We start from the raw sequence: 288,358 nt of genomic DNA, 5'->3' as shown, positions 1-288,358 counted from the left end.
TATGCAGTTGTTCCATAAGGGAATCAAACCATGGCATTATCAGCACCACACTCTAACCAACTGAGCTATTTGATCCTGGAATGTCCTGCTTTTCCTTTTAAAAAAAAATAAAGGTAAAGGACCCCTGACAGTTAAGTCCAGTTACGAATGACTCTGGGGTTGCAGTGCTCATCTCGCTTTACTGGTCGAGGGAGCCGACGTTTGTCCGCAGTTTGCTCTACTGTCAGCGTCTTTCTTTGTGGAGACTCTGCAGAAAGGGTGTGCACGGGTCTTGGAATGTCTCTGAGGCTTGTGTCGCTAATTGACTGGTGCTGTTCCACAGGGGACTGGTGATCGTCCGGAGATGACTGGGGCCTGCTTGATGGCTCCGCCTCACTGGCAGTATCCCAACAATGAACTCACAGTGACTGGGGCACCTCCTTAGCACACAGCCCAGCATCTTAAGAGAACCATTTAATTGCTTACCTTCTCCCTCCATCACCAAGATCCTCTGAGGGGGCACTTGCATTATCCTAAGGCTTGTTGTTCTTTTAATATGTTCATCTGGAGAACAACAATCCCTATCAGGATGAACGGACACCTACGGTACTTGCCGTTTGCTTAATGAAGAAGAAACCTGCTGGGATAACTTTGGGCTATTAACTTTTTTTAAAAAAATGGCACCCTTTCCACACTCTTTCTTGGCATCATCTTAGCAACAGCCAGCCAACTGGCTGGTTTCCAGTGCCATTCACGACAGAGACTGTTTAGAGAATCCAGCAAGTTTCCTCCCAGTTGTGATAATCCCCAGATTCAACCAATGCTAAGCAAGAGAGTTTAAAAAACAAAAAACAAAAAAACAAACAGACCACCTGGCAAAACTCCCATTCCCTCCCCCTCCACGGACACACACACACACACACACCTCATAAACACAGATTTCCTGGAAAGACTTTGCTTGCTACTGAACTTGGATCATCCCGACAAACTATCTAACGGTGGTGCATTTGTATTCTCAGAGTTGAACTCTTGCTGTTGAACCTCCTGTCGCTCCAGTTCGTGCATCAGGGACATGAAAGCGTTGCTCTCTGACCCACCAGTGTGAATTTGCTAAATATGCCAAGAAACACAAAGGGTGAAGGGAACAAAGTTGAAGCACGCGAGTGGATGCCTTCCTGACACTCTTCAATCAGGTGGCAGGGGGAAGAGGTAGAACGTAAGGTAGTCCTAAGTTAAAGTGTGACAGGTTGGCTGATCATTTCTGGTATTTGTTTAGGACATCTTGTTGGGAACTGCCTGTGCTCACTCAGTTTCCAAGGTTCACGGGAATCAGAGCTTCGGTCAGTGGAGCAACAGAATCCAGTGAAACAGTTCTCTTGCATGGTGTTGACTGCGGCACCACCCACCCCTGCCCCTATTCCTGCCTCCATCAACACAGTTTCTAACAAAACAAGGAATTTCTCTACTCACTCCCAGGCACCCTATAGTAGTAACCTTACACAAGAACTGCTTGACAGACCACAATTGCACCCGAAGAGCCAGAGGATGTGGACTGGCAACAAAATCCTACTTATTTGTTACATTCTTTGTATGAATTGCTTCATAGGAAGTATGTCAAAGTGATTTTACAATAGAAACCATCAGCGGTAAAAGCATACATAAAAGGATTTCATACGTATATAACAACCATTTCAAATCCAGTACAGAAACAATTTGAGGTAAATCCTGTGTCTGTTGACTCACTGAGCCAATCCATTTGTTGACTTTCTGACCTGGAATTGAAAGTACAACCTGTGGAGAACAGGACTTCAGTTCCTCTGAAGGATGTGGTTCATAGTTTTGGGGACACTTCTGGACCTAGTGTTTTTTTCTGGGTGGTAAGGTGACTGATGTGGCCCACTTCGGATTGGTGTTGCCAGTTGCACCCCTTCCTGGACAAAGCAAATTTTGACACAGTCACCCATGCCTCGGTTGCATCCAGATTAGATAACTGCAATACACACTTCATGGGACTGCTGTTAATAGGGATTTGGAAACATCAGATGGTAGAAAATACTGCGGCCATAATAATATCTGGTGTATGCTCTTTTGCCCATATTATACTGGTCTTGTTTAAACTGTAATAGCATCCTATTCATTTCTGGGCTCGAGTCAAGGTCTAGTTGCTAGTTATGAAATCCCAGTGGCTGTGGACCAGGATATCTGAAAGACCTCTTCATGAAAGACCACCTGTCAACTATGGTCATCTTTGGAAATCATGTCCCGTCACTAAGAAAACTTCGGCCAGTGAATTATCTCTAATGGGAGGTTAGACTTGCCCATTCTCTGTTGTCATTTGGGTGGGTTTACTGCGAATTAGAATCACAGAATTGTAGATTTTGAAGGGACCCTGGAATATGCAGCTAGTTCAGATTTTAGATGTGCATCTAGCAACAGTTGTGTTAATCTGTTTTATCATGGTTTGAATTGTTCTTTGCAGTTATTTCATTGATGTTTCATTGTTGTAAGATGCTATTGGGGGGTCTTTTTGGTGTAGAAGTGTTATATGAATAAAATGCAAAATGTAACTATTACAAAACTTTGAGGGGCTACATTCAGCTTGCTGCCATTTGATGGTACGTGAAATACATTCTTCCTTTCCCCTATCCCAAAGCATGACAGGAAGGCTGTGTTTAAGTTGAAATCAGGAGAGCTGATCACAGATCTTCTGTTTTACATGTAGTTCAGACCTACAAGCCAAACTAGATGCGACTGGGAGATCCATGGATAAGATCTGTCATGTACCACATTTTAAAGCAGCCATGGGCTGGGCCCAATTTGGATACGGACCACAGGGGCAGGGGGAGTTTAAACTCGGCGGTTTCCTGGTTTAAATTGGTATAGTGCAGATATGACTATTTCTGCCCATTCCTATACCTGCTTTTAAAGCAAATAAAACAAATGTATATACAGTATTTACACACACACACACAAGCCATTCTAGGTTTTCCCATAAGACACTTTGCAAAAAGCTACCGATTTTCAAAGGAGAAAGAGAAGAATATGGCATATTTAATCAAGACTGGAAAAGAAAAGCAATGAGCAGGTGCCCATTGGTGGATATTATAAATAAATGGATGCTAAACAGCCGTGCTTACCTATTTTGTATTTAGGCAAGCTGGAGGGAGATTAGTATTTGAAAGGTCATAAACACTCAACTCATTTTCCTAGAAGTCAACAGCCAGTTTCCTAGAGAGAAATATCATGTGTAGCCGGGAAGGTTATATGAATCTGACACAGTTTCAGGAACATACCTAGTAGATTTATAGGCAGCAGAATCACATGTGCACTATTTTAAATATGCACACACACACACACACACATATACATATATATATATATATATATATGGAAAAGCTTTGTATGATATATGCAATATGAGGCTGGTATGCTGAGGAATACACACAATATGTACAGTCGCTATCCCTGGCTAGGATATCTCTGTTGTTGAAAAGGAATCCCATTCTTGCCAAGAATAGATGCTGAATTTACACCAGCTTAACTCATTGACAGCAGAGCATTGGCCTGCCATGCAGTTAGAGCGACGATAAAGGAGAAGATTTTCGGTCCCTGTTGCAGCTTTTGCCAAACCTCAGAAATGTAAATCCTTGCACTCCTTACTCCTTGCACCTGTGCAGATTTGCATGCATAGCTTGAAGGACGTGCTTCGTGGCAGATGGACACTGGAGGGTGCAGCAAATAAATTAACATCAAGGAGCCATGCCTACTTACTTAGGCATCCGCAGGGGAGATTAACATGGAAACATTACGGCACTTTTCCCCCTCACTTAACAGAAGCCACCAAGCCTGCAATTCTACAAACACCTATTAGGAAATAAGCCCCACTAAACCTAGTGCTCTCAAGGATGTCGGCTTTATACTGTCTGCCAGGTGATACTTCTGGAAAGGCTGTTTTCTGGTGCCTGAGTTGACTTTCTCCTGCAGAGAGGGGCTGTGATGTGCCTGTACCGCCAAGTGCTGTGGACCTCTATAGAAGAAATGAGAGCTATTGGGCTCCAGGAGGGTTTCTGCACTTGACCCAGTGGCAAAACTCCTGCTAATCTCTCCCATAACTCTTATCGAGCAGAAAGTTGCAGTGAGCCTTGGGGGGATTAGCTGCAAAGTTCCCCTTTACAAATAACTCCCAGGCACGAGGTAATCATGCCCCCCCCCTTACATAATACAGTCCACAGCAGGTAAACAACATTGGGTCGCCGGCCAGCAAATGGCAACTCGAGGAAAAACAAGGGTGCATTTCTTTGATCCTGTGTCTTGCTCGGATCTTGCAAGGCATTATGTGTGCATGTGATTGCGGAGAGCCTCGCACGATAGCAGTTGACGCTGGAGCCAAGTTATGAGAGCTGAGCGCTGGCCGAGTCCAGTCCTGTTAGTAATTACAGAGGGCTGTTTTGAAGCCAGGTAGTTACAAAACAAGCCCTGGTTTCAACAGCAGCCGCCCGTGGAGATACAACAAACCTACACTTATTTTTCAGCCTCTCTTGTGACCGTCAGCAGACGCTGTTTTCCCAGGAATTCCAACTGCAAGGACAAAGATTGTGTCATTTGCAAAGTATCCCTTCCATCTGTCCTGCTGGAACTCACAAATATGAGGCACACATGATATCTGCACACACAAACACATATCAATATTATGAAGATAGTCCTGCATAGCTCAAGGTGAGCAGATTTAGGGATAAATGCCACCACTAATTGTCATTCTCGTTTAACAGAGAGGGTGGGAGTCAAGAGTAGGGAACTGTTTTTTCTCTCTCTGCAGAAATAATTTTCTTGTTTACTCTCACTTTGGACTGGGGAAGAAGCAGCTGAACTAACCTTTGGTGTCATGCAGTTCATGAGGGACTTTCCTAACTTAGATTCCCCCACCCTGCCACCATAGCTTGCAAACTATTGCTGAGAGCTTCTTTTGCAGTGGCATGCAGCAGCAGGGGGGCACGGAAAGGGCGAAGGAACGGGACCTATTTAAGATCTTGCACACGAGCCAAGCGGACTGGCATTACTTGTTTAAATGCAAACAGATCTTTTCTGCTCGGCAATCTTTTCTTTTCCCCCTCCATATTAGTGGAGACCTTTAATAAGGGCAAGTATGATTTCCAGGGCCCTTCCCGGGATAACAAACAGTGAAGGTAATGCGATTGAATAACTCTGGTGACGGTGTCAAAAGGTTTGCATTTGATCTGGTGTCATAACAGGATGTTCTGCCAAGAGGCGGCAGCAAGTGCAGTTTGTGTGCACTCAAGACAGAGGAGAAAGCTCATAGCAAAGGACGTAAAAGCAGCAACCGAGCCATAAAGGTTAGGGCTGCCATATTTCAAAAAGAAGAATTCCTGACACCTGCAAAGTTGTTAACCTTTTTTTTAGGAAGACTCCAAAACTGCTGAGCTTCTTTTTAGGAAACCACCAAAATTGAGCTTTTGCAGGGGAACAAAACCTCCTCCCAAAATACAGATTTTAAGCTTTTGGAGCTTTTTCCATCATATTGCCATACATCTAGGTTTCCCCTAACATTTTGCCAATTCGTCGAAATTCCCCGAGGTCATTTTTACACCCGAAAACCAGGACGCGTCAGGAATTTTCCTGACGTATGAAAGGATCAAAAGGGGGAGAGGAGATCATGGATGACAGCCGACTAAATCATACTCATAGTTTATAGAATTTGTTCATAAATTCTTAGGGGGAGAGAAGTTGCTGCAGAAGTGAACGACATTTCTAAAACACAGCTTGAAAATTTTGGAATTCGTTGACTGAAACTGGTTTTCCATTTTGATGACGGCAGATTGGTGTTTGAGTTGTATGTGGCTCAGGCTGCAATCCTGCGCTCGCTTGCCTGCCAGCATATACTATTGAGCTCAATGGTGCTGGCTTCTGAGTAGACATGTATAGAATTGAATCGTCACTTTTTTATGCAGCCCAGTCCTTTAATCGTCTTGCAGACGGACCATGGACAAGAATCAGCACAGTCTTACTTTTTTCACTTTTGGAGATTCAGATAGCCTGCTGGGGAGTCTTGCAGCACCATTCAAGAATCTTTGTTTGATGTTACTTGGATGTACGTCACGAATGAAAGGCAAGTAGAGAGGCCAGAAGAAAGCTTTAGAACTGTGCCCTGGCACAACTGCTGAATCTGGGAGAAGTCAAATATTTGACCCAATGCACAAAGGTCCATGATATGAGAGTGGAGGTACTTATCAGCTACACTAGCAGTAGCATTAAACAGCCAGACGAATGGGGCCAGAGGGGAAATTGCCCTGCAGATCTGCAGAGTCATGATTTTACTGCATGACTCAGCTGAATCACAGTCACTGCTAGCTGCTTACTTTGTAAACCAGCCGAGTTTAAATCAAAGACTTAAGGCCTTATTATTGTACCCTATGACAGAGTTATTTTGGGAGGCTGTTTTTCTCCTTTGTGCACTGTTAAGAAGAAAGAAGTAACAAATATTTTCTTGTTCATAAATATAGAAGAGTATTTCTCTCCCTCTCTTTCAGCATGCAGGCAAATAAACATGTTTTTGTTCACTTAAAGTGATCTTGGCAGGCTTGCAACACACAAAAAGAAAACAAGATACATATATACCCCACCTTTGCCAGAAGTTGTACGCTGCATAGCTAGTCTTATTGGAGTGATAAAGTGGTACCAACAGACCCTGAAGTTCATATTGTTACAAAAGACGGGTGCCTGCCCCTTTCTCTGCCAAGCGGTGTCAAGAGCCCATGGCAGGGGTCAGCAAACTTTTTCAGCAGGGGGCCGGTCCACTGTCCCTCAGACTTGTGGGGGGCTGGATTATTTTTTTTGGGGTGGGGGGATGAACAAATTCCTGTGCCCCACAAATAACCCAGAGATGCATTTTAAATAAAAGCACACATTCTACTTATGTAAAAACACGCCAATTCCCAGACTGTCTGCGAGCCGGATTTAGAAGGCAATTGGACCGGATCCGGCCCCCGGGCCTTAGTTTGCCTACCAATGGCCCATGGGGTGTCCAAGGCGCCCCCGCAGGATATGTGTCCCTTTGGAGAAAGGAAGACACAACTGAGACTGTTGTGGCTTTAAGAAATATGGTTTATTCACCTATTAACACCTTCGGTGTGCATGCAGAGGGTCCAGATCTTATGGCAGAGGTTTCCAAACTGTGTGTCGCGACATGTTAGTGTGTTGGCCGCAGTGTGTAGGTGTGTTGCGCGAATGCTCCCCCGTGCTGCTTCCAGGCTGGAAAGGGGTTAGTTTAACCTCCAGTCTGCTAGTAAAACTGAATTACTGTGTCGGAAAATGATGCCAAACTGAATTACTGCCCTTAAATCTATAACAATATGTAATAACATATTATACAAGGGGTCTCTTCCGCAACATATTGAAATAGACACAAAAATACAAAACAGCAATGGAAAGCAACGCAACGTGGTTAAAAATTGGGGGAAAGCAGTTTCTCTTTTTTTAAAAAAAACCCTTTTATTGATAAATGCAATACTTACAAACACAAACCAGAACACTAAACAAACTTATTATACATAGATACATACACCTCTCAACTTAGATTACAAAAAAGAAAACAACATACAAACTAAACATACAGACATAAATTTTGACTTCACCTGTATGTGACTTCCTTTGTTTCGTTTCTTCTTTTCGCTGTGTTATCAATATTATTTTTGACCATCTCATCTTATACCCATTTCTTCTTAATTTTTTACTCTATAAGTTTCATTCATTGCATATTGATCTATTAATATCAGAACAATATTTTTTGATGTATTCCTTCACACACGTCTGCTCCTCTATCAGTTTTTGGTCCGATTGGCCTCTTACCACTGCTGTAAGTCTTGCTGGTTCTATATACAGTGGTACCTCGCAAGACGAATGCCTCGGAAGACGAAAAACTCGCAAGACGAAAGAGTTTTCCGTTTTCTGACTTGCTTCGCAAGACGGATTTCCCTATGGGCTTGCTTCGCAAGACGGAACGTCTTGCGCCTTTTTTTTTTAGCCGCCAATGCATTCCTATGGGAAACCGTCAATACACAGCGGTGCTTCGCAAGACGAAAAAACTCGTAGAATGAAAAAACTCGCAGAACGAATTAATTTCGTCTTGCGAGGCACCACTGTATTCACAAAATCTTATTTGCCATTCTCTTATTGAGGGAGTTTTTTCTCGCTTCCAATTTTTAGCTATAATCATTCTGGCCGCAGCGGTTGCATATAAGAAACCATTTCTTCCTAGCAGCAGGAATGTCTGTTGATACAATTCCCAGCAGTTTCTCGCTGTTAGCACATCGGTTTCCAAGAACGGCTTGAGGATCCTTTGAAACGACGTAGTAAAGATTACGCATTCCCTGCACACCACACCACGTCTCTGGAACAGCCCGTGCAATTTAATAACAACATCTCTTATGTATGCAGAGAAAAGATTTGCAGAGAGTCCTTACATAAAAATCTCAACAGATGCAGAAATGCACACTGGTATCATATATGGATAGGCAGCCTGACTCTGTTGCTCTTTAAGGTGGATGGCATGATTTTGCTCTTTAATTTTGTGTAGCTGATGACTTTTCACATGTCTGAATTTTATCCCTGCTAATTGCATCCATTTGTGACCTATATTTTCAATGACGTGTTATCTAATCTCATACACTCACTGGCATTAGGCCTGTAATGAAGGTGCTGAAGACTCAAAGGATAGTCTTACACTCAGTCAAAGCAACGTTTCATCCATGGCAGTATTTAGCGTTCTCCAAAGGCAAGCATTCCTCTAGGAAATTATAACTCTCATTTGGTTCAGTATGTGAGTTTGCTATGCAAAATTTATTTCTGGCCAATAGTGAAAGATTAGCATGATGCATCATTTCCTTCAATATTCAGTTCCAAATGTTTCCTTTGTAGTTAAAAAGGTAAAGGGATCCCTGACCGTTAAGTCCAGTTGCAAACGACTCTGGGGTTGCGGCGCTCATCTCGCTTTATTGGCCGACAGCTTCCGGGTCATGTGGCCAGCATGACTAAGCCGCTTCTGGCGAACCAGAGCAGCGCACAGAAATGCCATTTACCTTCCCACTGGAGCAGTACCTATTTATCTACTTGCACTTTAACGTGCTTTCAAACTGCTAGGTTGGCAGGAGCAGGGACCGAGCAACGGGAGCTCACCCCGTTGCCGAGATTCGAACCACCAACCTTCTGATCAGCAAGACCTAGACTCTGTGGTTTAGACCACAGCGCCACCCGTGTCCCTTTCCTTTGTACAGTGGTACCTCAGGTTACATATGCTTCAGGTTACATATGCTTCAGGTTACAGACTCCGCTAACCCAGAAATAGTGCTTCAAGTTAAGAACTTTGATTCAGGATGAGAACAGAAATCGTGCTCCGGCGGTGCAGCAGCAGCAGGAGGCCCCATTAGCTAAAGTGGTGCTTCAGGTTAAGAACAGTTTCAGGTTAAGAACGGACCTCTGGAACGAATTAAGTACTTAACCCGAGGTACCACTGTAGTTATCAAATTGGTAAAATAGTGTGGTTCCCCTTTTTTTCTGCAGGCATTGTGTGTGTGTGTGTGTGTGTGTGTGTGTGTGTGTGTTAAAAAAAAAACAAGCAGAAATGTACTATATCATTCCAGCTAGAACAGCAGGTTTTGGGAAGAAAGATCTCCACTAAAATTCCTTGCATTGTTCACAAAGCAAGCAAGCTTTAGATTAGCCGTGTTTCAAGGAAAAATATGCCACAGGTGAAGTCACCGGAGGACACCTGCCTGCCAGTTGAACAGCTGTTCTTGGAACAAGTTCTTGGACCAGTTCGAAGTGGATAATTAAAAATTGCTCCACTCCCTGCAACAGTACTTAACAAATGGGATACTAAATGTCCATCTGATACCTAAAACTGTCAAAGTGGTTGCCTGGAAATTTTCTCTCTAAGAAAAACGAACATTCACCTCAAGTCTCTTTGGGAGGGGGGCAAAGTTGTTGAGCTTTATTTACTTTTACCCAAAGTTATTAAGTTTTTTTTGTAAAAATGCAAAGAAAATGGACATTTTTGAGCTATTTTGGGGGGAAATTGGCAAAAACGACATCGGTTGCCAAACATCTGGATTTAGCCGAGTTCTGCTCAGACACTGCTTTCGATTGCAGTATTCCGGATATGTCTGGAAAATTCCAGAATTATGGCAAGCCTACCAAGCCTACCCCTTGAAAGAGGACAGTGGCTGTGCCACCAGCATTCACCCACATTCTAAGTGCACAGAAAGCATTGCAACATATAGTTGCTGAGCAGTGATTTGTCTCCCTGCCTTGGGAGAACAAGCTGTCGACAGCTCCATTACTTATCCGGCTCCCTTGTGAATTTCAGCCTGTACTGTACAGTATGTATTCCTTCCTTTGCTTCAGATCAACATGCAATTTCTGCACCGCAGGATCAGTGTCAGAAGTTACGTTAGTCAAAAACGTTCGGCTCAATGTGCTAGGCTCCTTCGGCATCCGTCTCCCTAGCTGGGATGTGACCTAGAAGGCGAATCCAAGGCACCGACGCAGAAACAAGAGTATAAACATGCAGCTGACCTTATCTCGGTTTGAATTGCACAATCCAGCTGAAAGTAAACAAAAAGGATCAAAGAACTGCCTGTCCTTTGGGCTAGCAAAGGGCTCCTGTAGAATATAAGTCTCTGGGCTTGCTGCCCCATGGATGCTGGCAGGTAGAGTTCACAGGACCAATGACTGCAATGGGATTCGTGGAGCCAGCCCAAGACTTAGGTTCAGTTCACATGAATGCATTTCACCGCATGGGTGTGAACATGACTTATACAAAGTGGCTTGAATATGTGGAGAGACAGGAGCCATGATCACAGCAATATCTGAATTTCAGGATGGACAAATATGAGGTTTTGCACTTAAACAGGAAGACCCGGGTGCACAAATATAAGATGGGGGACGCCTGGTTTACTAACAGCACATGTGAAAAGGATCTAGGGAGTCTTAGTGGTTCACAAGCTTAACATAAATCAACAGTGTCATGCAGCAGGGGGGGGAAAGCTATTCTAGGCTGCATCATCAGAAGTCGAGTGTCCAGATCAAGGGAAGTAATAGTGCCACTCTATTTTGCCTTGTTCAGATGACATCTGGAATACTGTGTCCAGTTCTGGACACCACAATTTAAGAAGGGTGTTGACAAGCTGAAATGTGTGCAGAGGAGGGCGACCAAGATGATCAAGAGTCTGGAAACCAAGCCTTATGAGGAATGGTTGAAGGAGCTGGGTATGTTTAGTCTGGAAAAGAGGAGAGTGAGAGGAGATATGATATCCATCTTCAAATATCTTAAGGGCTGTCACATGGAAGAGGGAACATGCTTGTTTTCTCCTGCTCTGGAGGGTAGGACTCGAACCAATGGCTTCAAGTTACAAGAAAGGAGATTCCGACTAAACATTGGGAAGAGCTTTCTGACAGTAAGAGCGGTTTGGCAGTCAAGCAGGCTCCCATGAGGGGTGGTGGACTCTCCTTCCTTTTAAGCAGAGGTTGAATGGCCATCTGTCATGGATGCTTTAGCTGAGATTCCTGGATTGCAGGGGGTTGGACTAGATGACCCTTGGGTCCCATCCAACTCTAAGTTTCTATGATACGATATATAATAATATATAGTATCGATCCTTATGTTGCCAAAATGGAACATTCATTCACAGGGAGCTGGTTATGAGCATCCTTTGTGGAACCCCAAGTTTTTGTGAAGTGCAGCAAGAGAAAAACTTTGGGGGTGGGGGTGGGCAGCAAACCTAAGCGATGAAATCTCAAAAACATTCATTCTTACACCTTTATTATTATTTTTAAATTTTATTTAGTCATTTTTTTGATACAAACAACAACCGCAAAAGACACATACAACAAAAACCATAATAACAATAACAACACAATCTTACAATTCAGATTTGAACACACTGACACACCTTTATATTCTCCCAGGCTTTTCACAATGTTGTCTGGGTCTTATTTTTAATTGGCAGTACAGCTTTATTTTACCTGTTACAATCTTCTGTTTTTTTAAAAAAAAAGAAGGCGGCATGTTTTGTATGTTGTATGTTTTTAATCTTGCATTGTAAGCTGCCTTTGGGAGATGCAAAAGGGTGGGGGAACAAAATGTTAAAGGCTTGAAAACAGCACAGGGAGTGGAAATGTTGTCTTGCAGTTCTGAAGAACTTTTTTAAAAAAACTGGAATGAATGTAAGTGGGTTTCAAGTGAAAAGGAAACTACATTTTGGCTTGAAAAGGCATGGGAACATTTATGAGGGAATTGCTCTTGTGCCTGTTGAGAACAGCGAAGAGCCAGTAGAAACTGAATGCATCCAAAAGTATATCAATACTCTTAGAAGTTGTGGGAATTCACAACGGTGGATTTTTCTGCAACAAAACAGGCTTGATCCAACTACCCTAACTGGAGTGACTCTCAAATTTGGGCATCTATGCTGCTAGCAGACAAGCTGTGGGTGGTAGCTGACTAAGTCCTACACAGAGTAGACCCACCAAAAATCAATAGACTAACTTAACCCCATTGTTTTCAGTGAATCTACTCTGAGAAGTAGTTACCTAGATGCAACTCTATATGCCAGGAGGTAGAATGCCATGTTCTGCTGCAAGCAACTAATAAAATGTTATTTTCCCTGCATCTGTTTATAGCCACTTGCCACAATCCACATAGGGATGATCTGCATGCAAAGGAAGTTTCTGCTTCTAAAACAGGACCCATAGATTCAATGTACAGTGGTACCTCGGGTTACATATGCTTCAGGTTACATACGCTTCAGGTTACAGACTCCGCTAACCCAGAAATATTACCTCGGGTTAAGAACGTTGCTTCAGGATGAGAACAGAAATCGTGCTCTGGCGGCGGGGCAGCAGCGGGAGGCCCCATTAGCTAAAGTGGTGCTTCAGGTTATGAACAGTTTCAGGTTAAGAACGGACCTCCAGAACGAATTAAGTACTTAACCTGAGGTACCACTGTACATACAAATATAGTCATCCATTGTCTGCACTGCATTATTTTCAATTAGTTGTATGTTTTGAAACGTGCATCCCCATCCACAACTGTGGCACAACCATTGACCTTTGCAACTAGAGTTAGGTCATTGAAGTAATATCTCTTGCAATATCAGAATCATCCAGAATACAAACTAGGGAATGCTGCTGGTAACATCATCTCTGACATGCTAAGCAGTCACTTTCCCACACATTGAAAATTATGTGACTCGCTTACTGTTTATATTTCCAAGCAAAACTGGGACTTCATTGAAATTCCCACAACACAAATTTCTCAGAAGCGGAATGAGCAGTTAGGTTTCACACTGGCCGCAAAATGAACAGCCATTTTGGACGCCAAATGTATGACTCATGTACTATTTAGGTAGTTGAAAAGTGTAAATCTCACATGCAGGTCTCTCCCTCAGCCCTTGGCCCTGAGAACAGCAAGTAAAGCACAGCCAGTTTCATGACTCGCTAAAAAAAAATGGTCCTTCTAGGCAGCACTCCTTTGGAGGAAAGAGTTTGGCGATTATTTTCCCCACTCACATCCTATGAGCATCCTGAGAGCTAAATCTAATGCTGTGTTGGCTGAATAGAGCTGTCTGTCTTACAACAGCCTGATTTTGGTGGGACCTTAAAGGCCTTTTCTGTGGATTACTGGCGTGGCGAAAATTGGCCCTCGTGGAGATGTTAGCACAAACTGCATCTGGCACAGAGGCAAAGCAAACCAGAGAAGTTTGTGGCATTCTGGCACTACTCAACAACAAAAGGGGCAATGCCATTGCTCTGCCAACTCAGGAGGCCAAGAAAATATTTGGCTAAAATCTTTGGCCCATAGAGTCACAACACAGATGGACTCTCAGCCATCTGCAGCAAGAAACAAAATATCAATATGAGCACATTAAGATAAATTCAGAAATGTACATATATGCTTGCTTTGTATATTGTTTATTTGCAGGGCTTTTTTTCTGCTGGAACGGACTTGAACTCAGTTCCAGCACCTCTCAGGTGGGCGCCATTGCCATTCTAAAAGAATGAGGGAGCTGGTCATGGTGAGTTCTGACACCTCTTTTCCTAGAAAAATAGCACTGTTGATTTGTTATTGTTAAATATATATATATATATTAATCAGGTTGGGGGAAGATATTTATCATTCCAAAATGCAGGGAACTGTCTAACGTTCTCAGCCTACCAGTTGCAAAACACAAGGAGCCAATGGGTCTCTTGGCACAATTGCTCAGCAGGCCAGACCTGCATTGAGAATCTCTTATAAACCTCAAGATCATCAGATGAATGGAGTAAGACACAGGCAGGAGGAGAGCCTTCTGCTGGATCAAAATGTCTACTGAATATAACAGAAGCTGCTGCTGGACAAGGCTCAGGTATTTCTCAAGCTATTCTTTCTCAGGAGGCTCGATTCAAGTTCAGGCATGTCTGCAGAGCTGCTGCTTCTTTAGCGTTTTTTGGGAGTCCTTAGCAATTTGTAGAATTAGAGCAGCCTGCATTCCTTGTGAGCCATGAAGCCAAATGCAGTCCGCTAGGACCTCTCCTCCTTCCTGAGGGGAGGGGTTGTGAGCAGGAGCTGGTTCCCGCACCTGCAGGGGGGCGTTCCTACCCCCTGCTTCAGTTACCTGGCTGCCGCACCGCACCCCTGCAGCCAGCCAATCGGACTGGCTTGGGGGCGGGGTTTAGCCGCACTAGCAGCTGCGGCAGTGCTGCCCCCTGGATTTTAAAGAGAATATTGGAATATGTGTGGTATGTTTGAGGGCAGGTTGTGGCCAGCACCTATCCCTCCCCTTGTTGGGTATTCCGTTAAAGGGATCTGGTGGTCATGTATCCTGTCCGATGCCCTGCTGGTGGCTAGGGCCATGGCACAACCTCTGGTGACATCAGGGGAAGCTTCCAGTTGTATTTGCATCAACAAGCTCCTCCCACTGGTTGTTAACCCACTAATGACCCCTGCAGAGCGGGGTCGGGTCATATAGAGATCGTTTGACCCAATGCCTAAGCCAATACGACTCCCATGCTGTAACCAATAAAGTTGTGGCCCTATTTAGCCCATTAACATAAAATACATGTGTCCTTGTGTCTTATTTATCACTAAGCGGGTGGCGGGTCCTCGACTTACAACTCTGTATTATGGCCCAAGCATGCAGCAAAGATGGGGCAGAGGTAGGGTCATGAAGGCCTTGGTGGGCTGTCGTTCATGGTTAGGGATCAACTGGGTGGCACAAGTTGCAAGTCTAGCTAAGACCTTTAAATCATTCCCGCCCTTAGAAGGATGAGGTTTATACTAGGGTTGCCATATTTCAAAAAGTGAAAAACAAAAGTTGTTCAGCATTTTTATTTTTGGGGGGCCAAAGTTGTTGAGATTTGCAAGATCTTTTTTGTCCAGATGTGGAGGGAAGAGAAGTTCCCAACAAAAGAAGAGTGGATTACCAAAGTGATGGACTTTGCCGAAATGGCAAAGATGACCGTGAAGATCGGACACCAAGATGACAAAAAAAATATTAATCAAGAATGGCAAAAAATTGTAGAATACCTTAAAAACCACTGTAGTGACTTAGAAACATTAGCAGGATTGATATAACATTTATGAAGTAAAATGAACTAAAGTAGTAAATAAGGAGATGAAATAGGATGGATAAATATAATTATATGCAAGAAAAGAGGGTAAAATATGGAAACCGGGGGGGGATGGGGGGAAGTCCGAGAGGTTTGTATAGTCCCAGTACAGTGGTACCTCGGGTTACATACGCTTCAGGTTAAATACGCTTCAGGTTACAGACTCCGCTAACCCAGAAATAGTACCTCAGGTTAAGAACTTTGCTTCAGGATGAGAACAGAAATCGTGCTCTGGCGGCACAGCAGCAGCAGGAGGCCCCATTAGCTAAAGTGGTGCTTCAGGTTAAGAACAGTTTCAGGTTAAGAACGGACCTCCGAAACAAATTAAGTACTTAACCTGAGGTATCACTGTACTGCATATCGGAAAAATGTTTGGAGTGTATGGAAATAATGTTAATATAAAAACTGGGGGGCCAGGGGGCCTTTAAAAAAAAGATTTGCAAAATCTCAAAAACAGAATTGAAGTTTTTGAGCTATTTTTAAGGAAATTCGCCAAAACCTACACTTGCGACATGGTTGCCATACGTCCAGATTTCCCTGGACATCTCAGGGATTTCTGCCCGGACGTTGCTTCTGATGGAAGAATCCCAGCTATGTCTGGGAAATTCCAGGCGTATGGCAACCCAATCTTACCCTGCACACCAGCTCTACACATCTGGCCATATCATTGGAGAATTGCACCTGAAACGGCAACATACAGTTTGTGTCAATTCGGTAAGAATACCTCCAAGTCTGTCCCGAAACCAAGGAGGTGTATTACACCTACAGCATGCAATGTTGGTAAAGTCTCGGCCTGAGCTAATTTTGAGATCTGCTGGGAAGTCAGCTGAAGAGCAGTTGCGGATATTGATGAACGCCACCGGGCAAATGGCTTCTTGAATCTATCTTAACCTCTTTTGTTCCCCCACCAGAATTGGGTTACGGAAGGCACGCTCTGTTTTATCGACATGCGTGTCCACCTGAAGCTACAGAAGGTTTTGTTTCTCGCCATCTCCGAGGTGATTAAAAGAAAAACAAAGGCAGAGCAGAGACACTGCGTTGATTACCTTCCACAGAACATCTCTCACAGTTTTAATAAAGGCTCGTGATAACTTTGGCAAATATTGGCAATGCATCACTTGTTAAAAGCCCCATATGGACACCTACGTCTGAGAAGCAGCATGTATCTTAGTGGTTAAATACACAGCAGGATCAATGTAGGCTGAGCCGATCGCAGGCTTTCCTCAGAAGGAGGCTTCCTGCGAAGCAGGAGCAGCCTGAGCTAAAATAACAAATCTCAGAAGAAACTGGCTGCTGTCCACCATGTTGGTTTCAGTTCAGCACTTGCTCCAAGAACTCTGCTTGATGGCTGATGATGGGAATGTGAAGAATGCGCTCTGCGTACACAGAACACCACAGCCGCTAATAATGAGACAAGGAGGAGGGGAGGAAAAGGCCAAGAACTCAGTCCTGCCTCAGAAATAGCACATAACACATTCCCCCTCCCTTTTGTTGCTATTATTAGAAGACAGCGACTGAATTCATGAATCACTCTCTTCAGGTAAATCCACCAAGCCGAGGCCTCCAGCTCAGACTTTTGTTTTTTAGAGAAATGCCTCAAGGCTGGGTCTCCTCCCAAGATCTTCACTTGAGTATACAACTCTCTGGAATGCACACACAAGAAGATCTTTTTCCCATCAGCTTCAGAATCTAGTTTCAGTTAGTTAGTCAGGCAATAAGATGGACAGTTGCACATCATTTGCATATGGGGTGCTCCCAGCTTGTTGCTGTTTTCAGGCAGGATTCCATCTCATCCCGGCAAATCCAGGTGCTCCACTTAAAGTTTATTTGGCACTCTTGTGGGGAAACCCTGCTTCCCCCCCCAAAAAAAATGATCTGACTTTGTTGCAGTAAGCAAAGCAATCGAAAGATGCACTGGAAAGTTTTGAATGGTATTTGCTTGGTGAAAAATTGTTCCACCTCTCCACAAACAAATCAGAGTGAATGCTCATACCATGCCCATCTGGAGCGTCTCCACCCCCATCGTTCTGCCCGGACACTGAGGTCCAGTGCCAAGGGCCTTCTGGCGGTTCCCTCACTGCGAGAAGCCAAGTTACAGGGAACCAGGCAGAGGGCCTTCTCGGTAGCGGCACCCATCCTGTGGAACACCCTCCCACCAGATGTCAAAGAGAAAAACAACTACCAGACCTTTAGAAGACATCTGAAGGCAGCCCTGTTTAGGGAAGCTTTTAATGTTTGATGCATTACTGTATTTTAATATTTTGTTGGAAGCCACCCAGAGTGGCTGGGGAAACCCAGGCAGATGGGTGGGGTATAAATAATAAGTTGTTGTTGTTGTTGTTGTTGTTTTCACATACTAGGACAGCTTCATGGATACAGCGCATTGTGAACCTGCATGCATGGGCTGCCCTCTGAACGTAATTGTAGAAATATAAATAAATATGAAGTACTTCTGCAGAGCATTGCCAATGCAAGAAGAACTCCAGTTGTGTGCTACAATGGGCAGGAGAAGGAATAGTAGAGTGTGTGGCAAAACTACATTGGCAGGCCAAGGTCTAAAACTATGAGTTATGACTGAACTTACAGGAATGGGTTGAGCAATTATTAGGGGCTACAGTAATAGCACATTCCGGACCAGATTAAAACATGCTGAGGTCCTGAACGATGCCAGGTTGAACAGTCATCATAACATTACTTTTTTAAAAAAAAAAATGCATTATTCTATTCTTTTTAACCAATTATGTAAAATTTGAATTTTAGTGGGAGTGAGGGTTGTATTTAGAAGCTCCGCATCATCTAATACCTTAAACTGTGGCTTATTTAGTTTGTTCATTAGTCTGGCACTGAACACATCCCAGTTCTATATATATGGCCTGACTCTTTTTAAGAATTAGGCCTGGATTGTAACAGAAGCTTTCCTTCCCCTTTGGGAGCCGGCAGTTTTCTTCCTGAACCAGTCAGATCTTGTTAGGTTGTGTTGGTTACTGAACCTTCACACAACCTTCACAGCAAGCCCAAGTTGCTAAGTTGTTTTGTTGTTATTTGTTGTTCTGGAAGTCGCCCTGACTCTTGCCTCTTCTTGGCATTAGGGTAGGAAATTTGGAAAGTCATCGTGCACAGTGAGTACTCTTCTTCGTGGCCATGGGAATAGAGGTGAAGACACCCAAGACACAATGTGAGGAGTCAGCTCAAATGTGGACCTTTCTCTTGGAACAGGAACATAGGAAGCTACTTGGTAGAGAATCAGACCACTGGCCCACGAAGCTCAGAACTGTCTACAGTGATGTGCAGAAGCTCTCCAGGGTTTCAGACAAGGGTCTACTGGAGATGTCCTTTTGCATGTGTGACGACCCTTCCCCACAACCAGTGCTGATTTTGAGCTAAGTGCTGCAGAAGTCTAAATCATGACTGCCCACTCCCCAAGTCCCAATGCATCTTAGCTCTGGGATCAAGGCCGCATGAACACTGTGTTGCCCAATGCTCTTTAATTTGCCACATCTCTTAGGAGCTGCCGAAATGCTGAAACTTTCTCAGTAGAACAGACAGAGTAAGCCAGGACTTCAAAGCTGCCTACAAGAGTGTATTGGAAGATCCCTTCAAGGACCCAAGTGGAACAGATGAAATCAAGAGGATCAAAACTTCAACAAAGAATGGGAGAAGTTCACATTATAATTGACAGACCACTGTAAACACTTGAACTCTTTCGCAGGTCTTAAATAACTCTTGAAATGTTACATAGACTTTGGATACAACGGAGGACTGGAAATTAGGAGGATTAATGGTATGCAGTTGAAAAGGTTAACTAAAGAACCCACAGAGGGGAGAAGTCCCGAGATTCAGAGGAATCTTGTGTAATTTTTGTTATTTGTGATTTTGAATGTGAATGAATTTGTAAAATCAAATAAAAATCATTTAAAAAAACCAAAACAAAGTGGAACAGGTGTCTGCTGTTGCATCACTCCAAAAGTGGGTGTGAATTTGCAAAAAATGCACATGTGCTCATTTATATGTATAAATGCAAATATAGGAGGAAATCGCCATAATTTTTTAAAGAGAAATACATCTCATCACAGTGGAGAAGACGGTGATCTGCGTACCTTCTCAGTAAGAGCTAACTGCTTACGAGCAACTTCCAGTCCCCTCCTCTTTTATCTTTAAACTGGACTTGGACCACACGACTCTTCAAATGGGGGACTATCTTCTGCAAAATAGGTCACACTACCTGTGGGTGCGATAAAAGAGAACAGCAATGCCTGCACTCTTTACAGAGTTAATCACAGCATTCGTTTTTGCATTAAACGACAACATGTACTACAAGGTGGGGGGGATGGACCTTGTGAATAGTCAATAGTAAAATGGACTATGAAGGGGAAAACTGATTGTCCCATGTATTTGTTCTGCATCACAATTACCCTCTGATTAGCGAGGCCAATTGGCTTGCTGCAAATAACATATGTTGCAAATTTAGCTCTTTATCTGGTTCATGAATTGATCTCGCTTTCCACAAAGGTCTTTGCCTTTCCAGCATTATTTTGCTCAATAGCCTCGCATGTGAACAAAACATGAGCTTAGAGATGGGCTGGGTTTCATTCACTCCAGCTGCTCATTATTTTTTGTTATGGTTGTTGACATGAGCCATCTAAGCCAGGAGAGCTTCCTTGGTCCTGTGATTGGATATCATGTTTTTTTTAAAGAGGAGGGCCTAAAATGAATGTCAAAAATAATGATTAGATGTCAGGTGTGAAACAACAGATGGCCATCAAAACACAAGGGCCCCTTTCAAGCGTTTTAGGGAAACATAGCAAATATCTGAATAGTGAAGCCTTGACAGCCTCACTTTCACTGTGTAGGAGTTTGACAGCATAATATGCACTTACTTGGGAGTAAGTCCCAATGATAACTGATGCATCAGATCCAGTTCATATTTCCTTTTGATTCCAGCATGCACATATGTACATAAAACACTGGGTCGGACCAAGGCTCCATCTATCCCACCCGTCTGTTTCCAGTGATGACCAGTCAGATACAGTGGTACCTTGGGTTACATACGCTTCAGGTTACAGACTCCGCTAACCCAGAAATATTACCTCGGGTAAGAACTTTGCTTCAGGATGAGAACAGAAATCGTGCTCCGGCAGCGCGGCAGCAGCAGGAGGCCCCGTTAGCTAAAGTGGTGCTTCAGGTTAAGAACAGTTTCAGGTTAAGAACGGACCTCCGAAACGAATTAAGTACTTAACCCGAGGTACCACTGTACTTCTCAAAAGCGCAAAGGTTGGCAGGTAAATGTAGGATCTGAACCGGTCAGTGGAGGCTGTTCCATTAGGGCAAATGGGTCGCTGCCACACCACTCACAGTCTGCCCCCAGACAGCCCTGCTTGTCTGCCTCCTTACTTACAACCACCTTCTTCTTCTTTGGTGATCACTCGTAGCCAAGAAAGATTGTCTTCCATAAACACAGTCTTAACAGTGAGTCCATAAGTGACTGTGGAGGCCAATTCTGGATCCTCATGTCCTTCCACAGTGGGGACAGAGGTTTCTGGGCAGGAGTTGATCATGGTGAGGATTTGCCAAGCGTGCTTTCCTCTTAGCACATTTCTCCCTTTCGTCCTGAGTTCAAATTTCTTCAGTTCATGACACTTTTGGTAAAGGCTGTTCTCCAACTGGAGCGCTCACAGGCCAGTGTTTCCCAGTTGTCGGTGTTTATACTACATTTTTTTAGATTTGCCTTGAGAGAGTCTTTAAACCTCTTTTGTTGACCACCAGCATTACGCTTTCCATTTTTAAGTTCGGAATAGAGTAGTTGATTTGGAAGACGATCATCAGGCATCCACACAACATGACCAGTCCAACGAAGTTGATGTTGAAGAATCGTTGCTTCAACACTGGTGATCTTTGCTTCTTCCAGTACACTGGCATTAGTTTGACTGTCTTCCCAAGTGATGTGTAGAAATTTTCAGAGACATCGTCGATGGAATCTTTTGAGGAGTTGTAGATGGCGTTTATAAGTGGTCCATGTTTCACAAACATACAGTAATGTTGGTAGTACAACAGCTTTGTAAACAAGCATTTTGGTTTCCCTGTGAATGTCCAGGTGTGGCCCTGGTTGTCCTCTTCCTCCTTTACTCTCAGTTTTGCCCTCAAGAAACTAAGCAGGGAGGAGGAAAGGGTCTGGTATTAGCTGGCTCACCTGCCATTGGACTTCCTCCCTCCCTGGGATATATTAGTCATTTGTGATTGGTAAAATAGTACTGGTCCAGTATAGATCAAGCAGGACTCTTCTGCTTAAGTTGGTTTACGTTGATGGGGGAAGGAGGGGGAAAGTTGTATCCTCAGAATAGGTAGAGAGGACCTTTTTAATGCATTTACAGTAGTACCTCGAGTTACAAACGCCTCAGGTTACAAACACTTCAGGTTACAAAGTCCGCTAACCCAGAAGAAGTACCTCAGGTTAAGAACTTTACCTCAGGATGAGAACAGAAATCCCACGGCGGCAGCAAGAGGCCCCATTACCGAAAGCACGCCTCTAGTTAAAAACAGTTTCAGGTTAAGAACGGACCTCCGGAATGAATTAAGTTCATAACTAGAGGTACCACTGTACATCCCACATTTCAGTTCCCTGGTATTTAGCCATCCAGTCACTAACCGGACCCAGACCTCCTTAGCTTCAGCAAGAAGACCACCTCACATGTTTTCAGACCATACTCTGAGACCCCTGCAAAGCCCACCAGGAAGACGTGTATAGATTTCAAATGCAATCAGCAGATAAGTAAGGTAAAGGTACCCCTGCCCGTACGGGCCAGTCTTGCCAGACTCTAGGGTTGTGCGCTCATCTCACTCTAGAGGCCGGGAGCCAGCGCTGTCCACAGACACTTCCGGGTCACGTGGCCAGCGTGACAAGCTGCATCTGGCGAGCCAGCGCAGCACACGGAACGCCGTTTACCTTCCCGCTGGTAAGCGGTCCCTATTTATCTACTTGCACCTGGGGGTGCTTTCGAACTGCTAGGTTGGCAGGCGCTGGGACCGAACGACGGGAGCGCACCCCGCCGCGGGGATTCGAACCGCCAACCATGCGATCGGCAAGTCCTAGGCACTGAGGTTTTACCCACAGCGCCACCCGCGTCCCCTAAGTCTTCCCATACAATTAAGGGGCACTGGGAATTACAATCTAAACAAGAGTAACATATTCCATGGACAAAACTATTCAGGAATCTCATTCCCCACCCTCATTTGGCTACTTATATGCTGTATCCATTGTGCAAGTCTAGTGTGTCAAAGACTCATGCTTGTTTCTTTGCCAGTAACTTACCTTTAGGTATTGCCTCTTTGCTAATACCTAACCCTACGCTGAGGTCATCTTGTTCTGCTAGCTAGCAAGGGTGCTATCAAATCCACTTTCTGGGGTGGAGTGGGGGAGTTGTGCTGTCTGTTAGTTAGTGGAATGTCACTGCAATCTTAAAAGCACATTAACACTCCAGATTCAAACCTGTTTTCAACTTCCTTGTCATGGTGTGCCTCTTAAGAAACCCGGTGTATATCATGGGTTTTCTGGGGAGAAACCCTACCTGTTAAAGAATTTGAAGTATTCTTAGTCTCTGGTGTTGGACAACTTCAGTGTGAAACTGCAGTTCTGTTAAGCAATGGAAGAAAGGATTGACAAATCACAAGTGTCCTTTTCAATGATTTCCAAAAACTAATGTTTGATTCCTAAGCACGAAACCAGGTGAATCTATGTTGGCAGGCTGTCAATTCCTTACATGTTGATTGCAACCACGTGCAGAGAACCAGTTGTCCAGCCGTGAAGGGAAGCAAAATTTGGCACACCTCTGCGACCAATCGGCAATCAGAGTTTGGACTTTAAAATGTGAGATGCATTTTGGCAAAAGGCTATGCATAGCTGGTTCTCTGCAGAAGCACAATCGTGGCGTGTTGCATTTTCAAAGAAGGGACCCTGCTGCACAAACTATAATCTGAATTTACTAACGGTAACAATAGTTGGAAGAGTACAGGGAAAGAAACAGGGCTGGAAGGTCAAAAAGCGTGCCAAATGAATGTCAGGCTCCAGGGACTCCACTTGAGCCATTTATCATCAGAGAGCCCAGGCAAAGCAACTGACAGTTCTCTGCTCCATTTCAATGATTTTCACATACATAACTAGACCAAGCACAGAACAGAATGCACCGGGCAACGGAGTATTGCAGGTTCCTTTGCCAAACCAAAGGACAACCACATGCTCTTTCCATGAGCTGGAATGTTTCTGAGATGGACCAGGTCTCCCATGAGTCAGCATGTACAAAATATCATTCACCGTTTGATGGTGAAGCTTGTGAGTGGAGTTGAAGAGAAGATGCACATATCGTTTTGGGGGTTTTTTGGAAGCCTGCTCTCGTAGAATCATAGAATTGTAGAGTTGGAAGGGACCCTGAGGGTCATCTAGTCCAACCCCACACAATGCAGGAATCTCAGCGAAAGCATCCATGACAGAAGGTGCCCAACCTCTCCTTAAAAACCTCTGCAATCACTGGAAAAGTAGCAATCTCCTACAATCAAACAACAACTTTTCATTGAAGGCCAATGAAATATTGCCTCCTCTGGCACACACACACACCTTTCTTGAAACCGTCCAATAAGACGGTAGGTATGTAGCAATTCCCTGGACCAAACCCAGGAAAGTAATCCCTAGCGAAACAGTACCAAACCCACAATTTTAATCTGGGTAGGTCAGGTGGAGATGACCCAAATCAAACTGTGCACGGAAGATACACCCTTCTTAATGGCAGCCTCTCTTTCTCCTGTCTGCCTGCTCTATGGCTTTTTGGCGAGGTGGGTGCTCGGAAGCCAGCAAGAGCTGCGCGCAGTGTGTAAAAGCCAGGGTGGGGAAAGGGAGACAGCCTCTCTTTCTCAGTGTCTGCTTGCTCTATGGCTCTCCCTTACACAAATGTAAGCGGCTCTTACTCTGCTTTCTTTACAATGAGCTGGAAGGAGGGACAAAGAGGGCATCCCCTTCCGTCCCTCCCCCAGCACCTCACCGGTAAATTCAAACAAGGCTCGTGTCCCCGAGTCTCCTCCTCCTCTTTTTGCTCCGGTTCGAGGCAAGGCCGCTGCACAAATGTGAGTTCCCCCCTCTCTTCCTTCCCTCCCTCCCTCCCTCTTCCAACTTCAAAAAATATTGGGGGGACAGCCAGGTAAGCCCCACTCACATACCACAATGGGGGGTGGGGGATGACTCCCTCAAATATTTAATGGGGGGGTGAAGGCACCTAGGCCCATAGGAGTTGGCTGCTTTGCCTAGGGCAAATGTGAGCTCTCCATCTCTCTTCCCTCCCTCCCTCTTCCAACTTCAATAAAATATTGGGGGGGGGGCAGGTACAGGTAAGCCCCATCTCACAGACTGCAATGATCTCAAGACAAAGTGCATGCACACTGGTACCTTATATGAATAGCAATGCCCATCAGCATGGGGGGAGGATGACTCCCTCAAATATTTAATGGGGGGGGTGAAGGCACCTAGGCCTTTAGGAGTTGGCTGCTTTGCCTAGGACAAGTGTGAGCTCCCCCCCCCCCTCCTCTTCCTTCATCACTGTATTGGAGATACCATACATTACTGACAGTTCCTTCATTAACGTGGTTACAAAGCACGGATCCACATAGATCCTCAGGACTTTTGCATTGGGCTACCCCAAATTCACCATCAGATCACATAGCATGTCCATGGCTACAGCTTGCACCAAAAAAATCACGCACCCACTGTTGCCTGGGGCTGCAGTGGTGCAAAAACGTGATTACAAAGCACGGGTCCACATAGATCCTCAGGATTTTTTGCATTGGGCTACCCCAAACTCACCGTCAGATCACATGTCTGTGGCCACAGCATGAACCACAAAAATCATACATCCACTGTTTCGTTTAGAATTTTTTTTTCTTGTTTTCCTCCTCTAAAAACTATGTGCGTGTTATGGTTGGGAGCGTGTTATAGAGCGAAGAATATGGTAATCAGTGGGTCAATTTCAGTGGGTCTAATCTGAATAATAATTGCTTGAATACCATTCTTAATCCCAACTTATTTAGATCCTATTAACTACAATGGGACGTAGGGAGGGCTTATCCACACTTAAATTTTGCCCTGCCCAGGCACATGTCTGCACTTTAAAGCTCTGTGTCCAAGCACTCTCTTCTGGAGCTGTCCCCACAAAAACTCACTCTTTAAAGCTGAAGTGGAACAAATGGCAATTCAGGTTTCCCACAGGTTGTCGTTTGCTCCAAATCCAGTGGTAAAGAGCCGGTTTTCGTGGGGGAAGCTCTAGAGTAAAATAAACAAATGAAGTGTGCTCAGACATGGAGCTTTAACACATAGACTGTGCCTGGAAAGTGCAGAGGGCTGATCAATATTTATGTATGCAACTACGACGGCAAGGTTAAAAAGGTAAAGGTAAAGGGACCCCTGACCATTAGGTCCAGTCGTGGCCGACTCTGGGGTTGCAGCGCTCATCTCACTTTATTGGCCGAGGGAGCTGGCGTACAGCTTCTGGGTCATGTGACCAGCATGACTAAGCCATTTCTGGCAAACCAGAGCAGCGCACAGAAATGCTGTTTACCTTCCCGCCGGAGTGGTACCTATTTATCTACTTGGACTTTGACGTGCTTTTGAACTGCTAGGTTGGCAGGAGCTGGGACCGAGCAAAGGGAAATTGGAAAAGCAGCACCGTCCCAACTAAAACAGACTGGTTATCTAAAATGATGGAATACTTCGATATGGCCGAACTAACAGGGAGGATAAGAGGAGATATGGTACAAAAAGTGAATAAGGAGTGGACTATCTTTAAGGAATACCTCAAAATTTATGTGGAAAAAGTAGAATTTCCGACAGATATTGAGTGAATCCAGAAAATGATTAAAGGAGAGTAAAGTCAAGATAGAAGAAGAGATTAAAGAAATAATGAAATGTGTTTAAGCTAGTTGGAAAAATAAAGTAGGGTAATAAGAACGGCTGGAGGTCAAGTCACTTGGTGGGTGTCCATGTGGGGTAGGTGTGTAGGTATGTTGATATGTACAGTATAGCTAGGTATTATATAGAGTAATGTAGGTATGTTTTATGTTATGAAAATAAGGTAGTGTGTTGTGTACGTGTATTGTGTAAATGTATATGTATGTGTATATGTATGTACGGCCATGGTCCAGTATACCTGAAGGAGCGTCTCCACCTCCATCATTCTGCCCGGACACTGCTTTACAAGTTTGTCTCAAAGAAACCACAAGACATTTCCACAGGCAGTGGCACAGGGGCAGGCCCAAACACCCAGCTGGCATACAATATATGGGAAAGGTCACCTTAACTTTGCCTTTAGTTTGGTCTAGAGGAAGAGGGACCACTGCCAATTTTTTAGGCCTACCGAAAGGATGACGAAGAAAAGGTTGCGATAACCCAGGATGATTTTCAAAACTAGTCAGACTAAACTACTTATTTGCTCTCAGTTCATTGATTCCTTTGCCCTTGTTTTTTTTCTCTCTCAACAAGCTTCATGTAGAATTATCACTAAAGACTCCCTGGGAGACCTTGAGAAATACATTGTGTTCAGTCTTTTTCAAAAGCATAAAAACACTGGATTCTTTGTCAGTAAACACAGCACTGGAAATACAAGTGATGGGACTTGTACTCAAGTTTTGCCAAGATATTTCACTTCCTACCGTCAGAAGAACAACATTCTCTCCAAGCACCCAAAAAAGAGGGGGGCGGGACAAAACTCCGTCACTGTGCACAACGAATAAAAACATTTTGACCTTGAATGTAGATTTTTGGAGATGTGACGAAACTAAACCTTCTCTGAAGTATTAAGAGCATAAAACACTTCCAGGCTGACTTCTTAAGATTGTGCATTCTCATTCTAGTGAATGAATGTGTCTTAAAGGTTTAGAAAGCGTTTAGATCCATCATGATTGGGAAAATAAGTATCCAGGAAGTGGATATTTGAGGGTCTGTTTGAAGTCATAGTAGTGGGTGGTGCTGGTGACCTCGGATGAAGCAAACTGAAGGTCATCTTTTTGCTCAGTCCAGCAAATAAATTTCAGTTGAGAACCGGAGACCCAGGGAGAAGATGAGAAACAAAGCAAGTGAGGATTAGTACCCAGCTACTTTTTGGCTGTGGCTCTGTTTTAAATTAAGTGACATCACTAAAGGAGCAGTTGAAATAGTTTATTCCTCCTTGAGGAAGCAGAAGCTCTATCAAAAAGGTCATGCAGCACTTTGAAAACTTGAATCTAAACATATTTTATTAAGGTACATTGGAGTCTCTCCTCTTTGCTAAGGAGCTCTCATACAGATGATAGAGATAGATAGATAGATAGATAGATAGATAGATAGATAGAGATAGATAGACAGACAGATAGATAGATAGATAGATAGATAGATAGATAGATGATAGATGATAGATAGATGATAGATAGATAGATATAGATAGATGATAGATAGATAGATAGATAGATAGATAGATAGATGATAGATAGATAGATAGATAGATAGATAGATGATAGATATGATTTCTCGGGCCTTCTCGGTAGTGGCACCTGCCCTGTGGAACGTCCTCCCAGCAGATGTCAAGGCAATAAGCAACTATTTTACTTTTAAAAGACAACTTCCCTGTTTAGGGAAGTTTTTAATGTTTGATGCTGTACTGTTTTAATATCCGGTTGGAAGCCGCCCAGAGTGGCTGGGGAAACCCAGCCATATGGGCGGGGTATAAATAATAAATTATTATGATTATGATAGATATAGATAGATCATACAGCTTTCTTTACATGTGGCACTTAACACTCTCTCTACACACATTCAAGTTGTTGTTATTTTTGTAAAAGAGTGTATACTTGCTGATTTGCACAGCTCAGCTATGGTGTACATGGACAGTAAACTCGTTGTTACTTGTAAATAACTGTGCACATGTATAGCCCAAGTGTGTGCAAAAGCACATACGATATATTGTCCAATCATTGAATGCAATGTGTGAGCACCCTGATCAAGATAAGAAATCAAGAATCAAGAAAGATATATTGGTACATTCAGTTGTGGACCAGACCATTGGTGGAGGGTTAATGGGGAGGGGCTAAAGGCAACATAAATTTAAGCAAGGGGACCAAGTTCAGACATTTGAGACACAGCTTTCTCCCAGATGAGTGTACTTCAAGGCTGAATCCCAAAGCACTTCTTGAACTGAAGCCTCGGCTGCTAAGTCAGTCATGTGCTCCTGAAATAATTCAGCCTGCACGTATTTTTGTGAGACAACCTCAGGCAACCTCTGAAGTCCATTTGACCTCTCATAAAAGCTCATTTTTAGCCACTCATTGCTAGGATGGTTCCTCTCTACACTCAGGGAATATACATACAATGCAGGAGCAATATTCCGGCTTTCCAAAACAAACTGGAGCTGTCAGCTTTTCTGAGGGAATCCAAACTCTGTGCTCCACATTTCTAAAGTTGTGCTCCCTTGCTAAATCCTCAGATCACTTGCTGCACATTGGAATGAGAATGGCATTGGAAATATGGAGATGGAAATAAATACGGCTTTCTTTCATACCTCACAGCATAGCATGCCTCGCTTTCTTATGTTAACTACTGGTAAACAGATCTCTACGAAGGGCCTCGCCACATTCAGATATCCCTCTGCTCACAAGACAAAAATAATGAGGCCGGCTGCTTTTTGAATTTGCAGCTCTGTGTGCTTGTGGCCAGAAAGAACTTTCTGTTTTTCAAGAAACATTTCCCAGAATATTTGCTTAGTACCGGGAGTTAGCTGAACCCCTGTGTGTTTCTTAAATATGGAAGGAGGACAAGAAGCAAAAGATATAACGGGAGCATAAATGAGTGTGGTCGTGTATAGTTATCCTACATAGCTATTTTGCATGCTGTCCTGACAAGAAAGCATGCTGCATTTTAGAATTTTGCCATATCTGAAGCAGGCTGTAACTCCAGAAAAGGGATTAGGATAGAGACAAAAAAATAAAAATAAAACTACAACAAAGCCATAGAGACCTTTCAGATCTCGTTTCTGTTACTTTTTGTTCCTGGAGGTTCCAGCTGAGGTATAATACTGACCACCTGGTCATTTTTCTGTGCTTCCTTTGTTTTTGTTTTCTCCCACATATTAAGAAGCCAGTGCATGTATCCCAACATGCACATACATTTTCACATTACCTCACAGTGCTTCTTAATGGTGCTGTATGAGTCATGAGTGGTATGCTTTTACAGTCTCTGAAGATTGTTTTTTAAACAATAATAGGCCAAAGGTTTAGACTGAAAATATACTCCATAATTCATCAGCATCTTGAGATACACTTTCATTTGGGGGGGGGGTTCATTTTGGATGCCACCCTCTGGTTTTTTGCATTTTTTGTAACACAAGGAGGAGGAACATGGGAGCGGGTCCCAAATAACAAAACCACAGAACCACAGCTCTTGATGGATCTCATTCAAATCACACCTAAGAAGCAGCCAAGAACCTCTGAAAAGTTAATGGATTTTCCCCCTGTTTTATTGCCGTTAACTAATTGTATTTATGGTTTAATGTAGATATGAAGACCTCATGCCCCAGGACCAGAACGCAGCTGAAGATGAGAGGCCAAGAGCTGCAGAAAAGAGGCTGTGAGACATTGCCTGCACCCCATCCCAGTGGTGGAGGAAGCCGCTCGGGCACTTGGGGCGGCACACCCAGGGGCGGGGCAAGCCACCCATAGGGGCAGGGTGCACCACGGGGCCTCCGAAGTCTGCCTGCCTCCTCCCACTCAGCCACCCTACAGCTGGGGGGAGGCAGCGGGCAGACCGTTTAGGCAGCACAGAGCCAGCGCGTGCCTAAGCCACCGTGTCACTCCCAAGAGAGATGCGTGGCTTGGGCACACTGCAAGCCCCATGGTGAGTGTCGCCCAGCATTTTGTCACCCCCCTCAGTTGTGGCACCCAGGGCAACCTGTCTGCACCACACACCCCTTCCTCCGCCCCTGCCTCATCCCCAAGGAAGCACCTTCTTTTCTGGATTGAGGCTATATCCCTCAACAGAGCTCAAATTATTTACTTCATTGGCCCTACCAAGCTCCTATTATAAAGGCCTTGCAAGGTCACCATTAAGCATTCTACCCTGATAGGTGCACAGGGGCTCCCAATTGGGCACAGAGGAGCAAATGACACTCTTTCTGACCACATTCTTTGCTTCTGTCCTGACTGCCAATAAGCTGCCAAGTCCGAGTCAAGACCCTGCCACTGGGATATAAAGCCCAGAATGGCTTGGGACTCAGGTACCTGAGGGAGCATCTCCAGGCTGCTATTATTGGCAGAAGACATCCCTCAGCTTGCCCTTGGTGGAAGCCAGGACAGTGACACAATAAAGGGCATTTTCTGAGGCAGCATTCCATTTATGGAACTCCCTCCTGAAGGATATTCAGTCTGTCTCCATCATTCATACTTTTAAATACATTTTTGTTCATCCAGGCATTTGGATCATGCATGGTCCATGTTAGGAGAGCAAACCCATAGGCTATTACTGCCTCTGTTGCATTGTGTTGTAAATTGATGCTTTTATGCTTTACTGCACATGGTTGTCTTAATGTTTAACCACCTTGTGCTTCACAGCGGAAGAAGGGTGGGGTACAAAAACATCAAATAAATATAACCGAAAGTAAGTTCTGTTGGACTCAGCAATGAATTACCAATATGTCTCCTTCCAGGCTGCAACCTATATGATGAGCTTAAGGGTTTATCACTCACATTCAGGCCTCCGTGACCATATTTTGGCCAGCCTTGTGCACTGAGTCCCCTGTTCCTCACAATACCCACCAAGTATCATAATAGTGTTGTCTGCCAGGAGCTTTTGAGGATTGGGCTGAAGTTGAGCAGAACATAGCATTGCGGCAATTACCCTTCTTTTCGTGGCCCAGAAATGGAAACTGGAGGAATTACCTACGATAGAAGAATGGAGAACTAAAATGATGGATTATGCAGAACTGGACAGAATGACAGGAAGGATCAGGAATCGACGAGATCAAAGATTTACAGAAGATTGGGAAAAGTTTATCCAATATATGCAAAAACTGAGTGATAATAAAATTACGTTTGTAAGCTTTAAGGAAGCTCTATGAGGGGAAAGGGTTAAAAGGGCAGAAATGTATAAAAAGTAACAATAGGAAGGAATGGCAGATAAATTGAGGGAAGTAAAAAAAAAGAAGTAAGATGTAATTAAGATGTATGGAATGTATAAATTTGCTTTTGTATTTGAAAATGAATAAAAATATAATATATTTTTTAAAAAATTACCATTCTTTTCGAGCTTTTGATAATTATATTGTATACATTCCAGAGATGTGGCTGTTTTAGAACAGTGGGAACAGGGAAAGAGCTTTGTGGTGCCAATGACTACAGCTTTGTCATGGCTTGAGCTTTTGTAAAACACGATACATCTTTAAAGGTGTATGGCTCTTGTTCCTGTGAGAGTTACCTCACACTACATAGATACCTGTATAAAAAATCATTACTGGTAGCCTGAGGTATGAGATAAAAGCATTCCACCTGCATTATTATTAGATTTCTTACCAGCCCTTCAACAAAAGGTTGAGAGGGAAGGGTTACAACAATGGAAAAGATATGCTCTTGGAAACAGTTAAACAATTTAAAATCAAAAGAAAAGGGTGAGTCCTAAGAACATGCATCTCAGGTGTCAAAGGGCTAGGGCAAAGAGGTACAAGTTCAGCATATGGCAGACAATGAAGGCTGGGAGGGAGCCCCTGGAGGAGGAAGTGTGGATTCTCCATCCTTCAAGCCTGTTGAACATTTCACTACATGCATCAAGACTGGGTTCTAAGTCTGACCAAAGGACAGATACTGCCTTGTTCTACTGTTCTTTGTCATTTTATGGAATTTATTAGACATGTTGTGCTACAGGTGGGAAAGGTGGGGTACAAAACAGAGTGCAGAAATTGATAGACTGTTCCAACACGTGTGTGTTTGTGTGTGTGTAACTTCTGATATAGGGACGCGGGTGGCGCTGTGGGTTAAAGCCTCAGTTCCTAGGGCTTGCCGATCGAAAGGTCGGCGGTTCGAATCCCGGCGGTGGGGTGCGCTCCCACTGTTCGGTCCCAGCGCCTGCCAACCTAGCAGTTCGAAAGCACCCCTGGGTGCAAGTAGATAAATAGGGACCGCTTACTAGCGGGAAGGTAAACGGTGTTTCCGTGTGCGGCTCTGGCTCGCCAGAGCAGCGATGTCACGCTGGCCACGTGACCCGGAAGTGTCTTCGGACAGCGCTGGCCCTTGGCCTCTTTGAGTGAGATGGGCGCACAACCCTTGAGTCTGTCAAGACTGGCCTGTATGGGCAGGGGTACCTTTACCTTTTAACTTCTGATATCTTATCTAGGACAAACAGAATATGAATTGATTGACCTACTACCTACAGCCAGCAGGTTCAGCTCTACTACAATGTCTTTCCATTCTTTTTTCCCCAAAAGCAAAATTGGCAGCTTCAATAGTCAAGAATCAGAAAATCTTCATTCAATGACTCCTTTTTCTTTGTCCTAAGTAACAGTATCTCGTCATATTAAATACAACCATTGATGGAGTTTCTAACCAAGGCACCAAGATTCTTTCAGCTCCTGAAAACTTAATATTTCTTCACCACCATCCTTTGTGTTTCTTAATTAGCAGGCTTGGGGAAATGACCTAGAAAGAAAGAAAAAATCCCTGTGGCTTTTGCAATCTAGTTATTGGACATTCATGCCACCCTAGAATTCAGTATGTTCTGCTTCTAGAATGAAGATCGATATACGTGGAGAAATGAATGAGGCACAGAACTGCTCTCAGTGGAGTCTACAAGACCACTTCCTTGTAGGAAGTCTTGCCTGTTACATATTTCTCCAGGACCTCAATAATAGCCCCCTTGGAGTCAATCCTGTATAGTTTTGTTTGTTGCCCTGGAGGAAAGAATCATGTGATGATGACAAATGCTGTTTGTGGAGCTCAGTAAAGTGATAGGGCCTTGGATAACCTTCTGTGTTTTCAGAGAGTAGAAACCTGATGTTGTGGTAGCCTTATCAGCTGCTTTCTGTTCAAATCCCCAGTGGAGGACTCCTTTAGAGAGCTTGTTTACCAACACTGAGTTGAACAGAGTCAGTAAGGCTGCTTTCTATGTGCTCCACACTTCAGTACGAAATGACAGAGTGATGGAGGCAATTTGCCCTCTAAAAATTCCATGCAGAAATATTGATGCATGCCTACACTTTGCATGCCAACTACAATCCCCACTGATGTGGCTTCACTTTGTTGTCTCCTTCTCAAAGCCCAAAATATTCCCTTTGGCAAGTCTCCTTTATCTGCAAAACATTGTTGTTAGGGTAGGAGAGGCTGAGAGCAAAAGGCTTCCCCCAGGCTACAGAGTAAACAAATACACAAATAAAAAATACTGCTTATTACCCTGTGGTTATGCAGATATGTGTCAAGGTTTTGACCTTTTTTTGATGAAGGGTATTAATGAGGGAGGGTAAAAGCATCACTCTAAATATTTCAAATCAATTCCTGTAATATGTAGGAATTTGATCTTTGTTGCACCAAAAGACAATTGCTGTTCAAAGCAATGATTTCCTTTTAACTAAACAATCTCACCATTTTGCATTTTTGCATTTCTTTTGGGGGCCCTTTCAATTCCATCTCCTGTTCTGAAGATGAAGTTTGTGTTGTGCTGGCATTCTCAAAACCTTTATCAGTGGATTCCTGCATCATTTGGGGACATCTCTCAATGCTTTGAAGTCATGCATGTACCCACTAAGCACTTTGAAGTAAACCCGCAAACTTCTATTTGCATATGTGTAGGATTTGTGTGGGATACATTGTTTTATATTATGATTCTAAATTGTTGTAAGCCATCTGCAGTATTGCATATAGGCACTAGAAGGATGGAATAGAAATCTCTACACAAGTAACATCAGTTGACTACAAATAGGCTCACTGAAGATAAGGAACATGACTAAGTTAAAGGTAAAGGGACCCCTGACCGTTAGGTCCAGCCATGGACGACTCTGGGGTTGTGGTGCTCATCTCGCTTTATTGGCCGAGGGAGCTGGCGTACAGCTTCCGGGTCATGTGGCCAGCATGACTAAGCCGCTTCTGGCGAACCAGAGCAGCACATGGAAATGTCATTTACCTTCCTGCCAGAGTGGTACCTATTTATCTACTTGCACTTTGAGATGCTTTTGAACTGCTAGGTGGGCAGGAGCAGGGACCGAGCAACGGGAGCTCACCCCGTCGCGGGGATTCAAACCGCCGACCTTCTGATCGGTTTAACCCACAGCGCCACCAGCATCCCATGACTAAGTTAGGTCCAATAATTTCAATGGGTCTTCTATGAGTAAATCATAGTTGAATACCACCACTGTAACTATTAGTCACATAAGTTCTAAAGAGTTATTATATTTTAAAGCGTAAAATTTACAAGGGTTTTTTTTTTTAGTGTTTCTTTTGTGTGTCAAAGCAGGAATTTAAGAGATGAGTCAAAAGGCAAATGAACAAAGGAGTGGTTATTTTCTTTTTAAGCCATTGCTACAGTTCATCAAATACCCAAGAAGAATCATGCTATTTCAAAGCACTTTAAAATAAAGAAGCCCAATAAACTCAACTGGGTTGCACTAGGAGCTAATTTCAACTCAGTATGCTGTGATGCTCTCCTTTATCTGGATAAAAACACAGTTCTTGCTAAAACGTCTGCGAAGGAAGTGGCAGGCAACTGGTGCCACACTTGCATTCATAACAACCCTCAGAGTACATCTATCAAATGAAACTTTGAGGCAGGAAATACCTGTTTGCACTGCATAATTGCTTCCTGTGGCATGTTTGCTAGGTTTTTGCGCAGTTAAACTCTTTTCTCTTTATGGCCACCACATAGAGACTGCTTCAAATTACCCCATGTGGCAAGTGTTACCACACAGTAAACAATTTATGTTTGGTTTAGGCAGGTTATAATCCAGACATGTGATCTTTGCCTTGGCTCCCAAATTGTACATCCATAAAAGGGGGAAGGGTACATGAATACTGCTCCTCCATCTCCCCACCACATAAATCATGTCATTCATGCCTTAGGGACCTGCACCTCCCAGGAGCATATGGGGGGGAGGCAGAGGGGATTAAAAACCCTGTTCTGTGGATGCAAACTCAATTCCATTAGAGGAAGGAGGTTTAGGATGCAAGTCTTCATCTTTAAATCCCCATTATATTAAGAGATGATGCGATTCCTCTCACCATAGCTCCCCAAACTGGTTCTGTCCTTTACCCCCCTGGCTTGCTGTAGTGAGAACTCCAGAAGTACCACACATCAGAGGAAGGAGAAGCTAATCCTATGTATATGCATTGCCATAAATTAACTCGCGGGAGGCCAAGAGTCACAACAAGCTTAATCTCTGCTGAACCGACAGTCAGGCAGGAAGTCAAACTGCAAAATTGGGAAGGGTTAAACCAGGGACAAAGATAATAATAATAATAATAATAATAATAATAATAATAATAATAATAAAAAATTTTATTTATATCCCGCCCTCCCCAGCCGAAGCCGGGCTCAGGGCGGCTAACAACAATAAAACAGTACAAAAGTATAGCACAAACAACACTCTAAAATCATTCATTATAAAATTAATTAATTCAAGCCACTGGCAACCATTGGGCCAGAGCTCCACGAAGATTGCCGAGGGAGGGAGTCAGGCTGTGCCCTGGCCAAAGGCCTGGTAGAACAGCTCTGTCTTGCAGGCCCTGCGGAAAGATGTCAAGTCCCGCAGGGCCCTGGCCTCTTGTGACAGAATGTTACACCAGATCAGAGCCACGGCCGAAAAAGCCCTGGCTCTAGTTGAGGCCAGCCTAACTTCTCTGTGGCCTGGGACCTTCAAAATGTTTTTATTTGAAGACCGTAAGTTTCTCTGTGGGGCATACCAGGAGATCCTGTGAACCTCCATTTTTCGATGGTCTCCAGCTTCCATCAGCCTCAGCCAGCATAATTCACAACCAGGGGTGATGGGAGCTATAGTTCAACAACATCTGGAAGGGTACCAGTTCCTCATCCTTGAATTAAAGGAGCAATGCAATGCAGGTGACACAGGAACCGAGGAAGAGCAGCGGGGGGGGGACTGCAGGTGCTTCCTATTCCATTGGATGAATGGGTTTAAACATAAAAAGTGAATCTCTGGGTTGCAATCTGGCAATATGTCCCCATGCCCATATTGTTACAGGTGCACACAGCATAGAGAAAGCCACATTTTCTACATGGGAAACAGCTGCTTACAAATGGCTCACATAGCCATCTTAAGGACTGGTTTAAAGGAGCTCCCGTGTTTTCTAAACTAGCTCTTAGAGATTTCTGAAAATGACTCACTAAATATAATGTTGTTCATTTCCTTGCATCAGCCTTCCTCAACTAGATAGCCTGCATATCATTATTTTTTACTATGACTTCCATTGTGCCTGACCATTGGCCATGGTTGCGGGGGCTGATGGGAGTTGTGGGAGATTGCCCTCCATACAAGGAAGAAGGACTTATTAGCCCCCCAAGAGGTGGGGATAGTTAGGATGAGTAGAGGGCTACAAGCTACAACTGGATTTTCTTGTGATGCTGCAGACCATCAAAAGAGGCTGCAAATCATTCAAATAGCCTTTATGTTTTCCCTATTCACATATTAGACAGGGGCAGAAGGGCAGTGGCTAAGATGCATGTGGAGATCTAGGTTGTATTGCCTTGCGCTCCAAGAAGGGAAAATGAGATAAAAAAAAAATGGTACAACCATCAAGGATGGACCATAGCTCAGTGGCCAAGCACATGCCATTCCTGCAAACACGTACTTACTACAACTTACTACACCTTTAAGTGATCGCTGATCCATGGCCATTTGATGTACCTTTGGGGACAATTAATGTGCTGAGGAAGAATTATCATTGAAACAGTTCATTATCCTGAAAAAACTGTTCTCTCTGCTGCTGTGCTCAGAGCACCCTATTGCGACGTTCGGAGCACCCATCATCTCACATTTATAGGATATTGCCTGTGGAAAGGCATTTTGCCGCCGTTTCATTGATCTTTGACGGTGATTTACCACTCCTACCATTCCTGTTCATGGAAGATTTGATTCTTAATAATTTGTGACTCCATGCACATATTACATGTCTTCTGTTTATGAATTTTGAAACAGTATAGTGTTGTAAAAATATTGTCAGTATATTATTACCTGGCGTTGTTGCTTGTTGTTGTTCAGAGCGTTCTGTTTTGCAACACAGGGGGTTTTCTTTGGTGTTCCTGCTAACAATACAGTGGTACCTCGGGTTACATACGCTTCAGGTTACATACGCTTCAGGTTACAGACTCTGCTAACCCAGAAATAGTCCCTCGGGTTAAGAACTTTGCTTCAGGATGAGAACAGAAATCGTGCTCTGGCGGCGCTGTGGTGGCAGGAGGCCCCATTAGCTAAAGTGGTGCTTCAGGTTAAGAACAGTTTCAGGTTAAGAACGGACTTCCGGAACGAATTAAGTACTTAACCCAAGGTACCACTGTAGTTGGTCCAGTCCCTGGAATTTCCACCTAGGTCTGGGAAAGAGTGTCTGAAATGCTGGGAACCTGATGCAGACAACGTAGGTAATACTGAACTACGATGGCCTGACTCTGGTATCTAAGGCAGCTTTGATAATCCTAACCATCAGTTTATTCTGGCAGGGCCCCTATGTCTCTAACTGTAGCCCAACAGTCAGACATGAATGAGGAGATACCTTTGCCTTCTCCACGCTGGGGGAAAGTTCACTGGTTGAATTGCAGCCTGTTCTCCAGCTGCTGAAGGTACAAAAGCGTTGCTGGTAGAAAGCTGCAATCCTATGAATCAGCAACAGGCCGGGGTTTTCTGGAAGCCAAGTGTTTGCTGATCACTGCCCTGCCGTTGTCACTCCTTCCAGAAGCTAGCTGAAATAATTATAGTAGCAAAAGTGGGAAGGTGTCAAATGCTCTTAGAGTTTTTGGCATATTTCCCCCCATCGGCCCGATATATTTTTATATTCGGAAACCATATCTGGTAGGGGAAATGCTCCTGGAAGAAAATAGAATTGCTGGCAGCAGCACACATGGAAAGAAGAGGGCTCTTAAAGGCAATTATGTTGCATAATTGCCCCCCAAAGAGGAATAAAGAAATTGCCGTTTCTCTGCCATCCGTTCTAGGAGTTGCTGTGAAGAGCAGGGGGGAGATTTATGTAAGTGCATTTGGTAGATGTGAATTTGTGGCTGCACTCTGTTTCTACTTCAATAGACGAGGGGGCTACGGCTGATTTAAACCTCTTGCCATTCAGCTAAAATGACAAAACATTTTTGTCACCGCTGGGCCAGACCAAAGCCTTACCTAATCTAGAATCCAGTTGTCACAGGAGCCAACCTAATGTCTATGGGGAGTCACCAAAACCAGGCCTAAGCACAGCCATGCTCTCCTCTCCGGCGATTCCCAACAACTGATATTCAGATATATCTTGCCTCTGTTATAGGAAGTAATATAGCTATTGCTATATTGATGCTTTTGAATTATGGTGCTGGAGGAGACTCTTGAGAGTCCCATGGACTGCAAGAAGATCAAACGTATCCATTCTTAAGGAAATCAGCCCTGAGTTCTCACTGGAAGGACAGATCCTGAAGCTGAGGCTCCAATACTTTGGCCACCTCATGAGAAGAGAAGACTCCCTGGAAAAGACCCTGATGCTGGGAAAGATGGAGGGCACAAGGAGAAGGGGACGACAGAGGATGAAATGGTTGGATGGTGTTCTTGAGGCTACCAGCATGAGTTTGATCAAACTGCGGGAGGCAGTGGAGGACAGAAGTGCCTGGCGTGCTCTGGTCCATGGGGTCACGAAGAGTCGGACACGACTAAACAACAACAAATAGCTATTGCAGCTCATAGCCTCATCCTTCATTCATTTCAGCATTGCTGCAAATGCTGGGACATGGATGAGATGGGGCCAATTGCTCGTTTCTGATGGAGAGAACTAACCCATGTTGCCTTGGGGCCTTTCCTTGCGAGGCTCCTGAAGATTTTGGAGAATGCATCTCTCAAAGTTAGCCTGGTCCTGCATAAATCTTAAGCAAAGCCACACACAGAGAAGAGGATCTTTCTATGCGGCTTGCCTTGCCTTACACAGACCCCTTGGGCAAACAGTGCAAATTGTTTATGGGAAGATTTGTTTCCATATATAAAAGCAAAATTTTGGATTATTGTTGCTATTATTAATTTATGACCCTGTAAGTATCTCCTCCACCATTGCTACAGTGTTAACATACTGTTGTACACCACCCCGGTGTGAGATTCAACCCCGGTGTGAGATTCCTAGGGTTCATGTTTCCTTTGGGATGAGGGACTGTGGAGACAGTGGTACCTTTAGCACAGGGGTAGGCAACCTAAGGCCCGGGGGGCCAGATGCGGCCCAATCGCCTTCTCAATCACGCATGTTTTTACATGAGTAGAATGTGTCCTTTTATTTAAAATGTGTCTCTGGGTTATTTGTGGGGCCTTCTTGGTTTTTTTACATGAATAGAATGTGTGCTTTTATATAAAATGCATCTCTGGGTTATTTGTGGGGCATAGAAATTTGTTCATTTTCCCCAAAAATATAGTCTGACCCACCACATGGTCTGAGGGATGGTGGACCGGCCCATGGCTGAAAAAGGTTTCTGACCCCTGCTTTATTATTTGCTTATTTACATCCTGAGCCTATGATGAAGGCATTCACAGAATCAACACCCCAAGTGCTTCTCCCATAGTCGCTGCCTTGGTTTCCAACAGAAATCAGGCATGGTTTTGCCTCTGTAGCTTCTCAACCTGCAGCTTCTAACTTCTTGCTCACATAACTCAACTCTCCACTCTGCCTTTGCCTTTCTAACTATCAGTGAGTCAAAGGAGAAGGACCTACCCATTTGTCATCTGGCACAGAAACACTTCCTTTGATACATTAATGACCCAGAACCATCGCCTCACCAGGAAGCTAGCCTGGCTATTCCACGAATTGAATCCATGATGGATCCAGGAATTAGAAGGCAGCTCAGGAATACAGCCTGCCCACACCAATTCGTAACAATATCCAAAGTTGCAAAGTTGCAGTCCGTCAATAGGTTCAAGGAGGAGTCATCAAGTGAGTGACAGCCACCATGATACAGTCCAGGAATAGGAAACCTGTGGCCGGAGGCATAGCACTGGGGGAACCACAGGGCCTGTTGCCCCGGGTGCAAATCATTAGGGGGCGTAAAATCGCAATACCTGGAGCTGCCTCAATACAGCAGCCTCACTGGTATCCATTGGAAACAGCTCCTCTTTGCGAAACAGAAATTGACTTCTCCAGACAACGGAACAACTCTTCTTATCTCTGTGGCTGTAATCTTCTGGGTGAAGCAGCTGACAGCACATGCATACTCCGCCCATTTCCCTCTCATCCACCCACCCTTCCGCGTGGCCCTGAGCACTGGCAACCCACGATACGCCACTGCCTGTGGCTCCCAAGACCGGTGGTCAGGGATGATGGGAGCTGGAGTCTCAACATCTGGAATCCTAGTGCAAAGGCTTGGATTTGAACTAGTGAGAGTGCAGTTCAAATCCCCACATGGTTATAAAGCTCTCAGGGTAGCACTGGGCCTGTTACTATTTCTCAGCCTACTTTACCTCAGAGTTGTTGTGGGTGGATTGTGGGGGGCAGGGAGAACAATGTACATTGTCCTGAGTCCCATTTGCATAAATATAATATGTAAATGTCAAAAAATCTAATGAAGAGAGATTACATTACGTATCACTGAGTCTTGATACATAGTGTGAGCCCTGAAAGTGCGGCCACTATAATACATGGATGCCTTGAGGGTCAAAATCTCTGGTAAAGTCTCTCTCTTTTTCGTATGAAACAAGGCACTATGTGTTTTAAAGCCAAGCAAGCCAACCTGGGGGTTTTATATGGTTAAAAATTTAGGAGACTGATTTTTAATTCCGAAGAGAACAGTCTGTACTACCCTATAACATGCACCTATAATTTAATTGTTTAGTACAAGTCATGCAGACGTTGTTGTTATTATTTGCTGCTGTTGTTTTTAGAAGTTTGAAATAATGTGCAACTTTGCAAAAGACAGTGTGAAGGACAGAGCACATATGGAACTAACTCCCTGTATGAGGGCAACCGAGGTTGTGTTTCCATTGGGAATCCCAGTTTCCTCACTGCCAAAGGCATACATCCTTCTGAACACAGTTGAGTGGGGTAGATTTTGTACCTGATTGATAGAACTGATCTAAAAAGTAGGGAGTGTTGTGGGTCTGGGAGTGAGATCCACAAAATCCAGTGGGACTTCCTTCAAAATATAAAGAACTGTTCAGGAAGCTGCTGCTGCAGCTTGAGGAAGGCTGCTGTACTGGAACATCAATTCTGCAATATATTTCAAGGGTGGAAACCTTGGCAAGTTTGAGGGCTGATGGTGGTTTTACAGTAATACAGTCTCTATTATTATTATTATTATTATTATTATTATTATTATTATTATACCACACTATAACCAGGGGTCTCAGGGCAGTTCACAGAATAAAATCAAGATATAAAACCATAAAATACATAATAAAAATAAAAACAACAAGCCAATAGCACCACACACACACACAAAACAGATCAACCAAAGGCCTGGTTAAAAAGGAATGCTTTTGCCTAAAGGCGCCTAATTAAACCCTCCAAAACTTCATCTCCAAAAATTGTCAGATTTAGACCTCTCCCTAATGCAGGAATCGTTTGCCCAACATGAGGTTCAAACCCATGACCTTGAAATTAAGAGTCCTGTTCTACCAAGTGAGCTATCCTGGCTAGGATATAGTTCCTGAGCAGTGTGTGTAAAATCCAGACTGAGGAAAATATGTGTAGCCAGAGAAGGAAGTCTGTGAGCTTAGTTTGAAAGACAGTGATTAGTGTCTTGTTAGGAGTATGCAGACAAGAGGAAAACTGGGAAGCTGATTTGGGGACAGCCGAACTAGGGAACATGCTATTTGGGTCTCCATTCAGTGAGAAGGGGAAAGAACTTCTGGAGAATGAGAAGAATCCCAAACCAGTTGGAGGGGTATGGTGATCCCCTATTCTGCTATTGCACTAGAGGAGACAGAAAGTACCACCTTGTTTAGAACCCTGTAAGATAAAGGTAAAGGGACCCCTGACCATTAGGCCCAGTCATGGCCGACTCTGGGGTTGCGGTGCTCATCTCGCTTTATTGGCCAAGGGAGCCGGCGTACAGCTTCCGGGTCATGTGGCCAGCAGGACTAAGCCGCTTCTGACAAACCAGAGCAGCGCACGGAAACGCTGTTTACCTTCCTGCCAGAGCAGTACCTATTTATCTACTTGCACTTTGACGTGCTTTTGAACTGCTAGGTTGGCAGGAGCTGGGACTGAGCAACGGGAGCTCACCCCGTTGCGGGGATTCGAACCGCCGACCTTCTGATCAACAAGTCCTAGGCTCTGTGGTTTAATCCACAGTGCCACCCGCATCCCGTCATCAGAGATAGCCAGCATAAAAGAAAACCAGGTCAGGATTCAGATCTAGATATCAAGTGTGTGCACATGCACACGATTTAGACCAATGTCAGAAATTGCCAAGATGGCTGTCAGGTATACAGACCAGGGGAGCCAGAATGCAAGATCAGGGATACAGGGCTCACTAGCAGCAGAGAATTGCAATTGCATGGGACAGGAACATGACAGATGGATGATGCTCATGCAAAGGGCAGAGTCTAAGGTGGAGAATTGCCATGCCCAACAAGGGGAATTGTACATAGAACTGGCCAGGCTAGTATCTTAAGGGTTAAAAAATGCATTTTGCTGGTAAAGACCTACAATCCTTAGTATGGCAAGCACATGGCTTTTGAGCTCAACATACCTCTTAAGGCTAGCAGCACCTGTCTGGAAAGGCAGGTGTTGTTATGCTAAATACCAGAATAATCTGCAAGGGACAAAGAATTCCTCCTTAAACTGATTGTCTTTAAAAATGTGGGGTGAAAGTGAATAGTATAAGCAATAGTTTTTATCAGAGTGCTGTGCACACCCAATCTCCTTTGTGGGACAGTGGGAGTGTATTGCACACACATGAAAGCAGTTTTTCAAAGAGACATTATTCTCCGGTGAGTGTGTCATTCTTTTACAATCCAAAAGCATGCAAGGTATGTGGGTGGATAAAGAAAAAGCACATGCCTGTAGGAGGAGCTTGTGATTCCTCGCCACAGCATACTTTTGCTGTTTACCGGATTGAACAACCACCAATAAACCTGCTATGGAAACTCAACAATGAAAGGCGAACCACACGATACAGCAGCCTCACTTGAAGCATTTGTGCCATTTGACAGCAGGTGAATATTCAAATCCTAATAATAATAATAATGATGATGATAATAATAATAATAATAATAATAATAATAATAATAATAATGGCCATTTTAACTCTGCTCACAGAAAATCAGCATGTTAGCATCCTTGACACGCTAGTTCAGTATATTCTGGGAGTAATCAAAAAATAGATCCTTCATGTCCCTGCAGATTAATATGATAATGGAATCAAAGAATTGTAGAGTTGGAAGGCACCCTGAGGATCATCTAGTCCAGCCCCCCTGCAATGCAGGAATACGCAGCATTCCCATATGGGGATCAAACCTGCAACCTTGGCGTTATCAGCACCATGCTCTAACCAGCTGAGCTATCTGATATAGTCCAGCAACAGAAGCCTTGTGTTTGGCTTTCAGAGCCAATGGTATCTCCAATGCTGAATGAATCAGTTCACTGATACTGGATAATCGCAAAGCTGAAACGACATGTTCCCAGAGAGAAAGTGAGTGTGTCACTTTGGTCAGTGTTGTATTTAGGAGAGAGACTCAGAGCTTAATTTAGCTATGAGGCGCACTGGGTAGCCTTTGATCTACCTTCCTGGATTGTACTGAAGATAAATAAAATGAGCCCCTTTGCAGATTGGTGTGTGTTAGGGGTTATCAACCCATTAATGCTTCTGTCCGTAAATTATTTCCATGTATTTATATTATATAACACAATTATTTATATCCCATCTTTCTATCAGCAGACGCCCGAGGCCTTGATCTTGAAAATATGAAAAGTGAAATGAATCACTGGCACATTTGATTACACCTCAAAGAATAAAATGAATTTATTGCACAAGCCTCCTTTATACTGGTTCTTATGGGGTTTTGTCACAGCTACTTTAACAGATTCACTGGATTTAGGACCCCATTTGTACACAGGCTGTTGACCTTTGTATGAATGCATCCATGCAGAGTACAATGCATAGATACTATCCAGACCCATCTCATTCCTGATTATATAGGTCATTAGACAGGCTCCCAGTAACATTATATATTCTGAACCTGAGACAGTATGTAATCTGACTGCACTTCTGCTGCTGACATTTGATGACCAGGGGATTTGAGAGCTGGGAAGCCATGAACTTAGTGAACCTCGCCTGGTTTCTTTCATCTGCCTGACCAGAGCCCTCTAGCATACATCCAAGTGGAACAAAGGGACTTTGCCTGAACATGCACACCTTAGGATCAAACATGGAACTTGTGTGCATGTGTGTGTATATATATACATACATGCCAAATGCATAGCTGTCAACCTTTCCCTTTTTTTAAGGGAAATTCCCTTATTCCGAATAGGATTCCTCGCAAGAAAAGGGAAAAGTTGACAGCTATGGCCAAATGGGACGTGGGTGGCGCTGTGGTCTAAACCACTGAGCCTCTTGAGCTTGCCGATCAGAAGGTTGGCAATTCGAATCCCTGCAACAGGGTGAGTTCCCGTTGCTCAGTCCCTGCTCCTGCCAACCAAGCAGTTCAAAAGCACGCCAGTGCAAGTAGATAAATGGGTACCACTGCGGCGGGAAGGTAAGCGGTGTTTCTGTGCACTCTGGTTTCCGTCACAGTGTTCCGTTGTGCCACATGACCCGGAAAGCTGTCTGTGGAGAAACGCTGGAAAAAGTTGACAGCTATGCTCTGAACTATGGCATCTAGCTCCAGCAAAATCAGGACTCCTGCTATGCAGAAAGTTGCCCTTATCTAGAATGGGATGTGCATATGAGTAAACAGGGTTACTTGATTATATCAGATGCTGGAATGGGAACAGCACACCCAAACCGAATGCCCATTCACATGCATTCAAATGCAGACCAGGGTGTATTTGCAGTCTGTGTACATTCCAAGGTGCCTCTGCATACACATTCAGGCGCTGCCCTTTTGTTTGCACACAACTAGAGCTGCACTGGAGTCAGAATGCCTGAAAATTCCTAGGCACAGAAGAAGTCTATTCCCTGCAATGGTCTCCTTGGAAACCAAGCACCGTTCAGAACATGGTAGAAGTTCCAGCATCCTATCACAGGCAAGCACTGGCCATCATTCATAGAATCATAGAATCATAGAGTTGGAAGAGACCACAAGGGCCATCGAGTCCAACCCCCTGCCAAGCAGGAAACACCATCAGAGCACTCCTGACATATGGTTGTCAAGCCTCCGATTAAAGACCTCCAAAGAAGGAGACTCCACCACACTCCTTGGCAGCAAATTCCACTGTCGAACAGCTCTAGTGGTTAAGAAATCCATATTGTTGGGGATAATTCAGATGGAAACTTCCAGGTGTCAAAAAAGGCTATTTATGTATACCACTACTGCAGCCTGTGTTTTGTTAGCCCAAAAATGGAAAATGAGCGAAATCCCAACTAAAGAAGAATGGCAACTTAAGCTGATGGAATATGTGCAGCTTGCGAACTTAACATATAGAATAAGAGAACAAGAAGAACATATGTTTAGAGAAGGTTGGGAAATGTTTATTGAATATATGGGGGGTGGGAATTGTGTACACTTGAAAATGTTGGCAGCATTAAGATAAATTCAACAGTGTAAATAAGTTCTGATGGATGTACTAATGAAATACTGATTGGTTTCGTCTATGTAAAATATGCAGGGATTTGTGTTATGCAAAATGAAACATGGAAAGAGAGGAAGGGAAGTCATTGATACTTTAAGGTTGTTTAAATGAAAATTCTAAATTGTAAAACAGAAAATTTAATAAAAGTGTGTGTGTGTGTGTGTGAAATGCACCCAGCTTTTACACGTATCTGCTCAATAGTGTTGTATGGCTGAAAATGGGTCTCAAAAGTCACAATGCAGTGTTGGGCCCCATGTCTTTTAACAGGGGTTGGGTGCCAAATCCACCCCCCATTTAAAATTAGTCTCCTTCAGAACAACTTTGCAATAGCATGATGAAAGAACCATGACCTAATATTTGGGGTGCATCGTTCACCTTGTTAATGTTCTGTCCTATGCAGAAAGAATGGCTCATCTCAGCCTAGTTGGAAGGGAGGACATAGTAAACACAGGTGGAACCTGGGTGTGGTGTTTCAGTTCCAAGAGATACCAGTGCCTCTGAAGGACCAGTTGCCATGACCCAAAAAGGGTGCCTACATTAGCTTTGCCATACCATCACCATTCCGAACTTGTTATTGGAATGGTGCCTGCCTCCTAGAATATTTCCCAAATATGTACAGCTGAAGACCATATGAGCCCAGCCTCTAGCATGCATTGGCTAACTAAAAATTAAATCCCTCTCCTATGGATCTGCTTAAGCTACAGGATTGCAGTTAGTCTTGCACCCTGTCCTGTGAAACTCAAGCTACATTGCCATCATTATTTGGGCAGAGGGGTGGGTTTGTCATGTGATTTACTACAGGCTGCTGTAGTTGTGTATTAAGTATAAACTGGATTTTGCCTTTCCCAGTTGGATAGCAAACCATATTACCCCAACTACTAAATGCTAATATGAAAAGGTCATCTGCAAGCATTAGAGTGGATTCCTGCAAGAGTCATGAATACATTCAAAGGTAGGCTATATAGTACAGGCTTCCTCAACCTCGGCCCTCCGGATGTTTTTGGCCTACAGCTCCCATGATCCCTAGCAAGCAGGACCAGTGGTCAGGGGTCAGGGATGATGGGAATTGCAGTCTCAAAACATCTGGAGGGCCGAGGTTGAGGAAGCCTGCTATAGTATGTGAGTGTGAAAGCCAGCATGGCATAGACATTAAGTTGAAATTATTATTATTATTATTATTATTATTATTATTATTATTATTATTATTATCACTACTACTACTATTATTAATTATTATTATTATTATTTACTTATACCTCACTCATCTGGCCGGGCCTCCCCAGCCACTCTGGGCGGCTCTCAACAGAATATTAAAAACACAATAAAACATCAAACGTTAAAAACTTCCCCAAATAGGGCTGCCTTCAGATGTCTTCTAAAAGTCAGATACAGTGGACCTTTCGTGCGGAATGCACATTCGCAACCCGCAGCGTTTTCAACCTGCAGCAGCACGTCTGCGCAAATGTGGGTTGTGATTCAGCGCTTCTGCGCTTGCGCAAAGCACAATTTAGCGCTTCTGCGCATGTGTGACCGCCAAAACCCGGAAGTAACCCATTCCGGTCATTCCAGGTTTCGGCGGTCTGTAACCCAAAAAATCGCAACCTGAAGTGTCTGTAACCCGAGGTATGACTGTAGTTGTTTCTTGACATCTGATGGGAGGGCGTTCCACAGGGTGGGTGCCACTACCAAGAAGGCCCTCTGCCTGGTTCCCTGTAACCTCACTTCTCGCAGTGAGGGAACCGCCAGAAGACTGTCGACACTGGACCTCAGTTTCTGGTATATCCTTCAGGTATACTGGGCTGAGGCCGTTTAGGGCTTTAAAGGTTACAAAAGCAATAGCCACCATCCCCATATCAAGATGACACCCCAACACAGATCATCTGCAGAGATTGTCACTATTACAACTGACACATGCGGTTTGGGGCATTTTTTCTAGAGAGGACCAAGAGTAAGAGATCTGATGAGCTTCAGAAACAGAAGGCACCTTCATACCATTATCTGGAATTCTGAACAAGCAAGTGTGTCGTAGGATTAGGGCGCGAGTAAAATTTGGAGTGAACTGCCTGTAAAAAATAAAGTAAAACATTGTTCTGAACTTGCTTCATTCTCTGACCTGTTTTACAGGGCATCTTGCAATGTGGCTGAAACAATGTCACTTCGGGGCAAATAGTGCCTGGAATGTTGTTTTGCTTTCCTGCTTAGAAGAATGAAGTGTAACTTTTCTCCTGACAACTATAACTTGTGTACACAACAATTTGGACAAAGCGGGCAAGTTAGTTCTCTGATTATAATACAATATGCCTGCTTTGTTTTAAAGACTTGCTTCCATCTTATCGGCTCAACCGTTTATTAAGTTATTCGAGGTCATAGCTTATAGCCCATGCTTTGCAGAAAAGTTATTCTAGGATACTGCCTTGTTTTCATGTGGTCCTTGGCTGAAGAACTGATCAGGTGAAACGTGCAAGGTTCCTGAGAAAGAGAGCTCTGGCCATTGCTTGAAAATGCAAAGAGGACTTCTTTGCACAGAATGCTCTCCATTTCTTTACATTAAAAATCTAACACCTAATGCATGGCCTAAACTAATGAATCGAATGCAATCTTAAGCATGTTTATTCCAAAATGAACCATAAGCCCAGGAAATATCTGGTACTTAGCAGAAAAGGCTTTCAAATGATTTCAAGCCTCAACCTCTGTCATTTTCGAATACAGTGGTACCTCAGGTTAAGTACTTAATTCTTTCCGGAGGTCCGTTCTTAACCTGAAACTGTACTTAACCTGAAGCACCACTTTAGCTAATGGGGCCTCCTGCTGTCGCTGCGCCGCTGGAGCATAATTTCTGTTCTCATCCTGAAGCAAAGTTCTTAACCTGAAGCACTATTTCTGGGTTAGCGGAGTCTGTAACCTGAAGCGTATGTAACCTGAAGTGTATGTAACCCAAGGTACCACTGCGTAGCCGTTGACACAAAGCTTAGACCCTCCAAAGATCCCTATTTTCCAGAGACATCCCAGATTTAGAGAAGCTGTCCCGGTTTCTGATTTGATCCTGGAATGTTCCACTTTTCCTTAGGATGTCCCTATTTTCATCCGAGAAATGTTGGAGGGTATGAAAACTTGATTCAGTAATAGTTGATTACAATGTAGCTTGAGCACTTGTGTCAATTATCAACAGAGATTTCATTACAGCAAAGTTATTTCACTGATGTAAATAACTCCTGTTGCCATCACACATCGTTCGTATGGCATAGCTTCAGTAGCAAGTACAGCAGAATGCGTTTACACAACCAACTTTTGCCTATAAGTTGTTGTGTGTATGATGAGGCCGTAGCCAACTCTTGTTGTGTCAACAGCAACGCTGAAAGGTTTTGCATGGTCAGTGCCTCCTGCCTCTGCCATACCTTATACAGTTAAAGCAAATACCAAGAGGAACTATGGAATGTCATTCACATGACCACGCTTAGAAACAGAATGTTTCAAATTCCATTGGCTGGGCAGCAAATTATCTTTGTTCCAAAATGCAACCAGCCTTTCAGCTCTGAGCACTAAACAAAGGCATGGGCAGCAAGTGATATCATAATGTCTCAGATGCCTGTATCACAGTGTTCTCGTGCTGGACTGGGTGTGGAACTAAAAAGGCTACCAGTTCCCTTACAGGCATCGAATGCCACTTATGCCTTCGACAATATTCTTAACGCTGCCACTTGGCTGTTCTTTTGCTTCTGCAGCAGGACTTTAAAACAAATGAATTATTGCAGACAAATGTGGCTATCCAATTCAAAACCAAGGTGAAATGCAAACTGGCTACTTTTTTTGCCAGAAATCCAAGTGACCACACAGACTACTTTTAGCAACATTTCCCCCCTTCCTTCAGAGAGGGGAAAAAAACCCCCACTGTTTTATTCATTGAAATAGTGCATGTAGACAATTGGGAAACTGAAATGACAGCTTCTTTTGTTCCAGCATATGGCAGACAGACAAGAAGCCGACAGCTTGAGGCAGATGCAAGCTATTGGCACTCCATCTGCATATTTCCAATGCAATTGTGTCTGGGGTTTGTGGCTGAAAAGTCTGGATCTTAAAAAGAAAAAAATCTAGACTTGTACAGGGTAGAAAGCGACTGAACAAAATGTAACAGTGGCTTGTGAAATACATAGTTTCTGCAAAACTTTTAATCATAGCAGCTGAATGTTAAGAGGCAAGTAGCTTTGATACCAATGCTAAGCATCTGAAACTGTACAACTATTTTTGTGGTTTTTATTATTTCAGCTTTCAAATGATCAGCTGCCTAGGAACATGTGCTGTGTCTTTTTAAGTGCATGACAAAAGACCATTGCCGAGAACAGAGCTTATTAAACATGCAGCTCTTCAGTCTTGCAAGCTGTTGCGATAAACAGCTGTTGCCATGGGTTGGGTGAGAGGTCAAGTCATTTCAAATAGAAGTCATATACCCTTTTGTCCAGCCAGCATCAGTGGCTCAGATATTTTCAGCTGATAAGAGATCTGTGGGCCACTCACATTGTAGCTTTGACCAGTAAATTTTTATTATTACCTACTCAAGCTAAACCATATGCATCTTTTTCATGACAAACTTGCAGAAACCACAGAACGGCAGCCCAGGGAAGTGTGATGATTTCTATGGCATACACATCAACCGTTAAGTGCCTTTGCAGGCACATGTTGTAGATAAAGCCACACGCAACTGTAAAAAACCCAGGCAACTGTGCTTAAGTCCACTTTAAGTGAACGTAACTGTGTGTTAAGATTGTGACCCAAGCATTGCTCCCCTGCAATACCTTTAAGATGACTTCAACAGCCCTCTCCGCATTCTGTTTACAGCCCATTTATATATTTTATTCCACTGGCTGTTGTTTTGGATTCTTCCCCCACCAGCTGGCAAGCAAGACCACCACCACAAGAAAGTTGGTTATCAAAAAAATTTATTACAAATGTGTTAAGAATTTAAATAGCAGCATGAATTTCAGTTTAAAAGAATTATTGCAAGATTGGTTATCAATGCAGAATATAGTCCAAAAGACCTCCTCCGGTAGCTCAATCTGCATCAAAATCTTTGCAGAAATGCAATCGTACCAATGTCTTTTAAGAGTCCAGTCTCTTGGGGAAGGGGCTGGATGACCCCCACCAGCAGTTTCTTGTTACAATACTGTGTCCATTCCTGCCCTTTCATCTATGTCCAGTTTTCAACTTTCACTCTGGCTTTCTAACATGAACATTCCACCTGACCCGGAAACCTGCCACAGTTTTTTTTTTCCCCCACTCTCTTTTCTTCTGCTCCTAAAATAAAAACTGCAGTACTTCTTCAGCTCCACAGATATGCCAGCTTCTCCAGCGCTGCAGCATAGCGGAGAGACTCAGTGCTGGTACAATCCACTCGCCTTGGCTTCTCTCTTTTTTTTCTCCCCACAAGAATCCACCACGTGCTGTGCCTGAGCGACTTAATCCAAGCTGTTGACCGGGCTAATCTCCAGAATCAGCCACTCGCTGGGTTGCCCAGATGTGCAGCTCCAAGGTGATAATGCAACAAAAAGGTTTCAACCTCTCCTGTGCACCGGCTACGTCAACACTGTCACCATCACTCGGGCAGGGTAATGTTGGGCACCCAGTCGTTGACATTTCGACTCTCTTCGCAAAACAAGTTCAGCTTGTCTAAGGCTGGGTCTTTCCAGGCATCCTCATTGGGATTCTGCAATAAAGAGAACAAAGGTACATGAGTGAATATCACAGTCCAAAACACAATACAGCAGGAAACTAAATCTGCTCACTGCTATGGACAATAAGGCAGGCTATATATATATATGTCCCAAACTGCAACAACTACAGCTACTAATTCCTGAGGTACCAATGAAACACACTTTATGAGATGTGCTTCCTTGGGAGTGGGCCACCGGCAGAAGCACTTAAATCATGTCAGTGGCAGCTATTTGCTGGCCTAAGGTTGCTCTGGCACTATTTTGCTATCCAATGTGCTACCTCAAAGAGATTCACAGGAGAAAATCCTGTCCGATGCCCAATCATTAAAGACAGGCATGGCATGCTATGGCATTGCACAGAATAAAAGTGGGGCTTGCCCCTTACATGGTGCTGAAAACTCACCGTGATGAGGATGCAGTGCAGGTCTCTGGGCTCCCCGCCCTCCTCGCTGGCGCCCACAATCGCGGCCAGCTTCTGGATGTCGTTCACGCGCACAATGTCAATGTCGTTCTCGCAGCAAAAGGCTTGGATGAGAGTGAAATGGATCTGCAGGGCGATGTCGCCCTCGTCTTCCTCGTCCGCGGCCAGGACGCAGAAAGCGACCGTGTCTGGATCACTGCAGAGAGAGGGAGGCTTGCGATTAGCCACTTTAAAAGCGGAGACTCTTGCAAAAAAATAAAATAAAGCGAAGAGCTGTGCACTTTCTGCACTCTCTTCTTCCCGCCCGGATTCCCTCCCTTTTCCTGGTGTTGCGCAAGGCATGCAAAACAACAGGCGCGGTGCAAATGCCCAGATACTTACACATTCATCAGTTTTGCGGATTCGTAGACGCCCGCGGTGAGGCAGCCGCGGCGCTGCGACGAGACCAGCAGCTCCTGCAAAGCTTTGCCGGCCTTCTGCATCCGGTTGCCGGTGGCGGCGCTGCTAGAGCTACTGCAAACGACAAGAAGAGGGCAAGTGCCGTCAGTCGCGGGGAAACCTTTCCGGGCTTGCATTCCCAGCCCTCCATCCATCCGCGGTACCCAACCCGCGCGCCCGCCTCCCTCCGCGCGAGACCCTTCCATCATAAGCCGCCTCAACCACCACCATCACCACCCCACCTTCCCCATCCCGGGCTGAGCCTCTGCCCGGCGGATAGTTACCTGTCGCTAGTTTCCGGCATCGTCTCCTGCCCGTGAATTTCCTCCAAAGTCATAATGGTCCGAGACAGGCAAAAAGCGGCAAGCCCCAAAGAAGAAATGTTTCAACAACAGCAAAAACCAGGCACCCAAAAAGTATCCACACAAAAGGAAAAGGTTCTGCTCGGCGGCTGAAAGATCTCTCCCGGAAAAAAAGAAAAGCGATCGGGAAATATAGACAGCTAAGCACCGAAGCTCTCCGATCTCTGCTCACTCTTAAAGTCCCCAGCGAAGTGTGAGCTGCCAAGAGCGCGGCGCGCCCTATTTATACGCTGCGGAGCTTCTGTGCCGGCAGCTGCTGGAATCTCGGCGGCGCTGATTGGCCAGGCTAGGGGTGTATTGTTATGCTAAGCAGGCGCTAGGGAGAAGCCGGCTCGTGCCAGGAGGCCACGTGGGAGACGGGGGGGGGGGGAGAAAGAGAGAGACCGTAGCCGTGGGGTGGAGGGGGACGGGGCGAGGGGCGAGAGGGGGATTACAATGCCTCAAATCTGCCACTGCTGCTTTTGTTGTGATGTTACTAGGCAGACTGCAGAGCCGGCGTGCTTGATCTTTTAAAAGAGGGTTGGGGGGATAAAGGGGGGGGTGTTGCTTCAGATGTGCATCTTTTTTGGAGGGGTGTATATACATATATATAGCTTTTTGCAAACTGTTGAAACAAAGAGAGTTTAATCAACGCATCAACTCCACTTGTGCGCAAAAAAAAGGCCTCGGCAAAATCATTTTACTGAAAATGCACCCCCAATGTGGTTTCTAGGAATCGCTCCCCCTGAGTTTCTACTTTTGCAGCTCACGCCTGCCGTGCTATCTGCTTGAAAGGACTTTGGCCTTATTATTTTCATTTCATTTCTGCAGAGCGGACCCCCCTCCCCAAGCGTGCCTGGCTGCCAGCAAACAAGGCACAAAGCAGGGGTCCTGCAAAGTTCACCCGGGCGAGGGGGGGGGCGTCCTGCGCCTGCCTCATCAGCTGCTGCGCGGAGCAGATTGTGGATGGCACACGCTGCTCGTTTGCATTTCTATGGAGAGGCGCACAATAGGCGAGGTCTGGCGTGTGGCAGTTTGGAGCGCACACAATCGGCGCTTTCTCCCCATTGCTGCACTGTCCACCTGCCACTGGGGCGCGGATTTGCTTTTGGCCGAAGGCGGCGGCGAAGAGGGGGGTGGCACACACAATAGCCTGGCTCTCTTGTGTCGCCCAATCTGTTCTTGCTGATGAATGTCTCCACTGGCGCACGCTTCCAGTGTGCAATTGAATTTGGAGGCTTTCGAAGCACGCGATCGTCTCCTTTTCTCCAAAGGGGCCCCCATTCTTCCTTTGTTTTAACCCTTCCGAGACGCTTCGCTACATTGCGGGACACTGCCCCGGCGGCCTAGGCATGTGGCCAGCTTGGCCAGGCCAATCCGGAGTCATCAAGTTTGTGCTTGTTCCTGCCTGGGAGGCGCAAATGACCAGGAGCGCCCATCTCCTTCTGACTTGCGCCACTTTCCCCCCTTGGGCACGCAGACTGTGCATTGCATTGCTCATAATTCCCCTTTCCAGTCAACCGCGCGTATCACGATCTGGTGTTTATTTTCTTCTGCTTTAAAATTCGGGCATCCTAGAATCCTCGTGGTGTTTCTCTTCCCCTCCTCCCATGCGTAATTCTGGACGAGGAGCGCTACCTACTGGATGCTGACGAGCATCCTTACGGGTATACACTGCCGTGCGGGAAGATCCAAGATTTCTAAGTGGGGAGCGGTGGGGCCTTGCAGAACATGCTTGCAAGCCAAAGAAAGGGCATGTGTTGCGCGCTAATCCCTTTGCAAATTCTCTCCCCTGTCTCTGGAAGCCTGAAGCCGGCTTGTCCTGGCATACAGAGGCAGCTGTTTCTTGCATATTTTACTCTTTGAAAAGGAGCGCGATGGTACTTGGGTGTGCGCCACCTTGTGGCTTCTTGGTGCTTTCAGCAGACCTTCCAAGTGTCCCTATTTTCCAAAGACGTCCCTGATTTAGAAAAGTCCGTTTCTGATGTGATCCCGGAATGTCCCGCTTTTCCTTAGGACGTCCCTATTTTCACTGGAGAAATGTTGGAGGGTGTGGAGTTATCCAACCTCTGAGCCATCTGAAGGCAGCCCTATATAGGAAAGTGGGTTTTTTTAATGTTTAATGTTTTATTATGTTTTTATACGTGTTGGAAGCTGCCCAGAGTGGCTGGGGCAACCCAGTAAGATGTGTGGGGTATACATAGTAAAATCATCATTGTGGAATAAAAAGGTAAAGGGACCCCTGACCATTAGGTCCAGTCATGGCCGACTCTGGGGTTGCGGCGCTCATCTCGCTTTATTGGCCGAGGGAGCCGACATACAGCTTCCAGGTCATGTGGCCAGCATGACTAAGCTGCTTCTGGTGAACCAGAGCAGCGCACGGAAACACCGTTTACCTTCCCGCCGGAGTGGTACCTATTTATCTACTTGCACTTCATGCTTTCGAACTGCTAGGTTGGCAGGAGCAGGGACCGAGCAACGGGAGCTCACCCTGTCATGGGAATTTGAACCGCCAACCTTCTGATCGGCAAGTCCTAGGCTCTGTGGTTTAACCCACAGCACCACCCGCATCCCTATTTTCATGGGAGAAATCTTGGAGAGTATGTTCCAGTTTTCTTGTGAGCCAGCTGCTTCCACATGCATATGAGCTTTTCCCCTTCTTTTGCAATGTTCACACGACGTTGTTGGCATCAAAATGCCGCCCTCTATTCCTCACTTTCTGCAGAAAATCTCAGGCATAAAAAGCCCTTCTGCCGACAACACACTTGCAATCCCTGGATGCCTTGTTTACATTATTTTACCCGATGGCACCCAAAAGTAAACAGACCCAGAAGCACTTTACTACACACGACTGAACCACATGTTGAAACAGAAGTTAGCTCACCTGATCACATCGGAGCTTCATGCTGGAAGATTTGATCATCCGTCTGAATCATGTGGTATGCACAGCAGCTGAGATAAATCTGAAAATGACGTAGGCATGGAACTCTGCAAATCTTCCATCCCTTAACTCTTAACAGAATAGAAAGCTCACAGCACCCAATGGCACTGTGCCACAAAAGAAAGTGCATTACATTTTCAAGGAGCTTGTAGGCTGTGGGCAACACATCCATATGCCAGGCTTCGTCATTAGCAGGTTCATATCAGTCGACTTTGGAATTTTCCCTCGGAATTGAAAAAAACCCACATTTCTCCCATTTTCATGTAGGAGTAAGATAAGGACATGTATCTTCCTTAAACTGACTCAGTTGCAGAGGGAAGATCTTGTTCGATCTTAGAGCTGGCGACCCCGGCGTGATTCGAACAGATTGGAGCAGTTCAGCAACTCTTTCAGGGTTTATTGTAGAAAACTGCTGATATGGAATTGGCTACTTCTGACACCTTTGGAACATCTAGCCAAGAACCAGCTTGCATTTCTGCATTGCATGGATTGATTTTCATCTTGGCCTTTTTGCACATTGCCTTCAGACATTTCGGAGAAGGGTGTTAAGTAAAAGTATCAGAATGATCTCGGCAATCTGCGTGTTTTTGCCTATGCAGCCAAACGCACCTGCCAAGCAGGAAGCCTGGATAGCTCAGCTGGTTAGAGCGTGGTGCTCTTAACGCCAAGGTTGCAGGTTCAATTCCTGTATGGGACAGCTGTATATTCTTGCATTGCAGGGGTTGCACTAGAATAGATGATCCCTTTCAACTCTATGATTCTGTAATCAGCAGGATTTTTGGGGGAGGGGATCCCAATGTTTGCAAAAGTACAAAACAAAACAAAAACAAGATGTCCTCAGAGTAAGAAACACCCCCCCCCCCTCAAAAAAGAGAACTTAATAAGAACTTAATAAGTTGCACTTGCTTTATGGGAGGGGCAAGGTGATAGGGAGGGCAGCATGGTTGCAAGTACACCGGTGGCAGTGCTGGACTGTGCCCGCTGGTGCACCAGCACCACACCACCCTCTGGGAAAGCCCGCCTGTTATTCCCAGTAACTGGTTTTCCAAGGCATACAGGACATGCCCACTGGGGCCTGAGCATGCCTAGTGACCACGGAAGGCTCTCTGACTATTCCGCTGCTCTGAGATTCCACTGCAAATGCTGTACATACATAGAATCAAGAGCAGATTGCTTTGGCACTCAAAATCCTACACGTGCCACTCCCCCTCTTGGTCAGTAAGAATATGATATTAATACATTTGATCACTATTCGTTGCCCCCTTGTGACAGCTACCTAATGGTAGGGCCGGCTCTTTCTTCTGCGTCCACGCTGCAGATTAGCTGATGGTGGATTCCACTTCAATTCAGCATTGGTCAGCAATAAAGTTATTGTACGGACATGGCCAGAGTCTGCTCCTCCAAGTTTCTTTTTTATGGCTCCTCGTAAAGCAGATTTCCAGCTGCTCTTGTGAGTAGCGGCTCCTCTGTCCTTTGCTCATTCCTCTTTTGTAAAAGGCACATCTGTAGAGGCAAGCTGTGTGCTAGCGATTTTTAAGGGCAACAGAATCCATTTTGAACCATTAGCAATTTAGACCCATTTGCCCTCCTTAAAAGCATTCGCTCCTAATTTTAAACCTGTCAGAGCTAAAAAAATTCTTTGATTTATTTATTTTAAAAGAAAAGAATGGAGGAACTGTTACTGATCTTTGTCCAAGTAATATTTATAACAGAAGGATGCCCTCTTGAGGACAGAATGGTAATTAACCCTCATCTTGTTTTTAGTGATATCCTCCTTCCCCTTTCTCACATATCAGGGTGCCCTGTCCTGGCATTTCCACTTGTGGGACCATCATGGGGGTTCCTGTTGGGTGTTTGTGTCTGATGCTCTGAGAGAGGGGCACTGTTAGGGTTCTAACAGTGCTCACCTGGTGGGGTGGAACTGCAACACTAACCTTGCAGAAAGGAAGCTCCTGCAGCCAATCGGAAGCCACGGAAGCCCCGTCGGATGTTCAGGTTCCAAAGAACGTTCGCAAACCAGAGCAATCACTTCCAGGGTTGCAGCGTTCAGGAGCCAAAACGTTCAAATCACAAGACGTTCGCGAACCAAGGTACTGCTATATTGGTATATATTATTTCTAGGACTTCTGCAGGCATCCAAATTGTTTTCAACAGATGGTCACTTTTGCATGGCTTCAGCTATGTTACATGAACATAGTTTTAAATGTGCACTTCCTATTTCAGCTGGGGAAAACCCCCTGAAAGTTAAGTGATCTGCAGATTAATAAATTAGGGATGTAATCCAGCATTATTATCACTTTTTTCTTTTGGGATAGTCTTTTTAATAGGTCATGGTTTTACAATATGCATTCTGTCATAATGAAACAGGAACTCTCTCTGTGTGTGTTTTTTTAACCCAGATGCTGGCGGGATGTGCGGCCCTGCCTGATTATAGATGGCCTCTCTCTCTTTCTCTCTCATATCTCCAGAAGACACTCACTAATGGAACTTTTATGGCGAGAGATGGACCCAACTGAGCAAACATAATTTGGTGACCTTTGCGAGCTCACTTTTGTGTCATCTGTTTTAGGTCAGACAAAGCGCACGCTCTCTGAGCAATCTGCCAGCTGCTCGGCCTAAAATCGAAGTGTGCCTTTCAAATCAGAGCCGCCACCCTTATTTTTATTTGTTTCCCAACTGTCGAGCGAGGGAGAAGTCCAACACATTGCCTCGTTTAGCAGTTGTAGCTAAGGCGGAGTGCTCTCTTTAGCTGAACTACTGGATGTGGCATAATTCGCTGTCTGTTAGCCTCAGTGCTGTGACTGCTTTGGAGGAGCTCATGACTAAACATTAGAAAGCATCAGAAGCCCAAGGGCCAATGCACATGTTATGGTACCCATTTTAAGCCAACTCCTAACAGCTGCCTATGCTGGACAAAGAGTAAACTGGAGCTCAGAACCAGACACTCCAAGTGTCCCTATTTTCCAGGGACAGACCTGGATTTACAGAAGCCATCCCAGTTTCCAATTTGATCCTGGAACGTCCTACTTTACCTTAAAGGTAAAGGTAAAGGTACCCCTGCCTGTACGGGCCAGTCTTGACAGACTCTAGGGTTGTGCGCCCATCTCACTCAAGAGGCCGGGGGCCAGCGCTGTCTGGAGACACTTCCAGGTCACGTGGCCAGCATGACATCGCTGCTCTGGCGAGCCAGAGCCGCACACGGAAATGCCTTTTACCTTCCCGCTAGTAAGCGGTCCCTATTTATCTACTTGCACCCAGGAGTGCTTTCGAACTGCTAGGTTGGCAGGCGCTGAGACCGAACAACGGGAGCGCACCCCACCACGGGGATTTGAACTGCCAACCTTTCAATCGGCAAGCCCTAGGCGCTGAGGCTTTTACCCACAGTGCCACCCGCGTCCCATACTTTACCTTACAACGTCCCATACTTTACCTTACAACGTCCCTATTTTCAGAGAAATGTTGGAGTTATGCAACCCCCGAGCCAGGCAGTGTGTCTCATCTGTCCTGAATCTCCCATTATTCCACTTCACTGGACAATTTCAGAGAGAGAGAAGAGCTATTCACACCAGGCATCATTTTATAAACCTAAAAATTATATAAACTAAATATTTCAGCCTTTTCTGGGCCATTTTGCTTGTTCATTTCTGGACCTTTTCCAGCAATATCTTTTTTGAAAGATGGCCTGTGTACACACAATATATTTAAAGCACATGATGTCGTCGTCCCCCCAAAGAATCATGGGAACTCTAGTTTACCCTCAATTCTCAGCACCCTTCACAAACTACAGTTCCCAAGATTCTTTGGGAGAAGTCGTGTGCTTGAAATGTATCGTGTGTGCACAGCCACCGAGAATGGAACTGTGCACAGTGTTCCAAGTTTGGCTTCATCATATACAGTGGTACCTCAGTTTTTGAACATAATCTGTTCCGGAAGACCGTTCAAAACATCCAAAAACTGAGGCGCAAAGGGTGGTCTGTAAATTCAATGGAGAAAATTGGGGGGGGGCACACTCAGCGGAAGCCGTTCGACTTCTGAGGCACGTTAAAAAACGGAAGCATTTACTTCCAGGTTTTCGGTGTTTGAAAACCGAAACGTTTGGCTTCCGAGACACTCGAAAACCGAGGTACAGTGGTGCCTCGCAAGATGAAATTAATTCGTTCTGCGAGTTTTTTCGTCTTGTGAATTTTTTCGTCTTGTGAAGCACCGCTGTGTATTGACGGTTTCCCATAGGAATGCATTGACGGTTTTAAGAAAAAGGCGCAAGACGTTTTCATCTTGCGAAGCAAACCCATAGGGAAATTCGTCTTGCGAAGCAACTCAAAAAACAAAAAACTCTTTCATCTTGCGAGTTTTTCATCTTGTGAGGCATTCGTCTTGTGAGGTACCACTGTACCACTGTATTGGAATAAGGGGCACTGTGACGTACAGGTTTTCTTCCTTTCCTAATAATCTCTAGCATGGAATACCAGGTCACACATGATGCATGGGGAAAACATTTAAAAGTCATTTGCCTTTTGAAAGATTTAGGCTGGAGGTGCTTGAGCATTATGGAGAGGGAAGTGCCTTCCTGGAGGGTGCTGATTATTGCTCCTATCCCTGGCCTCTCTCTGGCAATATTACCAGGGTCTATTGCTCCTTGAACCAGCTGCAGCTGGTATGTTTGCTGGCTTGCAGAAAACTCATCTGCAGGTGAGGTCGTAGGTGTTGCTCTTGGGGGGTGAGGAGGGTTTCCTATCACAGAAGCACTCCGTTTCATGGAATGTGGCAACTGCAGAAAAATATTTGTTTGTCAAGAGTTCAAGGAGATCTTCCGGGAATGAGGACAGAGGGGATAACCAGGTCAAGGAAACACTGAAAGAACAGCCATGGCAATGCTTCAGAAAAACGCAGCGAAACATTGCATTAAAAAATTAATTCTCCTTTGATTTCTATCCTTTTCTAAGTTTAAAAGCTGGTAGGAAACAATCGCCATTCTGTTTAAACTGATGGAATATGCGCAGCTTGCAGACGTAACATATAGAATAAGAGAAGAAGAAGAACATACGTTTAAAGAAGGCTGGAAAATGTTTGTTGAATATATTGGGGGAAATTGTGTACACTTGAAAAGGTGGGCAGCATTAAATAAATTCAACAATGTAAACAAGTTTTGATGGATGTATTAATGGAATACTGAATGGTTTAGTTTATGTAAAATATGCATGGATTTATGATATGCAAATTGAACCATGGGAAGTGAAGAAGGGAAGTCATTGGCATTTTAACATTGCTTAAGGAATTTTTTTAATTGTAAAATGGGAAACGTAATAAAAATTATACACACACACACACACACAAAATTATCATCATTCATTGTTTTTCTCTATTTCAGGGACTATATCTAATTTGATCACCATCTCTTCAGATGCAAATTATGCATGGGTAGACCTCTTCAAAAAATTGGATTTATGTGTTGATGACTTTGAAGAAAGATTATAACATTTATTTATTTCTGCATACTCCTTTTGTATCCTGCCTTTCCTCCAAAGATTCAGCAAATATAGTTCTCTCCACCAACCACTGCTCCATTGTCTCTTCATGACAACTCTTGAGGTAATTTTGGCTAAGAAATAGCAACTGGTCCAAGACGCCACATCCATTGAGGTTCATGGCCAAGTGGGCATTTGGACATAGGTCTCGCTGGTTCTAATCCAAGCATTGCACGACAAAGAATAAATTCAAGAACTCTTGATTCGTACACTGGGCTAGATCCATACTTGGTCATTCTTACAGCAGAAATCAGTGGAACTTCGGTTAGTTGTGAAAACCATTGGTTTTCATAGGTAATGACTATCCTAAGTCCCATGGGATGTGGGTGGTGCTGTGAGCCTCTTAGGCTTGCTGATCAGAAGGTCTGCAGTTTGAATCTCCATGACGGGATGAGCTCCCGTTGCTCTGTTCCAGCTGCTGCCAACATAGCAGCTCAAAAGCACGCCAGTGCAAGTAGATAAATAGGTACCACTGTGGCAGGAAGGTAAACCCTGTTTCTGTGCACTCTGATTTCCATCACGGTGTCCCATTGTGCCAGAAGCTACTGTTGGGTCTATCATGAGACGTCCGACAGCTTCTAATCACAAATACCAGCAGCCCTTAAGCAAGCAAGCTTGCCTTATTATCGCTCCCTAGCATCCCACTGCCAGAGGATTGCCTCCTTCCATTCTCCAGTTTGCCTCCTCCAAGTAGAAGAAATCTGGGCAGTGCTGAATGTCACATCCATTGCCAGGTGTGTCCTGCTGGAAATAGACAAGGGTTTCCCCCTTGGCCTGCCTTTATATCCACTCAGTTACCAAGGGCTTTTGTGACATCACAAGAAACCCACAGCCAATGGCAACAGCTGGGGAGGCATCATCTTCATTGCTTTGAGCCTCACAATGGTGGGTGGACCTTTCAGTGATTATGTGCTTGTTTATTCAGGTAGCGGGTGGCGCTGTGGTCTAAACCATGAGCCTTTTGGACTTCCCAATACGAAGGTTCATGGTTCGAATCCCTGCAACGGGGTGAGCTCCCGTTGCTCTGTCCCAGCTCCTGCCAACCTAGCAGTTCGAAAGCACAACAGGGCAAATAGATAAAGAGGTAGAATCATAGAATCATAGAGTTGGAAGAGACCACAAGGGCCATCGAGTCCAACCCCCTGCCAAGCAGGAAACACCATCAGAGCACTCCTGACATATGGTTGTCAAGCCTCTGCTTAAAGACCTCCAAAGAAGGAGACTCCACCACACTCCTTGGCAGCAAATTCCACTGTCGAACAGCTCTTACTGTCAGGAAGTTCTTCCTAATGTTTAGGTGGAATCTTCTTTCTTGTAGTTTGGATCCATTGCTCCGTGTCCGCTTCTCTGGAGCAGCAGAAAACAACCTTTCTCCCTCCTCTATGTGACATCCCTTCATATATTTGAACATGGCTATCATATCACCCCTTAACCTCCTCTTCTCCAGGCTAAACATGCCCAGCTCCCTTAGCCGTTCCTCATAGGGCATCGTTTCCAGGCCTTTGACCATTTTGGTTGCCCTCCTCTGGACACGTTCCAGTTTGTCAGTGTCCTTCTTGAACTGTGGTGCCCAGAACTGGACACAGTACTCCAGGTGAGGTCTGACCAGAGCAGAATACAGTGGCACTATTACTTCCCTTGATCTAGATGCTATACTCCTATTGATGCAGCCCAGCATTGCATTGGCTTTTTTAGCTGCCGCGTCACACTGTTGGCTCATGTCAAGTTTGTGGTCAACCAAGACTCCTAGATCCTTTTCACATGTACTGCTCTCAAGCCAGGTGTCACCCATCTTGTATTTGTGCCTCTCATTTTTTTTGCCCAAGTGCAATACTTTACATTTCTCCCTGTTAAAGTTAATCTTGTTTGTTTTGGCCCAGTTCTCTAATCTGTCAAGGTCGTTTTGAAGTGTGATCCTGTCCTCTGGGGTGTTAGCCACCCCTCCCAGTTTGGGGTCATCTGAAAATTTGATCAGGATGCCCTTGAGTCCATCCTCCAAGTCGTTGATAAAGATGTTGAATAAGACCGGGCCCAAGACAGAACCCAAGACAGGTACCGCTGTGGCGGGAAGGTAAACAGCACTTCTGTGTTCCCTGGTTTCCGTCACGGTGTTCCGTTGCACCAGAAGTGGTTTAGTCATGCTGGCCACATGACCTGGAAAGCTGTCTGTGGACAAACGCTGGCTCCCTCGGCCTGAAGCAAGATGAGCCCCGCACCCCATAGTCACGTTTGACTGGACTTAACCATCTAGGGGTCCTTTACCTTTTTTTTAAAAAAAAAAAATCCAATTGATTTCAGTGTGTCTCCTTTAAGGCTGCATTCACACCAATCCCTTGGTTGCACAGAAATGTCGTTTGTCTCAATTCAGAATCATTCATGCTCACCCTCAACACACTGCTTTCAATCTAGATTGATTCCATCCTGTTGTCCACAAGGACAAGTTACCGTGTTTTTCGCTCTATAAGACGCACCAGACCACAAGACGCACCTAGTTTTTGAAGGCGGAAAACAAGAAAAAAATATTCTGATCTCAGAAGCCAAAACAGAAAGAGGGATCGCTGCGCAGTGAAAGCAGCAATCCCTCTTGTTGTTCTGGCTTCTGTGATAGCTGCGCAGCCTGCATTCGCTCCATAAGACGCACACACATTTCCCCTTACTTTTTAGGAGGGAAAAAGTGAGTCTTATAGAGCAAAAAATACGGTACTTGACAAATGTCTGAAAAAACTCTGTTTGATATTCATGCCTTTTATTCAGGTGAATGGAGAAGAAAACGCTAACTGTAATCATGCTGCACACACAACATCACTCGGCGGCTGTGGATACATTCTGCATTGCTAGAGCCGCCTGCATCTGTTTTCAGACAGACACGCTGTGGCGTCATGCCAAATCAATCTGCAATGAGCTTTTACTTTATTTTTTGAATGATGCCAGGTTCTCAAGAAGCACTTTTCTTTTCAAGTTTTGTTGTTGTTGTTTAGTCGTTCAGTCGTGTCCGACTCTTCGTGACCCCCTGGACCAGAGCACGCCAATCACTCCTGTCTTTCACTGCCTCCTGCAGTTTGGTCAAACTCATGCTGGTAGCTTCGAGAACACTGTCCAACCATCTCGTCCTCTGTTGTCCCCTTCTCCTTGTGCCCTCCATCTTTCCCAACATCAGGGTCTTTTCCAGGGAGTCTTCTCTTCTCATGAGGTGGCCAAAGTCTTGGAGCCTCAGCTTCAGGATCTGTCCTTCCAGTGAGCACTCAGGGCTGATTTCCTTCAGAATGGATCGGTTTGATCTTCTTGCAGTCCATGTGACTCTCAAGAGTCTCCTCCAGCACCATAATTCAAAAGCATCAATTCTTCGGCAGTCAGCCTTCTTTATGGTCCAGCTTTCACTTCCATACATTAAAAGTTTTATCATTGCTTTATTTTATTTTACCTTATTTGATTTTCACATATTACATTACAATAATGATGTACCAAAGCCAACACCATTTCTTCCCCATCCCTCCATACATTTACATTTATATTTCCTCAATCCATCATATTATTCTTTTCTCCTTCCTCCCACTTCCCTCCGCCCCCACTCGATTTCCTCCACATTATACAATTCACAATAATCTTTGCATTCTACAATCTTCTCAAGTAATCTATATATTCTTATTATCTTTCCTTACTAATTTTTCTTCCATCCAGTACTTCACATTTTAATCTAGGCATATTAGCGTATCATTTTTGAGCAATATTTTGCCAATATTTTCAGGGCCAAAACTTTTTTGCAATAGATCTAGATTGTGTGTGTGGACTACAAGTACCCAGTTGCCATTGATTCTAGAATAAAAAGCATGCAGATGTTTGAACTCCTGGCACAGAAAGTAAGTGGTGTTGGACTTCGGTTTCCGTAATCTTTTGACTACTTGCCATTATAAGAACTGGATTCCAAAAGCATCTGGGGGACCAATGCTTCCCCATTCTTGAAGCAGAGTTTAATACAAAAGTTGTATGTCCATAACCCTCCTTTCAGGGCTTTGTGAAAAGGGAAAGCCATACAAAAGCGACACCTAGTGGTCACACTGGGAATTACCTGGGAATTACTGTGCCTCTTCCTACCTGTTTGAACTTTTCACCCAGAGTATTATTGGACTGCTCATCAGATGCAACCGCCCACTCCCATCCTTTTAGTCCATAAAGTGGGGAAGAAAGCATTTTATAAAGCAGGAAATAAACAATTTTTAACGTTTATCAGATGTCCTATCAGAAATCTAAGGGCACTTCCAGATTGATGTTCTGTTGAAAGTTTATGCAGCAGGAAGCATTTTATGCTGTCAGTGTGGAGTTAAACCAAATTTGTGGATTTGTACTGAACCATCAGTGTGGATGTGCACTAGATATTCAACATGGATGTGAACTGGACTGCCTGCTTCTCTTCCCGCTATATTATTTATTTTTATTATTTATTCTTTATTGAATTTATATACCGACCTAAATTTTTTCATTGGTCATCAAGACTTCATTATCATTCATCAGAGTCACTCAGTTCAGATACCGGTAGAGGACTCCGCTTATGCCACCAACACCTCATAAAATGCGGGAATTTATCGCCCAGCCTTTCAAGTTTCCTCTTGTCCAGTCATGAATCTCTCTCGCCAGTCTCTGATCCAGAACTTAACCCTTGCTGTCCCTGTGGAGCTGCTGGCTCGCTTGCTGCGTCTTCCTGTTCCTCTACGCCTAATGACACTGCCCTTTCTTCGCTAGTTCCTCCAGCTCCCTCCCCCTCAGTCCTCTTCTTCTACCCTGAAGTTCTTTCTCACATCCAGGGAACTCGAACGTACTGACTCAGCCCTGACACCATGGCAGGTTGCCAGGAACGGATAAGACAAGGAAAAGTCCTTGCCAAGTGCTTTTTATTCAATATTCACAGAGAGAGGCTTGGAAAGGCAGCCTCTTGAAATAATGGTGTCGCCCCGAGTGAGTCTCCACTGTTAGGAGTTCAGCCTACACTCGTGTAGGACCCTGGCAGAGACACATGCCCAACTGGCATGTTCCCTCCTTCCTGGTCAATCATTCAGGACCTTCAAAAGCTTTCTTCTGCCCAAACATCACAGCGACCGATGCCAACCGACACTGGCACACTTAGGGATCTGCAGAGTTTGCGCAGTTGCGTAACAGACCTCAGCAACTCAGCATTTTGGCTAATCTACTTTATTTACATATAAACACACACGGAGCACTGCAACATGGCTCCCTCTCTCTCTGGCATCAGACAGCAAAGAAAGAAAGAACAAAGGACAGTAGTCCCATTTCACGGAACACAGTAACACAAACATTCTGTCTCCATCACTTCCCACTCTGTGGAGTCAAAACATATACCGTAATGTGATAGACAACAATCCCATGACTGCAATCATGGAGCAGGAATTCTAACATCCACTCCCTTCCTCTCTCATGCGCCACAGCTACGGATGCTGAAAAGTGCCCTCTGCCTTTGAACTCTCTGCTCTCCTACTTTCAATGCTTGCCGGGTTCTGGGAAAGGGGGGTCTGGAATGCTTTCTAAAGACATGGTGTCCATCAGCTGTCCCATCTCTGGTGCTTCTTCTTCCTCCTCTCCCATTATTTCCCAGCTTTTCCCCTCCTCTGCCTCTGAGCTGTGACCTCCCTCAAACCCCTGTTGTAATTTTGAACTGTCTTCTTCTTCTTCTCTGGAAGGGTCAGGCTGAGGAGGCAGTCTCCACTGTCCCTCCTCTACCCAGTCCCTGACAATGGAACTCTGGACTACTTCGTCAGGCCTGGTGTCAAGATCAGAGTGAACGCACGCGACTTTGCCCTCAAAGTGTTTTACATATGAATGAATCTTTATTTGTGTCAGCCATCAGCCCTAGCGATAAAACAACAATACGATATGCAAAGAATAGAAATAAAAAGTCCATTTTGTAAAACACATTTTAGGGTTTTGAATCAATAGTCAAATAGTGGCTCTTATTCTGATTGACGGGATGCGGGTGGCACTTTGGGTTAAACCACAGAGCCTAGGACTTGCTGATCAGAAAGTCAGTGGTTCGAATCCCTGCGACGGGGTGAGCTCCCGTTGCTCGGTCCCTGCTCCTGCCAACCTAGCAGTTCGAAAGCACATCAACGTGCAAGTAGATAAATAGGTACCACTCTGGCGGGAAGATAAACGGCATTTCCATGCACTGCTCTGGTTCGCCAGAAGCGGCTTAGTCAGGCTGGCCACATGACCCGGAAGCTGTACGCCGGCTCCCTCGGCCAATAAAGCAAGATGAGTGCCGCAACCCTAGAGTCGGTCACAACCGGACCTAATGATCAGGCGTCCCTTTACCTTTATTCTGATTGCCCCAGCTAAAGACCTTGCAACCTTTGCTGTCACCTGCTCATTTTGATCTGCCAAGAGAAAGGACATTCTGGCAGTGGTTAGGTGACCCGGAATGGACAATAAAAGAGGGGTGATAATCTCATTCCTCAAGTCTTTATAAAGAGTGCAAGCCAGAAGGGCATGTGTCACCGATTTGGTACTGCCATCTCCACAGGGACATATGCGTTTTTTGTGTGGAATCTGTTGGAATCATCCCTCAAATGCATCATGGCGGGCTTCATGGCAGTGATGTTCTCAGGCCTGGAGCTTTCATTACAGCACTCATCACCCTGAAAAGGATCGCTGGACACCTAATAGAGAATGCAATGGTGGCTGGCAAAGCAAGACTTTCATCGCTGCCTCCACAACCACAGAGAAAATATAATTATGAGTGAAGACTATAATTACAGCAACAGAGTTTCTACCTTTATAAAGAGTGCCTTTAATGTTACAAGGTAGAAATTAAGCATTCAGGTTCACTAGAGCACTTCTCCAGGCTAGCTGGGGCCTGTCTGGAGACAGATTAGCCTCTGATGAATTGGGGGGGGGGGGGAATGTTTAAAATAACTTTTTCTAAAAATAACCCCAAAGCCTTTCTTTTAGGAATTTTAGGTGCCGAAATCCCAATGGAGCAGAAAATACTATTTATGTATGCGACTGTGCGGATTATTGACCCAGAAATGGAAAGAAGATCATAGAATCATAGAGTTGGAGTAGACCACAAGGGCCATCGAGTCCAACCCCCTGCCAAGCAGGAAACACCATCAGAGCACTCCTGACATGTGGTTGTCAAGCCTCTGCTTAAAGACCTCCAAAGAAGGAGACTCCACCACACTCCTTGGCAGCAAATTCCACTGTCGAACAGCTCTTACTGTCAGGAAGTTCTTCCTAATGTTTAGGTGGAATCTTCTTTCTTGTAGTTTGGATCCATTGCTCCGTGTCCGCTTCTCTGGAGCAGCAGAAAACAACCTTTCTCCCTCCTCTATGTGACATCCTTTTATATATTTGAACCTTTTATATATTTGAACATGGCTATCATATCACCCCTTAACCTCCTCTTCTCCAGGCTAAACATGCCCAGCTCCCTTAGCCATTCCTCATAAGGCATCGTTTCCAGGCCTTTGACCAGTTTGGTTGTTCAAGATAAAGTCTTGAACAGAGAAGAATGGCCAATTAAATTGATGGATTATGCCGAAATGGCTAAAATGACCAGGAGAATCAGAAATTAGGAAGACCAAAATTTTAATAAGGTATGGAGGAAATTTAAAATTTATCTTAAAAACCATTGTAAACAGTTAAAATCGTTAGTAGGGTTGGAATAGCACTGTTAGTTTAATGGTGAATTTTGGATGTAATGAAGATGTAAAAGATTTGGATTATTATGAAAGATACAGGAGGAAATGATTAACAATAGGACCCACAAAAGGGAAGAGGGAAGTCCATGAGATTCTCTGGAATCTTGTTCTTGTGATGTATGTTGGATATGTGATTGCAAAACTTTAATTTGAAAAACCAAATAAATAAATAAGTGTGTGTGTGTGTGTGTGTGTGTGATGGATCAGCCTCGATTGCCCTAATCCAGGGCTTTCTCTTCTGGGGGTACTCAGAGGTACAGAGTACCAGCACCTCCCCCCAGCAGAAAAAATACCTTGTGATAAAGTAAATAGAAGGTGGGGAGAGCAAGCTAGAGGCCATAGCTAAAAGGGGGGCTGTGAAAAGCAGGTGGCCAAAGTGGCAGCTGAAAGGGAAAGGAGGCCCTTGTTTGGGGCTGCTCTCAGTCAACAGGTTGAGCTGTTCCCCCCTGGCTGCCCTGCAATGCGCTCTCTCTACCCCTGGACACACTGTCTGCTGTGCCGCTGCCTCACTGTACCGCAAGCGGCTGGGTGGCAAAGGCTGCATCCCTTTCATCTCTGCTTGCTCTTTCCATGTCTGTGGGGCAGGGCAGTGTGGGATGTAATCCATTGGTGCAGTCAAATGCAACATTCCTTATTTTCCTAGAGTGGGCAAAGGCAAGGGGGACACTCAGTCAGTGTAACTTCCTGTTCTGCTGACTGGAGCATCCTCCCCCTGCATGTGACCTGGGAGATGGGCGTGGCTCTTGCTGACTCCAAAAAGAGCCGCATTTTCTCACTTGCAGTCTTGTTGTTTTTCTCTTCTCTTGCTTGCTGATCTTTTGCTGCCATGCTGCTCTCCTGCAGCCATTTTGTTGTATTAATGTAATTTTGCTGTCTGCTGGCTCTCAGCCAGCAGCACATGAACTCAGCCTCCCTATGAGACGAACTCACAGTTTCTTTGTGTAACTACCAAATAAAGTCTGCCTTTCAGGGATCATATCGTGAACTGAAAGAAAGTGAGTAAACTTTTTGATACTTTACTCAGAAAGACTCTTGTGTCTTTATTCTTTTAGGAGGGATCACAGGGGACACCAGGAAATAATCTTAACTAAGAGATTCAAACGAATCTGCAAACTAGATTCCAGCTATATTGAGGGGAATTTGCTCTGCTACGTCACTCACTAGCATGAGTGAGGGAAGGATAATACTTATTCAATATATTGTTCCTATTATCCTTAACATTCCCACAGGCAGGGGACAGAGAGGGGAGAGAGAGAGAGCAGAAAAAGTCAGCTGTCTCTGTTGCTAGAGAAAAGAGACATTGAGTGTCGTTGATCTCCTGCTGTGGAGCCCTCTTCCAACAGAGATTCAGCAGGCACCCTCACTATATGTACATTGTATGTACACTATATGTACATTTAAATCACTATATGTAAATTGTGTGTGTGTGTGTGCGTGCGCGTGTGTGTGTGTGTATCAAAGATAAAGGACCCATGGGCAGTTAAGTCCAGTCAAAGGCAACTATGGGGTTGCGGTGCTCATCTCACTTTCAGGCCGAGGGAGCTGGCGTTTGTCCACAGACAGCTTTCTGGGTCATGTGGCCATCATGACTAAACCACTTCTGCCTCAACAGAACACTGTGATGGAAACCGGAGTGCACGGAAACACATTTTACCTTCCCGCCACAGGGGTACCTATTAATCTACCTGCACTGGTGTGCTTTCAAACTGCTAGGTTGGCAGGAGCTGGAACAGAGCAACGGGAGCTCACCCCGTCGCGTGGATTCGAACCGCTGACCTTCTGACTGGCAAGCCCAAGAGGCTCATTGGTTTAGACCACAGTGCCACCCGCTTCCTGAATAAACAAGCATACAATCACTGATAGGTCCACCTGCCATTGTGAGGCTCAAAGCAATGAAGATGATGCCTCCCCAGCTGTTGCCATTGGCTGTGGGTTTCTTGTGATGTCACAAAAGCACTTGGCAACTGAGTGGCTATGCAGGCAGGCCAAGGGGAAAGCCCTTTTCTGTTTCCAGCAGGACACACCTGGCAATGGATGTGACATTCAGCACTGCCCAGGTTTCTTTCACTTGGAGGAGGCAAAGTGGTGAATAGAAGGAGGCAATCCTCTGGCAGTGGGATGCTAGGGAGCGATAATAAGGCAACTTTGCTTGCTTGAAGGCTGCTCTGGACGTCTCATGATGGTCCTAACAGTAGCTTCTGGCACAACGGGACACTGTGACGGAAACCATAGCGCATGGAACGCTGTTTACCTTCCTGCTGCAGAGGTCCCTATTTATCTACTTGCACTGGCGTGCTTTCAAGCTGCTAAGTTGGCAGGAGCTGGGACAGAGCAGCGGTAGCTCACTCCGCTGCGGGGATTCAAACTGCCGACCTTCTGATTGGCAAGTCCAAGAGGCTCAGTGGCTTAGACCACAGCGCCACCTGTGTATTCTGTATCACATCTAGTTACATTGTATGAAGTGGCAAGATACAAACACTTTTATAAATAAATAAATATTCAGGGGTATTCCTCGCCTGCTGCAAATAGATCCGAGTTGCAGCAAGGCATTCTGTGCAAAAAAAAAAAAATGCCGTTGGTATACTTTTCGCCATTAGATGGCGGAGGAGCCCCAGGATTTTTCTCTTGCGAAAATTCAAATGACCACCCATTGTGCATTGTTGCCGCCCTAAAGCAATGTCGTTCCAAATGAAGACTTGATTCCCTTTTCCCTTCCTAGCACCTTCAATAAGTGTTCAAAATATTTAATACCGAAATAACAACAACAATAACATTGTTATTGTAATAACATTGTAATAACATTGTAATAACATTATTATTATTATTATTATTATTATTATTATTATTATTATTAATTATTATTATTATTATTATTATTATTATTATTATTATTATTATTTTCCCCAGCCACTCTGGGCAGCCTACAGCATATCTTAAAACAAAATAAAAACATCAAGCATTAAAATAAATAAATCTCCCAAATAATCTTGGAACCATTCAAGGTTTTCACTGATTCATACAAATAGGGAGACCTAACCAAAGGGCATGGGCGTAGCCAAGGGGGGGAGGGCGTAGCTGTCCCCCCCCCCATCAACAAAAATCAATACAAATACATAGCTAACTGGGTTTCTGCAACCCCCCTAACAAAAGGCCTACCCCTCCCTAACAAAAATCCTGGCTACGTCCATTGTCAAGGAATTGTCCTTCAGTAACATCTGGATTCTGCATCCTAGATAATGATGGATTGCCATGTTGGTTGGGGCTGATGGGAGCTGGAGTTCAGCAAGACCCAGGGGCAAAGCATCCTCACTCCTTTTCTGTACAATAACAGGACATTCATTTTGTTGTCAGTTTTGTAAACATATTGCAGTTGTTTGAAAGTTATGCAAGAGGTTAATCTATTTTGTAAAGCATTGCTGTTCTTCAGATGCACAAAAAATTGAAACGTTTTGTGTGTGTTATAGATGTTTACCTACATAATTTAATCAAACGACATTACATCGGGCAAAATAGCCAGGATAGAAATCTTCTTGCCAGAATTTGTTCCCCCCCTCCCCCACCCAAAGGAATCTTTGAGCAGTTTTCTGACACATTCCGCCAAAGCCATTAGCAGGCTATTCACATCCCAAGAGCAGTCAGAAAGTCTCAGATCCCTACAATTAGATGTAATCAACAGGTTTTATGTTCATAAAAATGTCTTAATGATTCTATGATTTCATTCTTTTGTTCTTGCAAGCCCAGCTGAAAATTATGCCATGTTATAAGATTATAAATGAACAGGAAAATGTTTTAATGTGTTTCAAGAACTTGTTTTAAAGCGGCTTTTTTTAAAGAATTGCATGTTTTAAAACACAGCCCATTGTCTGGGATAAAAGTAGGTTGATAAACAGCTATCATTATATTGTACAGTTTCCAATTTTAAAAAATTAAGAAGTCCCTAACTGACAAGATGCATAACATTTGGCTCATTTTTTAAGGCGTCCCATTTTTTTGTTTCTGCTGTAAATATTCCCAATGCCCTTCTATCCATGTATCAATGAGACATCCATGTTTATAGTGGAGCATGCAATTCCCCAACCGCCACTTTCACCTGAGTATCCAGTTAGTTCAAGAGACATCACCTTGCCAACAAAGGTCCGTATAGTAAAAGCTATGATTTTCCCAGTAGTGATGTATGGAAGTGAGAGCTGGACCATAAAGAAGGCTGATCGCCGAAGAATTGACGCTTTTGAATTATGGTGCTGGAGGAAACTCTTGAGAGTCCCATGGACTGCAAGAAGATCAAACCTATCCATTCTGAAGGAAATCAGCCCTGAGTGCTCACTGGAAGGACAGATCATGAAGCTGAGGCTCCAAGACTTTGGCCACCTCAGGAGAAGAGAAGACTCCCTGGAAAAGACCCTGATGTTGGGAAAGATGGAGGGCACAAGGAGAAGGGGACGACAGAGGACAAGATGGTGGGACAGTGTTCTTGAAGCTACAAACATGAATCTGACCAAACTGCGGGTGGCAGTGGAAAACAGGAGTGCCTGGCGTGCTCTGGTCCATGGGGTCACGAAGAGTGGGACACGACTGAACGACTAAACACACACACACAGCAGGAGTGAGCAACCTGGGGCTTCCAGATGTTCCTGGACTTCAGCTTCCAGAAGCCCCAGCCGGCACAGTCAATGTTCAGAGATACTGGGAGTTGTAGTGTAGCACCCGCAAAGTTGGACTTTCTTTAGGAAGACGCCTTTTTTAAAGGAAACCACAAAAATTGTTTTGCCTTTTTGGAGGGGGGAACCTCCCCCAAGCTTTTGGAGCTGTTTCCGCTGCTTTTTCCATCGCATTGCCGTACATCTGGGTTTTCCCTGACATTTGCTGATTTGGCAAAATTCCCCCCTGACGCTGTTTTTTACACCTGAAAACCAGGACATGTTAGGATTTTTCCTGATGTATGGCAAGCCTAGACGGGTGTTTTACTAACAGTTGTCATATCTCAGGGTGGGCACCCTGCTTCAGGACTACGTCTATAAGCACCCAGTTCTAACCCCAGAGCTGCAGCCGAGGATGCAAGACCCAGAGGGAGACACAGGAGCCCCTGTTTTAGACTGGAACTCCAAAGCAGCTTCTCCATTCCTCACCCCAGGTAGGGAGAACACTCATAGCCACAGCATGTATTTCCGAGCACAATTCAAAGTGTTGGTGCTGACCTTTAAAGCCCTAAACGGCCTCGGTCCAGTATACCTAAAGGAGCATCTCCACCTCCATCGTTCAGCCCGGACACTGAGGTCCAGCTCCGAGGGCCTTCTGGCGGTTCCCTCACTGTGAGAAGTAAGGTTACAGGGAACCAGACAGAGGGCCTTCTCGGTGGTGGCGCCTGTCCTGTGGAGCACCCTCCCGTCAGTTGTCAAGGGAATAAGCAACTACCTGACTTTTAGAAGACGTGAAGGCAGCCCTGTTTAGGGAAGTTTTTAATGTTTGATATTTTATTGTGTTTTTAGTATTCTGTTGGGAGCTGTCCAGAGCCTTCCCAAAAACCTGGATTGCAGCTGCCAGTCAGAGTGGACAGCACTATGTGCTGGAGTCCAGGGGTCAGCAAACTTTTTCAGCAGGGGGCTGGTCCACTGTCCCTCAGACCTTGTGGGGGAACGGACGATATTTTGGAAGAAAAAGAAATGAACAAATTCCTAAGCCCCACAAATAACCCAGAGATGCATTTTAAATAAAAGCACACATTCTACTCATATAAAAACACCAGGCAGGCCCCACAAATAACCCAGAGATGCCTTCTAAATAAAAGGAGACATTCTACTCTTATAAAAACATGCTGATGCCCAGACCGTCCGCGGGCCAGATTGATAAGGCGATTGGGCCGGATCCGACCCCTGGGCCTTAGTTTGCCTACCCATCGTCTGACTTGGTATATATATTTTTTTATTAAAAATTTATTAGATATTTTATACTTATAAAAGAAAGACAGTAAAAGAAAAACAATACACAATTTCAACAAACAATACATCAACAACAACAAAAATAAGAAAAAGAAAAAAATACAATACAACAATGCAACATAAGAAGAAGAAGAAATTCAAAAACACAAATCCAAATTTTTGTATCCAGATCTTTCATTAGCTTATTTCCTCGACTTCCTCGCACCTCCCTTTTTTGTATTCTGGTTCGAATTATCTGGTTCAACAAATCCTTTCCCTCTTCTTCAATTTAGTCTGTAATTTATCATAACACAATTTAACTTTCAATTTCCCAATTTAACACATTGCGGGGCAGGAGCAGTGTGTGCAGCCCCACAATGAGGCTTCCTGCTCAGGCACAATGCCTGAGCAAAGCTTTCTTGCAGACTTCAGTCTTAAATCTTGGGGTAGCTGATGCAGGTCCTAAGCACAATGCAAAAAAACTAGAATAGGAGCCAGCAAGTATAAACTTGCCCGAGGCAAACACACTATTTCTTGGAAGCAACAAAATATTATAGTTCCAAGACAGCTAGGTACCATGTTCTGTCATTAAAATCATTTCCTACCCCACCCATTGGGTGTCCATCGTGTTAGAGCCAGACAAAATGCAATTAAAGTATTTATTGCCTGAGGTGTCGGCCGCACTTTGGCTAAGTCAACCAGAAGTGTGTGTGTTTGTGTGTTGAGATTTGCTGATTCCGCAAGGTCTCCTTCCCCCTACCAGTTGCTAGAAACCCAGTTAGGCTAACAGAGGAGGAAAGATAATATTGGGAAAGAAACTGATCTTGCTGTGGTTGACAGCATGAGATATATATACATATCTCTCACACACAGAGACACACACAGAGAGAAATAAAAGGAGGTTTCTCATCTGTCATCGCAGGTGCAGTATGATGGCAATGAAAGGTGTTATAATGACTGCTCACAAATAACTTAAGTGACAGCTCTCTGTATTTATAAAGCTACTTCTGTGCCACCTTTTGGAGCACAGCAACTCACAAAACCCTAAAACAATTAGAACTAGCAAAGGCAGTTTTAACATTAGCAATGATAACAAAGGCCAGTTAAAACAAAAGAAAAAGATGAGAATTAAGCAGAGAGGGGAAGGTGACTGCAGTTAAGAGTGAAGAACTGGGACAAAGCACGTGAGAATTTATCATGGACGAAAAAGCAAGCCCTCGCTGTTTTAACAGGGTTCTGTAAATCTAGTCTAGACAAAGCTCTCAACATTATGCTGTAAAAATAATCCCATAATGGCACAGGATCAAGAAAATTCTTTAATGGGCATTTTCCATCTCTCCTTTTTGGTGACTCTGTGTTTTATTGTTACAGTCCATTAGGAGGGGTGGGGAGAACCTTGGAAAACAATGTATGTAAAATGTATGTGTGTCAGCACATATGAATGCTTTAAAAAATACTTAACATTTATTTTAGGCCAATATTTGAATTTGATATATGTTTTGCTGTTTTGTTTTGGGTTTTTTTAAGGAGAAGAAGAACAAGGCCTCAGCAATGAAGGGACGTCTCTCCAGAAGTGTTTTTTACATTGTGATTATATAAAGTGCAAAAATTCTGTTTATATACTATTTTGTAGATGTTCTGCTTCCCATTATGGAACCCCTAAATCAAGCATTTGCTTAACTGGAATGTTTTATTTGTGATGTTATTTAAAATAATATCGAAAACCAAAAAGGTTTATAAACAAGTGAAAGGATGCATACAGCGGTACCTCAGTTTTCGAACGTCGCCGTAGATGAACATTTTGGTTTTCAAATGCCGTAAACCCGGAAGTAAATGCTTTGGTTTTCAAACACACCTCGGAAGTCGAACATGCTGTATTGAGTTTTCTGTACTGAGGCTTCCGTATTAAGTTTTCAGTTTTCAATTGTTTCGGAACTCGAATTGTCTTCGGAAATGGACTTGGAAAAGGCAGCCCTTCAAATAGAAGACACCTTCAAACACAGTGGTACCGAGGTTCTCACACTTAATCCATTCCAGACGTTCGTTCCAAAACCAAAGCGTTCCAAAACCAAGGCACACTTTCCCATAGAAAGTAATGTAAAACGGATTAATCCATACCAGACTTTTAAAAACAATTACTAAAACAGCAATTTAACATGAATTTTACTATCTAACAAGACCTTCGGAACAGATTAAGTTTGAGAACCAAGGTCCCACTGTAGTCAATTTCTCATCTTTGTTGATGTTCCTTTTTGTATATATTCAGACTGAAGGTCTATCCATAAAGCTAGGAGAGGCGTACTGATACATTCCACCAGACAACACACATTCCTCTCTGGTTTCTTAATCCCCCTGACTGACTACCCATATTCAGGCTTTTTTTTTGCTCCATTTCCTCTTTCTGCAAAGTTAAAGACCATGTTTTGGGCAACATAATGCCTAGAGAGATTTTCCTTTTTAGCCAACAACAACTTTTATATTATAGAGTTCTGGATCCCTTGGTTATTTTAGCAGAATCTTGTGGTTGGCCGTTTTCCTTTTTTGCTCTTCCAACATTTGCTGCTTCCATCTGTCCTTGCATGTTGCAGGAAAAGGAGGGTGGATTCGCTACAATATCCACGTTCTCTTGGAAACTGCTTATCTTCCTCCCCCCCCCCCTTTTTTTTTTTTAAAATAGGCGCGATTGAAAGGTCAGACCCACGGCTGGTATAAATGGAGATTTGCCGGCATGGAGTCACATGGATTTCCATTAGCAAAAGATCTATCTGCCTTCTTGCAATTAGCCTAATAGAATCAGAGAAACGCTAATAGACACTTAGGTCATCATGCCCATCCCCGAGGGGCCGAAGCATGACTTGCTTTGTGCAGCCAGCCACCAGCCTGATTTCAAGCAATTGCAGGCATCCTCGTTGTGATCCGCTTTGCCTCCTAGCCTTTGATTTTGAGTGAATAATTTATGCTTGCTATATTTAAAGGATGCAGAGGCTAACCCACCCCCCCATTCACTGAATTTGCAGACTGAGCAATCTTTGTATCAGAAACCTCCTCTCCTCTCCCGGGGGGAAGGAAAGTGGTTATTACCCACCAGATGACAGCCTTGCACTGACTGCCTTTGCAATGCGGTTGTTTAACATTGCAGGGTTCTAAACTCTCTCCTAGCATATATTTTGGTCCCGTGCGCAGGTTATAATCATGTTAGCAAAGACAACTGCTTGCTGCTGAGGCACTCCCATCCCTGCCTCTGATCTGTGTCTGATGCCATATGGTACCATCTGCAGAGGCCAAGTTAACAAGGCCAATTGCATTGCCTTGCATGCCACAGCAAGAACGGGGGATAGTTACGCACACATTCCCTCAGATGTGCGGAATTGCTATTTAAATGGTTAAGAGCCTTTGGGTATAACATTGAGTATGATGCCTGGGTAAAACTGCGGAATGAGAGTATAAAATTTACAGCATGTACCACCTTAAGAGGGCCGCAGGTGACGCTGTGGGTAAAACCTCAGCGCCTAGGACTTGCCGATCAAAAGGTCGGCGGCTCGAATCCCCGCGGCGGGGTGCGCTCCCGTTGCTCGGTCCCAGCGCCTGCCAACCTAGCAGTTCGAAAGCACCCCCGGGGGCAAGTAGATAAATAGGGACAGCTTACTAGTGGGAAGGTAAACGGCGTTCCGTGTGCTGCGCTGGTGCTGGCTCGCCAGATGCAACTTCGTCACGCTGGCCACGTGACTCGGAAGTGTCTTCGGACAGCGCTGGCCCCCGGCCTCTTAAGCGAGATGGGCGCGCAACCCCAGAGTCTGGCAAGACTGGCCCGTACGGGCAGGGGTACCTTTACCTTTACCGCCTTAAGAGAGAATACAATGAAAATGATGTATCGCTGGTACTTGACACCTGTTAAACTAGCGAGAATGTATAGAATGAGTAGTAAGACATGTGGGAAATGTAAAGATAAAGACGGAGACTTTTACCACATGTGGTGGACATGTGAGAAAATGAAACAGTTTTGGGAACTGATTCATAACAAACTGAAAAAGATATTTAAATATGCTTTCCCGAAAAAGCCGGAAGCTTTTCTGCTAGGCTTGATGGGAGAGGAAATAGAAAAAGTAGGTCAAAGGTGATTCATGTATGCTACGACTGCTGCTAGAACTTTGTTAGCCAAAAAATGGAAAGTATCAGAATTACCAATATTAGAGGAGTGGCAGACAAAGATGGTTGACTATGTGGAACTAGCAAAACTGACCTGTAGGATCCGAAATCAGGAGGAAACAAAATTCCAAAGAGATTGGAGTAAATTTATAGAATATATAAGTAATAACTGTAGAAATTTGAAGACTCTGGCAGGAATGAAATAAATCTTACGACGTAGATAGGATTGGATACAATAAGAAACTGTGTAAAAGTAACTGAAGTAAGAAAGCCTGTTGAAGGGAGGGAAGGAAGTCAATGCTCAGCAGAGTGTGGGGAAAGAATGTGGAGAAATGACTGTTAAATTTCACTGTATTTTGTTTGCTTGTATTAAAGGAAAAACCAATAAAAAGCATTTTAATGGTTAAGAGCCATGCTCTGGACCGGGGGAGGTGATGGTGGGTGGAAGAAAATAAACCATCCCCAATGGAACAGAAAAGACTCTTCACGTACGCGACAACAGCTGAACGAATGCTATTAGCCCAGAGGTGGAAAGATGAAAGGGTCCCTACCAGAGAGGAATGGCAAATCAAGCTGTTAGACTGCACCGAAATGGCAAAACTGACCGGAAAGCTCAGGGATCCAGAAGATTAAAACTTCAAGAAAGAATGGGGAAATGTTATAATTGATTTAGGAGACCATTGTAAGCAGATGAAAACATTAGAAGGATTTTAATCTCACTTGTAATGTAACAAATACTGTGGATGATATGGTTAGATTTAAAATAGAGATTATGAAATAATATGCAGTTGAAAATGTTGACACTGGAGAGGACCCATAGAGGGAATAGGGGTGGGGGGTGGAGTCCTGAGATTCAGAAAAAACGTCTCCATATGGATATTTACTTGATTTTGTTACAAACCTATTTTTGTAAACTCGAATAAAAATGATTTCAAAAAATAAAATAAACCATTTTAGATATGCGAGCTGATTTGATGGATATGGTTCGGATTACCAGCTACCCACAAAAGGGGGGTGGGGATGGAATTCAACTTAGCACGCCCAAATCATCAAGTGAAGATTTTCAATACAGTGGTACCTCTGGATGCGAACGGGATCTGTTCCAGAGCCCTGTTCGCATCCTGAAGCGAACGCAACCCGCATCTGCACATGCGTGGGTCGCGATTCGCCACTTCCACGCATGCGCATGACGTCATTTTGAGCGTCTGCGCATGCGCGAGCAACGAAACCGGAAGTAACGCGCTCCATTACTTCCAGGTCACCACGGAGTGTAATCTGAAAATGCTCAACCTGAAGCACATTTATCCCAAGGTATGACTGTACACAGAGGAGATGAGCATTATCACTGGTTAATAGCTCCAAATTTGCTCTTACTCATGCAGGGTGCGGTCCTACAGATGCTATCACTGCAGGCCGTATTGTATTTCATTTGATTTTGTGGTCTTAATGATGTCTTACTGACATACGCTTGTTTTATTACTGATGCTGCTCACCGCCCTGGGCTCCAGATTGGAGGAAGGGTGGCACAGAACGCAAATCGATATGCAAATCGAACTGGAAGCTGCTGTTAGAAGCAGAAGAACTGGCTGTGGAAAAAATAGATTCAGGTAGGTGTTGGTCTGAGGCAGTCAAAATTTTTCAAAATAAAATAAAAAAATTGTCCAATAGCACCTTAGAACCCAACTAAGTTTGTTCTGGGTATAAGCTTTCGTGGAAGGCACCACATTGAGCCCCATAAAATGGAAGTCCATCAACGTATCTGAAGAAGTGTGCATGCACACGAAAGCTTATACCCAGAACAAACTTAGTTGGTCTCTAAGGTGCTACTGGACAATTTTTTAATTTATTGTGAAAAAATAGTTGGCAACCCTAGGTACCATTGACACAAGGTGCCATAGTGATAAAGGCAGGGTATATTCTGTATTTTCCTTATGCCATTATTTGAATTTATTTTTTTATAAGTTAATAAGTGCATCACAGGATTTAACAGACTGTGAAGTTGGCTGTGCAAACCTGTACATGCATACTTAGAGGTAATTGCCACTGAGTTCAATGAGATAATCATATATAGGACTGCAGACTAAATACTATTATGCAATCATATAATACATATGTTGTATTCTGTTAATTGCCGGAATATATTTCTTACAGATGAAGGAATAGGTACAAGAACATTTTCAAAATGATGGATTTAATGCTTGTGGTGTGTGGTGATTGTTGTTGTTGTTTTACATAAGCTTGTTGTTGTTTAGTCATTTAGTCGTGTCCAACTCTTCGTGACCCCATGGACCAGAGCATGCCAGGCACTACTGTCTTCCATTGCCTCCCGCAGTTTGGTCAAACTCATGCTGGTAGCTTCGAGAACACTGTCCAACCATCTCATCCTCTGTCGTCCCCTTCTCCTTGTGCCCTCCATCTTTCCCAACATCAGGGTCTTTTCCAGCGAGTCTTCTCTTCTCATGAGGTGGCCAAAATATTGGAGCCTCAGCTTCAGGCAAAATACTATGCATAATTGCTGGAGACTAAACCCAACGGACTCAATGGGACTTATTACCAAGTAAATACACAGAGGCTTAGCCTGTTTTGTTTTACAAACTAACAGTGGAGGACTACACTCAGGTTACTGAAAGGCAAAGCAAATAACAAAGCCATGAGGAGCATTTGAGGAAATTCAGATTTATTCAAGTTAAAAGGACAATTACACACACAAACACACCCACCCTTCAGTCTGGCATCTGCGTGTAAGCACCCGCTTTCCCTATATTGCTATGGACTTTTAAGAAAGATGCCCTTCCATTTGCTTTGAAGAAAACAGTTTTATAACTCCCTAGGCCTGACAAGGAAGTGAGTTCTTCAGTAACGATTTGTCAATTGCTTTTGAAGTTCTTCTTAACCTTCCCTCTTGTGTGAGAGATTCCATTTCAAACTAGGGGGGGGGGATGTGTTTTTGGTGGGAGAATCCTGTCCTAATTTGTCCTGCAGGACCCTCATCAGAAGGAAGGAGAATCTTTTCTTTCAGCCAGGGAAAGTTACCTATCCATTGTCCCTGTCTTTCTTTCTTTTCTTTTCTCCCTGTACATTTTAATAAAAATGGGTTTGTTTCATCATTCATTTCAATTAGGTTTCTTTTTGCACATTTTCAATTGGCTAGAATCCAAAGCTCTCCCTGTGGAAGAGAAAGGCACTTCCATTTGATCTGGCATGGATGAGGAGAAGCACTGCTGATTTTCATCTCCCAGCCCCTTCCACTGCATTCACAAACTACTCCAAAGGATCTTTCCATCCACGTGGAGTCTTTCTTTTGGGGGCTGCAGCCAGAGAGAAATAAACTACCTCTTCCTCTTTGCATAGGCAAGAACCTGGCAGAGGACCTTCTCCGTAGTGGCGCCTGCCCTGTGAAACGCCCTCCCATCAGATGTCAAGGAAATAAACAACTACAGTGGTACCTCGGGTTACAAACGCTTCAGGTTACAAACGCTTCAGGTTACAGACTCCGCTAACCTGGAAGTAGTACCTTGGGTTAAGAACTTTACTTCAGGATGAGAACAGAAACCACGCTGTGGCCCAATTAGCTATAGTGGTACCTCAGATTAAGAACAGTTTCAGGTTAAGAATGGACCTCCAGAACGAATTAAGTTCGTAACCAGAGGTACCACTGTATCTGACTTTTAGAAGACATCTGAAGGGAAGTTTTTAATGACTGATGTTTTAATGTAATTTTAATATTTTGTTGGAAGCTCCCCCAAGTGACGGGGGAAACCCAGCCAAATGGATAGGGTATAAATAAATTATTATTATTATTATTATCATCATCATCATCATCATCACAGTGGACGCTCGGGTTGCGAACGTGATCCGTGCTGGATGCACGTTCGCAACCCGCAGTGGTGTGTCTGCGCATGTGCGGTTTACGATTTAACACTTCTGCACATGTGCAACTGCCGAAACCTGGAAGCAACCCGTTCTGGTACTTCCGGGTTTCGGCAGTCTGTAACCCAAAAAAACGCAACCTGAAGTGTTTGTAACCAAATGTATGACTGTATCATTATCATTATCATCTTTCAATTTGCACAGAGGAATTGAGGGATCCAAGTTGCTCTGCTTTGGTTTAATTTTCCAAGGCTTGCCAATATTAGAGTTAGAAAAATGGGAGGTGGTTTCAGCTTGCCTTGGGCAAGTGTGTGTGTGTGTGTGCGCGCACACATGAGTTTAAATGTATAGCATATACTTGCAAAACATCCTGAAAGCGATACCGTTACTCTCTCCATGCCTTGATGTCGCAGCTGCATTCATTTCTCTAGCAGGCTCCAGATGGCAGAGGGGGGAAATTGAGTACTCCATAAAATCCAGAGCACTTGGAAAGTAATGACAAACAAATTACCCGCAACTCATTCAGCACCTATGGATTTGGGGAGAAGTTGCAGAAATGTGCAGCGTTCCTCTGGTGGTGAGGGTTTTTTTTTAATGTCTCTTTGAGACTCCTCTGAACACGTTCCACAGCTGATCATTAATGGCCCCCCAAAGGCAGTGTTTTTGTACATTCTATATTTGTCTCTTTCTCAGAGGCAATATTTTTCACCTCTGTTTTATTCATTATAAAAGCCAAGCCAGCATTTGCTTGTATACTTCACCCTTCTACGGTTTCTTCCCTAGCCTCAGGATATTTGGTTTAATTTAATGTGAAGCTAAGCTTAATTTACTGCTGAGAATTTCAAGACGTTTTAGACAAGAGATGTGAGCAACTTGTGAGGGCAGCAGATTTGTGTCTTTAAATGTGAAGGGAGCCTCAAAGGGGGAGGAGGAAGGAAAGAGGGGAAGCTCACTTAGATGAAGATGTAATTTATTTATTTTCAAGCACCTGTGTTTTCTTTAACACCCAACACATTTGGAATATAACTACTTGTCATCATCACAGGCAGTAATCACTTCATGTCTCCAGAATGAAGATTTTCTTTCACGAGAGCAACTGACAAAGGAAATTTAGTAGGGTAGCAGCGACTGCTACCTCAGGTAATGATTTATCATACTCAGAACATGTTAGCCATGGTAAATGGAGTGCTTTTACAAAAATTTCCTCAGCTCTTTTTGTGGTTAGGGGTCTGAATTGTTGTTCTTCTGAGTTCACCTGAAATATACTCAGAGTCGAGAATGGATTTCATGCTCTTTATTCAGTTCATAGTGGTGAGGAGGAACGGAAGTTCCCCCACAATATCTGCTTTATATACATTATTTACACAATGGGCTGCACATGATTGGCTAATTCTGGGATTGTCCTATAAGCCAATCAGGTTGTGGATTCACTTAAATCTGGAGCCGGATTGGGTGGCTCCTGCGGACCAATCATACTGCTGCATTGTTCTAGGACCAATTAGACTGCTGCATTCTGAATCCTATTGTTCTAGGACCAATCAGACTGCTGCATTTTGGATCCTATTGTTCTAGGACCAATCAGACTGCTGCATTTTGGAGCCTATTCAACTCAGTACATAACATCACCCAACATCCAACACCCATAATTTCCCTCTCACACAGCCCCTCCTGTTGGAGTTTTAATGCTAGCCAGGCTCACTTCCAATATTTGAGACTTAAATTGTGTGTCTCGATTGGGGAAGGGCTTCAGGCAAGCAGCAGGCTGGAGGAAGGTTTGGTTTTGAAAACTTAAAATTTACTTTTAAAGCCATTTCAGATTTCAATGTTGGGATTTGACCTTGAGGCATAGTAAAAACCTTCGTTTTGGTAATGACCTTTAAGACAACCATCTTACCAATTTGCTCAAACCTTCTCAGTTTTTTAAACCCTCCCAAATTAACAGGGCCTATAATTAAGAGTGTTGGGAGGGAATAATTTGGAAAGCTGCAAATTCTCGGGTTCTTTTTTTTTTTTTTTACAATGAAGAGCTAATTGGAAGAATTTATGTGGCAATTTCCTGCTTAAATTCATTATTTCCTAGGAATAATGATAACCAATTAGTCTGTTTTGACATATAAAGATATTACCTGAAATGGGTTGGTAATTGTGCTTTCAGCCTAGGAATGGATGGATTAGGTTATCTCCATATTATCTTTGCACATTTTCCTTCACCAGTCCATTACTTCCCACTTCAGCATCAGTCTGTGATATATATTTTTAATCTAGATGAACATTTATATTTAACTGGGCATTTTTTAAAAAAGTATTTTATCTCAAAATGTTAATTTCCTAATGTATTCAATGCTGAAATATGCATTTGTATATGTGTTTTGGTACGTTTTTTGTTTTTTGTTTAGACCAGGAACTGTATTCAGAGAAGTATGAAATCTAAAGGCTACCAACCAACCAATCTGTGCATTAGTCAGGTTAGGTAAAGGTAAAGGGACCCCTGACCATTAGGTCCAGTCGTCGCCAACTCTGGGGTTGTGGCGCTCATCTCGCTTTACGGGCCAAGGGAGCCGGCATACAGCTTCCAGGTAATGTGGCCAGCATGACTAAGCCGCTTCTGGCGAACCAGAACAGTGCATGGAAAGGCCGTTTACCTTCCCGCCAGAGTGGTACCTATTTATCTACTTGCATTTTGACATGCTTTTAAACTGCTAGGTTGGCAGGAGCAGGGACCGAGCAACGGGAGCTCACCCCGTCGCGGGGATTCGAACCGCTGACCTTCTGATCAGCAAGTCCTCGGCTCTGTGGTTTAACCCACAGCGCCACCTGTATTAGTCAAGTTACTTCATATTTAAATTTGCAAAGATCAAATTCCTCAAACATTCTTATCTCTGCCATCCTTCTTTTTGCTGGTATACGTAATGGGACACTGGTTTTGTATGAAACCAATTTTGAAGTTGATGTAGGATTGAAAGTCAAAGCATGTCCTCCATGCCAAAGCCATAGTAACCACCAAAATTTTAACTAGATCAGAATCCAGTGAACAGCTAGATGGCGAAGATAAAAGCCAAGTCCTCCCCTGAACTAGATGTTCAGAGGTGTACTCTCTCTAGATACGGAGATTCCATCTTAGCTTTCAAAGCAAATGCCTTTCAAGAGACATAACCCATGAATCCATCTAATCCATTTTAAAAGCCATCTAGTCTAGTGTCCTAGGGACATGGGTGGCGCTGTGGCTTAAAGCCTCAGCGCCTAGGGCTTGCCGATCGAAAGGTCGGCGGTTCGAATCCCCGCGGCGAATCCCCGTTGTTCGGTCCCAGCGCCTGCCAAGCTAGCAGTTCGAAAGCACTCTCGGGTGCAAGTAGATAAATAGGGACCGCTTACTAGCGGGAAGGTAAACGGCGTTTCTGTGTGCGGCTCTGGCTCGCCAGAGCAGCGATGTCACGCTGGCCACGTGACCCGGAAGTGTCTTCGGACAGCGCTGGCCCCCGGCCTCTTTGAGTGAGATGGGCACACAACCCTAGAGTCTGTCAAGACTGGCCCGTATGGGCAGGGGTACCTTTACCTTTACCTAGTCTAGCGTCCATATCCACATCTTATTGCTATGAATTCCGTGAGCTAATTGTATGTTGCCCGATCACGTAGAACTGTATCCAATGAAGAAACCCTCTTTGCGCCAAGAGCTTCTGCTTGTGCAATGGGACTTCCTTTCCCCACCTTCCTCCAATCTGCTTCAGATGGCTGGGGAAACCTTCACAACAACATCTGAGAGTGTGCAAGAGGAGAAGAAGGGGAAGTTCCATTGCACAACTGGAAGTCCTTGTGCAAATGGGAAACTTCGTTGGGAACAGCTCTTGATTTCTTGTGCATGCACTAAGCTAGTGGTGTCCAAACTTTTTTCAAAGAGGGCCAGATTGGATGAAGTGAAGGGCCATGGGGCCCGACCAAAGAAGAGTTTGGATTTGATATCCCGCTTTATCACTACCTGAAGGAGTCTCAAAGCGGCTAACATTCTCCTTTCCCTTCCTCCCCCGCAACAAACACTCTGTGAGGTGAGTGAGGCTGAGAGACTTCAGAGAAGTGTGACTAGCCCAAGGTCAGCCAGCAGCTGCATGTGGAGGAGCGGAGACGTGAACCCGGTTCCCCAGATTACAAGTCTACCGCTCCTAATCACTACACCATGCTGGCCAACCAAAGTTGTTGACTTTTTTTAGGATTGAAGTTGTTGAGTTTTTTTAGAGGATTGAATTTGTTGAGTTGTGGGGTTTTTTTTAGGATTTTACCCCAGGAAATACCCACAGGGGCCAGATTAAACCAACTGGCGGGCCGGATTAGGCCCCCGAAACAGACTTTGGACATGCCTGCACTAAGCCTACTGCCAATCAAAAGACTAGGGAGCCCCAAGTTCTGATAGTATACTCTGAAAAGTACTAAAATTATTGTGCCTCTCCCTTCACCTCAATGGAAAGACAGCTTCCGGCATGTTCTGTGTTTGGAATGATTCTTGATCATTGAATGAGGAAGCCTTTCTGAGCGGAGGACTTTGGTATATACACATTAGATTACCTGAATCCACAAGGAACTCATAGACCAGGGAGGACATGGGCTGTGAACAAGTCTGACAAGCTATTTCAGAGCTAGCAACCCAACACTCATCAATGAGCATCGTCGTGCTTTCTGCACGATCTCTCATTATGGAGACTTTCGGGGTTAATCCAATAGCACAAAGTGAAGAAGAAAATGTAAGACACCTTTTGAGCAGGCTCAAGGTGCAATGGAGACAGTACACACTTGATTCCACCCACAAATATCCACTATGGGTTTTTCATTGCCCCACAATTTTGACAGAGGAAGACAGAGCAGAGAAAGACATTCCTGAAAATATGATTGTGGGCGTATTTGTCAGCCTAGGAATGCAATCTAACTCTGCATCAGTTTCCAGACATGCAGCAGAACCTACAAGCTACAGATGCTTCAAAGAGGCACTTGCATGAGGGAAAACTGTACGAGTGGCAGGCTTGTCCTTTCCTCAGGGGCATAACACAAAAACATGTGATGTCCTAAACCTGTTCCTTTCAAACAACTGGCTTCTTCTGTATCTTTCTCTCCCACATCGTTACCCCTTTCCCACACCCTTTTCTTGTTTACGCCTGCATTCTGGAAAAGCAGCCTGCTCCAAATAGGTTGAGCAAAAACAGCAGGAGTTAAAATACACCCAGAAACAGAAATTCCTTGCAGTTTGGGATGTTTCGTTAAGGTGATGGGGATGAAAATCTTCTGCTGCCTTTTGGAGGGGGGGAGGGCAGTGCCAGATTTACATATAAGCTAAACAAGCTAAAGGGACGCGGGTGGTACTGTGGGTTAAACCACAGAGCCTAGGACTTGCTGATCAGAAGGTCAGCGGTTCAAATCCCCGTGACGGGGTGAGCTCCCGTTGCTCGGTCCCAGCTCCTGCCAAACTAGCAGTTCGAAAGGACGTCAAAGTGCAAGTAGATAAATAGGTACCGCTCTGGCGGGAAGGTAAATGGCATTTCCGTGCGCCTCTCTGGTTTGCCAGAAGTGGCTTAGTCAACAGTGTTTGTGTTGTGTAGGCTCCTATGATGTACATATTTTGTTATGTGCAAATGGCTTTAGATAGCTATTAGGTCCATAAATTACCAGATAGCACATAAAGGTAAAGGTAAAGGTACCCCTGCCCGTATGGGCCAGTCGTGACTGACTCTAGGGTTGCGCGCTCATCACGCTCAAGAGGCCGGGAGCTGGCGCTGTCCAAAGACACTTCTGGGTCACGTGACCAGATTGACAAGGCTGCACTGGCGAGCCAGCACCAGTGCCGCACACGGAAACGCCGTTTACCTTCCCGCTAGGTAAGCGGTCCCTATTTATCTACTTGCACTTAGGGGTGCTTTTGAACTGCTAGGTGGGCAGGCGCTGGGACATATTCAGCACCAAAAACAGCGACAATTTGTTGTTGACAAATGATAGCTGGACATATAAAAGGCCCCATTACCTTCAGTAGCTAAGGGCCTCATCAAACCTAAAACCGGCCCAGAGGAGGGGAGGAGCAATACCTAACATTTGGCTGTGCAACTGAAGCACACCATAAGAAGGGCCCTTTTGTACAAATATTCTGGTTTGTCTAAGCGGTGACTGTGTCTTAGTACACAAAACTAGCTTCCAGCAGTGGACACTCCCAGCCCAATTAGGAGGAGATTTGAATTGGACCTGGGAGCTTCTACCTGCAAGCAGATGAATGTATAGCTATTATTTGTTGCTCATGGTCCAGGTGTTGTCTCCAGATGTTGCTTTCCCCCCGCAGAGATTTTGCTTTCACTGTTTGAAAACTCTGTATTTTGTTCTTGAAAAAGTATAAGTCGTCCCTCAAATAGCATATCCATTGCTATTATTACCGCTGTGTGGAATGCAAGTGGTTGCACAACGGTCATGGGTAACTATGTGCTATGATGTAAATGAGGGTTTCCCAAACTTGAGTCTCCAGCTGCTTTGGGACTACAATTCCCAACATCCCTGACCACTGGTCTTCCTAGCTAGGGATGATGGGAGTTGTAGTCCAAAAACAGTTGGAGGCCCAAGTTTGGGAAACTTGTAAATGGAGACAAGCAATGCAAATACTCCCTACCAATTCCATGCTTGTGCCATTTGATGATATTATTATTATTATTATTATTATTATTATTATTAAAAAGTCTTTAGAGGCAAAACTCTTCCCCATTGTATTTCAGGGGTAGCCAACTGATGCTCTTCGGAAGTTGTTCAACTCCCATCAGTCCCCGCTAGCATGGCTAATGGCCAGGATAATGGGAACTATTGTCCAGTATTATCTAGAGGGTACCAGATTGTACTGGACTACTCTTGACTGGATGTAATTATGACTGCCAATACTTACTTTTTTTAATGCACTATCACCCAGGGGTTTGCTAAGCTGAAGCAGTGCACATAAATGTTTAGAATAAGCATTTCATAACCTCTGCAACGTCTCATTCTTCCATGAAGTTTTTGCTTTGTGTTTGCTTGCTTTTAAATTTATTTTATTCCAATGATTAAAATGGGTTGGACGGCATTGCCTGCCCACAGTCTAGGCAGATGCATTTTTCAAAAGCAAATAGGGCGTTGGGGACTATTGTGCAGCTTGGGCGCAGACTCCCTGATTTTCTGGATAACCACTTGAGTGATTTGAGGCCTTTTAAGCAGCCGTGGTTCTCAAATCAGGCAGGTAGCAGCAGATCTCTCTGTTAAGTAATCTGCCTCTCTGTGCAACAGAACCATCCTAGTGAAAAAGGCATGAGGAGTTTGCAAAGATCATTTACTATAGATACACACACAAACAGAACAGTTTCACATGTCACTTTGATTCACAGCCAGCCACCTGCTTATGGAAATTCCCAATTTGCACCGGCAACTGTGATAATATCTCCCAGCGATTAAGAAAACAAGAGAGCGCACAGCTCTCAAAACAAGAGGTCTGTTTCCATAATGGAATTCATGGGAGTTTCCCCATAAATGATATTTAATTGTTCTGTGTTGTTTTGCCGCTGTTCTGGCATTGCGGCCCGCATGTATTCTCAATTCTACGTTTTTCTTTTCTGGCACAGAGTGGGTCTCAGAGTGCTGCGCTTTCTGTATGTAGATTGTGTGTGGTCCGCTGAGGATTATGTTCAAATCAGAATGTGGGTGAAACTGCTACGGAGATGAAAAAATCCTGCAACACTGAAGATTTAGGATGCTGTCTAACAAAGAGTGATGGGTGAGGAGCCATAGCAGGGCTAGGAAACTAGAATAAAAAGGTGGTGTTGTTGTTTTTACTTTCTTTCAAATAAAAAGGGCATAATTTGAGTGAGGGTGCCTGTTAGATCAAAATAAAGGGATAAAAATGCATTTGTGTTACAGAAGGAGGAGGTTGATGGCTCCCAGCCATTATGTGCATATTCCAGACACTCCAAGTGTCCCTATTTGACCAAGGACATCCCTGATTTAGAGAAGCTGTCCCAGTTTCTGATTTGATCCCAGAATATCCTGCTTTTCCTTAGGACGTCCCTATTTTCATTAGGGAAATGTTTGAGGGCATGGAGTTATGCAGCCCTCGAGTTGTCTGAAGGCAATCCTGTACAGTGGTACCTTGGTTTGGAACTGTTTTGGATTACAACTGTTTTGGATTACAACCACGTCAAACCCATAAAAACGTGTCCCTTTTTTTGGATTACAACCCAATTTTTTTGGAGGCCCCATTGGCAAAAACGCACCTTGGGTTATGTAATGGTTCTAGGGGTTGCTCGTGTGTAAATCGGCGCCACACCTGGGTGGGTTGCCTGAGTGAACCCTTTCTGTCTGGACAGCCACTCGCCCGTGGCTGTATAAATCGCTGGCAGAATCCGTCAGTGGGCGTTTCTTGAACTTCTTCCAGCATAAAAGTTCTTTGACGCCTAGTCTTCGCCTACTCTCCCTGCGCGGAAGCCTTCTCTCTCTCCCCGCTGGTCTCCCCGCTGGTCCCCGGCGAGGAGTCTTGGAGCGACCTCGCCGATTCCCCCATCTGCCCCCCTCCTCCACTGGTGCTACGCTGATTTCCTTCCCCAGAAGATGTGCTGCTTCTCTCCCTCCCGGGACGCTCTCCGGAATCCCTCTGGAGCCCTCCCTCTCCCTCTGGCTCCGAAAAATTTCGGAGTTTCAGCTTGTAACCTGTCAGGTAGTTCCCTGACAGGTTACAACCTGTTTTGGTTTACAACTGGACCTCCAGAACGGATTATGGTTGTAAACCAAGGTACCACTGTATAGGGAAGTTCTTTTTAAATGTTTTATTATGTTTTTATGTATGTTGGAAGCTGCCCAGAGTGGCTGCGGCTACCCAGTTCGATGTGTGGGGTATAAATAGTAAAATTATCATTAGGGAATGAGACGTCCCTATTTTCATCGGATAAATGTTGGAGAGTATGATAGTCTATCTCCACTGCCAGATAGCTCTGAATATTAGTTGCTATCACAATTGGGAAGAGTGCTGTTAGGTCTTGCTTGTGGTGTTTTCACAAATGTCTGTTTGGCCACTGCGAGAACAGGCCTGATCCAGCAGGACTTTTGTATGATCTTGTCAGTTAACCTGTGCTAGTTTTCTGACTGAGCTGGATTTTGAACTGTCATGCAAATGAGGAACTGGGAACTCGGAAGCAATTCCACCATTGTAAAATAAGTGCATTTCCTAATACTTGAAATGAATCACCAGTCAGTTCCCAATTGGGATATAAGAAGGCATCCGTTTCCATTCTGCCCTCCATTTGCATTGTTTCCATTCTACTGCAGTTCATCTTCTGCCAACAATTTGTCGTACTGTTTGCTGTGGCGAAATTATGTAACTTACATAACATACGTATGGTCATTAATTGTGTGAATTACAGCCGTCCCATTGCCATTATGTTATTCTACCCCGTTCATTTCAATGCAAAATAAACGTCATTCAAATGGGTGGGAGGAATCAATTACCGTATTTTTTTTCTGTATAACACCCCCCCCCCCTTGTATAAGGGGACAAAAAAAAATTAGAAAATGGGCGGAGATTGCCTGGAGTTGTTCAGCTTTTTGGGGAGAGGATTTCTTCCCTCGGAACTACCCATGTATAAGACAAGGGCAGTTTTTGAACATTAATTTGGCATCAAAAAAGCTTGTCTTATATACGGAAAAGTATGGTACATATCTATTGTGAAATAAAAGCAACAGCAAGAGTGAATATGGATCATATTTGTTGCATTGATTTCTGCTCCAGACATGGGACAAATAAGTTAACATGGGGAATTTCCATTTCTGTTTCTGTCAGAATTCTCCAACATCCCTAGTTCCCAGACATTTGTGTGTTGTGGTTTTTAATGGCTTCTGAATGAAGGATAAGACAGCAATGACATTCTGACAGGCTTAAGCCAAAACACTTTTATTCAACAGAATAAATGGTAATAATGTTCTCCCTGTTCAAACTGTAGCCATCTGTTTTTGTATTATATATCTTACATATGATTACACAATATATATGATTATATATATCTTATATATGATTACTCAAACTTTCAAGTGACATAGACTGCTTTGGGCAGGATGAGAGAGCGGCTAATTCTCTGCTAAATGTAGAACAATTTCACTAATTAATGCAAATTTCATACAATGGCCCTATATAAGATTATTATCATCTTCCTATTACAACAACAACAACTGTCTGTTTCAGGGTGTTGAAATGGTTTTTATTTCATCACCAGCCTCACCCTCCCTATTTGTTCCTTCAACATTTGATATTTGGATCACAAACACTCAGTAACATCATTGCAGATTTACAGTTCAGACATAATACCCCCTGTGCACATATGGATGTATCTTGTGGGCCCATGTGAAGGCAGTCTGCTGGTTGGCACAGATTTCAGCCATGTTGAGCATAACTATTTTGTATGTTGTTTTGCTGTGAGGGAAGATCTAGGCCTTAGAGGGAGACCAAATGTAGGCTGTTATTTTTATATTAGCTTCAAATCAGTCTTCAAAAAAGATTAAACAGTTCTTGTTCGGAGGAGAAGCTGTTTCAGATGTCACCACACCCAAAGGCCAAAGATGGTTTATTGGCAATATCACCTGTACTTTGGGCAAATCGGATGCCACACACATACACACTTGTGAAATACCTGCTGTGAAGCAGGAAAGACAAGTCGTGTTAAAGAAATGAATTCCAAGGACAAGGATGATCATAAAGAGATGGTCGGGGGTGGAGAGAGATATCTTGAGGTACAATCCCAAGGGCCATAGGATCTGATGGAACTGCTCTACATCAGCAGAACTTGAGATATGCAACCAGCATAACAGTTATGGCAGCCGATGAGTTGAAGTGAGATAGGGGTTGCACAGGGGAGAAGAACACATATCACACCCTATATCAGAGGTCTTCAACCTTTCTTGAGTCCATGGCTCCCATGACCAACTACATTCTTTCTGCAGTACCCCTGTGGGGTGCAGGAGCCCAGTTATGTCACCCCTTGCCTGCAGAGCTGGCAGCTCCTCACCCTTTTTTGAACAACCTCCCTTATGGTGGGTTCCCTCAGCCTCCTCTCCCTTTTCCTTGGGAGTCCACCAGACTGGTCTCTGAGCCACCACCCCATGCCCCAAAGAGAGGTGCATCCTCGCACTGCCCCACAGGAGCCTGGGAAGAGGATGCTGTGAGATGTGGTACGCTATTTAATTGGGAGCAGATAGCGGGGTGAGTCCAGCTCATTATTAACTGGCGGTTAGTGGTGGGTCCGCGACAAAGGGGCAACCAGGAAAGTCATTTGGTCCAGGGCATCAAGCCCAAAGAGGGCCTCCGTTGTGGAGACTTGCTAATGTTTCGACATTTGAAACATTTCACAACTTGCTTTCATGAACATCAGACCCAATTGTGACACACTCTGTCTGCTTAGCGCTGCAAATTCAAACAAAGAAGACTTATGCTATGGTAAAAGGCATTTCTCTTTCGTTAACCAATTACAGATTTGTCACATGAGCTGTGGCCCAGCACGAAAGTGATGTTTCCCCCCTCAACAATTAGTACACTTGCACAGAAAAGTTGTACCCTCTCTCTTGTGCCTTATTTTGTTTTGTTGAACGAAAGTTATTAGATACAGGTATATCCAATTTTTTTCCAGCCACATTTGCTCCCAAAATGACCCACAGTGTACCTGCACAAAGGTACAATATAATTAGGGATATATTGCTGTATGTGTGTATAAGCAGGGAGTCAGTCTTTTCTATCCTGGGATGATACATAGTCCAGGTTCTTTTCTCCAGAGGGAGAAGACATTAAGGAACTGCAGATGAACTCAGGGATTGGCTGAAGACAAAGATGCCAACCCGCAGAAACAGCCGCTCTTCTGGATCTGCTGTGAATTAATGCACTTAATTTTGAGAACAAAATCCAGAACACTTTTAAGGGAGCAGGCAATCCTCAAGCTGACGGCAACAATTAAAAAGCTTCTCTTTCCATATGTGTTAGTCTAAACCCAAAGCGAATGGGGAAAAAATATTGGGATTAAGCTCTGAGATGCAAAACGTTTCTCAGGTGGAACAGAGCGGGTTCTCCTTCATGGAGAGCATGTGTTGCGGTGGGAGCAACAATGACATCCCCTGTTGCGGGGTGGGTTAGTTTGGATGGCCACAAATTTGATTGGGCCCCTCCATTGTTGCTGGGGAAAATTTATTGTTGCAATTTTATTTGATTGATGGGGGTGCTATATAGGTCCCTGTGCGCAGCTTTGAGCTTCCTCTTTTCGCTGCGCACATCGGATTACCCCCCCACCCTCCCTTTATTTAGGGTTTTTTGCGCTGACCTTGCTATGCCTGTCATGGGGTCATCTGCTTTGAAGCAGGGGCCTGGTAGGAATTTTACCATTTGGCTGAATGGCTGGTGCAATTTCGGTTTTGCCTACTGCGTAGCAAATCGTCACAACTTGTAAGGTTGCGGTTAAAGGTAAAGGTAAAGGGACCCCTGACCATTAGGTCCAGTCATGGCCGACTCTGGGGTTGTGGCGCTCATCTCGCTTTATTGGCTGAGGGAGCAGGCGTACAGCTTCCGGGTCATGTGGCCAGCATGATTAAGCCGCTTCTGGCAAACCAGAGCAGCACATGGAAATGCCATTTACCTTCCCGCCAGAGTGGTACCTATTTACTTGTACTTTGACGTGCTTTCGAACTGCTAGGTAGGCAGGAGCAGGGACCGAGCAATGGGAGCTCACCCCGCCGCGGGTATTCGAACCGCTGACCTTCTGATCGGCAAGTCAAATTTGGCCAAAATTATGCCAAAACAGAAACAAAAAAATGGTGTGTGAACTGTGTTTTTATTTGGGGGTGTCTTGGGGGTCCTCAACACGCACCTACATCTTCTGTTTACTGCCATCCTCCTTCGATCAGGAGGCAGAATTCTTGGTGAATTAGGTATTTTTATGCAAACTCCCCCTGCCCCCAGCAATCAGCTTAGCTTCTGCTGTAGTGAGGAAGAGATAAACAGAGCATTCAGCAATGTTAGACATGACTCAGGCCATAATTGTAGATGATATGCTATCGTGATATTATACCATAGACCACCTCGGGGCATGGAATGATCAGTTCTTAATGACTGCATGGTCCTTTGATGCCCCACGAAATGGTAAACGGGACTTTTGATAGCGTACGTAACTGGCCCCATGAAATGTAGCGCCTGTCTGACAAGGAAGCAACACGCTGGTCAGCTGATTCACACACTTTTATATGGAGTATGATGCAATGTGCAGCATTTAACAATCGCCCTTGCTTTAGACAAAATAATCATTCTTTGAGAGCGAAATTTCAGTAGCATACCAAAAGTCAGGATGTGGCATGGGCTTGGGTGTCTAGTCAGCGTATTTACAGAGGCTATAATATAATTCTGACATGAGAGGGAAAGGGTGGGAGGATGGAAGCAATGGGAGAATATTCAGAATATTCAGAAACAGCAGGAGACAGGGAAGGCCACAAATAAGGGCTTCGAATCGCTGTTTTATTGTATTGGCATTTTGAAAATCAATGAAATTTGGAAACAGGGAGGAAAAAACAAACAGCGCAAATAGCTGGGAAAACAAAGCCCAGCAATTGTTCACTTATATAAAGGAAAAAATGGTTGCTGGCAGCTATTATATCATTGGCAAACATTGCTTGCTTGTTACAGTGCAGCTGGGTTATACAAAACACCCTTATTACAGATGACAATCCAGGGTTGGGGCATTGGCAATTTAAAAAAAAAATCCTTATGAAAGTTGTGGCATATTATTTTATTTTGTAAAATGAAATGGGTGTTTGGTTTATTTTTATTAACCTATTTCTTCTTTATCTTTGTTTATGTATTACTATATATATATATATATATATATATATATATATATATATTGCCTCACTTTTTCTTTTTCTTTTTCAAAGGCTGCAAAATACACATAGTCTCTGCAAGAAATGGAACCTGGCTCTCTGCTGCATCCATGCTCAAGCTACGTGTGACTCTTTCAGTTCTCTGAAGGAAGAAAGGTGGGAATTTGGACAATTGTCTGTTCTGGAGGGAGTCTTGAAAAAGTAAGGGTTGCCTCAAACAACAGCTCTGAAGCATAAGGGTTGGGAATTGATGGGAGTTCCTTGCAATTGGGATAATGTGATTTCCTTCCACATATCTCATCTGTGGCTCTAAGATTTGCTCTTCCTGCTCCAAGACACTTAAAGGTAAGGACCTCTGGGCAGTTAAGTTCAGTTGAAGGTGACTATGGGGTTGCACTGCTCATCTTGCTTTTCAGGCGGAGGGAGCTGGCGTTTATCTGCAGACAGCTTTCCGGGTCATGTGGCCAGCATGACTAAACCATTTCTGGAGCAATGGGACACTGTGACGGAAAGCAGAGCGCAAGGAAACGCCATTTACTTTCCCATCACAGCGGCACCTATTTATCTACTTGAGGTTGTGTGCTTTTGAACTGCTAGGTTGGCAGGAGCTGGGACAGAGCAATGGGAGCTCACATTGTCATGGGGATTCAAACTGCTGACCTTCCGATCGGCAAGCCCACTGATAGGTCCACCCACCATTGTGAGGCTCAAAGCAATGAAGATGATGCCTCCTCAGCTGTTGCCATTGGCTGTGGGTTTCTTGTGATGTCACAAAAGCACTTGGCAACTGAGTGGATATAAAGGCAGGCCAAGGGGAAAGCCCTTTTCTATCTCCAGCAGGACACACCTGGCAATGGATGTGATATTCAGCACTGCTTGGGTTTCTTCCACTTGGAGGTGGCAAACTGGTGAATGGAAGGAGGCAATCCTCTGGCAGTGGGATGCTAGGGAGCGATAATAAGGCAAGTTTGCTTGCCTGAAGGCTGCTGGTATCCATGGTTGGAAGCTGGCGGACGTCTCATGATGGAACGAAAAGTACCAGTAGCTTCTGGCACAATGGGACACTGTGACGGAATCCAGAGCACACGGAAACACCATTTACCTTCATGCTGCAGCGGTACCTATTTACCTATTTGCACTGGTGTGCTTTCGAACTGCTGGGTTGGTAGGAGCTAGGACAGAGCAATGGGAGCTCACTCTGTTGTGGGGATTCAAACCACTGACCTTCTGACTGGCAAGCCCAAGAGGCTCAATGGTTTAGACCACAGCACCACCCATGTCCCTTTTACTTTTACCTTTACCTTTACCTTCCAAGGCACTTACTGCCTGCCCATTCCTAAGCATTGCGGTTGCTTACCATGCCAGGTAAAGATTCAGCTATGGGAAGCTAGAAGACAGGAGCCCTCCATTCAAAAATTGTTTTTGAGCTAGGCATGTAATAATCCTGCCCTATGAGACAATCCTCACAGGAATTCGGTTTCATGGTTCGATGTAGTAAGAAATTCTGCATCGCTCCCATCTCCACGTTGACCATGGTTTCATCAATTGCATTTCTAGCATATGGAAAGGCGAGGCAGCACCGGATAACTAAACAGAGAAGTGGGTAGGGGAGAACTGGACCTGGAAAATATGTGAATTTTCCCAACACATTTTTATGAAGAATCTTCAGCAGGAAGTGCCTTGGTATGTTGTAATGATGTGTCTTCATCTAGTTAAGCAGCTAGAGCAGTTTGTTCAGGATGCGTTCTCCAGGGAACATTCATTTACTTACGAGAATCATAACAGTATGAAAACAGAATTACTCATAAGGACACAATACGAGCCCTGCTGGACCAGGCCAGTCACCTATCTAGTCCGGCATGGAACCGCATTTGCCATTTTACTGCCCATTCACATTCATTCAGTTAGGAGACATCCTTTTGGAGAACTACACACTCCATTTTCATTTTAGCTATCCTAAACAATTGGGTATCATCAGCCAACTTGGCTACCACTTTGCTTACCCCTATGTCTGTATCATGTATGAACATAAGAATAAGAATAAGAATAAGAATATATTATTTATACCCCGCCCATCTGGCTGGGTTTCCCCAGCCACGCTGGGTGGCTCCTAATAGAATATTAAAAACACAATAAAACATCAAACATTAAAAGCTTCCCTAAACAGGGCTGCCTTCAGATGTCTTCTAAAAGTCAGATAGTTGTTTATTTCCTTGACATCTGATGGGAGGGCATTCCACAGGGCACGCGCCACTACATAGAAGGCCCTCTGCCTGGTTCCCTGTAACCTGACTTCTCACGATGAAGGAGCTGCGCGAAGGCCCTCGGAGCTGGACCTCAGTGTCCAGGCTGAATGATGGGGGTGGAGACGTTCCTTCCGGTATACTGGGCCGAGGTCATTTAGGGCTTTAAAGGTCAGCACCAACACTTTGAATTGTGCTCAGAAACGTACTGGGAGCCAATGTAGGTCTTTCAGGACCAGTGTTATATGGTCTCGGTGGCTACTCCCAGTCACCAGTCTGGCAGCAGCAGTCTGGATTAGTTGTAGTTTCTGGGTCACCTTCAAAGGTAGCCCCACGTAGAGCGCATTGCAGTAGTCCAAGCGGGAGATAACTAGAGCATGCACCACTCTGGCGAGAAAGTCTGCAGGCAGGTAGAGTCTCAGCCTGCGTACCAGATGGAGCTGGTTAATAAGTACGGGTCCGCTTTCTGTTATGAGAACTGTCCATTAATTCCTACTGTCTGCTTCCTGTTTGTTACTTAACCAATTCCGAATTCACAAGAGGACCTCACCTCTTATTCCATGACTGCTAAGCTTAATCAGGAGTCTTTGGTGAGGGATTTTGACTCACAGTCACACCAGTTACAGCTGACCATGAACAATGAATCACCTAAAGCTTTAGTTAAGTAGCCTGGTGATTTAAATTATGTGAAGGTTGGAGCTTTTCTCAGAAACTCCAGCACAAGCCTTGCAACATTTTTACAGATGAAAACAGGGGCAAACAGTGAAGCACAACAAATCAATACATTAACTCCTGAATAAGCATTCAGTGCTGTTGCCCTTTTACGGTCAGGGAATTTGGATCTGGGTGATCTTCCTCTCCATGATTAGAAGGGTTGTGATCAGTATTTGGGCCTAGCATGTGACAACTTGTAAGTCTAACAAGCGCACAGAGGAAGGTAAACGCTGCTTGTGTAACTGAACTTGTTGAGCAAGTCACATTTTTAATGGCTGACCCATAAATTCTGTATGAATTTCCAAGGCCCTTTTTCTCTTCATTTCCTATGCATGACTGAAAACCACTCTGCATTTTATGCCACAATAAAATGCTCTTTTATACTTTTAAATAGCCCGTTATCAAAGGACATCCCTGATCTTTATCCTTCCAGTCTATTCTTTATGAGTCTGTGTCTCATTCTTCGGAAGACAGAGCAGAGTTCCCAGCAGAGGTGTTTGTTGAAAATGTTTATTCAGAAAAAAAAGGCATCCTTCGCCAAACTACCTGGTAGCCTTTTGTTCAATTGATGCTTGAGAGGTAATCAGATCATCCACGATTGTTTGCCCTTTTGAAATAACAGAAATCCAATAGGAGCAAGTGGAGGGAACGTTAAAGTCTCCCTGCATGGCGGGTAATAATAATTTAAGAAACAACCAAAAAGCCTGCGAAACTCTATCCTTCGGGGAAGGATGACCTGGTTTCGCTTAGGTAAAAGGGATTCAGTTAACAGGGGCAGCAAGTTACATCAGGTCTTCTTCGCATGCCTTTATAAACTGAGAAGGACAAAGATCATAAGCAAGTGAAATCCTGCCAGTAAAACAAAGGCAAGTTAAGATAAAGGAACCGATGAAAAGGAAGTGTCTCGTTTCTCCTTTCATTCATGGGATTATTTTAGACGATAACTTCTTCTTTTGTGGTTCAGCGGTTGGCTGGACAGATTCATTACAGGAACTCAAGTTTTGCAACAGTTCAAGCCCTAGTCAGTGGTGGCTGGTGCCCCGTGGAACTGGGAGAGAAAGCATGGAAGTAGGGCTGCCATATGTCCAGATTTTCCTGGACATTACTGGGATTTCAAAGTCGGAAGTGACATCTGGGGGGATATTTCCGGAAGGCAACTGGGTGCCCTGGATCTTCGCGTACAGAAAATCACGTAACGGAAAATCACGGTTTGTTTACAGTAAGCTCCACAACTTTCGGGTTTTCCTCTAAAAAACTCAACAATTTTGGTGGTTCAACAATCTTGGGGTCTTTATTTTTAAAAGTCCTGGTTTTTACTTTAGAGCAACACTAAGGCAGCGCGAGAGCCAATGACAAGCAGAGGCAGAGAAAATGGTGGGCAAAGCCAGCTCATTCTGGTTTTGTCCCCATCCTCCTCCCTACAAGAGCAAAAGTGAGATTAAGAAGGAAAGATGCTAACAGCCACAGCTTCACAGCTGGTCGCAAGTATAGAGGCAGGGAGGTTGGGACTGGCTGAGAGCAGCCTGAGGTTGGTGGAGCAGTGCCTTGTTCACCCTCAATTGACTCTAGGGAAATTAGAGAAGCAGCTGCAAGAACGGTATTACTCATCACACTTTTATTTCTCTCCCCGTTCCATTCCTAAGGACTGCAGCACCAGTAAAGAAATGGGGCTTGACTGCTATGTCAGGGCACTCACAAACATTCTTAGCGTTAGTTACTAATGCCTTCGGAATCAATCCATCTTGATGCAAAGCACCGTTTCAATGCCTTGCAATGCAGGAACGGCTTAACAGTCTGAAAGCAATAGATTTCATTACTGGTTATTATGAAGTAGCAGAACATAAGTACATACCCTCCAACATTTCTCCCATGAAAATAGGGACGTCCCATTCCATACTGATAATTTTGCTATTTATACCTCACACATCTTACTGCGTCGCCCCAGCCACTCTGGGCAGCTTCCAACATCTATAAAAACGTAAGAAAACATTAAACATTAACAAAAATCTTCCCTTTACAGGATTGCCTTCAGACGGCTCGGAGGTCGGGTAACTCCATACCCTCTAACATTTCTACAATAAAAATAGGGAGGGAGGCGCTGTGGGTTAAACCACAGAGCCTAGGACTTGCCGATCAGAAGGTCGGCAGTTCGAATCCCCGTGACAGGGTGAGCTCCCATTGCTTAGTCCCTGCTCCTGCCAACCTAGCAGTTCGAAAGCACGTCAAAGTGCAAGTAGATAAATAGGTACCGCTCCGGCGGGAAGGTAAATGGCGTTTCCGTGCGCTGCTCTGGTTCGCCAGAAGCGGCTTAGTCATGCTGGCCACATGACCCGGAAGCTGTATGCCAGCTCCCTTGGCCAATAAAGCGAGATGAGCGCCGCAACCCCAGAGTCGGCCACGACTGGACCTAATGGTCAGGGGCCCCTTTACTTTTACCTTTAAGGAAAAGTGGGACATTCCAAGATCAAATCAGAAACTGGGATGGCTTCTCTAAATCAGGGACGTCCCTGGAAAATGGGAACACATGGAGGGTCTGTAAGTAGCAGTACAGAAAGGAGTAGCCATATATATTGAGGCAATGGACTCTTATGTAACAACAGTGCTTAATGTTGCCATGAAAGCAGCAAGATTCCTAATTAATGTTGCTCCTGCTAAATGACAGCTTCAGGATGTCTTGATCACACACATTTTAAGGGAAGAAGAAACCACAGAGGGACTGCAGGCTTTCCGTTAAATTTCCCTTTTTGTACCATCTCCCATGGTGCACCTCACCCCATCAGTTCTGGCATTTCTTATCTTCCATGATTGTCCTGATCTTGGGCCTCAGCCATCACAAGTGTTGGTGTCAGGCCCTGTCAGAGGGCCCCCACCACAATAAAACCAAAAAAGGATAAAATACGTAAATGAAACAGAGTGGGGGAAATTGAATGATATTTTTAGGAAATACTTCCCTGGCCTTTTTGTGTGCAAACACACTAATTATTGAGGGGAAACCTCAGTTTTATGCAATGTTGCTGTTGATAATAAAGCATATGACAAGAAATCTGTGTCAGTTAGCAACAACAGTCATAAAAATCTCTTACCGAAACGCACCTCTTACTTACTTCACTTTGCAGCTCTGAGCTGAGAGAGCATGTCACAATGTGGTCTGATGCTCATAAAGACAAGCAGTGAAACGTTTCAACTGGCAAAAAATTAATGTTGCTGAATCTGAGGCCCACTTTGAGCTTGAGGCCCCAGGCCAAATGGCCCTTCTGGGCCCCCCCTTTCTCCATCCTTGCTTTTCCAGGTTGTCCCATTCATTGCAGTGAAGGCAGCCGGTCTGTATGCTTGCACGCCAATGCGTGTGCAGGTGGTCTGACTGCTTCTGTTGCACTCACTGGGGCAGCCCCCATGGTTAGGAGTGCAGTGAGCGACTCATGCGAGCAGTGTGGGATGAGCTGCCCATTCACAGGGGTGGAGGAAATGGGTCGGCGGGGGTGCCTCCCCCTGGGTGTCATCACTGAGGGGGGTGACATTCAGCGTGCCACCCGTCGGCAGCTCCCAAGCCTTCCCTGAGCCGTCAGGGGAAGGGGTGGAGCTGCGCCGCCTTGCCATAGCTGTCAACCTTCCATTTTTGTGTGGGAAATTCCCTTATTCCAGCGCCGTTTCCCGCTGCTATCCCGGATTGTTAGATATCCCATAGACTGTCCCTGGGACAGGTGAGGCTGCTGATCCCCAGTGGCGTAGCGTGGGTTGTCAGCACCTGGGGCAAGGCAAGTAATCTGCGCCCCCTAACCCGGGGCAAGGCAAGTAATTTGCGCCCCCTAACCCGGGGCAAGGCAAGTAATTTGCGCCCCCTAACCCGGGGCAAGGCAAGTAATATGCGCCCCCCCCCCCCGCTGCACTGTCCCTCCCCCAGATAGTCCCTCGCTCTCTCTCCGCACCGCACCGCACGCCTGGCACCCTCCCCTCCACAGTGCGCAGCGACCCGGCGGCTCGGATTCGCACAGCCAGCACTGCTGTGAGAGAGAGTGAGTGAGCCAGGTAGGGGCAGAGAACTGCGAGTGCGAGCACGCCCCCCCCCCCCGATGTTGCGCCCGGTGCGGCCGGCCCCCCCTGCACCCCCCACACTACGCCACTGCTGATCCCTTATTTTCAAATCTGAAAGTTGATAGCTATGCGCCTTGCCGGTGGCCTTCCCCCCTTCATTTTGACAGCTCGGGGGAGGCTTGGGAGTCGCAGGCGGGTGGTGCGCCATTGCCCCCCACTCCTGGGCTGCTTCCTGGGGGGGGGAGTCTCCCCTGAGCTGTCAAAAGGAAGAGGGAAGGGAGGAAGGGTGCTGGAAAAGTGGAGCGGTTCCCTCTTCCTCTGCCCAGGAAGCAGCCCGCTATGGGCGGCTTGCTCCGCCCCCATGGGCAGGTCGCCCCGCCCCCATAGCCACAGCATATGCGCCGCTCCAGGTCCCGGGGCAGCTAGCTCCACTTCTGCCCATTCTCACAATACAGCAAGAACTACCTTGCGATCGAGGCAGCTCCAGGTGTGCTTCAAGGATAAAGTGACTGTGGCTCCATTCTGTCAATTGACAGCTTACATTTTGTACTTGCTGCTCCTGTGAATGAGCTACTGACTAGAGAAGGGAAGGGGAAGACCATAAACAGCACAGAGTTAACATGAGAATAAGAGCGAAATCGCAGTTCCTCCAGACCAGGGGTCAGCAAACGTTTTCAGCAGGGGGCCGGTCCACTGTCCCTCAGACCTTGTGGGGGGCCGGACGAATGAACGAAAAATGAACGAATTCCTATGCCCCACAAATAACCCAGAGATGCATTTTAAATAAAAGCACACATTCTACTTGTGTAAAAACACGCTGATTCCCGGACTGTCCGCGGGTCGCGGATCCGGCCCCCAGGCCTTAGTTTGCCTACCCATGCCCCAGACTGGGCAAGAGGGATTCAAGCGCATAACTGAACTTTCGGTTTGTGCAATTAATTATGCCCTCTGCTAAAAGTGGCAACGTAGCTTCTTCATTCACTTAGGAAACTGAGCGAATGTGTCACTTACGGCCTCATTTACCAGCATGGCATTTGTCAAGGAATTACAAATTTGAAATTTTATGCTTGTCAGGAACTTATATGCTAAGCTTTTTTCTTTTTTCTGGTCATGCAAAGTACCTGGTTCTTTCACATCATCATCCTTGATCTATATGCTTTTTATGTTCTTTGTCAGCAATGCCATAACCCGTTTAGGGGCACCTCCCCCCTATTTTTGCAGGTGTATTTGGCAACATGCCGTTGATGCAATAATAGTTTTGGATTGATATTGGAGTCTGTCCACAGATTATTCCAGTTTATCTGCTGTTTTGTGGTGATGTTGCGAGGCCGCCACGTTTTTGCCATCTGGAGGGGCACCCCCGAAATCTAACGCAACCAAAAGGAGAACAAAAAAAGACCACCGCGACATTTGCAGCAGAAAATGTCACAGGATTTCAGAAGGAAGCTACAAGCATGAACTGACAGGAAATGAAGCAATATGTCCACCCCAAAACACATGCAGGCGCCAACATTATTGAAAGTGGGAAGGTGTATGACTGTCCTAATACCATCTGAGCAGAAATGAGAGAGCTAGCGTGGTGTAGTGGTTAGGGTGTTAGACTAGAATCTGGGAGACCAGGGTTCGAATCCCCACTTGGCCAGGAAGCTCATTGGGTGAGCTTGGGCCAATCACTGCCTCTTAGCCAAACCTACCTCACAGGTTCCTTTTGGGATTAAAGGAGCAAGGGGAGAATAATGTACACCACCTTGAACTCCTTGAAGTCAAAGGAACTATATAAATGCAGAAAATAAACAAGTCAGAATATATGCAAAATATAATACAGTGGTACCTCTGGATGCGAATGGGATCCGTTCCAGAGCCCCGTTCGCATCCTGAAGCGAACGCAACTCGTGTCTGCGCGTGTCGCAATTTGCCACGTCTGCGCATGCGCGTAACGTCATTTTGAGCGTCTTTGCATGTGTGAGCGGCAAAACCCGGAAGTAACGCTTTCCGTTGCTTCCAGGTCGCCGCAGAGCGCAACCCGAAGCTACTTTAACCCAAGGTATTAATGTATAATCTTGTGGGGACCTGCATTGCTCTTCCCTTTTGCAAATACATCCGTACCTCGGAAGTCAAACGCCTTGCGAGACGAACGTTTTGGCTCCCAAATGCCGCAAACACGGAAGTGATTGTTCCGGTTTGCGAACGTTTTTTGGAACCCGAACACCCGTCGCTGCTTCCATGGCTTCTGATTGGCTGAAGGACTTCTGGATCAGATTCCATTCGACTTCCGAGGTACAACTGTAAACAGTATATGCAGTCCCTCCTGTAAAAGGCTTTCTACCCTCAAGTGCTGACTAAAGTTAACTTGTGTGTTTCCTTGTGCTGCTCTATGTTTAATTTTTTTTTACTGTGCGAGAGTGAAATGATTTTTGTGTGCGAGTCGGAGCGGTCTTTACATTTCACTTTAATTCGATTTTCTGTTCTTAATTTATTTTCCTTCTGATGTTGTAGAAACACAGTATTTAATTAAAAAATATGTATGGGGGGGGGTCATGCCTTGGGGCAAAGGACTCCTCTGAACGCAACAGCAGATATGTTCAAACTGAACCAGAGTTGAATATTTGTTTGAGGTACTTATTCATGTCTACTTAAAAGGGTGTGCTTGGCTTATAATGGTGTTTAATTACGTCTTGCATGTTTTGGACTCAAAACCACTCTGCAATAGCTCCTACCGTCACCTAAATTAACCAAGCTAACTTCAAGACCATGCGTCTGGATGACTCTGCAAAAAGAAAAAGCAGTGAATGACTGGTCTTCAGCCTGACTGGTCTGCTCTAGATTCTAGCCATGATTAATCTTCCCACAAGTTTTGTGGTTTGCAAATAAATATTTGGTAGTCGGTTCCACGTCACACATTATGAGCGATCTTGTCACTACTCACAGGACAGAGGCCGGCTGAGTCACAGAACAGAAGGGCCAGAAAGGCATGTTTGGATTTGATGTGCAAGATCGCAGCTCTCATTTTTCTTTTAAAGTGCAACTCCCGACTGTACAAGACTCTGAATTGGTTAGGCTGTGCCAGCAGAGACCCTTCCAAAGAAGAGCTTACAGCAACACAGCCTCAGGGCACACATCGACAGACACCATTTGCAGATGTTGCAACAGCAGCACACTTCGCTAAGTGCACCCTGGCATCTTCTGCAAACTCTCATTCTTGCTATGAAAACACTAACAGTAAACCTCATGACACAGGTGATGTTCAATTGTTTTTGTATCATAGGAAGGGCCGTACGGCATGTGACCTACGAAGCTGAGCACAGGCCATCAGCTACGTCTGCTAAAACGTGGGTTTGATCCCCACCTAGGGATGGAAAAGATAGAGGTTACCACAAAAATGTGGCTGGTTTTGTACCTTCAGCTTGGCAGGCAAGTCACATGCTGGCCTGTTTTGCATCCGCCTCTCAGGCACGATCATTAGGCATTTGCAAGGTTTGCAATTAGCCAGGCGCATTTTGCACCTTGCTTTGGACCGCTTGCAGCCACATGAAGATGCCTAGGAACCAGGATGGCTCCTGATGTCTCCACCATCTGGAGGTGCATCCATGAGGATCCTTGAATGTTGGACTCTTTTCACACACTAACACCCCGTTCTGTAGAATTCTATCTGTTGTATTCTATCAGAACTAGCCAGGCGTTTAACCGAGAATCAGTCACAGTCAGACCCTCATTTGACAAATAAGACTTTAGAGCCATCTTGCCCCCAAATGGCAACGAGACATTCTGTTTTGGCGACTGTAAGAGGGTTTGGATTTGGATTTGTAACCTTGGTTTATGTAGGGTTGCCGTTTTCCAAAAAAATGAAAATCCGGACACAAAAGTTGTTGAGCAGATGTAACTGGGCATTGCAAGCGTTTTAAATGGCTGGTGTTTGGTTGATTGCAATCCTCTTTGAGATGCAGTCTTGCCTGAAAACCAGTACAGAAGTCTTTTAAGCGAATGAATGCACACATAAAATAATACATCTTCGTGGTTCTTAGTAAGAAATCTAAGTGGTGAACAGATATATAGCATATTGCCTTCCTTTCCCCCTCATTTAACATATTGCTTCCCAAATAATGTTGTGTAAGGCTGCAATTCTAACCCCACTTACCTGCGAGTAAGCTCTACTGAATTCCATAGGACTTACCTACTAATAGACATGGTTAGGCTGATGCTGCAAATAAACTTTTTACGAGAGTGACAGGTGATAGGTGTTATCATTCGGGATATTTCTTTTCTACTTGAAGCAGTGTTTGAAACGCCCATTGTTCTAGGTGCATTTTGCAACAGGGAATCCCATTAGTGTGAGCAGTTTCTGAGCTCTGGGCACAGTTCTGTGCCTAAGATTTCAGATTAAAACTGCACATTGGAAGGAAAAGAGGACCTTTTTTCTGCCTCCCCACTTTCAGCTACTCTCTGAAGACTGGAGAAGAGGCCCTTTTAAGAATATTAGAGGGGGTAGGAAGAGGAAGGACTAGACCATGTGAAAAATGAAGATAATATTTTAGCTGCAGTTCATTCATTTTCAGCTTTGTATTCTTGTTATAAAAAAGCGTGCCTAGATATTCCATTGTTGTGCTCAAAACCTTGGTTTAAGGTGCCATTCAGCTCCTAGCTTTCATATCTCTGTTTCTAATGCTGTCTTGAAGTAAATTTCTGGCATTCAGGAAGGAAGCAAGAGACCAACAGGGCGAAAGACATTTATTATTGCCTCCTAGTTTGTGATCCACTTTTAAAATTCAGGTGCTTTTAATTACTACAATGCTTTTTAATGAAAAATGCAAATGTCCACTGTTTTTCAAACACACCAACTGCAAGCTTTGCAGCCAAACTAGGCATCACTGATGCTAGTGTTTTCTCATATTGTGGAGGAGGGGAAAAAAGTAGACACGTATATCAGCAGTTATGTAATCTATAATGCAAACCAAGTGGCCATTGCAGTCCTGCAAAATGAGCATGATGGTGATCGATAGCTCATCAGCAGATCAGCAAAAGCGTCTTTGGTCATAAATGCCCATCTGAAGGATGTAATTCAGGTTCTGTGAATAGGGCTTCCATTACAAAATGACAAAGATTGTAGCTGGTTTGCTCTGACGTATCTGCAATCTGGGGAAGGAGGAGGTGATAAACTGGTTTCCCCGTTTTTTTCACATGGACAAATTTACATGGATACATGCTGTGAAATGACACTGATTATTTCTCTCTCTTCTAATTTCTGTGCTAAACACTCATTTACAGGCCATTTATTTACAGGATTCTGCACAAGTGGTCCAATAGTTTAGAACAAGACAAAACACCCACAATGACATGCAAAAGTAAGAATGCGATTAACAGCAAACCCCCCACAAAAGATGAGCTGTATTTATGATAGCAATCATCAGCACAGTGCAATGATTCCTGAAGATACTACCAGCCCCTGTTCTTCTTTATACTAATAAATGCTCAGCTATCCTGAGCTGACACAGTCATATAATCATTCATTGACTGATAAACACAATTAGCAGCAGCTGCATACAAGAGAGGCTGGCTGTATCATCCTTTAACTGTTTCCTTTCTGAAAGCTGGAAGAGAGGTGTGACAAAGCGATGTATTCCTTTATTGTGCATGAGGGACTGAGGGAAAAGTGCATGAGCAGAAAGCAAGGCAGTGTGGTACAGTGGTTAGGATCGGCTGGGGAGTCTTGGGTCAAATTCCTACTCAGTCACAAAGCTCACCTTGCCTCTGTCATTTCTTTTCAGCTTAATACACCTCACAGGGGGGTTGTGAAGATAATAGGAAGGTACAACGGTACCTGAGCTCCTTGGAAGAAAGGCAAATAATAATTTATTTACTTTATTTCATAAAATGTATACACCGCTTGATTATAAAAAGCAACAACCTCAAAGTGGTTTTTAGGTAAAATTCTAAGAAATTGCTTGAGAGCCGGCAAAACTAGTGTCCAAATTTTTCTGTCTTCTGGTTTCCAATACTGTAATATGAAACGAATGCCAAGGGCAGAGACCAGTGGTATTTCAAATTGTTTTGCCCATTTCATGAACTTTCCACACTAAAAGGTATTATTTGAATATAAGGGGATAAAGTTGCTGAATACATTGGAACTGACCCACCAAAATGAATGGATAAACCATTAAACGACTATAAAAATGAACGTGTTACCTAGAATGTTATTTTTGTTTCAAACAATTCCGGTGATTGACAAGACAGATTGTTTCAATGTATGGCAAAAAGATATTTCTAAATATATTTGGCAAGGGGAAAAACTGAGAATAAAATATAAAATATTGATAGATGCAAAAGAGAGAAGAGGTTTCTCCCTGCCTGATATGAGATTATACTATGAAGCATCTTGTCTTTGTTGGTTGAAGGAATGGATGACATTGGAGAATTCACATATTCTAGACTTAGAAGGTCATGATAAAAATTTTGGTAGGCACATTTATCTATGATATGAAAAAGTGAAAGTACATAAAGGATTTACAAATCATATAATTAGGGGGGAAATGTATAGAGTATGGGATAAATACAAAAATCTATTAGAGGTAAAAACACCACTTTGGCTCTCACCATAGGAAGCTATAGTGGTAAAGAAAAAGAATATGATAGAAGGGTGGACAACTTATAGAAATTTTAGTAAACAAGAGGGAGGAGTGTATAAATTAAAAGAATTATCAGGAAAATTAACATGGATACAATATCGTTTGAATGAAGTGTTTAAGAAAGATAGGATACAAGGGTTTGGGAATATATCACAACTGGATGTAATGTTGGAATGTAATGTAAAAGTGTTGTCTAAAATGTATAAGGTATTACTGGAATGGGAGACAAAGAATGAGCAAGCAAAATCCTCAATGACACATTGGGCAATAGATATTGGTCATAATATAGATATGGAAGCATGGGAACAATTGTGGAATAAGGATATAAAACTTACAGCATGTTACGGTCTAAGAGAAAATTATATGGAAATGATATATTGATGGTACCTAACACCGAGTAAATTGGCAAAAATGTATATATCCAAATCAAATCAGTGTTGGAAATGTAAAGAGAAAGAAGGTTCTTTTTACTATATGTGCTGGTCTTGTAGTAAGGTTAAAGCTTACTGGGAAATGATATATAATGAATTGAAAATTAATGGATAAACCAATATTTTGCAAAACACAAAACAACCGCCACCCATACTTGCAATCAAATCCTATCTAGAACAACCAATGGGTGTGATGATGCATCGTTAAATTAGTTTTGCTTCATGCCTCCATCATTGTTCCTTTCATCACTATCAGCTCTTCTGCACTTCGTTTCCTTCAGTTTATTCAAGAAGTTAGACAAAAAGAGCAAAAGTTTTATGAGACCCTTTTATGTGGGGTAAATATTTTACTTCTCTTTTACTTCTGAGGCAGGAAAGGGACGCACATTAAAATGCAATGTGTTGCTCAATATAACAACAAAAAAGCGGGATAGTCACACTTCCCCCTTACGAAAAACAAGCCATCAACAAAATGATGAACTGTTTATGGAAAACTGGAGGCCTTTTTTTACTATCTGCCACAGTATTTTAGTGATATCGTGAGCAGGATTCAAGATAAGAGAGGCAGGGGTTTAGCAACAAGTATAAATCAGCAACTAAGGATAAGAATAAAAACATCAGGGTGAGAGGGAGGTGGGAAGTCAAAAATAAAAATAAAAGTGAATGCTATATTGCTATGGTTCACCATTGGTGGTCCAGGGGGTCTGTGACACCCTTCACATAACAAAAACTACCATAGATGTATCATAAATTTCAAAAGTAGGGGGTCCATGGCTTGGCTTTTGAAAAGCAGGGGGTCTGCAGTCCTTAGCTAACTGTGAACCACAAGTATATTGTACATGAAGTAAACAGGTTAAAAACCTTTGACAGTGGCGTAGCGTGGGTTGTCAGCACCCGGGGCAAGGCAAGTAATTTGCACCCCCTAACCCGCTGATTTGCGCCCCTAACCCAAACCCCCAGATGTTGTGCCCGGTGCGGCCGGCCTCCCCTGCACCCCCCACGCTACGCCACTGACCTTTGAAAATTTAATAGAAAATATTACAAAAAAGAAAAGAAAGCCATCTCAGAGCTCTGCGGTATCCATTTACACCAGTGATTCCCAACCGTTTTTCGGCCATGCCCCACCTAAGCATCTCTAAAATCCTGATGCCCACCCAGGGCCGGATTTAGGTCTGATGAGGCCCTAAGCTACTGAAGGTAATGGGGCCCTTTATATGTCCAGCTGTCCTTTGTCAACAACAAACTGTTGCTGTTTTTTTGTGTTGAATATATGCTATACGGTAATTTATGGACCTAATAGGTATCTAAAGCCATTCGCACATAACAAAACATGTATTTTATCAAAGTAATTGTTGAACTGAAATACAATTAAGAAGTATATTAATAGTGAAATTATTAAGCTCTAACTTAAAATGATTTTTTTATTCATAACAAAATAATGCAAACACATTGGCATTTGGCAATAACAAGTTCCTTCAGAAACACAAATTACAAAGACTCATAATCCAGTGTCTAGAAACTTGCTATAACATGAAATGATAATAGCAAAGCAGTGATATGTTAGTTAGCAGGCAGGGCCCTTTACTTACACCATAGGAGCCTACAAAACACTGTTGCTGTATGTTGGTTTTATTTGTTTTTATTTTGTTTTATTTATTTATTTTATCTGTTTGTTTGCTTGCTTTATTTGTTTTATTTATCTTATATTTTGGAAATGTACATCCAGTTTTTTCCCCTTTAATTTTTTTGGGGGGCCCCCAAGAGAGTGGGTCCCTAAACTATAGCTTGTTTAGTTTATACCTAAATCCGGCCCTGGGTCCTGTGACAATAATAATTCTTATTATTCAGAAAGTGAAGTCCTATTCACGCGGAGGAAGCCTAAAAGGCCATTCACTGTTAAATAACTCATTCTCTGATTGCCCCCCTTTAAAAATCAAATTGCCTCCCTGTGGGGCATGTGCCCCGCGTTGGGAACCACGGCTTTACACCCTGATGTTGCCCAGCAGCGTTGATGCAACCTGTTCCCAGAAAAGGCCAGTAGCACGCGGACAGAAAATGTGCAAATCGGTGTGTGTCCCAATCCTAGAGGGCTACGTGTGTTTTGTGTGTTTTACGCCTCGGACGTCCAGGTTTGCCTCTCGCTTCCGAGAGGAGGGCGCATGTGGCGAGGTTGGGGAAGGCGCACGTGGAGAGAGGTCGGGGAAAACTAAGCGCCTCCCTGCCGCGGCGGGCAGAGCAACAAAACGCAGGCAGCGCCGCCGTGCGCCTTTCCTTTCTTCCTTTTCCCGACGAGCTCCAAGCTTTTGAATCTCCCCGCCCCTCGACGCCGGCCGGGGCACCCCCGGCCCCTTCCCCTGGCTGGCTGGCTGGCTGGCTTGGCTGGCTGCAGAGCAGGAGCGCGCCTCGCCGCTGCGCTGCTGCTTCTCCTCTTCCCTCCGCCGCCATACTGCGGGGCAACCCAAACTTGTTACACACTGGCACCAACTCCTCCTCCTTCGCTGGCCGCCCCCGTTGCCATTCCCATCAGTCGCTGCTGAGCGCGCAGCGAAGGGCCCGCGAACCTGTTCCCGGGGATCAATGCAACAAAATAGCAGAGAGGATCAAGAAGTTGGAGCGCAACAGCAGGTAAAGGGCGCTTGCTTCTTTTTTCTGCATGCTGCAGCGGATCGCGGGAGGCGGGGAGGGAGGAGGGGAAGGAGAAGGCGGCGTGCGGGAGGAGCCGCCGCCTCCGTCTTCTGCAACCCCCTTCGGATCCGCTGGAGGATCTCCGACTCGGAGGAAAGAAGCGCTTCTTCTCCCTTCGCAGGTTTGCAAAGACGGGGCTTTTTTGGAGAGCGGCGGCGGTGGTTTTGCGCGGGGAGAGGGCGTCGCTGGAATGCGATTTGCGGGGCTTTGCTGGTGGGAGCGCAAGGGCGAGCTATGGACGCCGGTGGTTGCTGGAGGAAAGGCACTCTCTCCTCGCTGTGTTTGTGTGTGTGTGTGCATGCGTGTGTTTGGGGATAGGGCGAGCGGCAAGCCCATCACCATCGTAATCGCTGCAGTCGTAATTCTTCCGATCGGGAGGTGGGGTGGTGGTGGTGGTGGAAAGGACCGGGGCTGTGCTCCCGGGGCTGGCGGGCCCCGGGAGGACTTTATTGGGGTCTCGATCGACGCCGCTTGCCGCTCCGGTGGGCGCGCAGGGAGTGGTGGGCGCCTTGCCATCGCGGGCTGGGGGAGGGATACTGGAGAAACTGGCGTGGCGACGGCTGCCTGTCTCCAGACACTACCCCCCCTATACGCTAAAAAAACAAAACACGACCCCAAACCCTTTCGCCGTCCAAAGGTAACTTGGGTTTGGATTCGGCGAGAAAGAGACCGCAGCGTGGGTTTGGACGTTTTGCATTATTTCAGCGTTATTTCGCTGCATCGCTTCCACCCAGCGGCTCCCCGCTTGGGCGCTTTGCAGCCGGAGTGCATGCATGCTTGCATCCTCTGCAACCGGTGTCTAACATGTTCACCTGCCTGCGCAGACGCTCCGGGGAATCCGCCTCGTCTCCCCGACGCCCTTTATTTATTTTTTATCAATGGGGGCAACGCAGTCTCTCTTTGTGTGCAGGCTTCAAGGGAAGAGGTGGGCTTCCACTATTGCCCTGTCATGATTTAGGGGGCTGCGTCTGTGTTTCTTCCGCCTGGTGGTGGTGGTTGGTGAGGACGTTTAAAAGGTCTTTTTTCCCTGCCTCCCCGGTGAGATTTTACATAAGGCTGAAGGGAAGGGGCCTTTTGCAATAATGGAGTTGCTGTGGAAAGAACTGAAGGAAGGAGGGCGTGGGGGAGAGAAGAATTAATCTGCTAAACTTTTCCCTGGAAACGGGTGCAATATCATTAGCTTTCCATTTTAATCCGGGTTGAGTGGCTGCTGTCTTGCCCTTATCATTAATGTTTATATTTATGGGGAAATATATTGCCACTAGCTAAGGGAATTAAAAAATAGCCGGTGCTTATGGGCCCGGACTGACCCAGTGGAAAATAACCAGTGATGCTCTGGATAGTTTTAAAAAACAAAACAAGAACCCAGTGCGGTTTGACAGGTTGATAAATTTCCTCTCTGGATCTGTTGACAAGTCCTCCCTCAGAAAGCTACTTCCCTGCGGCAGTATAGAGTGCTGTACATCTTGTTCAATGGAATAGGGGTAGTAGAAATATCCTCCTGAAACTGGGGTGGGTTAGGGCAAGGAATTTGAGTCTGTGTGTCTTCAGGTCACGGACAGAGCATTTTGGAGAAGAGGATGTTGAGTGGGACCGCAGTGCACCTGTTGTCTCCATGTGCCTGTCCTCAGTTGGGCTCTCGATGATTGCCAGTGTAAACATGGAAAAGATACAGGCGCTCCCCCCCCCCCCCCCCCGCTTTTTGATAAATCTAACACTGCAAAGAGCTCCCTGGGGGCTATTTCTGAGCTTAAACCTGCATGTGTATTTTCTTAGCATTAAGTCATTCAAAACTTAATTCCGTGTATACATACGTTTTTCAAAACATTATCTTTTGACCTTAATGGGTTTTAAGACAAACCCTTTTCAGTGACTCTGTGTTGTTGTTGTTGTTTTTAAGGCATGGGCTGAGATGCCATCAGGTGCCCTTGGGCAGTCCCTCATTCCCTCCAAACTGGTTCGAAGTGGGATGCTGCACTCCTGCTTTCATGTTATTTGGGACTGTGGTCTGAAGATACCATGCAGCTTTCAAGTGTAGCTTTCATGTTGGGGTTTTGTGCTTCACGAATGGGTGTGCCCACAGCAGAGTAATATTACACAATAATTTTTTTTAAAAAAAATACCACAATAAAAGGGATGCATGATAAAAGGGTTTTAACAAGTGGTTGGCACTATTATATGCTGTTGTGCCATGGGATGGGCAGATGGTGAGAGAACCTTCTTGACGGCAGCTTCAGAGGACACCCAAAATTCACTGACTCCGCAATGATACTACTGAGTGACAAGAATAACATTGGGTGGAGAGTTCCTCCTTGGAGCCCTTTATCCTATTAACATGAGTTTTTGGGATAGTACATCTTCCATCTTAGCCAGGTTTAGGGATAGGAGACCTGAGCTAGGGTGCTTTGTCTGTGGGGAGAGGCGTGGGGCTGTGTTCTCATCATTCTTCTTGACAGCTGAGACCCATGGTGCAAACCATTCACTGGCAGACCTGGCAACACGGACCTGACTAGCTTGGTTTTTATGTGTGCAAATTTTGCAAGGTCACTGTGCATTCACATGATGTGCGTGTCAGGTTCATGCATGCAAAATTATTATGTCAATGGGGATAAATTGCCCATGAAAACTATGCACCAGAACTGTGAAATGGGCTGCAAATGCAACAAAAAAATGGTATTTAAAAGTTGAGTAGGTAGAGGAGGAACCAGACTCTCCTTCCATGGGCTCAACGTAGCCTCCACCCTTTTCAGTAAAAAACTTAAAGGCTGTCTGTCTCCTACACTTCTAGAGATGTATGTACACATTATTTTCCCCAAGGATTAGACTAGTTCACCCAGGACTTCAAATCCCTGCAGTCTTATCACCTGATGGTCTGTCTGTTCAGGTGGACCTGATAGTGGACCAGTAAATATCTCTCTTGTCTATGTAATCCAATTGCAAACTACTTAAGAAATTGTAGATTACCCCATGTAATTACCCCATGCTTTTCTTTCCATTATCTTATTCCTGTTCACATTTTCCTCTGATTTCTATTTGGACTGATTTTGCATTTATCTTGTGCATATAAAGTTCTTCTGTGCAGTGAAGGAACAAGTCAAAACTGCACTTCTGCTGAATTTTAATGGGGTGCATTTTTTAATTAAGTCACATAGCCTTGTCAGTACTAAGCTTCCTGCTTTATCTGAAAGGCAGTGATTTTTCATATTAGAAGGCTTTGATTCTATGTAATAGCAATCGTGCCCTTATGAATGAAGAATGTTTTTGGATTGAAACTAATTTTTGCTGTCACTGTCAGTTTGGTCATGTGAGAAGGGCCAGCATGCAAGTGGTTCTGATGTTGCAGAGCTGATTTCCTGACTGATTTGATAAGAAGGATAGTTTTCCACTATGAGGGGGAAACCAGAAAGGCACAAGTTGTGCTGTGTTCCAAAAATGTAAGACAATGAAACATTTTTTGATTGAGAAACAAAGCTTGCCCTGGACATTGAAAGAAAGATGCTATTCTTCTGCTATTTAGTCACAGGCCATTCCTTATTCCCTGATAATATTCTCTGGAACACAAAAGGTATTGCAATATTGAAGCTTCTTTAACTTGTTGTTGTCCTACAACATTGCATTCCATTCCTTAATCAGATTTCTCTGTGCTGTTTCCAGCAATGTTATGTTTGAGAGTAGCACTCAATAGAAAAATTACCCTCCCCCATCATGCTTCAAATAGCACCAGGCCCATAGGTAGCGAAGAGAGGGTTAAAGTGAGCTGTGTGATTTTCTGAACAGGAGATTAAATAAATCTCCTATTACAAATGCCCATAGATGAAGAACAAAAAACCCTTCCTTTGTTTGCAGATCTATTTTCAAGATGCAATATCTAATTCTCTCTCTGTCCTCCTTTCCCCTTGTGTATGTATGGTAGCAAACTTAATTGTTATTCAGTAGGCATCCAACAGAGCGGACGTCTTAAATCATTAGCATGAGTTTCATCAGAGCCAAATCCAGGGGCTTCTGGAAGTTGGGCAACAAATCACCCACCTGTTGATTTACCTGTTGACTGAGTCTGCAGCTGTGCAGCACAGCGAAGGTGCAGTTTATGAAAGTTTCATGTTTTTATTAATAGGCACCTAACGTACATGGATTGTGAGCTAGAGACTGATTGCATGGTTTGGGGATAGGATATGCTGCTTGTGCATGGCAGTTAAAAAACACTGGTGGCTTCGCATCAAGCTCTGGTTCCCATAGGGTGATTGTACAGAGGCTGCTTATTTTGCAATCTTTCTGATGTTGGTGCAGGAAGGTTTAGCATCAGTTGTTGTTTTTCAGAGCCCAGGCTGTGTTTCTAGTTGTTTAACGCACTATGGCACATCCTGTGAGCCTTAGTTCTTAGGCAAGCAGGAGAGGGAAAAGAACATGTCACAGTTTGAATTGCGCTGCCCTTGTGAGAAAGAAAAGCGGTTGTGATCAAGATATGGGAGCTGACTTGGAAGGTACCATTCTGGGGATGGAACCTATTTACATCCGTTCCAAAACCAAAGCGTTCCAAAACCAAGGTGTGCTTTCCGATAGAAAGTAATGCAAAATAGATTAATCTGTACCAGACTTTTGAAAACAACCCGTAAAACAGGAAGAGCCGCAAAAACAAAAAATGCAAAATAAATAGCAGAAACACACAAACCTCAGCGTAATACTCAAAACGGAAGTGCGGCACTTAGATCGTCAGCGTAACACTCGGAGCACATTCGGCTTCTAAAAATGTTCACAAACCGGAACGCTTACTTCCAGGTTTGCAGTGTTTGGGTTCCAAGTTGTTTGAGTACCAAGGCATTTGAGAACCAAGGTACCACTCTATATGACTTCAAGAAGATTTCGTAGATGTTCCAGCTACTTTATTACGATGGCTGCGGTTGCCGTCCTAATGCGCACTTAGGTGGGAGTCAGACTAGTTAGAATCAGAAGGCCTTTATTTTGAGTCACATGTTTCAGATTGTACTGCATAACTGAAATCTTAAGTATGCTTGTTAGGAAGAGAGCCGCATGGACCTCTGTGGAATTTACCTCCAAGTATATTCCAGGCTGATTTACAGTTTGGACTGACTACCCAAACAAAAGTGAAGTGCACTTGTAAGGACTGTTCTGGTATAAATACATCTACAGTGGTACCTCGGGTTACATACACTTCAGGTTACAGACTCCGCTAACCCAGAAATAGTACCTCGGGTTAAGAACTTTGCTTCAGGATAAGAACAGAAATCGTGCTCCGGCGGCGTGGTAGCAGCAGGAGGCCCCATTAGCTAAAGTTGTGCTTCAGGTTAAGAACAGTTTCAGCTTAAGAACGGACCTCCGGAACGAATTAAGTTCTTAACCCGAGGTACCACTGTACCAGCTTTGGTAGAAGTCAATTGGACCCCACCAGCACTAACTCAGATACATAAGCTAGGTGCCAAATGGCTCCTTTAATCAAGGTAACAGTCGCCAAAACAGAATGTCTGGTTGCCATTTTGGTGCAAGACTGCTCTACAGTCTTGTTTTTCATATGATGGACTGAGTGTGATTGATTCTCAGTTAAACATCTGACTAGTTCAGATGACAGCCTCGAGCTAGGTTAAGGGTTTTGAGAACCTAAAAGAAGAAAGGCCACTCAATTCAGGGATAGTTCCCATATATATTGGCCTATTCCTCTTTTTCTTAATGGTGACTGCTCCTGCTCGGGTTGCACAGAAAAAGCGTTTTGGTTCCAGAAATTCATTCCAAATGTGCAGATAAAATATAACGGATAGAATTCTACAGGATGTGGTATTAGTGTGTGAAAACAGTCCAGATTCAAGGATCCACAGGCATGTAGCTCCAGATCAGTGTTAGAAACTGAACTATGAAAGCTATATGGCACCTTAAACCCAAGTTATGGGCACAACAATGGAAGGTCTAGGCACACTTTTTTATAACAAGAATGCAAAGCTGAAAATGAATGAATTGCAGCTAAAATATTATCTTCATTTTTCATATGGTCTAGTCCTTCCTACCCCCTTTAATATTCTTAAAAGGGCCTCTTCTCCAGTCTTCAGAGAGTAGCTAGAAGTGGGGAGGCAGAAAAAGACCCTCTTTTCCTTCCACTCTGCAATTTTAACCTGAAATCTTAGGCACAGTACTGCATCCAGAGCTCAGAAACTGCTCTCGCTAATGAAATTCCCTGTCACAAAATGCGCCTAGAACAGGGGTCAGCAACCTAAGGCCCATAGGCCACAAGCGGCCCATGGGGGGTCATTTAACTGGCCTATGGACCTCCACTGGCCACTCGGGGACCCCTGCCCCCGCTCAGTTGTCTCCCGCGTGCCGTGCTAAACAGGCGTGGAGCAGAGTGTGGACTGCCTTCTGCGACCCTGGCCAGCTTCCCACTGACTGCAGGAAGGTCCTGAAGCCAATGGGAAGCTGCACACGCCTCCTCCATGCCAGAAGGAGCACAGACTTTTCGGGGTACATACGGACCCCCGGAACGAATTAAGTTCATATCTGGAGGGTCCACTGTAATATAATAGCGTTGGTGCATGCATGCGCTTGCACACATATACTCCAGCCCATCGCTCCTAGTACGTTTCCAAGCACAATTCAAAGTGTTGGTGCTGACCTTTAAAGCCCTAAACTGCCTCAGTCCAGTATACCTGAAGGAGCGTCTCCACCCCCATCGTTCTGCCTGGACACTGAGGGCCAGCACCGAGGGCCTTTTGGCGGTTCCCTCACTGTGAGAAGTGAGGTTACAGGGAACCAGGTAGAGGGCCTTCTCGGTAGTGGCACTCACCCTGTGGAACACCCTCCCTTCAGATGTGAAGGAAATAAGTAGCTATCCTATTTTTAAAAGACACCTGAAGTTCTTAATATTTAACGCTGTATTGTTTTTAATACTTGATTGGGAGCCGCCCAGAGTGGCTGGGGAAACTCAGCCAGATGGGCGGGGTATAAATAATAAATTATTATTATAAATTATTATCGCTGCGTTTGCGGGACCATGAACGGCCCAAGCCACAAAAACTTTGCCGACCCCTGGCCTAGAACAATGGGAGTTTTGAACAATGCTCCAGATGGTGTAGTTGTCAGGTGCCATACCTGGTCACAGGTAGTCGAAAGCCAAGTGCAAAATGCGTCGGGCACCTGGCCAATTTCGAACACTGCCACTGACGAGTCTCCCACAACTCTATGTTCCAGGAATTGGATAGTTCTCAACCGTGACGAGATGTGAATTGCCATGAGGTGTTTGGGTGGCTGTCTTCCTTAGTTCTCGGAAAAAAAGCTCTTTTTAGTCATGCAGCTCTTAGGATCAATTCTCCTTCTGTCGGAATTGCTGGGAGAGCAGAAAAACTATGAACATAGGTGATCGTTGTCAAAGTGGCTAAACCAAAAGCTTCTGAAATTCATAACGCCTCATGTTTAGCCCAGAACCTATTTATCCTACTTTGCATGAGGAAAGAGTCTAGAGGGTGAGAAAAGAACATTTCATAACAGAAAATACCCATTTGTGGTGGTGTAAAGGGAACTGTTGGAGCTCAATAGTATCCCACATGTTTACGCAACCCCTTTACAAACCTGAATTATTTAAGCAGTTGCAGTCCGATTCACAGTTATGTGAAGTCTGATACACTTCGTCTGCATTGCTCTTAACTTCATTATAGATCAAGCACAGGCGTCACATGCTTTCTTGTGCTGGACCCAGCGTTTAAAACTTCCATTGTTCTACGTGCGTTTTGCAACAGGGAATCTTATTAGCGCCACCAGTTTCTGAGCTCTGGGCGCAATATGGCGCCTAAGATTTCATTATTGGGGCTGGGCTGTATACTTCCGGGTTTTGCCGCATGTGCAGAAGCGCTCTATTGTGCCACATGCGTGCGCAGAAGCGGTGCCTCTAGATGCGGACTTTTCGGGGTACATACAGACCCCCAGAACGAATTAAGTTATTATCCGGAGGGTCCACCGTAATATTTCAGCTACAGTTCATTCATTTTCAACTTTGTATTCTTGTTGTTAAAAAAGTGCGCCCAGACATTCCTAGGTTTAAGGTGCCATTTCGCTCATAGCAGGGGTCAGCAAGGTTTACCTTGGCTGGGGAAGTTCACTCCAGCGGAGATCGCTCTGTGGGCCGAATCACACATGCTCATGCCTGCAATTTCTGGCGTCTGTGCAGATGTGATTTCCGGCGCCATGGAAGTGAGTCCCCGTGCCGCGTTGTGCCGGTTCAGCGCAGCGCGCGGGGACTCGCCGAGCGGGTGGTTCGGTTCGGGGGCGGCTTGAGGGCCAGTTAAACTACCCCTGTGGGCCGCTTGTGGCCCATGAGCCTTAGGTTGCCTACCCCTGGCCCATAGTTTTAATAACTCAGTTCCTAACACTGCCTCAACCTTTTGTACCATGTCCTTCTAGCAGATCAAGGTAACCAAAAACTGCAAAAAAGATTTAACAGGGGCAATTAGAATAAGATCTATTATTTGATTATTGACGTAAACCTCCAGAATGTATTTTGTATAGTTAAGCTTTTACCCTGTCTTCAGTGCATTGTATTTTATTTTATTGCTATGGCTAGTGCCTGATGCAAATAAAGATTATTCTGATTCTGTAGAGGCAATTAGGCGGACTGAAGTTTTGCAAGTATTTTTTTAAAACATGCTCACAAAATCCTTTTAGAGATGTTTCTGCAACCCTAAAATACATACAGAATTACAGAGTTGGAAGGGACCCCGTGGGTCATCTAGCCCAGGGGGCAAGAAATTTTTTCAGCAGAGGGCTGGTCCACTGTCCCTCAGACCTTGTGGGGGGCCGGACTATATTTTGAAGAAAAAGTATGAATGAATTCCTATGCCTCACAAATAACCCAGAGATGCATTTTAAATAAAATAACACATTCTACACATGTAAAAACACGCTGATTCCCGGACCGTCCGTGGGCCGGATTTAGAAGGCGATTGGGCCGGATCCGGCCCCCAGGCCTTAGATTGCCTACCTATGATCCAGCACAACATTTTCAATGCAGGAAATTCTGGAGTATCCCAAGAGATGGGTGCGGGTGGCGGTTCTTTCACGCAGTGATAATGGGGCACTCAGATTTTATACCGCCCACGCCAGCCCTATGGAAGTTCTTTCCATGTGGAAAGTCCCTAATGTTTGTAGTGGCTAAAGTGCCCAAACAACTACTTGTGTGTTAAAGGCTTTCTCAAGTGTTCCTGCCTTGCAGAAGGAAAGGAAATGAGATACATGGAAGTGAGTCCAAACTTCTATGCCTGCTGACCTTAGAGCCATTGGCAGCACCCTTGCAAACAGATAAATATCTAACTACAGAATTGCGGTTTTGTTTTGAAAACGGAAAGAGATAGTTGTTAGCATATAGGCTAGCATGTTTAATTTTTAAGAACTTCATTAAAGTAGCTTGAAGCGTATGCATACCATGAATTGTGCATATGTTGATCTAGTTTCTCCTAGGGTTGGCAACATAGCTATTTTGAGCAGGTTCTGTTGGCAAGGCACTGTTCTACCACATCCTGCAGGGGCTACAAGTGCCAGGGGATGTTATGGTTTCTTCTATGTACATTCTTGGAAAGATGGAGTCTATTATTATTAGAGACTACTGGTTGCTGTTAATCCTTAAGTAGACATACACTTTTAAAAGAGTGTTAGAATAAGTTTCCTGAACTCGGAGGCATTTGATTTCTGCTTAGGCAGCATGCGTTTTGAACCCCTTTCAACAAACGTCAGAATATCTGCCTGCCTTCACCCTTAGGTGGCTAAATATTGTTCTGCTACCTGGACTAACTGAGCCATAGAAATTCCCATAATCTTTGCTTATTTGTTCTGTATTGGTTAGAAATGCATAATTTCGACAGCTGTTCCTAGATTTTCAGGTTTTTCCGTAACTAACTTCTTGTCTAAGTAAAACTGATTTATGACCTTAGAGGAATCACATACGAAAATCCCACAGTACTCCTGTTCAAAGTATTTTGCAAACTCTTTGGGTCAGGGCAGAGCTTTCCAAATTGTGTGTCGCGGCACGTTCTTGTATCAGCTGCAGTGTGTGGGTGTGTCACACAAATGCTCCCTGTGCGTTAGTTTAACCTCCGGTTTGCTAGTAAAACTGAATTGCTGTGTTGCGAAATGACGCATGTCTAAAAAGTGTGTCACCAACATGAAAAGTTTGGAAAGCTCTGGGTTAGGGAAATACTGACCATTTAATGTTAGTAGCCTTTAGTGTTGTAATGTCTTATCACAATTTGTTTTTTCTTCATCTCCTTTTTCCATGAAAAATCGACTATGCATTACCACTTATTAAGCTTGCAGGTGACATGCTGGCGGTTCTAATAAATGTGTGGCCCAGGAAGGCTTTTTCTGGCTGCCATTTATACCAGGTATAGATGCATCTATACCAGCAGTCAGCAGACCTTTTCAGCAGGGGGCCGGTCCACTGTCTCTCAGACCTTGTGGGGGGCCGGACTATATTTTGGGGAGGAGAAATCAATGAATTCCTATGCGTCACAAATAACCCAGAGATGCATTTTAAATAAAAGAACACATTCTACTCATGTAAAAACATGCTGATTCCCGGACCGTCTGCGGACTGGATTTAGATGGCGATTGGCCTGGATCTGGTCCCTGGGCCTTAGTTTGCCTACCCATGATCTATACCATACTGTGACATTCTCTGGCACAAAATAGGCAGCACAGTAAAATGACGCAGGCTGTTGGGAAACCGAACATTTTATGTAGTTCCAGGTTTTGTTGTTGCTGTGGCCATATTGTGTTGAGCACTATGGGTAGCAATCAGTACCTAAAAAGTTTCAGAATTGAATTCATTCCCGCTCCTGCCCTCCTTTCTTTTTAAACAGACACAAAGAGTAGCTGATGTCAGGAATATCACACCCTGCTAGGATTTTCTACCCATACTTGTTGCTTTGTTTTGCTGTATTGAAAAATTGGCCTTTGCCCACAGCTAACATACTCCTAATCCAATAGATGACAAATATCAAACTTGCGCCAACTATAGATTGGCATTTGTAAGATGCTTGACTGCAGGGTTCAAAACTTATCGGGCACATTTTGCACCCAGCTGTCGCCCACTTGCAACCAGATGAAGATGCCTGGGCGCCATAACGTCTCTGGAGCTGGAGATCCTTGGATCTTGCCTGTTTTCACACACTAACAACATACCCAGTAGAATTCTACCCGCATTAATTCATCACAATCAGAACGAATTTCAGGAAGCCAAAAGTTGTGTTGGAAAAATATGACTTTCAAGCCGTCTGGCTTCAAAATGGCAACTAGACATTCCATTTTGGCGACTACAACCCTAGTTTAAGGAGCCATTTGGCCCCTAGCTTATATATCCGAGTTTCTTTTTTAATATTTTTATTAAACAATTCAACATAACAGATTATCAGTCCAAATAATCAATTATTCCCCCCCCCTTTTTCCCGCCCCTCCCTCTCCCCCCCCCCCCCCCGGTTTCTTTATACATATTGTTTTCGGCATGTTATAAAATTATACATATCCTTGCCTTGTCTATCATATGTTCAACTAACAAATTTGTGGATGTTTATTCAAAACCTGCCAAGGAGTCCAGATCATTTTGTTGTCTTTTTAGGTAATTTGTAAAAAGTTCCCATTCTTCCTTGAAGTCACAATTGTCCTTATCATGCAGTTTGTATGTCAATTTAGCCAATTCCACATAGTTCATCAGTTTTTCTTGCCATTGTTCTTTCGTTGGGATTTTCTCATTCTTCCATCGTTGTGCTAGCAAGGCTCTTGCCGCTGTTGTAGCATACATAAATAACTTCTTTATTTTTCTTGGCAGGTCTTGTCCTACAATCCCTAATAAGAATGCTTCTGGTTTTTTTTTTTACAAAAGTCATTTTAAACATTTTTTCAATTCATATATCATTTCCCATTTTTAAAAAACTTCTCTAGATGCCCACCACATATGATAAAAAGTAGCTTCTTTTTCTTTACATTTCCAACATATATGTTACCCGGTTTTGTGCATTTTTGCTATTTGTGCTGGTGTGATATACCATCTGTTCATCGTTTTCATATAATTTTCTTTCAAGAGAGAACATTCTGTAAATTTCAGACCTACCTTCCCCAGTTTTCCCCAGTGCTCAAATTGTATATATATCCGAGTTTCTAACACTGCTTGGCTGTAGGTAGCACAAACTACCTACATATAGTATGCTACTTACAGCTCCTAGATTTCCCACAGGGCAGGGATGGGAAACCTGCAGCCATGATGTTCAACTACAACTGCCATCAGCTCAATTGGCATGGTCAGTGGTTGGGGATGATGAGAGTTGCAGCCTAGCAGCATCATGAACAGGCAGGAACAGGTTCCCCATCCGTACTGCAGAGACACTGTAAGGGTATCTTAGATTTAAATGCTCCTGCACTCCTTCTCAGTAGTAATCTCTCTTCGTCCTTTCAGTAGTAAACCTGAAGGAGCGTCTCCACCCCCATCGTTCAGCCCAGACACTGAGGTCCAGCTCCGAGGGCCTTCTGGTGGTTCCCTCACTGCGAGAAGTGAAGTTACAGGGAAGTAGGCAGAGGGCCTTCTTGGTGGTGGCGCCCACCCTGTGAAATGCCCTCCCATCAGATGTCAAGGAAATAAATAACTGACTTTTAGAAGAAATCTGAAGGCAGCCCTGTTTAGAGAAGTTTTTTTTTATTTTTTATTTAATTTTTATTAGTTTCAGTTCATTATACAACATCAAACATTAGAGCAACAAAAAAGACAAACAAAACACCACGGGGGAAAAAAAAGAAAGAAAAAAAAAAGAGAAAGAAAAACATTACATAACATAAAACACCAACAAATTAAACTTACAGTAACTAAATAACTAAATCACACAACAATAATTGACTTCCCTTCAACTCGGTTTCGGAATGTGTTACAAAAGATTTTTTATCTGCAGTTTCGTTTTCTTAAAACTCTTTGCGTCGCAAGCGTTATATCGAGCCTACTGTAATTTTTAGATTTTTTACGTCTGTTTCAATATATGTCATAAATTTATTTCATTCATTATTAAACTTTGTACCTTTTTGGTTTCTTATTTTCTGTGTCATTTTTGCCAATTCTATATAATCAAATAGTTTAGATTGCCACTCATTTATAGTTGGGATTTTTGATGTTTTCCAATGTTGTGCTATTAGTGTTCTAGCAGCCACTGTTGCATATTGGAAAAGTGTTTGGTCTTCCTTTTTAATTTCTTCTCCAATTATCCCCAGAAGGAAGGCCTCGGGTTTTTTTGTGAAGGTATATTTAAATATTTTTTAAAATTCATTGTAAATAGATTCCCAAAACTTTCTGATTGCCTTACAAGACCACCACATGTGGTAAAAATTACCTTCCTTAATCTTACATTTCCAGCATGATTTGTCTCCGGTTTTGTACATTTTTTCTAGTTTTACAGGCGTAATGTACCACCTGTACATCATTTTATCCATGTTCTCTCTAAGTGCTGTACATGCCGAAAATTTCATACCTTTATTCCAAAGTTTCTTCCACTTATCAAACTCTATGTTGTATATGTTGTTTAGAGAAGTTTTTAATGACTGATGTTTTAATGTATTTTTAATCTTTTGTTGGAAGCCGCCCAGATTGGGGGGGGTATAAATAAATTATTATTATTATTATTATTATTATTATTATTATTATTTCATAGTTAAAATCTTATCAGTGCCTCAAATAGGCCAAAGTGAATAGACAGTTGTTGCAGCCTGACTTGCGGTTTGTCTTAAGGCTGAAAGGCAGGTTGTAATTTTAAATTTATAACTACAGAAACACACACAGTGTCTTATAGCTAAAAGCACCCTGATGGCCTCAGTCTGATAGACTTGGATATAATGAATCATACAGATTAGAATCATGCAAATCAAGCTATAGTTTAGATAACCTATTAAAGACAAAAGAGCAGAGCTGTAGTGTCGGGGGGGTTTTTTAGTTGACATTTCTAACCTCTACCTTACTTTTTTCTTGTGTGTGGTTTATCAAGGAAAAGATTGGTTTGCCTGACACTTTCCCCTTGCTTTTTTCTTCTTAAAAAAACCAAGCTTCTTTCTTAACACTTCGATAAATAGGCGTTTTAAGCTGCTCCTCTGAGACTTTTTCTAACACTTCCTCGGCTATCAAACTTTCTACAGGAAGTGGGTGTGGGGTGCAAACAACCTTCAAAAGGCAGTGAGTTCTGCCTTCTGTTGTTTAATTGCTCTCTTTATGAGCTTCACATCCCTCTGGCAAAGGGGCTCTGTCCACTTCCTTCGCTGCCTCACGTGCAATAGAACGCCAGTTATTTTAATTGTTTTATTTACAGTGGTACCTCGGGTTACATACGCTTCAGGTTACAGACGCTTCAGGTTACAGACTCTGCTAACCCAGAAATAGTACCTCGGGTTAAGAACTTTGCTTCAGGATGAGAACAGAAATCATGCTCCAGCGGCGCGGCGTCAGCAGGAGTCCCCATTAGCTAAAGTGGTCTTCAGGTTAAGAACAGTTTCAGGTTAAGACTGGACCTCTGGAACAAATTAAGTTCTTAGCCTGAGGTATCACTGTATTTTAAAAAATGCTTTTCAGAAAACTATGAAACAAGTTATTGCCGTGGGCACGTTGTTTTGCACAAAGCAATTTGGTTTTTATTTATTTATTATTTTTAAAAACATAAGCTTGAGGCAGCCCGGAGCAATCCACAAAGAAATGCAATGTATTTTGTTTGGGACTTAGGAGCTGGTTCACAGGTGTGTATAGCAAAACAAACATAGGGTCAAAGTAGGGGCTGCTCAGGCCTTCAAGACTACTTTTGCCTCTTATTTTTGCACAGAGATTTCAGCACCATTTGCTCTCCGCTGCACCATGTAGCCTACTGTAAGTCAAGCTCATTGCAGAAGCCCGGCTTGGTGGTGAATGAAGAAGAGCCTGTGTAAAGAGCAGCTCTTAATCTCTTGAGGAGCCTTGGCTGTGCAAGATGTTGCTGCCATGAGTCACGAGGCTGTTCAGACAGGTTGCTTTAAGATGCCCATTCAGTTCCCTCCAGGTGTGCAAATCGGGTCCTCCCTTAAAGAGGGCACGTTTTGCGGTGAGACCTGGACAACCGACACCCTGTGTTGTGGGTGGGTACAATTGGTCAGCCACAACACCCGATTGGTAGGTCCCTCGAAGCTGGGTGCAATCTGGCCAATGGAACGCAGTCCAAACAGTTTGAGGGACCTATTTATGCCCAGAGCTTCTGTGAGTAGATCACAGTCTATTGGGAGTTGGACGTCCCTGCTATATAGTAATTTATGGACCTAATAGATATTGAAAGCCATTTGCCCATGTTGCCATGCAACCAGTCCGTGCAGAATGTAGGCACACTGTACATTGGTACCTTGGGTTACATACGCTTCAGGTTACAGACTCCGCTAACCCAGAAATATTACCTCAGGTTAAGAACTTTGCCTCAGGATGAGGACAGAAATCGTGCTCCGGCAGCGCAGCGGCAGCAGGAGGCCCCATTAGCTAAAGTGGTGCTTCAGGCTAAGAACAGTTTCAGGTTAAGAACGGACCTCCGGAACGAATTAAGTACTTAACCCGAGGTACCACTGTATATAGAAACAAGCAAACCAGCGATATTTTAGGGAGCAGGCTAGCAGGTGGGGCCCATTACTTACATCGTAGGAGGCAACACAACACAACACAACACAAAACAAAACACTGTTGCTGTATGTAGGTTTTATTTTATTTGTTTCTTTATCTTATATTTTGGAAATGGGCATCCAGATTTTATCCCCCCAAGAGAGTGAGGCCCTAAGCTATAGCTTGTTTAGCTTATACGTAAATCTGGCACTGGCTGTGATGCAACGTTCAGAAGAGCATGGTGTCGAATTGTCCCCTTTGCCTACGTCGCAGTGGGGGAGCCCCCAGGCCTCTGTTTTCTGACCCCCATAACTCTTTCCAGGACAGGCTTCTTGCCAGCTGCACTTCTCAGCCCAAGTGTTCTTGCCTGGCTGGAATGTGTCCTTAGATGCCTCTTGCTTCTATACGTGGAAACTAGGCTACAGAGGTGAAGTTTACATTTGTGGCTCTGTCTACTTTCTCTACCAGGGTGGATTTGATTTAAATCACGATTTAAATCACTAGTTGGCAAGACTTGATTTAAATCTTTTTCTTTCTTTCTTTTTTACAGAAAGACTCATTCTCGCTGGTATCATCTTAATACAACCGGATTAAGGTTTCGTTTTTGGAATAGTAATTTTTTCAGAGTAGTTTTTTCAGTTATATCAAAAATTACTGATTTGGTTATACTGTTAGAAATATGTAGACCGATAATTATGAAATTACAGTGAGGTTTCATAAGTTAACTGTTTATATTTGGACAACTTTTCTGCTGTACTTTGTTGGAAAGGAGTAAAGCAACCATTTCCTTAATAACAATGTAAGCAATTTATTTCACTAAAACAATAACTTCATAGCATATGTATCCATGTTTACTGATGTGTAACAATAATGGATGTGTAACAATTTTTTTTAAAAAACTTAGACTGAGTTTTAGTACACATGAAAAATCCTTATTTCCTGATGAATAGCCTTTGGACTGTAATGTAACTTAAATAGAAAACTATCTTTAGAAAGATGTTTCCTCCAAAAGTATTTTATCTTTAAATTCCGATTTAAATTTTTATTTATTTATTTATTTTATTTTTAAAATTATTGATTTTTATCCACCCCGGTAGAAACTACCCTACAGAGGTGAAGTTTACCTTTGTTGCTCCACCCAGTGTCTCTGTCCCAGCCCATGTGGCCCTTGGAAGCTTGCCCAGAGAGAATTCGGCCCTCAGACTCAGAATGTGACCCCACCCTTGTACTATGTGTCTTAAGTGATTTGATCCTGTGCTCTACTGTCCTTGTTCCAGTCATGAAACATGCCGTGAAAATGTAACAGGTTTTTCAGTGCATACATTAAATGTAAGATGGGGAGAGGAAGGAAGAGATGTGTACATTTGCTTTCATTAATGTAACTAACAGCAGTCCTCCTCGAAATTAAATTACTCATTTTCATGTTTCCAGGAGCAAACCCATGGTATGTACATATCATATGTCATTAACTCTACTTAAATCTTCATTATAGAGCCTCTGGACTTTGACCTTAATGCTCCGCTTAGCCCCCTGGCAGGCAGACAAAACAACTAAACTGAAAGCCTGAAATTTGAGCGTTCAAAATCCTATTTTGGATGATGGGTGTAGTAGCTCCAGAGAGCTAGAGGAGAGGAGGAGTGTAAACAGTTGGCTATAGCGTGGAAGAGAGAGGATCTAATGGCAAGCGTGCCTGAAGGAGCATCTCCTTCTCAGTAGTATTCCTTGTTTGTCCTTTCAGTAGTAAACCTGAAGGAGCGTCTCCACCTCCATCGTTCTGCCCGGACACTGAGGTCCAGCGCTGAGGGCCTTCTGGCGGTTCCCTTGCTGCGAGAGGCCGAGTTACAGGGAACCAGGCAGAGGGCCTTCTTGGCAGTGGCACCCACCCACCACATGTCAAAGAGAAAAATAACTACCAAACTTTTAGAAGACACCTGAAGGCAGCCCTGTTTAGGGAAGCTTTTAATGTTTAATAGGCTATTGTATTTTGGTGACTGTGGAAATGGATAAAAGCCCCCCATCCAAACAATGACTATCATCACTGCAAGTAAGATTTAAAAACATTTTTTTTATCATTTACAATACTGTCTTATTTATTTTATAGTACAGTGCATTGATCATTGCTTTCATTTCATGGATCAGTGGTCTCGTTAGATAGTAAAATTCATGTTAAATTGCTGTTTTAGGGGTTGTTTTTAAAAGTCTGGAACGGATTAATCCATTTTGCATTACTTTCCATGGGAAAGCGTGCCTTGGTTTTGGAACGCTTTGGTTTTGGAATGGACTTCCAGAATGGATTACGTTTGAGAACCAAGGTATCACTCTACAATGACGGCCCTTTCTAGTCTGTTGTCAAATTTAGGAGAAATTGTCGCTTGCACAGATTTGGCCCAGTCATATGTCTTGTCTCAAGCCCAGCCATGCCGTACTGGAAGTTTATTTGCTCATCTTTGTTTGTGTCTTCCAGTTCTCATTTGTGGTCATTGATTGTTTTTTATGAGGTGTTTCCTTGTTCTGCACATTTTACTATTAATGGATGTTTGCCAGTGAAACAAGTGTCTGCATCATCCAGATTTTGCATTTATTTTTCCTACTTTAACAGGATAATAGGAGGAAATGTTTAGATAAGGTTTCTCATGGGACAGCTTAAGAACAAAGCTGTTGTGCTAGAGGAGCAAGGCATCTTTTTCTACTCAATCCCTGTTTTTCTGATCATGACGGTTCTTTGCAATTCATAAACCTGGAATTATTGAGTAAAATCGGGTTGTTTTTCAATTTCCTCATCATTTAGTTGTGGAAAAAATAATTTTCATGAATTTTAATAAGCAATTCCAGTCTAATACTCATGGGTGCTCTTAAGTATTTCCAAGAATTAAGTAAATTATTTTCAGCACATCAGATCAGCTTCACAAGTAATTGAACAGATATACAGTGGTGCCTCGCAAGATGAAAAGAATCCGTTCTGTGAGTCTCTTCGTCTAGTGGTTTTTTCGTCTTGCGAAGCAACCCCATTAGCGGATTAGCGCTATTAGCGGTTTAGTGGCTATTAGCGGCTTTTAAGGGTTAAGGGATTAGCGGATTAGCTGCTAAAAGGCTATTAGCAGTTTAGTGGCTTAGAAAAGGGGGGTGGGGAGCGAAAAAAAATCTCAAGACTCGCAAGACATTTTCGTCTTGCGAAGCAAGCCCATAGGAAATCCGTTTTGCGAAGCACCTCCAAAACGGAAAACCCTTTCGTCTAGCGGGTTTTCCGTCTTGCGAGGCATTCGTCTTGCGGGGCACCACTGTACAGTAATACATCCGCGACTGTCCGCCTCGTCTAGCGTCCATTCCGGCGAACGTCCGCGGCAAACCTGGAAGTACTGGAACGGGTTACTTCCGCGTTTGCTGCTTGCGCATGTGCAGAAGTACTAAATTGCGCTTTGCGCATGCGCGGAAGTGCAAACCGATCCATGTGCGTGCACAGACATGGTGCTTTGCCCTGTATCCTTTTCGGCTAGCGGCCGGGGCTCCAGAACGGATCCCGGTCACAAAACATCTGCATCTGAAATAAAAATCAGCAGAGGAAGATTTGGGGAGAAATTAGACTCATTGTAGCCGGAACACTGATGCTGTTACGTAACACTGATACTGATGTTATCAATTCCTGCTGGAGTTCCCCCCATCATTTCTCTTCTTCTTAAAGTGCATTCAGTTTGCAGTGGTTTGCCCTAACTGGACATCAGTTCACAAATACTGTATTAATTGAAGGGTATTTGCTGTTTAGAATATAACTTGCTCTAATTAACTGATTGCCCAGAAATCCTACCCAGCTCCTACTCATCTGAAATACTCAGTTCTGCATATAGGTCAAACCTAAAAATTGGTACTGGGACTTAACAATTTAAAATGCATTTTCTGTGCTGCTTTCCAAGTACTTACAAACTATTTTTGTTCTGTGTATGTATTAAATTCTGTGTACATTAAACATTTTCCTGTATTTTAATATTGTTTACATGTCATCCATGGTTTAGATTCTTATACAAATCCTGCGTACATGGCAATATATTTACCAGGTGGGGCACATCACATTTTGTTGCATCGCATTTCTTTCTCACTCTGTAATCGAGTATGAACTTGCATATATTAGCATGGATTTCTGGCAATCCTTGATAACTAGCTTAAAATGGTGAGCGGTCTTACGAATGCTTGATAGGTTTTTTCTTTCATTGCTTGTTGCATTGTTGATTTCCCTTCCTGGAGGTGAATACAATGTTAAGGATTCATTTGCATTCTAGACACGGTAGTTCCATGTCACGGAGCCAGGATCCTTCCCCAAGGGAAAAGGTGAAAGTGCTTCCCATCACTCACCTTCCCTGCCAGTGATTAGGGACTGACATTGACTACTTCCAGTGGGAGTCCCAAGGAGTCATTTTCAGCCAGAAAGAGTGTAATTGTGATACAGTTCCTGGGAGGGGGGACGACGAGAAACTGACAGAATGAAGACCAATTAAACTCTTTATTCCCTTCCCTACAGGAATACAGCGAGTCCCATAATAAACCACTCTCTGATCTTCACGGTGAGTAGTTTTATGGTTACTTCCTGCAATCTTAGGTGCACTTACTTCTGCGCTGAACTCAATGAGACTTACCGTATTTTTCGCTCTATAAGACGCACCAGACCACAGGACGCACCTAGTTTTTGGAGGAGGAAAACAAGAAAAAATATATTCTGAATCTCAGAAGCCAGAACAGCAAGAGGGATCGCTGCGGAGTGAAAGCAGCAATCCCTCTTGCTGTTCTGACTTCTGGGATAGCTGCGCAGCCTGCATTCGCTCCATAAGACACATACACATTTCCCCTTACTTTTTAGGAGGGAAAAAGTGAGTCTTATAGAGCAAAAAATACGGTACTTCCGAGTTAGAAAAAGAGAGAGCATAGGGTTATGCTATTGGCCTGTGATCCTAGATACGGTCACTTGTAAGAAATGCCCTTTGAACTCCACGAGGCCTGCCACCAGTTAAAAATATACTTTGGATTGTCAAGACTCAGTGAGCATACACTTATTGTATTTACTTTTAAAATTATTGATGGTTCGCCAGATCTTGCGTAATAATATGAAAAGCGGAAGCAAAGTGCTGTTGCCCTTACGGATTCACTGGGTGTTTTCCCCTTCCTTTCCCAGCGTTGGCTTTGTTTTGTTTTAAAGAAAGTAATATTGATCTCAAATCCAGTTTAGGCTGCATGGGATTTAAAAATGCGGCTGGCTTTAGAATGCTGTCATTCTTCTCTCAAAGGACTTTCCACTTGACAGCAAATCTCTCGCCGTTGCCTAGAACCACGGAAGGCGTTTTTTTTGCTTCAGACTGTGTAAACAATAGTGTGAGACCCTGCCGTTTCTTACTGTACGAGAAACTGAAGGCATTGGTTATTTGCGTAATTCTGCTTGAGCAGAGCGATTTCAAGAATCTGTTCCTTTTTCTGAAGAACCGAATGAGGCTTTGGAAGCAGGCAGCCATATGCAAATCAAGGATACAAGGTTCAGTGCATTCCAGCACATTTAAGAGTCCCTGTGTGATTTTCTTTGCGCTCTTGAACTACAGTAAACAAAACCAAAAAGCATTAGTTTTAACAAACATGTAATCCCATACACACTTACCTGGGAGGAGCCTCATTGAACACAGTGGGGCTTACTTATAAGTAAACATGCATAGGTTTTCACGGTCTGCTCAAGCATGAAAAACGTGCCTATTAAATGGATACGGCCAAAAAAAACAAAAGTCTTGCAAAACAGCTGGGTTTAGATGGATTGCATTTTCAATTACAAAGATTCTTCAGAAACAGGTTAAGATGTGTTTGTTACTTGGTCTGCATACATTTTTTAAAAGTAGGTGTTTCCTTCCTAGTGTTTTTATCCTTCATTCGTCAGTGATCTTATCTTCCTTTTTATTCAGTAAAGCATTGAAGAATCTGTGTCAGTGTAAACTAGTCTGTGTTGAGGAGCCACAAACTGTGACTAGAGGGAGGGTTTGAACTGAGCAATCCTGTACTTGCATTATGCTGGGTCCATAGATAAGCGTAGGGACACGGGTGGTGCTGTGGTCTAAACCACTGAGCCTCTTGGGCTTGTCGATCAGAAGGGTGGCGGTTCAAATCCCCATCATGGGGTGATCTCCCATTTTCTCTGTCCCAGCTCCTGCCAACCTAGCAGTTTGAAAGCGCGCCAGTGCAAGTAGATAAATAGGTACCGCTGCAGCGGGAAGGTAAATGGTGTTTCTGTGCGCTCTGGTTTCCATCACGGTGTTCCGTTGTGCCAGAAGCGGTTTAGTCATGCTGTCCACATGACCCGGAAAGCTGTCTGTGGACAAACGCCAGCTCCCTTGCCCTGAAAAGCAAAATGAGCACCGCAACCCCACAGTCTCCTTTGAATGGATGTAACCATCCAGGGGTCCCTTACCTTACCATAGATAAGCCATTGCTACACTGGCAGAATGGCTGCTGAATCTTATCCCTGGAGTGGAACGGGGAAACATCCGAGAAGAAAATACAAAACCCGAAAAACAATAGATATGCCTCCAGCACTGGCTCCCTAAAGCCCTAAACAGCCTTGGTCCAGTATACCTGAAGGAGCGTCTCCACCCCCATTGTTCTGCCCAGACACTGAGGTCCAGCACCGAGAGCCTTCTGGCTGTTCCCTCGCTGCGAGAAGCCAAGGCAGAGGGCCAACCTAGCAGTTCGAAAGCACGAAGTGCAAGTAGATAAATAGGTACCGCTCCGGCAGGAAGGTAAACGGCGTTTCTGTGCGCTGCTCTGGTTCGCCAGAAGCTGCTTAGTCATGCTGGCCACATGACCCGGAAGCTGTATGCCGGCTCCCTTGGCCAATAAAGCAAGATGAGCGCCGCAACCCCAGAGTCGGTCACGACTGGACCTAATGGTTAGGGGTCCCTTTACCTTTGCCTTAGTGTCAGGTGGACAGAAGCCACAGGAGGAGCCCTAGTCCAGTGGAACTCTCCCTGCTTTTTTAAAAGCAGACGTTCTCTGGTTCCAGGCGAACATCCTGGAACAGCGGGGCTTTCACACATGTATTTTGCCTTCAAACATTCGAAGGAGATGGCAGAAGGGGGTGTTGGAGATGAAGGCATGCTCCCACCCATCAGCAGTGGGTTTAAGAAGAGACACGGGGGGGATTTTGAAAGCCTTGAGAAGGTACGCCTTCAAAAGCCTCCCCCCAATGTTTCTCCTTCCTGCATTGCTGGGGGGTTGGACTTGATGACCTTTGGGGTCATCAACTCTATGATTCTATCCTTCCAAGTATGGAGGTGTAAAGGAGAAGTAGGGAGCTGAAGGAGATTGGAACATGTGCTCCCACCCAACCATCAGTTGTGGGGCAGGAGCTCAGCTTGTTGGAACATAGAAGCAACCAGCACCCTTCACACACACAAAATTGGGATATCTGGAGGGCCATGTTTGTTCTACAAGCCAGAGGTTTTCCCATCCCTGCTGTAGGACTTAAGAGCCCTTCAGCTGGCAGAACTTGAGAATAGGACTTCTCCCAAAAATGCAATGGCGTTAAAAAAATAAATAAACCGTCAGATGATGTCTCTAATCCAGGGGTAGGCAAACTAAGGCCCAGGGGTCGGATCCGGACCAACTGCCTTCTCAATCCGGCCCGTGGATGGTCCAGGAATCAGCATGTTTTTACATGAGTAGAATGTGTCCTTCTTATTTAAAATGCATCTCTGGGTTATTTGTGGGGCCTGCCTTGTGTTTTTACATGAGTAGAATGTGTGCTTTTATTTAAAATTTATCTCTGGGTTATTTGTGGGGCGTAGGAATTTGTTCATTTCCCCCCCCCCCAAAAAATATAGTCTGCCCCCCCCATGGTCTGAGGGACAGTGGACCGGCCCATGGCTGAAAAAGTTTGCTGACCCCTGCTCTAATCCAAAACGGGAAAAAGATGTGAAAACCATAATAAATAAAATCTTAATCATAAATCACTTTTTTCTATGTATCAGGACATAAATGGGTTGTTGTTTTTTTAATAGAGGAATGTTTATAGGAACATGTGAAAGCTTTTTAGGTTCTATCCCTGTATTAGGCAATTATTGTTGTTAATGACTCTCAATCCGTCCCCTCTGTCCGCAGCCTGTGTAGCAAGCTTTGAGAAGCAAGTCTTCTATCCTGTGGGTCTGTGGGAAGTGCTTCTACTGGTTTATGTGGCAGCTCATGCAGAGCTTGCAGATGCACACTGAGTAACCAGTGTGAGCCTTTCTATTTTTAAGCCTGTTAATTTTAGTACACCTTCATTTATATGTGGCTTGTTGAAATGTCTCTCTAGCAGTGGGGCTAAGCCTGCACAGCGATGATACTAACCACACAGGTAGAACTACTTAGAAAAATAAAACGTCATCCTTTGAGGATGAGGCAAATAGAGTATTGTAACGAAAACCGTTTTCAGAAATACAATCCACCGTTCTGCATAATTTTGTTTGTGACTTCCTATGATCTAAGTGTGGTGTCCTTTAAAAAAAAATAAAGCTCTGTACATTTTAACAGCTGCATGGCAGGCAGAATGTTACTCAGAGATGCTGTGATGAAGAAAGCCTCATTAACTTAAATTCTGTCTTGATCAATGGCATTTGTATGTGTGTGACTTCCCCTACACTTGCAGATTTCCTTAGGAAGCCCTAGCAGCCCTCAACTTGATTTTAAATCCATCCAACCTGACTATAATTCAGTTAAGACATTTGGGCTCTTCTTTGGGTATGTGACATTGGCTGTTAGTGTGACACATGCACTCCGCAATCCTTGTGCAGAATCTAGATTTCGCCTGTATGCCAGTTAAAAACTGGAATGCTTAGCTCTTTGGTGGACTATATTTGATTAGGTCAAGGTGTTCGGGCTCAACTGTGGCTCACTAATATTTGTGTGCTCATTAGGCAGCAGGCAATGCAAGCCCTGTTCACTTCGTACATGTATTGAAAGCTTGCGGGCAGGGTTCTTGCCTGCTGGTTCTGACAACCACTTGTTCAGTAGAAGGTGTGAGAGGGCTCTGGGGACATACATACAGCTATGTGTGCAGAGGCTCTTGTTTGGAATCTGCATTCTCAGGTGTACTGAGAGCACACACTCCTATACAGTGGATGCTCGGGTTGCAAATGTGATCCATGCGGGAGGCACGTTCGCAACCTGCAGCGCTGTATCTGCATACGCACAGGTTGCGATTCGGCGCTTCTGCACATGTGCGACCGCCAAATAACGGAAGTAACCCATTCCGGTACTTCCTGGTTTCGGTGCATCCATAACCCTAAAAAACGCAACCTGAAGTGTCTGTAACCCGAGGTAATTCAAGTGTCTGTTACCCGACTGTAATTCATTTTATGCCTTCTGCTGAAAACGTGGAAAGGTTGGGGTCCAGTGGTTGTGATCCTACTTCTGCCTCTATGTATTAACTTGTTTAATGATGATGATAATAATAATAAGGAGGACCCCTGGATGGTTAAGTCCAGTCAAAGGCGACTATGGGGTTGCGTCACTCATCTCGCTTTTCAGGCCGAGGGAGCCAGCGTTTGGCCACCGACAGCTTTTCAGGTCATGTGACCAGCATGACCAAATCACTTCTGGTGCAATGGAACACTGTGACAGAAGCCAGAACGCACGGAAATGCTGTTTACCTTTCCGCCGCGGAAGTATCTATTTATCTACTTGCGCTGGTGTGCTTTTGAACTGCTAGGTTGGCAGGAGCTGTGACAGAGCAACGGGAGCTCACCCCGTCGCGGGGATTCGAACCGCCGACCTTCTGATTGGCAAACTCAAGAGGCTCAGTGGTTTAGAGCACAGCGCCACCCACGTCCCCTTGTTTAATATGCACATACTCTAACCGGGGTTACGAAAAGAATCTTGGGTGGAGGGGTAAAATAGGGCAAAACATGGAAGCGATGCATTTGTGAATTATGAACCACCTGTGCAGAAGGTGAGCAAGGTACACCCCTTAGTTCAGAATTTGTGTTTTGTTTTTTGCTCAGGTGCCTTGCAACAGTAGCATTACAAGGGAGATATGAGTAAGGGGGACTAACAGGAAATAAGTCATTTTCCTGTCTGCTTCACGGTGAAAGCAAATGTCTCTGTCCTTTATTGTATTGCTTAGTCACACAATATTACCTGTCCAAAGGGATGAATTGTTTTGATTTAAGAGGCTGGTATCCTGAGGGTTTGTAATGCCTCTGGGCATGCAGTCTGCTTGATAGCTCATAGCTTTTGTGAATAGAGAGAAGTTGATTTTCACCCCAACATCCTGCCCCCAAGCAATTTTAAATGAATCCCTGTCTCTCCTGATGAATGCTTCATGCAGCTTCATGCAGCTGTTCCATCTTTCTGCCTGAAAGCCATGAATATAGTTGAAAACTGCAGGCTTCAGCATGTGACCTAATCCTTTGGAGTCGCAGACATTTTATAATCCTTTGGAAAGTCCTTAGAATTTGAGTTATAGCAGTTGTGCTGGGGTGATGATTTATAGATATGGGAGCACCTTGTTAGAGAAAACAAACATAACACCTTCTTACCTTTCCTATTGCAATACTTTTTTCTTCAACAAATGGGGTGCAAAGACAGGATTAATCTCTTCCGGAAAATATTGAGCATGTACATCAGGGGCCTGCAAACTTTTTCAGCAGGGGGCCGGTCCACTGTCCCTCAGACCTTGTGGGGGGCCGGACTATATTTTGAAAAAAGAAGAACGAATTCCTATGCCCCACAAATAACCCAGAGATGCATTTTAAATAAAAGGACACATTCTACTCATGTAAAAACATGCTGATTCCCGGACCGTCGGCGGGCCGGATTTAGAAGGCAGTTGGGCCGGATCCGGCCCCTGGGCCTTAGTTTGCCTACCCACAATGTACATCATTTTAGAAGAATGTTTAAGTTGCTATATGTGGCTTTGTAGGGAAGCTAGGGTGCTTTATACACTTCTGTGTAAAGTTCACCTGCACAGAGAAAAGTGTGGATATTTCCCCCCCAATATGGAGTTTAATTCCATGTTAGAAGCAAACACCCAAATTCATACAATGAGTCTGCTGTAGAGTTGGATGATGAGATGAGTGTCCTAGGTTCAGATCCAGCTCTGAAAGTGAGCCGCAATTTTTAACCCCCCACCTTATGCTAAAAATGGGATAAGCAGTCCTTACCTGGGAGCTGGCTGAGTGAGTCATAGGGAATTCCAGTGTGAGCAAAGGGACAGCCCCTTAAGTCGCTCTGACTTATTTTTGGCTTATATAGTTATATAGTTTGTGAAAACAACAAAAATATACAAATATGGGGGGGGGGGGATTGAACAGAAGCTATGTATCCTGTCAGCCAGGAGGTAAAAAAATCCCTAAATATACACACAAAAGAAAACCCTGGGACAGTGGCGAAACCCTTTTCTGTTAATAGATACCCGTTGAAGTTTCTCCAAACTATCAGTTGCGAGCTGCAAGATTTCCAGTGGCTGCCCAAAGGTTGAGGTACATTTTAATGTAAAGATGTACTTGGGTTGATTCTGTTCTTTAATATTGGATTAGTGTATATATATATTTTCTGTGGTTGATATGACCATGATGGTAGAAACAGCAATAAATTGTGACAGTTACTAGCCGTGGTGGCCCTTAAATATTTTTCACTTGTTGGATTTTCTAAGCGTCCTGTAAGTCAGGGAGAAAAATGTAAATTTAATTCTTCCACCCAGGGGGGGAAATAATAATATTTTCAGCAGTCTAAATGGGCCAGACAGCTTGCGCACTGGGCATTTTATTATGTAGACAGAGTAGCCATTGTTCTTCCCACGACGCCTGTGTTGCTTCAGTCTATATCAAATAATGCTCCCAAGAAGCGTTGTGAAAGTAATGATTCCCCTTTGAAAGAATCCCCAAACTTGGGGGGATTATTCTATCATTTGGTTTAAACAGGACCAGATGGGCTTGTAAAGCACAGCATGCCAGAGCTAGATCCAATAGTACATGCTGGCTTTGATTATGAAAATGGCTTGTAAAATACTGCTCACGTTGTCATCTGACCACGTTAGCTTCCATCAGTGCAGGCGAGGAAGCAGCTAAGATCTGGATTGCATTTTGTTTAGCTTCTCCTTAGAAAGTCAAGAGAATTTTGTTAAAATCAGCACTGACTAAATTAACACTGGCCTCCTGAGATATTTTTCCAAGCCAGAAACAAGGAACTCAACCCAATGCCGAAACAGAAGGACTGACGGAGGCGGAGGGAAGCTTTCTGCAAGGGCAAAAAGGGGGGGGAGGCCTCGGGCAAGAGCAGGGCAAGGAGAGGGTGGAAAAAACTTGTTGTGATTCTGGCCCATGCAGTACCATAATGACAGGTTACCCTTGAAGTAGGTGACCTTAGAGAAAAATACAGTTCCCCGTCTTTTCTTGGGGGGCTGTTTTGAGGAATCTTGCATGAGTGGTTCTTGAAATATATTCAGTGTCGACTTGTGGGTTCGAATCCCATCCTCGTCGCCAGTGAAGTATACTCAGAGTCGAGAGTGGATTTCATGCTCTTTTTTTCAGCTCATAGTGGTGAGGAGGAATGAACGTTCCCCCAAAGTATCTGTATTATATACATTAATTACACAATGGGCCGCACGTGATTGGCTAATTCCGGAATTCTCCTGTAGGCCAATTAGGTTGTGGATTCACTTCCATCTGGAGCTGGATTGGGTGGCTCCTGCTAACCAATCATACTGCTGCATTGTTCTAGGACCAATCAGACTGCTGCATTTTGGATCCTATTGTTCTAGGACTAATCAGACTGCTGCATTTTGGATCCTATTCAACTCAGTACATAACAGTTCTTGAGGAGTTCTTGGAATTAAAATATGAGAAGACTTGTTGTTGGGCAATAAATGTCAGTGTGGGGCTGCTGTTGCCTGCTTTCCTTGGAAATAAAGAGGGTCTGAACAGCGCAGCTCACTTAAAAGGAAGTTGCTTTTAAATGCCATCAATGCAAATAGGACGGGAATGCACTCAGAGTTAGGCCATTTATAGGGATAAACTCTGCCATGAGTGCTGTTTTTGTGGAAAGGCAGGATGTAAATTGGTGTGAAACATACAAACATTTTTCTTCCTATTGCTTGCATGCTTTTCCTGTTAGACTTTCAGCCTTCCTGTGAGAACATTGGCACTGAAAGAGAAAGAATAGATGGTGTGAGCCAAATTGATTTGCTTCTAAAGCAAAAGCATTCAGCTATTGCTTTGCCGCTAAGAGGTTTTTATAGAGAGTAAAATAATGTCTCTGCCTTCTCCCTCCATTTTTTTTTTATTTTATTTGCAAAACAAGTACAAACTATATGCTGCAAATAGCCTCTGGCTGATTTCACACAAAGACTTGTCAGGCTTCTACCAGGGAAACCTGGGTTCAGACACCATCTGGACCTTGAAGTTCATTGAGTGGCCTTTGGAGCAGGTATAATCCGTGTTACACCTCTTGAGTAATCAACTCACATGAAAAGTAGTAGTATGTCTCTCCAGTACTTTTACTTGTGCAGATATAAAGGAAAACACATAGGTGCACTATTACTACCGGTAATTTCGTAATAACAATGTAAACCTGCCTTTGTGTTCTTCAGTTACTGCCCCTTGCTGCAACACTTATCTGAATGGGAACTTTATGTTTTCCCTTGAGCTCTTTGGCTGAAAGTTTGGGATCAAAATGAGACAAATGGAGGAAAAGTCATGTTCAGAAATATGTAAGAAAGGCTGGGATTCAGCTAGTGAGTTCTGTCAGTTTCTGCTTGTGCAACAAGCCCCTGGCCTGGATAAATCTATGGAACAGGAGGAGGAATATGGGGATATTGTTCCATGTGCTATCGATCCCCTTGCATGATGTTGAATTCCCCTTAAAAATCTTATTTGTGATAGTGTATGTCTAGGGTAGTTTACAGAAGGATCAAAACAGCAGAAATGTGAATGGGGAGAAACAAAGTTGTAATGCGCTAAATAAAAACAGCAGCATAAATAGGAGTATTAGCATTGCATCTAAAATAATGTATTTGCCTGGTGCTGAGGGCAATAAAGCAGGTGCTAGATGAACCTCACTGGGGTGCTACCACTGAGAAGGCCCTCACTTCCCAGGGTAGCCGCTAACTTTGCCTTGGACAGCAGGAAAAGAATATATTAATGGAAGGGAAGTATATACAGTCATACCTAAATCAGTTCCCGAGGGATCGAAACCTGGAAGTGTTTGTGTTTTCGAAGGTTCCTTTGGAAGCCAAACGTCTTCCGCGGCTTCCGATTGGGTGCAGGAGTTTCCTGCATCCAATCAGAAGCCGCACTTTGGTTTCTGAACATTTTGGAAGTCAAACGGATTTCTGGAATGGATTCTGTTCGACTTCCAAGGTACGACTGTATGGAGAAAAGTGGTTCTTCAGTCCTGGTCCTAGGCTGTGAAGGGCTTTCAACATCAAAACCAGCACTTTGAAAGCAATGCAGTTTACATTTTACAGGTCATAGCATGCAGTCCCTGTCAGTCCCTGTTAGTACTGAATGCAGTTTCTAGATTACCAACGTCTCCAAGGCAGTACTGCATGTATCATATTGTAGTAGTCTAACCTGGAGGTTACCAGAGGGTGCATAACTGAGACCAAGTCACCTTTCTGAAGCTCTGCAGAGTTTACAGCGTACCTTGACAATGGAATATTCTACATATTAAGGCACATGCCATCTTCAGGCTTCTTCGTAATGTTCACGCTTGACAAATATTACCGTCACATTCCTATTCTTATCACCGTTGCCTTTGCTTCTCACAATTTTATTTTATTTTTTAAAATAATATTTATTGCTTTTTGTACAATTTAAACATTGCCAAATCAAAAAACAAAAACAGAAAAATAAAAACCAATACAATACAATAAAAAGAGAAGAAGAAAAACAACACTACATAACACTAAACACATTAAACTAAACACAACCAAACAAAACAATTTAAAACACTCAAGCAATTTCAATATCTTTCATTTACTTGTTTCACCGACCTCCTCACACCTCCCTTTTTGTATTCTACTTCTGTCAAATGTTTCAGCAATTCCTTTCCATCTTCCTCTGTTTACAATTTTAGTGTGGGAGGGATTCCTTTGCAATGCGTTACCAGTGTTGAACAGAAAATAATTTCCCTTTCTAAAGATACCTGGCAGTGCCCTAATGCTGGATCATATCCCATGTAAGCTTGTGATGCATATAAAACCAGATTATAATTTGAAGTTACGTTAGAAAGCCCTGGGCTCAACACCCTTTCCTCCCTGAAAGTTTAGCACCTTTGCCCTTAGAGCTGAATTATTATTAAACTGTGGTCCATCCCTACCGGAACGCCAAACCATGTTATTTTTTAAATGGTGCTTGCAATTCTGCCTTGGAGGGTGATCGCAAACTCATTTGCTCATTTGAATGTAAGGACAAATGTTGGTTTGTGATAAATGGGAATTTGGTGAGCGAATCTGTGTGCTGGGTGGGGACAGAGGGAGTGTGGGGGCCAGAGGCGATTGGTCATTTAACACCAAAACCATCAAAAAAAGGGGGGGGGGAGCAAAAACTCTTGCCCAGATCCCTTCCAGTATCTGAAGGAAATCTGGATTTTTAATGGCAGAGGGGGAGGGCTTTAAACTGTACAGTAACTTGTACAAGATGGAAGACAAAGAAAGGGTGCTCTAATATTTATCTGAGGCTGACATCCCGTTTTAACTGACACTCTGTTGTAACAGAGCCTTTATAATTTTCCAGTCAGTAATTTCTGAAGCTAGCACTTTAAAGCTTCAACTCATGCCGCTCTGACCTGCTGTTCTAATGGAGAGTGGTTTTCAACAGTTTTTAAAAACGTGTAATTTCCCTCTAGGTTGAACTTGTCTGCTTTTAATTTGCAACCTTTTAATCTAATTATCTGTCAGCCTGCTGGCATCAGCTGTCCTCTCCCCATACGGATTTTAAAAGGTCATGATCAGCGTTCTTAATTTCATATGGAGTGGATTTCTAAGATCCTAGTGGCATTTCTTTGTTTAGTCATATTCCCATTTACTGCTGTGGTTGAACAATAGGAATTAATACTCAGCACTTTTGTTGCTGAAAAGCTTATGTTATTCATCTTACTTACGAAATGATTATTCTTTATGGTGAAGCTTCGGGATTAATCTCATGTAAAGCTGGCACTCTCCAGAAAACCTTAAATGAAGTTAGTAGATATAGAAATGTATTGCGCTGCAGTTAAAATGTGATCCTGAAAGTCCCCTTTGTGCATTCTTAAATAACACGGATTGGCACTACAGTCCTGTGCACGTTAATTGTGATTATTTCCAAGGAAAAGGGTTTAGTGTTGGAATGGGGAACAGATGGCTCTCCAGCTGCTACCGTAGACTCTCATCATTCCTGACCATTGGACTTTCCCTCTCAATAGCATATGAAATGCCTCAGGTTCCCCATCCCTGGTCTAGCAGATAGGTGTGACTCTGTTTAGGATTGCACATGAGAAGCTCAGACCTGTGTAAGTGCCTGCAGATGGCTTCTCTTAAACTAGCAGGCATTTTGTGTGATCCTATACAGTGGTAGGGACGCGGGTGGCGCTGTGGGTTAAAGCCTCAGCACCTAGGGCTTGCCGATCGAAAGGTCGGCGGTTCGAATCCCCGCGGCGGGGTGCGCTCCCGTTGTTCGGTCCCAGCGTCTGCCAACCTAGCAGTTCGAAAGCACTCTCGGGTGCAAGTAGATAAATAGGGACCGCTTACTAGCGGGAAGGTAAACGGCGTTTCCGTGTGCGGCTCTGGCTCGCCAGAGCAGCGTTGTCACGCTGGCCACGTGACCTGGAAGTGTCTTCGGACAGCGCTGGCCCCCGGCCTCTTTGAGTGAGATGGGCGCACAACCCTAGAGTCTGTCAAGACTGGCCCGTACGGGCAGGGGTACCTTTACCTTTTTTTATACAGTGGTAGACGCAGTGGACGCAGGGACGCAGGTGGCGCAAGGGACGCAGGTGGTGCTGTGGGTTAAACAGAGCCTAGGACTTGCCGATCAGAAGGTCGGTGGTTCGAATCCCTGCGACGGGGTGAGCTCCCGTTGCTCAGTCCCTGCTCCTGCCAACCTAGCAGTTCGAAAGCACGTCAAAGTGCAAGTAGATAAATAGGTACTGCTCTGGCGGGAACGTAAATGGTGTTTCCGTGCACTGCTCTGGTTCGCCAGAAGCAGCTTAGTCATGCTGGCCACATGACCCGGAAGCTGTACGCCAGCTCCCTCGGCCAATAAAGCGAGATGAGCGCCGCAACCCCAGAGTCGGCCACGACTGCACCTAATAGTCAGGGGTCCCTTTACCTATACAGTGGTACCTCGGGTTAAGTACTTAATTTGTTCCGGAGGTCTGTTCTTAACCTGAAACTGTTCTTAACCTGAAGCACCGCTTTAGCTAATGGGGCCTCCTGCTGCCGCCGTGCTGCCGGAGCACGATTTCTGTTCTCATCCTGAGGCAAAGTTCTTAACCTGAGGTAATATTTCTGGGTTAGCGGAGTCTGTAACCTGAAGCGTATGTAACCCGAGGTACCACTGTACAGTGGTACCTTGGTTTCTCAAACATCTTGCTACTCAAACAACTTGGAGCCCAAACACTGCAAACCCGGAAGCAAAGTGCTCCAGTTTGCGAACTTTTTTCCGGAAGCCGAACACGCTCCTTTTTAAATGTTACACTTCCGATTTGAGTACCACACTTCTGTTTTGAGTGTTACGCTGAGGTCTGTCTGTTTTTGCTATTTACTTTGTGTTTTGTGGCTCCTTTTTTTGTGACTGTGTGGAACCCAGTTCAGCTAGTGATTGTGTAACTGCAGTACATTGTTTATTGCTTTCATTTTATGTATCAATGGTCTCATTAGGTAATAAAATTCATGTTAAATTGCTGTTTTAGGGGTTGTTTTTAAAAGTCTGGTTAATCCGTTTTGCATTACTTTCTATGGGAAAGCGCGCCTTGGTTTTGGAATGCTTTGGTTTTGGAACGGGCTTCCGGAACAGATTAAGTTTTAGAACCAAGGTACCGCTGTCCTGGTTTCTTGTTCTTCCTCCCTTGCTTGATTTTCAGGGGTTGCTAGTTCAGTGTGGGGTTTGCAGCAGTTTCCCACTGTGGATGAGATAGTGTGGCATGGCTTTTATGTGCCGTCTGGGCTAGAGGCTTTTCCACATTCATCGTTGAGCGCATTCTCACATTGCACCCCATGTGTGGTGCAGGTTGTAAATGGGGCAGAATTAAGCTACTTGTCACCGCTGGTAACATCCAGTAGCGCTGAACGTCTTGCTGTGCCCTGCGGGCCACAGGAATTGGATTTGAGTAAGCTTTCAGTTATAAAACAGCTCTTGGGTTTCATGGAGTTCTTAGAGGTAAGAACTGGTTGTTTCCCACAAAGAATGGTGCAGGTTTGTATACCCATTGTTTGCAGAGAGCAAGGGACTTATTGGTGGCAAGTCTTGGCCTCATCACATTTGCCACATTTACACTGTAAGATGGCAACCGGCATCACATTTCCCTTACACAACGGCCTGCCTTTCCTTTCAGTTTGGGAACATATTGCAAAGGTCAGGGGAATCCATTCACACTCATACGTTGCTCCGAAGTTAAACAATAGGTGTGGTTAAGTGTCTTGCTGACACTTACTGCAGGTATCAGCACATTAAATTTATCTTCGGAATGGAAACACCTGACCAGCCCTTTTGAAACGTACTTGGCTGATATTTGTGTGAGGTGATCCTTTCCCACTCACTTCATGTGAGTATTGTTGGATGTGCGTAGTAGGATTGCATAGGAAATCTCTGAAAGTAATTACAGGGCCACGCAACTTTTTCTGTTGGCGCATGCAAGGCTGAAACAATGCTTCTTCTTACTCTCTAAAACGTCTGCCATTGTTTCATGATTCTGGCAAAAAAGAGAGAAAGTCAGAGACATAATTAGCCTGGCTAATCAAATAGGAAAACAATGCCAGAATAAATTTAAGCTTGTCATTTGCGTCAGTAGGTGGGAAAATACCGGTTAAAGCGAGTCCTCTTTACGCCAAGAAATATGTTTTGTGTCGCTTAATAACTTATAATTTGCAATAGGTTGGACTGTATATTTGAACTATGGAGAAGAAATACAGTACTTAAAAACAACCACCCTCTTTTCCATAGCTAAAACGGTCAAATGTTTAGAACCCTAATAATGTATTCTAAAGGATTTATATATTTATTTTATACATACATACATACATACATTTATATCCTGCTTTTCCTCCAAGAAACTTAGTCTTCCCCTCCCCATTTATCCTGAAAACAATCCTGCGAGGTAGGTTGGGCTAAGAGACAGTGACTGGCCCAAGATTTAAACATGTGGCGATGCTCTGCTTTTGCAACACACTGGGTTGAGTCGCAATGGTGGCGAAATGCTGCATATCATTGTGTTGCATGTGGGACTTGCTTCAGTGCTGGTGTAGCGGCTTCTTCTGGCAGCCCTGGCCAAGGGGGATAGTGCAGATCACCTTTAAAGGAGCCTTTAAAGGCCTGCCAGATCTTTTAGCAAAAGCCTACAGTGGTCTCCATTTTGGGAGAAGACTTTAGAGAATGATAGTTCTTGCAGGAAGATCTAGGACTTGCCTAGATGTCTACAGTGGATGTCTCTTGTTTGCACTATCATTGCATAGTTATATCAATTGACTAGCTACATTTTCCCTCTCCCAGTCTTCTAACAAAATGTTTTAGAGTTTTCTGATGGAACAATACTATATGGTCTGGAAGGAGGTCCCATACCACGGCATCAAGCAGAGAGTCTCCAGTGAGGAAGGGCTGTAGGTCAATAGTAGAGCATCTGCTTTGCATGCAGAAGGTGTCAGGATCAATTCCTGGGCGCCTCCAGGTAGGACTTTTGAGAAACCCTGCCTGAAACCCTGGCGAGCTGCTGGCAATCATTGTAGAAAATACACTGATACCTTGGTTTACAACCATAATCCGTTCTGGAGGTCCGGTTGTAAACCAAAACAGGTTGTAACCCAAGGCGCGCTTTCACCAATGGGGCCTCCAAAAATCAAATAAAATGGTTGTAATCCAAAAAAAGGGACATACACTTCAGGGTTTGACGTTGTAATCCAAAACAGTTGTAATCCAAAACAAACCAAGGTACCACTGTACTGAGGTAGATGGACCATTGTTCTGACTTGGTGTGAGGAGACTTCCTATATTCCCTTATTTTCTGTGCTAATTTTTGCTCCACAAACCTTGCAGATTACACCTCTGTAGAGCAAGGGCATCTTCTAGGCAGCCACAGCAATCTGAATATAGCCAACACACACCGCAACCTGAATATTGATCTCAGAAGTTGGTTGAGACAGGCCAGAGCTTGTATGACGGTTAGCATCCAAGTCCCGTTCGCCGTGCAGAGCACCTTGTCTCGAACCGTAGCCACACAGACCTGGCCTCACCCTGCAGCAGGTGATCTTGCCTTCTGTAGTTCAGTGGTAGAGCATGCAGGCGCTTCCAGAGTCCGTTCCTGGCATCTCCCTGTAGGACTGGGAAGGACCCCTGTCTGAATGCCAGAGAGCTGCTTCCAGGCATTGTAAACAGAGCAGAGAAAGATGGACCATTGGTCTGACAAGGCAGCTTCCAATGTTCCTTTTATTTTCTCCAGCCCTTGACCACCTCACCTGCCTGCCTTCAAAGAACCTCACCTGTCTCATGTCCATTTGCGACTTGGCACTAGAACTGGACTTCTAGTTGTGCATCATCTTGGAGCTTGGCCAAAGCCCGACAGGTTCTCTCTCTCGCTGAAGGTTTTTGCATTATTTAGCTTGCTTTTTCCTAGCCGCTGCTTTCTCTTCTGAGACCCCGAGAGCTCTCCTGTATGCTAATACTTGCTCGTGACACACAAACCATTGCAGGGCTCCTTTCTGCCTTGAGAAATAAATTAGTCCCGTGGAATCTTTTGCACAAAACATCCTGACTATGTGCAAAGCTTGTCATTGCCTCTTTGGACATTGTGGCGCAATATTTGCAAGGTATGTGTAAAACGGATTTGATACACAATCTAAAATTGCTGGGAAATAAGCAGCTGTTTCCTTTGGATTCAGAAAGCCCTCACTCGACTCATTTTTAAAATTCCTTTTTTTCTCTCCTTTTGCATAACCAATCTTTAAACAGTTAAAACATTGAGATTGGAGCAGTTTAGCATAATTTTTAGTCAAATTTTGAGCCACACAAATAGACCAAAGGATATTTTATAAAGACTTGGCTTTCAGAAATGGAAATTCCTTTTTAAAAAACCTTATTAATATTTATAACTAATGATTAGATGCTACAAACCTCATTTCATAAGTGAGATGGCCACAAATTCCTATGTACAGGCAAAACTATTGCTGATAAATTACAGAGTTGGGATGTTTCCTTTCCCAGTTACCATAAAAATGCCCTGTGGTGTTACATCTCATGAACAAGAAATACTTCGGCACTTTAAATCTTAAGTGGTGAACCCCAGGAGACATTTATACTCTAAAGTATCCCCTTTCACAGCGGCTTTTTGTGAATAAATTAGGTATTTCTGTGCAATTTACCTTGACAATTACTAGAACAGGCAGCTGTATTGAAAAGGAAATTCCATCCATTTCATTATAAGTTTCACAAAAGAAATGAGCTTAATTGCTCAGGTCAAATTGCTTATTCGGGTTCCTGCCCCCCCCCTTTCTGTCAGAGGAACATGCAAGTGTTGTCAGAGTTGGGGGGGGGGTGAGTCCTAATACATTTTGTTATGCATTTGCCTTGTCTTGTGGGAAATAATGTTGAAATGAAAGGTGGGGGGGGGGATTCCCCTCACCTTTCTCCCCTAAGAATAGATAGAAAATAAATTCCTCAGCTATAACCCCAAAGGATTACGACCCAGTTTCTTTAAAAGTCTATAATCTTTGCACAAATGGTGCTGGGAAATATACAATGCGTTAATGCAAGCAGGTCTTGAGGCATTTTGAAAAATCATCATTTCATTTCCATTGTGGGCTTCCAAATGCAGTAATTCAAAGTGGGTGGCTTTAATATTTCACAACCTTTTGGCCTTCCTCAGTCTTTTATTAGCAGTACAGTCGTACCTTGGTTTTCAAACGCCTTGGGATTCGAACGTTTCTGCTCCCAAGCGATCGAAAACTGGAAGTGATTGTTCCGGTTTTCAAACGTTCTTTGGAACATCCAACGCGACTTCCATGGCTTCTGATTGGCTGCAGGAGATTCCTGCAGCCAATCGGTAGCCGCACCTTGGTTTCCAAACGTTTTGGAAGTCGAACGGACTTCCGGAACAGATTCTGTTCGACTTCCAAGGTACCACTGTACATGCCTAATTTATCTAGGAGGATAACCATTTTCAGATATCCATGCAGACGTCTGCAGTGATTTAGGTGATTAGTAAACACTATTTCTGAATGAGTCACATTTCGCTATTCTGACTGCCAGTCTGAACTTAAAACACCTGGAGTTAGTCAGTCCACCTGACATGTCGGTAAGAAACTATGTGCTGTTTCTGCCTGTCAAGTTTCCTGACTGAGACGATGAATCAACTGCACTGCCCCACTTTGCAATTTTTCACCAGTAAGGGGTCAAACAGGCATTGCATCAGAATTGGGTCTTGGCATGGTCGTGCTTAAGAACCGTTTCATTGGGGCAATGATGCTTGAGCGTTGAATCACAAGGTTCAATTCCTGGCGTCTCTAGGTAGAGCTTGGGAGAGAATCCTGCCTGAAATTTCGGAGAGTCGCTGCCATTCAGTATTGTCGGTACTGAGCTAGGTCTCAGTGAAATGCCATTTCCTGTGTCCACTCGTTGCCTGCCTGGGACACACCTGAAAAGATACGGGGAGGAATCCATTGCCATGCTAAGTTGATGGTTAAATCGGCGCAAGCATTTTGGTTTGCCAGATGAAACGGGCCCTCTCTCCTGTTCTGAGGGTTCTCGCATAACCCCTGTCCCCCATTTCAGGGGCAGCATGGAGAGAAGAAGGGAGAAAGCCCCATTGGGCACACAGAAGACCTTGTTGAGGGCTTTTGCCGATGGGACTCATTAGGCCATGGGTAGGCAAACTAAGGCCCAGGGACTGGATCCGGCCCAATTGCCTTCTTAATCCGGCCCGCAGACGGTCCAGGAATCAATGTGTTTTTACATGAGTAGAATGTGTCCTTTTATTTAAAACGCATCTCTGGGTTATTTGTGGGGACTGCCGGGTGTTTTTACATGAGTAGAGTGTGTGCTTTTATTTAAAATGCATCTCTGGGTTATTTGTGGGGCATAGGAATTCGTTCACCCCCCAAAAAAAAATATAGTCCGGCCCCCCCACAAGGTCTGAGGAACAGTGGACCGGCCCCATACTGAAAAAGTTTGCTGACCCCTCCCATGACTTCTGATGACACAACCTCCCATTTTACACACCAGATTCCAGTGGTTGTGTTGCAGTAGAAAAATGTATTTAAGGTGGCAATCATGTGTCCGTTGTGGCATGAACTCTTGTCACGTACAAGCATCTATGTCAAATTGAAAGCCACTCCCAGACTGTTCCTTGCAAGGGATGTGCCATAATAAATGTGTTAGCCTTTAACATGCCGCAGAAATCTTTGGTTGTGTTACATGCTCATTCTTTTCTTACTGTACAACCATCTGAGTAGTCTAACTCCTTGGCTATATTTTTGCTTTAAGAGACGTGATAGTAGATTCAAAGAATCTTTTGAATGTGCCTAGCTATCATGTTGTGGTCACTTGGCAAATAAGTGGGATAACCCTCAAATTTTTGTTTTGGATTTCTGACGTACATAAGACCAGACAAGCATCAGTGGGTTAAACACTCTGAATTGCAGTGTAGTGCAAAGGGCATTGCTAGAACATCGTTTTCATCCTATTTTGTGGGGAGAGGCTGTTTTGGACATGATGAGGCTTGACTATATGCAGTGAGAAATGCCTGGAGAGGGGAAAAAAATTAACGCTCTTAAGGCTGAATATGTGACGGTGCAACATTTTGAACTTTGAAGTGTTGTGTGTGACCTGTGTGATAAAACCAGGTCTGAAAGACGAACAATGTTGAGACTTGCAGAAATCAGATTGCAAGCTCAAAGTGTTCAAACTTGCAGTTTTGTGGCAGCTCATCAGAGGCCGATAATTTGTATTTGATTCTGTGCCAAGCAGATTCCCCCCCCCCCCTTGGAATGAAATCCACCCCATACAGAACTACTAGGAACTTCTCAGAGCTAGCATTTGGACAGGGACAAAAAGGAAATTTGTTGGTAGTTTTGAGTCTCAGGAATATCTAAAGAGTCAGGAAATGAAGGATTTGTGTTTTGAATTTTACCACACTTAAATTTCGGGATACAGTGGTACCTCAGGTTAAGTACTTAATTTGTTCCACAGGTCTGTACTTAACCTGAAACTGTTCTTAACCTGAAGCACCTCTTTAGCTAATGGGGCCTCCCGCTGCTGCCGTGCCACCAGAGCACGATTTCTGTTCTCATCCTGAAGCAAAGTTCTTAACCTGAAGCACTATTTCTGGGTTAGTGGAGTCTATAACCTGAAGCGTATGTAACCTGAAGCGTATGTAACCTGAGGTACCACTGTACTCTAAACCAGGGTGGGGAACCTCTGGCCCATGGGCTGCCAGGCCTCCTCATTTTGCCCAAACCATGTCCCACATACCCAATGTTTGAGACCATACAATGACGAGCAGTTGATGGTTGGGTCTTCACAAGCCCCTTTCAAAGCGATGGGCGAGTTAGTGCTTTTAAAGAGGTTTCTGAAGACACCTGAGGGCAAAAAAGGCCCATACATCTGTCACATTTCTCCTGTGAGAGGTGGGGGAACTAACATTATGTCCCACCCAGACCAGAAAGGCTTCCCACCCCTGTCCTAAAAAAATAACTGTAACCACTACCAAGACAGTGTAGACTTGCATGTTTGTTCTTGATTTTGCTCAAGTATTCTTACAAGAAGGTAAGGCAGCCCTGTTTAGGGAAGTTTTTAATATTTAATGCTGTATTGTTTTTAACACTTGATTGTATTGTTTTAACACTTGATTGGAAGCCGCCCAGAGTGGTTAGGGAAACTCAGCCAGATGGGCGGGGTATAAATAATTTATTATTATTATTATTATTATTATTATTATTATTATTATTATTATTTGCATCCAGCTCAACTCATGCTTGGAGCAGACCCACAGAAATAAATGTATCATAAATCAGAATGATGAACTGTATAAGTATGATATAGTTTACTTATTTTGTGTAGAAAAGGACATCTTCATGCCCTGCTACCACAAAGGGAGTCAACCTGCACAGGCTGAGGGATTTGTGTGTTGGTTACATGGCCATGCCCCCAACACTCAAGAGAGCACGTTGCCTGAAACCCTTTAGAGACAATACTGAACTAGATGGACCAATGATAATGACTTGTAAGGAAGTATTCCTAACGTAGACACAGCCAGAGGAGCCCTGTGATACGCTCTATTAATGCAATGACAAACACACCTGGGCGATTGCAGGTTTGAGTCTCCAATGTGCAAAACATCTTACCCCTTCCATTGCAGGCATACCACTATACAACAGCAACAAGCAAGGAATGCTGTGGTTACTACTTTCATTTACCCACCCTATATTCAGATTCTCAGATATACACACTAACACCCAATTTTATATTTGGACATACAGTGGTACCTCAGTTTAAGAACAGCCCTGTTTACGAACTATTCGGTTTACGAACTCCGCAAAACCAGAAGTAGCGTCCCGGTTTGCGAACTTTACCTCAGTCTAAGAAGGGAATATGAATGGTGGAAGGGCACCGGCGGTGGGAGGCCTCATTAGGGAAAGCGCACCTCGGTTTAAGAACGGTTTCGGTTTAAGAACGGAGTTCCAGAATGGATTAAGTTTGTAAACCGAGGTACCACTGTATTGCAAAATAGGAACAGACATGTGCTGGGGCTTCTTAGGAAATTTCCAGGTTTTCTTCAAGCACAGTTTCCTCTTGACATCTGGACAGAAATTGTGGTTTGATTTCTGAAGCAGAAGCCAGGATATGGAACTGGCAAACAACTTTGTAGATAGAGATTAAACCCAGGTTACAATACTTTGACCACCTCATGAGAAGAGAAGACTCCCTGGAAAAGACCCTGATGTTGGGAAAGATGGAGGGCACAAGGAGAAGAGGACGACAGAGGACGAGATGGTTGGACAGTGTTCTCGAAGCCAACAGCATGAGTTTGACCAAACTGCGGGAGGCAGTGGAAGACAGGAGTGCCTGGCGTGCTCTGGTCCATGGGGTCACAAAGAGTCGGACACAACTAAACGACTAAACAACAACATGGTTTGATCATAAATGGAAATGGAAGGTTTCAATGAATGAAAAGAAGACGCTCAGCTCTTAAATTGTGTTCCGTAGCTGTGTGTTTTTTGAAGCATTCAATTTGAGCAGATGTATGGATAGGAAGCAAATGAGAAGCAGAGGCCCTGAGCTTGTATTATACAAGGTCCTTGCCACTATTCTGTGGAAGCGATGTGCTTAGCAGGCTCCTAATTGGATCCCACTGGTGTTGCCTGTTCAGTAATCCAGATAACTGCAGCCTCAGTATTATCAATATTGACATTAGTGCCTCTAATGTTTTTAGCTAGGAGTTCTGCAGCAGTGTAATTTGTCTGCGGCAGTATATTTTACAAATGTACTTCAACTCACCATTCCAAAGAAGAAAAGTATGGCATACGTTTCTTTAAATTAAAAAATTCCAGTCTCTTTCCCACTTAAAAATAGTGGGATGGGGGGAGTAAAATGTTGCTCCCCCTCAACTTTCACTTCTGTACTTCCAGGAGGTTTTGAATTTACAGAAAAAAGAACTTCAGGGATCATTATAGACCCCATTTATTAACCATACCCTTGTACAGAAGCAATCATATTTTGTATTGTTTATTGTTTATTCCCAGATTAAGTGAGTATAGGATTGAATTATTTAGCATTCAAACATCTAAACAGGGCATGTTTTGCTGATGTTCCTCGTCTGCTATACAGTGTATAGAACTGGAATTCAAACTGCACAGCACTACAGTTCCTCCTGAATTACCGTATTTTTTGCTCTGTAAGACTCACTTTTTCCCTCCTAAAAAGTAAGGGGAAATGTGTGTGCGTCTTATGGAGTGAATGCTGGCTGCGCAGCTATCCCAGAAGCCAGAACAGCAAGAGGGATTGCTGCTTTCACTGCGCATTTTTTTCCTTGTTTTCCTCCTCCAAAAACTAAGTGCGTCTTGTCGTCTGGTGCATCCTAAGAGCGAAAAATACGGTAGTTTGTGCTCCTTCAAATAGTGTATCACTGGGCTTCAAGTATGCTTTGGAAGAGCAGCGTTGTGCTGGAGTAACATGGCTGACTCCCTGTAGGAATCAACTTGCATGCTTCCCCTCAAGAAAAATAGGAAGAATTTAAGGTTCCTTTTCTGAAGCCGATTCCCCTTACCTTTCAAGGTGTGTGTGGGGCAGGTTTATCTTCTTGAAAGAGCTGTTGTATTTTGTTCAGATAATAGAGCTTTTTTAAATGGGGGGAGACATCTATATAATTCTGAAAATGCAAGTACATGTGGAAAAGCGGCAACAGGAAATGTCAAAGGAAATTATCAATGTACCCAAAAAAGACGGAATGAATTGAATTTCTGTTCTGCCTTTCTCTTATTCTGGTAATGCTTTTGTCAAGGGTGGAAAATTAATCTTCCTTGTTCATACAAAGGCTGCTTTCATTTAAATCAAGAGAAATATGAATGGCTTTTAAGGAGCAATTAACTTTCGCTATCACTTAACTGTTAATTTGCTTTAATTAAACAAAGTCAATATCCTTAATGTTTTGCTGCTTACAGGAAGCAGGCTCTCCGGACAACCTGACCTTAAGAACCTCTGCCATCTTCCTCCTCCGTATTTATTTATTTATAGCTTTAGTTCATGTGTCCGGAGAAGGAAAACCGAAAGCTATCTTTGTAGCTTCTTTAGCCAAGCAGCACTATGTCTTGCTCTTCATTCTCTCGTTTCTCTGGAAGGCTGCTAGAAAACAGGAATAGAAAGCGAGCCATGCCCAGCAGAAACATTTCACGACTTTCGTTTCTGAAATTTGAAATGTGACTCTAGCGCCCATCCACAAACAAATGTGAAAGATGCACAACTTTAGTGGGATTCCAGTGTTGTAGGCTGGTCATAGATTGAGCGCCACTGTGCGAAGGGTGAACAACTCTAGCCAAATATAGCAGAGCATCCCGTTCCACGCTTTACAAACAGCTGGCTTTTCCTGTGACTGTTATTTATAAATTGTATGTGTGATTGTGTGAGTGTGCTGATATTATAATGTGTTTTTTTTACCTGCTTATGCTTTTAATTACACTGTAGGTTGCTCTGAAACCTTTGTGTAATGTGCCAAATAAATAAACCCAGAAGCTCAGGGCTGTGCGTCACTCCAGTTTTGCCTTGGCTCTGTGGTGAAAACTGACCAGTGCCAAGCATACTTGTGCGTGTGTGTCTGCCCACACAACAGAGTTAAAAAAAGTTGGTGTATTGGGGGGAAGAGAACGAGGGCAGCATGCAGAGAAGAAGAGTGATGACCGTGAGTGACTTGTGGCTTAGAATGCAAAATTGGGAAGAGTGGAGCCTCTTTCTTCCATTGCACCGATGCACACGGGTTGTGCAGTGTGAAAGGAGATAATGCATTCTGACAGATTTATTTTTGGCTCCTTATCCCTGGATAATTTGCCAGGGAACAGCTTCTCTGTTTTCCCAATTGTTTCGAATTTCTGCTGAAAAGCCTGGGAGCTGTGTGCTGTGTGTTGGAACGTACTGCTTGCAGTTTTGTGCATTTGCTGATTGTAAGTGCCAACAAGAGCACCGTGAATATACTTACTCCTTTCCCTTGCTTCTATTATGTGCATTGCCGTTAAACTTCAATTACCGTATTTTTTGCTCTATAAGACTCACTTTTTCCCTCCGAAAAATGGAGGGGAAATGTGTGTGCGTCTTATGGAGCAAATGCAGGCTGCGCAGCTATCACAGAAGCCAGAACAGCAAGAGGGATTGCTGCTTTCACTGCACAGCGATCCCTCTTGCTGTTCTGGCTTCTGAGATTCAGAATATTTTTTTTCTTGTTTTCCTCCTCCAAAAACTAGGTGCGTCTTGTGGTCTGGTGCGTCTTATAGAGCGAAAAATACGGTACTGATCTGGCGGTGTTTATTGTGCTGCAGACGATTCACTCAGGAACATTCCTTCCACGGAGAGGATGAAATGATTGGGAGGACGTGACTTTTGTATTGTCTTCTCCACCTCCAAGGAAGCAGGAGTTGATGGCAAGTCAGATCAATGGTTTTCAGCTGTACGGCTGGCCTCACTGTTTAGCAGTGCTACCACCATACAAATGTATAGTAACAAATCATTCAGGAGTGGGTCCTAAAGTGCATGTTCGAGTTAAAGATAGGATCCCAATTCTGAAAAGCTTGATGGCTACTGAGTTTATTGTTGATGGGGAACCTTGGGCCCGTGAGGGGCTGCTTACACCTCCCAGACCTTCCAGTTTCGCTCTTTGCATGGAAAAGTCCAAACCATGCCCTGTCCTTCTCAGTGTTATAAATGCAGGTATATAAGAAATGCGGACGCGGGTGGCGCTGTGGGTAAAAGCCTCAGCGCCTAGGGCTTGCTGATCGAAAGGTCGGTGGTTCGAATCCCCGTGGCGGGGTGCGCTCCCGTTGCTCGGTCACAGCGCCTGCCAACCTAGCAGTTCGAAAGCACCCCTGGGTGCAAGTAGATAAATAGGGACCGCTTACTAGCGGGAAGGTAAACGGCGTTTCCGTGTGCTGCGCTGGCTCGCCAGATGCGGCTTTGTCACGCTGGCCACATGACCCGGAAGTGTCTCTGGACAGCGCTGGCCCCTGGCCTCTTGAGTGAGATGGGCGCACAACCCCAGAGTCTGTCAAGACTGGCCCGTACGGGCAGGGGTACCTTTACCTTTACCTTTATATAAGAAATGCAGGTATATAAGGAGCCAAATGGCTCCTTAAACCAAGGTTGTAGTCACCAAAATGGAATGTCTAGTTGCCATTTTGGGGTAAGATGGCTCTAAAGTCTTATTTTTCAAATGATGGACTGACTGTGATGGATTCTTAGCTAAACATCTGGGTAGTTCAGATGACAACCTCGAGCTAGGTTAAGGGTTTTGAAAACCTTAAAGAAGAAAGGCCACTTGATTCAGGGACAGTTCCCATATATATTGCCCTATTCCTCTTTTTCTTAATGGTGACTGCTCCTGCTCAAGCTGCACAGAAAAAGCATTATGGGTCCAGAAATCCATTACGATTGTGCAGATAAAATATAATGGATAGAATTCTACAGAATGGTGTATTAGTGTGTGAAAACTGTTGAGATCCACTGATCCCCAGATGGTGGAGATGTCAGGTCCCATCCTGGTGCCCAGGCATCCTCACTTGGTCACAAGGGGTCGAAGGCCAGGTGCAAAATGCGCCTGGTGCCTGGCTAATTTCAAACTCGGCCTCAGGTGCAGGGCAGGCAAAGCCATGATGCCAAATTCGCAAGGAAGAGCAGGGACCATTTAAATGCACTCCTAAGGGGACACAGGTGGTGCTGTGGTTTAAACCACTGAGCCTCTTGGGCTTGCTAATCAGAAGGTCAGCGGTTCGAATCCCTGTGGCGGGGTGAGCTCCTGTGGCTCTGTCCCAGCTCCTGCCAACCTAGCAGTTCGAAAGCATGCCAGTGTATGTAGATAAATAGGTACCACTGCGGTGGGAATATAAACGGCATTTCTGTGTGCTCTGGTTTCCGTCACGGTGTCCTGTTGCGCCAGAAGTGGGTTAGTGATGCTGACCACATGACCCGGAAAGTTGTCTGTGGACAAACACTCCCTCAGCCTGAAGCAAGATGAGCACTGCAACCCCACAGTCGCCTTTGACTGGACTTAACCGCCCAGGGGTCCTTTACCTTTACCTTTACCCATCATCTGTTTGCTGCAGTCTGAGATGAGCTCTCCAGATAATGTTTTTACCAACATCTGCCAGCTTCTCTTAGGTCCACCATGAGATGTCCACCAGATTCTAATCACAGATACCAGCAGCCTTCAAGCAAGCAAACTTGCCTTATTATCACTCCCTAGCATCCCACTGCCAGAGGATTGCTTCCTTCTATTCACCACTTTGCCTCCTCCAAGTGGAAGAAATCTGGGCAGTGCTGAATGTCACATCCATTGCCAGGTGTGTCCTGCTGGAAATAAAAAAGGGCTTTCCCCTTGGCCTGCCTATATAGCCACTCAGTTGCCAAGTGCTTTTGTGACATCACAAGAAACCCACAGCCAATGGCAACAGCTGGGGAGGCATCATCTTCATTGCTTTGAGCCTCACAATGGTGGGTGGACCTATCAGTGATTGTGTGCTTGTTTATTGAGGACACAGGTGGTGCTGTGGTCTAAACCACTGAACCTCTTGGGCTTCCCAATCAGAAGATTGGCAGTTCGAATCCCCGCAATGGAGTGAGCTCCTATTGCTCTGTCCCAGCTCCTGCCAACCTAGCAGTTCAAAAGCACACCAGGGCAACTAGATAAATAGGTACCTCCACGGTGGAAAGGTAAACAGCATTTCCATGCACTCTGGCTTCCATCATGGTGTCCCGTTGCACCAGAAGCAGTTTGGTCCTGCTGGCCACATGACCTGGAAAGCTGTCTGCTTTGCCTGAAAAGCGAGATGAGCGCCGCAACCACATGGTTTCCTTTGACTATACTTAACTAACCAGGGTTCTTTTACCTTTACCTTACTGCCGAGTGAAAATGACATTGCAGTCTGCTTCTCATAGCGGTCCTGTGTGATATATTGATATATCACCCAGGCCTAATAATCATACTTTCCCCCATGGACTCTCAAAACATCCCTCACCAGGCTTGAGGGATATCCATCACCAATTAGCTCCAAGCCTCCAGAAAAACCAGTTTTACCAAATTATTCCCCAGAGACTGCCTAGTAAGAAAGAACAGGTCGTGACCTATATAACACCCCACATAAAATTCCCATTGTTTTGCTATGCAGCTTACTACTCTGGAGTGGTAACCTATGTTAAATACACTCTGTGCTTTCAACATGCAGTACTGAATAGATGTAAGTTAATTAAAAAGATGTCCCTTTAAAATTTTCTTTCACAAAGCAGCCACAAAGCTAGGTGGGTTGGTGTGATGTGACCTGGTCAGGCAGAAGTGGAGAAAGTAGTTTATCGCAAGGCAGAAAGAGAAGAGAGGACTGCTTCTGGAAAAGCACCAGCAAAAGTTGGGGAAGAAAGCCTGAGGAGAAGATTTCACATTTACCTCATGCCTTTGTGGTTTGAGAAGGGACACCAAACAAACCAGAATTAAGCCAGGATGCTCAAATGACAAACCATAGCTAAAGCAAATTTGTAAGCTAACAACCAATCAATATTTCAAATTGTGGTTTGTTGCAGAAAAGCAAGTCGTAGTTTGAATGTCCAAACCTGCCCTGGGTAACTAACCATGGCTTAGGTGCAAATGTGGCATATGGGAATTTTTTCCCCAAGTAAATATGACAGCATTAAGCTTTAAGAGCCCACCCATATGGGACACAGGAGATATACATTCAGGATTTTCTGTGTGGATTCAACTAATTAGTGATTCCATTGAGACAGAGAAAGTTTGTGCTTGGGAAGAGCATAATTAGTCTTTTGTCCTTTTCCCATTCCAAAATCCCTCCCCAAAGTTAGTTACAGTGGCTTTTACCATTGCCCCTTGCAGATGTGGTTCGTTACAGAGGGAGAAACCTGTCTTTCCCCCCTTGCGGAGCTCGTAAAAAGCTTGGGGCAATTTCGACTGGGGAAAGGGTTGCCAGAGTGGCACCTCCTCATTCTTCAAAGTGGCTGCCTGGGGATAATAGCTAGTAAAAACAACAGCAAAGCAAGCTACCCGATTCCTCATGGGAGATCCAGCTCACAGAAATAGCCAGTTCAGTGGCTCACCAGTAGCTGATGTGTGGCACTCGAGTGGGGAGAGTGTATTCCCGCTCTTAGCTTTTGGCATCAGGAGCTGGCCGCGCAGAAGCACAGCAGCCGACAACATAGCAGTTCATGGTTGCTGAATGGGTAGTTGCGTGTCGAGGTCCCCAGGGCCACCCCAAATAACTCACACATCACACCAAAATTTTAGTTTAAGGTTTTGGCATAATTTTGGCCACAACTTTATTAAAATACAAACATGTGAGTGGTTGCTTAGGCATTGGTTGCGACTAGCTGCCCCCACCGTGGGGGACAGCCTGACATTCTGCATGATGCGAAAGTCAGAAAAGGGGAATACACTTGGGGGTAGCGACGGAGCAGGGAACCTGCCCTCAGTCCTCCCCAAATGCAACCAGGAGCTCATTGCTATGGCCCGAGCCCCCTTGACAGAGTGGACAAGCAATAGTTAGCCCCCGATTCCTTTAACGGAATCCCTTGCAGCAGCAGCATTGGAGGGGCAGGCACAGCCAATCCATGCCCCTCAACCAACCAAACCATAAACCAATGCCTAACCACAACCTTACAAGTTGTGACGATTTGCTACGCAGTAGGCAAAATCCAGAAGGCCCCAGCCAATCAGCCAGATGGACAAAATACTGGGCCCCTGCCCCAAGAGCAGACGACCCCATGACAGGCATAGCAAAGTCAAAGCGAACAACCTTGATTCTAGGGAGGGCAATCCGATGCATGGGCGAAAAGAGGAAGCCCTAGCCTCGTGCAAGGAGTTTTAGCATTTCTGTCTGTCAATCAACAAATGGCAACATTAACTTCTTCCCAACAACAAGGGAAGCCCCAATCGCAACAGTGGCCAACGATCAATTAGCCCGCCCCCAACTTTGGAGTGTCCTGGCGGCCCCCACCGCAACACGTGCTCTCCATGAAGGAGAACACGCTTTGCTCAATGGATAGTTGCCCTGCTGAAATCAGCAGCCTGCACAGGGCTAAGTGTCCACTCAGCAACTGTGTGCAATAGATGGTGCTAATTGTGGCGCACCAAACCGTTTCACCTGCCACCACTGCTTATGCTATGTCTTGTCCAGCCCTAAAATTAGTTAAGTGCAGTGCCTACATTAGTGCGTAACCTTTCTGTAATAAGAATATTTATTTTAACCCCAGTCGAGAAACCCACAATTTATATGCTCCTGCAACTGGAGGGGGGGGGGGAGGGTTGTGGTGGGAGCAGTATAGAAAGCAATATTTTGGTGCCTGCAATTGAAAGGGTAGAATTGTACGGTGCATATCTAACGAATTCCATAAACTCTTTTGACCCAGACGCCACATGAGCTCCTCTTGCTGCAGGAGGCTGTGCTTAATTACAATCAATAAACTCTACGTTCGGAGAAAGGAAAATGACCTTGTGTTGGATGGCTATACCACTGACCCCATTATTACAAAATGACCCCATCATCACCCAGATATCTTTGGACGCCTAGACTGCCGGCGTCTGTCATCTTTACTAGTGTTAGGTCTTTTAAAACTGCAATTTTAAAAAAGATAAAATGTTTTAAAGTGTTTATGTTCGCTTTGATATCTATTTTGGTGTATTCCTTTTCCAAGGCATTGAATAAACATAATCAGCGCTAATATATAATCAGTGGACTGCGGTGCAGAGATTTATTCCCTTGAGCTGAGAACAATGCTGGGGTGTCAGCAAAACATTGCTCCATTAATTTCAATGAACCTGGCTCAGGTCCAATTTATATTTGCAGATGGACTGCGTTGGGGCAGAACATCGTGGACAGCTGTTTCTGTAAAGCCGTTTTCCAAGTGGGTTATATGATTTTTAAACCTGCCAAAGCCGCCACTAGTTTCAACCGTTGGATCTGTGTGTGCTGTTTGGGGAGAGGTACTTCACACACACACACACACACACACAGTTTGTTGTGCAGACCTGCTGCCAGTGGCTTTTCAAGCGTCCACCCACGTTGCTGCCTGCAAATTGGGTTACAGATGCAGCCACAAACGATTTATAATTAAATGACTAAGCCTCAGACTTCTGTGCAATCCTCTGGTGCAGCTGTGAGGACGGTATTGAAAGCTTTCACGTCTGATTTCAATTAACTGCAGATAGCATCATGTCCAATTCCTATAGTCAATTATAACTGTGGTACAGTCTTACCTTGAAAGTCAAATGAAATCCATTCCCGAAGTCTGTTCGACTTCCAGAATGTTCGGAAACCAAAGCATGGCTTCTGATTGGCTGCAGGAAGCTCCTGCAGCCAATCGGAAGCTGCGGAAGACCCGTCGGATGTTCGGCTTCCTAAAGAACGTTTGAAAACCGGAACAGTCACTTCTGGGTTTCGATCTTTCAGGATCCAAAACATTCGAGAACTAGGCTGTTCGACTTCCAAGGCACGACTGAATATTGAAACAACCCAGCTTCATAAACCACAGCTTGAAGTTGATTTGTTTCATAAACCAGGGGTAGGCAGAACTTGTGGAATTCATTTATCTTTACTAGAATGGTTGCAAAATAGTGACTTAGGATGATAGATAAACACTTAGAATTGGGGAACAGGGTGTCTCTGAGCATATGCTCAGGCTAGGAATTTGTTTTTGGTACCAGAACTGAACTCATATAGGCTTCTCACTTTGTGAATTGTTTGCAGTTTGGAGGCAAATGCTCGTATATAACCTGAATTTAATATGTACATAGCATGATCATCCTCGTCCTTCTCGCTTTTTGTGTTTTGGAAATCTCATCTAATAAAGACTGGTAGCCTCGTTAGACATCTGGGCTGAATTACATCTAACCAGCTTATCTGAGCAAATGTTTCCACCAGTTCACGCAGTGGAATTCTAGCTACAAATCAATGGCATTCTCCTACAAAGATGAGCAGCTTACAGTGGTTATGATTAAACAAATTCACTCTGCTTATTCTAACTTTTGGCATCTGCCCACGAATGCAGTGAGAATATCCATTATGTAGGCTCGTGTTCGGTTGTTTATAATTCTGGAAGTAATTTGTGTTCTGCATTCGAGTCTGTTTGGGCAGTGGTGAAAGAAAGCATTTTTTTGTTTCAACTGGAAATGCAGGCTGTATTTTATATTCATAAGTATCAACCACTGAGCAATTCTTTTTGATTTGCATACTAATAAAATTTCATTATAGTTTAGTATTATACTCTAACTTCTGAAGAGTTCAGTGGCACAGGTAACCTAAAAAGTCACGGAAACTTTTCAGAATATTAGGTGGTTTCCCTTAAGTCCTTGCATACCAGATACCTAGGAATCTCGTAAAATTTTCAGGCTGCACTGAATATGTTGTTTCCCTGAAAATGATTGTTGCATTGTAAGCTGTTAAATATTTTATAAATAAACTTGTTCTTACATTCCTGATGAGCATTAGCAAAAGAGCTTTCTTGATCATACAACCTGTTTCAAATCCATGAACAAACATCGAATTTGATAAAACGTTGACATAAGATACTTTTTCAGGGATACCACACTTGGTGATTCAAGATACCTTTGTTTGGTTTTGCTGTTTATTCCCTGCTAAAGTATGTAATTATAATCAATTTATTTGGCTCTGTTTCTGGCTCTGTGTGACAATAATTGGAAGACAATGGGGATTTTATGTTGCTGGCCCTGACCCCATGCTTCTGGAATTGATTTCAACTTCTGAATACCGTATTTTTTGCTCTATAAGACTCACTTTTTCCCTCCTAAAAAGTAAGGGGAAATGTGTGTACGTCTTATGGAGCGAATGCAGGCTGCGCAGCTATCCCAGAAGCCAGAACAGCAAGAGGGATTACTGCTTTCACTGCACAGCGATCCCTCTTGCTGTTCTGGCTTCTGAGATTCAGAATATTTTTTTCTTGTTTTCCTCCTCCAAAAACTAGGTGCGTCTTGTGGTCTGGTGCGTCTTATAGAGCGAAAAATACGGTATACACAAGCGCTCTCACAACCACGTCAGTTGATGCAGTATCTAGCCAGCAGTATGACCCTTTCTCATCTGAATTTTAGGTACCTTTGTGCAAAGATATCAGTGTTAGAAACTAGTACGAATGACTGGACAGTAGCGGCTATTTCAGGAAAAACACAATTTGTCACTCTCTAGAAGTGTTGGAAACATGATATTTTGGATCAAGAAGGAAGCAGCTGGTTACCTAGCAGAACAAATTGAAATGAAGAGGTGTGGCAGGCAGACTGAATGAATCCAGAGGTTTACTAAACTTCCTAAGAATTATGTAGCGAAGATTCTTTGGTGCTTGCATAAATTTGGCTCTCAGTGGAAGCAAATAAAGGAGATCATCAGGCTAATATGGTTATCCCATACAGTTGGATAAATTGCACAAAGAATGCCCATTATTGATTGTGCATTTAAGTTAGGCGTTAGCGACTGGCAGCCTCTGGGTCAAATGTGGTCTTCAAAGGAGTTCTGCCAGTCCAGATGCCAAAGTTGGCTAGAGTTGGTACTTGCGGCTTAGTTCTTTTGCCATGGCAGCGAGCCCTTTCCAAAAAAAAGAAAAAGTGGCTGTCGAGCAAAACTAGTTTCTCACTAGGGAAAATATTAAGTGCTTGATGCAACAATCTGGTATTTTTATAATAAAATTATTAAATTCAAATGTCCGTGTTGCAAGTAAAGCGATCTCTTGCACTTTTGTTCCTATTGTTCTGCTGCTTGGCTTTCCATTTGACACTTCCTTGGTCATCTTTTGCTGTCATTTCACTTTGCCTTGTTTCATAGTTTCTTTCTTTTCTGCTGTAGGCTATATAACAGTTCTTTATTTCTCTCCTTTAAAAACTTCCTGTGACTTGATGTTTTTACATCTGATTCTTCTTTATAGGATTCTCCCCCCCCCCCCCCGTGTGTGTGTTTTAAGAAAAGCAACAAAAAATGATATTCTCGCCCATTTGGAATGGCAATTGCTTGTTTTAATAAAGGTGCTGTGATTTACTGTGATTTATTAATTACAGATTACCTTTGCAGAGTCCAATCTTCCTGCCTTTCTTCTCTGTCCAAACTTCCCTCTTTGTGTCTCCTTATTACTTAATTTGCCAGCAGTTAGCGTCTATTGCAAGTGCTATACAAATAATATTTAACAAATGGTGATGTATACAATGGAAACATTTCAGGTGCCTTATTTATCCACATTAAAATATCCTTTTAGTATCAATGATTTGTTGCCAACTGCAAATACAGTGTTAGTCAAAGCTTGGCAGTTTCGAAGTTTCTAGCTTTTCAATGCACGTAACCCCCCCCCCCCCAAAAGGCTAAATTAGATTATTATCTAGGGCATCAATTTTTTTTCTGATGCAAATCACCCTAGTTTTCCACTGAAAAACTTCTTCCGACACATCACTGATAATAATAGTAGCAGTGGTGATGTGGGGATGGATTTATTCCTTGAGGTGAACTCCCCACTCAGAAATGAGTCACTTTCTCCTGTGTAAAAGGGAGACAAGCTTCTGTTCGCAGCTCGAAGGAAGTGTGAATGAACCCAGGAGCTTAGCAGCAGAAACCATTCTCTCTTCTTGTTGTGAGATACTTTTTCCTTCGAGTCCCCTGAAGAGTTCTTTTTTTTAAAAAAAATGAAAATTCTTTTATTGATATAATGGGAGTTTCTTTGCTGGCTAAGTGCCTATAATTGCCTGGGTATACTTGAGGGGCTGCCGTTCAGTGCTAGAAGGTGCCTTTTATGCGGAAGATGCTATTTTGGTCTCTGGCAACAGCGGCGGAGCGTACGCCTGCGCTGCCCGGGGCAGGCATGTGGGGCTCACCCCCGAGGGGTATGGTTACCAGATGTCCCTGTTTCCTGGGGGACAGTCCCCAGATTTACAAACATGTCCCCGGATTTATATCTTAAGTGTTGTAGATTTATTAGTAGGGAATGACTGTTGTGTGACTGGCTCAACGGCACAAGACACATCATAGGGGACAACCGGCGAGGCAAAATGGCGGGCGCCATGGCAGCGAGCAGCTCCTGAAGCCAGCCAGAGCCAACTGCGCTACCAGGCTGGCTCCAGGCTGCCGATACTGCCACTGCCATTGCCAAGGGGGAACCGCTGACCTCTCCCCGCATCGTGGTGTGGGCCTTGCTTCCGTGGCACCGAAAATCACATATGCACAGAGACAGATACTGAAAATTGCGGGCGGGCGCACGATCCAGCCCATGGACGGATCTCCCTGGGACCGATCCAGCCAAGACAAGATAAACCTTGCTGACCCCTGGTTTATTGCTTTCATTTTAGGGATCGATGGTCTCATTAGATAGTAAAATTCATGTTAAATTGCTGTTTTAGGGGTTGTTTTTAAAAGTTTGGAATGGGTTAATCCATTTTGCATTACTTTCTATGGGAAAGCGTGCCTTGGTTTTGGAACGCTTTGGTTTTGGAACGGACTTCCAGGACGGATTAAGTTTGAGAACCAAGGTATAGGATCTTGAGGGGTAGAAAACATCAGAAAGCTTCTGCCTGAGCCATGGAGCGCTGCAGTCAGTCAGTGACCTCCCAGTGACTTGCCCAGGACTTAATACCTAAGCTGGGATTTAAACTTCACCCTCCCTGATCGAAGGCCGGGGTCCAGTGTAATACACCACACCCAATCCAGTTACGGGGACCGTGTGTGCAGCATCCTTTTTGTGAATGTGACAGCTCATCCAGAGGATGATCTCTGCACAGGAACTTGAATGAATGGAACAAAATATTAGGGCCCTGGATTGATAGCTTGCATTTAGTTTGAGCAGATAGCTTTTAAAGTGTGAGTAGCTGGATCGCCATCGCTAAGCTTAGCTTGGCACCGCCACCTTTTGCTTTTAAAAATGCGGTGTCAAGCCACATTAACAAATGGCCTCCAATCCTGTCAAGGGCATGCTGGAAATCTTGAAAATGGGGGTCATTGTAAGTGCAGCAGCGTAATGGCTAGCAGTCAATTTGCCGTGATGCTGAGGGCAGGCTTCTAATCTTTTAAGTAATATCGGAGCTAAAAATAACTTGTTTTATTTTAATTTTTAAAAATGAGTTCAAGCTAAAAAGCTTAATAGCAGAATACCATAAATACTTAAAGTCTTCCCCCCCCCCCCCTTTTCCTTTCTTGAGCAATATATAGAACATTAGCTTAGTTCAGTCATGGAAGAAATGGTTTATTGTGACAAATACCTTACACATGCTGTGAGGTGTTCAGAACAAGCAGCTCACCAAAAAGGTTCTTTTGGTTCCTACAGGAGCTACAATACATTTATTTCAAAATCTGCCCTCAGGGTGAACCTACAACTGATGGGTAATAAACTGTTAAAAGTTTGTGTGCGCTCTCTCTGTGAACAAAGCTAAAATGAAGCCTGTGTTTTAAAATGATTTAAACTTCTGCCTAATAAATGATAATCGACAAATGAGCCAGCGGATGAAAGGTTTCCTAGCAACAAGTGCTGGGAGAAATGGCAGTCTGGATTTGGCTGGTCTTTGTTTTCTAGGCTGAGTTGGTGTCATAGCCCAGTTCATGTGGGAAGCTGGTTTGTTTGCAACTAGTGCGAAGAAAAACACGGCTTGTTGCATGTGGTAATAAGGCATGCCAATGGTTTTGGGGGGTTTTTTATGTGACATTTCATGTGATTACTATAATTAGGCCAGCCAATTAATGTAAAAGGGAAATATACATCTTTCTAATATGCTAAGAAGTGCTGGCGTGGAGCTTTTTTATTCCAGAGGCTCCTTGCATCTGCTTTGTGATACTAGGAAAAGCAGTGACCTGAGTCTTGGGGGTGGAGAAGACTTCAAAAGTTGAAAGGCACAAATTTAAAAACTTGTCATAAATTTATGTGGTGGTTTGAAGCTAGTTCATTATTAATTTCGCTACTTGCATTTGTAAAAAAAAAAAAAAACTGTTACACCTATTCAAAAGATGAAGTACGCAGTCTGGTTTCTCAGGCAAAAAACATTACAGTGGTACCTCAGGTTACATACGCTTCAGTTTACAGACTCTGCTAACCCAGAAATAGTGCTTCAGGTTAAGAACTTTGCTTCAGGATGAGAACAGAAATTGTGCTCTGGTGGCACAGCGGCAGCAGGAGGCCCCATTAGCTAAAGTGGTGCTTCAGGTTAAGAACAGTTTCAAGTTAAGAACGGACCTCCGGAACGAATTATGTACTTAACCTGAGGTACCACTGTGTCCCGAAATTTAAGTGTGGTGCAATTCAAAACACAAATCCTTCATTTCCTGACTCTTTAGATATGTCTTGACCTTGCTGTAGAAACAGGTGTTCGCAGATAGCAGCTTCTATATGACATCATCTGGATTCATAATTCCGAGAAGCGGGATTTGAGGGGAAGTGTTAGCAGGATAATGAAACAAGGAGTCTTCTTTTTCTCTCCTACACTACGCAAATTGCACTGGGAAAGGATGAGACTGTGCACAGTAGCAACCAAGGCTGCTCTCCACGTGTCCCTGCCTCTTACTGAGAAGGAGAAGGTCAAGGTAGCAGGAGCTATTCATGGTGCAGACCCACTCAGCAACAGAACCAGTCCTCCAGTGCGCATGCACCCAGCTCCCACAACCTTCCTTGACCTTTTGGTTAGCGGCAGTGATGTGTGTTGTTGGGAAGGCAGGAGAGCAATGCAGTCCCAGCCATGCCTATTGACTGTTTGCGTGTCGAGGTCCCCAAGCCACCCCAATAAAACACAATTCACACAGAATTTCTGTTTAAGGTTTTGGGCATAATTTTGGCCACAACTTTATTAAAATACAAAAAATGTAAGTGGTTGCTTAGGCGTTGGTTGCGACTATCTGTCCCCGCCCGGGGACAGACTGACATTCGCACGCCTGCAAAAGTCAGAAAGGGAAAACATTTTGGGGAGGAAAATGGAGCTGGGAACCATGCCCTCACCTCCCCCCAAATGCTCCCAGGGGTCTTGCATGGCCCTAGCCACTTGACAGGGGTTCGGACAAAAGCATGGCGAGCCCCTGGATTCCTTTAACAGAATACCCTTGCAGCAGCAGCAGCATTGGAGGGGCAGGCACAGTCAATCCATGCCCCTCCACCAACCAGTTCATAAAACCAATGCCTAACCGCAATCTTACAAGTTGTGACAATTTGCTACGCAGTAGGCAAGAACCAAATGGCACCAGCCAATCAGCAAAATGGACAAAATTCCTACCAGGCCCTGCCCCAAAAGCAGACGACCCCATGACAGACATAGCAAGGTCAAAGCGAACAACCCTAAATAAAGGGAGGGTGGGCGGGTAATCCGATTCGCGCAGCGAAAAGAGGAAACTCAGCGCTGTGCACAGGGAATATAAAACTTCTTGGCTGTCAGTCAAAAAATGGCAACATCAAATTCTCCCCAGTGACAAGAGGAGCCCAGTTGCAATGGTGGCCAACTACCTTTACCTGCCCAGCAACAGTGGCGTGTCTTGTAAGACCCTACCACAACACGTGCTCTCCATGAAGGAGAACACGCTATATATTTTATTTATTGTTAGTCGGTACTGAAGGCCAACCCGGCCAAAAGCACGTTGGTTACTGGTTTGGTTTGAGCACAATTTGAGCGCCATTGCTTACCTTTTTAAAGCCCTATGTGGCTTGGGTACCTGAAGAAATACCTGCCTCCTGAAGGAACATGTCCCTCCACATCAGCCTGTCCACGCCTCAGATCATCGTTTCCCAACCTTGAGTCCCAGCTGTTGTTGGGCTGTAACTCCTATCAGCCCAAACCAGTATGGTCAGGGATGATGGGAATTGTGCTCAGACAACATCTGGGCATCCAGGGTTGGGGAAGACCGCACCAGATCATCATCTGACGTTGTCTTCCTGGCGCCACTACCATTAGAAGTGAGGTGGGTGGCAGCGGGAGAAAGCGTTATTGATGGTGACACCCTGTTCATGAAATTCTATCTCCGGGGAAGCTCAGCCTGTGCCTGCTATGCTACTGTTTTTTGGCAACAGGTGAAAACATTTCTTTTTTCTCAGCTTAATTGTTACACCACAAATGATTTTATTACCACACGGTTTTTATTCACTCTTTTATGCTTTTTAATTTTGTAACTATCTTGTGATACATATATTGTGTAAGGCACCCTGAGAATATTTTGTGTGTGTCTGTGTGTGTGTAATTGTTTCCTGTGGCACTGCTGTTGCTCATACCCTTTTGGTGAATCTCTTCTTAGTTGTTTCTTCTTGAATGCTGAATCCTGCCTCTCTGTTTGAAAGCTTTGATAAATAATAATGAGCAGAAGCGCAGGGAGTTCCATGAACTGCGGTCTGTACTTTCTGACTCCCAGGACTGTCAGACTGTCATTTGGGCATCATAGCTGTGGGGCGTTCCTTATTTGATAACCTCCTTATTTGTGGCTGCAAAACCCAGGTAATTGATAAGCACTTTGCCAACTACAGTGCACTGAACGGCCATGCATAATGCAGCTGTTTTGTCTTCCATCAAAGTCCTGCTGTTTGCAAAGAAAAGCCTACAAGTTAAAGAGCCCAACTTGTACCAAGGCAAGCTCTGGTTGCATGTGTTTGATTGTGGACCAGTTGGAACTCAAGTTTCTGTTATATGTACAGTGCTACCTTGGTTCTCAAACTTAATCCGTTCCAGAAGTCCATTCCAAAACCAAAACATTCCAAAACCAAGGTGTTCTTTCCCATATAAAGTAATGCAAAATGGATTAATCCGTTCCAGACTTTTAAAAGCAACCCCTAAAACAACAATTTAACATGAATTTTACTATCTAGCGAGACCGTTGATCCATAAAATGAAAGCAATAATCTATGTACTGTACTATAAAATAAATAAGACAGTATTGTAGGTGATAAAAATTAATTTTTTTCCTTACCTGCACTGATGATAGTCATTGTTTGGATGGAGGGCTTTTATCCATTTCCACAGTCACACAATCAATCAGTAGCTGAACTGAGTTCCACACAGTCACAAAAACAAATTAACCGGAAAAGCCTCAAAAACAAAAAGGCAAAATAAATAGCAAAAACAAAAGAGCCAAACTTAATCCATTCTGGAAGTTTGTCTGACTTCCAAAATGTTCGAAAACCAAGGTGCAGCTTCTGATTAGTGCAGGCGCCCCAGAAATAATAGCTGACAGCTGCATCGGACGTTTGGCTTTCGAAAACTGGAACACTTCCGCGTTTTCGGCGTTTGAGTACCAAGGTACCACTGTATATAGAGAATGGCAATGTGAATTATATAGGTGAGTGAGAATGACTTCATTTGCACATAAAGCTAAACCAGTTCATAAAGGTAAAGGTAAAGGGACCCCTGACCATTAGGTCCAGTCGTGACCGACTCGGGTTGCGGCGCTCATCTCGCTTTATTGGCCGAGGGAGCCGGCGTACAGCTTCCAGCTCATGTGGCCAGCATGACTAAGCCGCTTCTGGTGAACCAGAGCAGTGCACGGAAATGCCGTTTATCTTCCCGCCAGAGTGGTACCTATTTATCTACTTGCAGTTTGATGTGCTTTTGAACATCTAGATTGGCAGGAGCAGGGACTGAGCAATGGGAGCTCACCCCGTCGCGGGGATTTGAACCGCCGACCTTCTGATCGGCAAGTCCTAGGCTCTGTGGTTTAACCCACAGCGCCACCCGCGTCCCTCATGCCAGTTCATCACTTTGCTCTTCCTCAAGTCATTCTGGTGCTGAGCTGGGCTCAGCCATCACAAACCACAAGCTGCAACCAAAGGGTTTTTACAGCTCACGATTTGACTGGGAGAGCTAGCCTCGGTTTGGACAGCAGCCAAAGCCAAACCATGGGTTAGGTCAGCACAGCAGCAGAAGAGCTAAAGGACGAGCGAAGCAGCCATGGCCTCCTTTCTGATAGGCCACATATTTGCAGTTTACGTATGACCTGAGTGCTTTTGCAGTGCTGTTTTGTTTCTCAATTTCTCAAGCAAAACTGGACTGTTCACCTTGAAACTTGAAGCTCTAGTAACCAGATCTGCAGGACCTTCTGAGTTTGTGTTTGTGAGTGTGAAAGAATAGACTCAGTACCTGTCCCTCCTAGCAGAACCTGGGATCAAGGCTATCAACACCCTTCTATGATGCATCTATGATCACTTCTCAGTTTTCTTGTCCCCTCCCTGTCTTGCCATATCACTTTATGCATGAAACACACACTTGTAAGCATGACTCTTAATAGTTACGGCATCAGAGTCCTGGGATATGAAAATTCTTTTTATCCACTTTTCATATGTGCCTCTTTTTTTATCATCAGCTTGTCATAATGGCTCTTCACACTGTATTTCATTTTGATTGGCTGGGGGAAAGCTCGTATTAAGCTTTGCAGGAGTTAAAATCCATGTAACACCAATGAGGCTGTTGTGCAAGTGGAGCTTCCATTAATCCCCACGCAGGCATGCGCTTGCACAACTTGATATGAAATTTGAAGTGCATGTATTGAAAGATCTGCACCTGGGTTTGTGAACAGAGGAGAGAGGCGAGTTATATGGTACAAAAATGCAGTAGATTTCTGATACCCAGTTATTAGCATAAAGGTCAAAGTGACCTATACTTCATGCCAACCCAAAGCTTTGTGTGAAGGAACAAACAGTCCTGTCTAAAAAGTGTTGTGATTTTTACATTTCTCCTTAATTGAACTGATGCATTTAAAACACGACCCGAAAAGTATTTATAAGACATGGCAGTACAGGTTTGTTTCACAATTTGCTCTCTGCGATTCTGTTCTGCTCTGTGCCTGCTGCTAAAAAATAATGGTGTTGAATTGCGTAACGAATCCCCACAGTTTATACAGGTTTCCTTTCCACTCCCTACACACACACACACACACACACACACACACACACACTCAGCCAATTGCTGTTGTAAATCATTCCTTTCTTTTTGCAGATGAAATTAGCTGAGTCAAATTAGCTCCAGTCCTAGGCTCCTTTGGACTGTAAGCTGCTTGGAGGCAGGGACCTTGCTCCAGTGACGCGGGGCCTAAAATTTCCCAGAACTTTACTTCTTCAGGGAAATATTCTGCTTGTGTAAATTCATTAGTAACAACCAATGGATGCCAATTGTAAATAAATATTAGACAAGTTTGACCATTTCACTGTTGTTGTTTTTTAAGCTTTGTTCACTAAACACAAATGCAGTAAACATGTCAAATCATATCACTTTTCTGATGCAGACTGAAACAAACAAACGTAAATTACCTTCAATTTGCACAGGAAGGCTTTTTGGCAAATTTTGCAATTCAAAAACTTCTAGCAAATTCACATCACTGTTTAACCCTTGTGTTTTTCTGCGGTGTTTATAACTTTGCATAGCAAATGTATGGCTGAATCCTCCAATTTGGGTGCAATTACAGTGGTACCTTCTGCGCGGCAAGCCCAAGGGGCTCAGTGGTTTAGACCACAGCGCCACCCGCGTCCCTTAAACATTCTTTAGGCAACCTTAATGTACTTACACCGAGAGTCCCATTGGAAACCAATGGAACAAGTTAAGCTGTGATTGAATATACATGCTTTTACTTTCAGTAGGACTTATTCACCACAATTTTTGGCTAGACTGGGGCCTATAAGAATAATCTAAAAACTGAAACAAAGTTAGCACGCTCGGGATCACTACTTTGCCCTGGTTGTGGCCAGGACAGCACCGTTTGACAAAAGAAGGCACACTCATTTGTTTATGTATGAGGAAGAAGGGAATCTCTTAACGGTTGTGTTGCCTGCTGGTTGCCGCCCTGTCCTAGGACCTTACTAAGAAAAAGAACAAACATGGGACATGTAGTCAAAGCTATGGCAGTAAGGATTTCTGCACCGCATAACAATTTTGCATGACTCTAAATCTGACACTTCCCATAACCAACCCACAATGTTTGCCTTGCACGATGTCTCAGATCTGTTTGCAGTACCACAGATGGAGAATTTGTGCCGGCGTGTCAAGTATTTTGGCCACTCAGACATAACTCATTCCTGTTTCTGATCTGGGCTCTCTTTCAAAGCACAGGCTGTTAAGTGAACCCCCCAAAATCAAAGTTTTTTGCTTCTGAGCACTGATATGTTGAGTTGGCTGAATGTGGCTGAATTAATGTTTCCAGAAGGATTTGGCCTCAAGGGAATTGTTCATTCTTACTTCATTGGTAGCATTAAATTTGATTGTTATATAATGTGGATTCATTCTTTGGAGTTATTAGAAAGACAACAGGTTTGCAGCCTTCCCAGAACGTTCCCCTGTATTCTGTTTAGTAGTATTCTTTTCCCTGCTGTTGTTTGTTTTTATAAGGAGGGCGAAGCCTCCTCGGGGTGCTTTTTCCTTTTAGTTTTCTTCCTGTTCTTTGCTTTTGCCTTCAGAAAAATATACAGAGCTTTTCTGTGTGGAAGGGAGGATGAAAAACAAACAAGGAGGCAGATCTTCAAAACTACCTTTGTTTTCTTTTCGTGATTGCCACGATGCCACGCACACTTTTTAATATAGAGAAGAATGTTCTTGCTAAGTAGTCCTATTCCATCGTGGAAGGTTGACACAAGAAAAGAATGCAAAACATCCTTGTCTGTCTGTCTGTTGCCTTTATGTAAGGTGGACACGAGGGCAATCTCTCCATGTGATGATGTTCTTGGGCCGCATACCGGTGGGTTCGACTTGTGCTGATCGTGGGTGAGGCCTGTGAAGGAAGGCATGTACGGAAAGAATAAGGTTCATTTGAGCACATTGATTTTAATGACTGTCACATACCATTGAGTACGTTTTTATGGAATTTGGCGGGCGGCGGCGAAAAGAGAAGACGTATCGGGGTGAAATCCTGCCTGCCCAGAGACTCTGTCTGAATCTGCCCTACTTTTCTGCCAACGGGGAAAACATACCTCCATTTGTCCCCAGACCAGGGGCAGCATGTGTCACTGTTTCATCCACACCAAAGCCTTCCACACCTGGGTTGTGAGCCACGTTCCAGCTGTCAGTTTGCATTTCTTAGTCCAGAAAGTATTGATCTGATGTGTAGAGATCTTTCCTATTCTAATTATTTCAAGAGGGTTTGGGAGGCTTCTCCGTGTGAAAGAAACAAGCAAGAAGGTTTATGATGTTTGGGTTATTCTTTCAGAGAAGCTGAGTACAGTTGGCTTAAACTGGTCCTGTTATCTCCTCTTCAAGGTCATGCTGACTATAATAGTAAGGCCATAAGGAGCCTGGGTTTCACTTTCTATCTCTTTTCCTTCTGGTGTTCTGTACATAGTGTGCTGAGAGTTAAGGTTTAGACTTCTTATAAGTTATTGTAAGTTTAAGTTAAGTCTGCTGCAACTGGATTTCTTATGGACAGTGCCAATCCTGAATGTATTGGATTTGTGACCATTACGCTCATTTGCCTTCAGTAGCAGTGAAGCTCTGCCGGATGAAATATAATTGCCTCTGGTCTATTTTTTTGGAATCCTGCAACATGTTTAAGTTTTTACTCTGCTAACTATATGCTGGAATCTGCTCTGGAGATATATATATATCAGTTTCCAATAAAAATCTTCCAATTATTAACAAATCAAATACAATACAATACAATATCACCAATTATATATTCCAGATTCAAATAATTTCAGGGGACTCCCCATGTCCTGGTTTCTAGAGGCAATATCTTTTGTTTATATTCTGCTTTCTTGCCTCTTGGTTCCAATTTCCTAATTCTAATTGTCCATCTTCATCTTATCAGTCTGTCACTCTCCGTTATGTGACTCAAAATCTTGTTTTTAACAGATCTTTAGATCTAATTAGCATGCAGGGGGGCTTTTATTCCATATTTTCCTTGTTGGTTTATTTTGAAAAGTGGATCAATATTGAGTAGAACTCCCATGACATCAGCAAGATCTCACGAGATCTCGCATGAAGCTGCTGCCCCTTCTCCATTGGAGGCAGCGGGGCAGGCATGACACCGCCTCTTGGTGTTCTGCCGCCCAAGGTGGATGCCTCAGTCTGCCTCATGGTCAGGCCAGGCCTGCTGCAAGGTTTTTAACAGAATTGCCTTTCACTTACCTCGGAAAAGTTGTGGTGTTCATTAATATTCTCTTGCTGTGGTTTGCCCATATGGTTGGACTGCATTGACATGCCATGACAGAACAGCAGTTGAGCAAGTCACTATGAAAGCCTCTCAGGCAGGAGATGGAGAACCACTTGACGACCGTTTTAGGTCCCAGGGTCCGGTGCGATAAAAAAAGAAATAGTAGCCTCACCACACAGTAAAACCCTGTGGTTATTTTCACAGTTAAACCTATTGTAAAAATACAAAAAATAAAAAATGGAAACGGGAGTGTTAAGTTAATAGGTTTAAGTGTCAAGGAGCATATTACTCACAGTAGACCGAAATGCAGGCGTTGTGGTTTAGCATTTCATCCTCTGGCAGAAGTTTCTTTTCGCAGATGTTCTCACTTTACTTTCATGGTGAAGCACAGCGTGCGCAGGACAGTTTTGTGGCTACCATTTTTAGAACGGTACTTGCAGTAGTAGCCAACGCATACGTACATATTTATAGTTAGTGAGGTTTGGGGCTGCAAGCCTTACGAGGTCATTTTAAGTGTATGCCGGTTTTATTGTTGCATCCTCTGTGAACCTTAAAATAAGTTTGCCTCAACAAAACCCTGTCGTTTCTGACCTAATAGACCCTGCAGTGGCCTCTGTTGTAAGGATGTGGTTGTCTAACTATAACTGTTGGAAGTGTGGATTCGTATCCAACTTACTCTGCCGTTGCCCCCTTTGGGAACTAAGTTTCTGGAACCATCCCATGGCTCATGAGCTATGGAATCTCCGGAGCACAGCAAAATGCCTGATATTGGAAGATTTTTTCCACCTTTGACAATTAAGTACGTTGCAAACTTGCACTCTCTGTCCTTCGCCAAGTTAGGAGAACTACGCTGGGAATGTGGAAAAGGTGGCTATGTAACTTTTTGATCTGCCTTCACTAAAAGTGAATGAATGTGACACAGATAGTGGTTCCCCTAGGAAACCACCACAAAATTATTGCAAAACAATAAATAAAGTTTGCCAATTCCCCCCCAAAATTTGCATATTCTACAGTATGTGTTCACTATTAGGCATCCAGTGTTGGGGGTTGGGGGTGTTCTTTTCCCAATGCCTAATTTCCCCCAGAGCTTTTATTTTGGCAGGGTTTTGAAATTAACAAGCACTTAGATTTAGCGGTTGGATATTTGCCTGGGTCTCCTAGTAAGGAGGCATAAACAGGAAGCAGAAAGAGAGAGGTTTATAAATGCTTTAATTGCATCTTGGAGTATCTTTTGCTTTTATATATTTGGACGCTTTGAACATTGCACTGCAAAGTTGTAATAATTCCAGCTTTTATAATGAATCTAGAGCGTTGTTGTAATTCATATAACAGAGCCTCAAGAAAACTTACGTTTCCTTTGAAGATCACTATTATGCTATTCTATTTAAGTTGTTCCAGGCTTCCAGTCATTCATATTCAAATGGATTTCCCCCACTCCCTGTTGGTGTGATGTAGTTGCCAAAATAATTAGTGGTTTGTTTTTCTTCAGTGATAATAAGCTGTGTGATTGATCACATGACCTCAATATCTACAGTAGCCTTTGCCAACCTGGTGTATCCTCCAGGTTTTTTTTGACTACAACTCCCATCAGCCCCTGCTAGTAGAATGAATATCCACACAAACTGGCGCCTGATTAAAATGGTGCTTACCCAGGATTTTGCTAGTATCTAAATGGCTGATTAAATTAGTTTCTGTGAGTGCTCTGACAGCTGGTTGTATGTGCTATTACGAGTTGGTTTTATACATGAAACGTCTATAATTTTGCACACACATGCAACTTTCAGTCACAGCTGTATTTTTAAAATATGCTTTACATATAAATGGATTAAGGCTGATGGGAATTGCCGTCCAAAATATCTGAAAGTTGATCTACAGCAGAGTAACGGAGAACTGCTAGGTGCATCTAAAAGGACAAAGAACAACAACCCTCACATGGTGAAAAACCTCAGCGTTTTTATTTTATACTTTTATAAGCAAATTAAATCTTTATAAGTAATGAAGAGGTTTAAAGTTTGGGGTAAGTGTGCATGAGAATTTCCCATACATCTGGTTTGTGCACCTGTATATAGGACCAGTGCGCTGTTGACTCCCAACTCTTTCTCTCCTGGCTCGAAATCCAGTAAAAAATGTTCAGGATCCAGATCTGTGTTGTTGACAGCAGACTGGATGTCGGTACAGTCGCACTGTCAGTGAGTAACTCTCTTTTGTTGAGAACACCACCAGGCTATGGCTTTCCCCCACAATACTGAGCAGGGAGATTCCATGGTAGTTGTTACAATCATGGTAGTCACCTTTCTTCTTCTACAGATGGCCCACAGTGCTGGAGTCATGCATGTCTTGTGGCACAGATGATTTCCCCCATCACTGAAAGACAAAGCCATGGAGGTGTGTCCTAAGGGAGGAATTGAGGCTGGCTTCAGCACTTCTGTTGGGATCCCATCCTGTCCGGAGGCTTTGCCACCTGCCTAGAAGTTGATGGCATCCTTCAGCTCTTCAAGGGGAGGAGGGACACCCAACTCTTACAAGACAGGCAGAGTCTGGATGATGTCTATTGCAGTCTCTGAGACCATGGTTTCTTTATGCAAGTATAGTTCTTGCTGGTGCTCTGCTCATTGCTTCATCTGCTTGCTGCAGATGGGGACGCGGGTGACACTGTGGTCTAAACCACTGAGCCTCTTGGGCTTCCCAATCAGAAGGACGACGGTTCAAATCCCTGTGACGGAGTGAGCTCCCATTGCTCTGTCTCAGCTCCTGCCAACCTAGCAGTTCGAAAGCACACCAGTGCAAGTAGATAAATAGGTACCACTGCGGCGGGAAGGTAAACGGTGTTTCTGTGCACCCTGGCTTCCATCATGGTGTTCTGTTGCTCCAGAAGCGGTTTAATCATGCCAGCCACATGAGCCACAAAGCTTTCTGTGGACAAATGCCGGCTCCCTTGGCCTGAAAGCGAGATGAGTGCCACAACCCCACAGTCACCTTTGACTGGACATAACCACCCAGGGGTCCTTTACCTTTACCTACCCTTCATCTGCTTGCTGAAGTCTGAGATGAGCTCTCCAGACAATGATTTCACGGATGCCGTTTTCCTGACAGTTGGCCCAAACCCTGTCTTCATGCCTTCGTACATTTTTCGAGTGTTGCCACTGTCAGCAGCGAGTTGAATGCCCTGACACAGCTTTAGCCAGTAACCATTGGCACTTTCGTCTGGCAGTCCGCTGGGCGCCACTTCTTTAGTATGGACTTCTGCGAAAAGAGCCTGTAGAGAAATGTGGAAACGAGGCATGCGGACTTCTGAACAATCATTCATGCAAATCACAAAGAACGAGTGGTTCATCCATCACTACCTCAGAGCGGTTGACTATTCCCAAGAACACACCTCTCCCTCCAGGCGGACGTGGCTTAAAAAGGGATAAATGAAGGGTTTTATTTGGAGTTTATTTGCAACATGTCGTCTTGGACGGCCTGAGATTCATTTCCCAGTGTTCTTATATGTGTAACTGTGTCAGAGTTACTGGCACGCTGTGAATAGCAATTTATTTCTACAGTTTTGATTTCTGGGCAGGCAGGAAGCCAATGGCTGATATTAAGTGCTGGAAGGCCAACTCTGCGTGTAATAATAGAGTTCTATCCTCCCTTGCACTCGTTTGAACTGAGGGGAGCGTTCTCAATTCATAGGCTTGGCATTGGGGGAACGATTGCTGCCACAGGCACATGAAAGTTAACATATAGTAATCCCACAAATGACTTTTTAGTAACCATCTGAGATAGTCTAGATGGAAATAGCCTTGCTGGTCTTCTGCATATCAATGAAGCACTCTTTACTGGTCTAGTGTGCAACTTGTTTCTTGCAAGAGTACCCAGCCCTATAAGAACTACAGAATATACAAAAATGGCATAGATGTTGGTGGGTGCTGCTGTTTGTCATTTATATGTCATAAACTATTACTGTTGTTAGCTTAGCTCAGGGTGCGTAGACTCAAATTGTCTATGTAGGTTGTTGTTTGTTTTTAAAACAGGTCTTGTAAAATCAGCTGCAATAAACATGCAATACTGCGTCAGGTGGGAGGATCTGAGATGAAAATACGAAGCCTATCTAGGGCTGTGGGAGTCTCTCATTTGGTTCTTCTGCAAATGTTTTTCACTTAGTTGTAGATTGCTTGAAACATGGAATTTGAAGTGTGTGCAGTTTTCAAGGTTGCCAAACTGTTTTTTTTAAGGCAGCACAACTCCTGGTCAGGAACACCTTGATACAAGACTAGATTATGTTACTTTGTGGGGTTGTAGGCTTGGAGGAAGATGTGACTGAAATTTCTTGCGAAAGTACATTTGATGTGGCTAACCGTGTTTAAACACCTGTGCGCATATATATATATAGTAGTTTTGTGGCAAGAGTGAACGAGTGTTTGTAAAAGTACGACTGAACAGCAAATGTATTGCAGAATGCAAAAAGATCTTGTATTTTGGTGAAACCAGTTTGAGTTCTTTGCTCAAAATTCAAAAGAATTGTCTTTTGAGCTATAACTTTTCAGTAGCGTTGCTGAGCAAGAGTCTCAGAAGCAAGAGTAATCATTCAGTAATCTACAGACTGTAAACTTCCATTGTAAGTAGAGCTTTGTCTTGCAAATCAGATGTTGGAGGTATAAACTGCTGATTATAGCGTCAAACAGCAACAGAGGCAGCGTCAAACAGCAACAGAGGCAGCGTAACATTTAACATTTTCAGATAATGCTAGCACCTGTGTGTGTGTGTGTGTGTGTGTGTGTGTGTGCTCACGTGCACATAAACACTTCAAAATTTGTTCATAATTTACAGTGCAATATGCATGCCTACTTGGAGTAAGTTTTATCGTATCCACAGGAAAGCGGGTATAAGATTGCAGCCTTAGAGAGGAAGCACCTTCTTTTGGTTTCTAAATTACTGGTTGCATTTGATGGGACCCAAAAGAGTAACCAGGGCAAAGTTTCTTAGCAAGACATTTCCCTTCTGAAAAGCTTCCCTTCTGCATTCCTTCTCCTCCTTCTTTTCCGTCTTCTTTGTTCTTTGAGCTCTCTATAACACTACAGAGTTAAATCCTCTGGGCAACAGCTGTTTCATGCCATTTATAACCAGCCCTGTCATGAATTAATGCAACTCGATACTATTGTTGACTATCCAGAAAGCCTTGAAATACTTAATGGTGTGATTATTTCAAAAGCTGAGATACCTGTGTAATAGCTGCAAAAGTGCTTTGATTCCACTCACCCCCTTTTAAATCTGTTTAAAAGCCACCAAGGTTGGGGGGGGGGGCGGAGATGGGATGTTAGAGTGTGAATTAAGCATTTGCTTGCCCTAAAAGCAGCTTGGCAGAAAAAAACATTCTGCACTTAATATGGCTTTTGCTACATTAGATCACCACAGTGGCGGCTGACGATTCCACTTTTCCTGGGATTTCTCCCACTTGAAATGAACTTCCAACTGGAATTAATTTGACTTGGTAGAGGAATTGCTATTGCTTTTATTGGGCGCGGGCTTTCACCATACTGCTCTCTTGCCCGCCTCTCATTTCATATGAGTACTAAACATTTGGCAGCTATATCTTGTCACAGTTGTAGACTTGTCAGATTTACGAGGCTACTAACTTTGAATGTAAATATCAAACGGTACGGCCTACCCACTCGGCCGTGTCGTGCTTCAGCTTTTATACGCCAGAAATGGTTTGTGTGTGGTACCAGTGACAAATTAGTGGTCGGCTACAAACAAATACTGCCATTTTGGAGCCCTAAAAATTATTTCAGAAAACCTTTCTAATCTCAGAACTTGAATATCCGAAAACCCTGAATTAAATAAGATTGTCAGGTTGCACCAGTGTGGGGCTTCATTGAGGGTAGGGGGTTGTTCACCTGTGCAGAATATTTATTATTCATTTATTAAATTTGTATGTAACGCTATATCAGTGATAGCCAAACTTGGCCCTCCAGCTGTTTTGGGACTACAGCTCCCATCATGCCTAACTAACAGGACCAATGGTCAGGGATGATGGGAACTGTAGTACCAAAACAGCTGGAGGGCCGAGTTAGGCCACCACTGCCCTATACCCATAAGTCTCAGGGTGGTTTACATCCCTGCACATTGTGAATTGAACCCATCGTGCTTCCTGATGATGTGCACGTAGACTGGGACCGTGGCAGAGCCAATACAGGCTGCATTTTATTTGTGTATCACTCACATTTCCAGTTTCTGCATAGCTAGGTGGGGAACCTGAGGCCCTCCGGATGTTGTCATACTAGGCTGCCTTGCATGAATTTTCTAGATCAAATTCAATCGGTTTTTAGGCCTAGTATTGGCATAGAAACTTCTTAGGTTGTTCTACAATGATTACCAGAAGGGCAGGGTATAAATATGTTGCTGCTGTTGCTGTTTTTATTGTTGTTGTTGTTATTATTATTACTACTACTACTACCTCTTTTGGGAGAGAGACAGGGGGATTGTTTCCCTTTTCATAATCTACAATTTTTGTATGTTGATGTTTTAATCTAGTTTTTCAACAACAAAAAAAGAGTTATATTTTAGGTTGTTTCTATAATGCTGGTTTTAATGGACGTATGTGTTTGTTTTTACTATTGTAACTTGCTTTGAGTTGCTGTGGCACAAAAGTGGCTAGTAAAAGTTATTAAATAATAAAAAAATTTTGTTTTCTTTAACAGTACTGAAGATTTCTGGGCTACCTTGCTGGACCTCATTTACTATGCCATAAAGAAAACAGATACTTTAAAGAGTTAATTCCTGGGAAGGAAAATAGAAAAAAAATCCAAATGGTGACAGGTACTGTATTATATCAACTTTTCAATTTCACTTCCATTCCCCCCCCCCCTTTGTGTGTGTTTATGCTACACACAGATCTCTCAAAGTAAGTTAATTGATGGTTAAGTGATGGTTAGGAACTTTCAGTGGGGATTCTTTTTACCTTCCCGCTGGAGCAGTACCTATTTATCTACTTGCACTTTGACGTGCTTTCGAACTGCTAGGTTGGCAGGAGCAGGGACTGAGCAATGGGAGCTCATCCCGTCGCGGGGATTTGAACCGCCGACCTTCTGATCGGCAAGCCCTAGGCTCTGTGGTTTAACCCACAGCGCGACCCACGTCCTTTATATCACTTTTACCCCACCCCAAATTCAGTTGCTAGTGATCTTTGCCCGGTAGAAAGAAACTTAGATCCAGATTCTTCCAACAACTTGACCCTTAGCACAGTGAATCATGCAGCTTAATTTGCTGTTAAGTTTACTGATTTACAGAGTGCATTCTAGCCAGCTTCTTATTCTGTTCATTTTTTCCCCTGGTGGCTCTACTGTTCTACATTTCCCCTTTCCCCCGTTTTTTGTTTTCATATCTTTAAAAGTGTTCATTGGCGCATAGATAGCGCTGTGAAATGTATGACTCAAAACCCCCTTTTTATTATTTCAAGAATCATAATAGTCCTTTACTTCTCTCTTTAAAAATAAGCAAATCTTTGTGTTAGAAATGTTTTTGTTGCTGTGGTAGTGATACAATAATGAACCTCAGTTGCGCTCTGTGATGTTAATTTTATGGGACAAGCACTTTATGGATTCTTCTGCTTTATATACCCCCCCCCCAAAAAAAATCTAAGTAGTCCATAGTGCAGAAAAGGATCTGCCATTGACATTGTCAACTGACTTGTCTTTTCTTTTCTGAAATTTTTTTACTTGACTTTTACAATTTAACTACAGATAACAAATTATTTGCATAGATCATAAAGGTTGCATGCATTTTACATAACTAATGCTTATCAGTTTACATTAAAACAACCGAGCAATAATATAATACTGGTTAGAGAAGATAACATTTTTTTGTGAATCTCTTTGAGGTTTTTTTCTCTAATGAAGTGGTATATAGATTTTATGAAATAAAAAGCAGTAGACTCTACCATAGTTTCAAAGTAGAATAGCCTGGTTAGCTGAATTTTCTGATAAACTAGGTATCTTTCTTCACTGCAGAAAACTTCTTATGTGCTTGTATTTTCGGTTTATCATGGAATGGCTTTTTGTGCAGTTGGGTTGAAAAATTTGGGCACAAGACGATCTATTGTCACAGTACAAAGTTGTCTGATTTGGAAGGGAGGAAAATGGGGAACCCTTTCTTTTTCAGAATGATCAGTAAACTAATGTCATTGGCATTATATGGATGCTAATTTCTGACCTTTTTTCTCTAGCAAAGAAAAAAATGTTTCTTTTCATGTGAAGTTGCATATTATTTCTAATACGAACAGAATTTATATTACTACAATTGCATATTATAACTAATAGAACCTACCTTCCTTGATGTTTTCTATTACAACTTTTAGTTGTGGCTCTTTTTAAAACCCAGCAATAAAAATAAATTGTTTAGGTAGGTCACTTAAAGACACCCCCCCCACTCCAAGATCAGGGCATGTTCCACTTGTGAATCCTGACCAGCCAGTTGTATGGTAAACCAAAATATTCTTAGGTACCCCAGTTCACCTGTGTGTGTACCCAGGGCATGGCAAAAGTGGTGTTTTTTTAAAAAACAACAGCACATTTTTGTTTTGTTTTTTTACTTCTGGGAATCAGTGTCTTTAAAGTTGCAGGAAAGCGAACTAGTACAATGTGAATGTCTTGAATGAACCAGGTAAAGGAGGGGTAGGGGAACTTTCCTAAGAAAATGAACAGTAATTTCATGTGACAGATGAAAAATACTGCTTCTCTTTCTGCCAACGGAAGCCGTTCAGCTAAACATCATGAAAACTTCTCTGTCTGTGTGTATTGAACTCCTCAAACAAGCTATTTGTGGCTTTGACAACCATATAATTAAACAATTATAGAGCTGGAGTTTCATTTGATAAAATAGCCTGCATAGTCACTTGTCTGGAAAGGCTGTAGTACTTCCACAGTAATAAATGACTTAAAGAGTATTTCTCGGCAACTAATGTCTGTCAGGATGAGATGCTTAACTTGAGACCTCTTAACCCATCTTGACAGGCATCTCCCCAAGAACTCTGAGGCCCTTGTTGCAGGACTTTGCACTCTGTAAATAGGTATGAGAGCATGTTGTTTTCTCTGTCTATTATCTAGCCCTCACAGCATGTTGAACCCTGCTGCTTAAGGAATGATTGTTGAAACACTCCGTTAACTCTTAGGAAGGCTAAGGCTTTGTTTTTGTGAATGGCTAAAGGCCAGTGGTCTTGTTTAGCAAATATTGAATCCACAATGGCAGTTGTCTGCCACTGCCTCTAAATTACTACCGGCTAATTGCAACAGTTGTCCACTGCTATTTCCCTTCGATTGATAGAAAAAGATAGTTGGATGGTTTTGAAATAGCATGCAGAATGACTTCCCGGCAGAAATGATTGTAGTGCCATTTTCAGAGTCTACATCCCTGTGCATCTCCTTGCAGCTAAACAATACTTTTGCATCGTTCATACAGTGGGCAGCCTTCACCACTCATTTGCCCTCCAGGCAACTCCTAACATTTCTAACCATTGACCATGCTGGCTGGGCTGATGGGAGTTGTAGTCCAAAATATATAGAGGGTACCAGGGTGGTGGAGGGACGCGGGTGGCGCTGTGGGTTAAACATATGTCAGGAGTGCTCTGATTGTGTTTCCTGCTTGGCAGGGGGTTGGACTCGATGGCCCTTGTGGTCTCTTCCAACTCTATGATTCTATGATTCTAACACAGCATAGGACTTGCCAATCAGAAGGTCAGCGGTTCGAATCCCTGCGATGGGGTAAGCTCCCGTTGCTCAGTCCCTGCGCCTGCCAACCTAGCAGTTCAAAAGCATGTCAAAGTGCAAGTAGATAAATAGGTACCACTCTGGCGGGAAGGTAAAGGGCATTTCCGTGTGCTGCTCTGGTTCTCCAGAAGCGGCTTAGTCATGCTGGCCACATGACCCGGAAGCTTATGCCGGCTCCCGTGGCCAGTAAAGCGAGATGAGCGCCGCCACCCCAGAGTCCGTCATGACTAAACCTAATGGTCAGGGGTTCCTTTACCTTTACCTTTACCAGGGTGGTGAAGGCTGGCCTGGACCATCTCCAGGTTCTTTTGAATGATAGGCACATCACCTCCATGCATGCACATTCTTTCTCATTGATTGTGGCTACTGCTTCAATTTTCTGCCACCTCCTGCTTGCCCACACCTTTTGGGTTACATGTTCAATCAGCCATGTCTGCATAACAATGTCTGTGTAGCAATGGAGCGTCAACTCAAGAATGGATGGTGGCCCACAACAGCAAACAAGATCTTTTTTATATAAAAGGGTGGTTTTCAAGGCAGTTGACTTTTCTCAGCTGTTGAACCAGCAGCGCTAGACATAGGCAGCTACTGGGCAGATTCTATTAAACTTCATTGACGCAAGCTGCCAAGACTGTTGGCTTGGGGTGGGCAGACTGTGGAGCTTCTGCAGGTTCCAGGCTTTGGAGCAGACCCTTGTCTCAACACTGTCATGTGGATTAAGGCTTTGATATCAAGCAGCACAGGGGTGAAGAGAAGTATTTAACAGATGGAAGTTTAATACCGGAGTAAGCAACTGATTGTTGGAAAAGGTTGCTGTAAATCTATCTTCATTTTTGCCCTCTGGGAGAGAGAGAGGAATCGATCTAACGCAAGACCTGGTTCTCACTGGGATGGTAAAGCTGTGTCTGGGCTATCCATTGTTTGGAGGAGCGTTCAGTCGTAGAGTCTTCAAAATGCATGAATGCTTTTCCATACAAAAATGAGTCAGGTCTTTAAAACCTCAGTGGGCTACATGTGGCCATACAGCATAGACAGGGCTACCATCTCAGAATTAGGGCATACTCTAGTGCAGGCACGTCCAACTTCCAAGAGACTGTGATCTACTCCCACTATACAAAAAACCAGGCAGTGATCTACCCATTGCATTGTCCAGAGTTTTTCAGCTTTTGGAGGGGGGCGGATCAGGCAAAAGTTGTTGAGCTTTTTTTGTCAGGGCAAACCTGCCCTAAATATGGCTAATGTTGAAACTCACTGATTTTTATCTATAAATCCCTTAAAAGTGTATTAGAAAGACCAAATGCTACCCTACGAACCTATCTGGCTGTTAAGAGTCTTCTTTAGAAGCCTTCTCTGTACTGGTGCACTGTTTGAAGTCCATTCCATGTAAGTCCATATGAACTGGCACATAATCTGATAACTTCTAAACCACCAGATTAAAATGATGTTCATGTCAGGAGCTCAATTTATACTCGAGTAGGACTCTGGTAGAGACACATGCCCAACTGGCATGTTCCCTCCCTCCTGGTCGATCATTCGGGAGCTTCAAAAGCTTTCTTCTGCCCAAACATCACAGCGACCGATGCCAACCGACACTGGCACACTTAGGGATCTGCAGAGTTTGCGCAGTTGCGTAACAGACCTCAGCAACTCAGCATTTTGGCTACTCTACTTTATTTACATATAAACACACACGGAGCACTGCAACATGGCTCCCTCTCTCTCTAGCATCAGACAGCAAAGAGAGAAAGAACAAACGACAATAGTCGTGTCTCCATCACTTCCCACTCTGTGGAGTCAAAACATACACCATCATGTGATAGACAACAATCCCATGACTGCAGTCATGGAGCAGGAATTCTGACAGTTCACACAGGCTCTACGTGGTTGATAAATTAGGTTCTGTTACAGCTCTGACTACTATTGGCAAATTTTGTTATAGGTTGTTTGTACATGTGATACTGTTTGATATCTGTAAGTTTCCCTGAGAACTGGACTTGGTATATATATATATATATATATATATATATATATATATATAATATATTTTGGCCGAAAATGCTTGAAAATACATGGAGCTGCGTAGTGGTACCAGTTATGAATCAGCAACATTTTTACAAACACATTCATGTTTTAATGTAGGTTGTAAACTGCCTTGAGATTTTTTCCTTAAAAATATAGAAATGAAAATAATAATAATAATAATAATAATAATAATAATAATAATAATAATAAGTTTTAAACTATTTGCTGCGTTTGGAATGATGCTTATATAGATAGATTTTTATATGGGGCTTGTGTCTAAACAGCAGCTTTAAATGCTGTGATGCAATCGCATACAACCTTAATCTTCATTTACATTTGTTTCATACTCACCCAATTCAGCATGCTTTGTTTGCAAGCGGATGTTGCTACTTAATTGGAAACAAGCGCTGGAAATGGGATGCATATTGAGACACACCCATTTTCACAAAAGACCCTTTCAGTAAAATAACCATGCGTTTAAGGTGTGATGGAAGCATTCCAGGTTCTCTTATTATCTGTATTCGCATAACTGTAGCAGGCAAAAGACCTTTTCCTTAGCAGCCAAGTGGAACTGGATGTGAAGCGCATATTCTTGGCTCTCTGCCCCAGATCGCATCAGTAGGGCTTGGTGCGCATACCTGAGAAATGGTACTTCCGCATCCCCAAGGGGCACATTAAACGAGCTCTTGGCAGAGAAATGGTTTGTCGGGTGGATTTTATTAAGCAGCAGCCAACTGTCGGATTGAATGCTTAAATTGTATTGTTTACTTACTCTGCAGATATGCAGTATTCTTTACAGGCAAAAGGGTAAATCTGTTGGAATTGGGTTCTGTTCGTTGATTGGCTAGCCACAAATCGTGCACGGCCATGTTTCTCGAAGCCAGAGCACACCTGCAGGCAAAGCGTAGGCCCTGCAAGGTTCCTAGGACTGGAGGCAGTTGAGAATGCAGGCGTGAGGAGTGGTATAGTGGTTAAGAGTGGTAGACTCGTAATCTGGTGAACTCGGTTTGATTCCCCACTCCTCCACCTGCAGCTGCTGGGTGACCTTGGGCCAGTCACACTTCTCTGAAGTCTCTCAGCCCCACTCACCTCCCAAAGTGTTTGTTGTGGGGGAGGAAGGGAAAGGAGAATGCTAGCCGCTTTGAGACTCCTTAAAGGGAGTGAAAGGGGGGATATCAAATCCAAACTCTTCTTCTTCTTCTTCTTAATACCCCCACCCCATCTCTGTTTCGAAAATTCCTTGCACGCAGAATGCTAACATGTAGAAAAGCCAATATCTGCTGCTTCTGCTTCTCCCAGGGATTGGGTAGAATCGGCTTCCAGTGCAGAATGGCGAGGCTTGTGTACTCTTTTGGTGGTGTCAAGATCCCAGTTGTAAGCTGTATAGCATGTGTGATAGAGCTAAGGCATTGAGAAAGTGGGCATTTTTTTCTTGCTTTCCCATAATAGCTGAGGCAGAGTTCATCCAATGAGATTGATTGGTGATAGATTCAGAATGCACAGAACAAAGCAACTACTTCCACCCAAAGCATTAATGGAGAGCCAGTGTGGTGTAGTGGTTAAGAGCGGTAGATTCGTAATCTGGTGAACTCGGTTTGATTCCCCGCTCCTCCACATGCAGCTGCTGGGTGACCTTGGGCTAGTCACGCTTCTCTGAAGTCTCTCAGCCTCACTCATCTCACAGAGTGTTTGTTGTGGGGGAGGAAGGGAAAGGAGAATGTTAGCCGCTTTGAGACTCCTTCGGGTAGTGATAAAGCGGGATATCAAATCCAAACTCTTCTTCTTCTTAGGGCAGGCACGTCCAACTCCCAAGAGACTTCAATCTACTCCCAGTATTAAAAAACTGGCAGTGATCTACTCATTGGAGGGAGGAGGGACGTGCATAGGGTGGGTGGATTGTCCAGAGTTGTTGAGCTGATTTTTGCAGAGGATTGCCCAGAGTTCTTCAGTTTTTATTTGTTAACTTTCAGTAAACTTTATTTAATCCCTTGATCGATAAGGGTCCCACGATCAACCAGGATCAGCCGGGGATTTACCAGTAGATCACGATCTACTGGTTGGACATGCCTGGCTTAGGGAGTTCACCACCACAGTGGTGACAGCCATTGACTTAGATGGCTGTAAAGGAGCATTAGACCAGGAAGATAAGTCTACCAGTGGCTAAGTAGCTTTGTTGTTGTTGTTTAGTCGTTTACTCGTGTCTGACTCTTTGTGACCCCATGGACCAGAGCACGCCAGGCACTCCTGTCTTCCACTGCCTCCTGCAGTTTGGTCAGACTCATGTTTGTAGCTTCAAGAACACTGTCCAACCATCTCGTCCGCTGTTGTCCCCTTCTCCTTGTGCCTTCCATCTTTCCCAACATCAGGGTCTTTTCCAGGGAGTATTCTCTCTCTCATGAGGTGGCCAAAGTATTGGAGCCTCAGCTTCACGATCTAAGTAGCTACGATAGCTAAATGGGACTCTGGTTAAGAAGTTTGAAATTCCAGCTGCTGAGGAGAGCCCTACCTTGGCTTGTGGACTTTCCAAAGGCATTTTCTTGACCTCTGTAGAAAACAGGAAACTTGAATAGACAGACCAAGAATGGAGAACCTTTAGCCCTCCAGATGTTGTTGAACTACAACTCGCATCATTCCTGACCTCTGGCCATGGTAGCTGGGGCTGGTGGGAGTTGGAGTGCAATAACAGGGACCCCCATCCCTGAAAGAGATGGGCTTCTCTTGCATTCTTTCAGTTGAGCCCTTGAGCTACTCCTGCATGAAACCAATGTAAGTTTCCCTAATGGTGGCCATTGCATATCTGCCATCCATTGGTATTTTGTTCAAGCCACAGGATGGTATTTTTAAGCATAACATTATGTCATAAATTGACTTTAGCAAGTGCCTTTAAAAACAAGAAGGCCTGGTTTGTGTGATTGTGTGTCCCCCCCCCCCCCCCGACTTTGGAAGCTGTTATAACATTTTTTAACATAGTGCTGCTGGCTGCACCAGCTGTATGTTCTGGTGACACATACTAATTTCTCTCGGCGCAAAGATTATTAGTGCTGCCATTGAACCAGTGTGAAAGAATAAATATAAGCATATTTTTGAGAGAGAAATATACACAGTCCCCATCCATCTGTCTGATTTCTAATTATGTGAGGCAGGTGATTATATAGTGTAACAGAATTCCTGTCATAAAATTATCCTTCTGTTGGGTGTCTTTCTAAGTGATCGTCTAAATGTCTCTGCTTGTTGCAAATAGAACTTCGAGTAACGCTCATTCTTTTCGGTTTCTTTCTTCATGTTCACTGCAAGTCTGTGTGTCCAACCTCATACATGTAATCTTTTGTTTAATTGTGTAGTACTATCATTTTCCACCAGAATGGAGTGATTTCACAGATTAGGGCACTAGACTAGACATCTGTCCACAATATCTTCTTATCTCCTTATTGATGGCAATAGTCCCTCCTGTCTGCACGAAGTGCTTCTTATACCCATTACAAATATCCTCCTCATTGATACTGATGCCACCTATAAAAGCCCAACTTGAGGGTTCGAGGCCACCAGTCCCTTCCTCAAAAAGAGTTTGGGCGAGGAGAAGAAATAAGTTTATCTCCCTTGGTCTGGGGCAGAAATGGAAACAGCATCAAGGATGAGCACTTTCAGTCTACCTGTGCATGTATTTTGTCCTCCCAACACACACAACATGCATCTTAACAACAGCAGCAGCAGCAACAACAACAATTTTATTATTTATACCCCACCCATCTGGCTGGGTTTCCCCAGCCACTCTGGGCGGCTTCCAACAGAATATTAAAAACATCAAACATTAAAAACTTCCCTAAACAGGACTGCCTTTCCTTGACATCTAGTGGGAGGGCGTTCCACAGGGAGGGCACCACCACCAAAAAGGCCCTCTGCCTGGTTCCCTGTAACCTCACTTCTCGCAGGGAGGGACCTGCCAGAAGGCCCTCAGAGCTGGACCTCAGTGTCCAGGCTGAATGATGAGGGTGGAGATACTCCTTCAGGTTTACTGGGCCGAGGCTGTTTGAGGCTTTAAAGCACCAACACTTTGAATTGTGCTCGGAAATGTGCTGAAGGTCTTTCGTTTATCAGCACTTTTCCTTCTCATTTTCTGGTGCTGCTTTGCAGCCTAAACCAGAGCTGGGTCAATTGTTCTTTCTGGGAAACTGCCACTCTGCCACCAGAAGTGGAGTTGCAGCCCTTTGGCTGAAAAAGCTATCCAGCCCACCTCATACAGTCAAGCCATAAATACTACCCAAACTCATACTTATGAAGTCAACAGAGACAACAAAATAATGCCAGGGGGGTTGCTTCCAGGGTGGGTTGGAAGGTCGGATTAACTCTAGGTGTCCCTTGTCACCCCCCCCCCCCATCCTCGGATATCAATCCCAAGCGTAGACTCTAGAGAGAAAACAGAAAGCAAAGTAAGTTGGGGAAATGCCTTCACAGGAAACCATACTGAGCTAAGCAAAAAGACGATTATTGTTGAAGAGTTAGCCATTGGGTTTGCTTGTTTGTTTGCCCTTCATTTAGCTAGATTCAACTGTTTCATGTCTCTGCAAACGACGGTAGGAGCGATTTCTCTCCTTTCACTCTAGTCATGATTTTGGAAAGAGGAATTACAGTCGCACCTTGGTTTTCGAACAGCTTGGATCTCAAACGTTTTGGCTCCCAAACACTGCAAACTCGGAAGTGACTGTTTTGAACTGCAAACTATTTTTGGAAGCTGAAAATCTGATGGGGCTTCCGATTGGCTGCAGGAGCTTCCTGCAGCCAATCAGAAGCCGCGCTTTGGTTTCCGAACGTTTTGGAAGTTGAACGGACTTGCGGGACAGATTCCGTTTGACTTCCAAGGTACGACTGTATATGAAGTTTCTGAGTTGCTGCTGTATGATAAATTGGCCTCTGTGCAGTGCCTTATCCCATCAGTACGCCACTTATTTCCTGAACAAAGGTGCCAGCTAATTAGTTGAAATAGTCATTAAAATAAATTGACTTTATACTTCTTAGAAGTATACAGGCACAGTTCCAGCACCACCTCTGGCATCTAAAGAAGTAGGACTGTAGTCTATGAAAAGATAGGCTGTATAAAATAAGCAATACTTGTCTTTGGCTTCAAATAACAGTACAGTGGTATCTCGGGTTACATACGCTTCAGGTTACAGACTCTGCTAACCCAGAAATAGTGCTTCAGGTTAAGAACTTTGCTTCAGGATAAGAACAGAAATCATGCTCCGGCGGTGCAGCGGTAGCAGGAGGCCCCATTAGCTAAAGTGGTGCTTCAGGTTAAGAACAGTTTCAGGTTAAGTACGGACCTCCGGAGCGAATTAAGTACTTAACCTGAGGTACCACTGTAAATGGCTATTCCAATAAACTATTTAAGGAACACACACACAAACACGAACAATTCTCTTATTTTAGAAAATAGTGCATTGAATAACTTAATATTTGCTCAGAAACACCAAGTATAAAAGATAATGAGCAAGACCATTTACTAGAATTCCCAGTGATCAGAATTTTAAAGAAATGGGGGTTGGCAGTTACTAAGCAGAAGAATGTTCCCTAAATAATGGGAAGAACGGTTGTTACAACTGGGAATTACAGTTCTAAATATTCATAAATTGAGAACTAAGCAAATAGCGAAGCTTAAGTAGTTATCAAGTATTATTAAAATGGGTCACCCAGATGGACTCAGTAGGATTATCCTGGTGGAATATTAGATAGAGCCAGGGGTGGCTTTCAATAGCTGTGATGACTTGTCAACCTTGATTCATAAGCTCAGAATTGCAAATACAGAGCTCAGTGCAGTCCAAGATAGGTATACGTCCATGCATAGAAGACTGCCACAGGTCATGACAAAAGAAGAGAACACAGAAGAGAAAATGGTAGGGTTTTTAAGAGAGAAAAAAATCCAAAACAAACTGTCCCAAGTTCATCTGGTCTGTATTCACCTCCAGTGAAGGGATCTTTATAGTAAATCTGTAAATCTCCTATATATATTAGGTGCAAGGCCCAGGAAAGGTATTGGTAAGCATCTGTCTTGATGTCAGGATTCCTCGGTGCTTATTAGTTGCCATGGTTACATTCTTCCGCTGGCTCACCTTTTATGTAGACAGAAAATGAGAAATTGAACTGGAATAGCTCGAACAAAGAAGTTACATAATTTGCCCAGACACAATAAATCTAGCTGACTCATTTAAGCTGCCATCCTATATATTTATGCACCTGTTCTGACTTCCTGTTGATCTCATGCCTAGAGTTGCACTGAAAGGTACTTGGTTGAAATAATTAGAAAATAGGGACAGTTTTGCCTGCATTCAAACATAAGCCTGTTCCGTACCATTATCTGCAGAGAATGGGCGTGCAAAACATTCAGCTAAATGCATAGCGCTGTCTAGAGTCATATACTGAATTTGCTAATTCGGTGAAATATACCCAAAAATTGAATTCAGTAGATTATAGCGCATTTGGCAATTAATTTTCAGAGTTGCCTTTCTTTTTAGAAGAGATGGGAGCCACAGTTCAAATTCTCACTTAGCCACAAAGCTCACTTCATGATCTTCAAGATTCTCCCCCAGATGGTATCTGAAATTGGGAATCTAAGACTCTGAATGCTTCATAGTTTTGAAGCAAAAGCCTGAGATTCATACAACTCCTACAGAAAGCCCATGGGTTGCAAAGAAATGTCTCGAGCTGCCTGCAGCCGAAACCTATGCATGGCAATTTATAGTTCCATTTTAGTCTTTTGTTAAAATATTTAAAATACACCTTGAACTTCGAAAATGCAACATCTCCCTTTCATGTCCCCAAAACGCTTGTCTACAAGTATTGATATGACAGATATAAATCATGAGAGCTCATGGAAAATTATGGTTGTTAATAGCTTCCTGTGGCTATTTCTGAAAATGAGCCGCTGTTTCCTTTTATAAAACCAGAGTCTTTGCTGTGGGGACGTTTCTTAACAAAGTAAAGAGTGTAGCTTGGAAATCATTAGCCACTGTGAAAATCTGACAACTTCCTTCCTTCTGCCTTTTATTTCTGCAGCTTTATACACCAACCCAACGGATCAGAAGCATGTGCTTAAGAAGTAGAGGTTTTGCTGAGGCTCCTTCTAGAAATCTTTTCCGTTCTCTGCTGTGGCAAATGCATGCCTCTTGGGGGAAGTGATCTGTCAGATAGCAGGCATTCAGAAGAACTCTTGCAAGGACGGCTCATGCGTTTAGTATGAAGATGCCCATGTCTTCGCAGACCCTCTGAACTCCAAAGGCGTTTCTTCTGCCAAATGAACTTTTGCTGCTGTGGTTGCCCATCTGCATTCATAGGCTAAGGACCCTTAACATGGCTCTTGTTCTCTATGGGGCTGTGAGTTTATTTCTTGGAATGGCAGCAGCGTTTGGTCCAGTGCCCCGGATTACCTGGGAACACAAAGGTAAGAGCATAGCTTACGGTAAGGATAGTGATTCATAAAATAAATGAGTAGTAGTTCTGTACTTTGCTGATACAAAATCCTCCGTAGCAGTAGATTAAAGGCTTGTTTTACGTTGCCATACAGTATAGCCCAGTTTCCCCAAACTTGGGTCTCTCACTGTTTTTGGACTACAACTCCCATCATCCCTAGCTAGTAGGATCAGTGGTCAGGGATGATGGGAATTGTAGTTCAAAAAACAACTGGAGACCCATGTTCCGAAAACCCTGGTGTAGCCAATGCAAAATAGTGTTGATATCTACAGAATTGGCACAGCAACTCAGTGAAATAAATGGGAGTGGAAGACCTACTCAGAACTTTCTAGCAAGAATTGGAAGTCTGACATCGTACAGTAAACAACAATTTTTTTGCTACCCTTGCATTTACACCTTTGGTTGCTCCTTGGCATTTAATGAGGAGACCTTGAAGAACAACTACCTCATTGTTAGTTGCCAATCGTTGTTTTCCTATGTTTCTCTGTGCCTCACAAGGAACCATTATTTTTTGGATTGACTCGAGTAACTCCTTTCAGTTGGCACAGTGGACTGCTGCTTCGCTGCCCCTCAGCAACAGCATCACTGCCACATATAGAATGGTTGGTTGTGGGGGGAGGTCAAGTGGTCAACCACACAGGCTAAGCCAAATCCTGAGTTCCCACCTGTGTAGTAGGGCTGGTCAATGTCAAGTTTTCAACATTGCGATGTATTGCCCGGCAAACTTCGCGATCTGGCGATACCAATATACCTGAAAGAGCGTCTCCACCCCCATCATTCATCCCAGACACTGTGGTCCAGCGCCGAGGGCCTTCTGGAGGTTCCCTCACTGAGAGAAGTGAGGTTACAGGGAACCAGGCAGAGGGCCTTCTCAGTAGTGGCACCCACCCAGTGGAACACCCTCCCATCAGATGTCAAGTAATAAACAATTATCTGACTTTTAAAAGACATCTGAAGGCAGCCCTGTTTAGGGAAGTTTTTAATGTTTGATCGTGTTCTTAATATTCTGTTGGATGCGGATGGTGCTGTGGGTTAAACCACAGAGCCCAGGACTTGCCGATCAGAAGGTCGGCGATTCGAATCCCCGCGATGGGGTGAGCTCCTGTTGCTCGGTCCCTGCTCCTGCCAACCTAGCAGTTTGAAAGCACATCAAAGTGCAAGTAGATAAATAGGTACCGCTCCGGCGGGAAGGTAGACGGCGTTTCCGTGTGCTGCTCTGGTTTCACCAGAAGCGGCTTAGTCATGCTGGCCACATGACCCGGAAGCTGCACGCCGGCTCCCTCGGCCAATAAAGCGAGATGAGCGCCGCAACCCCAGAGTCGGCCACGACTGGACCTAATGGTCAGGGGTCCCTTTACCTTTACCTCATATTGTGTTGGGAAGCACCCAGAGTGGCTGGGGAAACCCAGCCAGATGGGCGGGGTATAAATAATAAATTATTATTAGTACTATTATTATGACTATTACTACTACTTCATCTACATCACAATGTTCAAAACCCTGCTTCCTACCACACCGCTGCAAGGCATCAGGGGGAGATCTCTAAGACAGCTTCATCTCTGTGAGGAAGGACTCTCCCGCTCCCCAGCTGAGCAGGAGAAGAATTAGGGCCTCTCAGCTGGGGAGCACGAAGCCTCCTGCCCCCCAAGTGAGGAAGCCCCATGCTTCTCTGGCTTGGAAGTGAGCTGGAGAAATATCGGGGCTCCCTCAGCTGGGGGATGGATACACTTGGAGCCCCCACCTCGCCACTGGTTCACACAAGCTGGCAGTGGGTTGGGGCCTCTGCAAGACAGCTTGGCTGAGGCAAGGGCAGCTATGCTCTCCTCAGCCGAACAGTTTAAAGAAGCAGTATTGGTGCCTTGATGATGCAACTTGTTTCTCCCTCTGCTCCGGCATGAGGGCAGAGTGGGATGGTGGCTTCACTCAACGGTATATCGCTGGTGAAATGGCCGCTGCTTCTGAGTCTCTGCTACCAGCACCTGCTGGAGGGAGTCGAGCAGCGGCAGCTTCAGCTGCGATACACCGTCATCGTGGTCTGCCCCTCATACTGGTCCTGAGCAACATATCAATACATCAATTGCAGGCCAGCTGTGCACCCACATAACCCTTCGCTTGCTGTTGTCCCACCCTGGTCAGCAGTACCAAAATTGCTGTTGGGAGAGTGGGACCACAGCACCCCCCCATCGTGCCAATTCTTTCTGACTACTCGACGTTACATTTTCAAAAAAAGGAAAAGGCCGCCATTTTGAGCTCCCCAGCATCTCACAAGACATCCTGAAATCCCTTAGGCACCTAATGTAGACACAATGGTACCTCGGGTTACATATGCTTCAGGTTACATACACTTCAGGCTACAGACTCTGCTAACCCAGAAATAGTACCTCGGGTTAAGAACTTTGCTTCAGGATGAGAACAGAAATTGTTTCCGCGGCGCGGTGGCAACGGGGGGCCCCATTAGCTAAAATGGTGCTTCAGGTTAAGAACAGTTAAGAACGGACCTCCGGAACGAATTAAGTACTTAACCCAAGGTACCACTGTAATAAATTACGCCTGCATATCTCCCTTCCTCCATCTTCAGATTGTAGAATTTGGGTGACAACACGGTCAGTGTTTCTTCCATCTTCCTCCCAGGTTTTGATCAACTTCCAGCCTGATGAACAGATACGGAAATCTTACATAGATTTTGACATTTAGGTTGGTCCTAATAAAAGCCATTATCATTCTGTGGCTTCTGCATGTCATTTGACTGTAGGGTCAATTTTTTCATTGTTTCCCACTCAGGAAGAACCCCATTTCAGACTTTCCAATGATCCTCCGTACAATCCTGGCCTCCAGGGCAGCGAATTTGCATTTGCTTAAGCTTTTGAATTGCTTTCTCTCCCTTCAATTCCACTAATGTCCAGTCATTAGGTTGTGCCACTTTAGTTAAAGATCTCAAAATCAATGGATCTAGGCCCGGATTTGAAACCAAGCAACTATTTAGTCAATTGTAAATAAAGTTTGCCTTGAAGTGAATGCATTTTGAATTAATGTTTGCCTTGAAATTTAATTGTATTTTAACAGAAGTTCATCTAGTATATTTTCAAGAGCCCGAAATATTTAACTACTCAACTTTGTTGCTAAGTGAAGATAAGGATGTTTTGTACGTAGGAGCTAGAGAAGTGATCTTTGCGCTAAATGCATTGAACATTACTGAAAAAAAGCAAGAGGTAAGTTTGCAGTTTTATATACTAAATATTCATGATCAGCAGCCCAAGCTCAAACATGCTGTGTTTTTATATGTGCTGGAAGCCAGGTGGGTGGGGTATAAATAATAAAATTATTAATTAATTAATATTTAATTAATTTAAACATGCATGCTCAAAGTAATATGATTCATTCCTCTGTTAACTATAGGAGTGCAACTGAATATGCATTGTTGTAAGGCTTCAAAATGCAATCCCCTTGCTGCATTCATGCTTAAAGCTAGAGAGCTGCTTTTACCAGGTGAAACCTGTCAGCCATTTTCTAGCTGCGTAGTCTTTAATATGCAAGATCATTTTATATTATTGCTTTCCTGTTGCTTATATTGTTTTCTCAGTTTGGGAAATGGCTGGATGGAAGGGGAGTGGTTGTCATTTGCCCTATACAGTGGTACCTTGGCTCTCAAACTTAATCCGTTCTGGAAGTCTGTTGTTCCAAATGCGAGCTTTTCCATAGAAAGTAATGCAAAACGGATAAATCCATTCAAGACTTTGAAAAACAACCCCTAAAACAGCAATTTAACATGAATTTTACTATCTAACAAGACCATTGATCCATAAAATGAAAGCAATAATCAATGTACTATACTATAAAATAAACAAGACAGTATTGTGGATGATAAAAATTAAAATTAAATATTTTTCATACCTGCCCTGATGATAGTCATTGTTTGGATGGGAGGCTTTTATCCATTTCCGCAGGCGCACAATCAGTCAGTAGCTGAACTGGGTTCCACACAGTCACAAAAACAAATTAACCAAAAAAGCCTCAAAAACACAAAATAAATAGCTAAAACAAAAGCGCCAAACTTAATCAGTTCCGGAAGTCTGTTTGACTTTTGAAATGTTTGAAAACCAAGGCACGGCTTCTGATTGGTGTAGGGGCCCCGGAAAGAATAGCTGACAGCCTCACTGGATGTTCGGCTTCTGAAAAACGTTCGAAAACCAGAACACTTACTTCCGGGTTTTTGGCATTTGGGAACCAAGCGTTTGGGAACCAAGGCGTTTGAGAATCAAGGCACCACTATAGATTGTAAACAGTTCCTACGCAAATCCAATTCATGGGAAGCACAATGAATAATTTGAAGTAATTTACTGTAATCTTACACATGTGCTTAACGTTCTCCAGCTCCAGTACTGCAGGTGTGTTTGGAAAAGTCCCATTTCCAAGAGAGCAATTTTTTTTAATTTTTTTTTTAAAAAGAGGTGTATAGCTGCTTGCAGTTGCCCCAGGATGGCTTTGGACGCCGTAATATTAATTGCTCTTTGTGGGAGCACTGAAAAGGTCCTTTGATTTGTTCTTACCCTGGTTCTGTTTTCCTCCAGGTGTTTTGGAAGGTCACAGAAGACAAGAAGACGAAATGTGCAGAAAAGGGCAAATCCAAACAGGTGAAGAGAGTTTGTTGCTTGTCTCTTTATCAGCTTGACTTTCAAGAAAGTTTTTTCCCCCTAGTAGTATTGCAGAAGTAATTAATTTTCCATGCCCCTTTAATTAAACCTTCAGCAGAGTTAATATGTCTCTTTTGCTGTGTTAGTTCCTGTAAGTCATGATACTGAACGGTTGCGTGTGCATGTGTGATAAAAAATGTAGAGCTGATAGTTTGCTGCACGGTATTGCTGCTTTCTTCCCTTCTTCAAATGCAGCAGTACCAAGTATGAAAAAGAGCCAACCTCTCCCATAACTGCAAGCAGCCTTGGCTTTGTGCTGCAACATATTTGATGGGAAGCAGCAGTTCATTGATGGATGAGCTTATTTAGCATTTCTCCTTGTTGCTGTTGCTTTAGATCAGGCACGTCCAACTCTCTAGAGATTGCAATCTACTCCCAGTAAAATAAAACTAGCAGTGATCTACCCGTTGTCATTGCCAAGAGTTGTTGAGCTTTATTGGGAGCATAGACCAGAGCTGTCGAGCTTTTTTTGGGGGGGGGGGGGAGGATTGGCAAGAGTTGTTGAGCTTCTTTTCGGAAGGATTGGCAAGATAACCCACAGTTATCACTCCTTCATCCACAAAGCAGCTGCATAATGGAAGGCAAGGTTCCACAGCGATGGGATAGACTGCTGGGGCCGGTGCAAGGCACGCTCAAACAGGAGAACACAGGCGATCCCTTTTTTAAATCCTAAAGTTGACCTGGAGCACCCCGGCAATCTACCTGTCAATCATGGTCCACCAGCTGAACATGTATGCCTTAGAGCAGGGGTGACCAACTCTCAAGAGACAGCGATCTACTTTCAGAATTAAAAACTGGCAGTGATCTACCCCCGTTTTTGGGGGTTTCAGCTCAAAGTTGTTCAGCTTTTTGGGGGGAGGAGAAAAGCCCAAGAGGGGACAGCTATAAATTGTTGAGCTGTTTTTACAGTGGAGAAAAGCCCCCTTTTTTTAGAGGTTAAAATAAAAACTTTTTGGGGGAGGATAAAGGCAAGGGACAAAGGGGTAAAGTCACTCACAAAAAGATCGCTATGGATGAAAACAGGAGCACAGAGAAAGATCCGTCTTCCCTTCCAGAGATCAAATAACAATGGAGGGAGGGGCGAGGCGGCAGGCAGGAGTCAATTTTAGCGATGCTAAGGAGATCAACCGCGATCTACCAAAACCTCGCGGGGATCTACCAGTAGATTGCGATCGACCTGTTGGACATCCCTGCTTTAGATCATTGGTTCCCGAACTCTGCTCCACCCTTGACCACTTGACCAGGGCTGAGGGTCTTAATGGACCACTTACGTATTTTTCTGCCTCTCGTAGAAATTCTAATGTCCTGTGCTAGATGCTATATGATTTTAAATTGCATTTTTACAAGCACTCTGCTAAACACCTGTATGAAGTTCAGTTCATGGCCCACTGGTGGTCTGTGGACCAGTTTGGGAACTCCTGCTTTAGAGAAAAACAAGCAGGGTTTTGAGTGAACTTTCGGCCATTCTCAGACGTCCATAGCCAGAATTTGAGCAACCTGTTGCATACAGCCCTTTAGCAAACACAACAAGAAGTGTTCCATTAACCATGGTTTTCCGTTTTGCCAAAGCTCTGAAACGATGGTTAACAGCTTCTGAACAAGCCAGGATGTTAAGGAAGCTTAAAGCCATGGTTTACTATAATGGCTTGTTCTGAAGCCATCAACCATGGTTTCCTATTCAAGACGAAACAGGAAACTGTAGTTAATGGGATATTTCCTGGGTTTGCTCACTTGTTCAAGAGAAGAGCAAAGCAGTTGCATGTAAAGCTGTGAGGATCGTTCATATCTGCCAGGGGTTCAGGAGCAGAGGCACAGGAGAGGGAGGAAATGAAGAGCGAGGGGGAGGAGTCCGAAGGAAATGTCAGCGATGACAGCAATCCGAGTTCTCTGAGTCTTTCCAGTGACTCGGAGGATTCACAGAAAGGGCCCCCATAGTCAGGGCAAGAGGAGTGCCTAGGGGGGCACCTCGGGAAGGAGGGGACTCAGAGAGCAGCAGCTGGAAATCAGGACCAGCGTCCCCCCCAGAGTGCAGTAGGGGGGAGGAGTCCCCAGGCATCGGGATCAGGTGGCGCGCGGGCAGCGGGAGAACATGAGGCAGGAGTGACCACACCCCCGTCAGGGAGCGAGGAAACGGTCATCAGGAAAGTTAAACGCGCGCGCGCGCCAAGTTCAAATGTACAGGAGGGCGGCACGGTGGCACGCCCGGGTAGGGAGCCAGGTCCTAAAGCCCGCCGAAGAGAGGGGGAGGAGTCAGAGGGGTCAACGTCTGCGTCGGAAGAGTCCAGGAGGGAGGAGACCCCGGGGGTAGTAGGACCCAGAGGAAAAGAGGAGAGAAGGAAGAGGTGGAGTAAGATTAGAGTCTTAAACTGGTGCACAGGGGGCGGAGATTCAGACGGAGCTTCGCCGGTCTAAACTCCAGACGTAGAGCTGGGACGCTGAGGCTTGGAAATGGAAACTATTCTTCAATAAAGACTTTGATACTTTACTACCGGCTAGCGTTGGTCCTTTGTGAGCTGGGACCAGGAGCCAGCTCTGACAATATCTCTTCTAATAAAACCAAGACTTGACCTTGTTTGTGTGTATAGGTCTGAAGCCATCCAAGTCGCTTACAGGGTTTCTTATTCTCATTGCACTTTCTGAAAATCTCTGTATTTTCCTCCTCCTCTTCTCTTTTACAGACAGAGTGCCTTAACTACGTCCGTGTCTTGCAACAGCTGGATGATTCTTCACTCTATGTATGTGGAACTAACGCGTTTCAGCCATCTGTGATCATCTGGTAAGCGGGAAGAACACATTTTCTTTTAGGGGCAACTGCGGAAGCAGTTTTCCTGAGCTGGGTGATGAAAGGACACGGACATGTACATAAGTTTTCAAACTTTCCTGTGTGACTGACATCCCTTTTGTGTCTCTCCCTAAATACTCTGACTCCCTTCTCTGCCTGTCTTGTCTCTGTCAGCTCCTGGCTAGGCCATAGCCTCATAGTCTTGAATACTTCAGAATGAAGTCCTCCTTGTGTTTAAAAATCCACCTCTGTCTACCTTCCATGTCTCTTGACTCTACCATCGTTCTCCTTTCACTCGGACCTTACTTTGTTCCCAAGAACAGGATTTTTGACGTTAGACTGTGACCTTTCTTGTCTCCCTTATCTGTAAGTCTGTCTATCATCTTTTCCGCAACGTTTCCAGAATTTGTCCTTTCTTGGCCTTGCCACAGCCAGCTTCCTTATTTACACATTAATCACTTTTCAATTACATTAATGCAATTTCATCCTTTTAAAAAGCTTATCTTCCATCAGAATAGTTCTTTACTGTTTTGGGTAGTATACTGGCACTTTCTGGCAAGAGAAAGGTTATTCTACTCTCCGCTGCCAGCTGTACACTGGCTTTTTCTCATTTTCATTTTCCTGGAGACATTTCTGGCACTCAAGAATTCTTCATAGGTATATTCATCCAACTCAACAGGCCCATATCTTGGTGCAAGCGTGTTCCCCCATGTGAAGTGCTTTCACGTATCTGTTCATGATTAAATCAGGAACTTTCCCATTTATCCAAATTTGGGCACTGTGGCACCACCTTCGGGACAATATTAAACTAACTTCTAACTGTGATTTAATAGATCACACTGGTAACCATAGTTTCCCAATTTGTACAAATTCTGAAACTATGGTTATTTTATTTTATTTCTCCCCATCTTGTGCAAATGTACCACTGGGGCAGCTTTTGACATTTAAATACACAGTTTCAGAAAACAACTAGGCCAATTAGTGAGTTCCTGGTTTCAATGGTGCACACCTCAATAGAAGGCACAAAGGCATTTGCAGGTGATGAAAGGGTCATGCATAAAACTGCTTAATCAGCCAAGAGAAGATGGCCCAAGTGCAATCACTCTTCATGACACAATCTACTTTATTTCTGCTGCTTGCTTGACCTCTCTGTTCTTTTCCTAGTGTCTGTCTGGCTATCTAAACTGTATTGTCTTCCTACCTCTGTGTTTTCCTTCCCTCCTGCTGGCTCCTCTGTATGTATTAGCACACCAGGATGACACACCAAAGTCCTCATTTGTTTCATTCCTCATTTGTCCTCATTTGTCATTCCCCGCAATCCCATGGTATCCTCACATATGTTTCAGGGGACAACTTCCATGCATATGTGCCTGTATGTGCAATGGGAGAATTAACAGCATTGGGTTATAAGTTTTTTTAAAGACAAACACTTTGTGTTATAGAGACACAAACTTTTCCTATGTCACCAAATCATAATCTTTGGCACTTTGCGCTTTATGGTTTTATTAATTCATTCGTATAGCAATATCATGCCGCTGATAAATAAACATTTCGTTTAAAAATATGTACAGTCCAGCGTTAATTAGGCACAACCTTAATTTCATCTCATTGGAACTGCCACAGACTTTAAAGACTTAAGTCTCTCTCTCCCTGCCCCCGGATCACAAGCATAATATTTTGCACATTTCTTTTATAAGTGCATACTTATAAAATGAGGCGCGACAAAGGGACCGAGGGCTGATTCTCACAACTATTTTCAGCTTTGTTTTGATGTGTAGAAATCATTGTGTACTGAACCAGGCCCATAAATGGCCTCAGCATATCTAAAGGTTGAATTTCACCCATCTGTTGCTTAAGTCATGGGCCTGAATGTAATAAGCTGAAATCTGGAAACGTCATGTAACTGTTGCGGTTATTCCACCAGGTTGACTTTATAATGTAAAAAAAGAGCTGAAAGTGGTTGCATGAGTTTGTATCTCTAATCGTACTGAAAGGGTTGGTTCGAAGCGTTCAGAGCTATACAGTGGTACCTCTGGATACAAATGGGATCCATTCCGGAGCCCCGTTCGCACCCTGAAGTAAATGTAAGACGCATCTGTGTGCGCGTGGGTCGCATTTCGTCGCTTCCGAGCATGCGCGTGACGTCATTTTGAGCATCTGCGCGTGTGTGAGTGGTGAAACCCGGAAGTAACGCACCCCTTTACTTCCGGGTTGCTGCAGAGCGCAACCTAAAAATACTTCCCTAAGCTACTTCATATGCTGAGTTGTGGTTGTTTGCATTCTATGTGGAAAGTAAAGAAGAGGTTTTAATTTGTTTTGTAGAACCTGACATCGTTTAAACTTGTGGGTAGAAATGATGATGGCAAAGGAAGGTGTCCATTTGATCCGGCACAAAGTTATACATCAGTTATGGTTGGTAAGTACAAACCTCCTGCTGTTTCTGTATCTTGTTATAGGAAGAACTGGGATCCAAAGAGGATCCTATGCTTAATACTAATATCTTAAGTTCCTTTTTCTTGAGCCGCTCCTATTTACCCCAGTATTTTGTTAAAAGCTCCTCCTCCCATTATGACCAGACACATAACATTTGGATGTCAGCCATCGTGTCCTCTGCTTCTTAAACTATCAAATTTGGTTAAAAGCCGTTTGAACCAATGTCATTTGGGTCAGTGCTAAATGCCCATCCAGTGGAGTAATTTTTGAATTAAATCTTAATAGTGGTACAATGGGGACTGTACACAACAGGTAATTTGACTTAGGTCATTGAGAGGGAGGAGAGGTATGTTGGAACCTGGCAGCTGGGAATATAGCCATATAGTCCAGGCCTTTTGCAAGCAGGTGTCAGGCAGGCGGGAGAAGTTGGGAGGGGATGGAAGATGTAATAGGAGGAGCAGACGCGGGTGGCACTGTGGTCTAATCCACAGAGCCTAGGACTTACCGATCAGAAGGTCAGCGGTTCGAATCCCCGCAACGGGGTGACCTCCCGTTGCTCAGTCCCTGTTCCTGCCAACCTAGCAGTTTGAAAGCATGTCAAAGTGCAAGTAGATAAATAGGTACCACTCCGGCAGGAAGGTAAACGGCGTTTCCATGCGCTACTCTGGTTCACCAGAAGCAGCTTAGTCATGCTGGCCACATGACCCGGAAGCTGTACGCCAGCTCCCTCGGCCAATAAAGTGAGATGAGCACCGCAACCCCAGAGTCGGTCACGACTGAACCTAACGGTCAGGGGTCCCTTTACCTTTACCTATGGCATCATTCAGTTTGAAAAAATATTGCTAAATACTACTATATATTTTTAATCCGTGTAATCCTTTGTTGCTGCAAAGATGGGGATCTTTACTCTGGAACGTCTTACAACTTCCTGGGAAGTGAACCAATTATTTCAAGGAACTCGTTGCAAAATCCTTTACGGACAGAATATGCAATTCCTTGGCTTAACGGTAAGATCTGGAGGGGGAAATAAACATTTGTTGGAATGTGCCTAAAATGTACTGTCTACTAATTTCTTTACCGAAATACAGTGGTGCCTTGCAAGACGAAAAGAATCCGTTCCGGGAGTCTTTTCGTCTTGCGGTTTTTTCGTCTTGCGAAGCAAGCCCATTGACGGAGTAGTGCTATTAGCGCTATTGGCTAAAAAAGGGCTAAAAACGGCTTTTTTAGGGGGGGGATTAGCGGTTTTGCTGCTAAAATGCTTTTAGCAGCTTAGCGATTCAGAATGAGGGGTTTTGGAGCAAAAAAAAATAATTCGATTTTTTTCGTCATTTTTCGTCTTGCGAAGCAAGCCTATAGGGAAATTTGTCTTGCGAAGCGCCTCTGCAGACAGAGAACCCTTTCGTCTTGCGGGTTTTCCGTCTTGCGAGGCATTCGTCTTGCGGGGCACCACTGTAGTATCCCTTTTGTACGTTTCCAAAGCCAGAAAGATCTCTTTCTGCTGCCATTCCCCAAGAAATACACAATTGTTTCAGTCTTCTGTCTGGGTTGGAGACAATACGCATCTTGAAATAGCAAAAATTGTAAACAGCTTTGGTTTAGTTCATGAAATCCATTAAAGCAGCTTGAGGAAACTGTGTTGTGGTTTGGTTTATCCTTTATTTGATTTTCGATTATCAGGAGACTTTTGAGATGCTCTTAAAAGGGGATGGGGCGGAAATGACAATGCAATATGGACTAACAACCCCTTCCTGTGAGTCAGTGCTGAATTGTAATAACTTAACAGGATTCCTTCAAGGATTATTCCATAAGAGCAGTGTTGTTGTTTTTGTGGCTGTATTGCACCAAAAATTCAAGGAATTGTAGAGCAGATTTCTTAGTTTAAAAGTGTGCTTGGACCTTGATCTCAAAAATAGCTCCTTTTTTAATACAAATTTTCTTGAAGGGTTTGTGAAATACAGAAATTGAAATATTTGCTACAGTAAAGATCTAGGTTATCATATACTGTTTGGACCAAGGAGCAGCTACCGTGTGCATATATAAAGTGTCCACAATGAGTAATTAACAGGAAATATTGAGAGGTGGGGGAATTATTAAAATTAAGCAATTTTGTATTTCACTTCTCTAGAACCAAATTTCATTTTTGCCGATGTGATAAGAGCTGATCCAAACAGTGCCGATGAGGATGACGACAAAGTGTATTTCTTTTTCACTGAGGTTTCTGTGGAATATGAATTTCTTGGCAAGCTGATGATTCCAAGGATAGCCAGAGTTTGTAAGGTGAGAATGAGCTAAACCATTTCCCCCTTGTTTCCAAATAATTTTGGGGTGAGAGCAAACAACGTTGTGACTGTTTTGTGTGCTAGCAGTCCCCCCCCCCCCCAATCACCGTAGTCCAGATGTGCAGTCTAGATTTCCAGATGTCCTGGCTTACAGAGAGACAACCTGCTGCTTTGGCAGTGGGGTCCTCTAACAATTAAATTCGAACTGGCCAGTCACAGCCAAGTTAAGGGGCGGTACTTTTGAGGTGTACCTGGCTGAAGCACAGCTGTTATTCAGGTCTGTCTCTAGTGTATTTTAACATTCTGCTTCCAGCAGCACAATTGGCAATGGACATCCCACTCACTCACCTTACATGTTATGGCCCTGCCTCTTGGGCTTGCCAATCAGAAGGTTGCCGGTTGGAATCTGCACAACCGGGTGAGCTCCTATTGCTCTGTTCCAGCTTCTGCCAAACTTAGCAGTACTAAAGCACGCCAGTGCAAGTAGATAAATAGGAACCACTGTGGCGGGAAGGTAAACTGCGTTTCCGTGTGCTCTGGTTTCCGTCATGGTGTTCCATTGTGCCAGAAGCTATTGTTAGGCCCATCATGAGACGTCCGCCAGCTTCTAATCACAGATACCAGTAGCCTTCAAGCAAGCAGACCTGCCTTATTATCGCTCCCTAGCATTCCACTGCCAGAGGATTGCCTCCTTCCATTCACCACTTTGCCTCCTCCAGGTGGAAGAAACCTGGGCAGTGCTGAATGTCACATCCATTGCCAAGTGTGTCCTGCTGGAAACAGAAAAGGGCTTTCCTCTTGGCCTGCCTGTATATCCACTCCGTTGCCAGGTGCTTTTGTGACATCACAAGAAACCCACAGCCAATGGCAACAGCTGGGGAGGCTTCATCTTCATTGCTTTGAGCCTCACAATGGTGGGTGATCAGTGATTGTGTGATTGTTTATTCGGGACACGGGTGGCGCTGTGGTTTAAACCACTGAACCTCTTGGGCTTGCCGATTGAAAGGTTGGCAGTTCGAATCCCTGTGACGGAGTGAGCTCCCGTTGCTCTGTCCCAGCTCCTGCCAACCTAGAAGTTCGAAAGCACACCAATGCAAGTAGATAAATAGGCACTGCTGCGGCGGGAAGGTAAACGGTGTTTCCATGTGCTCTGGCTTCCGTCACGCTGTCCTGTTGTGCCAGAAGCAGTTTAGTCTTGCTGGCCACATGACCCGGAAAGCTGTCTGTGGACAAACGTTGGCTCCCTCGGCGTGAAAAGCGAGTTGAGTGCTGCAACCCCATAGTCACCTTTGACTGGACTTTCCGATCCAGGGGTCCTTTACCTTTTACCCAGTGCTTTTTATTCCTAAAAAAAAATGTTTAGGGGTACACTCATTTTCCTACTCATATTGAAATACTGCCCCTCAATGAGGCCAAACTTAGATTCACAAAATGTTTAGGGGTATGCGTCCCCCTAGAAAAAAGCACTGCTTCTACCTTTTTTACTCTGTCGATGATATTTGGCGCCAGGAAGGAATTTGCCTCGGGACAATGTGGGCCACATTTGAAGGTGTTACCTATTTCACAGCAATTGCCACAGCTTACTGGCAGATAAAGTCATTGGCATGGATCCTTGGTCTAAGCAGAACAGGTGGCAAGGAGCCTAACTCCCTTACTTATCAAGAAGTTTAAGTAAAGGCCTCTAGGGAGAAGGACTCTGTCCGAATGCTCAGACAGGGTCAAATGGGCCATAGAACTCTTCAAATGGCATCCTGGAGAGATCAACCACATTTGATGTGTCATGGGAGGGATCCTTAACCCGAATCGACCCTGATGAAGTAATCAGCCAGCACTTGGGTTGGCTGATTCAGGACACATCCCCAGTGCCTACACCAAAGCGTTGTTGACATAATGAATAAAGTTGTGGCCCTTTCGACCCCAAGACGTTGTCATGTTGTCTATATTGCTTCCCCGCCCTTTGCCCTGGTGGTCTGGGTTCACTGCGCATGTCCCTCAGCTAGCATGAACAGTGCAGTCTGCATGGTTCTGTGTGTCCTTTGTGCGTCCAGAGCTTTTTCCGTGGAGTCTTCCCCTTCCTCAAAATTTTGACAGTGCTTCCAATGGAGCACCGTAGCTCCAATCCCTGTCTGTTGGATGCTTCCGTGTGGACATAGCTTTAGCGAGACTTCAGAAGAAGAAAAAGGATTCAAGATTGCATTCTGCATTCAAAAACTGGTTGATTCTGTGTCAGTAAGGGAAACCGAGTTGCTCCCGTTATTAGATGATGGTGGAAATTAATTTTCTTAGTTTTAAAAAAAGAGAGACCAAGAACTCTTTATACTCTCCCGCTTCACTCGTTTCACGCATCACTCATAAGCTGTCGATTGAATTCTAGCCATCGTAATTTCAGGGGAAGCCGGATGCCTGAGCTATGCCAGACGCATTTCTAAAGGGTACCAGACAAAGCCAACATTTTTCTCACACCAAGAAAATTTCTTGCTTGACTGTGATGTGACAGGTGGCTAGCTGCCATAGCCTGGAAGAAAACGATTGCAACCAGTCCTAATTCTGTCGTTCTCATGCCTTTTAAACATAATAGTAGCTGCCTGGCTTTGGGGAAAACCTCTTGATTTGAAACAAGGTTAAATTTTTAAAACGCTTGCAAAATTTCCAGAAACATTTACTGAGCATTCTTGTCTGCCATAGATAGATAGATTGATAGATAGATAGATAGATAGATAGATAGATATCTCCAGGGGCAGTGAGGTTGCATTTTAAAACCAGATGCTTAAAAACTCATTGGATGTAATTAAGCAACAGAACCTGATACACTCTGCAAGATTTATGAGATCTCAGTAGCTTGAAGTAAATCTGCTTTGGCATGGTTGTGATGGTCCTCTTGTCGGCTGACTGTCTGTCATTGCTTTTAACCGGCAGTATTGCAGTCAAGTGACTGGGTTCTCATTCTTAACGATTTGTGCGGAGCTATATATAGATTGGAGGAGGAAAATATGTGCATTTTCTGGTTACTTAGGAAAATAAATTGCCTACCATTATTTTGAAACCGCCTCGGTGAAAAATAAAATCCTCGAATGCATTTCATATTAAGACATCTGCTTTTTTCGAAAAGTGCAGACATGGCAAAAGCTGGGAGAGCACAGTTGGTATTTTGATGCTTAATGTATATTTCACCCGTAAGAGGCTCGCACTTAAAATTCATTCTTTGCTGGATGAAGGTTACATTTTTTAGATTGGTAAGCATGGCTCTTCCCACTGTGGTGGAAGGGAGCCCACTTATTAGCTGGTCTCCAAACTGGCGTTTGCTCTATTTTGGCGAGGGGTAATGCTGACACTGGGCAGGCGTTCCTCAGAACCACAGAGCCCAGGGCTTGCCAATCAGAAGGTTGGCAGTTCGAATCCCTGCGACGGGGTGAGCTCCCTTTGCTTGGTCCCTGCTCCTGCCAACTTAGCAGTTTGAAAGAGCATCAAAGTGCAAGATAAATAGGTACTGCTCCGGCGGGAAGGTAAACGATGTTTCCGTGCGCTGCTCTGATTTGCTAGAAGCGGCTTAGTCATGCTGGCCACGTGACCCGGAAGCTGTCTGCGGACAAACGCCGGCTCCCTTGGCCAGTAAAGCAAAATGAGCACCACAACCCCAGAGTCGTCTGTGACTGCACTTAATGGTCAGGGGTCCTTTTACCTTTACCCATAAACCAAAACGGTGATACTCCCTTCACAGGGATAGCTTCTGCAGCAGTCCCCAGACCATGAATGTAACATGTTGTCAGGGACTGGCCGGACAATGAGGAGTGGTGGGAGGCTGCGGCTGGAGAATCCCCTAGGGGAACCTCAGAGGAGGAAGGCTCAGAGCCAGAGGAGTGGTGGTGGGACATGGAAGACAGGTCAGAGGCTGGAGTGGGGGGCAGAATGGTTGGATGCTGAACAAGCAACAGGCTTGAGTGAGAGAGAGGAAGGAGAGGCAGAAAGTACTTCAGACGTAGGACAAGGCAGCGGAGGAAGAGGTGTGGGGTTGAGACTGGAACAGATTCACTGGAGCCTTCCAGTCCTACTTGTTGTTTCCAAGGGCTTAGAGACTTCTGCATGTAGCAGAACAAAAAGTGCAAGGGGTCCCGTCCCCCGACGGAGTTTAAGGCTGCCAGGAAAACAGCTGGATGGGGAAGAGACTTAGGGGGAAGTGGGAGGCCCAGATCATCAGTCCTGGCAACTGCTTTACCTGGGGACAGTCTCACCATAGGTTTCTCTGTTTGTATTGTTTCCTTGGAAAAAAAGAATCAACTTTTCCATTCGTCTTGGAGTCTCTCTGCTGATTTGCAGCTGAACCAGCTGACACATGAGTATTGAGGCCCTAAGTGTGTGCAGTTCACGTCCGGGAGTGGAGACTTCTCCACACAGTGCATGGTTAAAGGGTGGGATTTGGTCCTACAAGAGGTGGTGATGGCCACCAACTTGGAAGTTTTCAAAAGAGGGCTAGACAAATTCATGGAGGATAAGGCTATGTTCTGCCTCACTTGTGGAAGACAATATTCCTCTGAATGCTAGCTGCTAGGACTTGTAAGTGCGGACATGCTGCTATACTCGGGACTTGCTTGCAGGTTCTCCAAAGGCATCTGGCTGCTACAGTGGTGCCTCGTAAGACGAAATTAATTCGTTCTGCGAGTTTTTTCGTTCTACGAGTTTTTTCGTCTAGCGAAGCACCAATGTGTATTGACGGTTTCCCATAGGAATGCATTGGCGGTTTTAAAAAGAAAGGCGCAAGTTTTCGTCTTGCGAAGCAAGCCCATAGGGAAATCCGTCTTGTGAAGCAACTCAGAAAACGAAAAACTCTTTCGTCTTGCGAGTTTTTCGTCTTCCGAGGCATTCATCTTGCGGGGCACCACTGTAAATGCAAGAACTAGAAGCTAGACTAGATGGGCCAACACACAATACAATGTAGAACAGAATTTAGCTATCTTTCACAGGTTATATGTGCTAATAGTAACCTCTTAATGCTAATCTCAATCCACCTTGTTTGGCGAATTTGTCCATACAAACTATACTTGAAATATTGGTTGCAATTACTCAATTTAATGTAGCAGAATTCTGTATACTTCAGAAAAGGAATCTGCTTAGTTTTGAATGCATTTTTCTTTTAAAGGGGGATCAAGGTGGACACAGAACTTTACAGAAAAAATGGACATCCTATCTCAAGGCCAGGTTGCTTTGCTCTGTACCAGAGAAAAATTTATTTTTCAACGTTGTCAATGATGTCTTCATCCTGAAGACTCCAAGTTCGAAGGAGCCAGTGATCTACGGGGTTTTCTCCCCACAATTGTAAGTAACGCTTGAACATTTGGAAGTATTTGTTTCTGAGGAAGTGTGAAACAAGTTGCTCATTTTGGTTTCCTTGGTGTGTGTTTTAAGGAACAACGTTGGGCTATCAGCTGTTTGTGCCTACAACATCTCGACAGTGGAGGATGTTTTTGCCAAAGGGAAGTACATGCAAATCGCGACTGTTGAGCAGTCCCACACAAAATGGTTGCGATACAACGGAGAGATTCCTAAACCCCGGCCTGGAGCGGTAAGTCTGAATAAACTGAGGGCTGGTTACGATCCCGTTCATAATAAGCAAATGTTCATGTGCCACATGCACTCATTCAGGGCCTCTGGGCCCCCCAACTGTGCTAATCCCTTCCTGGCAGATGGAGAAGACCAGCACAACAGGTGTGTGATGCCTACACAACCCAATGCCGGTAATGGTTTCTCCCATTACATACTCCTCTTTTACAGTTTGCCACAGGAAGCTCCTTGCAAACACACCCATAGAGAATATGGGTTGGCCAGTTTAGTTGGTTGCTATTTTAGATTTGCAGCTTCCTCTATCCCCTAGCGGCAGGTGTTGGGGTGCTTGCCAGCGGCCTCTTTCACATGTTCCTGTTCAGTGTGGATGCTTCCAGGACCTCAACTTGCATGGCATGAGTCCCACAAAGCTATCAGTGTAAATGATAGCCCATATGTTTTGAACCAATCCTATTCACGCAAGGCAAATTGTTCCTTGGGGTGGGAGTCCCAGGCATGGTTAGTAGTGACCTGAACCATGTGAGGAGGTCTTCACACTTAACAGTTGGCTGCAAGCTACTTACGCGATTCAGAATCCGGTAAGAAAATGTGCTGAATAGTAAAATCTGAATGCAGTCTACAGTGGTACTTTGGTTCTTGAACTTAGTCCGTTCCGGGAGTCCATTCGACTCCTGAAACCATTTGTAAACCAAGGCTCGGCTTCCGATTGGCTGCAGGAGCTTCCTGCACTCAAGCACAAGCCACGCTGGACGTTTGGCTTCTGAAAAGGGTTCGCAAACCGGAACACTCACTTCCAGGCTTGCGGTGTTCAGGAGCCAATTTGTTCGGGAGCCAAGCCGTTTGAGTACCAAGGTACCACTGTACACAAAACAACTGTACTATGCAAGAAGACCAAAATACATGTAATTTACCTATAAAGATATTTGCATTCCATCATCAAGATATATTTTAGCCACTGAGAACAGAGATGTTCTTCCACTTCAAGATAAAGTGAAAGCTTGCACAAAAGAGTACTTGCATGGTTTAAGACAATTTTATCCATTTCTGGGAACCTCCTTGTTATGTTTTTGCCATACATGGCTGTTGCTTCATACAATCAGATAATGTTAGAGACAAATAACAGAGGCCTCCATGGAAGGAGACTGCACAAACTTCGCAGACGCTTTGCTTATTTATTGATTGTCAGTGGAATGAGCACACCTCTGCTTAAAAGAAAGATATGAATCTGGCTTATCCCACGGCGAATAAATGCATATTTTAAAAGGTAGCAGCTGTAATGTTTTTATTTTAAACAATGCTTTAACTGTTTTAGAACTGCTTCCCTATCTTGCTTATTAGTAATCTGTTGCTCTTGCTTTTTAAAGCTCTCATTAATCATATGACATACATTCTTCTTGGGACAGTGTATAAACAAGGAGGCTAGAGCAGACAATATCACGACTACCCTCAACCTACCCGACAAAACCCTGCAGTTTGTCAAAGACCATCCTCTGATGGATGACTCTGTGACTCCAATTGGAGACCGGCCCCGACTGGTGAAGAGAGATGTGAAGTATACACAGATTGTGGTAGACAGAGTCCAGGCCCTGAATGGCACTTTGTATGATGTCATGTTCATCAGCACAGGTGAGTTTTCCGCACTCTGAGAACTGGACGACATCGCACTATGATAAGGTGGCTTTTCAGCTCATTGAGCCAGTCTTGTGAGCTACATATTTGTTGCAATTCAGAGCATCCCGGGTTCTAAGGCTGGCAAAAATTGCCTGCGAGATCGGGGCTTAACTCCAGCCAACTAGTTTGCTAACACATATCTTTGCAAATCAGAGTCCTGCATTTTAAACCTTTGAGGCTCCGAAATGGCCCAGGACTTTGATACGTTTATGACTGCCTCTTCCCATATGAACCTTCCTCTGCACCCAGATCTCTGAGCTTCAGCAGCTTGGATAGGCCTTTTCAGTCATGACACCATTGTTGTGAAATTCCCTCAGAACTGCTCCCTTCTTATGTGGTAAAGATTTTGGTGATGGCTGCTTAGTGTTGCTACCTTAGTTTTGTTTGTATGTGGTTTTGTTTAATTGTGTAGTAATTGTTTCTGTGATTTCCCTCCCCCCCTGACTTTTTTTTAAAAAGGAATTGTTTAATTGCCAGTTGTTAGTTGGCTTAATTTTTCTTTGCAAGGAAAGGTGGATTGTACTTTTAAAAATAAATATATATCAGACCAGCATTGTAATGAAATCATTTAACATTATGTTAGACATCTGAAGGCAGCCCTGTTTAGGGAAGCTTTTAATGTTTGATGTATTACAGTATTTTAATATTCTTTTGGAAGCCGCCCAGAGTGGCTGGGGAAACCCAGCCAGATGGGCGGGGTATAAATAATAAATTATTATTATTATTATTATTATTATGTTGATTTAAGAACAAGTTGAAGAATAATTTCCTCACCCAAGTATGACATCTCTCGGGCGAGCATTTATGCATCACTCTTAGCGTGTCTTCATTTTGAGTAGTCCATAATGTTCCCAAGCCTTGGGTCTCCATATATTTATGGACCGCAGCTCCTAGGTTTGCTGTTTGCCATGCTCTCTTGGGCTGAGGGAGCTTGTACCTTAAATGTTGCTGGATTCCAAGGTTGGTCTAAAAAAGGTTGGTGGTTAACCAAAAAAGAAAAAAAAGTTTACAGCCAAAGTATAAGAATCAAGCACATGTCCTGGTAGCAGACTGCTCAGAAGGGGTGAAACGACTGCAGTTTAGGAGAAGAAATGGAATTAAAGGATGAAATGAAAGTTGGATAGAGAATGAAAATGCTCAAGGTTGAGTAGCTGTGTAGTGAAACACACAATGAAAGGCACGAGGGGAAGGAAGCAGGGGCCTAGGGTGAAAACATCAGACTATAGTCTGTGTGTGTTGGTTTTGTATTTTGATTTTTACATATACCAAAGTGTGGCCCTTTTGTTTCAGACCGAGGAGCCCTTCACAAAGCCATTGGCTACGAAAATGGAATGCATATCATTGAAGAAACTCAGCTCTTCCCAAACTTTGAGCCCATTCAGACTCTGTTGCTTTCTTCGAAAAAGGTAGGACTGAGTAAGAATTTGGGCTGTGGGGAGGAGAGATACCAGAACAGCAAGAATACCCAACCCTGCCATTGGGGTGGAGTGGAGGGAAAGCAGCTGTTGAATTTGGGCATTTCTGCTGGGGATTTTGTAGCCTGTCCTAGACTGTCCCAAAGGCACTGTTCCTGTGAGATGCTAAAGAAAGTTGTAACTTTCCCCCCATGTTCTTTTTGCAGGGCAAGCAATATCTCTATGCCGGGTCCAACGCTGGAGTAGTCCAGTCTCCTGTTGCATTTTGTGACAAATACACCAGCTGTGTGGACTGCGTCCTGGCAAGAGATCCGTACTGTGCTTGGAATCCCCATGCCTCACTCTGTGTCGATATCTTCAAAGAGAGGGAGACCGAAAGGTAAAAGCACTTAGTTGTTTACTAATTATCACCAATGTATTGCAGAGTAGAGGAAGTGTATATATTTACGTGGGTCAACTAAGGAATGCAAAACACACACTCTCTCTCTCTCTGTGCGTGTGTGTGTGTGTGTGTTCTATAATCGCAAGAGCACACTATCATCAGAAATTGGTACAAAATGCAGCACCCTGAGAAGAATCCTTTGCAGCTTTGCTTGTTTCTGTTGCGATCCTACGCATGTTTACTTGGGAATAAGATCCTTTGAGCTCAGTGGAACTTGCATTGAAGTCAGCATGCATAGGATTTTCACAAAGTCATCTTTCTTGTTCTAAACAGGTACCGCAAGACATTTCTAGTGTGTGGGCAATCTTTGGTGAAATCTCAAAAATCTGTAGGGAGAAGGAGAAGTGATTTCCGAAAAAGTTCCTACTGAACCATGGAGTGCAGAGTTCTTTGCCACTTAGCATAATCAAGAGGGGCAGAGTAAATAATGCAAAATAGATTCGTGCAGAGTTCAGGCTTTTGGGGGCATAGGCTTTTACTTTAAAAGCAGCACAGAGAATGCACAGCCTAAACGCTGCAACTTTGAATTGTCTTTCAAAATCAACATAATAATGTGTACCAACAGAATCTACACATTTTTTTACTTTACATATGAAAAACACATGGTCCCATGAAGGGCTCTTTGCTGAAGCTAAGCAGGCCTAGAATATAAATGTAAGAAATGTAGCAGGCCTGGAAGACTGGTGGACTATAAGTGTTAGAAAACAAGTTCACAAACATAGGCTCTGAAAGAACAAATTGCCCAAGTCAGAACACCCCTGGCTAGATGCATATCCAGCTGTTCATCTTCCAACCATTCAAACCTGCCTTACTGTTCTTAAAACAACAATCAGAGACTCCATAGTTACAGATATTTTGTCATTGCAGAGCATACCGGTATTGCAATAGATAACTATCTTCATAATCATTGTTTACCACATCTTCGTATTGCTTTTATATATTTATTTCATAGTTTTTAAGCTGTACTTGATAAAAACACTCCAGGTGGCATACATAAAGCCAAAACAAAGATAATGACAGCTTCTCCCAGATGGGAGCGCCCATTTTGTCTGGCCCCAGGGGAAACGGTGGAAAGAGGCTGGTGGTGAAAATGGTGGGAATGCAGACTTGTCGGCCAGTCACATTGTCCACAGGGGCAACCTAATCTCTAGCCTGACAGCTGAGTGTGGGTTTACTGGGAGCGTGGACCAGCATGGCGGCCATTTTGCTCCAGTCTGCAGCCGGGTTTTAAAAGGGACGCCCATAGCTGTTAAGAGCAATGGCTTCACTTTTTCAAAGCCTGGGAAAATGAAAAAGCTTTTTGGTACCCAAAGGACATTGAAGTAGGCACTAGGTAGCCTCTCTAAGGAGCGCAGCCCACTGCTGGAAGGCCTGTTCCGCACCACCACTGCCTGTATTTTATTAATTATTATTTCTATTGAATTTACCGTATTTTTCTTTTCTTTTTTTATAAGTAATATTTATTGAATGTTTAATAGTTACAAAGAGAAAAAGGGTAAAAAAGAAAAGAAAACACAATAAAAATTTTAACAAATAATACATCAAAAACAGAAAGAAAAAGCAATACAGCAAAACAAGAAAAAAACTAAAACATTTAAAAACACATCCAAATTTCATTTCTTTATCTTTCATATGCTTGTTTCCTCAACTTCCTCACGCCTCCCTTTTTTATATTCTAGTTCAAATTAGCTGGTTCAGCAAATCCTTTTCCTCTTTCTCAATTTTTGTTCTATAATTTATCTTAACACAGTTTAACTTTAAATTTTTCACTTTAGCCCATTTTTCACTCCATAAGACGCACCTAGTTTTTAGAGGAGGGAAACACGAAAAGAAATATTCTGAATCGAATGTTGTACTAAACTATTTAATAAACTACCAGTATATCAGGATAATATTTCAACTATGTAAAGTGAACAGCAGTCAACAGTGGCATTAAGAACCATCATCACTGTCGTTAACAAATGAAGGGAGATTTTATCCCCTAGCAAGGGGGGCAGGCAATGGGACTATATGAGCTTCCCACATTGAGTCCCTTAGATCTAAGAACTGTATGGTTTGGCCCTACACAATTATTTTAATAAAGCCAAAAGAAGTGGGACTTTCTTTCTTTTAGTTCATTGCAGAGAGTTCTGGGGGCTTTCATATGGGGGAGAAACCTGATTCAATTCCCATTTAAAGTCAAACCTACCCAATTCACACCTTCATACACAACACAAGGACCAAACCACAGCCATCCTTCAAATTTCACACTTCTGCAAAGGAAGGCACTACTGTCTCCACAAGACCAGTGGCGGAGGGAGGGTCTTGTGTGGCGGCACGTCACCTGTGGGACATCGCCCACGCGAGCGTCATCCCAAGGGGGTGGTATACGCGTGCGTGCGCCCATCCCAATGGGGCGGCCGAGCGTGGGGGCAGAGGGATTACACGGCTCCCGCTGTCCTTGCTCTACACTCGTGTAAGCGGCTCCTGTCCCGCTTTGCTGCTTTAAAGCAAGCCCTCCTCCGTGCAGCATTCGCTTCATAAGACACACAGACATTTCCCCTCACCTTTTATGAGGAATAAAGTTTGTCTTATGAAGCGAAAAATACCGTATATACTGCCCTCTACCCAGAGGTCTCAAACAGAACGAAAGTATCTCTGAGAAGGAATTTGGGGAAGCACCCCAACTGATTATCTCAGGGCCCAGTTCTGCTGTTCATAATGTTATTCCAGGACTTCCCCTTGAGAGAACCTCCTTAAGCATCCTCAGGAAGCTAGGCACGAATACCAGGCCACTACAGGAGCTGCCTACCAATAGCACCCTAGGCTGACAGCTGCAGTACACAGTATTAGCAAGTCAGGTCACCGCCTACTTTCCACCACTCCTTCTCTCTAGCTTACCAATTAGGTGGGACGTGTCAGTTTCCCATTGCAGCAGGCAGGCTGTCAGCAGCACTACGTTATCCCTTCCTATCCAGTGGTGTGCAGTCAGTGGATTGGAAGTGGTCGCCAAGACCGCGTAACACTGGTCCTGAAAGACCTTCATTGGCTCCCAGTACGTTTCCAAGCACAGTTCAAAGTGTTGACCTTTAAAGCCCTAAACGGCCTCGGCCCAGTAGACCTGAAGGAGCGTCTGCACCCCCATCGTTCAGCCCAGACACTGAGGTCCAGCGCTGAGGGCCTTCTAGCGGTTCCCTCGCTGTGAGAAGTGAGGTTACAGGGAACCAGGCAGAGGGCCTTCTCGTGGTGATGCCCGCCCTGTGGATGTCAGATGTCAGGGAAATAAACAACAATCTGACTTTTAGAAGACCTCTGAAGGCAGCCCTGTTTAGGGAAGTTTTAAAAGTTTGATGTTTTATCGTGTTTTTAGTATTCTGTTGGGAGCCGCCCAGAGTGGCTGGGGAAACCTAGCCAGATGGGTGGGGAATAAATAAATTACTACTACTACTACTACTACAGTGGTACCTCAGGTTACATACGCTTCAGGTTACATACGTTTCAGGTTACAGACTCCGCTAACCCAGAAATAGTGCTTCAGGTTAAGAACTTTGCTTCAGGATGAGAACAGAAATTATGCTCCGGCGATGCGGCAGCAGCAGGAGGCCCCATTAGCTAAAGTGGTGCTTCAGGTTAAGAACAGTTGTAGGTTAAGTATGGACCTCCGGAACGAATTAGGTACTTAACCCGAGGTACCACTGTACTAGGGGACTAGGCTAGTTCCCTGAATGTTCCTGATAAATTGGAGTATTGAAGTATTAAAGTATGGCGCCTCCTTCCCAAAGTCTAGAAAGCTTCTGTGTGGCTTAGGAAAGAGAAGCCCGATGCTCACGCACATGATATCGGGGATGCGTGGTTCTAACTTCCCCTATGAAACATTTCACTGCCAAATCCACAGCAGCTGTTAGCCTGAAAAAAATTGTGGGCTGTTCTTTTTCTAGATCTTTCTTTCGCCTCCATGGGCACAATTAAAATCAGATATCCTAAGCACACACACTTAGGAGAAAGGTATTAGAAGATTGCAGGTATTTTAAATGATTTTTCCCATTTAAAGGTCTGTAAAGAAGGCTACCTGGCTTCGGCACAAATTTGGAGCCAGCAGACTCAAAATCAGTGCCATGTCTGAGAAGTTTTTTTTCCGAAAGGGTTCCTGAACAGCGGCTTTCCCAAACTGGGTTCCAAACTGTTGCAAACACACACAACTTGTTTATTTAAATAAAGGGTCTGTTTGTCACTTTGTGGAATGCTGCCCTTCAGCAAAAAGGTGATCCGACGGCTTCTGCGCTCCTTCCGCTCCCCCTCTCCTGCGTCACTTGTTTGGATATTATCAAATCCTGCCAGTGCCGCCTTTCCAGGCATTTGGAGGGAGGCAGATAACAGATTTGCAGGTGGGAAGAGATTTGCACCCAGAGGGTAGGGTGGGTAGACAATGGTAAATGTATTGACACTCTGTCTGTTTACTTTTGTAGGGACTGGATTCAGAATATTAGTGGCGATGCTTCTTCTTGTGCTGCTGGTAAGCTTTTCTTTCTTTCCAAAAGAGGTGGGGAAATACTAAGTGTATTAAACATTTGGGCTGAGCTCCTCCACAGAATTGCTTGGTGCGATATCTAACGCCTCTATTTAATGTGTAGCTTTCTGTTACAATAAAAAAAAACACACCTTTTTATTTTTGGCTTGTTTTTGCTTTCCTCTCCCCCCCCCCAAAAAATAGGGCCAATTCACAGTCTATGGCCCCCTCACATGTGCCGCAACTGTTCCCTAGCTGTAACCTTTCCTCCATGCCCCCATTAGGCTTCAAAAAAGTCTTATGTTGGCTGAAGGAGGCTTCTCTCAGAGGGACGGAGGGGCAGGGGGCCAGAACTCAGAGAAGGCCTCTGAGGGCACATGTTGGTGACCCCTCTGTTAGCTGTTATTGTAATTACTTGAGGAAATTGCCTTTTATATCCTTGAATTGTCATGGGGTTTATGAAATCAATGCAGTGGTACCTTGGTTTTTGAACGTCTCCGTTGACGAACATTTTGGTTTTCGAACGCCGTAAACCCGGAAGTAAATGCTTCAGTTTTCGAACACACCCCGGAAGTCAAACGTGCCACACTGCTTCCGCATTGAGTTTTCTGTACTGAGTTTTCGGTTTTCGAACGTTTCAGAACTCGAATGGTCTTCCGGAACGGATTACATTCGAAAACCGAGGTACCACCATATTAATGTCTAATGTAATGTTTCTGACTGAAAATACTTTTGGGTGTGCCTTCCAAAAGGACAAGTTTTGCATGCCCAGAGATGATGCCTCAAACCCTTGAATATCATCATCATCATCAACAACATATTGATATGCCACCTTTCTCCCAAGTTGGGATTCAAGGTGGCTTACATTTAAAAACATTATAGAATAGAAACATTAATTTAAACACATCAGGGCACAGCTAGAATCAGCTGTTAAAACAGTTTGTGCTGACAGCACGCCGCTGATCAGTATCACTTGCTCCTTGCTTTCCAAAGGCCTGTCTGAATAGGACAGAATGAAAACCGGCAGAAAGAGACAGTCCAGCCTCTCTTGACACACAGAAAAGGCTATCTCTTGTGTTACCACTAGGTGTGATGCTGATGGGACTGAGAGAAGGCACTCACCCAAGGGTCTTAACACCCAGGCAGGTTCACACAGGGAGACACAATCTTTCAGGTGGCCACCAAGCCACATATGGCTTTGTGGATCATAACCAGAAATTTGAATTGTGCCTGGAAATGAACCGGTATCCGGTGAAGTGGTTTTAAACGAGGGAGTAGCCGTGTTCCCTGTAACCAACCTCAGTTGTCAGTTTGGCTGCAACACGCAGGATTTCTTGCCATAACAGCACATTTTCTGCAAAGAGTTGCTGTTGCTATTGCTGCCATATTAATGAAAAAAATTTGGTGTGAATACATTGAATAGAGATTCTGGTCTTTTTTATTTATTTGTTGGGCTTTTAGTCAGTTTTTTTAATGAAAGAGAAAGCTGAAAAGCAACTTACAATATGAAAATTAAAACCAGTACAGAGTTAAACCAAATAAAAGCTAAAAGCAGTGATAAACATAAAAAGGCATTGACGTCTACTAAAAGAGACCACACTATCTAAAGACCAAAAGCCTGACTGTAAAGGTTTTTTGCCTGGTGCCTAAAAGTAGCCAGTGATAGTGCCAGGCATGTTTCCCTGGGGAGAACATTCCATAGGCGGGGAGCCACCACCAAAAAGACCTGGTGTAGTAGAACTCCCAAGTATTTTCTTTGCAAATGGGCACATGATCCAAAGCTTCATAGAATCAGCTTCTTATGGTCCACCACATGTGGGTTCCTGAAAGCTCTGTTTGGCAATCCCTATTGCACACATGGAACCCTGCCAGACTCGGAAGATACTATGGTCTCAGAAAGCCATAGTTTGGCTTACTGCGTTGTGTGAACCAGGCGGTTGTGTTTTCGTGCAAAGGAATTTAAACGCAAAGCAGTATTTCAGATAAAAGGTAGTTGCACTTAAATATTTCAGCAATGTTTATGACTCCAGATCATTCATTTTTTGAGGTTTTGCACTTTTTGGGTTGGTTTGGGTTTCCCCCCCTGTGCTCATTTTATTGGGATGAGCCTGTGTACGCAGTCTTTGTTCCTGTGATGACTGAACATCAGATTTTAACACTTAAGGCTTAGAGCAGCATTCATGTGTTACTCCCCTCATCCCCGTACACAAATCATACACTAATTGCACAAATTTCTTTCCTAATTGCACAAATTTCTTTAGCAAGCAGTTCCAGAGATACTTAGGAATGCCACCACTTTATCCTAGACAAATACACATCCATTGTAAGTTGTACCCTGTGATGAGTATATAAGTGTTGTTGTTTCAGGCTAGCGTGACACTTGTTGTGAGCTGGTAGTTTTTTTCCAGTATATGCCTGCATGGCTGAATTGGCCTGCTCCCCACACCGAAAAGAAAACTCATTTCTGTTCTCGTTTACATTTATTTTGCTGTTCCAGATAAAGTAAGAGAGCATTATCTGCAGCACACTTTCAAGCATGGCAGCACTGCAGAGCTAAAATGCTCTCAGAAGTCCAACCTGGCCCAGGTGGTTTGGAAATTCAAGGACGATGTGCTCAAGGTGGAAAGTCCAAAGTACCGGCTGCTGGAGAAGGCGCTGCTGATCTTCAATTTGTCGGAGGGCGACAGCGGCATCTATCAGTGCCTGTCGGAAGAAAAAGTGAAGAACCAGAAGTTCTCGCAAGTGTTGGCGAAACATGTTTTGGAACTGAGGAAAGTCCAGCACACCACTCTGAGCCCCACCCAGCCAACCACACCGACGGAACGCAACGCGGAAGCAGCCAAAATGCCGACTGTCGTTATCAAAGACCCGGCCGCTCACACTTCCACCTCCCCGGTGGTACCAGTCACAACGTCCAGGATAGTGACGAATCCCATTGTCCCCACCCTCATGAGCACTGCACCTGACGTCGAGCTCTTGAACTCGCCTCCCGAGGTCTCTGCAAAGACCATGTTTCTGAGGTCCAACGATAACTCCCTCTTGATGTTCCTCTTCCTCTTCTTTTTCGTGCTCTTCCTGTGCCTGTTTGCCTACAACTGTTACAAAGGGTTTCTGCCGGACCAGTGCCTGAAGTTTCGTTCCGCTATGTTGCTTGGGAAGAAGAAGACCAAGGCTGATTTCTCTGACTGTGAGCAAAGCGTGAAGGAGACCCTGGTGGAGCCAGGCAGTCTCCTGACCCAAAGCGGGGAACACCCAAAACCGGCACATGACACGGGATACGAGACTGAAGCCGACTATGGAAACGGCCATGTTCAACACGATGAGGACCATTCGCAGTCTTACAAGGAAGTCAAGGACAAACCTTTTGATGTCAAGTGCGAACTGAAATTTGCTGACTCGGATGCCGAGGGGGATTAAAGGAGGAAAAACCCCACCTCCCCTAATGAAAGTACTGTCATTCTGAATCGTTTGTTTTCGAACACAAAACATTTTAGATGTGATAACTGGGCCAGAAAGGGCTACGTGTTCTCAGCTTTTTTGAAGTGACACATTGTCATTTCACACCTGGATAGAGCAGAGAGAGATCTCTCATTTTCTGAAAACGGTTCTGTTACACACTTATTTCTTACGTGTTTCTTCTTTATTTTAAATGGCCAGTTACGGTTTCACACGGTGAGCTTCTATGCTGCCCTCCCCCTGCTCCCCAGCCAAGGATCATTTAACACTTGCACATACTGACTATTTTGATTAATCCCTCTTTTTCATAGAAGGTAAAATTAACTCTTGTTGCAGAGCCATACCAAAAAGGATTTCAGTAGCTCCTGCCTGCACGTATTTAACTGCCATTAAAAATCTAATTTCAGTTTAATTCCAAATTGGAAATGATGTTTAGTTTATCAGATTGGTAAATAATAGCCTTTTTGTCCAGATTGGGACATTTCTTTGCATCTAGTGATTTTAATGCATTTGTCTGGTAGTTTTAGCTGGTGAAAGAAATGTTGGATCTTTCCAAAATTGTTTGTGTACCTTTTTAGAATATGATGTATTCTAGAGTTGCATAAGGTTCTCAGGGATAAGCTTCGGTTAAATGTCTCTCCCCCCCCCCTTTTTTTTGAGGCGTTGATATGGTAATCATTTTGAGAGCTTAATGTTCATTTTTGGGTTGTGGGGAGTTTAGCTTTAGAAAAAAGATGTTAAAAAGATGTAGTTGGACACTGCCACATTAACTGATTTTATGGATTTGTTTTAAGGTTTTAAAAAAGTGGATTATTGTGGACAAACAGTAGTCACTGAACCGCAGCAGTGTGAGATGCTTCTGTTTCAGAGATACAGTGCGGAACTTGGCAAACATGCGATGGACCTCTCAAAAGAGACTGTAGAGGATGTCATGCATTTTGTAATTTTTCTCCACAGTTGGGAAGCAATAGGGCTCCAACCTCTCTCACCCCCATAATCAACTTTGCCAAATATTTTCACTGTTTCTTCACAACTTCCACCAATGTTTTCCAAAAAGGCAACTGGAGAAAAGAAACCAGAGAAGAGCAGAAAACTGCCCAAAGGGTCGACCACTTTATCTCTTCTGGGACTCAACAACGGCACTATTTGTCTGTAAAACTCCTTTGTGCTGTACAGTTTTTAAAAATCCTTGTCTCTCGCTGTCTTTTGTGTCTCATGTAAATATGGTTAGAAATAGAGACGACTGAGTAGGCAACATGTCCCTAAGTCCTTTCCTTTCCTTTGTTCCTGTTGAAATATTTCCCCAGCACACACCTTAGATGGTCTTAGTGTAAACTGTTCTAGATTTTGTATGGTTCATTTTTGCTTTTATTTTTCTATTTTTGATTCTGTATATATGAAAAAATAAGGAAATAAATATTGAAGTTCATTGTATTTCATCCTTGTCCTTGAGCAATAATAACTTGTCTTTAAAAAAAAACCAGAAGCCTTAGCGGGTTTTCTCGCTGTAAGATTTGAACAGGTGTGATTTCCTGCTCCTTGTCTCAAAACAGAAATAAGAAGGAACTTTCTGTTGATTAAATGTTCGCTGCTCATTTCCCCCCTCCTTTGCAAACTATTTCTTTGGCATGTTCTTAGAACCTTTTTCCTTAGTGCCCTTTTCTTCTTCTTTTTCCTCTTCTGTCCTCTTCGGCCACAGCTTCATCTCCCATAACTTTCCCTCCTACTGGTTCCTCCTCTTTGTCCTGTATGGAAAGTGACTCACGTCCTCCATCCATCAGTCCCCAGCCTGATGTTTGGTCTAGCGCAGATTTTGCCACAGTCACCTTGATGCCACCGTTCCTAAGTGACCAGATCCGGCGCGTGGGTGCCCAGACCACCTTCCTCCTCTTCTGCCAAGCTACGGGTAAGTCGGAGGACGCTGTTACCCATTCCTGCAGGTTGCATTCACCAAATCGCATTTGCTTTAACTTCTTTTCTGCACGAGCCCAGGGAGTCGAATGGCAAGAGAGGTCAGGGCTCCAAAAAGGTTTGTGCTGAGGATGGGAAACTGCGGTCCTTCCTCCCATCACAGGCAGCATTGTTGGGTGGCAAAAAATGGGGGTGCAGGGTCTCCCCAGGCAGCAGAAATCAGTGATGTCAGCTTGGAAGGGCCTCACGCATCCTGCAAGTTGTACACACAGAGTTTAAAAGCAGCCCTTCTAACACGTTCTCTTACGTCAGTCATTAGAATCAGTCCCCAATGTCTTTTCCTTCGTACGTGGCTACAGGAAATAGGAGCATTACCGCAACTTTAATGACATTTCGGAAACATTTTCCAGATCAAAAAATATTGCCAAACTTTAGTTTATTTGTGCTGTATATTTGAGAGCGTCTTTTTCAGGAATTTTGTATTTACAAGTACAGTCTGACCTCTACTTACGTATCCCTCTGGATACGGAATCTTCGGGTTACGGCCACGGCAAACCCGGAATTGTATACTTCCGGGTTTTGCCGTGCGTGCATGTGCAGAAACGTGCCTCTATTTACGTAATTTTTGGGGTGCAAACGGACCCCCAGAACTAATTAAGTTCATATCTGGAGGGTCCACTGTACTCACAATTTTAATAAACTGGCTTATGTCAAATTTCATCTGCGGGATTTAACCATATTAAGGCTAAAGCACGGTTTTTCCATCTAGAAATCTATGCTGTGTTGATGTATGTCTCCCAATCTGTGTTTAAAAAAATCGTGGGTTGGTGGGATGTGATCTTTAGTTTTGGTTCTTTAAATAATCCAGCTCTTTATTTACAGTTCTTCAGATCTAAACTTTTCAGGATAGGCATGCAATTTCCAAGTAAGCCATCTCAACATTCTTTCACTACCAACTCCCATCATCTCTAGCTTGCAAGACCTGTGATCAGGAATGATGAGAATTGTAGTCTGAAAACAGCTGGAGATCCAAGTTTGGGAAACACTGGGTTAGGTGATTTTCCTTTGTTTGCTTTGAATTAAAATCAGAATTTTGGAACATGGCAATCCAAACAAAGCTATAAAACCGAATTCTTTAAATGAAGAGAATGTACAGTTCCATTGCTGAACAGCATGACCTCTTGTCCCTTCAAACTCCAATCTAGTTAAATGAAATTTTCTGCCATTTCTATATTCATCTTGTTTCTGACCTTGGAATCTGTGTTGAAGATTTATCCCATAACTCGGCTTGCTCTTAGCATACCAAGCTGATGAAATAAATAAAATGTTGCATCCCTGTAGCTGTTGTGTGTCTTCTAATTATGCCAAAGGGCTTAGCACCATAAGTACATTGGTAAGAACTGCCCTTGGGCTGCTTAATGTGATTTATTATAGATCATCAGGTGCCGCCATGACTTAGTCCTGCTGGTTATCCAGCTGATCAGATTACAAACGTAATGCTGCTTCCTTCAAGGTTCTATTTGCAGTTGTTTGCTTGCTCATGGCGATTCAATCATATTACCACTTCCTGCTACAATATAAGCATATGGACACTATTGATGAAGTTCTGCTTGATGCTTTCTATGTGTAATGGTGTGTGGAACTGGTACTGCAGAATGGTTAGAATCGTTAGATGTTTCCCCAAGTCAGGACTCTCCACGGCCTGGTTCACCTTTTCCTGGATTTTCCAGGGTCTCCTCTTCTTTGGTGATCACTCATAGCCGAGTAAGATTGCCTTCCATAAACACTGTTTTAACATTGAGTCTATAAGTGACTGTGGAGGCCAATTCTGGATCCACACGTCCTTCCACAGTGGGGACATTGGTTTCCGGGCGGGAGTTGATCACGGTGTGGATTTGCCAAGCGTGCCTTCCTCTTAGCACATTTCTCCCTTGCATCCTGAGTTTGAGCGTCTTCAAAGCCCATGACACTTTTGGAAAAGGCTGTTCTCCAACTGGAGCACTCGCAGGCAAGTGTTTCCTAATTGTTGGTGTTTATACTACATTTTTAAGGGTCTAGCAAACTCTTGATCGTGCAAGGGTTGAGACGTTGCACAAGGGAAGTTAAAATAATATTCTCTACTAAAAATACTTTTTTAAACACCTGTAGATTCTAGCACACCAAAGGAAGTAGGTTGTGTGAGTCTTATCTTGGGCAACGGGAATGTTGAATATTGTGTGGATTAAACTTTTTCTTGCATCTGCATGGCAAGAAACATCTTATCTATGCTATTCTCCTTCTTGTGATTCAGTTTGTAGGTACAGTACAGTGGTACCTCGGGTTAAGTACTTAATTTGTTCCAGAGGTCCGTTCTTAACCTGAAACTGTTCTTAAACTGAAGCACCACTTTAGCTAATGGGGCCTTCTGCTGCCGCTGCGCCGCTGGAGCACAATTTCTGTTCTCATCCTGAAGCAAAGTTCTTAAACTCGAGGTACTATTTCTGGGTTAGCGGAGTCTGTAACCTGAAGCGTATGTAACCTGAGGTACCACTGTACTGAAATTGGCCCATTGACGTAGTCAAATATCAGATGTGCTTTTGTACTATGTTGAGTTTGGTACAACTTTCTTTGCTTGGTTGGTGCTTCCCTTCTTCCCTCTTCTGATAATAAAAGTATTCCCCCCACCTCCCCTGTCTTCCCAGAGATCTAGTTAATTATTTCTACAAGGTCTCGTTTAGAAGAACAAAAAGTCTTGCTTCATCAGCTGGATTTCACAACTTAGAATTGCAAAATGTAGCTTAGGATACACATCCAGTCTTGTTCTGAAGCAGCACAATTTCAGAAGTATGCCAAGGACGTGTTAAGATACTAGGGCAATTTCAGACTTTTCTGAGTGCTTTCTCCAGTTGCTATGATTACAGAAGCCGGAGAGGAGCAGGGCTTCCTTGATGTATGCACAATGCAGGCATAATAAACACAAGCACAGGCTGGCAGCCTGCATTGCCGACGTGAATGGAGAAATGCAACATCTAAACTTGCTCTTAAATTCTGATTTCCTCTATAAACTCATCCAGACTCTGTTCAAAACTACATTTTAATTGAATTTGTTTAGTGAAGGATTAGATAAATCTAAACGGGCACGTTTTCTGCCACCAGCTGTTGCAGCGTTCTTGCTCTTAACATACAACAAGATGTCAGCAAGTCCAACTGTTCTTGAACCTTGGGGTCAAAGAGCGTGATACACATTTTATTTATAAACCCATGCATAAAAGCAACTAGGGTTTTTATTTTATTTGAAGTGTTTGCATCCTGCCTTTCTTTCCAAAATGATTTGCAATGAGAATTAATGTCAGCGTAAAAAACAACAACAACAAGATGGGTTAAAATGTAAGAAAGCAAAAATAAAATCAAAGTGTGTTGATTGGGAAGCATCTATGACAGATACCCATTTTCCTCACTATGCCTTGTCTGCCGGCTAGTTGTCTGGGCAAGTGAGCAGGCATTAGCAATGGCAACCTGAAGGGAGAAAGGCTACATAGACTTGTCTGAGGGGCCCCCAAACCCTGGTCTAGTGGACTGGCTAAAAAACTAATCTCTGAACCCAGATAGCAAAGAGTCCTTAGAGAAATAGATTCTAATAATAATTCAGTTTGACAGTAAAATCAGTCACTTCCAGAAATTGGAAGGTATGCAATTTAAGACTTCTTTTTGAGGTTCTTTGGGGTAAGGCAGGATGAAGAGTTAGGACAGCAGACTTCTGAAAAAGAACTGGATTAACTTCTGCACGAGGAAGTTCTACCTCTTCAACCATTGGATTTCTATGAGAGCATCAAGCATGTGTAAAGGTAAAGGGACCCCTGACCATTAGGTCCAGTCGCGGACGACTCTGGGGTTGTGGTGCTCATCTTGCTTTATTGGCCGAGGGAGCCGGCGTACAGCTTCCAGGTCATGTGGCCAGCATGACTAAGCCGCTTCTGGCGAACCAGAGCAGCGCACGGAAATGCCGTTTATCTTCCCGCCGGAGTGGTACCTATTTATCTACTTGCACGTTGATGTGCTTTCGAACTGCTAGGTGGGCAGGAGCAGGGACCGAGCAATGGGAGCTCACCCCGTCGTGGGGATTCGAACTGCCGACCTTCTGATCGGCAAGTCCTAGGCTCTGTGGTTTAACCCACAGCACCACCCGCGTCCCTCCAAGCATGTGTAGATGCACGTAATTCAGTAGATCCCATATCCAGAGACTTCAAACGAGCTTTTGATAAAGTCCCTCACTAGAGGCTCATGAGTAAGCCTGGCAGACCTTGGACAAGACGTCAGACGCCTGTTATAAGTCAGTAATTAATCACAAGAACTGGAAACACAAGGAAAGAGTTAAAGAGTCTTCACAGTGGAAGGAAATAAGCAGTGGTGTCCTCTAAGGGTACAGCACGCCCTTAAATATCAGTTGCTGGGGAAGAAATGGAAGAAGCTTGTAGCCTCCATCTCTCCACACTTCCAGAAGCAGCAGCTGGCTGTGGGTGGACGTTTCATCTGATCCAGCGGAGTTCTTTGCTTCTCAAGTCTTGTGTTTTCTTATCCTGATTTATCTGTGCAGTTTCACATTCCTGAACGAGGCTGTGGCAACTCTTCCCGGCTTGCTTGTGGTTTATAACATTCACAAAGCAGCTTATCGTAGGGAGAGATCTGATTCCTGCTTTACTTTTTGCAAAATAGCAAGCAATTGAACAAAGTAGCTCACTGTGCAAAATCAGGTTACTTTTTCATTTTGTTTCTTTTAAGATAGGGTGTTACTCAGAAAACACAATATCAGCTAGGCTTCTCGGCCAAAATTCCGAAAAAGATAGCAAGAGGCAGTGATTAAAATGGAACTTCTGCATAGTCTGAAACTTGCTGATCTGGCCGTCTTATTCCTTGCAGAAATGTAGCCATAAGCTTCTCTCATCCTGTGAAATGCACCTTAAAACAAAACAAAACTACAGTGGTACCTTGGGTTAAGTACTTAATTCGTTCCGGAGGTCCGTACTTAACCTGAAACTGTTGTTAACCTGCAGCACCACTTTAGCTAATGGGGCCTCCCGCTGCTGCCGCGCCGCCGGAGCACGATTTCTGTTCTCATCCTGAAGCAAAGTTTTTAACCTGAAGCACTATTTCTGGGTTAGCGGAGTCTGTAACCTGAAGCGTATGTAAACCCGAGGTACCACTGTACTTTTCAGCAGGTACAAGTGACCTAGACTTCACACTAGCCACTTGACTTTGCCTGGTTTTCAAGAAAGCTCTTCTGTGCTGTTTTAATCACCAGTTTCAGCTCGTAAGGCAGATGCCTCAAAAGAGAATTTAGCCCCTAAATCCACTTCTCTGCTCAATTTTTCTCATGCTTCCTTGTGTGGAGTCGTCATTTCAATCCCTGTCTAGGATTGTGAATTCTGGATTCATTGAACTGGTGCAAGAATCTGATTTTGCAACTCTTGCTCTTAGGAATGTGAGATGGATAAAATAGTGGACTTGTGGCATTTCTTGTAAAAATCAAGGCTCTGTAGGTCTGGTGTGGGCCTTACATACCTCCAATTCCATGTTATCTGGTTCTTTTTCTTTCTCTAAATATAGACTTCCTGGAGAGAAGGAACCTTCTGACATGGAATATAAATAACCATTTGGAACAAGGTGGCCAGGACTGGCCCAATCGGAATGCAGATTTGATTTTTTTTTTGAAATAATATTTATTAAATTTTTTTAGCAAGCAATACATCAAAAATAAGAAAAAAGTCAGAAAAAACAGTACATCGAAACAACAACAAAAAACAAAAAGAAAAGAAAAAATTAAAAACATCCAATATTTCCATATCTTTACCTTTCATTTACTAGTTTCATCGACCTCCTCACACCTCCCTTTTTTGTATTCTAATTCAGTTAGCTATTTCAGCAAATCCTTTCCATCTTTCTCAATTTTTTGTTCTAAAATTTATCTTAACACAATCTAACTTTAAATTTTCCACTTTAGCTCCTTAACAATCAGTTTTTACTTAATTCTTTATGACATTTCTGCTAAAACCATATAACTTCATTCCAGCATTCTTCTAACTGGAATGCAGATTCAAGGGCATACCTAGGGGCCGGGTAGGTTGGCCCCTGCCAAGGGTGAAAAAATCTTACAGTGGCCAGGAGCCCACCCAGAAGCTCCCCAGGCCACTCTGCTGCTCTGGGAGGCTGGGCAAGGCACATAGTCTCCTCTGGGTGCCTCGGTGAAGGAATCCAGTCGCTGGTGTCGGCCATCGCAGCAGCCCTGTGGGGCCCCCTCCCCAGTGGGCCAGTGGTACTATTAGAAGTGTGGGTGGAGGGAAGAAAGAGCAGGTAAGAGTAGCAGGAGGAGGAAAAAGGGAGGGAGGATGGAGGCAGAAGGGAAAGCAGCCAGCAGAGGGAGGGAGTTTAGCAGACAGACGGATGGACTGATGAAGGAGATGGGGAGGAGGAGCAGAGCAGACCCAGACCCAGTGGCTGCAGAGGAAGTCACTGGTGGAGCACAAAAGGAAACACGATCTCTCCCTCCTGACTTTGGAGGTGCCAATACAGCTCTTCACCAAGGGCACAAGGAAGCCTGGGTCCACAGAACGATACTGTTGTCTTTGCTCGCCTCGTTGTTAGCCTCCAGTTCCACCTTTTTCTGGCGCCTTCAGCTATCCAGCAAGGCAAGGGTCTCTGCCACACACACACACACACAAACCGCACCTCCTCAATGAGGAGGGACTGAGATGGTCCTTCCACAGAGTGAGGAATTCTGAGCGCAGGATCTGGAAGAGAGCGCGTTTCTCCACCGTGGCAGCTCATGATGGCATTCACAAGGCAGTCTCTGAGATACGATACCCACAGTTCCTCACTCTGAGAAAGGACCTCACTGTTCATCAGGAGGGTGGGCAGCAGCAGCAGAACTGCAACAGCCAAAAAAGAACAAGCAAGTTAGTACAGTGGTACCTTGGGTTAAGAACTTAATTCGTTCCGGAGGTCCGTTCTTAACCTGAAACTGTTCTTAACCTGAAGCACCACTTTAGCTAATGGGGCCTCCTGATACCGCTGCGCCACCGGAGCAAGATTTCTGTTCTCATCCTGAAGCAAAGTTCTTAACCCAAGGTACTATTTCTGGGTTAGCGGAGTCTGTAACCTGAAGCGTCTGTAACCTGAGGTACCACTGTAGTAAAAGACATGGGGGCAGCATGGAGGGGAGGATGGTCTACCGCTTCAAATAATGGGGTGCAGCAATGGGAAAGGAGAGGGGGAGTGGCAATCCACCTTAGGCAGCTTGAGCATGCCAGGGACACTTTGAGTACAGTGGTACCTCAGGTTAAGTACTTAATTCGTTCTGGAGGTCCGTTCTTAACCTGAAACTGTTAACCTGAAGACCACTTTAGCTAATGGGGCCTCCTGCTGCTGCCGTGCCACCGGAGCACGATTTCTGTTCTCACCCTGAAGCAAAGTTCTTAACCCAAGGTAATATTTCTGGGTTAGCGGAGTCTGTAACCTGAAGCGTATGTAACCTGAAGCGTATATAACCCGAGGTACTACTGTACTGGAAATACTGGCCATGTTCTACCTCAAAGAGATACAATCTCGTCCGGTTCCTGATTCCACACAGACCAAGGCCAGGGCCTATTTTTAATGCCTGGGCTCATTCATTATTTCCTGCGCAATAAACGAGAGGGCTGTGCAAAGTGTTTCCTCCCCGTTCGGCAATCCGAGACTGTCATCGCACATCTGGAGGTGGGCAGCCAGGGAAGCTCGAGTCCAAGAATCTCTCATTAAAAATCCAGCTTGGACCACAGGCCGTCTCCCCCTCATGCTGGATTTGGCAGGAGCTGACACGGCAGAAGCATCTTAATGTTCCTCAGTTATCTCAAGCCACGGCCAGGCACAGAGCCTCCTGCTCCAGTTCATTATTATGTTTGCTTGTGCATCTCTTCCCCACAGAGTCACAGGGTTTGCTGAACAAGAGTTTAAAACGTTTCCTTCTGTGTTGCAGTCTCTCTTTAAAAAACTTGGGTCCCGATTTCTTCCTTCTAGTTCTTTCCCTGGGTTTCTGAACAGCAGCTTGCAGCCTATCCTGCAATTGCATGAATTATCCCAAACATCAGCTGGATAAGGGTGTGCCTTTGCAGGATCACAGGGAAAACACTTCCTGCCCACCACTTAGGGGATCTGCCACGGCTTGCCAGTTCTCCCTCCTGCCTGGGCGACAAGAAGCCATAGCAAATGCTTGCTTTGCATGAAAGGATCTTCAAAGTTATAGCGTTTCAAATCCTTACGCGTTCAGCTCACAGCAAAGCTCAACATGGGGGAATCGTGCCAGATGTTGCATTCGTTTCCGAGATTAAAATTTACTGTGGTCACATATGCACTTTTCATGCTTCTGGAGCCTTCATCTAGCAGATTTCCTTTGTGACAGGAAAAAAAATGATACATTGACAGACGGACAGATAGTAGTTATTAAAATCTCTTGCTGTTTACAACTTTATTAGGAATTGGCAATAGGGTAGTCTTGGTTCAATTATTTCCCTTGATGGACTGTGATAAGCATGTGGAATGTGAGGCATTTTTATTAGGTTGGCCCAAATGTCTTCCGTTTTGACATGTGGAGGGGCTATAGCTCTGGAGGATGGCACTTACAGAAGACCCCACATTCAATCTCCAGGTAGGACCAGGAGAAACCTTGGATAGCCGCTGACGGTCATTTTAGACAACACTGAGCTCTGTGGACCATTGATCTGGCCTCTGTGCTCCTTTGTGTGCCACCCAAATGGTGATCACATCTAATGTCACTGAATCGGTACCCAACTGAAGATTTCCGCAGCCCAACAGCAATTCTCTAAGCTCTTTATTCTTCCTGGCAGCTTACCTGGCAGTCGTACTTCGCCGCTACTCACATCTCTCTACTTGATTTCCATCCTTGATAATCTCATTTTCAGCGACCTTGAGGGAGACCTCATCTAAGATTAGCTCCAGAAATAGGACAGGCAGTAAATTAATTTGAAGGATGGCGTTGGCCGCCTCTCGGTTTATTCTGACTTGCAAAGCTTTTGTTAGGTGATTTGATATTACCTGTGCTGGGTTTGTTTTGGCAAGAGGGGTTACTTTCTGGAAACATCGGTTTTACAGCAGAAGGCTCATTCATCTGCACTCCTGCTCAGTCCAGTGTTATTACTAACCAAAGGAAGCTTTTCATGTGAATCATAATAATAAATACCCTGTTAGTTAAACTCAGAGTAGACCCTCTGAAATGAATGGATTTAAGGGCATTGTTTTCAACAGGTCTGCGGTGGGTACAACTGATATTGACTATTGCCCAATAGTAGCAGGAAGTAGATAATCAAGCATTCCGTATTCCGCAAGTCTTCTTGGATTCCTGGAACAATACACAGGTTTAACCAGTTTCCCCAACACGCAGTCATTTATTCATTTATTTTTTCAGTCTCCCTAGACTTGGATCCACATGGAATTCAAGGTTCTCCATGAATCTTGACGATACACATTTCTGAGGCTTCCAAGATCCAAGTCAGCCTAGGAGCAGCAGGTGGGAGGAGATTCACCACCAACTTGGTTGTGTGAATTGGTTCTCTCTTCTAAGGACAGCTTTGTGCTGTGCAGTGGTGGAGGCTACTGGGCTTAGGTGGCGACTGCCAAGAAATTAATGTCCACTGGTTCACCATGTAGGTTAGCTTGCTAGCGTGTGCTTTCCTCAGCACCTCCAAAGGAATGTTTTGCAGTCGCATGAAGGTGGCGAATGGGTGTGGGGGAGAGAATCTACTTGGCTGGTTTCTTGTCTAGTTGGTGAGCTGTGGCACACAAAGGACTTGTGGCAGTAGCCACAAGTACAGTCATACCTTGGTTTTCGAACAGCTTAGTTCCAGAACGTTTTGGCTCCCAAAACCTCTAAGCCAGAAGTGACTGTTCCGGTTTGCAAACTTTTTTTGGAAGCCGAACGTCCAATGGGGCTTACGCGGCTTCCAGTTGGCTTCTTGAACTTCCTTCAGCCAATCAGAAGCCATGCTTTGGTTTCCGAACGTTTTGGAAGTTGAACGGACTTCCAGAACGGATCTGGAACGACTGTACACAAGTCTCCTTTCATGCAGTCTCTTTCCCCTGAGTCTCTTTCCCCTCCCCCAGCCATATTGCCAGAGCTTCAGCTAGAGAAAGTGTCATGCCCTGCAACAATGGGGCTGGTTTTAATAATGTTCCTTTAAAGGGGGTGATGTGGGGTGGAGGGAGAAAATAGGTACAACAGAGATGCCACTAAAGACATCTTTTCCTGGAACTGGCATTCTGACCTGGCCTGGAGCATCCTAAACTGCTCACCCACATTACGTTACAAGATGAAACTAAGCAATACCCGATGTGCCTGGAACTGTGTACAGGGGTGGGTGAGTCACCTGGCGAATACTTGCAAACATCACAGGCCCAACAGAGCGCGTCTGCCACAGAGAGGCTGTTTTTTTGTGCTGCTTTCACCACACAATTAGCATCAAGTAGAGGAGAGAGAGGAGAGGAGTGCTCTTACCTGACACCTCCAGTGGTTGAAGGGTGAACCCACTTTTGTAGGCTCCACATGTGCTTTAGAAGTCTGATTTCCCAGGGTTGTTCCTCTTGCAGAGAAAGGAACGTCTGTCCTGTAATGGCAGCAAGGTGCACTCCCAAATCCAACGTGACTATGGGGTTGTGTCCTCATCTCGCTTTCAGACCGAGGGAGCCAGCATTTGTCTGCAGACAGCTTTCCAGGTCATGTGACCAGCATGGCTAAACTGCTTTTGGCACAATGGGACACTGACAGAAACCAGAGAGCACGGAAACACCATTTACCTTCCCGCCGCAGCGGTAACTCTTTACTTGCACTGGTGTGCTTTTGAACTGCTAAGTTGGCAGGAGCTGGACAGAGCAATAGGAGCTTGTCCCATTGTGCAGATTCCAACCGCCAACCTTCCAATCGGCAAGCCCAAGAGGCTCAATGGTTTAGACTGCAGCACCACCTGTGTCCTGAATAAAAAAGCACACACTCACTTATAGGTCCACCCACCATTATGAGGCTCAAAGCAATGATGATGCCTCCCCAGCTGTTGCCATTGGCTGTGGGTTTCTTGTGATGTCACAAAAGCCCTTGGCAACTGAGTGAATATAAAGGCAGGCCAGGGGGAAAACCCTTTTTCCCCCCAGCAGGACACACTTGGCAATGGATGTGACATTCAGCACTGCCCAGGTTTCTGCCACTTGGAGGAGGCAAACTGGAGAATGGAAGGAGGCAATCCTCTGGCTGTGGGATGCTAGGGAGCGATAATAAGGCAGGTTTGCTTGCTTGAAGGCTGCTGGTGTCTGATTAGAAGCTGGTGGATGTCTCATGATGGATCTAACAGTAGCTTCTGGCACAATGGGACACCATGATGGAAACCAGAGCGCACGGAAACACCGTTTACCTTCCTGCCACAGCAGTACCTATTTATCTACTTGCGATGGCGTGCTTTCGAAATGTTAGGTTGGCAGAAGCTGGGGCAGAGCAATAGGAGCTCACCCCGTTGTGCGCATTCGAACTGCCAACCTTCTGATCAGAAAGCCCAAGAGGCTGAGTGGTTTAGACCAGAGCTCCACCCACAGAATCACTGATAGGTCCACCCACCATTGTGAGGCTCAAAGCAATGAAGATGAAGCCTCCCCGGCTGTTGCCATTGGCTGTGGGTTTCTTGTGATGTCACAAAAGTACTTTGCAACTGAGTGGATATAAGGGCAGGCCAAGGGGAAAGCCCTTTCCTGTTCCCAGCAGGACATACCTGGCAATGGATGTGACATTCAGCACTGCCCAGGTTTCTTTCACTTGGAGGAGGCAAAGTGGTGAATGGAAGGAGGCAATCCTCTGGCAGTGGGATGCTAGGGAGTGATAATAAGGCAAGTTTGCTTGCTTGGAGGCTGCTGGTGTCTGATTAGAAGCTGGTGGACGTCTCATGATGGATCTAACAGTAGCTTCTGTCACAATGGGACAATGTGACAGAAACCAAAGCACATGGAAATGCCGTTAACCTTCCTGCCGTAGCAATACCTATTTATCTACTTGTACTGGTGTGCTTTAGAACTGCTAAGTTGGCAGAAGTTGGGACAGAGCAATAGCTCACCTTGTTGTGCAGATTCTAACCGCCAGCCTTCTGATCGGCAAGCCCAAGAGGCTCAGTGGTTTAGACCACAGCATCACCTGCATCCCTAGGTTAACCCCTAGGGAACAGGAACCTTTCCCCAACTTGCCTCAACAGCACAGACAGTCAAGTAGTGTTCAACCAAGGGAGGAAGGGGGTGAATCATGTCAGCTACCCCCTTTCCCCGCTTAGGAGGCTTTGTGAAATGCCAATTACGTTGATGGCGCTGTGTGAATAATAGCAAACGGGATGATAAATCTGATAAGTAGGGAGCTGTGTACTTGCAAAATATAATTGCATTAAGAGCCTTGAGCGAATGGAAGAAATGTAACATAATCCTATACAAATCTACTCAGCGGTATGTCCCATTGTGACCAGTGGGATTTAATCTTGTGCATAGATTTGAAAATCCAAATTGCATCTGTGTGGGGGTTCCTTATGGGGGCTATTCCTGCGGAAGGGTTGTCGTTCTGCGGTAGAGCATCTTCTTTGCATGCAAAAGCTCCCAAGTTCAGTCCTTGGGCAGAGAGAGGCAACGTGTCTGAAGCCCCAGAGAGCCACCATCAGTCAGTGTACACAATATCGTGGAAGATGGACTCAGAACCCTGATAGAAAGCTCTTAGTGGTGGCTCACCAAGTGGCTGAACTCACTTGAATTCTTTGTTTTTCACCAGAGCTGCATAGAATTTCACATTGAGGCAGCTGTCTCCTGGGTCAGATACTGATTCCATGTGAAAATAGCTATAGGCCGGCCTTTTTCATAGAGAAAGTGCGTGTCCTGCAAAACTGGAAAACACACACTTACAAAGTCTCTGAGTTCCAGATAGGTTATTTCTTCCTTCCCTTTTGTGCATTCCTGTACTTTCAAAAAATAAAATGCTGACAGCGTATGTTCTTCTGAATACCTTCTTATTGATCCCAATGTACTAATTATTTTGCGTGCCTTTTAATTGACACACCCTATAACTTTTGACTTCTTTGATCCTTCAAGCATCCAGGAGGAGGAGATAAAGTGGAACGTAAGTATTCAAAATGTTTTGATTGTTTCCTTGACGGACTGTAGAGACCCTTGCGATCCCAAACTGGGGCTGCTGGTTTAATTGTGGATTACAATTTCTGAGGTCATAACTGTGGTAGAAATGACTCCTCCTAATAGCATTGTATGGGTTGTTGTTAGCCCAGGAGGTGGCCTCTGGGTCATTATATCAGTTATATTTGCCTTAGAGGTTTTCTCAGCTAAGGGCAGTTCTTGAGCCAGGCTTGTTGGGTAGTTAATATTTTCGGAATCTTGTCGGAGACCTTTAAGATGAGTTGACCAATCCAGAATAGTGGAAGGCGGAGGAATGGCCTCATCTAGAATTAACTCATTCAGTTCCCCTCTTATTCTTCTCCTTTTGGAGAAAATAATGTGTGATTTTGCTCTGTCTCCTTCGGGGTTCTGGGGATCTGATTAACGAATCTGGCATGATTCCCAGATCTTTGCAGTTTTTTCTAATAAGTACCATGATAATTATGATCATTCGTCAGCCATTTGCAGAAATCAGTTATCTCCAAATGTGGTGGCCTTGAATTTCTGAATCCGGCGTCAGGGTTTGAATTTCTGAATCCGGCAGAGTTTGGCACTGCCTAGCAAAGTGCTCAGCCCAGCTTCATGCAGCCTCACAGTTTAGGGGAGTTAGAACAATAAAACAATGAGATAAAACAATAAATTAAAACAACAAAACAAAGCACTAAAAGGAGTTAAGAAATAAAATGGAAGAGAGGATAAAAACAAATGCTAAGGGTTGGTTATAGAGCAGAAACTTGCCTTAGAATTGGCCTCAGAGTTCAAAACCCTGCTTCAAGCATTCGGCCTGAGATGTTGTTAATTCTTTGCTTCAGATGCAGTGTTGTTACACTGAAACTGCCCACAGCTTTTATATATATATATGTGTGTGTGTGTGTGTATGTATGTATCTTACCGACTTTGTGTATCTTTAGGTCAGAGTAAGCACCTGCTAAAATTACAGAAGCGGCTTCAGATGCTGATATCCCCCCATCACATTTCATATTGCACGCACTTAAAAAATAAATACAAATAGCATTTTGTGATACACTATAGAGCAAGCATACAAGGAACTGAAATGGGCTGGGGAGTAGCAGCAAGAGAGGGCTATTTCCTTTCTGCCTTCCATGTCAGTTTCCTAGAGCCATGTGGTTGGCATTTATTATTATTACTGGCCTCTTTGTGGAACAAGATGCTTAATTAGTTGCACCTTTCGTACATCCACAAGTGCCGCTCTTATGTTTTAAAGTAGAACAACACTTTCATAAAATGGCAATGTACTTGAAGTTGCTTTTTAGCCCACTGATACGGGAAAAAATATGTCTATTTCAGAGATCTTTGATTTCTTCAGAAAGGTTGAGAGATGTTGCTTGCACTCAGCGGTACTTGTGGATCTCTCCCGCCCCATTCATGCCCGTGAAGGAGCCATGCTGAATTGCCTCTTCCCTTGGAATGAATGGGGAGACCGCTGCAGGGAGAAGTGCTCCCTTGCCCATCAGAAAGAAAGAAAACAGATGAAGGTGTCAGGAAGATAAAGATGTTTTGTAGCATTCCATTCCTACAAACAGAAAGGGTAGGTTTTTATGGGATGCTGTGAATTGGATTCTTTGTACATGCACAGGCCCAAGAAAGATTCATCTCCTTCCACAAAGTGCAACCAAGAGGATTCAGCAAAGGACTTGCTACCGAGATTTTCATTTTGCATAAAATAAATGAATACACATCTATAGATTGTGCTCGAGGAAGCAGAGGAGAGAGACAAGTCCTGCTTCCTGAGACGATCACGGGAAAAGGAGCAAAGCAGCGCAGCTAGCACTTATTCTCTCACCCCCCAGATTGCCTGTCTACGATTGGGAAGCCACCAAAAAGATTGTAGGTTGCTGAAGTTATCTGCAGGCTATATCGGAACAGATTGTTTCTTTTGGGTAGCCTGCTTGGAAAATGAGTTGTGTGAATTATATGTTTTGACCGGCTTCCAAGAGGACTGACGTTTTGGAAATAATATTGAGACGAGAGTGTCTTTAGAATTGCAGAGCGGTGGATTTGGTCCAGCAGCTCCTTCATATTCTTCCCCCTTTCCCCCACCCCAATCTGCAGATTGTATTAACCCTCTGCTTGTATGAACACACATCTCCCCAATAGCCTCCTGTTCCACCTACTGCTATAAACGGGAAATTAGGCAGGAGTTTGCAGAGTACTTTGGCCTATGTGTTCAAAGCACTTCCGGATACTTTGCTGCTCCATGTCGTGTGATTTGAGAAGTTCTCTCCATGATCTCTTGCAAATGCATAGATTGTGTTGGCGGACAACACTTGAATCACACACAGTCATATGACTCCCAAGTTGTCAGGGCATTCTGCTATGTATCTGTGCAGTGTGCTTCATTGACACAAGCATGGCAGCTCTCATCCTGTGGATTGGGCCTTGCATGGTCTCAATTAAAGGGCTCAAATAAAAGGATAGCTGGCCACAGCAACGTGATATTATGTTTACAAGCTGGACCAAAGGCATCACATGAAAGAGGAGTGCATGAAAAGAGACCAGTGCTTTGAAGGGAGAAGTGTTGCATCTCATTATAAAGAAAGAGATGAGTTTCCTGGTTCAAAAAAGGGTGTTTTTGCTAAAGTGCAAAACACTTCCATTTCCTAGGGAGAGTTGGAAAAGTTCCACAGCTGTTTCCACATTTGAAAAAGACAGTGAACATAAGCTATCCTTGCAAAGGAGTGTGCTCCAAGGGTCAGCATTGTTCCTTTGCGCCTATATATACCTGAAGGAGCGTCTCCACCCCCATCGTTCAGCCCAGACACAGAGGTCCAGCGCCGAGGGCCTTCTGGTGGTTCCCTCACTGTGAGAAGTGAGGTTACAGGGAACCAGGCAGAGGGCCTTCTTGGTGGTGGCACCTGCCCTCTGGAACACTTTGCCATCAGATGTATAAAGAACTATACAACTTTTAGAAAACATCTGGAGGCAGCCCTGTATTGGGAAGTTTTTAGTGTTCAATGTTTTATTGTGTTTTTGTTTGTGCTTGAAGCTGCCCAGAGTGGCTGGAGCAACCCAGTCAGATGGGTGGGGCACAAATAATAAAGTTGTTGTTATATTATTATTAGTAGCCCGGAGTGCTTTCCATCAGCTTCGGCTGGTGGCCCAGCTACACCCCTATCCGGACAGGGATAGCCTAACTACTGTTGACTATGCTCTGATACCTCATGGTCAGATTACTGCAAAGGGCTGCCTCTGAAGGCGGTTCGGAAACTTCAGCCAGTGCAGAATTTAGCATCCAGGTTGCTCACTGGAGCAAGACGGTTTGAGCATATTACACCGATCCTGGTCCGACTGCACTGGCTACCAATTAGTTTATGGGCCAGATTCAAAGTGCTGGTTTTGACCTATAAAGCCTTAAATGGCTCAGGACCGCAATACCTCAAGAACCACCTCTTTCCTTATGAACCTACCTGGACCCTGAGATCATCTTCTGAGGCCCTTCTTCTTGTGCCTCCTCGAGAGGTCTGGAGGGTGGCAACACGAAAAAGGGCCTTCTCAGCAGTGGCTCCCCATCTGTGGAACACTCTCCCCAGGGAATGTTCCTTTTTAACCAGGCCTTTGGTTGACACCCTATGCCCTTTTAAAATGTGGGATTTTTTGGGGGGGGGGGCTATTGGGTTGTTGTTTCTATTATTATATATTTTGTTGTTTTATATATTGATTTTATTCTGTGAACCGCCCTGAGACCCCTGGGTATAAGGAGGTATATAAATTTAATTAGTAGTAGTAGTATATCGTGTGACATCAGGTGAATGATAGGTGGGTGTGGCTGGGAGAAGATGGCCTCATGGACCAAATGAGTCCAGGTGAGGCCTCGTCACCTGCAGTTCCCAATGCCTGCTTTAAAGGGACTTTGTGTGCCATCTGTCATAATAATTAGCCAACTGCAATTTCCCACAGGGCCCAGAGATGCATACTTCGTTTGGGAAAAAAATGGACAGAAAATGGAAGCGTGTGTGAGCCAGCAGACCCAGGCTCTGGCTGATGGAAGACGGCATCTTCTAAGCTGGGTGAAAGATGCTATAGCGCAAGATTCGGAATACTGCTGCCGTGTGATCTCCAAAGCTGGAACCAAAACCTCCACATCCTACATCACTGTTGAAGGTAATGGTGCAACGTCGAGGAGTGACGTGTTGTGGGAAATTTAAGCAGGCAGAACTTCAGATCTGGTGTCACCTACAAAGGTGGCGTAAACCCAGAGAGGTGCAAGAATCCCTCTTTATTTTGATTCACTCCCTTTTGTGAGATACAAGTTAGTGGCACTTAAAAACACAGACTCATTTTGCCACAAGTCATTGGTTGTGGTCACAACAGAAGGCCGCAGAGGTCGTGAACTGTGGGAAAAGCTGGAATCCTGATGCTGGGCAGTTTAATAGAAGCAAACACACTGGTCCACGCATATACACTCTTAAGGGTAAAGGGACCCCTGACTGTTAGGTCCAGTCGTGGACGACTCTGGGGTTGCGGTGCTCATCTCGCTTTACTGGCCAAGGGAGCCGGCGTACAGCTTCCAGGTCATGTGGCCAGAATGACTAAGCCACTTCTGGCAAACCAGAGCAGCACATGGAAACGCCGTTTACCTTCCTGCCAGAGTGGTACCTATTTATCTACTTGCACTTTGATGTCCTTTCGAACTGCTAGGTTGGCAGGAGCAGGGACCGAGCAACAGGAGCTCACCCCGTCACAGGGATTCCCTAGGCTCTGTGGTTAAACCCAGTGCCACCCGCGTCCCATATATGTGCTCTTACTACCACACAATCCATTCTATATGTGAAACTCATATTCATCTTCTTAGGTTTTGCAAACTGCACAAGAGTTGACCACCATTTGCAGGGGCGGGCTGTGTGCCTGTGTGTGCGTTCCCTGAAATGCTGCCGTGCTGAACGAATGTTTTGGTTTTCACGATTGCTACTCGGGTATGCTAAGTATTGGAAAGGGTCAAATGTTTAGGAGGGAAGTCCCAGTTATGGCACTTTGAAATGATGTTTTTAAAGAAACCAGTGCTTGAATTTTTAACAGGTGCCAGCTTTGTTATTTAATTGCTTCATGTTTGCAGACAGCAGCAACCAGGATACCTGGTCAAAGGAATTTGCTAACTGGAGAAGCGTCGTCAGCGAGCATGACAGAAGGATGGAGAGCTGGAAAAAAAATTGGGTAGGTGGTATGAAACAGGCAAACACGTACCCACATTCTGCTGCCCAGTTTGGAGAAATCTGGCGCTTTGCATTTGAGGTCTGTTACCTGGCCAAGAGAAAAGAGACCCTTGGCATTTTGGCACTCTGACTATAAAGTGTTAATATGCACGCACATGCGCCCCACAATGGTTTGGAGATCGCAGCGACTATCAAACCCAGCGTATCACTTGGTACTGGTTTGTTGCAGCCTGGCAGAACAGCCTCCCCCTTTCCTCTTATCCCCACCATTTGATTCCGATATCTAGAGACATATGCTCATTACACATCAAAGATGATGGGAGTGTTGCTTACACAGCCATGCTGAGATGCGAGGCCCATCAGAGTGACACATACAGCTGCTAAAGCAATGCTCCCCACTAGTCTTCCTGCCTGATCTTACATGTCTCTGGCGTTCTTGACCAAAAGCATCACCCCCCCCCCAAGGCAGTCCCAAGAAAGGAAGTTGGCATCTGCACCAGCCCCCTCAAGGGATACTGTTACTTTTCACAAATTGCATAGTTCAGAACACAGAGCCTCGCTCCGTGCTTGAACAGGGAGGCCCCATACCCCAGGCTTATGAGTCGATAAGCAATGAAGCCTGCAGGCAGTCCAAATTTCCCTGGTTTATGGAAGATAGACCTTTCCCGGAAAAGTTTACTGAGGATCTGTACTTTCTCATGGACGTCCTTTTAAGATAAATTTTAGATTTCCTAAGCTGTGCTTTATTGCTTTGCACACAGCAGTGAGATACCAATCTTCAGTTGTTCTTCCCACCACGCCTCTCTTTTCTGAGCAGAATTAACAGAACCGCTGTCAGTTTTCGTCAGTTATGCTGGGCTGAAATTCACTGGAAAACACAGGGATGAGGCTGAATAAGGTATCACAGTGCAGTGCAAATTATGGAGAACGTGCAAAGTCTTGATTATACAATCGATAGCTCTTGATTACCAGTGGAAAATGAGATTCGTAATTTAACTACTAAGTTCATGGAAATCGACGTTTGATGTAGACTAGTGGCATGGGAGAATTAAAATGCTTTTTCTCTCTCCTGATTCATTCTTATTTAGGAAAGCTGCAATAGGAAAGGCACAGTATGAGAAGCAGGAAGTGGGGGCTGAGAACTGGAAACAGGTTACGATGGAAGAGCCCTTTGACATTTGGCAGCACAACAGTCTCTTCACTGCTTTGAAGAACACTGCTTCCTATCTGTTGTTTGGCGACTGACTTGAACAATATATATAAGTGTGTTGCTATTAGACTCATCTATCTCCACCATCAAAAGGAAAAGAATGAATATATGAGGTTTGGTAATGTGTTGTTTATAAACTCCACAGCCCTGACTTTTGTCTCAGCCTCTTAAACAGACCATGAATACTGGGTCTCTTGTGTTTTTGGGCGATGGGCTATAGTAAATTAAATTTCACCACTGCATAGCATCAATTAAAATATTGTTAAGAATGCCGACTGCAAAGCAGGTGGCTGAAGGCTTTCAGCTCTCTATGTTTGTACACAGGATTGATTTTCCTCAAGGAGCGCTGTAGAAACAAATAGTTCGACTTTCCCAAAGAATTCATTTGTGCAAATACAGTTTCATTGTGGCAATTCTAACACCTACATTGGCTGGTCAGTAGGGCTAGGCTGTATCTGGCTTTCAACATTGTGATGCACCAACAGCTAAACATCACAACGTACTGACTTTGCGGCTTTTCCCACATTGTGATTTTTGCACAGCGTACACACACATACACACACCATGATTCACAATATATTGGCAGGTCTAAAATTGCAAAACCGATGTGGGCTTCAAAGCAGTTTTGGACGATGTATTGATTTATCGCCCAGTCCGACTGGTCACCTCACTTTCCTGTGAAACTAATGGTAAAATAGGGACCACCTGAGTGTAGTGAACTCCAACTTCCATCAAGTCCATCTAGTAATCACTGGTAACCGAAGATGGGAGCTGTGGTCCAATGGCTAGGAGGCTGTTACAGGTTTTCCATCTCAGCTAAAATATATAGCAACCAAACCCAAAGCCTAAGAAGTATTCCACTGCCACAAAATGCCTTAAAAACAAAAACAAAACCTACTTTCACCTTTAAACACAAATACTCATCAAGTTAAACTCTTGCATCATATGGCAGAGATAAGTGCATACCAGATCTGAATGTTCAACATTGTTTACATTTCCCTTTCACAAGCATCCCCACCCACTCAAACTTCTTCTTACACAGATGTCGAAAGGAGAAACAGGAAAAAATATATATTGGGCACAAGCATTTTTGCTGAGCATACGATCTGGTTTGGATCACTACACTATAAATACACTGACGGATCACTTAGTGAAAGTGAGAAAGGTTTGCTGTTTGATTGCGATTTAATGTTTCATTAGCTGAAATGGGGTCAGCATTTCGACAGAATTGTTACAGGGCAGATGGCAGCTTGTATACTCCCAACGGTGCTGCCTACTTTTGCAGGATAATGCCAGTGATTATCGTTCCTTGTTATGAATGAACGTGCCAAGGCAGCTGGACACACATGCCAAGCCTGGAGCCCTCTCTGAGAAGAGGTCTGTGCTCCCCCACATCTAGTTTTAAATTGTGCCTTTTGTTGTACTAGCAATAATCCACATCCGTTTGTGATAAACACTTGCAGTTATCCACTTCTCCTGTTAGAAAGCCGAGATCTAACAACACAAATGAAACTGGGATTGAAACAATTGCTTTCATGATCAGCGAAAGGCAATGGCCGCGCTGTTGCAGACCAAACAGTAGTATGAGCCAGGTCAAATTCAACAGAGAAAGTTCTTCACATCACACTCCTGTACGTATCTAATTGGAAGGAAGTCTCAATAACTTTACTCCCAGATAAATGGGATAAATTGCAATTTCCGTTAACCAGGCTTGCTGGACATCTTTGCACACTGCTACTGTGTAACACTACTGCCAACCCTCAAAATAAGTTTCCACTATTGTTTAAAGTATCAATAATGTGCTGCTTTTTTTAGGGACACGGGTGGCGCTGTGGGTTAAAGCCTCAGTGCCTAGGGCTTGCCAATCAAAAGGTCGGCGGTTCGAATCCCCGTGGCGGGGTGCGCTCCCGTTGTTCGGTCCCAGCGCCTGCCAACCTAGCAGTTTGAAAGCACTCCCGGGTGCAAGTAGATAAATAGGGACCACTTACTAGCGGGAAGGTAAACGGCGTTTCCGTGTGCGGCTCTGGCTCACCAGAGCAGCGATATCACGCTGGCCACGTGACCCGGAAGTGTCTCCGGACAGCGCTGGCCCCCGGCCTCTTTGAGTGAGATGGGCGCACAACCCTAGAGTCTGGCAAGACTGGCCCGTACGGGCAGGGGTACCTTTACCTTTTAAATGTGCTGCTTTTAAGTGTTCAGCCATACACTTGTCACAGTTGGGTCACAGGATATGAAGCCGGCTGACACATTTTATGGTAGCCGGTTTTGTTAAATGAAGTATCCAGGCTTTGAGTTTTAGGGAATTAAAGCGGGTTCCACAAATAGTTACCTTAATGCCCTTGCTACTGATCCTGCCTAGTATAACCACCAAGTTGTTTAGCGTTGGAAAGGGACCACTAGAATCATCTAGTCCAACCCTCTGCAATGCAGGAATCTTTTGCCCAATGTGGGGCTTGAACCCACGGCCTTGAGATTAAGAGCCTCATGCTCTACTGACTGAGCTATCTCACAGCTTCCAGCACCACCTATCAGTTACCTGGCACTAAGGCATTGCCTGGCAACTGGCCACAGGTATAAGCCAGGAGAAATCAGAGTTCCCCAGTCCTGTCCTTGAATTTTAACCTTGCAGGATGTGCTTTTTGAATGAACACCAAGTCTCTTGCTTTAAGTCTTATGTAAAAGCCACACTATGAAAAGGGCAAACAGCACCTGCTAAGTTCAATACAGTAGGGGAAGAAACCCGATGTTACTGAATTACAAGAATGGACAAGAAAAGTGTCCATCTTAAAAAATAAAATAAAAAGACACACAAGATACAGCGAAGGCAAAAAAAACAGCCTTTTGGTCCCTGCAATAAAAGTCTGGCCACAGTACCAGGAAAGAGCACCTATTACTTAAGCACAGATGTTATGTTGTAAGCCATTTAGCTTTGTTTTACAGTTACCAAATAACCCAAGCTGGCTGAAGACATAGAAAAGTTTGGGAAGGCACAGTACAAAACGGTCAGCGAAGGACAGGAGTCCTCCAAGTCTCTCTGGCTGGAATATGAGCAGCTGAACATTTTTGGGAGGAGAGTGCCAAACTCCTCCACAACAGTTGGTGCTCCCAGCTGAAATCAAAAGCCCTTTGTCACTGTAGGAGGCCTGATGATAGCCCAAACCAAGCTTCGCCCCGTGCCTCTCACCTTCCAGTTCACGTGGGGTCAAAACTGTTGCTATGCCAAAGTGGAACCTGAGGAACAGAAATTTCTCAGTACTTCTCTCATATTATTGTAAAAGACAATCCAGTCTTCTTAAATGCCATCGCATATCATCACAGTTCTTTTTTTGTTAACCATTTTCTTCCTGGCATCTTTTTAGGGACTTTGAATAAATTAGTTTTTAAAGTCTTCCATACTTCCAAATACCACTTATCAGTGTTTAATAAGCAGCTGAATGCTCTACTAGGTGGGATTGTATTTGAAATAAGCCTAGTTCTTTTTTCTTTTCTTTCTTTCTTTTTTTTTTGGTAATAGGCTTGTCCATAATGGTTAATCTACACACCAAGTTGCCCTATTATCATTATTATTTATTGAATTTTTATACCGCTCTTTACCTGGAAGTCTCAGATACCCCTATGGTATCTGCAAGCATTAAACTGTGGGGCGTTGTAAGTTTTGTAAAGAGGCTCTACAGCACTCCACTCTTATCAGTAGAGAGAAAGTTAACACTAAAACGAAAAACCACACCTTATCGGAAAGCAACCTCCTACGTGAGAGCTTTGACCTGAAATTACACAGGGTTATATTGAGAAGTGTGAGCTAGGGGCTGAGGAAGGTGTACAGTGGGCACACAACTTCCAATTGCAGGTGTTGGGGGGGGGGAATAAATGGAGAGTTTAGAAAACCTGCCATTTCCCACTCTCCATTTATCCCCCCCACCGAACACCCAGTAGGTTTTCCTTGCTTAGCTGGCTCTGGGAGCACCCCTGAGCCCTGCTGCAATGTCCCAAAGCCTGGCAAGCAAGCATCCACCTCACCGGTGGGTCGTTCCAGGGGTCTCTGCCTTTGTTGCAGTTCCCTGTGGAACCCAAAACTGGCGGGGCTGCTGCAATTTAAACAGCAACCACTACAGTATTTTCCTGTGTATAACATGCCTCCATGTATAAGATGCCCCTATTTTGGGGGACTAAAGCTTTTTGGGGGGACGGGAAATGCCGAAAATCATTCAACCGACAGACAAGACGCTACCAATTGCATGTGCAACATAACCCACCTAGCATCTGCCAGCTCGCCGCAAGCAGCCACAAATCGCACGCACAATTGCCGCAGCAGCCGCCGCCAATCCAAAGCAGCCATTGCAGCAGACGCCATTCACCCACCCAATCGCAGCTTAAAAGCTCCTGCTCATGACAGCAACCAAACGCCCGGCCCCTCTCTGCACTATCCGTGTATGAGACAACGACCCCCCCATTTTTAAGTCTTTTGCTGTAAAAAAAAATCATCTTATACACTGAAATTTATGGTATATCCGCTGACACAGCAGATGGAGAAAGTACAAAGTTGACAGTCATTGTTTCCTCTCTCCGCCCTCTCCTTCACATGGTCGCAAAGTGAGCTGTTCAAATACCATATTTGTCACTGTGTAAGACGCACCAGACCATAAGACGTGCCTAGTTTTTGGAGGAGGAAAACAAGAAAAAAAATATTCTGAATCCCAGAAGCCAAAACAGCAAGATAGATAGCCTCTTGCTGTTCTGGCTTCTGGGATGAAGGGTCCCCCTGCCCGGGAGAGGCTGTGCGCAGCTAAGCCATAAGCCAGGAATCGCTGGGCAGTGGGAGGAAGGCTCCCCCAAGAGCCATGCTCCCTTTAAAGAGCATGCGGAGCGTCTTGGGAACTTTACCCAAAGAGGGAGAAGGGCGGTCCGTCATGGGCTGCCCTTCTCCCTCCTCAGGGAAAAGCCTGCAAGCACCACACACACACATGGCTCGTGAAAGGGAGTGCTGAGCAGAGCCTGGGATGCATACAGGCTCTGCTCAGCAGTCCCTTAAAAGAGCCGCGTGGAGCATGTTTGCGGCTATTGTGTGCTTTTTCCCTAGGAGGGAGAAGGGACTGATGGGCTGCCCTTCTCCCTCCTCGGGGAAAAGCCCCCAAGAGCCGTAAACATGCTCTACGTGGCTCTTTAAAGGGAGCGCTGAGCAGAGCCTCCCACCTGCATTCGCTCCATAAGATGCACACACATTTCCCCTTACTTTTTAGGAGGGAAAAGTGCGTCTTCTAGAGCAAAAAATACGGTAGATGATGATGCAGCTCATCGCCTAAAGCCAAGTTCACTAGTGTAACTGGTGAGATCTGTCAGATGGACACACAGCAGAGGCCGGCATCATGTACTTGGGCTTAAAGAACTTTTTACGGCTGGAGGGTAATCTAAATAGGTCCGCTTCCATCATTCCACTAGCACAGGCCACCAACTTCAGTGCAGAAGGAATGAAACCACTGCATTCTGCAGCATCAAAGAGCCCGCAAACAATCTCAGAAAACCCTAAGGTACCTTTAAACAACCAAGTCAACAGTGGGCTGGCTTTTTAAGGTTTAACAAACCACGTTTCCAGAACGGCATGTTCCATTATGATTATTTGCCAGGTACAATCATAAGACATTTTTTTAACATTATAAGCCATATTGTTTGGATAATTAATCATAGATAATTTAGTTATTTACATATCTATATATACATACACTTAATTTTTCTGAATTAAAAAAAAAAGTCAAATAAGGCCAAATAAGGTAGTCTTGATTTACTGAGGTTCTTCAAAACCCAAGGTCAACATTTCAGAAGTTGACTATTTTTCCAGCTCCAGTGTGTATGGGTTATACTCCTCTTCAAGCTTCCGCTTCCAGATTTTAACTAGGGGAAAAAGTGTATGAAGGTTAGTGTTACATTTTTTTTCAGACTAACAAATGCAAGGACAGCTATGGGGATGCAATGCTTTGTTTGCATTTGGAAATGCTTTCATACACACTTTAAACCTTCGAATTGCTTTATCAGGCATTGAGATCCCCAAACGCTTGATAATTCAAGGACTCAAGGATTAGCCTCCTTACACAGGAAACAAGATAATCTAGGCAGCGGAATTGGGCCAGGTTTAAAGAAGGGGAGGGAAAGAGACTCCATGCGATAAGAGCTTTGCTTAATTTGTTGTCAGCTGTCAGTTATCTATTTTGTATTGCTTTTTGTTATGCTCTTCTATGAAAGAAAGCATAAGCTAGAGAGAGCTCTAGGTCAAACAAACTTTTATAATGCCCAGTCGAATCTATCGTTTGAAGCAAAGTTTATCAGCTGAAATTAGAAAAGAGCATGCAGCTAAGACTGGAAGCTGTAGAGGGCAGCAAAGCGAGATGAACAGCCCCATATGTTCCATGACTCAAGAGAAAGGAACAGCTCGCTTTCACTCTCTCTCCGAGACACAGACAAGCAACAGTCAGACTGGCAGGGCTCCATCTGAAAACAATCACACGGTAGCTCAGTGGCTCAGCGCTCTGAGCCCCAGAACTCCGGAAAGATCAGTGAAGGATTTATCCTGTTGTAGAGGAAGTGCGGTGCTCTCAGAAAGTGATGTTTGGCACCCGCAAAATAAACATGGTGGTTGCTATCGCATCAATATTTCCCATGATTGGTCAAATGCAGCAAAACGATAAAATAAAAATATTTCGACCCGTATGAAGAAAAGGGGAAGAGTCTGTAAACCCGAAGAATCACTGACAGCAGGTGCAAAGAAATCACGTTCTCAGCAGGAGGTAGCTTGGAACTGAGGTAGATTTCTGCAGGGAGATCCTACAAAGTTGATTAAGTTTGGTACCCAAAGATGATGGATGGGCAAGAAGGTTGGCAGGCCTGAGAGTGTTTACCATAATGCCAGCCTTCAATACAACAACTGAGATGGACAAAGCAACACTTGTTTTGCTTGTCAGGTTTGGTTTCCCCAGACAGGCCAACACCATTTTTCTATTTCCCTCTCTCACACACTCCTTTGTGTATGGGTATCATAGAGCTCCCTGCACACTGTGCTGGTCACCCACCCCAAGAGGCCTTGCTAGAGCAATTTCATAGCCAGAAGAGACTGGTTGGGGGCAGTCACTCATATTTATGTGGCCGAAGTCACTGTACTTGGCAGCAGAAAAGGCAACACACATGGACGTGAGATTGCTCCTTTTTTCTGAAGTGAGCAAAGTTAGCACCAGCATATCTGACAAATCAAGAAAGACCAGAAATTAAAGAGTTGTGTCAGACCATTCATGTTCCAAACCAGGGGTAGGCAACCTAAGGCCCGGGTGCCAGATGCAGCCCAATCACCTTCTCTCTCTGGCCCGCGGACACTCCAGGAATCGGCATGTTTTTACATGAATAGATTGTGTCCTTTTATTGAAAATGCATCTCTGGGTTATTTGTGGGGCCTGCCTGGTGTTTTTACATGAGCAGAATGTCTGCTTTTATTTAAAATGCATCTCTGGGTTATTTGTGGGGCACAGGAATTCGTTCATTCCCCCCCCCCCCCAAAAAAAATATAGTCCGGCCCCCCACATGGTCTGAGGGACGGTGGACCGGCCCACAGCTGAAAAAGGTTGCTGACCGCTGTTCCAAACAGTCAAGATGGCCAATTAATCCCGGAGAGAAGACTGCCCACATTAAATCACGCACACACACAACTCACTGTAATTTGGGACATCCTCGTCAGACTCTGGAAGGGGCACTTCACCGGCATCTAGTGGACTGGGCTCTCTACAAAGAGTTTTCAAGTTTGCAGAGTCACTTTCCTTTTCTTCTTCAGCCGACTCTTTCTGCAATGCCGCAATCATTTCCTTATAGGCCAGCCTCGCTTCCATTGTCAGCTCCACCATTTTGTGAAAATAGTCCTAGGGTATAAAGGTAGCGAGAAACTAAGATAGAATTTGGGGTTAGTGCTTCACCAAGCTTTCAACATTTTCTCCACAAACCCAAGAAGATAACATGCTCCACAGTTTTCACACTAATGTTGAAAGAGGAGAAGATCAAAGTTCCCAAAATTGTTGTTCAGTGGTCCCAGCAGCAGAACTTTGTTGAGGATTTATTTGTCGATTCCCCCTAAGCTCTATTTGTTCAGGTAACTGTGCTCAAACTTGCGAGGGTGATGGGAAGGGCACTAGCATTAAAGTAAATAGAACACCTCAACAGAGCTAAGGTGATTTAAGGACACAGTACTCCCAGACAATTAAGGATGGTTAATATTTTTAAACATTTCAGCATTAGCTGCCAAAGACTTTAAAAGCTTCTACAGTGGTACCTTCGTTCTCAAACGCCTTGGTACTCAAACAACTTGGAATCCAAACACTGCAAACCTGGTGTTCCAGTTTGCGAACTTTTTTTCGGAAGCTAAACGTGCTCCGTTTTGAGTGCCACACTTCCGTTTTGAGTGTTACGCTGTCTGTTTTTGCTATTTATTTTGCATTTTTCTTTTTGTGGCTCTTTTTGTTTTGTTTTTGTGACTGTGTGTTCAGCTACTGGTTGATTGTATGACTGCAGTACACTGTTGATTGCTTTCATTTTATGGATCAATGGTCTCGTTAGATAGTAAAATTCATGTTAAATTGCTGTTTTAGGGGTTGTTTTTAAAAGTCTGGAACGGATTAATCTGTTTTGCATTACTTTCTATGGGAAAGCGCACCTTGGTTTTGGAATGGACTTCTGGAACAGATTAAGTTGGAGAACCAAGGTACCACTGTATTTAAACTGAAATGCATAATGCAGAACAGGGTGCAACTGCAGCTTTTGCACAACTCACCTGAGCGCCATCGTAACTGAAAATCCCCACCACGCTGACTGGCACGGCTTTGTTCACGCAACGCCCAAGAGCTTTGCGATTGAGAGCAAACACAAATGGGATGTTCTGTTCACAAGCGGAGTCAATGATGAGATGCAGAGTCTCATCCAACCCACCTGGGGTAAAACAAATAAGAGGATTAAAAGCATCAGAACAGGTCAATATCATTAGCATTGCTGGCAGAAGGGCTTCATTCGCCCAGATACATCTTAAGAGAAAACCAGCATTGCTTGTTCTTTCAGCTACACCCCTCCACCGGAAATCTGATCTGCATTCGCTTCAGTTCGCCATACTTTTAATAGAAAGGCTCACCCTTTGACTGGATTCTTTCACAGTTGGGGGAAATGATGACACATTTCAACTTTTTCAGCTTCAAGTGTTTCAGCACTTCTCTGAGCCCCATAACAAGCCGGCGCTTCGTCTTGGCCTTGACTGGGTCCTTCTGATAAAGGCGGTCTTGGAAGCGCACCAATTCTTTCAAGAGATCTGTTACGCAGCTGTCAACCTCTTTGCTGAGTACTTGGGTGCAGTAACTAAAGAAAGAACCAATTGTTTCAGTATTGTGGCAAGTGTCTGAGTCTCCCCACATTCCTTTCTTTCTCATCCACTCTATCCAAAGACACACACACACAAAATTAGCAAACTATATCCAGAAGTAATTAGCATGTTTGTGTCAGTACGCCTTTCAACCGATGTCAGCGACTGGGCTCAATAACTGGTTCTGCCCCGACAGGGCTAGGCGACTGGAGCACTTTTAGAGACCTTCCAATCCTGGAAAACAGGTCCCAGTGCACTGGACCCACAACTGTGCATTGTGAGCACCAGACTCATGCAGACTATAAATAACACGGAAGCTAGCTCTGAAGCATAACTCCTTTTATTTCTAATAGCTACTACAAACTAAAGAACTACTGGCTTGCATGAATGTTACAGCTCCCACTCAGCCATCTAGTCACTACATAGATAAGAGACTCTCCACACACACAGTCAGGCAGTCAGGCAGGAGCGGAAGAGTAGAAGAGCAGTTTCTCTCCCTCCTTTCTCAAAACATCAGATCAGGAGATTCTGTCAATGGGAGGGGTTAAAATATCAACAGTTTGATATCTGAGGGTCGAGAAATCCATGTGTGACTAAGGGTCAAAAGCCTTCATGTAAACACATTAGGACATGGGTCGGCAAACTAAGGCCTGGGGGCCAGATTAGGCCCAATTGCCTTCTGGACCCGGCCCACGGACGGTCTGGGAATCACAGCATGGAATGCCAGTGTGTGCGTTCTTTCCCTCTCCCTCACACGGTGGCGGCAGCGCCTCCTCCTGGCTTCTCCCTGCCCTGCCTAGAGGAGGAAGGAGGCTGGGCTTTGTTGGTGCCAGCAGCAGCAGCGCTCAAGCGGCCGCCATTTTAAGGAGCCCTTTCACGTGCCACTCATTGTACCTCCGCTGCCGCCAGCCCCTGCCGCTCGCAGGACACAGATAAGCAGCCACCGGGGCTCGTGGTGCTCTTGCATCATTCTTTTCCCCAAAATATAGCCCGGTCCCCCACAAGGTCTGAGGGACAGCGGACCGGCTCCCTGCTGAACAGGTTTGCCGGCCCCTGCATTAGGATATCACATTCAAGCTGAGAGGCACCCCACTAAGCTCAACAACACAAATGCATGGATAGGATTGGCATGACCAACACCAGAATACTTACTCTCTAAACCTTCGGCTGTGGATTTTGGGAAGGTTGGAATTCAGCTGTGTTGGGACAGGGGAATTATTCGTGGATCCACTCAACGCTGTACATTCCAGTGACACGTCTGAAATATCTTGGGCTGCAATTGCAGCGTCTGTTGGGGCTTCATCTGCGCTTTCTGAATCCAAAGGAAAGTCGAATAGAAAAGGGATTATTTTTGTTGAAGAGGAACTTCAGATCACTATTAGAAACCTTGCTTCAGTTTCAGCCCAGGGTCAAGATGAAAATGGCATGAAATAAATGTGCTTAAGAGCCCTGCAGAAAAAGAAGCCCTGAACATATATGAAGGGATAACTGCAAAAAAGACAGACAAGGCCCTGGCCTAGGGCAGTTTGGCTGTTTTTACAGATATCCATTCACAGTTTAAGCAACTTTTAGATTTAGGGGGAAACAACAGCTAGACCACAAAAGAGCATGGCATGCCTTCCATATTTATGATTTGCAGTTTAAAGTAGGCAGAATGTCAGTTTTAGCAGTAAAAAATTCTAATAACTACACAAATTATTCAATACTACTAGAGGGCTACTCCAATGATAAATAGGGTCGCATGCACTGTTTTGACCACAGGGCTTAAAAATGCATATTAAAAACATACAAGCAAATCATTACACAATGTAGAGCAATACATGAAATAAAGGGATTGAAGCCAATTGCGCAGAGAACTGTCTCGACAGCTATTTCTGCCAACGGCAGGCAAAATCTCCCATAGGATGTTGCAGCAAATAAACTGGACAAGGCAAAACAAAGGAAGAGGTGTCAGCCTGTGACTTGGCAGACCTTTCCATTTCAAAGTCCCACTTCTTCTGAAAAGGCATTTGTTCAGGAGGAAATTCAACCCCAGTCCCAAAGAAGAATACTCAGTTAATCTTTTGGAGGTTTAAGGAATAAAACGGGTAGAGAACAATCCCAGATTTGGTCTTGGTTACAGTTTGTAGTAAGTGGGAAAGCTTTACCATGAGTCTGAGGTTCAGACAACATGCTAAGCCAAACCTAGGCTCAGTGCAGAAGTAAATAGGACAGCAGAGGAGAACAGTGGGTGTGATCTCCTCTCCAGGAGTCCACGTAGTCTCACTAAATCATTGTTTTAATTGCCATGTGTTGCAACCAGCTCATTTTCACCTTTATTTTAGATTACTGTGGCAGCTGCATCTCAGAAAACACTACTGCAACAGCTATCCGGCAATATGGGGTGTTGAATTTTTCTACTTTCGAATTACGAAAATGAGGGATGCTAAAAAGTTGTAAAATGACTTGGGAATTCAAAAGATGTTTTGGTAAAATATAATGTAGCTTTGCTAAATTATATACACATGAGAAACATAACGGCTACATCAGAGGCCAAGAAGTAAGTTGGCAGCTGATGTCCAAGAACTAATCAAAGCAATACTTGATTAAACTAGTTGATTAAATTTATTATTACTTTCTAATATCGTTTTATGATTACAAGATAATGTTGTAGGCTTAGTAGGGTGTGTTTTACGTGGAGAAACTATTCTTTTTTATAGCATTACCTGACATTTTCATAAGATAACATTCTTTGGTTTTCTGAGAGCAGTTTATGCACTTTTTAATCATAGATTTACCAAACTAAATGTTGTCCAGTCACAAAAACAATAGCGGATTTGAATTCCTCACACCCAAAAACCAATTTTTAAGACCCCTTGCTAAAGAAATTTGCAAAAGCAGCATTTCCCTGCTTCGACACCCCATGGTCAGAAATGAAAACGAACAGCACCCCTGATTAAGAGGTACCTGGTTTGGTGTCCTCAGAAAATGTCTGATTCTCAGTCATCTCAGAAGCTGCACCCTGCTGGACAGCATCACTCTCATTTGGTATCGCCGTCAGTTCCAAAAGGTGCTGCTGTTTCCGCTGTTCTCTCTCTTTCAAAATAATCTGAAAAGGAAACACTTCATTGCAATGTAGTTTCCAGACAAAGTTCTTTATTTCTGAAATACTTTTTTGGCACATATGTATGTGCTTTACAGCCTTTAATGTTTACATTTCCATGGGAGATGGGAGAAGGCTTAATTTAATTTTAAGAGTGTGGCAATTTGGAGTTATCATTCAATTTGCTTATCTGCGGCAACTGCTTTACGCCACTGATAAAGCAGGCACATTGCTAACTGCATCTCCACTTATAGCCGTTTAGGGAGTGACCTCTTTCAAAAATTAAATGGATGCAAACACTCTTAAAATATTCTCCTTTTTAAATTTTGTTCTAGTTCATATAAGCAATACATGACAGTTCAACTGGCAGACTGAAAGGTGGATCGCATGAGAGTGCTAGTGTAGAAAACATTAATATAATCACTGCAAGCTACCCTTTCAAATCACCTTTGGGCTGTTCTAGTCTTATAAGGAATGGATTAACCCCAAATTAGATCTGCTCACTTCCCTCCCACCTCTGGGATTAGATAAGATTACATAGTTTAATTAGTCCTTTCCCACAGCAACAATCTGAAAGAACTTCACACTTTTCCCCATTATTATTTTTTATAAAAAAGACAGTTATAGCCAGGCACAAACCAAAGTAAGAAATACCAGTCTGGCTAAATTCTAAAAGGCAACAGCTACACTAAACTTTGATAAAGGATTATTCCTTGTTGTACCTTTTTGAGCGATGTTGGCTTCTTCGCTTTAGGGACTTCTCTCTGTTTTCCCTTCTTAACCAAGGGTGCGCTAGAGTCCAACGGGTTATGCGGGGTCTTCCCTTGATTTAATTGCTGACTTTTTGTTACCGTCACGGGTTCCTTGGAATGCAATGTTACTGCGCTACCAACTAAAACAAAAGCAAACCTGCTATCAGGTGACAATGGCCAAGTCTGAAATCCATACTTAACTGGAAGCAAGCCCAATCAGTATCAGTTGGGACTCTTCTGAACAAATATGTTTAGGATTGGAGCTTAACTTGGTTTTAGCACTCAGCTCAGCACACAAGCTACTCAGACACCCAGGTATACAGTGGTACCTCGGGTTACAGACACTTTGGGTTACAAACTCCGCTAACCAGGAAGTGGTTGCTCCAGGTTAAGAACTTTGCCCCAGGTTAAGAACGGAAATCGTGTGCCAGCGGCATAGCGGCAGCGGGAGACCCCATTAGCTAAAGCGGTACCTCAGGTTAAGAAACGTTTCAGGTTAAGAACGGACCTCTGGAACGAATTAAGTTCTTAACCTGAGGTATCACTGTACAAAGAATGCATTCCTTTCCTGATTCAGCACATTGCATTAGATTCGTCAGTGTGGCTTTCAATTTCTGCAGGTCTGTACTGTGAATGCGGCATTTTTGTAAAATACCTCATTACTTAAATCTACTATAATCTTTAAATAAAACAAGCAGTTCTTATTTATGTATCTGAAAAATACAGTAAAGGTAAAGGGACCCCTGACCATTAGGTCCAGTCACAGACGACTCTGGGGTTGTGGCGCTCATCTTGCTTTACTGGCCAAGGGAGCCGGCGTACAGCTTCCAGGTCATGTGGCCAGCATGACTAAGCCACTTCTGGCGAACCAGAGCAGCGCACGGAAAAGGAAAATACAGTACAATATGGCAAATACTCAGGAAAGGTCAGTGGCAGATCATCTATTTTGCATGCAAAAGGTCCCAAATAGGGCAGCAAATGTCTGAAACTCTGGAGAATCGCTATCAGTGTCAGCTAGCTAGAGCAATGGTCTGAGTCAGTATAACACAGCTTTTGATGTTACTGAAAGTATTCAATAGTAAACAGTCTGGTTTAGAATTCTTTCTGGACAAATGCTACTAAATTCTCTATGAATTTATTTCACCCATGTGTTGCTCTCCTTCCAGAAAGTGCTTAAGCCCAATCCTTGATATCACTTATTGCAAGCAAAGCAGTTTTGTAGTTGCATTGCATGGACGTAATACTTAGAGGAATCATTAAACATTAGCACTTTATCTCAGTGGAGACATCTGCTGCATTTATTCTTTCACAAAGTGCACTTCATATCTGTGAACAAAGTCTGACATGATTTATTGTGGACAACTTGCATGGTACATTAGAAGTGGTTACACAAACCCTTTGCTGATTTAACAGCTGTTTTATCCTCCACATGGATGCATGCCATCTTTTGACAATTTCTGTACTGACAGCAATCTAATTCTGTGAATACTGAAAAATCCATAACACTTTAAGCACTATCTCCCCACCACTTTTGGAATGCAATGGTAAAGAATTTCCATCAGCATGACTTTATGTGCTATTATACAGACTGTGATTAGCAATGGGACCTTCTGCAGTATACTTTGTATTGTAGTTGGACTTTCTTAGATGCCGGATGAGTAGAACCTTCCTTCAAAAGATAGGCTATTACTTTGAAATGTGGACTTGGACTCCAGACTAAGGCTTTCAAAGTATAGCATGTAAAATCTGACAGTTACCTATTTATAGCCAATCATTTTGATAAGACTCTCTCCCAGCTATTGAATTACAAAAAAACAAAAAAACAACCTGTAGAAGAAGAAGAAGAAGAGTTTGGATTTGATATCCCGCCTTTCACTCCCTTTAAGGAGTCTCAAAGCGGCTAACATTCTCCTTTCCCTTCCTCCCCCACAACAAACACTCTGTGAGGTGAGTGGGGCTGAGAGACTTCAGAGAAGTGTGACTGGCCCAAGGTCACCCAGCAGCTGCATGTGGAGGAGCGGAGACGCGAACCCGGTTCCCCAGATTACGTGACTACCGCTCTTAACCACTACACCACACTGGCTCTCAAAATTAAGGATGGTCAGTAGAAACTGACCATCCTTAATTTTCATAAATAAAAACCACCACCTGAGAAAAAGCAGAAGAGAAATCGTTACACTTCCACTAATCTCTCCTAGACATCAGTGTGTTCAGGAAATTGCAGTTCATCTTTTTTATTTTACTTCACAAAGCTGGCTTCTCTTTCATTCTGCCGGAACTTTTCCACTGTAGTGAAATCTTGCAACGTTTAGCCTACCTCAGGAGATGGCCATTGTAAAAGGGAAAAAAAAGGTACTCTGAAAAAGCATCATCCAACGAAAGCACTCTCAAAACTTCTACCTGAAAGCACCACAGGCTTGGACGGTTTTGATTTTTCCGAATATTGTTTTTGTTCCAAAGCAGCCAGCATCCCTCCCAAATCAAGCTGCACAGGATCCTGACTCTTCTTTCCGCTGCTCTTGGGTGTTTGCTGCAGGAGAAGAAAGGGAAACACGTTTCTTCCCCTTTGGTCTTGCATTTTATCTAGTGAGTAAAATTTATGTGCACATAATTCATTCATAAATATTACTTTTGTTCTGAAGCAAGCCAACCGCCCTTCTGGCGGTTCCCTCATTGCGAGAAGTGAGGCTACAGGGAACCAGGCAGAGGGCCTTCTCGGTAGTGGCGCCCGCCCTGTGGAACGCCCTCCCATCAGATGTCAAGGAAATAAACAACTACCTGACATTCAGAAGACATCTGAAGGCAGCCCTGTTCAGGGAAGTTTTTAATATTTAACGCTGTACTGTTTTTAACACTTGATTGGGAGCTGCCCAGAGTGGCTGAGGAAACTTAGCCAGATGGGCGGGGTATAAATAATAAATTATTATTATTATAACGTAACGTGGAAAGAACAATTTTACCTGCATTTTCCTTTTTTCTGTTGGAGTGGGCGGCACTTGCTTGTGAGCTTTTCTTGCCAATGACGTGTCTGAATTGGGAGCCACCAATTCATTTTGAGGAGAACCAATGGGAGACTCAAACCCAAATTCCCTTGTTCTTCCCTTTGAAGTACAGAAATACAAGACAAATGTGTACATAAAATATTAAGAAATAAAGGGAAATCGGTACGCTAGGTTGTAAGAAAGTATATTAAAAGTAAGGTAATAATTACAAGTACATTCAAAATCACAAATGTCAACTATAGCGGGAAATGATGGGAAGTCTATATTTATTTTACTTCAGTTTGTTGTTGTTTTATTTTATTTTATGGACCATTATATGATTTTAACTTAGCTGATATCTAAGTGGAATTAGAAGGTCAAATTAACATTCTAAGTTAAACTAATTTAAGAATATATATATATATATATATATATATATATGCAGGTTTTGGTGTCCTCGGGTGTCTTCCCGTGTAAAAGTTGGGGTGTCTAGGCGACGTTTCGACGAGGTCTCACTCGTCATCTTCAGGCTGGTGCTTTCGGCTTCTTGTTACTGGAACAGAGCAGGATCTCAGTGTTTGAGTTCCTATAAATACTGTTGAGGAGGTGTGGTGTATAGCCTCCAATGTTCTGGGCAGAGAGGAGGTTCCCAGGCTAGTGTGCCTTTTCTTCTTTTGTTCCTTAATTACTTGAGGGATATCTTGAGTGATTTCTTGAGTGATTTCCTGAATCACACTTAGGTGGGTCATTAGGTGTGGATTAGTTGCTATAGCCTTCGTGTCTTGAACTCTTGAACTTTGTGAAGAGTTTTTCTGAGAAGATGGCTGTACTGCACTTGGTTGTGCTCTGGCTTGGCTTCGTGTATAGGGGCGAGCTGTGGTTTTGTGGCCTGTGCCAGCCAGATCTGTGTAGGGATTGCAGGGGGGTGCAGCATCCGGAGGTGCCACCCTGGTTTGGCTACTGGATGGTGTCTGTAATTTATCTGTGGAGAGGGTCTGGGTTTGGGTCTGGTGTGGTTGATTGGTGATGGCGTTCTGTGTGCCTCTGGATCTGGTGTCAGATTTTGTGGGGAGGGCTAATTTCCAGATGTCTGGCAAGCGGGATGTGTCGTCACGCTTGTTCATGTTGTGAGGGTGTTTCTCTATCTCGATGGCTTCCATGATTATTCTCTTGTGGTGATGTTCCATGTTAAAGAGCAATTTGGAATCTGCAAAATTAATTTCGTGTCCTGTTTCTTTCATGTGTTGGAAAAGAGAGGAAGTTTTTTCTTCTTTTTTGACGGCATTCTTGTGTTCTGCGATCCGTGCATTTATTCGTCTGTTTGTTTGTCCAATGTACGTGGCTGGGCAGACACAAGAATGCCGTCAAAAAAGAAGAAAAAAACTTCCTCTCTTTTCCAACACATGAAAGAAACAGGACACGAAATTAATTTTGCAGATTCCAAATTGCTCTTTAACATGGAACATCACCACAAGAGAATAATCATGGAAGCCATCGAGATAGAGAAACACCCTCACAACATGAACAAGCGTGACGACACATCCCGCTTGCCAGACATCTGGAAATTAGCCCTCCCCACAAAATCTGACACCAGATCCAGAGGCACACAGAACGCCATCACCAATCAACCACACCAGACCCAAACCCAGACCCTCTCCACAGATAAATTACAGACACCATCCAGTAGCCAAACCAGGGTGGCACCTCCGGATGCTGCACCCCCCTGCAATCCCTACACAGATCTGGCTGGCACAGGCCACAAAACCACAGCTCGCCCCTATACACGAAGCCAAGCCAGAGCACAACCAAGTGCAGTACAGCCATCTTCTCAGAAAAACTCTTCACAAAGTTCAAGAGTTCAAGACACGAAGGCTATAGCAACTAATCCACACCTAATGACCCACCTAAGTGTGATTCAGGAAATCACTCAAGAAATCACTCAAGATATCCCTCAAGTAATTAAGGAACAAAAGAAGAAAAGGCACACTAGCCTGGGAACCTCCTCTCTGCCCAGAACATTGGAGGCTATACACCACACCTCCTCAACAGTATTTATAGGAACTCAAACACTGAGATCCTGCTCTGTTCCAGTAACAAGAAGCCGAAAGCACCAGCCTGAAGATGACGAGTGAGACCTCGTCGAAACGTCGCCTAGACACCCCAACTTTTACACGGGAAGACACCCGAGGACACCAAAACCTGCATTCCTGTACCCGTGAAAATCTACGAAAGCAAATATATATATATATATATATATATAGTATGTATGTGTATGTCTGCAGTTAAATCTGACATTAATGAATTTCAATAAAGAGTTTTTTCAACAACAAAAAAATACAAAAACAAGACAAATGCTATGAACGAACAAAGAGATGTGTGCAAGCTACACTCAGATAAATATCTCAAGGGGAAGATTTTTGGAGTTTCTTTGCTGCACAGACCCACCACTTCGACAGTAGCCAGGTTCTACAGCAGAAAACACTACACTACACCAGTAAGGACTTCACACTTCAAATCTCAGTGTGCTCTAGAATAGCTGCAGCATCACACACAAAATTTAAAGAGGTTGCAACATTAAAATGTGGGAACTTGTTTTGCCACCCTCATGTTCCGCGCCCCCTTGCGAGTCACACTAGGCTTTTTTGCCACGCCATAATCTAAAATTTGATAGAGTGGCTGAGTTCTGAAATGGCTGAAGAGTAAGGATTCCCAATAAGGGAAAACATATGGGGAAGGCTGACTAGAAGACCAAGGTAACTGAAGGTGCCTTACTTCAATGTGCTCCTTGGTAAGTGGCGTTGAACAAAACTGCTTTTGAGCGGGCCTGTATTTTTTGTCAGTAGCAGCTGCTAGGTTTGGAAATTCTTCAACGTCCTGAGGAAATGGAAATAAAGTGTTAACTTAGGCAACATTACACACACAATTTAGATTAAAAGTGGCCTTCCCCACTTCAGAACCCAGCACAGCTGTCAACTTTTCCCTTTTCTTGTGAGGAATCCTATTCAGAATAAGGGAATTTCCCTTAAAAAAAGGAAAACGTTGACAGCTATGGCACCCAGGACGTGCTAGCATTGATGTGCATCCTTCATATTCTAGATCAGTAGTGGCGAACCTTTTAGAGACTGAGTGCCCAGACTGCAACCCAAAACCCACTTACTTATCGCAAAGTGCCAACACGGTAATTTAACCTGAATCCTGAGGTTTTAGTTTAGCAAAAACAACTCATATATTAACATTTTTTGTCTTAAAAGAAAAACAATAACAGAGCTTTCAGTGATACAAACAATTTTGTTACTGAAAGGTAAAAGTTTGCATTTGGCATAGTAAAGGTAAAGGGTAAAGGGACCCCTGACCATTAGGTCCAGTCGTGACCGACTCTGGGGTTGCGGCGCTCATCTTGCTTTATTGGCTGAGGGAGCCAGTGTACAGCTTCCGGGTCATGTGGCCAGGATGACTAAGCCACTTCTGGTGAACCAGAGCAGCACACGGAAACACCGTTTACCTTCCCGCCGGAAGCACTTTGACATGCTTTCGAACTGCTAGGTTGGCAGGAGCAGGGAACGAGCAACGGGAGCTCACCCCATCGCGGGGATTCGAACCGCCGACCTTCTGATCGGCAAGTCCTAGGCTCTGTGGTTTAACCCACAGCGCCACCCGCTTCCCTACCCTGCATTTGGCATGCTTTTGAACAATTAATGTGATTTTTACTGTTTTACGCATGCTGATAATTGGTCTAACCTTGCTGAACTCAAGGAGGCTTACTCCCGAGTAGGAACAACAGAATGGCAGGAGGCCCTGGCACATCTAAAGTCAACGCCTGCTCAGCCCCTCGCTCGCCAGGGTCACCACGGCTCCAAATGCACCCGAGAGCAGAGCAGGAAGGCGGGTCGGGCACAACTGAGATTGATGACGGGGAGGCAGAACCAGCCCAGAGGCAGCTGTTAGGTTTGGTTGCGGTGGCAGATGGGCTTGGTTGGTGACTTGATTAGCGGTGCCGCAGGCATTGGACGGAGCGGCAGTTTCCCAGCGTGAGTCCTTCTCCCCCGACCACCCTGGCACGGCCCCAAGGGTGAAAATGGTGCCCTAGCAGTGCTGGGACCATGCTAGAAGTGGTCAGGAGCCTCCTGCAGTGCTGGAGCGTCAGTTTCACCCCCTAGCTACAGCCCTGCTGGGGCGACGGTGTCCGTGTCCACAGAGAGGGCTCCGAGTGCCCCCTCTGGCACGCGTGACATAGGTTCGCCACCACTGTTCTAGATCTTTATTTTTTTTAAGAAATCAAACATTTTATATTGATATGCTTCTCCCTTCTCATCGATAAAGGAGGGGGGGAGAAAAGTTGCTGGAAAACCACATCCGACCCCTGAATTATTTGTGACGTGTAAAAAGAACCTGCCACATTTGGGAGCTGGTGTGGTATACAGTGGTACCTCGGGTTACATACGGCCGCTGTACCGCCGGAGCACAATTTCTGTTCTCATCTGGAAGCAAAGTTCTTAACCTGAGGTACTATTTCTGGGTTAGCGGAGTCTGTAACCTGAAGCGTATGTAACCCGAGGTACCACTGTATACACAGCACTGCAGACAGTAATCAGAAAGATGACGAAAGCTCCCTGCCCTGTGAAGCTTACAATCTAAAAGCAGAGGAGACAGGAAAACAGCAACTTTCAACTCTTAAGTCAGATCTACTAGTGTAGGGGTGCTGCTTTCCTGATGTTGTTGGACCCAACTCCCCCCAGGCCCACCCATCATGGCCAATGGTAGGTAAGGGTTGGTGGGACATCAGAGAAGCCTTGGGGTCACATCACTAATCCTCACTTGCAATACAGGTTTTTAAAAAATGTGATCTGGAAGTGCATTATGCCACATGGATTGTTAAATGCAGTACAGCCAAGGTAGACTTGTTAGACCTTATGATAATCTTTCAAAATGATTCACTGTCCTATTTGATAGAGAAAGAGAGACACTGTGTCTGAGCACCAAGCATAGGTACTCCTTAATATTTGCAATTTCAAGTTGATACACAGTTTGCTTAATGGCCCATACACAGAGCTTTTGATGCGACCAGAAAACCAACTTTGGTACCTCAATTCTTGGAGGTTCTTGAACTATAGTGATTTCGCTCTGAACTTTCTCTTTCTTTTTCTTCTTCTTCTTTTTCTTCTTCTTATCTGCCATTTCTTCAGCTTCGTGGTCATTAGCATTCTTTCTTGTTTCTGACTGTTGCAAAATGAGTAAAACAATACAGGATTTTGAAAAGTTACACTCAAGCTTGCATAGCAATGAAAGCTAAAGTTAAGACACTAAACTGACGGAATACAAACTCTATCTTTTTCTCATAAGCCTCTGATCTGGAATTATAGGATATGAAAACAGCTCCTAATATATCTATCTGTCCACAAAATCTTTGTTCTGTTCCCTAAGGTCTGTTTTGTTACTGTCTGTTTCAGACTGTTCAAATCTCCACTCAGCCATGAAGCTCACTGGGTGAACTTGGCCCAGTCGCTGCCTTTTAGCCTAAACTACACCACAGGGTTGTTGTGGGGATTAAATGAAAAAGGGGAGATCCATGTGCACCATCTTGACCTCCCTGGAGGAAAAAAAATGGGATATACAATCAATCAATCAAAAGTACCACCAGAGGGTCAGGGGACTTTCTGGAGAGGGGAGTAATAAACTTTAGTGCAGATAGGCTTTTAGGCTTTTCCAAATCTCATATCCATCCATACCACAAACTAACGTATAAAGTATAGTGAACACTGAAATTGTAAATAAAAATATATCATAAATATATATTTACTGCACACAAAACTCAACTCAGTTAACATTGTTAAGAGTAATAGAAAAGCTGAAGAGAAATCAACTAAAAGAACAGAAAACTGCCACGTGATTTGAGAAGCAAGAGATTATTAACAACAGGAGTCAGAGCAGGTTCAGTGAAGCGACAAGAATGGAATCCAGATTAAAAATTATCTAAACAGAAAGGAAATTAAGGCATCAGATAACATGTTCAAGAACATTCGAGAGGAAACCAAACACACAAAAATAAGACAAGCTAGGAAAAAAGTCAAAAGAAGCTCCCAAAGTGGGATAAACGTTATAGTAAGAAGGGTAAATTCAAGAGGAATGTGAAAAGTTTAAAATAGGAGCTAAAAAGGAAGAACAGTTGGAGCAAGAGATTTTAACTAAAAGGCTGGAAGACAATCTAGGACAGAAGAAGAACACAGAACAAGATCATGAACTGAGATACAAAGTAGAAGTCCTTTGGAAATGATCAGGAAAGTGGCTAGGCACAGTGCAATGAGGAAAAAGAGAAACTCAGGTATATATATATATATATATATATATATATATATATATATATATAAAAGAAACTTCAGCCTCTAAGAAGTGACTGACTCACGAGAAAGAGTGAAGTCCAATAGACATGAAGGGTGCTACAGAGAATTAAAGGTTTAAAAGAGAAAGGGAGAATTGATGTTTCTTCTTTCTGTCCCATAAGACCATTTTCTCTCAATATATTCTTTTTTCAAATAAATCCAGAGTCCGAGACTCTGGTTAGCTGCTATTCCGAAAGACAGTAACAGAACAGTGGTTTGGAAAAACCATCATCCTACCTTGCGATCTTTGGGAACATCATCTTCTCCTTTACTGCCAGAATTATTACCAGCAGGAACTGTAGCTGGAGTTGAAACAACTCTCTTGGGAGTTTGCGACAGCACCGTGGCCCAAGACACAGCAGGCCAAGGGGAGACCTGAGAAACTGATGTTAGACAGAACAAACTATTCACTGAATGAGACAAAGGCAAATCTTTAGTGGGGCTGTGCCAAATGTTCACAGGGTTTTTTCCATTACAAAAGGTGCAATTTTGAGAGATATACAATAAACAGCATCATTCTATACTGATCTTTCAAATGTAGCTATTTGAATGATAAAATACTGGCCCTTTTGCTTTGATGTATTATGTGCTGAAATCTAAAAAAAAAATTACTTCGGTCCAAGATTTGTATGACACGCTTCAAACAAATGTTTAAACAATTACTTCAAAACAGCCCAGACACTCTCTAACCTCCAAAGGATTTTCTTCAGCTAGAATAACAGGGTTGTTGCCAACTAAGTCCTACTCAGAGTAGACCCACTGAAATTCATGGGTGTGACCGACATACGTGCATTAATTTTAGTAGATTTTCTTAGAACTTAGCTGGATACATGCCAATACCTTTTCTCTACCCTTTCAAAGCATGCTTAGGCTGACGTTTGGACTTTAGACCTTAAATGAACAGAATGCTATATCAACAGTAAAGAAATATTTATTACTACAGATAGCCCTTACCTCCAGGATCAGATGAAGAACTTAACGGTCTTGCTGGGAAATGCTTTTTTGGAGTTGTTTCTCCCTAAAGTGAATATTGCAGTCTTTAGAACAAAAGCAAGGCAGCAACCTGCTCTATTCAATCCATGCAGCAGTTAAAAGATCAAAACTTGTATTATACTTCCTGGAACTGAGCTCACATTTGAATTCTTTACCTTGGCTCCTAAACTTACAAGTATCAATAAAAGATATAAAAAGTTCTTCCAGTGGAGGTGCGAAAACCTTTGTTTTCTTCAAGTAATTTACCAAAGATGAAACTCATCTTTAAAATTGTGACATACCGTATTTTTCGCCCCATAGGATGCACCGGCCCATAGGACGCACCTAGTTTTTTGGGGGGGAAATAAAGAAAAAAAAAATTATTTCCCCCCCCCCAAGTGCAGGGCTGGGGCGGGGGAAGCCCGAGCTTCCCCCGACCCCAGCCCCCAGAACAGGCTGCTATCCGCAAGCCGTGGGAGAGCTGCGTGACTTTGCGCAGCTCTCCCACGGCTAGCGGAGGGCTGCGCGAAGCCCGAAGCTTGGGGCGTGCTGAGCTCAGCGCGCCCCAGGCTTCCGGGTGCTGGCAAGCTCTCCGCTAGCCGTGGGAGAGCTGCGTCTCCCACAGCTAGCGGACAGCTTCCTGAAGCCTGGAGAGCGAGAGGGGTCGGTGCGCACCGACCCCCATCGCTCTCCAGGCTTCAGCGAAAGCCTGCATTCGCCCCATAGGACGCACATACATTTCCCCTTCATTTTTGGAGGGGGAAAAGTGCGTCCTATAGGGCGAAAAATACGGTATTTCATCTTCAGGGGGGAAAAATCAAATACAATATTGGGGGGGGGGAGTGGAGAGAACTACCTTATTTGTTTATTGGATATTATATTTCACCAAGTCAATAAAAATTGCCTTGAAGGAAAGATGTAGCCTGGTTTTACCCATATGTTGCTGAACTTTTGTTTTACAAGGGGCTGATTCACACGGCCATCATCTTGCACTTATACACACTAGAATTCATGCTTGATCAATAGGTTCTGGGCTTCCCAAACAACATGTACTCAACAAGGATGATTTTTAACATTTGCTAAGTGCCTCCTGGCAGAGGGAATATAAACCACACTGGATTCGTGTACAAGATGTACTGATCTCACCATGAGGGAACTACAGAAATTACTGCAGGGAGAAATAGTACCATGAGTCACCATTTGCAGGAATTATAGAAACAGGTACAAAATCTAAAGATTAAAAAGAGGAAGAAAATGAAGTACCTTTATACCCTAGGAGGTCTAACCTTGCTTACCCCTCTCTGTAGCCCAAAATGATTTCTTGTTGAGTTCTATTGTTCCTTCCTTGGGTATAAAAGTCACCAAAACAATAACATTCTTGATGACCTTTCGGAAGATTATCTGTTAATGCTACAGGGGAGGAACGATCTTCAGAATGATATAGGATTGCCTTTTTAAGAAAAGGAGAACAAGGACTTACAAAACTAATAGGACAAATAGCTTTTAGGAAAATCTGACTGACTGGTGAAGAATTCAGTTCTAAAGCTAGTCTAACATGTAACCAGGATGTGATAATACTGAGAAGAAAATGTGTCTATTTACTCTTGCATATTTCCCACAATTTTTAACCATGCATACATTGTTCAGGCAAGTAGCTTCATATTAACACACTATCATTCAGCATCTAAACCTATGAAATAGCTAACCTCTTTGGTTATCAGAGCTGAAACGGTTGGTTTTCCAGGAGGTTTCAGAGGCAGCTTATCTCCTTCAGCCGAGCCCAATGGCCCCCATGCACATTTTTTAATATCCAGCAGATCACTACTACCCAAGCCTTGCAATTTTGGAAAATCTGAGAGGGTAATTTCAAATGCAGGTTCCGGAAGACACTCGGCAGCTGCAATTTGCTTGAACTTCCCATTTGCTGCTTTAATGGGCCTGTCTAAAAGAAAAAGAAGGAAAAAAAGATTTTATATGCAAAGTAATGTATTTCTCCACGATATGTAAATAGTTTATTGCTTTTAGTAATCATTACACATCACACAATGCTTTTTAGCAAAAAAATATTTATTTACTCTCTCATTGATACTTGGATCCTGCTTCACATCCCAATGAGAGCACAAAACAGCTAACAATATTACACAAGCATAAAATAATGAAGTTAACAACATCGTAACCACATATAATCAGTAAGCGCTGATCAATAAAAACAAACTGGGTAAAAATGATACACCCAGCAGGGGAGGGGGGGGGGTAGCTACAAAACTAGCAAAAGTCTTGCACTTTAATCCAGTACAAGTTTCAGAAATATGCCACTTTCGGTCTGAATTTGGCCTCCCGAGGGAGGCAAGTTCTAGGCTCTGTGGTTTAACCCACAGAGCCACCCGTGTCCCAAAACCTCAGTATTCAGGTTAAATTGCCATGTTGGCACTTTGCGATAAATAAGTGGGTTTTGGGTTGCAGTTTGGGCACTCGGTCTCTAAAAGGTTCGTCATCACTGCCCTAAATCATACACTGGCCTTTTCTGCAATTGCAGAACTTCTACTCACACCAATGTGCAAAATACCGCAATTGTTATCGTAGTACCTGATTTAATAGGATTTCTTCCATGCAGAGCTGTGTAAGGTGAACTCTCTGTGGATCCATCAGATCTCTTACTCTCCCATTTGGATTCATGGTCTTTTGAGCGCCTCTGTACAAAATAATAACACCACCTTTCAATCTTTTTAAAAAGGGGCTTAATTTTTCATGTCTATATCTATATTCCAAACAAAATTTAAAAAATCCTTCCAGTTAGCATGCACAAAGCTCATACCAATAACAAACTTAGTTGGTCTCTAAGGTGCTACTGGAAGGATTTTTTTTAAAAAAAATTAAACAACATACCAACACGGCTACCTACCTGTAACTAGATCTATATTCCAAATTATATCAGAGCAGAATTTCAGTACACAAACACTAAAAAGTAGTACATAATGGTATCTGTTGCTCAAGAGCAAATGCAAAAGGAATATTTTTTTATCTGTACAATTTGTTTTTTGCACTTTTCAAAGTCCAGATACAAATAATGTTAAAGTTGTCACTAGAGATGCATTAAACATCCAAGGAAACATTGCTAGGAGCTTCTCTTAGCTATTATCCAATGTTGAATTTCCTGATAAATTCAGGGTTTCAGCTAACTTTGTCTAGTTCCTCTAGGCATGTGGTCCTAGCTTACATATATCTTTCAGAAGCCATTCCCCCCAAAAGCCATTCCCAATCCATCTGTTGTGCCATGGAGAAGTGCAGATCATTCAAAGCACGAAGGGCATCCTCATAAATTGCCGGTCCACTTTTCATTTCCAGTGCAGTTTTCTCCAAAACGCACACTAGGAACGTTGGCTGATTATGACAGCCAATTCTTGCTTCTGCTGCTGAGCATTTTATAAAGCTCATGTTTCTCACAAACTGTTGAGTAGCAGAGGGAAAACTCAGGCCTGCTACTTCAATGGGGCTCTGTTTCTGCGGCAGGGTATTTGCTAGACTAATGCAAGGTGGCCAGGCTGCTCCCTGCCTTGGATAAGGTTTCATTTGTGCCCAAGCAGACTGTTCCACTAGAATCTGCAGAGCTGCTCATGTTGCACACAAACCTGGGCTATGAATGTTTCACTGAATTTTAACAGCTAACAATTTGTTTCAGCTCCATAATATTAGCCAGTATATCTATCCTGTAGAGACCGCGGCCGCTGTTTGGTAGAGTCAACCCACTCACTCCCCAAAGAGAATCAGAAGCTAGTTATGATCAGTGCACAGTCACTGAAGGTCCCGCACAGATCCCTAGTAGCCACAGCCGCTGGCAGGGACCAATGAAAGCTGAAAGACCCAATGTGTGGGGTGGGGAAATGCTGGGGGGGGGGGGAGTACTCCACCTCTTTGAAAATGGAGCACTAAAGAAGTCTGCTTGAGGCCTGGGGTGATTATTGAAGCCTGGGGTGATTTCACAGACAGGATTTAGGTATCCTGTCCCTTCAATACAAGCTGTAGCAAGACAGAAAGGTGTTATCTACTAGGCTGTCTTCACCCAGGGAGAAGAGTCGATGGAAGAAGATTGGAAAAAATTTAAAGCATATTTACACAAATACTGTAAAATTAATGAATGTTAGAAGTATATTGGAATGAAGTTACATGGTTTTAGCAGAAGGGTTATTAAGAATGATATGAACATTAAGTGTTAATGCGTTAAATTGGGAAATTGAAAATTAAATTGTATTGTGATAAATTAAAGATTAAATTGAAGAAGAGGGAAAGGATTTGTTGAATTAGATAACTTGAACTAGAATACAAAAAAAGGAGGTGCGAGGAAGTCGAGGAAATAAGCTAATGAAAGATGTGGATATAAAATTTGGATATGTGTTTTTACTTTTGTTTCTTTTTCTTATGTTGTATTGTTTTTATTTCAGTTTCTATTGTGGATGTATTGTTTGTTGAATTTATGCATTGCTTTTTTCTTTTGTTTATTTTTTATTGTCTTTCTTGTTATAAGTATAAAATACCCAATAAAAATCTTATTAAAAAAAAATATCTACTAGGCTCTCTTCACTTACCTGGCAAAAAGCTGCAGCCTCTTTTCGGATATGAGGAGTTTGTTTGACAGAGTCTCTGTCCTGTTTCGAAGCGCTGTAAAGCTTAGGGCTGTTGTTCGGACACGGAAAGTTGGTAACTGCATATACATTTGGTGCAGCATTAACTGAATAAGGAGAACTGGTATACTCCCCAAGCGAACTACATCCCATAAGGCTCTGAGATCGATATTGAGAATGAGAGGTGGCAGTATCCCAGGGCGCATCTTGAGTATGTGTCTGTTGTCTAAATTAAATAAACATATTTTTTTTTTTTAGTGGGACACATGACAAACATGACAAGGTTTGCAAGGAAAAATAGAATGAAAACGAATGCTTGGGCTGTAACAGAATTTATCATATGATTACAAAACAATTTCTATTTAAGCCATAAGCATAATAACCAATTTATTTTACTAACACAGGAACCCCAAATCTGCCTTGGAGGGGGTGAAAATCTCCCTCTGCTCAGCTCTGACAGCTTCCCCACCACCCCTGGTGGTGATTCATGCAATCACCTGAAAGCTGGGCAGAAGCTGGCAGAAACCCACAAAATGGGGGTGGGGAGGGTAAGGAGAGTGGTGCCAGGGGGCCAGCCCTGCTGCCCATCACATGATGGTAGGTGTGCTCCAGGTTTCTTCACTGTGCCAGCCTGGGAACTGGTACAGGGAAGGGGCAATATTTTCTTTCCCACTTTCCGCACTGACTGGTGCTACTCCAGTTACAGCCAACCAGGCGTTTGGATTGTAGTCCAAGCATCCTTTGAAAAACAGTAAGCATAAAATGGTAGTGTTCAAAATATGTGGTGTAAGGCTGATCTGTTAATCTCAAAGGGGCATGCATCAAATTTGGAGTATGGAACTTCTTCCCTAAGCTGCAAGCAATAATATAATGAAAAGGTGTACATTATACTCAAAAGGTGATATCCTATTGCTGATCTTAGTGATGTTGTGCCAGTAAAAAGGTAAAGGGACCCCTGACCGTTAGGTCCAGTTGTGGCCGACTCTGGGGTTGTGGTGCTCATCTTGCTTTATTGGCCGAGGGAGCTGGTGTACAGCTTCCGGGTCATGTGGCCAGCATGACTAAGCCGCTTCTGGCGAGCCAGAGCAGCGCACGGAAACGCCGTTTACCTTCCCGCCGGAGCGGTACCTATTTATCTACTTGCACTGCATGCTTTCGAACTGCTAGGTTGGCAGGAGCCAACTAATTACAGAAGAGCTGGAAAGATATATTATTATTATTATTTGCAGATTCTCCTTCTCCCAAAAAGTCTCCAGTGCCCTTCAAAAATATGTCCTGGGGGTGGGTCGGGGAACTGTTCCCCTTTCACAATAATTAACTTTTAAAAGAGCATGATTTTGCCTATGGTGATTAAATGGTAGACTATATTTTTTTAATGGAAAAAGATTTAGAAATTCCCAAGAAGCTCCATTGCTTTCAATGAAAGTCAATTAGCTCCCCACCATCCCAGGTACCTGAAGCTATATCTTAATCACACACAATTTAAAGCACCATGTTGTAAAAGAGCACACTGCATTCTGAGCCTTTAGAGCTTTAGGTAAATGTCATAGAAAAGCATGGTAGCCATATGACCACTGTAGAAGTTATGATACACCTCCTAGGTATGCAAGCCTTAGGGGCTGTAGTGGGCTGGGACTTCTAACACAAAGACAAATAACCCCATTTATAAGGTAACATAATTCTACACCCCACCAAAGAGCATGGTATTATTACTACCCAATACACTGTGTTTTGGGGTCTGTTCTTGGGAAAGTACTGCAATTGATTTAATTTGTTCAAATAAGTCAACCTCCTACACATCCTTAGTAGCCATTAGACCAGGCTTCCTCAACCTCGGCCCTCCAGATGTTTTTGGCCTACAACTCCCATGATCCCTAGCTAGCAGGACCAGTGGTCAGGGATGATGGGAATTGTAGTCTCAAAACATCTGGAGGGCCGAGGTTGAGGAAGCCTGCATTAGACATAAAATTATTCTTTCTTACAGGAGAAAAAAACCCCACTTGCTGCTCAGTTGTAGTTATTTAAATAAATGATTGCTAATATGCGGATTTTAGATTACTGAAAAAAGGTGCCAGAACAAACCCCCAATATGTATACCCAAAACAATAAGGACAGTTTAAAACTGTACAGGTACCACCTTCCCACAAAGCAGCAAAGAGAGATGGCTTTGAGAGCAAAATCCCAGTTACAGTAATTCCACATGTAATAAAACAAATGTTTAGGGATCAAAAGCCCAAAGTCACCATCGCCTTTGAAATGTGTCCCGTGAGAGGTGGGTTCAATGTTGTGGCCTAAAAAATTGAATGAGCTTACCCAATTAATGACCAAAATGCACTTAACTTGCCAAACAGCTAAGGCATCTAAATTAAAGACTTAGGTACGTTAACAGTCCCCCAAGAAATGAGACGTAGAAGGGTACATACTTATCCACTGGTGGCTCTTGAACATATGGGTAGCATGTACCATAGTATGTAGGAAAGACACATGCTTCTGAGGGTTCTGACCATGCCACTGTTACGGCCGCATATTTGGGGACAAACGGTTTGACCTCTGCTGATAACTTGATGCCCTGAGAAACAAAATGGGTTTTGGCTACATGCACTTGGAGATTAACCAAAATAAGTGAAAAGCCCCATCTATGTGAACCAAACTGTCACACAAGAAGGAGAAGCTGGTGCCTTGTTCTTCTGCTCAACCAAAACGAGTAGGAAAAAATTAAATCTGTAACAGAACACTGAAAAATGCACCAAGAATTTTAGTGCTTAAGCAAACTGCTGCTTCAGAACAGAAGTTTCATTTTACTTTTTAATGTAAAAACTCTGAGAGTATCTGGCTGCAGCACATGCAACATCTCAACTTTGCATTTATAAGGGGGGTGGAAACTAATCTCTGCAGCTGCAGAAAATACACTATAGGCAGGCAATACAGACGCAATGCTGGTTTAGCTATTAAGAATGATTAGGAGACTAGAAGCAGGCTTCAGGCTCATGCGTACCCTCCCGGCCCCAACTTCTCCCCTCTCATGCAAGAATTTCTCTCTTAGACACACACATGCCTTTACCCAGGTTCAGCTTCTTGGTGTGAAATAATGCTAAAGTTGGGGAAAGGGAAGTACAGAGAAGTATGAAAAAGAAGAAGAGGAGCCTGCTTCCCACTCCCAATACCATCACCCTAATTAATGACCAACTAGCATTACATCTGCACTGGCCCTACAAGAATCTAAGAGAAAACAAAGCATTCAGCTGACAGTCAAAAGTCTGTTCACTGAACACCCTCTGGTGGTTGTACTTGCATTTGAAACAGAGGGACAACTGGACACCAAGGGTAGTATTAAATGCTAGACCTACTCAAGAGTGGGCCCGTTGAAGCCGATGGCCATTACTAACTTGGGCTCTTGAATTTCAACAGGTCTACTTTGAGTAGGACTTAGTTGAAAACAAGCCTAGAGGTTTAGTCCATAATATGAATAGTTGTGTTCTGCAGCTCATTAAAAAGATGGTTGACCAGAATTTTGGCAAACGTACCCTAATATATTAGAAGAGAAATAGAAACCGTGTACATATTGTTGCACAAATGCTAAGTTTGCTGGATAACTTATTATATTTGCCTGACCTATTATATGGAAAGCTACTTCATACAGAGTCAAGATTATTGGTCCATCCAGCTCAATATTGTCTACACACTGCCAGGAGGCAGCTGTTTCAGGCAAAAATAGTTCTTATCTGGAAATAACAGCTATTGAATCAGGGATTTTCTGCATGCAATATAAGTGTTCTACTACTCGCCTTCCTCACAGAGATATGGAATGGCCCCAATCCAGCTGTTCCCCAGCAAAGTGAAACTAAATTAGTCAAGATTAAGCTTTCACACTTGATTTCAAAGCAAAACTGCAAATTGTTCATTTGTTTGTTTCTATCGTATCATTTAAATAGGTAAAAACAGGACACTTCTACTCCAGGCTGAGTGAAAAACTTTGATTAACTGCACTCAGAAAAGGAAAATATTTGAAGCTATTCTGCAAAGCACACATGGTCAAGAGTTATGCTGGAGTGTATGCACAACCTATCAAATTCCATGTGAAGAAGAAGATTTTACTACTTCTCCCCATGGGAACATTCATCTCTAGCAAAGCAAAAATAATGTGTAATCCTTGAAGCTACTAGGCATAATCTGACATGAAATTCGTAACAAAATCCTAGTTATCAAAATGGGTAATTGCTTCTAAAAACTTAGGCCATGCTGCAATAAAGCAGTAAGCATTTGGACAAAACTACACATTACATGCAAACAAATAATAGTAACCAACTATTTTTGCTTAGCTTGCAAAGCCTAGGGTGGTGTAGAGGAGTGAAAAGAGCAGCTGTGGGAGGTGTTTCTCTTGCTACCATTTTTCTGCTCCACAGAATTTATCCTCTTTCGGTGTTTGTAAACTATATCTGCACTGAAAGGAAAGCACTGGCACCCAAAACTGTCATACCTCTGGAATTTTATTCCTGGGAAAGAGGCAATTTCTGAAGGAAGCAAAAGCTGCTTCCCAAACCAGAGCCTTATGACTGACAAAGTCTTAACCAAGTTGGTTTAGTTCAAATCTATTTGGCCAAACGGTAATCTTGGGTTTCTGCTACCGTATCAAGAAAGGTGATCTGTTTTTGTATACGTATTTTATGTGCACAAAGTGCTACAATAGTTTATATTGTGTTCTTCAGAAGAAGGGTGGTATAAAAATTAAATATAAAACAAATAAAATAAAATAATAATAAGTTGATGACTAGGACACACGACGCAGCCAGTATTCTTAAAACAAGCTGCTGCCATTCCTCTCCCCTGTCAGAGGTCTTGCCTGCGAAGGCGACAACAGTTCAGGAGGTGAAACTTGTATTTTGCGCGTTTGGTAAAAAACAATTCAACATGTGCTCCTTTCCCTATCGCACAGCCACTAAAAGCAAAGCAGTGGTGTCCTGAAAAGAGAATGGTGGTGGCAAGCAGAAGACATTGGAGGGGGGGGGCAGAGAGGCAGGGCTTAAAACCGGGGGGGGGGGGGGGGGAAGCAGTCCTTTAAAAAAATTCTGGCTAATATACTCAATATTGCACTTCTTCTACGCCAAAAAAAAAAAAAAGAGGAAAAGGTTTGCAGTGCCTTCTCCCGATGACAACACAAGAAGGCATGCTATATCAAACTTCTTATTATTTTCTGAGCACCACTTGAGAGGGGAGGCTTGTTTTTTGCTCTCTGGTGTTGCTGTCCCTCATTTTCCTTTCTGCAGAGAGAAACAGACTTTCTTCGGGGAGATTGGGATTTATTTATTTTTTAAAATGGGGCATCCCTCCCCCCCTTTTTGTTTGTTTGTTCAGGTCTCCTGCCAGGACCTGAGCCATAGACACACAGGTTAAGCGAGAGCAGGTTCAGCGGAGCCACCAGAACGGAGAGCGCCTTTGCCTTTCCCCTTCCAGGACCTCTCCGGCCGCCGTTTACATAACAACCAGCCGCGGCGCGCGGGGAGGCTGGAGGGAGCCGCTCTTTCGCCTTCCGTTCTCCACAGACCCGGCCTCGCCGCCGCCGCTTCCCCGCCTTACCTCGCTGCCCGCTTCCCTCTCTGAAGACATGGCGCGGGTGGGGGGGCGACAAAAGGTCAACGCCCCACCAACGGCGGCTTCCACCCTGCCCTTCTACCACCGGCCCGGCGGCGCGCACTAAAGACGCGGCGGGCGCGCGACTCGAGGGTTAAACCCCAGAGGCCGCGGCCAATCAGCAGCCGCGCCCCGGCTCGCGTGACCGCCGCCATGACACCAGGGGCAACAGGGAAAGGCCGGCTTACCTCTACCGAAACCGTCGCGCCTGTTTAGCGGACGATGGGCAGCCAGTTTTGCCACGCTGCTTGGCATGATTGTTTATATACGAATAACGGAGAGCAAGGAAGGGAAGTGGTTTCAGCATATGGCATGATCTGGGTTGTATCAATACACCTTATCAATATTATTGACCCATTACCTTCTGATTCCTCCAATGAAGAAAATAGTTGGAACAATAACAAAACAGCTGCAGTAATAGGAATTCCGTGCATTATAATTTACCAGATTCAACTAGGAAGTGAGTTTCGTGTATATGCAGAGCTTTCTTTATGATGTCTCATTATGTAGTATTTTGAATGTTTTTAGTCATGGTTTGTGCAGTTGAGGTTGCGTCTGTGTTTACAATTGCACCAAAAAAATCAATAAAACTAAACTTCCAAACTTTTGTTGGTGCCAAATATATTTGTCTCATAATTTAATCAGTTGTCTAAAGGACAGTCATGACTTACTGCTATGAATGCACAGACACCACTTTCCTGTTTCTTATCTAACATTATATACTATAAAAAATGCGTTATATCAATTTTAGCTTCACCGCATAGGCAGAAATTTTGCAGCTTCAATCTCTTGCGAGCTACAAAAATGAGCAATCTTTATAGATACAGCATTACTAATGGCAAACATTTATGCAAGTTTTAACAGAAATTGTTTTACTTTTAAGAATTGTTTTTACCCATAGAAATTATATATAAATAATTTTTATGGGTAAAAACAAACATACATCCATATTTTTTTATAAAATCATTTATACTCTGCATTTTTGGATGTAGCCCACCCAAAATGTCCTACAACAAAATACACTGAATGATAGCAACTGTATTAATAATACTCTATTATTAGGGCAGTTTTAAACAAAACAGAGCTATCCTTTCAAAATTGGTCACCAAGATAAAGTATGAAACAGCCTAAACATATTTTGCCCAACAGTTTCTGTATTTTGCAGTGCAGCCTTTTATATGCTCTGGGCATTATTGATTTCCATTTGTGCCAATATCTGGGGAAGTGAGCTCCCAGGCTCAATTCAAGGTGTTAATACTGGCATTTAAAGTTCAAAATGGCTTTGGACTTCCTAACTACAGAGCACCTATCCAATGTCAACCACCTTGGACCCTACATTCAGTATGCGAGTTTGGTGGTGCCACCACTAGGGGCTGGACTTGACCCAGCTGACTTTTCAGTGGTAGCTTCTCATCTGTGGCAAGGCATGCTTCCCTCAGTATCTGGCTTTCAGTAGGAATTTAAACACATTCAGTTTACCCAGGTGTTTGATGGCTGTTCCTGGCACCCTTGAAATCACTGGTTGGATGTCTATATTTATAATGTTTTTTTTTAAAAAAAAATGATTTGTTCACTGCCCTGGACTCATTTGGAAGGGTGCAATATAAATAAGTAACAGTAAACTGTACAGCTGCCTGCTTTATTTCTGTCATGCCACACCAGAGATGTCTAAGGCTGTAATACTAAACATACTTACCTAGGAGTAAGTCCCATCGAATTGAATAAGGCTTGCTTCTGAATAGACCTGGCTACAACACAACAGTGACATAGGCAACAATGAAGTTGGATTTTATAGCACTGCCATTTTGAAAATTACATTAGGAGAGGTATGTGATCTAGCATTTAATTAAAAATATATCCTTGCACAACTAAAAATACAATTCAATTGTCTCCAGAATATCTATTAATTTTGGTGATTACTGAATGATTTGAGAAGCAATGTGGATGTGGTCATTCTGAGAGCAAGCAAGGTACCTTGCAGAGTGTGACATTGGTACAGAATTAAGCTTCCTAAAAATCTCTTTAATTTGTGGTAGCTCTTGTGGTTGAAGATATGCATTTGTGTCTGTGCAAAACACGCTCAGCTCATTGAAGTCAAAGTGATTCAACAAGATTTCCACCTTCCAACAACTAGTAAATCTGCTATATTGCCATAATTTATAGGGGAAAAATGGAATCGGAGTTTTTCATATACCGAATATATTGATCTACATTTAAAAATAAAATAAAATGCTGTACATGAGCAACAAGTAATCAAAGGGGAACATGCTCCAGGTAACTGCCATGTTTTAGCATCACATTAAATATTCCCTTTGCTGGGACCTATGAAAATAGACTCCAGGTTACAAGAGGCAATAAAACTCAGTCTATGAAGAGTTCTGGCTAACACTTTCAAAGAACTTTACTATTTCATTGAGACTGAACAGAAACTTCATGGAGAGCTGATAATGCAAATCAATACTGTCAAATTAAGCCATTTATTTTTACCTACGGACTACGACCATATTCAGGAGTGAATGACTTCTGACCACCCCAAGTAGGTAGCCACAATCTGTTTGCTGTGACCCTGCAGTAATAAACATGCTAGGCAAATGCCTTTAGACAAGTCAGCAACTATCCCCTGAACTTCAATCTCTGGGGCAGGAAACTGGGGATGTATTCTGCTATTCAGTGCAGTTTGACATGGGTAAAAGCATCTACCAAAGAATGAACTTGGACCTATTGCTATCCCCCCTCCTTTACAATTGCTTCCTATTTCCTATTATCCCAACCTGGCTCTGAATAAAAAGACACACTAGTGAAGAGAAGCCATGACCAGCTGCTACTGGAGAGAGGTGGGAACCAGGCAGCTCATCACAGGATCTTTCTCTTGAGCAGACCTGTACAGAGCTGGATGAGGGCAGTAGATCATTCTTATTCGTACTCACCTGAGCCATTAAGCCTGTTTTTTCCTTCTCTTGTAAAATGTTTCTAGCAAACAAATTCTAAGTAAGTGATATAAATACTACAAACAAACCTCTATATTATTGCCATCAATTGTATTGCATTTTATAGAGTACCAATATATGGCTTTTATAATGTGGACAGTAGTAAACTAAAATCATGAAATGCATAGATTTAGCATTAAAAATATGTTTATTTCAGCAGCTGAAAAGCCACAGGATGAATTGCTTCAACAGTTGGAAGAAGCTTCATTACTAAGAATAAAAAGGCACAGATCTTTGAAGATTTTTATAATCAACACATTACATGAAAGTTGTGAACTTTATTGAACAAAACTGAAAAAAATCAAATAGGCACTTGTTAACTTGTTAAGTGAGAATTCAAGACCATAGCAGCCTACTTTGCATTTTACTGAGCTCTGTTGCTGTGAATAATACAGCTCATGCACAGGTAATGACTTGTTTGTATATTTTTCTTAAGTATTCACTGAATACTACCAACATATATACATTTATACATAAAGTTCCAGAAGCTTAGAGAGGCTGTTCATTTCTGCTGGCCTTTTGGAAGTGGTCTTCTAAATAGAAGGATGTGTGGTTCTGTAAAGAGAAAAAAATGAAGTTTGTTTATAAGTCTGTGGCCAGACATTCCACTTAATGGCTGATAATATAGGGTTTTCAGTAAACAGTTTCTGTCTAGCCCTTGCTACTTAATGCATGAAGTGTCTTTGTCCCTCTCCCACGTCAAGACATCCTAAAAGCTTTATAGAAAGCATTTCTGGAAAAACTTGTTAGGTAGAAATGTCCTTTTTTACCTGGTTCATGAATCATGTAGTGGACCCAGCCAAGGCTTTGCTGAACACCAAGTCTTCTCCATTCTTCTTCAGTCATTAGATGAGTTTTTGGTACTTGCTTTGACAGCTCTCTTGGCAACATCACATGCCTGCCAGGGACAGAAAACACCCAAGTCACATTTATACAGCCACAATTAGTTCTGTACAACTTGTAAAGAAGCTTTATGTCAGAAACTGCTTGAACATTTAAGTTTCAGGCTGGACCTCTGCCTGTGATTTTTGATTACTTGTACATAATAGCCTAAGTTGAAGGAACGGCACTGTAGGTGTTCTTTCATATCTACTTTAGATTTTTAACTCCTTTTAGAGGAACCCCACAACTTGCTATGCAACAAGAAAAGTCAGGATCAGGTGGCTTGTAAACTTCCACTTGCTTCTCGCAAGCTGCATCCATGCAGGAAACCCGAAACAAAAGTCTGGCTCTCCCACTACTGGGCAATAAATATCTTTTATGTGACTTTTATGGTGTTATCTGCAGGCACTTGCAAGTGCCCCTATTTTCCAGGGACATTCCCAGATTTTCAGAAGCTGTCCCAGAATGCCCTGCTTTTCCTTAAGATGTCCCTATTTTCATCGCAGAAATGTTGGCAGGTATGGAGTGAAGCAACCCCAGAGCCAAGGAAGTGGACAGCCTTTAGAAGATATCAGAAGGCAGCCCTGTATAGGTTAAGGTTTTTTTTTTTAAAAAAAATGCTTATTATCTTTTGTTATATAGTCTGTTAAAAACCGCGCAGAATGGCTGGGGCAACCAGGTCGGATATAAATAATAAAATTATTATTATGGAATGGAACGTCCCTATTTTCGTCGGAGAAATGGTGGGAGGCTATGCCACTAGCAAAACTACCCGTTAGCAAAACGCAAAGTCAACGTCGCAAAGGCCCAAAGCTAACATACGGAAACGAGCCTATTGAAATGGCCGTGGCGTTTGGCCCGAGAGACCGTGACCCAAACCCCCTCCCTAAGCTCATCGGCGGCGGATTTTGGCCCAGCAAGTTACCACGGGGCTAAAATGGAGCGGGGCGGCGGGATAGGGAGCTGGGTTCGAATCACGCGCACGCCGCAACAGGCGCTTCCCTCCGCGGCGCCAGCCCTTCCCCAAAGGGCCTGTGAGGAGCGGGCAGCCGCAACGGCCTCCTCCGGCCTCGCCCCGCGCCGTCCTTTGTCCCGAGGCCGTTTCCACCCCCATCCCGCGCACAGCCGGCGGGAAAGGAGGAGGGAGAAAAACAGGCCCGCCGTTTTTCTGTTTCTTCCCCGTCTCCTGTGGTACTGGGAAGGGAGTCTGGGCGGGAAGAAAGGAGGGAAAGCGGAGGGCGGCGAGGGACGCCATGAAAGAGCGGCGGGCCTAGCGGGAGCCTCGTCAGGCGAAGGGGCAGGAAGAGGCCCGCCGCCCAGGGACTCCCCCCCCCCCGGCCTCCCTCACCGGTACTCGTAGTTCTCGTCGAAGTACTTGTCCGAATAGTAGATCTGCTTGTGAGCCATGACGAAGGCGACGATGATGGCGGCGACCACGGGCGCCTCACGGAAACCGCCCCCTTCCTCTCTCTCTCTCTCCTCCTTCTCCCACCTCAAGCAGCAGCGGCGGCGACGACGGCGGCAGCGCTAAACTAACTCGCCCCTTAAAGCCAGCCCACTCGCCCGCCCGGACTCGATTTGAATCCCTCAGCTCGACGCTGATTGGGCAGCGGAGGACTAATCGGGGCGCGCGCTGCCCGCGTGACTGTCGAGGGCCTGTGGGGATTCGGTTCCACGCCCTGCCGCCCCGCCCCTCTCTCTCTGTCTCCTCCCGGAAGGCCGCCGCGAACTGCGCGTGCGCGCCCCACACTCTCCTCGCCTGGGCGAGTTCCGTGTTTAACTTGGGTGGGAGTTTGAGTTTCTTCCCCTCGAGCCCCCCCCCCCCATTGCGCGCCGCCGCGGGAGCGCGCTTGGGTAGTTTCCCCTGTCTGTCCTCTGCCTGGAAGGGGTTGTATTCCTTGCTACCTCCTTGTAGCGTGAGCGAGGTGCTGCTGGAAGGAATTTTTTATTTTTATTTTATTTTGTTTTGTTTCGACTACGGCAGACCAACACGGCTACCTACCTAAACAGTAATGCGTTCGTGATATTTGG

The 288,358-nt window shown here is 44.0% G+C and overlaps 6 protein-coding genes and 2 long non-coding RNA genes across 10 annotated transcripts; 4 read left to right on the top strand and 4 right to left on the bottom strand.

Moving 5' to 3' along the window:
* Positions 1-46,235: 46,235 nt before the first annotated feature.
* LOC310660158 lies at positions 46,236-48,805 on the top strand. Of its 2 annotated transcripts, none has more exons than XR_014503253.1 (3): positions 46,236-46,462; positions 47,425-47,527; positions 48,700-48,805. It is a non-coding gene; the product is annotated as an uncharacterized lncRNA (long non-coding RNA). The 2 variants fall into 2 exon arrangements; XR_014503254.1 differs by lacking the exon at positions 48,700-48,805 and adding an exon at positions 48,512-48,576.
* A 2,687-nt stretch (positions 48,806-51,492) lies between these two features.
* GADD45G (growth arrest and DNA damage inducible gamma) lies at positions 51,493-53,706 on the bottom strand. The gene is made up of 4 exons (XM_083404578.1): positions 53,424-53,706; positions 53,083-53,214; positions 52,684-52,897; positions 51,493-52,273 (listed from the first exon to the last, which is right to left on the bottom strand). The coding sequence occupies exons 1-4, from the start codon at positions 53,474-53,476 to the stop codon at positions 52,163-52,165; spliced, it is 510 nt and encodes a 169-aa protein (XP_083260704.1). The 5' UTR covers positions 53,477-53,706; the 3' UTR covers positions 51,493-52,162.
* Positions 53,707-113,733: 60,027 nt separating this feature from the next.
* On the top strand, positions 113,734-228,613 carry LOC310659862 (semaphorin-4D-like). The gene is given in 19 exon segments (XM_083403861.1): positions 113,734-114,123; positions 134,313-134,355; positions 185,423-185,540; positions 187,733-187,788; positions 197,555-197,939; positions 201,032-201,177; positions 202,537-202,599; positions 205,338-205,419; positions 205,422-205,435; positions 207,764-207,857; positions 208,768-208,881; positions 210,000-210,151; positions 215,288-215,463; positions 215,554-215,710; positions 217,113-217,335; positions 218,671-218,786; positions 219,002-219,174; positions 223,683-223,729; positions 226,221-228,613. Coding segments are annotated over 15 exon segments (2,568 nt in total). The 5' UTR covers positions 113,734-114,123; positions 134,313-134,355; positions 185,423-185,540; positions 187,733-187,788; positions 197,555-197,848; the 3' UTR covers positions 227,141-228,613.
* On the bottom strand, positions 176,713-184,582 carry LOC310660025 (uncharacterized protein). Its single transcript, XM_083404390.1, has 4 exons — positions 183,658-184,582; positions 181,761-181,995; positions 178,715-178,949; positions 176,713-177,362 (listed from the first exon to the last, which is right to left on the bottom strand). The coding sequence occupies exons 1-4, from the start codon at positions 183,742-183,744 to the stop codon at positions 177,269-177,271; spliced, it is 651 nt and encodes a 216-aa protein (XP_083260516.1). The 5' UTR covers positions 183,745-184,582; the 3' UTR covers positions 176,713-177,268.
* Positions 228,614-240,465: 11,852 nt separating the features above from the next.
* Positions 240,466-248,912, top strand: LOC310660054 (uncharacterized protein). Of its 2 annotated transcripts, none has more exons than XM_083404461.1 (5): positions 240,466-240,531; positions 242,216-242,243; positions 246,212-246,415; positions 247,368-247,465; positions 248,553-248,912. In XM_083404461.1, the coding sequence occupies exons 1-5, from the start codon at positions 240,481-240,483 to the stop codon at positions 248,580-248,582; spliced, it is 411 nt and encodes a 136-aa protein (XP_083260587.1). In that variant the 5' UTR covers positions 240,466-240,480; the 3' UTR covers positions 248,583-248,912. The 2 variants fall into 2 exon arrangements, with proteins under 2 accessions (XP_083260587.1, XP_083260588.1); XM_083404462.1 differs by lacking the exon at positions 240,466-240,531 and adding an exon at positions 240,857-240,982.
* A 3,858-nt stretch (positions 248,913-252,770) lies between these two features.
* LOC310660168 lies at positions 252,771-254,563 on the top strand. Its single transcript, XR_014503266.1, has 2 exons — positions 252,771-253,264; positions 253,936-254,563. It is a non-coding gene; the product is annotated as an uncharacterized lncRNA (long non-coding RNA).
* On the bottom strand, positions 254,436-282,564 carry SECISBP2 (SECIS binding protein 2). The gene is made up of 18 exons (XM_083403858.1): positions 282,405-282,564; positions 279,254-279,399; positions 276,795-277,056; positions 274,798-274,903; positions 273,918-274,153; positions 272,194-272,257; positions 271,477-271,622; positions 269,945-270,079; positions 267,635-267,736; positions 264,842-264,982; positions 264,282-264,411; positions 261,852-262,021; positions 260,994-261,135; positions 259,200-259,359; positions 257,823-258,043; positions 257,472-257,626; positions 256,365-256,566; positions 254,436-254,560 (listed from the first exon to the last, which is right to left on the bottom strand). Exons 1-18 carry the CDS (start codon positions 282,432-282,434, stop codon positions 254,496-254,498), a joined length of 2,613 nt encoding a protein of 870 aa, XP_083259984.1. The 5' UTR covers positions 282,435-282,564; the 3' UTR covers positions 254,436-254,495.
* Positions 282,565-285,574: 3,010 nt separating this feature from the next.
* CKS2 (CDC28 protein kinase regulatory subunit 2) lies at positions 285,575-287,914 on the bottom strand. The gene is made up of 3 exons (XM_083404478.1): positions 287,676-287,914; positions 286,216-286,343; positions 285,575-286,000 (listed from the first exon to the last, which is right to left on the bottom strand). The coding sequence occupies exons 1-3, from the start codon at positions 287,732-287,734 to the stop codon at positions 285,948-285,950; spliced, it is 240 nt and encodes a 79-aa protein (XP_083260604.1). The 5' UTR covers positions 287,735-287,914; the 3' UTR covers positions 285,575-285,947.
* Positions 287,915-288,358: the final 444 nt, after the last annotated feature.

Source organism: Podarcis tiliguerta (assembly GCF_965153285.1).
Source record: "Podarcis tiliguerta genome assembly, chromosome: 11".
In the NCBI taxonomy this organism is placed as follows: domain Eukaryota; kingdom Metazoa; phylum Chordata; class Lepidosauria; order Squamata; family Lacertidae; genus Podarcis; species Podarcis tiliguerta.
The sequence above is the reverse complement of the archived record's forward strand: the minus strand, read 5'-3'. Positions and strand labels throughout refer to the sequence as shown.

What these genes read in the sequence shown, in the direction of transcription:
- SECISBP2 (XM_083403858.1), bottom strand. Translation starts at nt 282,434, where the DNA reads ATGTCTTCAGAGAGGGAAGCGGGCAGCGAG. An exon ending in TTACCAAGGAGCACATTGAA is followed by an intron (nt 264,983 to 267,634) that starts GTAAGGCACCTT and finishes TGTACTTCAAAG; the next exon opens with GGAAGAACAAGGGAATTTGG. An exon ending in AGCCAACATCGCTCAAAAAG is followed by an intron (nt 261,136 to 261,851) that starts GTACAACAAGGA and finishes TTTCCTTTTCAG; the next exon opens with ATTATTTTGAAAGAGAGAGA.
- GADD45G (XM_083404578.1), bottom strand. Translation starts at nt 53,476, where the DNA reads ATGACTTTGGAGGAAATTCACGGGCAGGAGACGATGCCGGAAACTAGC. An exon ending in ATGCCGGAAACTAGCGACAG is followed by an intron (nt 53,215 to 53,423) that starts GTAACTATCCGC and finishes TGTCGTTTGCAG; the next exon opens with TAGCTCTAGCAGCGCCGCCA. An exon ending in TGCACTGCATCCTCATCACG is followed by an intron (nt 52,274 to 52,683) that starts GTGAGTTTTCAG and finishes TCTTTATTGCAG; the next exon opens with AATCCCAATGAGGATGCCTG.
- LOC310660054 (XM_083404461.1), top strand. Translation starts at nt 240,481, where the DNA reads ATGATGGAAACCAGAGCGCACGGAAACACCGTTTACCTTCCTGCCACA. An exon ending in TTTACCTTCCTGCCACAGCA is followed by an intron (nt 240,532 to 242,215) that starts GTACCTATTTAT and finishes TGATCCTTCAAG; the next exon opens with CATCCAGGAGGAGGAGATAA. An exon ending in AGAGCTGGAAAAAAAATTGG is followed by an intron (nt 247,466 to 248,552) that starts GTAGGTGGTATG and finishes ATTCTTATTTAG; the next exon opens with GAAAGCTGCAATAGGAAAGG.
- CKS2 (XM_083404478.1), bottom strand. Translation starts at nt 287,734, where the DNA reads ATGGCTCACAAGCAGATCTACTATTCGGACAAGTACTTCGACGAGAAC. An exon ending in GACGAGAACTACGAGTACCG is followed by an intron (nt 286,344 to 287,675) that starts GTGAGGGAGGCC and finishes TGTCCCTGGCAG; the next exon opens with GCATGTGATGTTGCCAAGAG. An exon ending in CTACATGATTCATGAACCAG is followed by an intron (nt 286,001 to 286,215) that starts GTAAAAAAGGAC and finishes TTCTCTTTACAG; the next exon opens with AACCACACATCCTTCTATTT.
- LOC310660025 (XM_083404390.1), bottom strand. Translation starts at nt 183,744, where the DNA reads ATGCAGAAGGGAAGCTTTTCAGAAGGGAAATGTCTTGCTAAGAAACTT. An exon ending in GGTCCCATCAAATGCAACCA is followed by an intron (nt 181,996 to 183,657) that starts GTAATTTAGAAA and finishes ATTTCTCTACAG; the next exon opens with GCTCTTTTCGCAGAAGTCCA. An exon ending in CTTCAGCAAGCAGATGAAGG is followed by an intron (nt 178,950 to 181,760) that starts GTAGGTAAAGGT and finishes TTTTTACAATAG; the next exon opens with GTTTAACTGTGAAAATAACC.